Below are 288,358 nucleotides of genomic sequence, written 5' to 3' on the forward strand. Positions count from 1 at the left end.
GCACAGCGCAACCGTGCTCCATGACGAGACTATCTCGTCATGGGCACTGAAGAGGTTAATGTAAGCAGATTGGGGAGGGGCAGAGAGCCTGAGCAGAAATGGCCTCACTTATATTCCGGTGTGGTTCACCAGTGTGAACTAATCTGTGCGCTAAGAGTCCAGGCAGCATTTGAATTTGTTTTTATCTCAGTGAAGCAAATGTGGGCATCTTTTTTTTATGGTGCCAGGCCCTTTTTGCCTCCCAATCCAACCCTGCCACTGCCATTCACAAACGCTGCAGCAAGGAAGTAGGATACATAGGATTACATAGGGATTTTACTTTTCTTATACCTGATCTGTTGTGTGCCCCTGAATACAAAAGGTAAAGGAGGGAGAGCAAAATAAAAGGCAAAAGACAGAACAGAAACATCGCCTGATCTTAATACATACATATAGTTCATTAAATCTGGCGAAATGCTCGGAGCTGAATTACGAACTACGCCGAAAGAAATCTCTGCATAAATATTTTGTAAAACATATTTTATTATGTATTTTTAGACACAGTTTTCCTATGTATCTTCACACAAAGGTGTTAGCTTATTTCCCCATCATGTGCAGTGGAATGGGTGAAGGTATCCGGATTTAGCACCATCAGCTTTGAAGATAGTGAGGTTACACAAGGCTGCTCTTGTTTAACTCTCCCTTCAGCACCTCAAAGACTTCTGTGTGGCACCAGTGTGTGCCAGCCTTATCTGCTAGTGCTGGGGGCCGGAAGTGGGCTTGAGACCTCCAGCAGCCTCTGTGCTGAAGGGACAGGGGCATCACTGCTGATGTTACAAATCCAGGCCAGAGGAAATGAGTCTGATGAGCCAGGCTGGAGATTCTCCAACCCTGAGAAATGTAAAACTGACAAAAAACAATTCACACAGTCACAACAGTTTAAAAAACATACATTTAACCCAGTATCAAGTAACCCAGATCCAGGCAAAAACAAAGTCAGAATACTACTTATAATGCCTACAGATACCGGAATTGAAGGATTAAAAAGTTAAATGAAAAGGAAAACAAAACAAATGTGTCTGGTTACTATGTCTATCAGCAAACTAAACAAGAAGAAAGAACAGGGATGGGTGCAGAGGAGAACAACACCTGAACCTCCTCTCTTTTAGAGGGAGGGGGGGGGGGGGTTACACCAGTATTCCTGTCCCAAGAATGATCAGTGCCTGCAGGAGTTTGTATTTTCGATGTGCAGAGTTACAGCAAAATTAAAAATAATCCCCTAAGGAACGGGCATTAACATTAAGAATGCATGTTTTTTGCTTGTTTTGATTTCTTTCCAGGCATTTTTTGCCATGCACATTGCAGCAGGTTTTTCATGTTCAAAACTGCATGGGAAAAAAAAACCAGCAGTGTGATTTTAACTTGCAATTTAAGGCCTCATTTATGAAAAGTGTTGCATCGCTGCGATAAAACAGCAATGCAGCACTTTTCACTACGCCCTCCTTTGGACACCATGGATGTGCTGTATTTACTTTACAGCGCTGCATGTCGCAAGGATTGACAGATGCGTCAGGAATCTTGACGTATCTGTCACTGCAAACCTCACGCATTGTTGGAGTTGTGTGGTAAGCATGACGCAACTCCAGCAATGAAGGGGGGAGGCCAACACCTATTGCACTGTCACCCACACGCCTGCTAGGAGGCAGGCGTAAGGTTTTGACGCAGTGGTGTCGTAAAAGTGGCACAGTGCAATCTGATAGATTTCACTGCGTCACTTCTACGACCCTTTCTTGCGGGGGAACGTCCACCCAACATACATTATACCTGACGCAGGTATAATGTGGCAGAGGGGTTCACAAACTGACGCATCTGCCTAGATGTGCCACTTTGTAAATATGGCGCAACGTGGTGCATTATTTATGCCGCCACTGAGTCATAGAAAGTGATGCAATGGCGGCGCAAAAGTGTCACAAGTGGCTCATAAATAAGCCCCTAAGAATTTCGATACAGGCAGAAACACATAATTACAATGAAGCCCATAATGTGGGTATAAGAAGAACATAAGGTAAAGAAGATAAGGGGAATTTTGCAATGGGCCAAGAGCATGGCTTCCTCCAGAAAAAAGGGCAACGGGTACAGTCGAAGTTGGTGGTCAAGAAGAGAAACAGTGAGAAGAATTCATTTTTGTACTGAAAGTTATTTGTCAGCTTCTGTGCTTCAAATGGAAATATGGCAGAGCAACTTCTCACTATTTAGAGTCCCTGTTTGCTCCAGAGAAGTGCCGGTACTCTCCCATTAAGTGTAGTGCAGCAGTGCTGAAAGGTGCAGGTATTCTCCCTTAAAAATTAAAGAAGTGCAGGTACTCTCCCTTTCAAATTAAAGAAGTGCAGGTACTCTCCCTTTCAAATTAAAGAAGTGCAGGTACTCACTACCTGACCGTCCCTGCCATTTAAAGTCTCAGCTTGAACTCTTGAACCTGCCCCATTGCACTCAAGGGCAGGATTCATCAGGCGAGTTTTTCTCGGAAAGCACAGAGAACCGAGAAGAGCTATACTTGTGCGGCTACTCTGTGTATGGCATATGTTGAGGTCCTGGATGAGCAATCAGACACACCTGTAAAGCACCTAAGAGCCCGCCAGTGGTAGTAGCTGAGCTTTCCATGCAACCCTCACCTATTCGATTCTATTATTTGATATATACCCCTGATGAGGTAACACCTGAAATTGATTACATAAGATATATAGGCATTTCAGTCGGGGGCTGTCCCCCCAAAAATCGTCGGCTTGTGTCACTGCGTCCTCCTCATCCTGCAAAGCCGAGAGGACAGCTCACAGAACTCCATGCTCCCTGACGCCGTAGTGCAGCCACTTGAAGGGGCGGTGGGACCTGGCGGAACGTCGAGGTGGGAGTCCGATTTGCTGGCGGCAGCGCTCCTCTGGAAATGAGAGAAATGTATTTACTGGAGGCGGGAAGAGAATGGCTCGAGAGAAGAAAGGTAAGTTACCAAGAGAGGAGAAAGAGACGTATGTGAGAAAAAAGAAAAGCGTAAAACAGAGGAGTCAGGAAGGCGGGAAAAGAAATGTGGATGAGTGGGGAGAGATAAAGGAGGAATGATTGACAGAGAGAAGAATGACAATCAGTGGCGTAGCAAGGGGGAGGAGCGGTCCACCTCGGGCAGCACGCGTTTTGGGGGAAGCTTACCTCCCCGCTCTTACCTGTGCTGTCGCGGGGCAGCAAACGCTGGAATCACTAGCACCCCCCTTACATGGAGCTACCGCGGTGCGGCACACGCAGGGACCGCCACTGGTGAACAAAGGTTTAGCTACACCACTGATGACAATGGCTCATTGCACTTGTTTGTAACACAAACTCACTTTGCATTCCCTTATATAGACAGCCTAGAAACTAAAATGTCACCAGGGCGCTAGGTGGAAGCAGTGGCGTTCGGGAATTTAGGGCCGCACGTGCTAAGCATTCTGATTCGACTTTTGCAACTGTTAAAATGGCTTTTCCAATGTACTACTCCAATTTTTCCGACTCCTAAAATGGGATTCCAAATGGATACAGTTTCTGTTTCGGGAAAGGTTGTACTATAGACGTCCTTTCTAAAAACCGAATTGGTACCTTATGTATCAGTATATTGCAACTCTAATCCGTTTGCAAACCATGGAAAACTTTACTGACATATCAAAGGAGGTGGTAACCAATTTGCAAAGGGAAAGGGATTCTTTGGGTGCCCCTTTGTGAATGAAAAAAAAGGTTTGTTTGGGAGTAGGCAGTAGTCCACGTGGCCACTGCCAACTTTTAAACAAACTTTAGAAAAAGAAATAATTATTTCTTAACGTTAAATGCATCCCCGTGTATTTGCGGGAAAACGAACTTCATTAAAACAATTACTTTATTACAAATAAATCATACCTTGCAGGCCACTAGTCCTGTGATTGTGAATTGCAATTTTCCAATCTATCTAACGAATACTAATAAGGTAGGTCAGAATGGAACTCCATCCAATGCTGTTTTTTGCAAGCCCACCTAATAATACATAGGTTAGTTTGTAAAAATATTTACTGGTCTCAAAATTACTGGTCATAAACTGCAACCACTATTTTGCGACCAGTAAATAGAGCATCTGGCTCTTAACCTTGAAATGACTAGCCAGTTCTTTGAGACCCAAGGTAAGTCTGAGTGAAGTTCAGGGAATGTCCTCAATTCCTTTAATGCTCACATCTGTACTCGTACTGGGCAGGTGCTCGGCAGAAATCATTGTGTACAACTCTACAAACAGCCCGGGGTCGCTTTACATTTACAGGAATCCGGAATTGTGCACGCCTGGGATCACATGAATCTGTTCACACATCTCAGAGCACACAAATCTCTCCAGCCCACTTGAAACAACCACAAAGACTCTGTAGTTTGACAGCCCGCCCCCTTTTTCTCATTTTCCTCCACCACATACTCTCAGGGGTTACAAGCATCCAAACCTCTCCACCACACTCTTTATTTCCATCACCACGGCATGGGTGGGCAGCCGTGAGCTCAAGTTTCTGCTAGCTCAGACTGATCACAGCACTGTCATAATTTCTATAACTCTGATTTCCTCCTCCCAGACTCTGGTCTTTCTTTTGTGTCTGATGATAGTGCTTAGAAGCAGGCACTCTAGGTCATATGCATTGTCCATGCTGCTCAGTCTTTCCACCAGGGAGGTTGAATGTTTCTTTTCCACTCAGCATGCCCCATGCCACCCCTTTACTTTCTAAGTACCCTTCCATTTCTGGTGCTTTGAAGCAGTTTTAAGATCTTCTTAGAGTTTCTCATTGCTCAAATGGGTATAATTTCTGATATTTATAGGTTTTGCATGTCCTCATTGCTTGATTTCTCTCACAAGAAAGTGTCACTTATAGTCCTTGAAATGTCACTCATAATTACACTGAAATTAAGAAAATGTCACACATGGCAATCTGAAACCTTGGCAGTTTTGTATACCCAGCTCTCAAACAGCCATAGTCTGAAAAAGCAGCTTCTTAGATCTATCAGCGGCATTCGATACGGTCAGCCATAAAAAGCTGCTGTCACATCTTTTAGACCTGGACATCAGCAGGCTAGCACATCAATGGCTAGAATCGTTTCTATCAGACCGGACGCAGAGGGTTCAGTTGGGTGAGCATCCATCGGCTAAGGGCACTCTTACTTGCGGCGTACCCCAGGGCTCCACATTGTCCCCACTCCTCTTTAATATCTACTTGCAACCCCTGGTGGAGACCCTGGCTCACATGGATTGCCGGGTCTTCAATTGATGATACTCAACTCCACATCCAGATTAATAACTCTAGTCAGGCCCAGGAATCGACGCAAAAGCTACTCAGATTCACAGTGAATTGGATGACGGACAATTCTCTGAAAATAAATCCTGACAAGACTGAAGTGCTCGTCATCCCCACAAAAAACAGCCCTTGGTGTGACCTTTTCTGACCACCGGAACTGGGCACTGCACCCATACCAGTCCCGGTTGTAAAAAGCCTGGGTATAAAAATTGATTCAGAGTTGTCCATGTCCAGCCAGGTCGCCACGGTGGTGGGAACCTGTATAGGGTTGATGAGGCAGCTGCGGAAACTTGCCCCCCTTCTGTCAATGGTCTCACTACAGGCAATTGCATCCCACACTATCATCTCTAGGCTAGATTATGGGAATGCCCTTTATATTGGCCTTCCCCAGAAACTTATTAAGAGACTGCATGTATTTCAGAATGATACGGCCAGGCTCATTTTTAGACTTCCCAGAAGGATTCGCGCTACTCCTCTTCTACACAAATTGCATTGGCTTCCTGTCAGACAGAGAGCTCAATTTAAAGGCCTCTGTATTGCCCACAAAGAAATCTACGACCAAGCACCAGTGTAAATAAAAGAACGCCTGGAGAACTATGTTCCTGGCCGGACACTGCGATCATCTGAGGCCTACTGTCTAGTCCTTCCCCGATATATTACCAAATACAAAGGGGGCAGAGCGTTCTCTGTCATGTTTCCACAAATTTGGAACAATCTACCTGAGTACCTTCGTAGGGAACCGGTCCTCCTCACATTTAGGAAACAACTTAAAACGCTCCTATTTAAGGAGACATTAGTCACAGTGTAACTCTGCTGCCTTGTGTTACCAGTTGCCGTCAGTGATCCTGGTCACTCTCTATAAAAGCGCTTAGAGGCCTGAAGGGGATTTTTGCGCTATATAAAATACATTTAATATAACATAACATAACATAACTGAGGAATGGGGCACATGAGGTGAGGCAGTGCACATAAGATCAATAAATGCAATGGACCACAACATGGCCACAGATTCAATCCTGTCTCTGTTTCTGGGTGGCAGGTTGCCTATATCACTGTGCACCCGTTTCCCAAAACAGTCGGTCACTTGATGTAGACCTCCACGAGATTTGAGCGCAAAGGAAGTCGACTGCCGGAAAACCACAGGGAAAAAAGGTATGCTGTGGGACTTTCCAGCTGTGTAAAGTCCAACAACAAATTTATACAGCCCTCCATGTGTGATCTCCTTGACCAGCTCCTGTCTGTTCACCCTCAGTCACAGGATCACATAAGAGGAAGACATAAAATTGAATATTAAAGGCTTTCGAAGTCATTTAACTTCTTCCCTGTCTAGACTTTTGTCAGTAAATGAGTTCTGTGACAAAAAAAGGAAGTCAATAGTTGGGTGAGGTGGCAGGCAGGATCCTCCTTTTGACGTATGTGATGCAGTCCTGAAAGGAAGGCAGAAGACAGAAGACAGAGCAGCCACTAACAATTCTAAGAATCCTTATCTAGGTAGAGGGAGCAGAGAGGAGCCAGGGAGAAACTGAAAGGAATACAATTGGCTTCCAACAGTAGAAGAATACTTTACACTCTTCAAATAGGGACAATACACTTCAAGTGTCATGCCACCCATGGGAGTCGTTGAATTCCTGGCTCATTTTTTTTAGATTTGTTTGTATTTTTATACTTTAAAATATCCATAAAGCCTTGCTTTGGATCTTTGAATAATTTACCTTTGCGTTAAAAGTAGAATTGTTTGGACAAGGACAACCTGATCACTAGTTCCAAATCACTGAGGTTCAAGGAGAGTTTTAAGAAGTTTATGAAAGTCTCAGGTTCTTCTTCACTTCATTCCTGACACCGAAGATTTTCCTCAAGTGCAAGTAAAACCAGACTAGCATGGCATTATTAATGTATCAGTCTCGCATAAATCTATATTTCATTTTATGAGTTGTGCCTGTGCCTAGTTTATTTGCTTTTCTTTACCAGTGCATCTTTCTTCTTGTTTTTTTATTTGCGTAGTGTTTTTAAATTTCAAACCCTCAGTTGGCTGACATTCAGAAAGCTCTGGCTTTCTAAGGGGTAAATGTCAAGTTTCAATTCCTTCTTCCTCCCTGCTGTTCTTCCTTTCTGCCTCTTTCCTCCCACCTCCCCAGTATCCCATTCATCTTTCCTCCTCTCTGATCATTTCTTATCCCCTTTCTCCTGCTCCCCTGACCATCAGTTGACCCCTTCCTCTTTCCTCCAAGCCCCACACAGGATCCATACACAGATTAGTGGTGGTCTGAAGCCAGGAAGGGAGGCTCCTACCTTGCATGACTTCATCTTCTTTGCACATGGTCCGGGAGCAGATCTCATTGTTGAGCATATAAACGCGCCGGACACTGCTCCGCGTGTAACCAGGAGTGGTCGACAGTGTGCGATCCACGCGATACCATTAGCAGTCGAACAAGAGATGATGTATAGCGATCGGGGCGGAGTGCGAAAAATATACAGAAAGAGACAGAAAAAAGGGATGTTAGAAAGGTACAAGAGAAAAAAGTACATTTGCTAACAAAAAGTCCAAAATATTATCCCAATGCCCTTAAGTAGAGGTCTTAGAACACAGTAGAAGAGACATTAGAGTGATGTATGTGAGCCCCCTAGGATAAAGTCTAATATGTGGTCCATTGTCTACCCCTGGCGTTGCAGGGTGTCAAAAATGTAATTCGAACTGGAGGGTGGGAGCAGAATGGGATGGACTCAGGATTCATGAAGAGCAGGCTTAGCTAAAGTCAGCATATTGTCTAACAGTACATATTCATTCTTGTTAGAAAATCTGCCACAAAAAGAAATTGATAAGGACAATTGTGATTATAAAGCTGTTCAAGATTATTTTGTCATTCACTGACTGCAAATATAGTGTAGTGAGTTATGGCGCCTGCGGCTGTCGTTTTTGGATTCGATTATGTGTTGCACAGCGCAGGGCTGCCGAAATGTCCTGGTCAGGAATCACTGATTCCTGATGGTTTTTGCAACACTACAACATTCAGTTATGATAATTTGTCCCCGAAATGGACAACAACAATAAGACCCCGAATTATCAGGCTCTTCTCCGCATATGGATTCCCCATTCTGTGGAAAATTACTCTCCCATTTACCACCTGCTCTCAACAATGGGGCCTCTTGCTTCTGCATTCCAAAACTCCAGATGTGGAACATCAGGCCAGTTGTGATTGGATGGAGGGTTATCGTATGAAGGAATATAGCTTCAGCGACTTATAATCGCGCCCCATATGTAACAAGTATTTCTCAGAGTATAGTATTGCTAAGACAGGACAGGGCCACATTGCTTCAGAGGGTCCACTGTGTGTTCTCTGGTAGGAGATTTACCTATCCCAAAAAATGGTACAGGATGAATGTGACTGCTGCAGGCTATTGTATGTAACTATCAGGTCACAACCTTGCATTCCATCTAAGATAACTCAGTGTGTTCATGGGTTTCGTACAACACGTCTTACTTAACAAGTACATTATATGTTGCAGTCCTGGTAAAATGGCTCACAGGGGTTATGCGTCAACTACAAATTGCTGCATAAGACCAGCAAGGCACACATTGTGCCGACATCTGGGTGCAAGTTTGTGATTTATTGCAGTTTTCAAATAATTCCAGATATACTCCCTGGAAGCTGTCGCTCACACCCATTACCCATGTATAAATGTTTTTATAAACTACATATGCACATACGAACTGGGTGTGAATTGACCATTAAAATCCTGTAGTTTGTGGGGGTTCAACACATTTTCATTCCATTCCCATCCTGGAAGACTCCCTTCGTGCCCTGAGAAGCAGAGTTAATCTCAGCTGCTAGAGTGCAACTCTTCCCACTCTTGCCAGCGCTAACTGGAAGGACCAAACTGTTAACAGTGGCCCAACCTCATCCCTTTTCTGAATTTGCTCAAAGATACCATCATTCCTTCACACAAACACAATCAACAAAATTACTCTATACATTGCCAAAACTAAAACTATACATTTATTTTTGAAAGTGAAGTTGTAGATGCAATTATCGCCATCAGCCAAATGCATCACACAGACATGGCAAACTGGGCATTTAACACCGCAACACAAAAAGGTGAACGACAAAATGCTGATCATTGTCAAACATTCCCCCGAGTCACAGATCTGGGTCCAAGCCATCCTTATTTTGTACGCCATGCCATTCCAGTTTTAATCCACCCATATGCAAATCCGCCTTGACCCTGCTCCCCATGAGAAAAGTTCAGGCCGCACTGCCAGGCCAGGTCCTCCCTGGAGCAGAAACAAGCACTCTAGGATCAGTTTCGGGGTACCAACCCTCATCAGCCAGGCTAGCTTGAATCCAGTGACAAAGTGAGCAAGCGACCCGCGTCTGGGCATACCCTGCCAATTTAGGGCAATAATACAACACAAAAAGATGATGGACTAAATGCTGAACATTGTCAAACATTCACCCCCAGTCACAGATCCTGGTTTAATCCATTGTTATTTTGATCACTATGCAAATCCAGTTTGGACCCAGCCATATGTAAATCAGTCTTGACCCTGTTCCTCATGGGAACAGTCCAGCCCGAACTGCCAGGCCAGGTCCTTTCTGGAACGGAAAACAAGCATCCTAGAACAGTTTCAGAGTATCACCCCTCATCAGCCAAGCTAGCTTGAAACAGATGATGTAGCAAGCATGGGACCCACATCTGACCAGAATTGTTCCTATGAGGAGCAGGGTCAAGACTAATTTGCATATGGCTGTGTCCAAACTGGGGTGGCTCAGTGAGCAGTAGAACAATGGTGAAGTCTACCGAGATCTGTGACTGGGGGTGAATGTTTGAAAAGTTTCAGCACTCTGTCCATCATCTGATTGTGTTTGCCATGTCCGACCTGAGTGTCCAGGTTCTGCCCCGACATGGGTCCCTTGCACACATTGCCACTGGACTCATTCTAGCCTGGTTGATGAGGGGTTTTACCCCAAAACCGGTCCCAGGATGCTTGTTTACGATCCAGAGAGGACTTGGCCTGGCAGTTCGGGTTGGACTGTTCCCATAAGGAGCAGGGTCAAGACTGATTTCCATATGGTTGGGTCACAAAGGTAAGTTACTACTAGTAACTTTACTTCTAGTAAACTGACAACTAGTAATTGTACTACTAGTAAAGATAATATTAGAAAAATTACGAGTAGTAAAGTTACTAGTAGTAATTTGCCTTTTTGAAAACCGAAAAGTAGTAAAGTTAGTCATTTGGTCTGAGTTAGACTTTTAGTCTAACTTTATCTTTGTGACTCGGGGCCTTAACATACATTAATTATTAAATTATTTAATGAGCATTTATTTTTGTTAGTTCTTGGTTAATAAAAATAATTTTATTTGCATTTACATTTTCATTTTGCATCAAAATATTTTTAATAGTCTTCTTTAAGAAATAATAAAGTTCCCCCGGAGGTAGCAATCGTATGTAATACTCTATACGTTATATGTACTGAGATGATGCCAATGTCTTGTTCTTAACTCAGGACACGTCAATATGACTGTCTGTAATTTGCACTATTTCTTTTTCTCATTAACAAAAACTGTTTAAAAAAACAAGAAATAATAAAGTTTATTACTTTTCCAACTACTTTACTAAAGGAAAGTCTCTGTCCTGTTGGGAGAGTTTTCCACATACATGTGAAAAGTTACTAGTAGAAACTTTGCACTCATGAATTTACTCTTAGAAGTTTCCACCCCCTTGGTTGAGGGGTGGAGACATGCAAGTCTACAAATAGGTCTACATCTCCACTCAGAAATGGTGAACAGCAAAGAAGTTTAGATTTACACCTGGATGCAAGAGTAATTTCACACATGAGTAAATCTAGATGTGTAAATGCACCTTCATGAATAGGGTCAGTAGTTTGTGAATTGCAATGTGCTTACTCTTTTGTGAATGGGTGTTTGTGGTGCCCTGCCATAAACCCCTCCTTACTTTACCCTAAACCTCCCCTATTTTATAATAGACATTCCCCATTGCCGTCTAGCTCCTCCCTGGTAACTCCACCAATTAGTACTAAGTAGTATACTTTTATGTCTGGTGCTCTCCCCATAGAAAAGATAGAGATGGGGGGGGTGGAGATTCCCACTAGAAGATTTGTGAACTGCAATTTGTTGTTTGTAAGTAGTCCTACTGTAGTAATACTTTATTATTTTTTTTTTTTTGCAAAAACAATTTTTATTGCATCACACACACACAGTTACAATTACCATCGTGAAGTGTCGTCGAACTGTAGTAATACTTTATGTACTACAAAATGCAGATTTTGTATCAGACCCAAAATGTTTATCCTTCCTATTGAAATTTGAGTGGGAAAAATGTAAAACTTTTTTATAAGTTCCTGATTTTTACTTACAATATTTTTTACAAGAGTCTACTATTCTATAGACTATCATTAGAGAGTCATATTTATATTTCTTTTAACCAATCTGAATAATTTTCAAACCCCGAACAAATTTTTCAATATACAACAATTCCATCTTTTGCAACATTTTCACATTTTCATATAAGCCTTCCAACTTTTATCAAAATATAAATCTATTTCCACCCCAATGCTAAACTTTCACTAACAATACTTTCACTTAAAAGTCCAAATACCTTGGTGTAGTTTGCAACTAATAATCCCAACTTTGTTTTCAATAATTTTTAATCAAATGAAGTTACACAGCACAAACTAATTTTTATACATGTGCCTCAATGCATTTTTATTATCCTGATTTTTAAAATTTCCTTGTTTGAGAAATCTATGTGAAAAGTACATTGTGACTAGAAATGTCATTAGCATGTAATATGCTGCCTTGCTCTTCTAATGAAATTGATTAAAATGACATCTGCACTTGTGATGACTGATAAGGAGGCAGCTGATCTGTGAAAGACAGAAATGGGGAGTGAGAGTCCTGTCTCTCAAGTGATGGATGAATGTGAATCACCTCACCTGCTGACGCAGACCTGGCTCAGGCATTGCTTCACAGGGCGCAGCACGGAGTAAATGCGGGTGCAGGGATACTGGACCTCACGGCAGTCTAGGGAAAAACATGATGGGTAATGTGAAAGACAAGTGATGGTGTGGGTCACCAAAGAGACAGAAAGAAGGCTGGAAGAATGATAGTGAGACTAATTGAAAAAAAGAGGTAAATGAGACAGAAGATAGAGAAACAAGAAGTGGGACACAGATGCTGGAGATAGAAGACATATTGAGAAAGGAACAGCTAACATTGAGAAAATTACTGGATTGAGAGAGGTAGGAGGAAAAAGCAGTAAAGATTTATTATATTGGAAAGTGAAAGAGGAATTAAGTAGAAGAAGGAAGAGAAAAAGGAATGTGGTAAAAAGATAAAGTAATAAATCTCAGTTGGAAATAATGAAAGAGAGAAAAGAGAGATAAAGAAAGAAATGTCCCATTAGGATGAAGACTGACAGGAAAAACATGCAAAGAAGTGTTCACTAATAAAGAAAGGATACAAAATGTAAAATCAGTGTGGATTCTAATGCACATTATAATTTTTATGTTGATCAATGGGAACTATATTCATGAGACCCTGATGCTGTCTCCTGTGATTCAGGAACTGAACCAGATTCTTCTTTACACAGAAACAAAATGGATTGTCAAGCTATTAATATCACTGCATATCCTGTGTGTGATGGCACCATATCTGAAAGGGTTCCTTATCAAATTGTAGACTTTACAGAAATTATTCAGGATGTTTATGTTTTAGGAATTTCTGTGGGGGACATTATCACTCCACCTTCTTTTTTCAAGTTCATGGGACATAAATGCTGTTAAACAACTGATGGTTGACCTGGGTATCATTGCCTGCATTGGATAATGAAGATCTCTCTCTCAATGCAGAGAATCATCAGGACCTTTTTTGTTTTCATCATTGTGGGCACATTGCATTCATCAAACTGATAGCCTGTCAGAAATATATAATCATGAACAGTGAGGGCATTGTTGGGCACCCCCAATCAACAGTCCTAAATGTTTTCAGAAAAGCTATTCATATTCTATTGGTTATGACAGATTTGATTCATCTACAATTTTTTATTTTCAAGGACCTGAAATGCAGAAAAAGATTTTGATTACTGATCGCAGTTTTATCTGTTCAACACAGTTAATTTATTTGTTTTTTAAAACAAGGATATGGATATTGGAATGAAATTATACATGTGAAGGTGTGAAGAGTGTTTGGGGAAATACACTTTGGCACATTAGGGAATCTGATACCTTGTTCAGAGCATGCATGTTTCCTAGAGACATGATATTTTTAAATAAGACGGTAAAACATACCACAAGCAACAGCTTTGCATTGCTCAGAGACTTAAAAATGCCATCTATTGTAAAAATGTATTTCACAGGTTGCAAATTAAAAGAAAATATCACTGATAGTGATTTAAATAAAATGGTGCAAAATGGAACATACAATGTAATATTGTTCGGTTCAGATGGTATGGCCATATGATCGACAGACACTAATCTATGTAAATATATATCTGTGTAAAAGCTGTTGGTCCATTAGCAAAGGGAACAGACTCTAGGTTAACTCATATTCACCCATGACTGTAACCACTTATAGGATAGGGAATGTATGTCAATGGCAGCTATCACAGACAAAAACTCAGTGAGGGTATGAACTTGAGTGATTTTCGTCTGGGGCCACACCCTATGAGGAATAAAACATTTGTGTCCACGCAAATATATGCTATCCTAAACTGACAGCAGGCATACTCTGAAAGAGAAGCACAGAAAGAGTCATGGAAACGGATGGAGAAACAATGCATACTACCTTTAAAGTGATTTATATTGGTATTCAAACTCTTTCCAAAAGCATATACACAATGTCTATCATCACCTCTTCTATATTCATCCTTTTGAAAGAAGATTTGAAAACTTTGAAACAAGAGCAGGACCAAATACGTGCATTGACACAGTTAAATTGAATATTACCGACACTTAAAATGCAAAAAGTGTCATGGAAGCTCATAAACGAAGCCTCTCTTTTTCTCCTGTATAATCCTACATTTAGACAGAAGCATCATACAATCTCCTATCAGCTAAACAAATAGAAAACATTCCTTTGTCTGTTGGTGAAGACCCACAACTTATGTGGCTCTTACATGGAATAATCTCCTTACCAATCACTACCTTCAAAATCATATATCTCTTAAGTGATATGAACAGATGGTTCCTACAACACTACTAGAAATACCCTTTTGGATTTAGATGTTAGACAAAAGACAATCCTGCTTTCATTAGCACATCTGCATGTACTAATTCATTAAGATTCTAACTCCCTCATGACTTTTTGACTATTCGCGGGGCTTGTAACACTTTTAAGCAGGTCCTTGCTTGTAAGCTCCTCGCAGCACCTGCTTCTTTCATTCCCTCTTATCATACACTTCTAAGAATTGGTTCTTACATAATACAAACAAATGAATCATGTTGTGGGATGATACCAGGGTCTAACTATGTGTTAACATTTCAAAAAATATTGCAATATTGTGGCATTACCTTTTATGCTTCCCTGACAAAAATATTTGTTTCCTGGGGCAAAGTACAAATGATAAATACATGTGTTGCTAAAGTAAATGAGCGCATTGTGCCTTTAACACAAAAAGGGGTACCTTTAAACCCAGCTGCAGTACGTTTTGACTTGCTAACAACTCTATCTTAAACTCAGCTACTTTTGAAGCCTCAATTCCCTATGCATTTTGCTGAACTATTGCATAACATCTTTCTTGCTTCAAACAGCACTGGCATTCTTCATGTTTTAAAGATTATTAGATCTGGATTGTTGACTAGGTTTGAAAAAATGTTTGGGTTTTTATTCCATCCTTCTTCAGTTTATTGTTTTGAAATCTGTTTGGTGGAACATCAACTATACTTCTCATAATCAGATGTGCAATTCCTTTTATTTCCTAGTGAAGAAGTGAAAATGGCATGGATGGCAATATGAGAAACATGGATGTAAATGCAACCAATCTGACTGAATACAAATGCTAAGAAGGTATGACATTCTACTATGAAGCAGCGGCGTCACTAGGGTTGGTGTCACCCAGTGTGGTAACTCATGGTGTCACCCCCTCACAACTTACCCTATGATGGACCTCCTCCGAGTCCGCCAGTGCCAAATAACGGGACCATACGTGGGCAGTGGGCTGATGAAAACGGCGGGTCCGGGAGCCACATGAGTGACGTTTCGAACGTCGTCGATGTCGGGACGCCGACGTCGTATAGCTAATTGGACAATAATCTTGGCCGGCGGCCGGGTAACAGGTTCCTCATGATTTATGTAGTGATTTAAAGCAAAGGCTCATGAATGCATATTCATTTGCCCTGTTGCAAAAAAAAAAAAAAAACAGATCTGAAACGGTGTCAAGTTTACGGTTCTGTTTCTTATGAAGTGCACACTGGAGTCGGGGCTGCTGTTGAAGGCTTGAAGATAGTTTTTCTGCCCGCACCTGACTTCTCCCTTTTATTGTTTGGCGCAGCATCAAGTGCAGTATGCAGCATTGCAGAGCTTGGAAATCAATGGAATGTATTTGCATCCATCTTTAATTGCCATTTTAATCATTTCCTTATCTCCGTAACACTGCCGCTCCAACTTCAGCGGCTCTTCACTAATGGAGCGCAGGAGGCATCAATCTTGTGCATCGTGCTGGCTAATTAACCAGAAAAACAATCCCGGGTTTTGGCTGAATGGCAGCAAGGCCGAGCCTAATATCATCAATAAACAAAAAGAGTGCCAATGCTGCACTTGACTCTACTAGAAATTAAACAGTGAACTGAATGAAACAGTGCCACTAACAACCACTTTTTCTGTTGGATTTAATCCAAAATGTTTTTTCACATTACATTAAATTGGTTCTCTATTATCAAAACATAATTTTAGCAAATCAGAGGAAAAACCAACAGTACAACATTAACATAGACATTTTTATATACTAACGTTTTTCATACTTTAATCATTTACGCAACACCACCACTTCCATACCACAATCAACCACATATAATTCTCAGACACACTCATCAAGCATACTCAGTGGACATCATTTATAACAAAGCAATAATTAAATGCAGTAAATGGACATCAAAGCCATCAACAAACATAAATTGACATAATTGTGAAACACTGCACTCTGTTATGTAGAATAGATTGGCCGAAAGCGGAAAGGTGTATGCGTTTCGAATCCCTCCACATACGGGGATTCTCATCAAGACCAACACTTGCTGAAACAAAACAAAGACAAAGCTGTATTTTACTAAATGACCCAAAAACACTGAATTCAAGCCGCACTAATTGTGCTAAAGTCTTCCCTGCAGCTAAATGTTTAAAAAGAAACTCCAATGTTGTTTCTACGTAAGCCAATGACCTAAAAGCAAAAACGGACAAATTGTCACCTCGGTGTGTCAACCCATGTGTTGGATAAGGCAGCTACTTTATTACTGTCATAATACAGTCAAAACAGAAGATCTTACTTGTGGAGCTGTTATGGTGGCGAAGTACTGGTTTTTTCGTTTAGCAGAAAAAAATCTGGAAATTCTTTCAGTTACTGCACTTCTGTATAATAGTGCATTGGTGGCGTCGCCTATGAAATATCTTTAGTAGCGTTCTTTAGGCGTTCCCTGAGTGGAATTACGACCTCGGCAATAGCTTGTGTCGAATCTAGTGGAACGAAAAACGGGAAGCAGGCGGTGAAGCCGTTGGATAAAATCTTCAATGGCAGATAGAACATTTTTCTGCTTTCTAATGTAATCGTAACCAGAAAAGGCGGGTGATCTTACCTTTAGGGAATCATGGTTACTCATGTATCTTCACTCTGGCACTCGAACCCCGTGGTGGTTTGGGTGAAAACAATCATTTCTACTTAAACAACCCGAATCATGGGCGCCACTGTAATCGGAGGCTCATGGGAGTTGTAGTTTTCGCATTACGTTTTTTTTTAAAAAAAGGATTGACAAAACTTTATGAAGTCTATTCAGCAAGTTCAGAACTGGAGAAGATCACAGATTGTAAATCTCCGAAAGTTCATTTAGGCCATTAACAGACGTGTTGAATTTTATAATGAGCATTGCTTCTCTTTTTAATAATTTCACATCCAAGTCGCCACCTCGATAGTCCTGTTCGACTTTGGAAATGATAGTCCATCTTAATTCCTTTTCCGTGTGGTTCTTTAAGTGCCAATGGTTGACCAATGGGGCGTTTTGTACATTTTTACGGATTCTTGATTTGTGTTGCTGGATTCTGTGCCTTATTTCCTGATTAGTCTTTCCGATATATAGCTTGTTACATGGGCAGAGGATTCCACAGGCTACAAATTTGGATTTGCAGTTGGAAAAGGTTTCATGTTTCCAGTGGATTCCATTGTGTGTGAAGAAATTTCCTTCTATGGTTGACTCGCAACATACACACGTGCCGCATTTATGATGTCCTTGTATTGGTGGAAGGCTCAAAAAGCTTCTCATATTGAGACCTTTTGCTTTGGGCAGTGCTGCTCTCACTATCTGATTTGCAATGCTTTTATCCTTCTCAAAAGCGAATAGTGGAACTTCTTTTAATGTTGTGTCCAGATTTTTAACCAAATGCCAATTTTGGTTAATAATCTTTTTGAACCAATTAGATGTTGGGCCAAAGGTTGACACGCATACAATCCTGTCTGTCTTGGATTTGTCTTTTCTTTCTAGTAGAGCTTCTCGTGGGGTCCACCAGGCTCGCTTGATGGCTTTCTTCAAAAGCTTTTTCGGGTATCCTCTGGCTAGGAGATTGTTCTTTAAATTTTCTGCATGAAAAAAATATTCATCTTTGAATGAACAATTTCGTCTAATTCGCAGAAATTGCCCGTAGGGCAAGTTCTTTCTTAGACTTCGTTGGTGGTTACTTGAATAGTGTAAGGCCTTGTTTCTATCTATTTTTTTCTTGTATAGTGTAGTCGCTAGGCGTCCATCAGTGGGATAAACCTCAACGTCCAAAAATGGCATTTTAGATTTGGAATAGTTCAGACTGAATTTAATGTCTGGTGTTCTGTTGTTTAGCCAATCAATGAAAGCTTGTAATTTGTCTTCTTCTCCAGTCCAAATCATAAAAACATCGTCGATGTATCGGACCCAGCTTCCAATACAATCTGCAAAGGGATTATTATTGTGCACGAATCTGTCTTCATACTTAGACATATAGAGAACTGCTAATTCTGGGGCAAAGGGACAACCCATTGCGAAGCCTTTAATTTGATAGAAGAAATCGTCTTTGAAACAAAAGTAGTTATTTTTTAAGGCGAAAGTAGCTAATTCCATAATGAATTGTGTAGGGACTCTTTCTGGTTTAGGTCTGCTGTCAAGAAATGTTTCTAACACCGCCAATCCTTCATCCTGTGGTATCTCCGTGTACAATGATGTCACGTCTAGCCTGACTAGAAAATGCGTATTTTCTTCAAATTCCATTGTCTCTAACTTGTTTAGAAAGTCAGTAGTGTCTTGTAAATATGATTTGACCTCTTGCATGAATGGTTTTAAAAAGAAATCAACAAATCAACAGAACCAATCTCGAAACTCCGCTGCCCACAGGTAATCTGGCCAATCACCCTCTTGATCTAACAAACACAGTCTCAAATACTGTTCCAATTCTTGGTTGGCACGTTCTGTCTGCCCATCAGACTCAGGATGATAACTAGTGGAATATCTAGTTTCAATGTTCAATTTTTTGGTGAAGACCTTCCAAAAATGGGATAAGAATTGAGAACCCCTGTCTGAAATTAATACCTTTGGAATACCATGTGCTCGGACTATATTTTGGCTAAAAGTGTGTGCTAGGGTTTTAGCTGTGGGTAATCCTTTTAGAGGTACAAAATGGGCCATCTTGGTAAAAGCATCCACACAAACCAATATAGTATCAAACCCTTGACTCGATGGTAAATCTACTATTAAATCTAAGGTAACTGTATGCCATGGGTAAGGTGGTGTGGGTAAGGGTCGCAATAACCCTTGGGGTGCTTGCAGCTCCGATTTTCCCCTAGCGCAGATCTCACATGTGGCTACGTACTGGCGTACATCTTTTATCACGTCTGGCCACCAAAAACATTGTCTCACTAATTCTTCCGTCTTTGTAATGCCCTTATGTCCTGCCAAAATGATATCATGACATTCTCTTAAAGCTGTTTGTTGCATTTCTGGCGTGGGCAAGTATAGTGCACCATCGTGATATGGCAACCCTTCTCGAATTTCTCGTCTTGAATCACCTTCCACCCAATCTGTCATCTCTTCCAACGTCATTGCATTCTGATTCTTTTCCTCTACAGACTCTCGCAAGACCGCTCCAATCACCCTTTCCGCTGGGATGATAGCATGATCCTTGACTTCTTCCAAGACTCCTTCTGTACCCAATCTGGATAGGGCGTCTGCCTTGCCATTTTGCGAACCAGGTCGATAGGTTATGACGAAGTCAAAATCTGCAAAGTACAATGACCATCGCAATTGCCTTGGTGTTAACCCCTTCTGTGCCCATGATGAGCTGGACTCGTCATGGAGCACAGTCGCGCTGTGCCCATGACGAGTCCAGCTCGTCATGGCACCCACCCACGGGGGAAGCGCTGGCGCTCCCCCGTGGGGAGCGCCAGCCTTCCCCTGCCTCCCCCCGCCCCCCCGCGTCATCAATGATGTCAGCGCGCGAGCCGCGCTGACGTCATTGGAGATTTCCCGTTTGCTCTCCGTGGTGCAGGAAGCTATTTGCTTCCTGCGCGTCGGAGAGTAAAGGTGAGTTTTGGGGCTGGGGAGGGGGGATTTTTGCATCAGTGGGTTTGGGTTAGGGTGGGGGCACTATGGAAGGCCCAGGCATGCCAGAGGCTCGGCTTCGTTCGTGAGTGCCTGTTGTTGCTTCCCTGTGAAATGGATTCAAATTTGAAAAACGCTCGTCTTTCTAGTTGCTTCCCTGTGAAATGGATCCAAAAATGCAGAGAAATGCCCTTCTTTGTAATTTTTCAAATCCAAAGTGCAGCAGCATGATTTTTGCATCGGTGGGTTTGGGTTAGGGTGGGGGCACTTTGGTATGCCCAAGCATGCCACGAGGCTCGGCTTCGTTCGTGTGTGCCTGTTGTTGCTTCCCTGTGAAATGGATCCAAATTTGAAAAACGCTTGTCTTTCTAGTTGCTTCCCTGTGAAATGGATCCAAAAATGCCGAGAAATGCCCTTCTTTTTAATTTTTCAAATCCAAAGTGCAGCAGCATGTAGAGAAATAGGATTTCTTATATGAGAATAATAGCAAGACAGAGGGGTTGCAAAGTGGCCAGATTGATTTTTTTTACATCCAAATACACCAGCATCACTTTACAGAGTTTGCCAGTGAAGTGCTACTTTCATTTTCTCGTCTTTCTTTGAAGAGCATTGTTGTTTCCAGGTTGGGAGAGTGTACCATTCCTGGAGGTACTGCAATACCTGGTTGATGGGTGGATTGGAAAACACAATGTGTACCATGGCTCTGTGTTTATGTATGTGGTCTTTTTATACCATACTGCTTACGTTTTGTAAGGATGTAAGCAATGGACAGTAAAACGGTTCCCTTCAGGGCCCTCTAGTCATGTCCATAACTTTTCAGGTGAAACCACTCGCTGATTTCTGACTAGTTAGTGAGAGATCATTTAGGTAACCATGTTGTTTCTGCTTACATTTCACATGCTTTGCATTCCCTATGAGTGGTTGCTTTTTTTTTTTTTTTAGGCAGCATATTACTCTTATCAAGTGCATAATTTGAATTGAGCCACATCCAAGTGTTTATAGCGGGCACAATTAAGTTACAGCTGAAGGCAGTGCGAGTTTCAGTGGACAAGTATGGTGTTCAGTGGGGATGTGGCACTATGGCCAGAGCTGTGGAATTTGGAACTGGGGAACCGGGTTCCGCATTCATGACCAGTCCACCACACCACTGTACTGAGGGAGCACATTCCCATACTAGACCGTAGAAGGTCCCACTAGACCTTAGAAGGCTTGATGTCTTAGCACAAGCAGGTTTACCCTAGTGGTGTCAATTGTGGGTTAACCTTGAAGGCCTGTCCACCACAATCCATACTGAAGTCCATCTCAAATTTCCCACCTCCCAGCGTTCCCCTGGGTCTCCCGGTAAAAATGGTGCCTCATTTGTGTGGGAGGCCCAAGTACCCGCGACAGGCAAGGGCCCAAAACGTAGTGAGGTGACATCAAAATTGCCTATCTCAAAACCACCTGGTTTTGCAAGGGGGGTCACCTGGATTTTTGGCCCGGTGCTCGGCGGCCATCTAGGTAAACCTACCAAACCCATACATTTCTGAAAACTAGACACCCGGGGGCTTCCAGGGAGGTATGGCTTGCATGGATCCCCCAACGTTTCCTTACCCAGAATCCCCTGCAAACCTCAATTTTAGCTGAAAAAATCACTTTTTTCACACATTTTTGTGTGGGAAAGTTGTGGCATCACTGGGCTCACTCAAATTTCCCACCTCCCAGCGTTCCCCTGGGTCTCCCGGTAAAAATGGTGCCTCATTTGTGTGGGAGGCCCAAGTACCCGCGACAGGCAAGGGCCCAAAACGTAGTGATGCGACATCAAAATTGCCCATCTCAAAACCACCTGGTTTTGCAAGGGGGGGTCACCTGGGTTTTTGGCCCGGTGCTCGGCGGCCATCTAGGGAAACCTACAAAACCCATACATTTCTGAAAACTAGACACCCGGGGGCTTCCAGGGAGGTATGGCTTGCGTGGATCCCCCAACGTTTCCTTACCCAGAATCCCCTGCAAACCTCAATTTTAGCTGAAAAAATCACTTTTTTCACACATTTTTGTGTGGGAAAGTTGTGGCATCACCGGGCTCACTCAAATTTCCCACCTCCCAGCGTTCCCCTGGGTCTCCCGGTAAAAATGGTGCCTCACTTGTGTGGGAGGCCCAAGTACCCGCGACAGGCAAGGGCCCAAAACGTAGTGAGGTGACATCAAAATTGCCTATCTCAAAACCACCTGGTTTTGCAAGGGGGGTCACCTGGGTTTTTGGCCCGGTGCTCGGCGGCCATCTAGGGAAAACTACCAAACCCATACATTTCTGAAAACTAGACACCCGGGGGCTTCCAGGGAGGTATGGCTTGCGTGGATCCCCCAACGTTTCCTTACCCAGAATCCCCTGCAAACCTCAATTTTAGCTGAAAAAATCACTTTTTTCACACATTTTTGTGTGGGAAAATTGTGGCATCACCGGGCTCACTCAAATTTCCCACCTCCCAGCGTTCCCCTGGGTCTCGCGGTAAAAATGGTGCCTCACTTGTGTGGGAGGCCCAAGTACCCGCGACAGGCAAGGGCCCAAAACGCAGTGAGGTGACATCAAAATTGCCTATCTCAAAACCACCTGGTTTTGCAAGGGGGGTCACCTGGGTTTTTGGCCCGGTGCTCTGCGGCCATCTAGGGAAACCTACCAAACCCATACATTTCTGAAAACTAGACACCCGGGGGCTTCCAGGGAGGTATGGCTTGCGTGGATCCCCCAAAGTTTCCTTACCCAGAATCCCCTGCAAACCTCAATTTTAGCTGAAAAAATCACTTTTTTCACACATTTTTGTGTGGGAAAGTCGTGGAATCACCGGGCTCACTCAAATTTCCCACCTCCCAGCGTTCCCCTGGGTCTCCCGGTAAAAATGGTGCCTCACTTGTGTGGGAGGCCCAAGTACCCGCGACAGGCAAGGGCCCAAAACATTGTGAGGTGACATCAAAATTGCCTATCTCAAAACCACCTGGTTTTGCAAGGGGGGTCACCTGGGTTTTTGGCCCGGTGCTCGGCGGCCATCTAGGGAAACCTACCAAACCCATACATTTCTGAATACTAGACACCCGGGGGCTTCCAGGGAGGTATGGCTTGCGTGGATCCCCCAACGTTTCCTTACCCAGAATCCCCTGCAAACCTCAATTTTAGCTGAAAACATCACTTTTTTCACACATTTTTGTGTGGGAAAGTTGTGACATCACCGGGCTCACTCAAATTTCCCACCTCCCAGCGTTCCCCTGGGTCTCCCGGTAAAAATGGTGCCTCACTTGTGTGGGAGGCCCGAGTACCCGCGACAGGCAAGGGCCCAAAAGTTTTTTTGGATAGGCAATGTTGATGTTGCATCACTACGTTTTGGGCCCATGCCTGTCGCGGGTGCTTGGGCCTCCCACACAAGTGAGGCACCATTTTTACCGGGAGACCCAGGGGAACGCTGGGAGGTGGGAAATTTGAGTGAGCCCAGTGATGCCACAACTTTCCCACACAAAAATGTGTGAAAAAAGTGATTTTTTCAGCTAAAATTGAGGTTTGCAGGGGATTCTGGGTAAGGAAACGTTGGGGGATCCACGCAAGCCATACCTCCCTGGAAGCCCCCGGGTGTCTAGTTTTCAGAAATGTATGGGTCTGGTAGGTTTCCTGTGGTGTCTTGCTGAATCTAGAATCTGGAACACCGTGTGTGCTAGGTTCTAGAGGAGACGGTTAGAACCAGGTTTACCGATATGTCTGATTTCTATGAAGCTCGAATATAATAAAGCTTCGTACTTCAAATAAGGCGTGCTTAGAGACATCTTTATTACATTGGCGACGATTGGATTACGAGCGGAAATAAAAGAAAAGTAAACCTGGAGTCCTGCGAGGTGCAGATTAAGCGACCGTCATCCTTTGAAGTGAGTGAGCCGGTACGGTGTCAGATGCAATTGCGGGATAGCGGATGTCATTTGGCGAAAATCCGGTGTTCACAAGACCTTCGGTGAGACGTGTAGCTATTTTAAATTATTTTGCTCGATTTCATGGCTGGAGTGAATCACTGCGCAAGAGTGCGCTCTAGCGTGATGACGTCATAACGTGGGCGGCCATACTTTGGGATATCTTCACGCAACGTGCCGGCCATTTTAATTGAATCCAGCTGCAAACTACGAGTGTAATGTTACGTGTACATCGCTGATGTGCACAGCAACGGCATTTGGGCTATAATTTTGTGAAAAATACGAGCGTAATGTTACGTGTACATCGCTGATGTGCACAGCAACTGCATTTGGGTTAAAATTTGGTGCACAAAACAGTTAGTGCGCACAATTTCAACATTTGCTGTCATTATTAATATTGACTTATATATATAAAAAAAATAAAAAAAAGAAGTATAAAGTAGTCATTTGTTGAAATAGCATAAACGAAGCACTAGTGAATACTTTGCTAGATTATATTCATCGCTATTTAAATGGAGGGTTTTAATGCTCCTACTCCATTTTTACCATCTCCTGGTGAACCGGTGTTGGAATGGAAACGCTGGAAAGAAGGATTCGAGGCATATATTGAAGCCATAGGTGGTGAAGCCTATACTGATAAAAGGAAATTTGCCATATTAAAACATTGTTTGGGTGCAGAGGGAAGATATGTTTTAAGCCATCTTCCACCGTGTTCTAATCGCATTTCATCATCAGAAGAAGATGTTGATGTATATGAAGAAGCTATTACGAAATTGGATAAATGTTACATAAAGAAAGTCAACGAAGTGGTGTCACGTCACAAATTTCTCAGCAGAGGTCAACTAGTAAATGAATCCATAGACACATTTGTAAGTGATTTAAGAATTCTGGTATCCAAATGTAACTATTCTTCATTTCATGATCAAATGCTTCGTGATCAAATGGTGCATAAAGTTGCCCATGTGAAACTTCAAGAAAAATTACTTGCTGCTGAAGATTTGACTTTGGATAAGGCTATGGATATAGCTCATCGTTTCGAAGATATGGAGTTGGGTTTAAAAAAGCTTGCTGAGCAAAAAGCATCACAAATCAATGCGGTCAAGGTTTCGAAAGCTGCAGAATCTACGTCTAGCAAAGATAAATCTAAAACTCAAGTTATGCAAGAACAAAAAGAATATATATGTTTTAAATGTGGTATTCCAGGTCACTTGGCTAACGACAAAAAGTGTCCTGCTATTGGCCAAGTGTGCTGATATTGTAGATTAAAAGGTCATTACACTAGGATGTGCAGAAACAAAAATAAGATAAGAAATAAAAGTATTGAACAAAAGATGCAAAAGGATGAGCATATAAAAGAAGTTGATGATGTCATAAATGAGGATGAATTTATGTTAGTGGTTTATGAAATTAATAGCAATTTGAAAGATGCTCCATTATGCACTGTGACCATTGGTGACAAAAATGTGAGGGTAATGGCTGACTCTGGTGCCAGACACACACTCATAGGGGATGAATGGCTTAAAGAATTTCCTGATGTGCGTTTATCACCTCCGGATATTAAATTGGTTGGTTATGGTAGGAAACCCATTGATGTAATTGGTTATTTTACATCCACTCTTACGTTCAAAGGTAAAACCATTACTTCAAAAGTTTATGTTGCCAAAGAAGGTTCGTGTCTTTTGGGGTGGCCTCAACAAAGAGATCTGATGATCACTTTAGACCCTAATCATCCGGATCAGGTTCGAGGTTATTCGGATTTGATTGGTCAGATAGACATTGATCCTGCGTCTGAGTGGGAGAAAAGATTTCCTAGTGTATTTTCAACAACAAAGTTGGGTCTTTTAAAAAAATTTGTGCACAAAATAATGTTAAAACATGATGCTATACCAAAGGTTCATAAAGTTAGGAATGTTCCACTACATTTGAGAGAGGCGGTTAAGGTGGAGCTTAAAAGGCTCTGTGACTTGGATATCATAGAGGAAATAGAACCATCTTTGTGGTTAAGTCCGGTTGTAGTCGTGCACAAACCTAACGGGAAAGTCAGATTATGTGTGGACTTGAGGGATCTAAATGACAGTGTGTGGGTTGATAGACATCCGCTACCAAATATTGGTGAGATGTTCACCAAATTGAATGGTGCAGCGATATTCTCTACCGTTGATTTGTCTAATGCTTACCATCAGATTGCTCTGCACGAGGAAAGTAGACATCTTACTTCCTTCATTACATCCGAAGGTGCGTTTAGGTACAAGAGAATGCCTTTCGGACTAATTTCTGCATCCTCTGTATTTCAAAGATTGATGCACAAGTTATTCAAAGATATTGATAATGTGTTGTATTTCCAAGATGATATTTTAATTTTTGCTGCCAATCCCACTGAACATACGAATATCCTACATCAAGTTTTGTGCATTCTCCAAGATAATGGTTTAACTTTGACTAAAGATAAGTGTAAATTTGGTGTAAAGTCAGTTGATTATTTAGGGCATTCAATTGACAAAGATGGGGTGTCACCCAAGCAAAATTTAATCAGGGCCATTGAGCAAGCTCCTGATCCACAAAACAAAGATCAGTTAAGATCCTTTTTAGGGTTAGCTGAATATTATGCGAAATTCATACCTTTGTTTGCTGACAAAACTGTGCATATGAGAAACTTATTGAAAAAAAATGTTTTTTTTGTATGGGATGACAATTGTAAAAATGAATTTAAGCTGTTAAAAAGGGATATTTCGTCTGCGCCTGCTTTAGCCACGTTCAACACTGCTTATGATTCAATAATTGTTTCCGATGCTAGCAATGTTGGGTTGGGTGCAGTATTGATGCAAAATCAGGATGGTCATTTAGTCAACATTGGTTTTGCATCAAGACCATTGAAGGGTGCGGAATGCAAGTATTCAACTCTGGAAAAAGAAACTCTTGCCTGTTGGTGGGGGACAGAATATTTTCGGAAGTATGTCTATGGTACTGTATTTAATGTCAGATCTGATCATCGTCCGTTGGTAGATCTTTTTACAACAAAAGGTTGTGGTAGAGCCGCTTCAAGGATCGCCAGATGGCAATACAAATTACAAGATTTTCATTTCCATGTTGAATATATTCCAGGTGTGAGAAATATTTTGGCAGATTGTTTGTCAAGGTTGCCAGTTGTGGACGACAATGTTGTAGAAGAAGATAGTGATCTTGAGAAGGTGATTTCCATTTGTGAGGTGTCTAATGGTTGTATTCAAGAGAAGGAATGGAAATTTGCATGTGACAAGGATGTCATACTTGGGGAAGTTATTAAGTATGTCAAATCTGTGTGGCCAAAGAAGGCTGAGGTGTCGGAATTGGTACGTCCATTTTGGCAAGTTTCTCATGAGTTGTCTCTAAAGGAGGATATTTTAATGAGGGGTCTACAGCTAGTGGTCCCGGTTGCGTTACAACAAACAATTTTAGATATGGCTCATGAAGGTCATCCAGGCATGACAAGCATGAAACGCAGAATTAGGAGTGAATTCTGGTGGCCAGCCATGGACAAAGCTATTGACCGCAAGGTCAGGGATTGTATAGAATGTGGTGTAAGTGATAAATCACAAAAAGGTTTTATATATGATCCTCTACCGATGTCTAGGCCATCTAGAGTTTGGCAATGTGTTTCTTTGGATATTGCTGGTCCTATTTGTCTTGGTCAGAATCCGGTGTATGCAATTGTACTCATTGATCAATTATCTCAATGGCCAGAAATTAAAATTGTGCCTCATGTGACTTCTAGTGTGGTTATCAAATTTTTGAATGAGGTATTTGAGAGGGAGAGTTTTCCTGAATCCCTTGTGACGGATAATGGGGTACAGTTGATTTCTATTGAAATGAAAAGTTTCCTAGAAAGACATGGGATTAGTCACAAACGTGCTTCTGTATATTATCCTCAGAATAATGGGATTGTTGAGAGGTGGATTAAAGTTTTTAAGGAAGGGTTACAATTGGCAATTTCTAATGGGAAAAATTGTAGTCAAGCTATTAGCGAAGTCTTGTGGAGTTACAGGAATACTCCTAGGAGCATGGTGATCTTTCGTCTTTTGAGAAGATGAGGGGGAGGAAGTGTATATCTAACTTGAGCCAAGGGTGGATGAGAGATATAGGTACTTGCAAGGATGACAAGGATGGATTGGATAAAAGTGGTTTGGATAAAGATGTTATTTCTCCAGTTAGAGTCAATGACTGGGTTCGTGTGAAGAAAGGGAGATTGGTTAAAGCTGGGGAATCGCGTTATTCTCATCCATTAAGAGTAGTTCGGGTTGGTCATCAGGTGGTTGAATTATCTGATGGAAATGTTTGGAGTTTATCCAAGGTGGTTAAAGTACCACAATTTTTGTGGCCTGATAAAGAGGCATCTCGCTCAGCTGATATATTGTTACCCAAAATGTCTAACAACAAAACTAATTGGAGAAAGTTTGTTTCTCCAAAAGTCAGTAGTCTGGTTAAGGGCCATGTGCACAGATCACGACAAATGCCTGTTAGGTATAAAGATTATTATGTAAGTAAGTGATACGTATTTTGATTTGGATGTGATAATTGATTTATGTTATTTTTGGTGCAATGTAAATGATGATCAAATTGTTTGCATAAAGGTTATGTAGTAGTGTGCATGTATTTAAAAATGTTTTTGTTTTAATTTTGTTTTTGTATTTCTAAAGGAGGGAAATGTGTGGTGTCTTGCTGAATCTAGAATCTGGAACACCGTGTGTGTGCTAGGTTCTAGAGGAGACGGTTAGACCCAGGTTTACCGATATGTCTGATTTCTATGAAGCTCAAATATATTAAAGCTTCGTACTTCAAATAAGGCGTGCTTAGAGACATCTTTATTACATTTCCCTAGGTGGCCGCCGAGCACCGGGCCAAAAACCCAGGTGACCCCCCCTTGCAAAACCAGGTGGTTTTGAGATAGGCAATTTTGATGTCGCATCACTATGTTTTGGGCCCTTGCCTGTCGCGGGTACTTGGGCCTCCCACACAAGTGAAGCACCATTTTTACCGGGAGACCCAGGGGAACGCTGGGAGGTGGGAAATTTGAGGGAGCCCGGTGATGCCACAACTTTCCCACACAAAAATGTGTGAAAAAAGTGATTTTTTCAGCTAAAATTGAGGTTTGCAGGAGATTCTGGGTAAGGAAACGTTGGGGGATCCACGCAAGCCATACCTCCCTGGAAGCCCCCGGATGTCTAGTTTTCTGAAATGTATGGGTTTGGTAGGTTTCCCTAGATGTATGCCGAGCACCGGGCCAAAAACCCAGGTGACCCCCCTTGCAAAACCAGGTGGTTTTGAGATAGGCAATTTTGATGTCACCTCACTACGTTTTGGGCCCTTGCCTGTCGCGGGTGCTTGGGCCTCCCACACAAGTGAGGCACCATTTTTACCGGGAGACCCAGGGGAACGCTGAGAGGTGAGAAATTTGAGTGAGCCCGGTGATGCCACAACTTTCCCACACAAAAATGTGTGAAAAAAGTGATTTTTTCATTTAAAATTGAGGTTTTCAGGGGATTCTGGGTAAGGAAACGTTGGTGGATCCATGCAAGCCATACCACCCTGGAAGCCCCCGGGTGTCTAGTTTTCAGAAATGTATGGGTTTGGTAGGTTTCCCTAGATGGTCGCCGAGCACCGGGCCAAAAACCCAAGTGACCCCCCTTGCAAAACCAGGTGATGTTACCTCACTACGTTTAGCGCCGTTTCCTGTTGCGGGCACTAGGCCAACCCACACAAGTGAGGTACCGTTTTTCTCGTAAGACTTTGGGGAACGCGGGGTGGGTGGAAATGTGCGGATCCACGCAGATTCCGGAACTTTCCTCTACAGAAATGTGGGGAAAATGTGGTTTTTTGACAATTTTTTAGGTTTGCAAGGGATTCTGGGTAACAGACCCTGGTGGGAGGCAGTTAAGTCACCCCATCCTGGATTCCCCTGGGAGTCTAGTTTTCAAACATGTATAGGTTTGCTAGGTTTACCAAGGTGCCCGCAGAGCTAGGGTTCAAAAACTACAGCTAGTCATTTTGCCAAAAAAGGGTAATTTTTCACTGCGAAATTGAGATGTGATCACGTTGCGTTTTGCGACGTTTCTTGTCGCGGGCACTAGGCCGCCCTAAACAAGTGAGGTACCGTTTTTCTCGTAAGACTTTGGGAAATGCGGGGTGGGTGGAAATTTGTGGATCCACGCAGATTCCGGAACTTTCCACCACAGAAATGTGGGGAAAATGTGTTTTTTTTGACAATTTTTTAGGTTTGCAAGGGATTCTGGGTAACAGACCCTGGTGGGAGGCAGTCAAGTCACCCCATCCTGGATTCCCCTGGGTGTCTAGTTTTCAAAAATGTATAGGTTTGCTAGGTTTCCCAAGGTGCCCGCAGAGCTAGGGTTCAAAAACTACAGCTAGACATTTTGCCAAAAAAGGGTCATTTTTCACTGCGAAATTGAGGTGTGACCACATTGCGTTTTGCGCCGTTTCCTGTCACGGGCACTAGGCCGACCCACACAAGTGAGGTACCGTTTTTCTCGTAAGACTTTGGGGAACGTGGGGTGGGTGGAAATTTGTGGATCCACGCAGATTCCGGAACTTTCCACCACAGAAATGTGGGGAAAATGTGTTTTGTTTGACAATTTTTTAGGTTTGCAAGGGATTCTGGGTAACAGACCCTGGTGGGAGGCAGTTAAGTCACCCCATCCTGGATTCCCCTGGGTGTCTAGTTTTCAAAAATGTATAGGTTTGCTAGGTTTCCCAAGGTGCCCGCAGAGCTAGGGTTAAAAAACTAGAGCTAGGCACTTTGCCAAAAAAGGGTAAATTTTCACTGCGATATTGAGTTGTGACCACGTTGCGTTTTGCGTCGTTTCCTATCGCGGGCACTATGCCTACCCACACAAGTGAGGTACCATTTTAATCGGGAGACTTAGGGTAATTCAGATTTGTAAAGGAACTGTTATTATCTATTGACTTTCGATGCATTTCTGCCTTCCAAATGAAAGACATTGTGTAAAAAATAAGTCATTCTAAAAAATTACTGATAATTCTCATGCTAGTATGAGTGTTCCCAATTTCAGAAATGTGCAAATATCTACTGTTTCTAAACTCTATATTTTGTTCCCATTTCAGAAATACATAGGTGTCTTTCATACCGATTTTTCCATGTACACATTTTTACAGAATAATTACTATATACCCGGTACATAATAAAAAACCATTGCAAGTTGCTGCTCAGTTTTTGGCTCTGGGCTCGTCGGGTTCTTGGTGAACCTACAAGTCCTATATATCCCCACAACCAGTAATGTCCAGCAGATGCAATGGTATATTGCTTTCAAAGAGCAGTCATAATTAGAAGAAGTTACACGTGAAAACGTTGACACAAAAGGCTGTTTTTTTCAACTAATTTTCAATTTATCTTATATTTAACTGTTTGTTTCTATAAAAAAAACCTTGATGGATCTACACAAATGACCCCTTGCTGAATTCGGAATTTTGTCTTCTTCTCGAAAATGTATAGCTTATCCATTATTGCTTTTGTTCCCATTTCTGCCATTAACTGGAAGGAGGTCAAAAGCACAAAAATAGGCTATGTCCCAGAAAAATGCCAAAACTGTGTAAAAAATGTTGGGTTTCTGACAAAAGTCTGGTATCTCCGAAAAGCTGGGAAAATGGTGATTTCAACACCACAAACCCTTTTTTGATAACATTTGCAGGGAAAAACCCAGATGCTTTCATTTGCAGCCTGTTTTTCCGAAAAAAACCAAAATTTTGCTGTATTTTGGGTCATTTCTGTGACCCCTCCAGGGGAATCCACAAACCCTGAGTACCTTTAGAATCCCCATGATGTTGGAAGAAAAGGACGCAAATTTAGCGTGGATACCTAATGTGGTCAAAAAGTTACAGGGGCCTAAGCGCGCACTACCCCAAATAGCCAAAAAAGGCTTGGCACAGGAGGGGGAAAAGGCCTGGCAGCGAAGGGGTTAACGTTCTGGCAGACTTCAAAAATTTTAAATTCCTATGATCTGTATACACGGTGACCACATGTCTTGCACCCATCAAATAGTGTCTCCATTCTTTAAAGGCATCTTTGATGGCCAATAACTTCTTTTCCGTTATGGTATAATTTACCTCTGCTGCAGACAATTTCCTTGAGCGGAAAGCCACCGGATGCAACTGTCCTGTAGTATTGTGCCTTTGAGACAATACTCCTCCCAGTGCCAAATTGGAAGCATCAGTTTCCACAAAGAAAGGCTCTGTGGGATCTGGATGGAGTAAGATCGGCGCAGTCGTGAAGTCTTTTTTAAATTGAATGAACGCCTCCTCTGCTTCCTTCGTTAATTCAAATTGAACCGCCTTCTTTAATAGCCTGGTAATGGGTATCAACTTTTTGGAGAAGTCTTGAATAAACCTCCTATAGAAGTTCGCGAATCCAATGAAACTTTGAATTTCTTTCACGATTTTAGGGGTTTCCCAATCTATGACTGCCTTGATCTTATGTTCATCCATGGTTATCCCGCTTGGTGCTAGCACAAACCCCAGAAACTCCACTGTAGTTACATTGAAGGCACATTTCTCTAACTTGACAAACAAGCTGTTTTCTCGCAATCTTTGTAAGACCTTCTTAACATGTTCCTTATGTTCTTCTTCTGAGTCAGAATAAATTAGTATATCATCTATATATACTATAGCATTCCGATCAATGAACTCCTTCAGTACATCGTTAATGAAATGTTGAAAGGCGGCTGGAGCGTTGCACAATCCATAAGGCATTACTTGATATTCATAAAGCCCATGCTTGGTCCTGAATGCCGTCTTCCATTCGTCTCCTTCACGAATTCTGACAAGATGGTAAGCCCCCCTCAAATCTAATTTTGTGTAGACTCTTGCTCCTTTCACCTGATCCAACAGCACTGATATGAGGGGCAAAGGATATCGATTTTTGATGGTTATTCAATTGATTGCTCTATAATCAATGCAGGTTCTCAATTCTCCATTCTTTTTTGGAATAATAGTGGAGAAGAGACAGGAGATTGGGACGGTCTAATGAATCCATTCTCAAGGTATCTTTGTATATACGTCTTCAAATGCTCATCTTCTCGCTCAATCAAAGCATATATTCTACTGCAGGGAAGATTAGACCCAGGTTCCAGATCTATTTTACAATCATAGTCTCTATGTGGAGGGAGTCTTTCGGCCTCCACTTCATTAAAAACATCCTGAAATTCATCGTATTCTTCTGGTAGTTTTGCTGTACTTATCACACAAATTGTCGTCTCCTTCTCACTCAAATGAAATGCCGGTTTCTTTTACATCCCTTATGACAATTCTCCTTGCAATACTTAGAATCCAAGGCTATAGATCGAGCCTCCCAATCGATAGTTGGATTATGCTCTGTGAGCCAAGGGAGACCTAGAATCAATTGAAATTGTGGAGCATCAATTAAGTTGAATTGTAGAATTTCTAAATGTCCTTCTTCAGATTCCAACTCTACTGGCTCTGTATGGCTCACAATGGGTCCCGATGAAAGATTCGTTCCATCGACGGCTCGCATGGCTTCACTCCTTTCTTTCTTGATAGCCTTCAATCCGATCTTTTCGGCGAACTTAAGATCACAAAAGTTGCCCGTAGCTCCTGAATCAATCATGACGGTGACTTGTGTTAGCATCTTTTCCCGGAACCGTAAGTTCATCATTGGCACCAAATGTGGAGATGCTGATTGCAGGGTATTTGCCAAAGTATGAGCTTCTGGAGTTGTCTTTGCTTCTGCAACCACCAGTCCAACTCCATTTACTAGTGGTGCGAGGCGTTTTCCGTCGGTGATTGCTTGGGTTTCTTTGGACAATTACGAACGAAATGTCCCCCGTTTCCACAATAAAGGCATTGTTTATTTAATCTTCGCCTCTCCTTCTCTTCCTTAGAGAGAGGTCCTCGAATTGTTCCGATTTGCATAGGTTCTCCACCCTTGACTGAGTCCATTTCCTTGCTGCCTTCTATTCTGATTCTATCAAATCTAGGAACGCTAGGACGATATTCTCTTTTTCTCTCTCCTCTTCTTTCACTTTGACGGAAGTCAATTTCTAAAACCAGATCTATTAGTGCTGAAATCTCCGTGGGTCTGTTGGGCACCTGCGCCAAGGCATCTTTTAATTCATCTTTTAAACCACGATAGAACACTGCAGCTCATTTGTTCTCTGGCCATTCAGTTTCTACTATTAACTTTTTGAACTGGGCCAAATAGGCCACCAAATCTCGATTGCCTTGTTTTATTTCCAATCACTCGTTGTCTGTTGCTTGGGAGACCCATCGTCTGTCAAATATTCAAAGAAATTCTTTTTTAAATTCATCCAAATCGCATAATATTGGATCATTTCTGGTCACCAGAGGCATTGACCAAGATGCAGCGTCTCTGCTTAAGTACGACAAAATAAATGCCACTCGAGACTGCGCATCAGGGAAAACTGCCGGACGGCACATGAAGTGTAAGGTGCATTGTGTTAGAAACACCTGAGCCTTCTGGGGGTCTCCACCAAAACGCTCAGGAGGTGCCAACGGAATTACTGGGGACAGAGAATGAATAACTTGAGTAGTCATCTTGGGATGGGGAACTGTAGTGTCACTAAGATTCCCTTCAAGTGAAGCTGTATATTTAAAACTGGGACTGGATACTAAACTACTCACTTTTTGGTCCAAATCTGTAGTCTCTTTTTTAAGCTCCCTATTCTCTTCCCGAACTGTTATTAACTTCCTTTGTATTCCTTCTAAGATTTCTCCTAGTTTCTTCAAATCCAAACCTTCCGCCATTCTGCTCAGGTGCTATTCAACTCATGGGAACTTCACTCTGTCAGGCCACGCTCGATTCAATGCACAGGAGCAGAACGCCGCAAGTTCCCAATGCCCCACCCGGGTTCCTCAGCACACGCACATAATAGCGCGTATGCCAAACAGACCCCAAGGGGGGAAAGGGGATGGGACAGAGAAGAGACAGTCACACTGCTGCTAATCTTGTTCTTTGCTTCTGACTCTTCCTTCTTGTCTTCTTCTGGCTAGCACGTGTTCTTTGAGACTGTAATAAAATATGACACTATTAGTCCTATAATCTCTCTGCTATTCTTCCTATATTACTTAATCTACTTGTACACCTACCCTGTCTAGGTGTGACCTTTGCCTCTCTTCTATTAGTATCTTTTTCTTGCTTCAATGCACTGTAACTAAAGTTTTAAATAGTGTTAATTCTTCGTTGTGTTTCTCTCTTTCTTACACTATCTTTTTCTTTACAGGTTCCTCACCTATTTGGAAAACAGCTGAGCGTATAAATGGATTCTGTGTTGGTGAGTATCTTTAATCTGTCTTGCTTCACCTTACTTGAGGAATTATACTAGTCAATAATCTCTTTTTATTTTTTCCTAATTCTTCTTAGGTGTTATTATTACTAGTTCATGTATCTTCTCAACTCTTTTCTTTTTATCTTTACCAGCCGGTGTTTTTACTCATAATATGTCTCTCTGCAACAGTTCAATTGGCTATTGTAATCTACAGCGCTGTTTAATGATTAACTTGTAGCCTGTGCTGACTCCGCTTTTCTCTCTCTCAGGATAACTAGGCTCTTGCCTCACAGTGTTCTCTCCAACAATTGCGCATGACCGCATACACAACACTTCAAAATATCTCCTTGCGCATGCCCCTAAATGCTCCACACGGAACAGTCTTACCGCGCTCCTCAGACAACCTCCACAGGAATTCCGAAACTGCCAATATCAGGGTTCGTGGTGCGCGACGAAGTTTTCCCTTTCTATCTTCGCGACGCACCTCAGTAACAACCTCGCTCCTCCTCAGTACTCAGGTGAAGTGCGCCACAGCGCGGACGCTTCACCTGGATCTTCATGATTGCGAGTGAGCGCTAGAGCGCTAACCCGCTGACCAAACTGTAGTCTCCTGGCGGCCATCTTTGAATCCGTTTTTGTCAGTAGTTTACATAGACCCTTAGCCTGATTCTTCCTCTTGTTTTAACCAATACAGAGTTTACTGACAGTCTTTTCTTGACTAAAGGTTTGACAGTCCTGACAGTACCCTCCCTCAAAGTGCTTCCTTTCTGCTTGGGCTTTTTTGGAAATTTGCTGTGAAACTCTTTAATTAACTGAGGGGCATGAACATCTGAAGACAATACCCAAGATCATTCCTCGGGTCTTTTCTTGACTAAAGGTTTGACAGTCTTGACACCGTCCTCAAAGCTGCCTTCGAGGATACCACAGCTGTGCCATCACCTGTGTACCCAAATGCAACATTATGACCGTCTTATCATTCGGCAAGACCAGTTATAACTTCACCTCCAACTTCGACTCCATTTTCACCTCCAGTTTCAACATCTGAATTGTTTGATCCGGTTGTAGCTACATCAGAATCAGTGGTTGGTGAGAACCAGTATCCTCCCAATGACCCATAAGTCTTTTATCGCTTTTATTGCAAAGAACATTTGGAAACATCAGCATCCACACCTGTGAAATCCTTTTTTGATGTTGTAGGTTTAAAGCTTTTCATCCATTCCAATGTGAGTGTTATGAAGAGAAAGGCAACCTGAAGCTTCTTCTGTTTGTCTGTGTAGTCAACTGAAGCCAGCGTCTTACTTTTTCCTTTTGGATTGATTCAAATCACCTAGTCGGATTAGGCACAGGGCATTATTGCCATATCTTTTTATTTATCAGTACATATAAGATACTCACGTATAAAATGTATTCATAATCGCCTCACTATCACTCTAGGGATGATGCAATCTTCACCTTTTTTCTGCATTAAAGACCCCCATATATTCATTTTATTCAATTGTATATTTTACAATTATCAACACATGTTACATTTATCTTTTTTTGTTAGCACAAATATGTTGTTTTATGTTTATTTTAGTTTGATTAGATAGTTCTGCAACAACTTCATATGTGCAGCTTATGTGTTCACTACCGCTTCATGTTGATTTGTGCCACTGGTCAAATCTACTGGCCTAATTACGTCAGGCTACCGGTGGTGGTCCCAATGCCATCTGCCCCTGCAGTTCTGCCTGCTGCATTACGATGGTGGGCTGGTGGAGAGACTGTCCGCCACGCATCTGATGGGCTCAAGGAGCCTGTGGGACCGTCGGAGGGGCTGTAATTCCTACAATAGGGGCGGTGCCTGCTCAGGCACCACCGTAGAGATTACAAAGTCCCTTTCTGCTAACCGTTTCATGGCGGTTAGTCCGCCATTAACAGGCAGGCAGAAAGTGACTTTGGTGCAGCGGCGTAGCTAGGGGGGGGCGGTGGGGGCGGCCCACCCCAGGCGGCACTATTTTGGGGGCAGCCGCGCTGCACTGGTGGCCCGTTGCGGCGGCCTTTATAATTTATTTGGGGACACTCACTGACACTACTGTCAGTACCAGTAGTGTCAGTGTCCCCAAATAAATTATAAAGGCCGCCGCAACGGGCCACCAGTGCCGTGCGCGCGGCCCCTTTGAAGACGTGCAAGCACACGTCGCACCTGACCTGCTTGTTGTGACTGCTGCAGCAGTGGTGCTGCCAATTAATTGCAGCCGCGACAGTCGTACCGCGTTTGGCCCGTTGTGCGCATTTTTTTGAGCTGGGGCGGCGCCTCAGCAGTGCCCAACATTTTATCATCCTTGGCTGCCAGCCCTGAGCGAATGGGGACAGGAGGCGCACTCGCGCAGAATGACTGGGCTTGATGTTTGGGTTTCAGGGCCGTAAATCTGGTAGCACGCGAAAGCGCTACCAATGACGGCCCTGCAAATGTTATTGTCCAGAGCGCGCCCGTGGCAGTAATGCAGCAGCACGTATAAGTGTGTGTCTGCAAGCACACCTGCTGCAACGTGTTGCCAGCCACTATAGTGCTGTGGGTGTTCAGTCTGTGGGTCACAGGGCCGTCAAACTTGTAGCTGTGAAAGTGCTACCAATGACGGCCCTGGCAATAACTTTTGCCCAACGCCTGCGGCACCCTCAGAAGTAGCGGTCACGCGCTATTCACGTAGGTCTCTCGGCGCAGGCGGTGGTGAAGTGTGTCGGGATTTGCTATTTCACACTGTCACTGTCTCATCACTGTACTAGAAGTACAGTGAGTCACTGAGTGAAACCAACGCGGCAATGGACTTCAAGAGTCCCACTTCGGGAGACAGATGGAAATTCGAAATCAGCCCCGGTAAGCAGACAGGCAGAAAGGTAGAGGATGTTGACGAGGGTGGAGGAGGGCTGTGAATGAATAGGGAGGAGCACTAATTGAGGAATATTATGTGGGAGAAAGACGTAACTGCTCCTAAATATTGTCAACCCCCCAGTGCTATTATCCCACCAAAGACTATTTGAATATTGTGAATCCCTCTAAATGCAACGCAGGCCTCTCATGGATACTGTGAGAAGCCAGCCTGAATACTGCATGCCCCACCTAAATTACACGAAGCCCTGCATGCATGAGCCCCTTCCTAATACTGAGCAAAGTCACTGTGCATTCTCTGTCACCCAGTGTGATTCCCCCACCCCGCTCCTAAATTCAATGCCAACCGTCCCCAAAGTCTCTACGTTTATCACTTTAATCCCTACAGTGGATACAACTTTTCAGTTTCTGCACATTATTTACTAATCACTGTTTTCTGGGGTGTTAATCCAAATGATCAAACTGAACTACACCAAGACTACAAGTCCTAATATTAACAAACTAGGTAAATTAAGTACAAAGCCAGAAAATTTGTGCTTTTGATATGAACTCTTATGATAACCTTAATATGTCGCTATACTTAATTAAATATACCTTGTGTGTAGCCCTCTCCTACCAATGATTACCCTGTGGCGTTCCTCTGAATTTCTTAAAAAAGAATGTACTGGGCAGCCAGGGGGTTGCCTGCCCGAGGGCATCTTAGTGGTTTACTACACGCACAGTTCCACTCAAGGACCATATTCAATCCTGGTCTGCAGGCTTGTTATCTCTGTATATATGCAAACAGTACACTATGATCAAACAATAAGTTGATGTGTTATGAATAAACATCTTTGGAACAAATCCACGTGTTGGTCTCCAGTACACTTTGGCATGAAATGCATATGTCTCTCTTTGGTAGGAACTGTGCCAGCATTGCTCCAGAGTGTAAGCTGAAAGAAAGATTCTTCCATGAGCCAGGTGTTTAGGGATTTTGTTTTACAGATGCTTTTCATTAAATGAAAGTTGGGAAATATACAGTGGCCACTTTTGTTATCATGTGAAGATGCTGTGAGCCCTATTTATTAGGCTGTTTTTTATCATGCTGACTAGACCGCGAGGTAATGCCTTGCTTTATTTAGGTGTATATACAGATTAGTATTTCCTGTTACAGTATTCACGTCATTGTATAGAATAATGTAGGGCGCCATCTCACTGTGACAATGGGGTATGTTTGATTGGCCATTTAGCAACATCTTTATTTCTCCTTACCAGAGTGGCACCTTCTCTGGTCGAGGCGCAACCCTTCATTGCTGCTCTGTGGCAGAGCTTTTCACGCTTGGCTGGCTCTAGGCAAGGTATTTTTGCAAATTCCGGAACACCTTTGCCCCCTTCCATCCCTCTCCCCCCACCCATGCTCTGCCACTAAGCAGACATTACCACTGCCCTGGATGGAAAACATCTTCGCTGCCCTCCACATGTGTTGTGGGGGGCAGAGCGGACAACCTGGCTGTAGTAGCGTCTGAGCAGCATTTGGAATGTCCCAGTGCTGCTCAATGCATGGGTTGACTCTTAAAGCCTGTCTCTGGCCTGTTATTAAGCCGTTTCAGGTGAGCAATGGCCATACACAGGAGCAGGGAGGCACCGTCTACATACTGCTTACATGCTATCATTTGCGTTGCCAGCAGCAGAAGTGTGAACTGCGGCGCTGAGAACAGCTGACACACTGTGGCCGCAGTAACGAACAGGTCTTTAAAAAAGTAATCCAAGAGTAGCACTGTGCTTTTATTTTGATGTATATTCTTCCTTTGTCCAAATAATTATCTTGAATGGTGTTCTTAGCGCAAACAGGATATATTCTTTGTCTTAATAAATAGCAATTGCTTAAGCTTTGGCCATTTATGCATCGAAAAAGAGAATCAACTAAAGTCATTTTGAAAATGATTCTTCTATTACACCGCAGCCATTGGGTTGGGAGAAAGGCTGGTTAAAAGGGGTTAAGGAAAAAGAAACCTGCATGAAGAAAACACTTGAAATAAATCATCTTAAGAGGAAAGGGACACACACATGTTAAACAAGCTGTTGAAAAGACTTGGGGCAGGCTAGTCTCTTTCCAAAGGTGCCCAGTTAACCCCCTCCCTCTATCTGTATATCGAATTGAATTTACATTCATCCTTAAAATGGTTTCTGATGACTATTTCTGCATAATGAAAGTTGCGACTTTGGGCTGTTTTTGGGCTGATGCTGGTCTGCGTTGGGCTTATTTTGGGCTTATACTTGAGCGGCTTTGGGCTTGGGACAGGTCTCAAAATCTGGCAACACTGGCCCTGGGCATCATTTTGGCCAGCCCTCGCGATGAGAACGTAGGAGTGACGCGTCACGCGCTTCACCACTACGCGCTCTTGTGAGGAGTCGATACTGGGGCAGTGGCAGTGCTGGGCGATTTGCTGGCCACTGCAGCAGAAGTGAACCAACCCCTGCCATACAGACCCTGGCTCTGGCTGCTACCACTGTGGAGTGCTGCTGGAGGCTGAGTGAGGTAAGAGCTAAATGTTTTCAGAGGGGATATTTAGTGAGTGGCAGAGTGGCAGCATAGCTGCCAAGGTTTCAGATGTGTGACATTTTCTCATAACTTCAGTGTAATTATGATTGACATTTCAACGACTATGAGTGATACTTTCTCGCAAGCAAAATCAAGCACTGAAGATGAGGGAAACATACAAATATCAGAAATTACACCCATTTGAGAAACAAGAAACTCTTAGATGTTCTGAAAACTGCAGAGCATCACAGCGACTGTGTGGACTCCAGGGCCTCTCTGTCCCACGTGGGACCCAGCCCAAACAGTATTTGAGGCCCCAACAACATTCTTTTGTCAGCCTCCTAGTAGTGTTGCAGGGCAGACTGGCAGATTCCTACCTTTGCCTACTGGCCCCCTGGATCCTCCTAGTGGCAATTAATCAAATCAGATGCCGCAGAGCATCACTCAGTGGACTCCAGGCCACTCTGTCCCAAGTGTGACGCAGCCCAGGATGTGAGCCCTCAACAGCACGGATCTCTCTGTCTTCACAGCTGCAGTGCCTAATTAAAATTACAAGTTGGTCAACACAGTCAGCTGACTAGTCGGGGACAATGACCATTGGGCAAGCCTCGGGCTAAGCCATACAGTCATGTCACATAGCTCACAACCGGCAGCCAGCTCGATGTCGTGCTCTCAACCAAATTATTAACATGAAGTGGTTACGGTCGGTGTGCCACATTCCGGCTCCAGCCCTGCAGTCAGAGGCACAGATGAGCTCTCAACTCAGCTGCCTAAGTATAGTAAGTTTTAAGAGTCTAGCTGTCAGCACACAGAGTCAGTACTACCCGCTGACTGACTCGACAGCAGCACCACTGGGCTGCATTGATTGGGCAAGCCTCAGGCTAAGGCACTACAGCGCAGCAAGTGCTGTAATATTTCAGAAAGTAATTCTTCGCGTGGCTCGTCCCTGAACTACACAGTGTGTGACCTGAGTCCAGACAGAATGAGACTCTCGCTGTCTCACTGTGTGTGACTGCAGAGAACTTCAGTGTATCACAGAAGGGCAGGCAGCTGATGCAGACAGTGCGCTAAATTTGTAAAGCAGTTTTAATAACAATCAGTGACATGATTAGTGCGCTTTCATTCACAGTCTCACTTACTTTTATTTGCAGCAAGGCGGAGGGTGGGCCAGCCCGGACATTTCGGTTTTTGGGCCACCTGCAGCCCTGGCAGTGGAGTGGCCGCAACGAATAATCCCGCGGCAAACACGGTGCTCGGGCTTGATTCTATAGATTCAGGCTCACCAAACAGCAGCAGCTGCACACAGTCAGTGCTGTGACTGCTGCTCCGGGCTCCAGCAGCCACCGTGGTCCGTGGGTTGGCTCCCATTTGAGCGAGAAAAATCATGTGCATTTAAAAAAATGTAACCGCGGCGGTGCAAGCAGCACTGCCATTTGCCGCAGTTCCACTCAACTGCCTACGCAGCCACCCCCTCTTGCGCCACAGGTGGCAGCAGAACGTAGCGTTAATGAACTGCCTTAGTCGGCCGGGTCGTGAGGTCAGGCTGTGATAGTGGCGCCGCGCCGGGCGGGAATGCACTACGGCTTTTAAAAAAGAATACATTGTAGCAGCCTCACTGCTGTGCTGTGTGCTACTGGCAGCGTGTGCCCAGGCCGGCAAGTGACATCTGAGGGAGCAGCCCCGGTGCAGGCCAGCCACACAGGCACTCATGCAAGCTAGCAGCCTGGAGTGGCCAGTAGTGTACTGGAATAGTGCTTTGTGTGACAGCAGAGAGAGTGGAATCAAATGCGTGACTATGCATTTCAGTGAGGTGATGCGGAGCACCACACTGAAATGTGTTAGTCTAACGCCTGATGTCACCGGTGTATTTAACTGTGTAGCCTTGGACCGTGTCATGTATATGCACGTAACTTGCATGATCGAGGTAACTATTAGCGGCGATACTACGTGTCTCTCGGACCTCTTTCAAGTGCTCGCAGTCCTTTTTCCCCAGCACCCCCCCCAGGGGCGGCAATCTGAGGGATAGCCCCGGGCGCCACAAGCTCTAGCTACGCCCCAAGCGGACCCCTTTCCCCCCTGGCCATCTGCTGTGGTCCCTGGGGGGCACCTATAGTGCCCCCTAAACATCCCTGCACCATGTGGTAGGCTTCGAATGCAGGGATGTTTACAAACATTCCTCTTAGCAGTGAGCCTTGTGCTGCAGCCCTTTTTTGGGCCGCATCATAATTTGTATGCCGGGCCCACTGATTCCCTGTCGGCCGGTCCTGTTCCTGACAGGATGGCTGTTGGGATCTCATCCGACTGCCGTCATAAACAGGCCCTAAATTTCATCAGTCCATGTGTTGCACAGCCAATAATTAGGTGAGAGCTCATGTTGATTGATTCTCTCTGTGACATTCAGTGAAAAGTAATATGTTGATTATTATTCTTAATAAAATTCAATAGAAGAGCCCCGAAAGGTAAATAAACCTGATGCAAATGAGAGACCATCAGGGAGGAAATTCCAGGGGCTGAGAGATTGAGTTTTGGCGCAGAAGCTGACAAATATCTTCTTCAAAGACGAGTAGACTGGCCGTCACCTTTTGGTGTAAAGTAATTTAGATAGAGACAGGAAGGGAAAGGTTGAACGACAAATACAGTGACCTGCCAACTTATCATAATAATGTTGTAGTTCTTTCTTTTATTTAGCCCGGTTGTCAATAGCATGTTTAGCATGTTATTGCCATTATATCTTTTGCTCTTTTAGGTACTGCTATAAACATTTTATGCAATAAAAGGATTTTAATATTTTTCTTTCAAATACAAATTATCAAGATATATCCTTAGGGTGTAGTCTTGAGTGGGATTATTCATGGTGCAAAAGGATACTAACAACAATTAATCCAGTAAGTCTCACTTATCTGATTGTTGCATAGAACACAATCTCCATTTGGTGTTCATGAAGTTTGTGGTGTTATAGTCCACCGAGTTCTCTGTCTCAGGACTGGTACATTGTGATACTAAAGGGTTTAGGGGAACCCAAGTTTGAACTGTGTTCTGGTAAAATCCAGAAAACATATAAACAGTGTTTATGTTGCTAGGAAAACAGGATGGTGACTCCATTAAGCTAGTAAAGTACCTAATTTGAACTGAAACTATAGATTGTGAGTTTCAGGAAGAGAAAATGATGTCCTCATTCTCTCACGCGTTGATTATGGGAAGGCCCTCTATCTAGGTGCGCCACAAGCTACCACCGCAGAGCTACAGATTGTTCAGAACTGTGCCGCCCGTTTGCTCCTGCAGACCCCGCACTGGCAATCCGCCAAGCCAGCACATAGGGTGCTCCATTGGCTGCCTGTACTGGAGAGAATTACTTTTAAAGCTTTATGTTTCACTCACAAGTCCTTTTGGGGGAAAGGACCGACAATTATTCAAACTATTGTCCCACCTTACTGCCCTAACAGAAGTCTTTGCTCAACTAACCTCCTTCTTGCATCAGTTCCAAAAATTAAAAAAGCAAGAAGTGGCGGGCGCTCTTTTTCTTATAACACTGCCAAGCTTTGGAACACTCTCCCTTACCATCTACGTCGGGAGTCCAATCTCCTGACCTTCCGGAAACTCCTTAAAACTTCTGCATAAGCATTTCTGTCTGTTCCGTCGGCTGATGTGTGAGCGCTGGGATGCCTTAGGGTAGCTACGCGCTTTATAAGTGTATTTTTTCATTCATGTCCATGGAGCGTGATGCTGACATGGTCACAATGAATATGCCCCATTTCAGAAGGTTTGCTGGGAAGTTGTTTTTTACAGTAGCCCAATGAGCAATGGGTATTTTAGGGGAGGTAAAACATAAGTTCTGTGGTTTTCCTCCTGTTTGCCATACAGTTGCCAGCTTAAGGAGTCCAGAGACTCTGAAGTCAGTGCTTCCTTTGAACTGGATAATTCAGAGACACAGAGTTCTTATGTCCAATTATTATTTGAGATCCAATCCTTCACTATCTCAGAAACACAGAGACTCTGTGGCTTTAACACGTAAGTATAGCTTGCTGGATGTTGAGAGTTGTTATGAGGTCTCCAAAGTATTCTTGAACCCATGTATGGGATCCATGAGTCATGTTTTGTAGATTCAGGCACAGCCCACCTTTCAGAATGAGCAATTGTGGATTGACCTTGTGAGGTCACTAATTCAATAAGCACAGGTTGGGCTGGCACGTGCACCTCATACTGACCACAGCTGATGAATAAGTGTGATTTCCAGTGAGCTGCCTTCACTCACTTGACCCAGGTGCTGGAGACAAGCAGGGAATAAACAATCTCCTTATGCCAGGTCTTCTCTTCCTTCTCACAGTACACGTACAGGGTGTGTGTCTGACAAGTACAGACATCTTATTACCATAGTTACTTCTAAGAGGAAGATAACCCTCTGCATAATCACTAGTATAATCGAGAAATCAAGGTATTTTCCTCTGACGCAGCACGAATGCAAAACTGAAATTCCATTTTTATTTTATATTTTGCATCGATCATTTTGCGAAATTGGAGAGGGTCTTGTTCCTTTTCTCAGTTATTCCTTTGCATTTGTAATGTTTTTCCAATACTTAGACGTTGTTCTTCGTTAAAGTTTTAATTGTAATGTGAAGTTATTGCCAACTCTTCATGTTTGATCTCATTCAAATAACAAATGTAATTTTAAGAAATAGATATTTAATTTCCTATTTTTATTCAAGAATAATTTCCTCTTTTTTAAAATGTATTTCTTGAAGAGAAAGTCTCAGTGTGATGGGATGACCAGACGTGGGTCTTGTGTTTCTTGTGCCCATGGAGTCAAGCTTCATCTCGCTGATGAAGCGTAAGTATCCTGGAACCAGTCTGGGGTTGGTTGGGTTCCCATCCAGATGAACCTGGACTGGGCAGTACTGCCTGGCCTGTTTCTACTGGAGAAGGACCAAGGCTGCTTTGCCTATGGCTTATCCATGTGTTTTGTGTCACAGTGGCAAAAACAATCGGACTGGAATGTACCACGAATATTTTCCAGAGACTGAGATTAATATAAGCATCCCACTCATCACTTTTTAACTTTTTAAGAAATGGCAGCGTTGAATAGAATGTCTGAAATATTTTTAACCTTTTACAACCCTGAAGGAGATACCAAAAATACTTAAAACTGGGATGCAGTGTGAAATGTGGACTTAAAATTCAATTAAAAGAGATATCTATTGCAAGTAAAGGGCCAAGCGGGTACTGAGGTTGGATTTTAAATCCCACACGCAGTCTATATTTCTGTGTAGTGTAGGTACCGATCTCAGACAAAAATGCTGGATACTTGTGCATTATTTCAGAATATAAAAGGGCCAGGAGCTGATACAAGAATACAACTTTGACTAAAATCCACCATTTATTTAGCTATGCCTCAGTTTTCATACTCATTTAGAAATAGTTTAGAGAATGCTAACATAATTTTGAAGCTGTTTCTCTATATATTCTCTTTGTTTAGTTTACACTTCAAAGGGTAAAGAAATACGAGATTGTGCTGCTTTTCCAATACATTTTTTTTTACTATCCTTCACATAAAAATACCACTTATGGTGGTCTGTCAGTGGTTGGGTGGCAATCCTTTTGCTGTGGGAACTAGTGTACTAGTATAATTATTTTCTGGCATTTGCAGCAATGAATGACCCTACTGACTAAGTTTAGGATATACCTCTGTTTTTAAAAGATCAGTATCAAAAAGATCAGTGCCATCCAAATGTTAGATAAAAGAAAGAGTTTAAAACATTATTTAGCCAAGTCTCTACATAATGCAGCACGCTTCAACACCAAGGCCCCAACAAGGTGACCACAGATGTTTCATTTTCTTCTGCCAACTATAAGTGTTATAGTTTTCTATTGCAAATCTGTTCAACAACTAAGGCTAATGAAAGTGAAGAAAGACTGATAAAGAAAGAAAAGCAGACTGGATGGAACAACAAAAAGAGATTGACATCAATAAAATGAAAAAACGCTCTAATAAAGAAAGAGACAAGACTGGGATAAGGAAAGAAAACTAGAGATTTGCTTTTCAAGAAGATTACAAAAACAGCATGGTTTGTTGCAGATATGATACCTCCATTAGGCTTCCTCATATTCAAGTTGCTAGTTTTCCAGACCATGTAAAAGCCCATTTTTTAATAGCTGTCACACAACTGAAACAGATCCTTCCTTAACAAGCAGAAGTAATCTAATCATAGTTTACACCGTAACTGGTAAACACAAGACTGGTAAATATAGTGAAGGAAATACATGTTGCATCTATTTGAATGTAGTACGTGTTAATGGAAAATGGGGGCTTGGTAAGAAGAGGAAATAATGAAGAAAGACTCAGACAAAGAAATAGAAGATAGACTAGCGGAGAAAGAAAAACGAGAAAACGATGGGAAAGAGGAGGAGGGAAATTAGGCTAAAGACAGGAGAAACTCTAAGGTATGGGAAAGAGAAGGCAAGCTGGGATAATGAAGTTAGACTAGAAGAATGAAAACAGAAAGGTATTGAAGATGATACTGATCATGGAAAGAAGGATGACCAAACTACCAAACCATATATCTGCTAGAAATAAGCGATGTATGCAATGTACTTGTGGTGATATGAGATCACTGATGTGAGCGAGTACCTTCTGCAAGCGACTCATTGCTGGCTTTCACTGTAAAACAAAAACAAATGTCAGTTACTTAGGTTGGAGTCAGGGTTGCCACATCTCTGGAAGGGGTCAGAACAATGTTGTTTACTGCAAGTCTTTACAGTCAAAGTTACCGCCTCCTCCAGAGTAGGGTCTACACCTTCCTCAGATACAAATACTACCATATCTTTTTTTTTTTAGGCTCTGACAGGGCGGGATTAGGTTCTGGATGGCTGGGAGATGCAAGTATCTTCTGTATTCTTACCATGGCATTTAGCCTATATTAAATGTACAAATTATTTATGAATACTTTAGACAGCTTTAAATAGACTTAAAGGGGTCTATTAGGACGGCGGACGGAGTGCCGCTGCCAGTCCGGTGGTGGCAACCACCATACCGCTGGCGGCCATCCGCCCACGGTCGAAACCCTGAACACCGCCGGTCCGATTAGCATTGCGGTCGTGACTGCGGCGGTGTAATTTTCCGCCCGCCACTCTTCCGCCGGTTGCAGTCCGCCCACTTGCCTGGCGGGCGGAGCTGGACTGATACAATTGTGGAGGATCAGGGCCAAGCACCGCCGGCATGATTATGATGCCGGCGGTAGCCAGCTTTTCCGTGGCAGTCGGATTTCAACTGCGGAGCATCCTAATTGGACCGGCGGTTATGCCGCTGTCCTTGCGGGCGGTCTTTTACCGCTACCATGGAGGTCAGGGAGGTTTTCCGACCGCCATCCTAATAGACCCGTTAGTGTGTTTACACCTTGAAGAAGTTGCTTTCAGGTTTTATTTTCAAAGCGGGAAAATACTGAATTTAGATTTTAATGATTATCATAACTTTACTACCTATTTTAGCATGAAAAAATCAGCCTTGCTGGAAAACAACTGGTGAGGCGGCATCCAGACCAATCTACTGTGCTGTATTGCAGTATTTGTATAGCACTTCTCACACCTCATGTGGTAGCAACCAATCCAATTTGCTTCGGGGTCCTCAACGCCTTATCGGAATGAACAGTTGGGGAATGTTCGGAGTGTATAGATGGGATACTATTGGACAATATGTCCTACATGGGTGATGTCGATTAAGGTATGTGATGTTCAAAGACAGGATTCTACATTGTCCTGCATACACCATATTTGGGTCTGTGTGAATATTAGTTTGAGTCAGAGACAAATGGGGCCTGTAGAGTATTATAGCCTTGAAACCCTTAAGATAGCATTGTTCATTTCTGGTTTGAACAAATGGTGGAAATCCTACCGGAGCAAGCACAGTAGGAAGATAGACAAGAACAGCAACAGATGGACCCTCCGGTAGGCAAACCTGGGAGGTACAGTCTGAGACACCCAAACACACAACTGAAGATACCCCCAGTTAAAGCAAATAGGCAACTCAGACAGAGCTAAAATTTGACTCCCCGATACACAGTTTCGGGCACACCATAGAGACACATCATCTCCTAACGACCAGCACTAAATTAAGTCATCATTATGGACGTAGCACAAAAAACTGCAAACATACCCTACTCCCAACAGGTCTAACTCAAGGCACCTTGAGGGAGACTGCTTAAAGATCCACCAAAATGGAGAAATGATTAAAAGAAATGAAGCCCCATGCAGAGAAAGACTTGAAACAGTGCAGGCAGATACAGCCTGAAAAAACTGTCCCAACTCAACCTAGACAGACATGCTTAAGACAACAAAAATAGATACATGCTGCCCAGCACTGGACATCAATAAGGCTGTCCAGGGGAGAGACTGATACCCCTGGTTAATCCCTTTGGTCCTCTGGTACTACCATCGCTACCCCTAGTCTCCCTGGTGTAGAAATGGAAGCTCTGGGTCAGTATTAGCATGGCAGCCTCAGGTCAGTGTCAGGGTGAGAAAGCAAGTTTGACTCTTTAGAGTCCTGTTTTCCTTCTGTTATGCACACTCCTTGCTCATCATCTCACCCCTCAGTAGGAAACAGGAGGCTGTCAAGGAATAAGAGAGGGCCAAGGGGGTCACCGTGTGATGTTAGTACAGGTCCAGGAGGGTATGATGTCAATTCCCACAACCCATAAGCACCACCGAGAGGCAGCCAAAACAACAGAAAGCCCAATCTGACCACAGCTATAGCTATTCCTTACAAACAGGCACAGCTCCAGATATTCCAGGATAGGCAGACATGTGGGCATGGCTAAAACACCTTAAGAAGAGCAACATTGAACAAAGGTAACGTGGAAGGGAATCTAGCCAGACAGACAGATGCGCTGTCTAAAAATAGAGACAGCGCTTAGAGACAGACACTGAAATGTACACTCAAGTGTCATAACAAAGTATGATCTAGGAAATATCCCTTACCAGGTGCATCCGGTGGAGAGTCACCATCTGGCACTGAAATATAGAAAAACAATGATAAATTAATTGATACTGAAAAATACTGCTACGTCATCAAAGGTTGTGTCAAGAATGTCTATTGGCTTGAATGTTATGAGGGAGAGATACCAAATACTTACACCTGAGCTTAAATGTCTTCTCTTGAGTTGGAACCACTACCACAAGAGTGAGTGCAGATTCTCTCAGTGGTGTCCCACCTGTCAGGATATGCTAAGCTGGATATCATTGATATCTCTTCGCTAGGGATGTCTAGGGTCATGAAAAGATGAAAGGCCTGGTTCAGCACTTGGCAGGCAATAAGTCATCCACCAGCGTGGCGGAGGACATTGTGTGCCCCATTTTGAAGGAGTATGCCCACCATATAGGGAGATCACTGCTGACCCTGCCATAAACTCTGTGCCTCCACAGAAGCCATCACCACTGTGATTCCTGCACAGGCACAAAAAGTTTGGTTAGAGGTTGCCTTGTTTCAGTTGGCCGCCCACCACACACAAAGAGGGAGTTTCTTTTTGAAAAACAAAACACTAATGGTTCTCACACTCCGGATGTTTTCTTCCTGGATGTGGGGGCCATTAGTATTTTTTTCCATTTGGGAACGCCAGAGCTTCCCTGTCCTCTATAAATAGTGTGGGCAGAGTGACATTTGTACACCAACAACCCTTACTATATCCGGTCTTGGGTGTAAGGTTTCTGAGGGCGGAGACACTGTGGGCACTGCCTTGCAATCCTAATGGCTGGCCCAACTCAAAACACAGGAGGAGGACCAACAGTTGGACAGGTTAAGTTGCTCAACCAACGTTATGGCGAAGTACCTTCTCAGCCAAACTCATAATCAGATCAACTGCAAACAACAACTGCAATGTGAATTCTGTCTGATACAGAATGAGATCTTCTGTTATCTGCAGCTTAGACATGCCTTAGCCACACATCACTTTTAACACATTCATTGAAAATTACTCACCATTAGAAACCAGGGACAAAAGTGATCTCTTCCATTTGGAGGACTCTCCCCAACATCCTAGATATTGGCTTGATCCAGGCTGATCAAAATGAATAAGATCTTGTATCAGGTACATTATAAAAAACTTCATATGGTGAAATGTAGTAGGGCTGTCCCCAATCTAACGGCCTGATTTAAATGTTGGCAAATAGGATACTACGTCACAAACGTGACGGATATTCCATGATCCGTACTACAAGTTCCATAGGATATAATGCTCTTGTAATACAGCAGACGGGATAGCCATTAAGCTTGTGATTGAGTATCCCATCTGCAAAGATCTAAATCACACCCTATGTCTTTGTGGATGTGGGCAAGTGAGGGAGTTCTTCCATACCATCTGGGGAATTTAGACAAAATATCAAATTTTTTATATTGTGATACTAGAATATCATTGCAAGAATATTGCATTGCAGGAAATATCGTCAATAGTGATATTGCACATTAGAATGTTTCTTAGATATCTTTTTTAATATTGTTAATTATATTGTTGTAAAACATATTGTAGTTAGTAATATCATTTTGTGTTGATATTGTGGTTAAAGTATACTGTTCTGTTTTATATATCTGAAAGCAAAAATGATTTTTTGATTTTAAATTTGCCATTTAATTTGAGATTAATGTTTTGTTTATATTAATGTACAAATGTAGTTAAAAAATGTAAAATAACATTTCTAAGGCAAAATAACATTTTTTGTAGCAGGATGTTGTGTTTACAGAGGAAAAGGGTGGGAAGAATGTTAAAAATATATGATGTTTTTATTTAATTTATGTTTTTATTTGAAAATGTAATTTTAAGATTGTAGTGTTACACTTTATAGCTGTTATTATTTAGGCTTTAATGGCATATTGTATAGATGCATTTATTTTCTAATAGACATTTTATTATTTATTAATAATTTGACATTTTAAGGTAATTTAAAAAAAATGTTAATGCATTTTGTATAATTTGGAAAAATACATTTATATTTGAAACATATTTTGGATTATAAATATAAGAATTTAATTGGATATTTATTTATTTTTCTTTTTAATAAACAGAACTATTTTTATTGCTTGTTAATTTACACGTTTTAAATAAAAGAAGTGTGTTATAGTTACATTTTATTTTAGGAGTAATACATTAAATATAGTGTGTCATTCTTTAAAGTAAATAAACATTTAAGAAATACATGTTGTTTAAGTTAGATTTTAAATATTTACTTTTGTAGTTTTTTTTTATTTGAATGATATTTGAGATTGTATTTTAGTGTATAAAATATATTTTGTATGTAATTTAGTATAAGTTGCTCATAGATTTATATATATTATAATGATGTCATAGTGTTATGTATTTTGCATTTTTTGTTTTGCATTTGGAATAGTATAAGTGGGCCTTCAGTTTTCAACACCTTCTCCTAGATGGTTTAGTTTGGATAGAGAATAGTTACTCTGTCCCCTTTAGTGTCCAACACCTTCCTCAAGATCGTTTAGTTTGGAGTGGGAATAGTAAATCTGACCCCTTTTGTGACCAGTAACTTCCCCAAGATGGTTTACTTTGTAGTGGGAATAGTAAATGTGGTTACATTTGTGTCCAAACTCTTCACCAAGGTGCTTTTTAGTTTGAAGCAGGAATACTTAATTTGATCCCTTTAGATGTAACACTTTCCTCCAAGACAGCTTAGTCTGGAGTGGGAATAGTATATTAGACCGCTTTATTGTCCAACACCTTTTTCAAGATGGTTTAGTTTGGAGATGGAATCTTAAGTCTGACCCCTTTAGTGTTCAACACCTTGTCCAAGAAAGTTTCGTTTGGAAGAGGAATAGCACATATGATCCATTTAATGTCCTGCATCTTTATTGTTCCATCATTTTCTGAATATGGTTTAAATTGCAGTTGGAGTAGTGTAGTATATTTACTTATTGTGTAAGTATTTTAAGTAAGCATATTGTAGTGTAATGTTTTAAGCATATTAAACTTCCTTTGTGTTTTGTTTAGTTTTGTATTTGAGTTTTGTATGTATTTGTGCAAGATAAGTGAAGAATGTGACTAGAGTAGCAGTTGTAGTTGACTCTAGTGTGTTTTTCTGCAGATAATTAAATGACAATGAAAGTTTTTTAAATATTTTCAGAATCGTTTTTTAAGTATTTGTTGAATGCACATTCTTTTTTATATTATACCTGTAGATTTCTTACAACATAAAAGAATGACAAGGGTATAAATTGTTTTGTTTTCTATACAAATATTTTAATTTAATTCATAATGGTAATGTTTTGTGCTGTCATTTTTATTCATACAGTTTTGTTTCACATTTTTCTTTTATTTTGTAAATTTTACATATTTGATTCTTCATATATACATTTTGTTTCTGAAGCAAATTGCATTTAAATATTGGTTAACATTATTTACATGTATTTATATTTATATATTAATTAGTACTATTGTTTTACAATGTGTATTTTAGAATACTTTTTAATATAAATGTTACATATACATTGGTATTGGTTTGTAATTTTTTTTAAATATTTTAATATATTTTATACAATTCTTTCAAACATAAACATTCTTATTTTTTACACTTATTGTAACATTTGCACTAATTTTGATTGGAAAGTAATTTTCTTTATATTTTTATTTTTGTGGCCATTATTTTCTGCTACCTCTATTTTGTATTCAACTAGCTTTTGTTTTGCTTAGTGTTAGTTAGCATTTCGGTGTAACATAGGGCCCTATTACGATGTCAGTTGGACAAGCGTCCGATCGACACCGTAGTGGGATGGAATCCACCCAACTATTAGTCGACAGTTCCACCAGCAGTATGTTTTATTTTGATAAAAACTTTTATTGGGTTTTAACAGCCACCAGGTGGCTAACAAGAGTAGGCACAAGTATTCAGCATTTCACATACAAATTACAACCAACGAGTCAGAACATGTACAGAAACGGATCGCTGGACATTGAGCCTCCCCGGTGGCGGGGCGCGGAGATAACAAGTCAAAGGTGCAACCACTTCCCCCACACACGGTCATATATACGGGGGCAGCCTCTTCCCTCAAACATCACCCTCTCCTGCTGGGGCCACCAGTCAACTCCACGGCGCCACTTTGCGACAGTAGGGGGAGTAGAACTCGAGCACCACACCGCAATATCGCGTTTGGCAGCGAGGAAGGCCATACTAAGGAATGCCCTTAAAGCCCTGGTGCCCCTCACGCCCTCCACTATACCCAGAAGGATCAGGTTGGGGGAGAGGTGTATTATCCACTCCAGTACCTCTGACAGTTCGCTTGCTATTGCAGTCCAGTATGTTTGTATTTGAGCCCAGGACCAAACCATGTGGAAAAGAATCTGCGGGTGCAGCAGCGCATCTTGGACATGAGGCATCGAGTTGGAGACCGGCCATGTGTAGACGTGCGGGGGAAAGATATGCTACATGGAGATAATAGGTTTGCACTAGCTTCAGCTTGGAGAAGATAGTGAGCTCGAGGGGGCATCAGGGCATCGTGCCTATCTGCTTCATCTAGGGGGTCCTGAGGTGGTGGAGGGAACCAGGGGAATTAATTACGAGAGTGCAGTAGATTTGCAAGACACCTCTGCGCCCCAGGTGGCCCATTAGGATTTTGGCTTCAAGTGGGTTCAACTCCAGGAGGGGTTCTGCGTCATGCATGTGGGCATGGAGGGCATGTCTGATCTGGCGATATTTGTATAATTTAGAGCGGGTGAGAGTGAATGATTGCTGAAGATTGGCAAAGGAGCGCATGTGTGTTCCCGACTACTTGTCCCCAAGCTGAAAGATCTCAATGGTGTCCCATGCTCTAAAGCCTGTAAGTGTTGTCACCTCCTTCAGCCAGGTGCCATGCCATAGTGGAGTTTGTTGTGTGAGCTTACCATCCGACTGCACATGGTGCAGAGCAGCACGCCAGGCCAAGGGCACCACCCGAGTGACCGTGGGCAAGCGGGATGGGATCTGGGCACCGTATAGCATTCCCTGCAAGGCAGGGAAGCCGATTTGTGTGAGCTCTAGTTTATAGGCTGGGTCTGACCACCCCTCATAATACCAGTCATGTGCAACAAGGAGCTGGGAGGCAAGATAATAGAGATATAGGTTGGACATGCCTAGCCCGTCGTCGTATGGGCCTCGTTGGCAGTGGGTGACTGGGAGACACAGCCGGATGCCCCACCATAGGAAGGTACATGCATCACTCTCCAGCTTGTGGAACCAGGACTTTGGAATCTGAAGGGTGATGTTAAGGAGCATATAGAGGAAGCGGGCAGTATCATCATGTTATACAAGGCAATCCAGCCCATCACATTAAGGGGTAAGCTCTGCGACCTAGTCAGGTCCACCTTTGCCTTCTGGGTCAGCGGTCGCAGGTTTAGGGCCCAGGTGAGTTCAGGATGCAGCGCCACCCACACGCCTAAGTATTTGAAGCTTAGCCTATGGAGGGGATGCTCGACTGCCATTCAAAATAGTCCCTTGACTGGGCCAGGGGAACTAGCACTGATTTAGCAGGGTTTATCTTTAGTCCAGAGGCTTGTTCGAAGGCCTTGAGCAGAAGAAGGCAATGGGGGCCACTCTGTGCTCGGTATGCCAAGTATAAGAGGACGTCATCTGTGTAGAGAACAATGCGGTCCTCATGTTGGCACCCCACATTGTGGGTCGTTGCGAATGAGCCACGCTAGGTGCTTCATTGGCAGGGTGAAGAGAAGGAGGTACAAGGGCAGCCCTGCCTCATGCTACACCAAATAGGGAAGGGGTTTGAAAGGACCCCATCTACACGAATTCTGGCCAAGGGGTGGAGTAGAGAAGGTCGACCATTCCTCTGAAGCGTGGACCGAGACCGACACTAACCAGCACCTTGCACCTTGTGGAGTTAGTGCCGGTCCACCATATCAAATGCCTTCTCGAAGTCAATAAGGAGTAAGGCTAGATTTTGCGGCAGGGAATGCCAGTGGGCAAGGGCCACATGGTGCCATCGAATGCAGTGTTGTGTGCTTCTTTGCGCATGAAGCTGCACTGGTCCAGGTGGACGAGCATCGGCAGTGCACTTCTCAGTCTGTTCACCAGTATGGTGAGTAGGGAGATGGGGTGGTAGTGCGTGCATGAGGTTGAGGGGCGCTGCGTTTTGGGGATCACTACTATAGTAGCGGAATCCAGGTTGTCGGGGAAGGAGCCAAGACTACACGCCACTTTGAAGAGAGCGAGGAGGTGGGGAGATAAGTCTCGGTTTTCCCGACTTCCTCCATCGTGATGGGGTCATCTAAGAGTTGGTATTCTTCCTGGGGGAGGGGTGGCAAGCCGGCCGTGTTTAGGAGGCGGTCACTGGCTTCCCGTGCTCTGAAGCTCGGTACGGAGTATAGAACCTTGTAGTAATGAGCGAAGGTTCTCGCAATGTCCGGTAGAGCTTGGTGCACTTGGCCTGTGTTGTCTCTGATCTCTGGGACTATTCTAGTGGCTTGCTGATGAGAGGCCAGCCAGTACAGCATTTTCCCATTCTTGTCACCCCAGTCGTAGATATTGGCCGCCTTCATGCACCACAGTAGTTTGGCCGCTTATAGAGAGTGAAGGCGTAAATGCTCCCGGAAAAGAAGCAGGGGCCGGGTGCTATGGGCGGGTGCCGGGGTTCCGTGGCACTCACATCAGACAGCACGCTCCTCGTCCGAGGCCAGGCTAAGTCTAGGGCTACGGGAGGGGTCCAAGTCCAGACGAGGGGCCGAGGAGGTTTTCAAGGAGGAAGGCGGAGGCTGTATGTCATTCTCAGAGTCATTCCCATTGCCCGTCAACTGATCTACAGGCAGGCTTACATCAGCTCGGAGAGTCTGCGGGGGGGAGTTCAGCAGAGAAGCCGAGCCATTTCCGCCACGTCTCTTCCAGGAGTGGTGTCGTTGTCCCCAGGATCAGGCCCGGGAACGGGCGGCAAGTTCCAACGTCTGTCCCGGAGTGCCGGTGGGGAGGGAGGGCCACTCCCGCATTTGCCTTTTCTGTTAGCCATTGCCAAGCTGCATCGGGTGCGTCAAATAAGATGGACCTATTTTGCAAGATGACCCGGAGCTTGGCTGGGAAATGGAGGCAGAATTGCAGACCCATGTTTCGCAGTTTCAGTTTGACATCTTGGAAGGATCGCCTGCATTGCTGGACCTCTTTGGTGTAGTCTGAGAATATCAGGACTTTTGTGCCATCATAGTGGAGGTCCGGTTGGGAGGGCGCTGCACTAAAAACCGCGTCGCGGTCGCAGAAGTTCAGGATTCGGGCAATGATAGGCCGTGGGGCGGCGCTGAGAGGTGGCCTCGGCACCAGGGAGTGGTGCGCCCTCTTGACAGCAAAGCAGGGGGACAAGCGCCCTTCAGGCACCCATGTCTTGAACCACTTTTCGATGAGATTGGCGATTTGCTTCTGGGACGTGTCTCCAACGGATTCAGGTATCCCCACGATACGGACGTTATTACGCCGCGAGCGTTTTCTGCATCTTCCGCCTGTGCATGTAGCTTCTCCGTATTTTGTAAGGAGCAATAACATCTGGGATTTGAGTGTTGAGACTCCATCCTCGACCGTAGAGATTTGTGACTCCGTCTCCGTGATCCTGGCTATAGCGTTGCGAAGGTCCTGGCGGAGCAGGGCGACATCCATTTTCACCTCCCCGACTCTCACCTTCACCGCGGCCTGGGAGGTTTGGATTGCTTGCAGGATGACTGAGAGATTGTTGGCCAGGGCCTCAGCTATGTCAGAGCCCGCGGAGCCCGGGGGGCCGGAGGCGAAGCCACTGGAGCGAGTGGTGTAATGGTCTATGGGCATCTGGGTGGGAGCGGCACACACGGTTCTGTCTTTCCCCATGGCCCAATCGCCCCTGAGCCAGACCCTGTCCTGGCCTCGAGTCACCAAGTCTGATGGGATGTCACTCCACAGAGAAGGGGGGGCAGGTGGGCCCTCCGAGACAACAGGATCTGTGTCCACTGGTTGCACCTCCACATACTGCTGGTGCCGGAGAGGGGACGGGAAGAAGGATAGGCAATGAGTGTTCCCAAAGACGCGGATCTATTGACGAGCCAAGCAGTAAAACAAGCCTTAAGAGTATGGGGTGGGCCTGGAGGCAGGCAAAGTAGTCACCCGTCAGTCAGCGTGGGGCCTCGTCACTCCCAAGAGCCGGAGCCACAGCAGGTGGACTGAGTGTCAGATGTACCCAGTGTCTATATGGAGGGGGGGTCTCCTCAGCCTCAGAGCATCCGGTCAGTACTCGAGCAGGCGGGTCACAGTTGGCAGATCTGGACAGGGCCCCCAGGCAGTCACACCCCTGAGCACCTCAGGGTGTCCCCGGACCGAGACGGGTCCCACCTATCTGCGGTGCCGGATTATAATGCTGTCATAGGGATTACAGTGAGGCGTCTGACTGGCCGACGGGCTCCTTGAGCCCGTTGGAATCCAGCCAGAATGATCATCTGGTTTAACTTTCGACCAATTGCATTTTAATGCGTGGTTGAAAGTGAAACCCGCGATATGACTCGTAAATAAAAATATCTCTCCATATGAACACTTTGTTTTCAATTTTATACGTTTCTTATACAATACCTATTATTTTATTTGCCACTAAAGTTCACTACATAACACACTGATAATATAAATATAAATTTTCGCTTATTTTAAATTGAACATAAAAATCCAGAAGATTATACGAAACATTTATCATACTGCACATATCATTTATATCTTCACAATGTATTGCATAAATATCTTAATAAACAGGTCAAACCTGCCGAATTTGAACAGGAGAAATGTGTATGGTATTTACCGTACCATGCGGACTTTGGTGTGTTACACACCAAAGTCCTCATGTTATTCCCCAATAACTCGTAATAGGTGCTGTTTATCACGCCTGATAAGTAACAAACCCTAGGGTTTGTAATCAGGTCCTCTGTATTTCACTGACTGAGCTCCACTTGGGGCGGTGCCTGCTCGCGGCTACCCTGAGTGCAGCACATTAATTGCAATAGATTGCACCATCCCTGTGTGCGCCCGGCGCACCTGTTTAAAGATGCACCGTGGGGCAAACAATGATACAGGTCCAGTGGCGAATCTCTTCTTCAATTCCAGCTCATGGGGTGAGATTGAAAGACTTAGCCGCTATCTATTTGGTTATATTCAAGGGGTGTAAAAATTCCACCTTCATCTTTGCGTAATGCTCTAAGTAAAACATGTGTGGAGCTGTCACCAAGAGGATCCTTCTTGTTAGGACTGACATTCTAAGACACACCCAGTAGCAAGTAGTGCCCTCCAAGTGCTGTCCTCAAAAACTCACCTCTCTCTTTGCATTAGTATCTGTCTTGTGATTCTGAAATGAGACCCCTGGCTCACGATAGAGGCTGACTTCCATGACCACCGTACAAAGCTGGTAAATATGAGGCATCACCTCTTCTGCATTCATCAAGGACAAGCAAAAAATACTTTTATGCGTAACCCCAATTGTGTGCCAAGGAATGAATGGGAAAGCATCATTTGTGGTTAGGAACATGCATTTTTGGTTCAGAGGCACATATGTGGTCAAAGAGTCAGTAGTTTTTGGATGTTGGTCCTGTACATGTTTGAAGGCTTGGACCTGCCTTTGGACGTAAGGATCATGCAAGGGGAGGCACTGAGGTGTTACATGAAACATATGCTGCTATAGAGAGGAAAAGTTGTAATCCATGTTCTTGCAAATGTATCGAGATCCCAGTTTCTTGATTGGTAGACACTTCTAAGATGATCTGAAGTGTGATTAGTTGGAGTGCCAGTGGAGAATGGGCCATTGCATTGGGTAGTAAAAGGGACAGACTTACTAGAAAAAGGGAAGGGACTAGGGATGAGTAAGAGGGGTTTAGTGTGGGTCAGATAGGAGTTTAGGGAGGGACATCTCCCACCCACACAAGAGTAAGCGAATTGCACCACGCTGGGGGTAGAGCAATGTAGCTTGCAGTGTGGTAGTAAGTCCACACTGCAAGTTTGTGAATATCAACAAAAACAACTTATTCCAAACTGTAAATGTACTCAAAAGTGATGTTACCTTTGTGAACCAGGCCCAGCATGTTACAGTACAGCAAGGTAGCCAAAACATGAGACTGTTCAAAAAAGTCTTAACTCTAAAATCCCTGGACAGGAATGCCATCCCTCTCAGCTCACCATCTTGAACTTCAGAACAAGCAAGATATCTCCCATACTTCAGCAGGATCGCCGTTCCTGACAATCGTCCTCTCTCTTCCAAAAATGTTTCCATGTTTCCTCTCCACTAGTTTCAAAAGGGTCACCATCATCCAAAAAGAATCATCTCAACCTCCTTGGAGACTCAAAAAGTTGAAAGCCATCTGAGTATGGAAAAGCATGTCACCTCATTGATAAAATCCTTCTATTTCCCTTGATTTGAATTCTCTTTCCTCTGCAGTTGTTCCTCCAAGCGTGATGACAATCAATCACTTTAAAAAGGCTTTTTTGGATTTTGGTAAGTGTGTCTCATCAGGCCCTACGAAGACATGCTTTGCAAAACTACAACATATTAAAAATGCTACTACACCCACATTGTGTAAGCTAAAGAAATCTGATCATGTTTGTGATGCCTATAGTAGTTTCTAGTATTCAAAGTTGCATACCTTATGCAAGGATTTACTGTTTTCAAAAGTCATATGCACCAGTGGAAACCTTAAAATGTATACCCCCAATTAAAACCTTGCACTCAACGAACCAGCTTTCAGTGCCAGTTCCTAAGTATAAACTTAGGGAGTATGGTGGCAATGTCTTCTAGGAAAAACCTGGTAGTGAGGGACAGGGGAAAAAAAACAAGATGTGGGGTCATTAGTTTTTTGGTTTTTTTCAAAAACAAACTTTTTTTGAAAACAAAACTTTTTTTGAAAGTTTGATGGGCAGCCATCATGGCTGACGGTACAGCCTATCAAACTTTTCCAGCTCGGATAGGAACCGTCACAAAAGCGAATCCTGGCAATCTAAATAGATGCCCATGGGGCTGGAAGGCAGCCATAACTTTGGTGAGTAGAGGTACTTCAGGATAGCTAATGTGACGTCCTCGACCATCCTGATGGAGTAAACTCCCTCTGTCAAGCTCTAAATCTGCTGTAAGTCATTTGGAGTTACACTGGTTGATTCCGAGTAGTTATTATAAATTCAAGTGTCTGCATCCATCACTTTTGTAGTTGTTAAAATGTTTCTAAGTAACATACCTGATGCATCCAAAGACGAGCTACCATCTGGTGCTAGAAGACAGAAATAGGTGAACAACTGATCAATGCAGAAAAACCACACAACTTCTTCAAAATCAGTGGCAAAACTAACTAAATATAGCCACAAAGTGCCCGCAGGCAGAGTGAGCGACCCATAGTGCACAGACCTCTGCTCATAAACACAGGATACAAAGCTCAAAATATAGCAACCAACAATAACTTTGCACAGATTGGCAACCAGCTATTGTAAAAAGATGTAGTGTAGCATAGATCCTGAACAGAGAGGAGAGAAACTGTTGTGCTCTTTGGAGTTGATGCATGCTCTGCTATCAGTGCAAGAAAGCTAAGGAAGCTAACGAACGAGTGGCAACGACTAACAAACACAAGGATATTATGCCGCATTATCGTGCTGCATCCAGTGGGGCATTTTCCCACTTTGTTCTTGTGCAATCTGCTTAGTAAACGAGGAGGAGATGGTAGAGTTATCCCAAGGAGGTTCCCTCTGCCTAGGGCTGAGATGCTCAGTTGTGCTAGGTGGCCACCACAGCCCATCCGCCAAAAGTCACCTCTGTTAGTTTGAAGAAAAAACTCCTGGCACCTCATGAATGCTGCTTTGAGGGACCCAGTACACATCTGGAAAGCAGGATGTGATGCCTTTTCGTAGACAGATGGGGGGAGAAGAGATCCCATCTCTTCCACATTTACCTCAAATGAACCTTAAATAACAGTAATGCCAAAAGGCTCTTTGTGAAGGCTTGTGGTATGTTCAGAAATTGAGTGTTTGTGTGTCACGAAATTAATCTGATGCCATTGGGGGTACTTTGCTTTTAGTTTTGTGTCCAAGGGGAAGCTATTGGTGAGCAAGTGGTCCTTCATATGCTTTAAGGATGTTTGCCTGGTGTCTTGTGGACCTAAGACCCATGTAACATGTAAAGAGAAGCTTTTGAGGGTTACATAATATAGTATTTATTATATTATGATGTCCAAACAAAATATCACATAGAGGACCTCAGAGAAAAAGTAGAGGAGGGACAACAGCAGGGAGGTTGATATAGAAAAGAAACTGCAGTATTAGGTGATGCAAGAATCCACAGGCAATCCATCTTCAACTCCAAGGTCATAATGAAGGGCCTTCTGTTAAGATGGCAGATACTTCTGTTGGAAACAGAGACCCGCAGAGTAGCACCCACTGCACCAGCTGCTGTTCAGCAACTGTCCCCAGCAGAACCTCTAAAAGTTGCTTGTAAAGCTGTTCTCTGACACAGCTGTTTATGACTTGACAATTCCTTACCTGCTTCATCTGAAGGTAAGTTGCCATCAGGTGCTGGAAGACACAAATCAGACAACAAGCTAGTCAAGACTGGAAAATATAACATCACCAGAGGCACCACCAATATTGTATTTGGTCGTGTGTGTCCTGACCGATTGTGAGCAAAGCTTGATGAACAACTTGCATCCCAAACGTAGGCACTTGAGCTTTATTCTTTTCTCTTGAGTCAGAACCATAGACTCCTCTAAAGACTGTACAAATCACAAATGCTGTATGTAACAAAAATACATTTTCTCAAGTCTATATAAAAAGTACTTACCAGAAAGCTTAAAGTATAATAAATCGCACCAACAATTGCTTCATATTGTGTACCTCCAAATGTGAAGAGCTGAGATGGATTAAGATGACAGGGTTGATACTAAGAATTGGGACATATACTCTGTTGGCCATTGCTTGATGAAGTCTTCCCTTGCTCACTGAAGCTTCTCATCAAAGAGGTGGGATATTGTTAAGCTCCTGAGGATGTCTCATCATGCAAGCACAGTTCCCAGGACTAGGGAGCTCCCATAAATTGCTTTGCTGTGGCTCGTACTACAAGAAAGGCCCTACCCTCTCCTTATCTAGTTACATTAGAAGGCTATCCAGTTGCTCTTTGAATGTGTTCAGTCTTCTGGGAAAGAGCTGGTGAAGTTATCCTGGGATGGGCATGGGAGCGGGCATCCACAGATGCCCCTCGGTCAGTGTGGGAAAGGATCCATCTTGAAATTCTGGAAAGGAGTCTCTGACACAAGATGAAGGCTACATTTTTACGACTGAAACAAAGCTGTAAATCGTGGGGGTGTATGTTCACAATGGACTCGAAAAAATAAAGTCCAAGCCCCTAATTCAGTGGGATTACGGTAGATCAAGATGTCATTTATATATTTGGGTCAAAGATAAATGTGAAGCCACTGGAGTTATTGTGGCTGTGATTGCAAATTTTTGGTAGGCAAAAAGCCTGCAACCTGTTGGAGTACACTTGAGAGCACTTCATTTGGAACCTGAGGGGCTTGTGGGTAAGGGTTTTGTATTCAATTAATACCACATTTGCAGCATCAGAAAGGATAAGCTTTAGTCTGCTTCTAAGGACTTTCCATGACCATGTGTCTGCATGGAATTCATGACTGCAGTGCTGCTCCTTACTAATCCCTTCTTCCAGATCAGTGAGTATTTCTGAGGTGCCCGCATGGGTGATTGGGTGCTGTGTCAGCAGGGAACGTGTGCAGTCATTCTTGGTACTTGAATGGTTTTCAAATAGGGGCGAGGCAGTCACATGATAATAAGAAATAGAGTGTCCAATGAGAGGAGAGATTCTCTAAGACAAAATGGATTCTGGAGAGTCTCTTTATGTAGAGAACTCAAATTACTGACCTTGGAATGCCCCACTAAGAAGCTGAATACAGAGGAGGTGAGTTCTTCCATGAGCAGCTGGTGGGTGAGGTAGTCTCATCTCAAGGCTTTCAGCTGTTGCTGCAAACCGCAACTAAGAATTGGATATGAGTGAGATATTGTTTGCCTTTACAGCCAAAGTGTGGTTCCGTTTGGTCTGGAAAGGTGGACCGCAAATTCTGTGCTGTCCTCCAGCTAAATATCTGCTCTCAGGCTGTTGGTGCCATGAAGGTACTTTTGTTCCTGGAAATGTGAAGGGAACCAGTACATTGGCACATGCTGTGAGGGCAAATGTAATATTTAAGACTCCCACCATAGTGTTGAGTTTGTAAGTTGTTTAAGGTTAGATCAGTGATTAAAATTATAAAGAAAGGTTTCACAGTGCTTTCACTGAACCTAGCATGGTCATCCCATCAGGTACTGTGGTACTCTCCTGGAAGCTACTAGATAAGCTTCTGCCCCATCTTTCTCAGAGAAGTTTCCATGGTGCCATGGTAATGAGGTGGAAGCTTGCGGGTATCGCAGGAGCAGGAGTGCTAGAAAGAAATTGGAGACTGTGGGGGTTGGGTGCACGCAGGTGTTGAATGTGCCTAGCCTCACACCAACCCCCGCTGCGCACGGCGAAAGACAGTGTGCAGAGGGGGCCGGCTGACTGCTGAGGGTTGGCTGTTGGTCCAATTTAGAATATGATGAAAAAAGGACATATTAAAGTGGAATTATAGTTAGGGTAGGTTCTAGGACCTTAATACCCAGTAGTGCACTAAAAAACAAAAGTTAAGGTGAGGTTATAGATAGGTGTGAAAATGAGACTTCAGTTAACGATTAAAAAAAAAACACTGAAATACACCAGTTATAGTTTAGTCTTACACCTATATGCTGCACTCTTATCATGCATTTCTTATGACCTAACATATTAAATCTGTCATGACATGTTAAATCAAACAGTACTGACATACATGATGGTGTGGAAGTTATAGGTAGCTGATTAAACTAGAACTGTGTTTTTTTTTTTTTTTTATTTGAGCTCATTTCTCATTTCTTCACCTAATTGTAACATATAATGTTGCTTTACCCTTTGTTTTTTTCTGTGAATATATATATTTATATATTGTCCAATTGTAAGTTCAATAAATTCCCTACTTGAAAATGCTTCTAAATGTATTGATATTTTTCTGGCACCGTAAGCCACTGCTTTACCATCATATTTACATGATTCTATTAATTTTCTAAAGAAAATCCAAGGTATTCCTTGGTAAGACTTCTATTTGATGGCCATATTTCACGTAATGTCACTGTACACGCGAATCAGACATAAAGATGAATTAAAGCAGTGAAACACTTTTCATGTGACAAATCGATCAGCTATCTGAACACGCAAACATGCTTAGTGAAATGTTGAACTTCTGCCTCACCCATAATGTGTTTATGTTTAATGGAGGATATTATTTACAAATGCAGGGCACAGCTATGAGGACCTTATTAGCCCCAACGTACGTGAACCTTCTTATGGGATATTGGGAGTCAGATTTTGTATGGGCAGAAGATAACCACACGAACTTGGAAAATGTCAAACTATGGACTAGGCTCATTGATGACCTCTTTTTAATTTGGGAAGGGGACAGCAAAAGCCTGGAAGATTCCATCCTATCTCTAAAGAAAAATGATCTCAATTTAGCCTTCACCCGTACCATTAGTCCCACACATATTCCATTTTAGGTTTTTGAAGTCTACATAAAAAACAACTCTATCTGTACCAAGATACACAGAAAAGTAACCTCAGGCAACAGCATCCTTCATGTAAAGAGTGGACATCCGCAAAACCTCAGATGAATTATCCCGTTTGGGTAAATGTTAAGAGCCAGGAGAAATTGCTCTAATTTTGAACAAGAAATAAATTAAATGAAAATTAGGTTTTTATCTAGGAGTTATTCACTGGAAGTTGTCCAGACTGCAATGGAAAGAGCAAGGAAGAAGCCAAAAGATGAGCTATTGACACCCAGGTGTAACGCCCTGAACGTCTCAGGATCGTTTAACAGACACGACAATGAGGACGCAACCACTTGTGAAGGGTTAGTTCTTTTAATGAAGGCAAATAAAATACAAAGAACAAACAAAAGTTATAGTCACTGGAATCCTCCAGGCTAAGTACGTTACCAGCCCACAGCACGGATGGTCCTAACCGTCCTCTGCATATACGCCGATCCCGGCGTATGCCAACAGAGGGCAGAAATGAAATGGCCGACAATGCCAATCGGTAGGCTGTGAGGGGCACGAAGAGTGTTGGGGAGAATCGAGGAGTCAGGGAAACACCCAGCCGGGGTCTCTACCTGAAGGGAGCAGCCGCTCAACCTCTTCCTCAGACTGCACCGGGACGCGGAGTCACCTCCTGGTGATGCGTCACCGATACCCCAATCACAAGCAAGAAGACTGAACCGAGAGCAGCCGCTCGATCGATCCTGTGGACTTCCGAGTCTGTAACGCGGCAAACACCTCCTGGTGTGCGTTACAGCTGGCAGTCCCTGTGTCTCTGGTCGGGCTGGGAGTTACGACTCCAACCAGCAAAAGCGCCACTGCGCTTGGACTCAGCCGAGTCAAAAAGCGAAGCTCAATGGTTGACCGGTAGAGCTTCCGGGTCCTTCACAGGTGACGATGGGGCAAGACACGGCCCAGGGAGTAACGACTCGACCTACCTCCGTTCTTGCCTTACTGGAGCACCACTCCGGAACACTGCTCTTCACGAAGCAGGTACGTCGGTGTAAACACAATATCCGACAGCCTTGTACCTCCCGGTTCCTCCCTTTATAGGGCGTGTTTTCCTTGAGTTATGTAACAGCTCTCCTGTTTACATAAGGGCGTGTTTCCCTTGAGTTATGTAACAGCTCTCCTGTTTACATAAGGGCGTGTTTCCTTTGAGTTATGTAACAGCTCTCCTGTTTACATAAGGGCGTGTTTCCCTTGAGTTATGTAACAGCTCTCCTGTTTACATAAGGGCGTGTTTCCCTTGTATGACAGGAATTCTTGACACCAGGAAAAGAGACTTACACGAAGCAAAAACGCGTCTCATTATTGACTTCAATGTGCAGCATAAAGTGATCAGGAAAGTCATTTAGAGCAATTGGAAAATTTTGAAATTAGATGAAAACATGAATGGAGTTTTGATGGACTACCCAGAATGCACCAATATAAGGTAGCGTCATAGGGCGATCTCTTAACTAGTAGTCACTTTAACCATTAACCCCTTCTGTGCCCCGCCCTTTCCCCGCCCTGTGCCGGGCGTTACATTAGCGGGCGGGGTTCATGACGAGATAGTCTCGTCATGGGCACAGCGCAACCGCGCTCCATGACGAGACTATCTCGTCATGGGCACTGAAGGGGTTAAACTGTAATGAAAACAAACTGGCTAAATCAACCAGGTTTTAGAAGTGCACTAAATATAAGGCATGTGAGCATGGAACAAATAAAACTAGTTACAAATTGTTAATAAAAGACATGGAACGATTGAAGAACACATAACATGCAACTGCAATGTATGTTTTAAAATGTCCGTGTGGAAAATACTATATGGGAAGCACAGTGAATAGAATGTGTCTGAGAATTTTACAGCATCTTTGAGCCATAATAATATTGCGATTTCTCTTTTGGGATGACCATGAAGGAAACTCAATGGGATTACAATATTTTGGCATCAAACACATAAATAACACGCATTTGCAATGCAATCAGTCTCGCCTTTGGGACCTTATGTGTATTTAACTATGCAGCACATTAGCCTGGGTGCTGAAACATCTACTGTCCTTTAACATGGAGGGAAAGTAAGCACCAAAAGGCGTGACGCACCAGGTATAGGAACACGTGAAGAGAAATATTGCCTTTCAGCAGGCAATGGTATAGTGCAAAGCTCTGTTTTTGATATAAAATCAGGGCTTTCGGTGGTCATATCACTGAAAATACAAGATTTGAAAAAAATATTATTGTCTACAGGTGCTCGTGGAAGACAGTTTCTATGGACTGGAATCTAAAGAATGCTAAAGTAATTCTGGTATTTTACTGACCTCTGCTGGTTGTTTTCTATCAAGAAAGTTAAATAGAGGCAGTTGCCAGAAAAAAAAAGAAAGTCCCTCAGCAGAAAGCAATTCTGGTATTTTACTGACCTCTACTGGTCTCTTTCTATCAAGACAGTTAAATAGAGGCAGTTGAACAGAAAAAAGTCCCTAAGCACAAGCATACCAAGTCCTAGGGCTGATCTCCAGAGCCCACAAAGTACATACACATATAAGTATATACCAAAGTATATGCAAGAGGTCTCGAAAGCTCGACCTAAAAATGACAGAGGAGGAGATTGCCAATTAACTTTGAGAAGGATTGAGTCAAGACTGATAATCTTGATGGGTGCGGAGGCAACCATGGGACACAATTTAGATGCCAAACTGCATGTACATTTATAAGGTTAACTCTGACTTTCAAGAATATGTTATTGAGAAGATTATTTTAATATGCTGGAGCTAAGAGATGGCACTAAAATATTGCCACCTAAAATAATACTTTTTTTGCAATTGATGTATAGTAATCTAAGAGAAAAATGGTTTTAGACATATGTGAGATAGAGGATTAGTACTCCATAAAAAAAGTGAAAAATTAAATCTGGAAATTAAATATTATGCACTTCCACCTTGCATGCGCCTGTCGTAATTGCACTTCTAAGGATTAGCATTTAAACTTTAGCACTTGCACTTTGATGGATTCATACAGATATTTGTGAGAAATAAGAATATCTCTTTTCTCTATCTGTCCCTTTCCCATCCTTCTATATACAATGAATTTCTTTTTTTTTATTTGAACCTTAACTTACTACACTTTCAAATGGAGCACACACCTGCAGAGAGGTGCATATGCAGGTTTTCTACTAGTGAATGAAGCACACACCTAAGAGAGGTTCATATGCAGTTTCTGTACTGGTGAATGGAGCACACACCTGCAGAGAGGTTCATATGCAGATTCTGTACTATACACTGGAGCACACACCTGCAGAGAGGTGCATATGCAGATTCTGTACTATACACTGGAGCACACACCTGCAGAGAGGTGCATATGCAGTTTCTCTACTGGTGAATGAAGCTCACACCTGCTGAGAGGTTCATATGCAGATTCTGTACTATACACTGGAGCACACACCTGCAGAGAGGTGCATATGCAGATTCTGTACTATACACTGGAGCACACACCTGCAGAGAGGTGCATATGCAGGTTCTCTACTAGTGAATGAAGCACACACCTAAGAGAGGTTCATATGCAGTTTCTGTACTGGCGAATGAAGCACACACGTAAGAGAGGTTCATATGCAGTTTCTGTACTGGTGAATGAAGCACACACGTAAGAGAGGTTCATATGCAGTTTCTGTACTGGTGAATGGAGCACACACCTGCAGAGAGGTTCATATGCAGATTCTGTGATAGCCACTGCAGCACTCATCTGAAGAGAGGTTCATATGCCGATTCTGCATTTGTGAATGGAGCACACACCTGCAGAGAGGTTCATATGTAGATTCTGTACTATACACTGAAGCACACACCTGCAGAGAGGTTCATATGCAGATTCTGTACTATACACTGGAGCACACACCTGCAGAGACGTGCAGATGCAGGTTCTCTACTGGTGAATGAAGCACACACCTGCTGAGAGGCTCATATGCAGATTCTGTACTAGTTAATGGAGCACACACCTAAGAGAGTTTCATATGCAGATTGTCTACAGGCCACTGGAGCTCACACTTGCGCAGAGGTTCATCTGCACATTCTGTACTAGCGAATGGATCACACACCCAGAGAGGTTTATATGCAGATTCTCTACTAGCTACTGGAACAGACCCCTCCACAGAGGTTCCCTTAAATTTCCCAGTTCTTGAATTGCGTCTTTTGACCAGAAAGCGGCAACACTTTAGGTGCCCTAGAGTTTGACATTCATATAAGACCAAGTTCCTTGGCATGTCATAATATTGAGCAATATACTCCAGCTGCCAACGCTCTGAGAGTCACCCTGTCTGTTAGCAGTATTTTAAGTTATGTAAATTTCACCTGGAATGTCCCTCATAAAAAAAACTTTGCTTTCTGAAACTCCAAGATAAATGTAGAAAGTTGGCATCAGGTGGCTGAGGTTCATTTTGAAATGGTGTCCTATGTCATGAACCCTTCATGCACCCTCAGTGTAGTGGGCTTAGTGTGCAGGGCACATGCTGTATTGCCCATGTGGCATTTAATGGCATGCTATGATACTATGACAGATGTTCCCCAAAGCCAGTGATTCCATTGCACTAGAGTTCCTGCAAACGTCCTCCACAACTTATGAACCAACAGAGTACCTTGCTAGGGCCTTTGTGTGGTTTTCTACTGAGTCTCTGCGAACTTTTCCCAGAATTCCATCAACCAATAGAGTACCTTACACCCACTGTTACTAGGGCCTTGGTGTTTTTCCATTATGCACGTTCGAGCAAAGACGATACATTTGTTTCCGGGTAAATTGGTTCCAACCGTCAAATTGCACCTGCTCTTCCAGTAAGATCAAAGAGAGTGTACTAACACATGTTTCCATTAAGGGTTGTTGAGAACCTTCCAGTCAGCCATGTACTCCACATTCTAGCTACATCTGTTGATCCTTTGAGAGGGTATATAATTCACGCCCAGCCCCAAGTCGTGACGTGACCTCTCTCCCTGTGGAACAAGCTCCACCCTTCCCACTCACCGGAAGAATCCAGCCGGAACTGAGAAGCTCTCTATTTTCCTTCAAGTCCAAGTTGAACTGGTGGTTCCTGTGGCTTCAGCTCCCTTGACGCCTCCTTCATCTCTTCCTCTTGCACAGCTACTCCTGTTCCTCCCACAACTTCCTGAGTCAAAGCCTTGAGATCTTCTTCAAACTTCAGACAAGTGGAAGAACAAGGCTAAGTATTTGATTTCAGGTTAGCGCGCACTAATCCTCCTATAGTAGTAGGCAGGATCTTCAAAGACTGTAGAATGTTCCTCCATTCCCTCTCCATGATTTCCTCCAGCACTTCTTGTGTGTTTATGCTCCGGACCCTTCTTGAAACCATGGAGCTTGAACTATGATTGCATGAGAACTAAAGACTTTAGCTCCATGTTTCTCTGATGAACAGTGGTGCCAAGAGACAGCATTTCAGAGCATATGATATATGTATAAACCTTGTACTGAGGTCTGTGTTCCTGCTTAATCCTTGGGAGTGCCAGTATCTCCAATCTGTGTTCAGAGTTAAGCCTTGGGAGTGCCAGTAACTCCAATCTCTGTTCCGAGCTAAGCATTGGGGGTGCCAGTAACTTCAATCTGTGTTCCAAGTTTATCCTTGGGAGTGCCAGCAACTCTAAACTCTATTCTGAGTTTATCCTTGGGAGTGCCAGTATTTCAAGTCGATTCCTGGGCGTGCCAGAAACTCCAGTCTATGGGGGGGCGTGGCTTGAACGCCAAAGAAAATGGCCGCTGCCTGCCGGAGCTCCGTGACGGAGTAGCGTGTTCAACTTCCCCCAGGGCTTCCTCTCTTCATGGCGGACTCTTAAGGCTGTGGGAACATGTTCCGCATTCCTACCTGCATTGACTGGGATGTCAGCGAATTTTAATCGATAGCGGAATCGGCTGCTATTTCCTTCCTGTGTCTGCCGCGGCTCCGTGAACGCCGCGACCGCCATTTTGGATGTTCCGGTTTCCCGCGTTTCGTCACTAAAAGTTTTCCTCACATCCACTTACTCATGTGACTGACGGTGAGCGTTTTATGGCCTCAAATGTTCTGCAACTTGACTTCTATGTCTTCCTGACGTCGTGGTGTGATATTACTGACGTTGGCTATGGGTATATTAATGCAGTAGGTTACTCCCTCCAACCTCATTGACCAATTTTATAAACGCAAGTTATTTTATTCACATTTCTTGGTGTCCCGTTTCTGGAGTTGAATGGCAATGCCTCGCACTAGCCGTGGTGGCGCCCAGCAGCCCAAGTCTTCATCCCTGGCAGACCCTAATCCTTACAGTGTGCTGCAGGAGTCTGTGGAGGAGCCCGGTTCTGAACCTGTTAATTCTACGCCTCTGGCTTCCGTTCCTTCATGCTCCAGTAATAAATCGATTTCTAAGATTCCCTCTGCCTCTTCTTCATCTTCTGGTAAAAGAACAAAAATTAACCCTCCTTCTCCTCCTAATACTTCACCTATACTTTCAATGGAGCTTTTGTTGGATGAAATCCGCTCTCTTAAGCCATACATGACAGAGACTAACTTTCGCCTCCAACATCTTGAGGATAATTGGTCAAATACTGAGAAGAGAGTTGATGCTCTGGAGATTCATGTCGAATCTATTCAAGCTGTTACAGACCACATTCCTGATATGCGAAGGGAGATCATGTATCTGACACAGCAGGTGGAGAATTTGGAAAACAGAAATAGGCGTAATAACCTACGCATTTATGGTCTTGCGGAAGGAAGTGAAGGTCCTGACCCCTTGCTATTTTTCCGCTCTTTTTTACCAAAACTTCTCGGTTTTCCTGCCACACCTCCTCTCAACATCCAGCGAGCTCACCGCTTGGGTCACAATCCGAGTTCTTCTGCTTCGTCTTCTGCTTCGTCCGCTCATGTGAAACCTAGAGGTGTTATCTTATATTTTTTGGAGTATACCGACCTGCTTAGAGTCCTACAGGCTGCCAAGCAAAAAGGAAAGATTCTTTGGAACGGCTCTAATTTGTTTTTTGCCCAAGACTATTCTAAAGCCACGGCAGATCGCCGGAAGACATTTTTGGACATGAGGCCTGCTCTCCGTAATTTGAATGCTCGTTATGGTTTATTTCATCCATGTTTGTTCAAAGTCACATATCAAAACAAAACAACTAATTATGAGGACCCTGCTCTTCTTCAGCATTTTTTGAACACATGTAGAGATGAATCTATGGACATGTCTCGATCGTAATTTCGGTCAACGTATTGACATTTGTTGTGTTTCTCTGTTTTATACTCAATTTTTGCATTTTCTTTTCTGTGTTCCGTATATAACTTTGCTGGTTAACATTTTTTCTTCTTTGTTTCCTTTGTAGATACATTACTCAATCCCTTTCTCCTTCCTTATTCATTGTCCCTGGAGGTCGTCGTCCTTCGTACTCCCGTCAGTCTTGGAGTTGTCCGTCTTGGTATGCTGCCTTTTCCTATGTGGCTTCACCCTCCCCATCCTCAATGTTTACCTGTGGTATGTCTTTATGATATATTATATTGGGTTTTTCTATCATGTCTTTTTGTTCTTTGTTTTTCTCTTCAAATAGCGGCGTTATTTTGTATTGTTTATTCTATTATTGACTTTTTCTCATTTTTTCCGTTTTCTATTTCCCTCTCTTCTCTCTTCTTTTCTTACCATTACATTATGCGTATTGCTGTTGTTGTTTCTCTGTTTTTTGTTCTAATCCTCTCTGTTACTTCTTTCTCTCCTCCTGCTTTGCTAGTTTTCTTCTTATCTTGCTTTCAGTTTTGTTCCTGGTGTTTCTTTCTTCACTTATTTCTAACTCTCTCTCGTTTTTTCTTATCTCCATCTGCTTACATTTTCTTATTTTCCACTCATTTTCTTATCTCATACTTCTTTACTGCATCTTATCACTGTTCCTCTAGTGCTGATGTTACTTCTCTCCAATTTTTATACGGTGATTTTCTGGTTATTTATCTACTTGATTGTCTCTTACACAAGAGTTATTTTTGTTATGAATTATATACTTAGATGTCGCTAAATATATTTACTTGGAATGTTAAAGGTTTGGGCTCTCCCATTAAGCGGCAACGAGTTTTGTCTCATTTAGCAAACTTAAAGGGAGATATTGTGCTATTACAAGAAAATCATATACAAGAAGTTGAAGTTACCAAATTACGCCGTAATTGGGTAGGTCATGTATTTGCATCTCCCGGTTCAGGGAAACGCAATGGTGTTGCAATTCTCTGTCATAAGCGGTTAAATATCAAACTTATAAATCAAGCCAATGATTCTGAGGGTAGATGGGTCATTGTATCTTTGTCAATTGATAAAGTCCCTTTAACTATTTTTAATTTGTATGCTCCTTCTACACATGATAAATTATTTTGGCCCCAGATATTAGTCTCGTTGATGCAATCCTCTGATGACTATCTCATTTTAGGAGGAGATTGCAATATGGTTATGGACCCTATTTTAGATCGAAAGTCCCATTCACGTTTCTCTCCCTCTTCCATGCATACTCAATTCACATCTACTATATCCCAAAGCTCTCTTGTTGATTCCTGGAGACTCTGCCATCCTACACTTCGGGAGTATACATATTACTCACCAGCTCATTCTTCACAGTCCCGGATTGACTACATTTTTGTTTCTAAAGCCCTGATTCAACACATTACCCATTCTGAGATAGGCTCCATTTTAATTTCTGATCATGCTCCAGTCTCCTTGCGCCTCGATCTACTTCCCCCCATAAAAGGTACTAGGAGATGGAGATTTAATAATTCTCTCCTATTAGATCCCAATTTTACCCCAGCTTTCCTTGAATTTTCATCCCTATTTTTTACTGAAAATGAGTCTCCTCTGATATCCCCTCAGGTATTATGGGACACTTTTAAAGCTGCTTCTAGAGATTTCATTATCTCGTTTAATTCCCATAAAAGGCGTGTTGCATTCCATTCCTTACAGTCAATCAATACACAAATTAAGCAACTGGAACATTGTTATCATTTAACTTAATCTCAGCCTGACTTAGATAAACTTCTTACGGCCAAACTCTCCTTTAATAAACTCTCCACGGAATCTGCTAATCTAATCCTACTTAAATCCAGTGCCAAATATTATTGTGCGCAAAATAAGGCAGGCAATCTTCTTGCCAAGTATCTTAAAGTTAAACAAGAACGCACAAAAATTGAGTCTATTGTCTCCTCATCGAATCTCACTCTTCACAAGGATGAAGATATTCTGGCAGAGTTCACAAATTTTTATCAAAATCTCTATACTCCGGAATCTCCTCCTCTGTTAACGGATATTGATCATTATTTATCTTCCATTCCTTCTCCTTCCTTTCCAGACACTGACTTTGTCCCATTAGAAGCGGATATAGGCCCTAAAGATATCTTAGAGTCCATTCGGACAATCAAAAAAGGTAAGGCTCCTGGACCAGATGGCTTTACGATAGAATTCTATTTACATTTTGCTAATTTGCTTGTTCCCAAACTTCATCAACTATTTTCATTTTTTATATCGTCCAAAAAATCTGAAGGGTCTTTTCAAGAGGCCTTAATTTGTCTCCTACCTAAGGATAACAAAGACCATACTTTATGTAAAAATTATAGGCCCATCTCTTTAATCAATCTGGATTATAAGATCTTTGCAAAAATTCTTGCGCTCCGTCTTGACAAAATTTTACCTAGCATAATTGGTAAGGAACAATGCGGTTTCATTAAAGGTCGTCACCTTTCTGACAATACTCGTCTCTTTTTTAATGTACTGAGTAAGTCTCATTCCTATCAACATTCTTTAGCTGCTGTTGCGTTAGATGCTGAAAAAGCATTTGATAGGGTTAATTGGCAATTTATGCTCGCAGTCCTTGTTTGGTTTGGTTTTGGCCAGAAATTTCTTGCTTATGTCTCTTTATTATATTCCTTTCCTAGATCTTTTATCCTAGCTAATGGTCTTGTCTCCTCTTTGTTTCCTCTCTTCAGAGGTGTCCGACAAGGATGTCCTCTTTCTCCTCTTCTTTTTATTTTGTCTTTAGAACCTTTCTTGACAAGAATTCGTATGAATACAGATATTACTGGCTTCCCTTATGGGGATAAGTATTTGAAACTTTCTGCCTATGCATACGATATTCTCTTATTCATCTCCAATCCACAATCCTCTATTCCATCCTTTTTATCGGAAGTATCTGACTTTGCGGCAGTCTCAGGTTATAAACTTAATGTTGATAAGTGTGAAATTCTCCCCCTGAATAAATTTTGTTTTCATGCAGACTTTTTGACTTCTTCTTTTCATTGGAGTCCGGTTAAGATAAAGTACTTAGGCCTGTGGTTCAAGTCCTCTATTAAAGACACTGTAGCACTTAATATTAAAAACCTACAAAAATTGATACAAGACTCTACAACTCGTTGGCACCCCTTGTTTTTATCCTGGTGGGGAAGGCTGGATTCGATTAAAATGATGTTAGTTCCCATTATTTTGTTTTACCTTTCTAACCTTCCAGTTAATATCCCTAAGTCTTGTTATAAGAATATATATTCTACGCTGTCTAAATTCCTATGGCAACATAAAAAGGCTAGAATGTCTTTTGCAAAACTTAAATGCCCTAAGCAGTTGGGTGGAGTTAATTTTCCGGATTTTGCCTCTTATCATTCCTCATTTTTCCTTAAACATTCTGTCCCCTTATTATCTGGGCAGGTATCCGATGCCATTTCAAAGCCTTTATGGGTTGAGATTGAATCATCTTTTTTTCATCCTTTTACTTTTGAAGAATCTGTATCGCTGTCCCATATTCCTAATAAATTTTCTCTCCCTATTCTTAAAAATTCTCGGAAAACTTTTTCTCCTCTCTTCTTGGGAGGTTTAGATGACCGTTCGCGTTTTTTACAATCTCCCTTGTGGTATAACCCGCTTATTAAACTTCGTAATAGGATGCTTTTTTGGAAGGATTGGAATAACCTTGGTATTAATTGGACTCATCAATTGTTTGATGAAGGCACTTGTATTCCCTTCTCTACCTTCAATCTCGCTTTTCTTTACCTGTATCATCTGTATCCAAATATAATCTTTTGAGTGTAGTTTTGCAAAACAGTTATGATGCTCTTTCTAATTCCATCACACATACTAACTTTTCCCCTCTTTCTCTCCCTTGTTTACTTGCTTCTTCCTCTGCTTCCCAGATATATGCAAAACTAAGAGATACTGCTGGCACTCGAGATAAATCTAACATAGAAACAGATTGGGAATTTGATGTAGAGGACACTTTTTCTGTTTCATTGTGGCAAAAGGTCTGGACCAAGATAAGGAAATCCTCTAGAGCAGCGAATACAACCCAAACGTTGTTTTTTATATATAACAGACTTTTGATTACTCCTGTCAAATTGCATACAATTGATCCTTCCATCCCCTCCTCTTGCTGGTCTTGCTCAGCGTCGCGGGCAGATCTTAAGCATATGTTATTTAGTTGTCCGAAGATTCATAAATTTTGGTCTGATGTGTGGACTCAGATCAATAGAATTTTTTCCACATCTTTCCCTCTTACATTTTCACATATCTTTTTAGGTAGTCTTTCAGACATATGGTCCTCTTCCACCACCAATACGTCCATTATTGATTTACTTCTAGCTGTAGCGTTTCAGCAAATCACTAAATCTTGGAAGGATACCTCGAATGTTTCCCTTCAAGCTTGGTGGTATGGAGTTTGTTATCACCATAGACTTGACAGAGCCTATGTTTATCCCATTACACTTGCCATTAAACGAGATTTATTATGGCTTCCCATTACAGATTTCTTAGACGTGTCTGCTAGACCCTTTCCCCAACATAACCCGTGTACAGAAGAAGTTCCCAAACCTCCATGATAACATTCCTGATGGTTTCATGTACATATTTTTATTGCTTAATTTATGGCTATTTTGTATATCTTTATTGGAGGAGTTTTTGTATGTTTGATCCATTTCTTTACTCTTTTGTTTAATTTTGTATGACAATGATTACATTTTTACTGCAACTGTTTTTGCTTTATTTGATGGTGCTTTCTGCCTTTTTCCCTTCTATCTCTTTCCCCTGTTTCTTTTTTATTTTTTATTTCTCTCTCTTAGTTATGACGTTCTATTTCTCTACTTGAGATGAGTTTCATATTATGCTTTATTGTTATTATGTTGTAAATGAATTTCAATAAAATCTCCTTTAAAACTTAAAAAGAAACTCCAGTCTATGATCTTGGTTATTCTGCTCTCCTTCTGTGTTGCTGATGAAACTTGTAAGTGTATGTTACGGATGTCAAAGTAGAGCCATGGTATATGGAGGTATATTGAGGCCTGGTGGTTCACTGATAGTAACTTCCTCTTGTTATTTCCATTGTATTGCATCTTCCCTAAACTAAAGGTTCTGTTCCAGCATATCTACCTCGCAAAAACAGGTCTCAAAAGTGACAAATCCTGTTTGCGAGGTGTTGCATAGCTGCTGAGCAGATCCAGTGCTGCAAGTTTCTCTTTTCTTATTTTATCCCAACCCCTTTCCCCCCAGGGCCTTGCGTGATTCTAGCGAGCTTGGTCCCTTGAACTAGTGCGGCTCTGAGAGGGATAGGAAGTCCAGCATCGGCTCCAGTGTCGTCTCCAAGGTTGGGACCAGGTGAGTGCATGACATTGGACGAATTCCACTATCCTCCAATCAGCAATGACCAGCTGAACTGCCAGCCATGTGATTATTACATGTCAGACAAACAAGGACAAGCTGCACTATCAGTCTAAACACAACACATGAGAATGACTCTTTTACCCTGAACAGTTTGCCATTTGACTGGATGTCATACTGTCAACAAACCCTGAAGCATTGCATTTCTATGTCCTAAAGTCAGTCAATGCTACTCAGTTGGAGAAAGATGGGACGAATATAAAAGTAGCTAAGAGGTAGGCAGAAAATAGTGTAATAGGAGAGAACAGTGTTGTGAAATATTACAGCTAGTGTCGCAGAGTCCAAAGCAGATCTATCGCTGTTGACATCTCTAGACACTCTGGCTGCTTCAGAACTTCTGTCCCTCTGCTCTACAAGCTTCCTAGTAGCTTCCCATTGTTCAGTCTGATTAGTCAAAGCCTCCTGGCAGCAACAACCAGACTTTTGTTAATCTCTTGTTTGTTAAAGTTAAGTCATGCTTATTTTAAGCCAGTGGTTGCAAGTGAAACACACCAACACTCTTTTTTGGACACCCCCAATTATTTTCCTCAACCAATGTTGACTGGGAGCAAGAGAGCGAAAAACACTCAAAGGGAAAAGAAGAAGGTAGCCAATGACGGAAAAATGTGATAAAGGGAGAAAGCAGGGATTAAAATAACCTCTAAGAGTGAGAAAAAGGTGTAGGCAGTGTTGGGTGGTGGATTAAAGAGGCCTAAGGTGGAGTCAAAATCACACAGCCTCGGCATTCAGCAGTCCAACATTCAAGAGCGCCGGCTGTGGACTTCTTAGCAAAACGTTGGACCCTGGCACTTATTCTTTTACAAATTAAGCACTGAGTTAAGTGTGCTAGGATTTAACAAAGTTTAAAATCATACTGTACCCCGTGCTTCTTGGGTGGTGTCCACAAGCGTGATCTCTGGGGAAAAAAAGCAGAAGTTGCTTTAGTTTTCAAAAATACTAAATATACTCATAGAACTGCAAGCTATGTCTGGTACATAGTCTCAGGGTTTAATGTAGCCAAGGAGAGGCACCTATGCCATTCTTGGCTTCTTCCTTTCCCACTCTTGTCTGTCTTTATCACTCTGCATAGTTCTTTTTCACAAATACACATATAATGTGTGATTATTTACAGGAAATATACAAAGTAAAACATTACACATGAAGCAAAAACGAAGGCAATTTGAAACAAGCCAGAGAATCAAAACATATGCTAATTTCACCTGGGTTAATGGTTAACACTTGTGCCTCTAATAAAACTAAAGAAACTTTTAAAGCTGGTAATAGCTTGGGGATCTAACTTATCCTGACTATATAGTGATCATTGTTCAGGAGTGGATCTGGTAACCGATTAAAATGAGCAATCAATTCATTAATTCATCTGTTTTGTTGGTTACTAGTACAAGTGGTACATGTAATCATTTGGCCATTTTGGCACTTAGGGTGTTTTTTAAAGAATTGTACCGCGGTTAGTATAACTATAATGATGAGGTACAGAACGTGTCCAACATTCTTTAGGGGAGGGTACCTATTCTTTGAGGTGTTCAATTGAACATAGCTTTAAAATTTCAAATTTTGTGTGTTTGAAGTTTTCAGGCAGTTTGATTTGGCACCCAGGTGTGGGTTCAGGCATTCCAGGATCTATAGCTGTAACTCATGAACCCTCATGAACATTTAACCCAGTCACAATAAAAACCATTGGCAAAGATCTCTTTCATATGCCATATGGACTTGATGTTTAATCTCTTCTGTTGTACAGGATCGAGGAGTTTGAGGATACAGATATTATTAGAGCAATTTTTGAAAATACTTTGAGTTCAGAAATGTGGTGTAATTTTAATGCATTTACTTGTCTTGTTGAAGTGACATGAAAGGATTAATTCAAGATCAAAAGTAGATATTGATTCTTGTGGGAGAGAATAATACATTTTAATGAGATAAGCAAAGGGAAAGAAGTATTTAATGCTTTGAATATTTGATACATGAAATAGTTGCTCCCCAAAAATCATCTTTAGAGGTTTCATGTAGGAACCAGGGTGGGTTGCTGGTAGAGTGGATAGAAGCAGCTCTGGGCCCAAAGTATTTGTAAATCCATCTAATTCAGAATTATATGTAACTATGTTGTTCAATGTTAAATCAAATATATAATTATCAAACAATATTTTTATTTTTTTAAATGTTAATAATAAACTTTATTTAGAATTAAGTTAAACCTTTGAACGTTTGTTCAAAAAAATGAAACAAATGTAAATTAATTTAACAGTTATCTTTTAATAAAATATGATACGTATAAAAATGTGTTACACTGTGTGGAAATGTTATTATTATTTAAGAAACATTATAAACTAAAAACCTATATTTAAGATCATTAAATAATTATTAAACATTTCATTGGTTAGCTTGCTTTAGCTTTTTATTTTATTAGTTCGCAGTACATAAATAAAAAATATTAATTATTATATAGTTATAGTGTATATTAAAATATTTGTATTATTTTTCTAAAAAAATAATAATCTTTTAATAAACTTTCACATAGTGAGTTTTCCACCACAATAGTGGCGATCTTCACATAAATGTGAAATGTTACTAGTAGTGACTTTACACTCATAAATGTACTTTTAGGGCCTTATTATGAGTTTGGCGGTACAGGAGCGTGACAGTCACGCTCGCACACCGCCAAACCCATGTAGGAACCGCCCGTCAGATCAGGAGTTTTCTCCTGTCTGGTGGAGCTTTCTCTGGTGATTCCAGGGCGGAGCCTATGAAATTGGTACCGCAATGGGAACGCCAAAGGCAGTACCTGCACGGTATGGACTGCTGAAGTCCATGCCATGCAGGTACTGGTGTGCATGCACACAGGGGGGCAAATGTTGTGCACCCCCAGATAAATCCACATGGTGTGAGGCACCAGGGGGCCATGTAAGGCCCCCTTTGCTTCCTCACCACCACACTTTTCATGGTGGTCGCACTGCCATGAAAAGTGTGGCAGTGAGGAAACCCGCAATATGCTTGGTGGGGCCGCAGGTGCCCGCCAAGCATATTGTGGACTCTTGACCGCCATTCCACCACTCTGATCCCTGGTGGTTGTCCCAGGGAGGCCTGACCCCTGGTCCTAATAGAGTGGTTGGAAGACGGCCACCGCTACGCCCCCATGAGTCTGGTGGTCCATGGACTGCCAGACTCGTAATAAGCCCCTTAGATGTCTCCAACCCCTGGTTTCAGGAGTTGGAGATATGTAATTCTACACGTAGGTGTAAATCTACCCATGAAATTGGTGAATAGAACAAAAGTGTAGATTTACACCTAAATGTATGAGTAAATTTACACATGGGTAATGTAATTCGCCATGAGTAAAAAGTACCTTTTTTGAATAGGGCCCATTATATTTATGGGGTGAGGTACCTGTTTGCGGATGAGGCGTCTCCACATGACACTGACAATCACTCTGTTCCAGTCAAACCAGTTATCACCAGCTCCAGGGGCCATATTATGGTGTTGTGGTGGCTCTTTATTTCAACTTCCTAGAGTGGTGTCTTGCTTTCATATTGATGAAAGACGTTGGGCCGAAAAACAAGTTCTGGTTGGCTGCTGATACTGTCAGTAGGTTTATGGGACATACTCTTTTGGTGCTAGTTTTACAAATATTCCTTCTCAATCCATTTGCATATTTTTTAATTGCTATAATTACTACATTAGGGAGTAGTCCTATAATTAACCGATAAAGCGAAGTGGTTGGAAAACATCACAGTTAATTAAAGTTTTTAAAAGTAAGAAACCACTAGCTTTAAGGTTCTTCCGGTTTTGGAAGCACATGGTGAACTGAATTGCTTTATGGATATGTATAACTAAGAAAGGAAGAAACAGCATGGTCAATATATGATGATAGTTTTGTAATGTGTATTGGATGTCTAGAATGAGGGACATATTGGCTATGGAAAGATTGACCAGTAACGTGAAAGAAGATATGTCTTTTGAGGGCATTAAGAGACATTTTGAGGCAGAGTTGCTGTTGTGGCTTAGCTGTCAGTGGCTGGCCCAAATGGAATGTGACCTCTTCATCTGCATAAACTTCCCCGTCGTTGCCTTGTTCAGCCTCCCCTCCCTCCTGAAACTGAGAGCCTTTAATGTATAGTGAATCTTATCCTATGCACACGCGCAAATATACAAGTCAAATTTGACATTGAGTACAAGGAATATTCACAAAATTGAGTACAAGTTCATGTGTTTTCTTGTTTTTTAATATTTTCTTCACTCCAACGAATGCCCAGTCAACACGTGTTTCGTAGTTCGGGGAGGACCCCACGACTTCTTCAGGGCTGTATGGCTTCTCCGTGCTATGTTCTTAGCCCTCTCTGCCGGTTGTAATTCCAACCCGGCTGGTCAATAAATATTAAAACAGAATGTGTCTCAATAATCAGTAAGTCCGGAGTAATATGAACCTCATATATGTACAATGTATCCTCTCAAAAATGAAGAGACAGTCGAACACGTATTGCCCCAAATGTCAAGATTATGAATCGAAGCAAGTGCGCTCCTGCTGTATAAGACGTTCCGCGATTGCGTCTGAACCGGCCTTTAATGTATATGATTGATGCCCCGCATGCATGGGAGGTCCAATGGATTATGAAGAATGTAGCCTCGAAGAGGGACTATCTAAAGTAGTTTTTAAAAGAGGGTACGTTTGTCAAAACAAATGTGAGTTATTTTTCCACAAATCAATGAACACAGTGTTTGGATGCGGGAGAATAGTTTGTGGACTGTCACCCACTACCTAAAATTAATGAGTTGATGTACACTTTGCATGGGTGTTCAGTATGCTGAACCTTAAAAGTGCATATCACCAGATAGAGGCGGATACATCTTTCACAACATAAAAAGAAGCTTTCCATTTTATATTGGGCTTACCTCAGAGGCATGCCTCTTTCAATGGCTTACAAAAAGATTATTCAGCAACATAAGAGGATTTCCCACATTGCAATAGGATATCCTTGTGTATTGTTGTGATGGAAGGAAACACAATGAAGCACTAACAAAAGATCTCAAGAGTCTGAGGCCCATGAGTGTGACTTGAAGCAGGGGCATATGTGTGTTTAGGAAAAATCATGCTGAATATCTTGGACACATCATCTCTGTCAATGGGCTTTTCTCCAAAACCAGCCATGGTGGAAACAATTACACGTGCACCAGCACCCACCAACAAGGAACAGCATTTGTATTTTCTTAGCACTTGTGAATACTATGTCAAATGTATTTGCAATTTTTACTCAAAAAGTTACAGAAAAAGAATGGCACATTCTAGTAGAATGAAGAGTGCCATCACCAGTGGCGGCTCCTCCGCTAAGGCGGAGGAGCATCGCCCCACTGCTTCACAGCAGTGCCAACTTTAGAAACATAAAATGATAATAACTTAGTTATTATCATTTTATGGTTGGTGTCAGTCTGCGTTGTAGGCGGGCGGGTGGGTGGTGCTGCTCTGCTCTGGCAGCAGGGGAGGAGTGGTTTGCCCACTCCTAATTGTGCAGTATTGTTTGGTTGGCCCTCTTGGGCAGCCCAAAACTGTCATGCACACTTCCCTGTTCTCCATGCAGGCTGCATTACAGCCTGCATGGAGAACATGCCCACCCCTCCAGCCCCTGGCTGAGCGCCATGTCACAGCGCTCAGACCAATCACAACACTGCATTGCAGCGTTGTGATTGGCTTAGGAGAGGGAGCCTGGCTGCCTCCTTCCTGTGCCTGGAGTCAGAGACAGGAGAGCAGGAGCAGAGACGCGGGACCCAGCCTAAAGGTAGGTTTAAGATTTTGTTTTTTATTCCAACCGCAACACTCCCCCGCGACACTCCCTTGCGATCCCCCCTTGCGACACCCACGCCCGCTCACCCCCCACCTGCGAGCCATGCCGGCCGCTCCTGGTCATCACTGCCTCCAAAACACTAAAGTTAGGTCTCTGTAGTGTTTTAATCGCTTGTTACAGTGTGTTCTAATGGCTGATACCAATCAGTATGGTGTAGGGGGTGTTGCTTACCCAAATAGACAGGAGCATCAAAAGAACAATTGCATTCGTATCCCAGACTCTAAGACCTGCAGGATATAATTATTCAGTTATCCAAAAGGAGACTTTAGCCTGCTCCTGGGCCATTGGTTTTCAACGATTTATATGGGGTACTTGTTTCATTCTAATAACTGATTGCAAACCCTTGCAAACATTCTTGCTGTGGATAAGTAGACAAATAGGCATATTTATGAGAGGCTTGCATCACGTTTGCACTACGCAAAGTGGTACATGCGTGACGCAAACCTCAAAGTCAGATTTATATAGCCACTTTGCGTGTCTCTGAGTGGCTTTATACATCTGAAGTAACGCACCACAGCACAAATCGCTGTGTTCCAAGACTCTGCCCTGGAAAAGCATTTCATGGGTATGCGTGTGTGTTCCCATGCAACTTCCATTGATTTTGACGCATCCCCAGATTTTGAAGAACTTGTAAACCTGGAAATACGCCAAAATCTTATGCCTTCCCAATGGAGGCGTAATGAGCAAAAATATCTCTATTTCTCCTTCTCTATTCCTCTTTCTATTTGCGCTGCATTATGCAGCACACATAGAAAGAGAAATATGCCTCCCAGGATTGTAACACAGGCACCCTTGCATCATGGTGCAATGGTGCCGGTGTTGGCGCTAGATGCTGTGGATGGTGAAGAGAATGGGGCCTTTCCACACATTTAAAAATCAGTACCATTATCTGTCAGAGATTTCTACTCTAAATGGCTTGAGCGGTGCTTTGTTGAAAAACCTACTACTGAGAATATTGTGATCTTCCTGAAAAGACACATGCATGAGAGAAGATTTTCCAGCTGTGTTAATTACAGACAATGGTGTATCATTTATTTTTCCAGTATGATAGTCTAGTTGAGTACCACTAGGACTAAGCACAAAAGAACTTTCCTATACCATCCTCAGGCCAATGGTCAAACTGAGAGAACAAATTGCATATTTATGGATTACATCCAATGGGTGTTAGCCAATAATTCTGACGAACACTATGCCCTGCAAACCATGACTTGGGCTTACAGAGTGATACCACATTCTATGAAGCAGGAGCCACCATTTAATCTCTTAAAGGAAAGGCTACCCTGCTTGACATTATGTCCAGTTTGGATGCGAAAAAGGTGTGCGTATAGTCAAAGGATATTGCACAGTGGTGTGTGTAATTAAATAGTAAGCCATAATATTAGCCAAAGCAAGACAAGAACATGATTTATCATGATTCATGTAAGTCTTGAGTCAAGCCTAGTTTCAGCATTGTTGATTTAGTCAAAGGTAAGCCTCCTTGTCACACACTTAAGGGTGAAACTATGTTTTTGGGCCATTTCGGGTGGTTAAACTTAGTCTTAACTCTGTTTGCACCCGGATAGCAGTTGGTGGATCTGCAAAAGGTTATGCAAAGTCCCACATTTGGGTACAGATGAAAGAAGGTTTGCTGCTGAGGATAGCTCCTTGTTCACCTGCAGGGAGGTTGTTGATTCTTGGTGTGTTCCTAAAAGTAGAAATAGTTGTGTGTTTATAAACCAGATGACCAGGGTTCTAGAGTTGATGACACCATGCTGCTTCTAGTCTAGTGTCCGATGGTGAAACTAACAGAGCGTCTTCTGGCCATCTTCTGAGCTATGCAAGTCCTCCTACTTTGACATGGGGAGGACGGAAGTTGGCTGGCCTAGGAAGTTATGGATTAGCGCATTTCATGTTGCTCAATTCTTCCTTATACTTTTTGACCTGTATTCTTTTAGTTTGGTGTTTTTTTAATCTATTTTATCATTGCCAGAAGTATGTTGTGCTTATTTTGTGTTCTTATGGGAAAGATGTGTAGTGATGTCATGTTTCTTGCCATGTATACCTTCTGTGTGTTCTCGGGCACATGGCATTCTTTATTCATTGGGTGTTCCTTGGTGGTTTCGACAGTTGGAACTTGTCCTGGTTGCTGCAGCACTGTCTGTCAGATTATCGTTATCTGTTTTCTACTTATCTGGTCAACTATCGTCTTTTCACAAAGGCAGATAATTGATAACATCATTTGAATGCACTTTTTATAAATGTACATTACTAGAAAAGTGATTAAAGCCGACAGCACAAAATAAATCTGATGGACAAAAAAGACCATGCAGGTAGGAAACAGAGCTGAGTCCTCATTAGGGGTGATTGGATGTCTACCCTGACCTGCTTTCGTTTTAGCCTAGAATAAAACTCACTGTGTGATCTTTTTCAATGCAACTTTACTGGATACAACAGTTTGTGTAGTTTGAGCAGCACATGTTGGCTACCATTTCTCGCAGCAAAGGCTGGGAACTACGGTAATCAATATCCGAATTCTGAAAAGTGTTTCATCAGCACAAACTATTTAAGGTTTTGTCTCCCAAGGACTTTTCTCTGTTCAGGGCAGAGGTGCCCTGGAGGAGGAAGGGCTCCGATCTCTGTAGTAAATAAACAGCATTGACAAAGGTTTTGCCTTTTGGCTTAGCCTATGCAGACCTATTGCTTTTGACCATGTTTTTAGCCAATCCTATTCAGCATCAGCGCAACAAAAAAATATCAAGAAAAAAGTGCAATGATGTGTATGCACACATGCATCATCATGCATGCATATGTATCCGTCATGACATATAAGGTGTAATGCGGGTATGCGTCAACACACATACAGCATGGCATGACAATGCCTTCTATTTATCTGTGTTACAAACAACACATAAATAAAAGGCTTTGTCATTTACAATGCCAATAGCTCAAACTCTTGCAAATGCAAGCCCTATTGCGTGGAAATGCTTGTTTAGCTATCTGATTTGCTAATGGGAGCCACTGTTATTTGTGTGTGTCTTTATGGCTGTCTGTGCCTGTGTGTCTCTTCCGCCGCTGATCTTTCTGTGATCCTTGGTTGGGAGTCTCTGCCTCTCTGGCTGTATCCTGTGATGTCTATGCTGGTGTCTTCACCTCCCATGCTCTCTAATGATCCCTCTGTGTGTGTGTGTGTGTGTGTGTGTGTGTGTGTGTGTGTGTGTGTGTGTGTATGGGTGTGTGTGCGTGTGTGTGTGTGTGTGGGTGGGTGGGTGGGTGTGTGTGTGTGTGTGTGTGTGTGTGTGTGTGTGTGTAGGTGTAGGTCTCTTCCTTTCTTGCTCTATCCTGTGATCTATTTCTCTTGTTACCTCTGTGCAGCTGTCTTGTTCTCTAATGATCAATTTGTGTGTGCGTCCCTGCGCTCTCCTGTGACCTCTGTCTGGCGCTCTCCTGTGACATCTGTCCGGGTATCTACACCTTCTTTGCTCTCCCACTGATCCGCTTGTGTGTCTGTGTGTCCCATGCGCACTCCTGAGACCTCTGTCCGGGTGTCTACGCCTTCTTTGCACTCTAATGATCTGTTTGTGTGTCTGTGTTTCCCCTGCGCTCTCCTGTGACCTCTGTGCAGGTGTCGACGCCTTCTTTGCTCTCTCCTGTGACCCCTGTGTGGATGCCTGCACTGATTTGTTAACAAGCAAGCCAAGCCCAGGCTGAATGCATGTAGATCGCACGGAGGCGCACGCAAAAATACTACAAATAAGCATTTGCAATGCAATAAGACTTGCCTTTTATTTATCTGTTTGGATAATTAACACATAAAGGGCATTGTCATTTACAATACCAATAGCTCAAACTCTTGTAAATGCAAGACCAATTTTATTTCAAAGAAGCGGCGTCATTGTCCCGGGCTGCTTGGAAAGGGAAAGCGCTCATGGCGTGCTGAATGGTGCAGGAAAGTATGTCCTGCCTGCAGTAGGAGAAACTCATTAAAGAAAATAGTGCTTACAGACTATATAAGACATACCATGTAACAACAGTAGTAAAAGGGCCAGTCCTCATGGGAGGTTACAAATGAAGACAAGGCGGTACTAAGAAGGGACTAACAAGCCTATTAACAAATCAGAAGCCAGCATTTACGAAGCCACACAAGGCAATGACAAATATGGGCAGAGAGTGGGCGGAGCTTCAAGTCCATACTCAAATACAGCATGCCTCGCAGAGCAGCGCATGCACGACCTAGGCTTGACCTAAAAATGTGGCTTCCATAGAAAGCAAAAGTTTTGCAAACGTGGTGCCAGTGTAACCACTTGATCCCTAAAATCCAGATTAAGGAAACAAAACACCTGACACCAAATTCCAGCACATCACTTTATATCCCAGTGCATCAGGGTCCTGCTTCACTGGCCGTTGTGCATTGAGGTCATGTGACACATAAAAACACTGTCCAGATGTGTTTTTATTAATGGGCATCTAAGGCTCTCATTATGAATGGGCTGGAAAATGTCCCCGATTTTCCCAACCCGCTGAGTTTTCGGATTTCCCCCAGCTTCGCCATTACAGACAACAGGGGCATCTGTATCTCCGGGGGTGAGGAAAATATAGCCCATTACAAATTGGATCCAACTGGTCCCCTTTACGATTGAGTAATTACTGGGGATTGAGTAATTACTGGGGAAAACTGCAATTCTGGGTCCAATTCTCCAAGTAATTCCTCATTTTCCCCCAGATTTTCACACAAAGATTTCAGCTGCTTTCACCAGCCCAAATCTCTGTGTGACACTAAACAGATTCCGGAAGCACTGTGGATCTCATAATCTCATAATCCCAGTGGCGGGCCTGATTACAAATTGCACGGTACTGGCAGGGTGATCAATCCACATATGAAATGTACATTAACGTGCTGTAACACCACACCAGTTTCATACAATTACTAGTTAAGTCCACAGATTTTCCAGTTCTGTGGGTTTAAATACGTATATTTATCTCTTGCTGTCAGCACGTGGCTGCAGTTTATTTGTGTGGTGGCATTGGCACAACATTAGCCCCCTGCAGCCCCCGGTGCTCCAGGGAACCCCCTCCGGCACTGTGTATGGTTGGTGGGCCCCTGGCCTCAGAGCACATTTCTGGGTTCCAGGGGGAGGCCCTCCATGTACTTTGCAGTAGGGCCCCCTCAAGTTTTGTTATGCCACTGTGTGGTGGAATTGGATGGAGGAGAGTGTGACGAGTAGGGAGGGAACGTTCTGGCCCGCAGAAGCCTTGTGGGGCATATCAGCAAGGGCCTGCGATAATTATCGCTCAGCGCTCTTAGCGCAAGGATAATTATCGCAAGCTAATGCTGGATTTTATCACGGAGGTAGCGTGCTATCAGCAACGCTTATCTCCCAAGCGATACAAATCCATGCGTTAGCCACAAAACAGTGCGATTATCGCTGGCAATCCAGCGATAATCGCACTGCGACCGGCGATACCTTGCTGATAGGGCAGGGTGGATTTAGCCATGAAATCCACCTCCCATTGGATTACATGGCTAAATCAGAATAAAAGCAGGCGTAAGGAAAGTGGCAATAACCGCGGGTAGCGCTACTTTTCTCATCGCTCTGCAGGTTAGCGTACACCTTGATAATTGGAGAAATGTCGGTTAGCGACATTTCTCCAGTTATTTTGGGGAGGAACACCCACTTTGCATCTCATTAGAGATGCAAAGCTGGGTGGTCAGGAAATGGGCGCTAAGGCATGGATTTACGCGTTAGCGTGTCCATGCTGATAGGGCGATAAAATTATCGCCGCTTTTCATCCGAAAACGGACGCTAAAGCGGTGATAATTTGCTGATATGCCCCTGTGTGCTTCCCCCACCAGAAAAAAGAGCGAAAAAGTCCACCTGCAATTTATTCGGGCAGAATTACCACTCGGTAAAACCAGTTCCGGTGTTCCAACACCCAGGAAAAAAAGAGGTGTGGCAATATTGCCTTCATACAGGGTTTTAAGTGGAATGAAAAGAACTGGGGGGAGGGGTCTCTCAAAGGGGCGTGGTCGACATAATTAAGGGCGTGGCTTAAAAACACCTACCCTAAAAATCTGTGTTAGCATAGTGTGCCACCACATTGGTTTTTTGCTGCCTCCGTCATTGCATCCAGACATATAATTCAATAAGTAACATTACAGCTACAACAAGCCAGGACTATTGGCTTTGTACGTGGTTATTAGTTGCATAAGATATATAGGCAACAACTATGGCTCTGTTGTATATAATAAATAAAAACCTGTGAAGGTTGGCACTGCTGCAGAGTTAAGATTTGGTTTACACCTAATGGTGAGGGCAAAGACGGAGAGCCTGATAGGGACCCGTCTCAGCACCTGCTTTTTAAAACTGCCGGTGATGAGCACCGGCAGGACCCGGCCCACTTAAAGCTCTGCCTCAATAAGAATCAGGTGGAGCAGAGTTCCATGCAGTAATTCCTCATTCATTATCAGGACCGATGCCAGTGAGTACTGTTACCAGCGCCATCGGAATTAAGAACCCACCCGTAATTAGGGCCTAAGTGTCCGGAAGCCAGACAAAATAATATTGCAGACATTTGTAGAACCACGTTAAATGGGAACTGGAAAGATTTTCTTCTAACTCTTCCCCCTGAAATAATACAAAAGAAACACTACTGGAGTAAACAGGTATATGTGGAAAAGAGGTGCCCTTGGTGAAAGCAATGAATACAAACCAGGGCATCCACGTTGTGGCTCTGGTCATGAGCAGGTGTGCAGGAGGGACAGAAAGGCAATGTCTTTTCTTTGAAAAAGATGGTGGAGTGATTTTAAAACCGGGCCCAGCAAGGACACATTTTATTTCAGAGTCAAGAGTATTTTCATTACACAGAACTTTAAGGACTGAGGTACCTTCAAAAGAAGGTAAGAGCAATCCTTTTTTTTCCAAACCAAGGTAAGCGCACGCACAAATTTGTGCAATACCGCCATTTCGCTTCCACCTGCCCCGGACAGAAAAAATAGCAGAATGCAGGCAAATGTGTAGCACCTGCCTGCTGGAGCGCAAGGAGGACCTTGAAGGCAGTTAAGGCACATAGGGGCATATGTATAAGGAGTTAATGCCACGTAGCGTCAATTTTTTGCCGTTACGGTGGCTGTTTTTAACCTCTTCAATGCCCGTGACGAGCTGGTCTCGTCATGGGCCGCGGTTGCGCTGTGCCCATGACGAGACCAGCTCGTCACAAACCCCGCCCGCTAATGAAACGGCCAGCACAGAGCGGGGAAAGGGGCGGGCACTGAAGGGGTTAATAGTCGTATTTACAAGTTGCCCCTAACCGCAGTTAGCAGCAGTTTTCCGGCAGTTTTTCGGATCACTGGTTCTGTTAGTGGGACTTAACAAAAATGAGATGCAAGGTAAGTGTTCCCATGCAGAAACTGCTGCTAACCCCACTTTGTGATATTTACAAGGAATTCTTTGTATGGTGAAAAACCAAAAAACTGCCGCTAACTCCAGTTAGAGGCAGTTTTTTAAGACCAGAAAATTGCCGGTCTTAAAAATGGTACAAACACTTGGGGCCTCCTTTCTGAAGATTTTGGTGCTGGACATAGCTGCAAGGCATCTTGCTGCGCTGCCCTCCGACAAAACTACAGGGCAGGAATGCAGACCATCAATAAGATAGGGCGCCTTCCTGGACCTCATTCATGAAAAGTGTTGCATCAATGCGACAAAACAGCATTGCAACACTTTTCACTACACCCTTCTTGCGACACGATGGATGTGCTGTATTTACTGAACAGCGCTCTATGTCGCAGTTATTGACTGGAATCCTGACATATCTGTCAGCGCAAAAGTCACACATTGCTGCAGTTGAGTCACAAGCATGATGCAACCCCAGCAATGCATGGGGCCAGCCTATCCCTGTGGCACTGCATCACCCTTACGCCTGCCATGAGGTACTGCCGCAATGGTGTCCTACAATTGTTGCAGTGAAATCTGATGGATTTCACTGTGCCACTCCTATGAGGCTGTGTTGCATGGGAACGCCCACACTGCATACATCATACATGATGCAGGTATAATGTGGCACATGGCTTCACAAGATCACACTCATGCCTAGATGGGTCACTGTGCAAATACGGCGCAAGGTGGTGCAAGAATCACGCTGCAATTACGTCAAGAAAATGGTGCACCGACAGGGTGAAACTGTCAGAAGGGGCTCATGAATAAGCCCCCCTGTCTTTTTCCCCTAAGTTGTCCCATAATGGCTGCCATGCGCCAACACAGACAACCTTGCGCCATGGTGCAAGGGTGACTGTGTTGCGGAGTTGATTGATGCTGTGGTTCCATCTCTTCCCAAGACGTCTGCAGTTGGGGCTGGACTAGTGGAGGGTGGGAGTGAACCAGTTGGCCTACTTCTTTTCTTGAGGGGTGCCAGGGTGTTGGCGCAGTTAAATATCCATCGGTGGAGGTCACGCGCTGAGGTGTTGGAGTCTGTTAACATTGGTGGAGTGGTGGTGCTGAGGGAGCTAATGGGAAGTTCTTCGGTGGCCTTGATTGACTCACTATAGGAGGGCAATGATGCCGATGGTGTACGGTGGGCGTGGTGAAGGGGTGATGTAAACAATGATGGCCGGCACAGGAGAGTCGTGTGGTGTGGCTGTAGTTGAAGATCCCGCTGGTGGAGAAGACGGGCTCGAGCATGTGTCAGGCTATGTGGGTTGGTGTGGTAACTAGTTGCTTGAGACCGATGTTGGCGAGGTTCGCCAGGAGGGGGGTGGTGTTCTGGTCAGTGGGGTTGTCCAGGTGGAACTTGAGGTCTCTGAGTAGGATGTAGGCGGTGGATGGGAGAGCCTTGGGTGCAATGAGGTTTACAATGGCATCGGTGAATGGGGGTTCATGGCCCAGGGAGCCTGTAGATGAGGGTTCCGCGGTTGGTGGTGTTGGGGTTGGCCCAGATCTGGAAGTGGAGGTGTTCCATGGTCAGGTCGTTAGAGTGCGTGGTCAGTCCAAGTGTGCCTTTTTCAGACCATGGCAAAGCCTCTTCCTGGCCGCTCGGGGTGGTCTGTGCAGGTGAATTTGTAGCCGTCGTGGATGGTGATGGCGATGACCGGAGCAGAGGTTGGTACAGGTTTCTGTGAAGAAGGTGATGTCTGAAGAGGTGGAGTCGAGGAGGTCCAAGATTTCTGTTGCGTGTTTGTCAAGGGACCGCACGTTGAGGAGGATGCAGTTGAGCCGGTCGGCTGCGCTGTTGGTCGGCTGGGAGGCAGGAGGCACTGGTGTACTGATGTGGCAGAAGGTGGGCATGTAGGGTGCAAGAGAATTCTACAGTGTTGCTAGATTGCATGCGATGTGACGTCCAGGGTTGATGGCGAGGAGGGTGCTGGCATCGTAGCGGTGGAGTGTCCGAGAGGAAGGGTCCTTGGTGCTAGGGGCGGTCCAGGGGCGGACGGCTGCGAAGGGCTTGCCTTTGGCACACCAATGGCATGCCCGCTGCGCATGGCCTCACAGTGGCTGCCATTATGTAGTGCTGCATGGGGGACTGGGTAGCAGGGAGTAGGGAAACGCGGGAAAGGACTGCAGGCAGGCTGTAAGTCTTCATTGCGAACAGGGATGTGCGCATAGCTGCTTTGGGTGGCCTGAGAGGGTCGACAAGTCATTGCACACTTGAGTGGGCATACCACTCTGCTCCTGCCCTGCTCCGTGGGAGAGCAGCCCCAACCACCCTCCCGCCCACAAAGGAAACATAGCATGAGTACATCAGAAAGTTATCATCATGTTATGTTTCCTCTTCTTGCACTGCTTGAAAGCAGTGGCACGACGCTCGTCTGCCATAGCGGATGAGCAGCCACTGGGGGTGCCTCACCCACAGGTGTTAGGCCTGGGCCCGACTCAACCCCCAGGCCTCCTCTGCTACGCGTCCCACCTTCTCCTCAACTGGACATTGACACCGTGGCGCAATCCGCTGCACTCCCCTCATATCTGTGACTCAGCCAACAGGAGCCTCAGCCACGCGGGATTTCACAAGCCAGGATACAGCAGTCGCCGCCAAGTCCGCTGGGGAACCTCTGGATGCAGGTGATGCAACAGGGCCCCCTTAGGCGTGAAGTTGCAACACTCCCGCCACACAAGTTCGGTGCAGCTCAGGGGCCTCACCCTCCACAGCGTCCGGCCAGCGCAATGTCCTACGGCCTATGATGCAGAGAGGCGCGGCCAATCATTGGTAATCTACTCCATGCACCACGGTGTAGCGGTGGCGTGTAGTATGCGATGCAGACCTCCCTACATTGGTGCACAGTGCTCCAAGGGGCTACAGGTGGTCTTCTCACACAGGTCAGCAACGTGTCTCCATGTGACCTGGCAGACTTCACCACCAGGTAAGGGTGATCGCCAACGCCTCAATGTCTACCACCACATGAATAATGTAGATCCAGTGAAAATTGCAGTGAAAGAGGGAATTACATATCCTAACATTCCTCAGTACAAAATGACACCAGAAATAATTGAAGGGATAACTCCTATAATTGAGAAAATGATTCAGCAGGGAGTTCTGAGAGAACTACTGAGTAGTCCGTGTAATTCACCGATAATGGGACTGAAAAAGCCCAATGGCAAGTTCAGGATTGTGCAAGACCTGAGAAAAATTAATCAAATTGTAGTGGCATGTTGTCCCATTGTGCCAAATCCATCAGTGATTCTGTATCAAATTCCACATGATGCTGAGTGGTATACAGTGATTGATTTGTGTCATGCGTTCTTTTCAATTCCATTGCATCATGACAGCCAGCCGATTTTTGCATTTAGGTTTGGCCAGCGTATCTTAGCATGGTGTCGAATCCCACAGGGGTATACGGAAAGTCCTTCGATATTCAATCAGTTATTGAAAAAATCGTTGGAAAGTTTGATTATGCCTGAGAGCTCAGTGCTAGTACAATATATTGATGACCTACTTGTGGCATCAAAGACACGTGAAGCTTGTGAAGTGGATACCATAGCTTTACTGAATCATCTGGCAGATGGAGGGTTAAAGGTATCTCCAGCCAAATTGCAATTTTGCAAGAAAGAGGTTCATTATCTTGGACATAATATTGAAAAAGGTCTGAGAAAAGTGACTACTGACAGGATCAGAATAATCAGAGAAATGAAAGCTCCGAAAACCCAGAGAGAAGTGAGAATGTTCCTGGGTATGGTGGGATATTGTCATCAGTGGATAATTAATTTTTCCCTGATAGCAAGGCCATTGATTAAATTGACAAAAAGCGAAATGACAGATCCGTTAGATCTGGATGCAGAACAATTGGCAGCATTTGAAGAGCTCAAAACTAAAATGTGTGAGGCCCCAGCTTTGGGTATGCCTGACTATGAAAAAGAATTTGAATTGTACTGCAGTGAGAGAAATGGATGTGCACTTTCAGTGTTAATCCAGAAACATGGGCAATTGAGAAGGCCTATTGCATACTTCTCATCGACACTTGACACTGTAGCCGTGGGGTTACCAGGTTGTCTGAAAGCTGTGGCTGCGACATGCAGAAGCCTGGAACAGAGTGAGGGGATCATAATGGGGTATCCTGTAAGGGTATTCGTACCTCACAATGTGGCAATTCTTTTGACAAGAAGCAGAACTCAGCATATGTCACATAGTCGGCTGACTAAGTACGAAAAAGTGATTCTGGGAGCACCAAATGTGACTCTTGAGAGATGTGTGAATGTGAATCCAGCGACACTCTTGCCGGATATTGAAAATGTGGGTATAAAGATGGAAGATGATCATGATTGTTTGGATGTGCTTGAGTACTGTACAAAACCGAGACCAGACATAAGGGATCTTCCCTTACCTGAGAATGACCATGTGTTGTTTGTGGATGGATCATGCCTGAGAAATGATAATGGAGTGCTATGTGCAGCATATGCAGTGTGCAAAGTTTCAGAGGTTATGGAAGCATCACCATTGAAAGGAGTGAAATCTGCGCAAGTTGCTGAACTAGTGGCATTGACAAAAGCTTGTGAGATTGGGAAAGACTTGAGAACAACCGTGTTGACTGATAGTCAGTATGGATTTGGAGTGGTGCATGACTTTGGCCAACTGTGGCTACAAAGAGGTTTCTTGACATCGGGTGGAACTCCGATAAAGAATGCTGAGTTGATTGGAAAATTGCTTGAGGCGATACAGCTGCCTAAGGAGTTAGCGGTTGTAAAATGTGCCGCACATGGTTCAGGGGACGATTTTATCACTGTTGGTAACAGGTATGCCAACGATGTGGCGCAGTATTGCGCCAAAACAAACCAATCAATTAACAGGGATAGGATGGAAGAAATGTCTTTCCTTTCTGTGATGTTTACTAATGTCCTAGAAACGTGGGATGAAGTAAAGCAGTTACAAGATGAGGCAGGAGAGGAAGAGAAACAAGATTGGGTTAAAGCAGGTTGTGCTCCAAGGGAAACAGACCATGTTTGGGTCTACAGAGATGGCAGACCAGTAATGCCAAACTCAATTTTATCGTCAATGGCAAGGATGTATCATGGCCAGGGACATCTGGGGAGGGACGCGATGGTAAGGTCCTTTAAACAAACCTGGTACAATGCAAAGTTTAGGACAATTGCGGAGAGCATCTGTCAAAGGTGTTTAATTTGTCAGCAATTTAACACTGGGAAAAAGACAGTGGTGAGTTTGGGAACAATAGGCAGAGAAGGAGGTCCTTTTACAAGAATGCAAATTGATTTCATTGAGATGCCCCAAGTGAACAGACTGAGGTATGTTCTAGTGGTAGTCTGTTTGTTTTCAAGGTGGGTGGAAGCTTACCCGACTAGAAGAAATGATGGATTAACGGTGGCAACATTACTGTTGAGAGAATTGATTCCTAGGTACGGGTTTCCAGTTACAGTTGAGTCTGACAGAGGTAGACACTTTCAAAATGAACTCATTGGTTTGATTTGTGAAGCATTGAAAATACAGCAGAAGTTACATTGTGCATACCGACCAGAGGCTTCTGGTGTGGTTGAGCAGATCAATGGCACAATCAAGAATAGAATTGGAAAGATGTGTTTAGCCACTGGCATGAAATGGCCAGATGTGTTACCTCTAGTCCTGATGACAATGAGATCTACTCCAGATAGAACTACAGGTTTGAGCCCGCATGAAATAATCATGGGACGTGCTATGCGCCATGCATTCGTGCCTGTGAATAAGTTGGTGTCAATAACTGATGACATGATTTTGGATTACTGTAAAGGCCTGGCTGACGCAGTTCATTCTGTGTTTCACCAGATTGGAGAAGAAACTACCACACTTGAGAAGAAGCAAGCCCATGATCTGAGTCCAGGTGACTGGGTGAGGATTAAGGTGCACAGAAGAAGAAATTGCTTGATTCCAAGGTGGGGAAGGCCGAGACAAGTCATTCTGACTACAACGACTGCAGTAAAGTGTGCTGGAGTGAAGCACTGGGTACATGCAAGTCATACTCTGAGAGTTCCAAGCCCGAGAGAGGGAACTGGTGAAGAGTATTATGAAGAGTCAGATTCCAGTGATGGTGAAGATCCTGAAGATACGGAATCAGTGAGAAAAGAAGCAGAGAGAGCTTCAAGAGATTCACTGCGAGTATCAGAGGGAAAATCAAATTCTGTTACAGAGCCTGAAGTTTCGAGTAGCAGTGGAGAAAAAAGAAAAGAAAAGAGAAATCACACAGAGACTACTCCTGAATCAGAAGAGGAGGAGATTGAAGAACCACTTGAGATTATTCTTGAAGAAACAGGGTCAGAAGAAGATAGAGAGGGACAAATTGCGGAAGACCCCCGAGGAGGTCTAGGGAACATTGATGAGGAGCTAGGTGAAGGGACAAGTAGACAGCAAGAATATTGCGTGTCGGAGACCCGAGGAGGGACAGAAGTAGGGAAGTCTCAAACAGTGGTGAAAAAATCTGTGGAGAAAAGAAAAGCTACTGGGAAACGGAAACAAGAGGCACTTGAAACAGATGATGAAGATGAACAAACAGAAGGTCGAGTTCTGAGAAAGAGAACTTCGATTGGAGAGAAGAGTGTTAAAGAATTGAGGCCGAAAAAGGTTGTGAAAGGAGATCGTTGGCCTAACAACCGAGTGAAAAGGGTGAGATACAGAGTAATAAGAGCAAATTCATCAAAAGCTGAACAAGTGAATGAAGTATCAAGCCAAACTTCGAGAGCTGAAGAAAGAGAATCAAAGAAATCAAAAGAACCAGTAGAAATAAGAAGAGTTAAAAGACCCAACCAAAAGTACAGATCACCGGAATGGTCTTATGTGACACTGTCTGAAGAAGGAAAAGAAGAAACAGTGACTCGAGATAATCCGGAAGTGGTCTTGAGAAAAGTGGTTGAGGAAAATACTGGTGAAATTCTGAAAGTATTCTTGACTGACATTGGAGAAGAGTCGAGTACTGAGGATTCCGACGTTGGAGATCTGATACAATTTGATGTTGAAGAAATTGAAGTGAAGAATGACAAGTATCCAAACTGAGTGAAAGAAGGATTCACTTGGATCAAGTGAACGAGGAGATCATTTGGATAAACTGAAAGCTGAAGAATTGTTGAAGAATTGAAGAAGTTCAAACAGTAGTGGAGTAGTAGAGACCAAAACTAAAATGGCTAACATAGAGGAAAATAGAAATAGATGTGCCTTTTTTAAGAGGTGGTGCAGAATGTGCTGCTGTTGTACTGGATTATTAATGCTTTTATGGGGTGTTTTAATTTTATTAGTAACTTTTAAGGTTGAATTTGGAATAGACACAGAAAATATGACTAATATAGAAAAGAATTCACAAAAAGCAGTTCCAATTAGAAGTAGTAGTTACATACACAAAGATAGGTCAATTAATAATTTTTCTAGTAATGTTTTTTCTAAACTGTTATATGAATATGTGAAGACAATGGAAGTAAGGGATTGCTATGTCTGCATGCAATTACCTGCATCCGTCTCAGTGGGTGTTACTTATCACCATTTGCCAGCTACATATGGTATTTCTTGTAGTATTTTAAGTAGTGTTTTTTATTTGTTAGGGAAAATAGATTATAAGATGTCTAACAGAGATAGTATTTTTGGGCACTTGCCAATGAACAAGGAGCTGAATCCAGCTAAAGAAGCTAACACTTTTGGTGAGATTTTTATTGAAGGAAAAGGACTAACATTAGATTACATTTTTAAGAATAATTTAACTTGCAGTTTGAAAGGAGAGGAGAAAGCTTTCCTGGATATGGTTGAGGAAAGGAGAGTGAACATGCATGAAAAAGAGGGAAAATATGAAGTGAGTGAGACAATTTGGGACATTGAGATGGGAAAAGAGTTGAGGAATGGGGCTAGTCCAACTTTGGCTCTAGATGCACCGCAGAAGGGTAAACTATGCATTACCAGAAGGAAATCCCAATATGATACATATTTTGTGGGAACTAGTGAGTGCCATATACATACTTCATTGCGACAGGTTGGGGTTTCAGAGGTGGAGAAGATACGATTTTTCCAGGAGTGTACTATGTTTGTGGGAACAAGGCTTATTACAAGTTGCCGGACCATTGGTATGGCACATGTTATGTGGGCCTGGTTTTTCCTAAATTTTTTCATACAGATAAAATAAGAGATGTAGAAGATATTAACTTATTAACACGTTTTAAGAGGGAAACTTGGTCTGAAATTGTGGGTGATATTTTTGGGGTTTTGATTCCAGCAGTGGGAATTTCTTTGAATGCTTATGGAATTCGGAAATTGTCCACAGTGGTTGATCGCTTATCGACAAATACCGCAGGAGGGTTTCTTTTGGTGAATACGGAATTAAGTGCCGTACGTGCCATGTCAATGCAAAATCGACTTGCCCTTGATATTCTTTTGGCCAAGGAGGGTGGAGTCTGTGGAATTTTGAAAGTTCAACATTGTTGCACTTACATTCCTGACGAAAGTAAAGACCTGAAGGTCTATATCAAAAATATTACTGATTTGCATGAAGAATTAGTACCACTTGAGACTGGGAGTTTATGGACTAAACTAGCTAATAAGATGATAGCTGTTAAGGATTTTATTGCAAAAATAGGTAGTACTATTATAGGTAGAATATTGTTTCCTTTCTCTTGTATAATTGTTGCTTTACTGATACTAAGATTGGTGTGTTTGTGTTGTAAAAACAGGAGAGGGAAAGAGAAATTGAAAAATGAAAAGAAAAACAAGAATTCGAAAATTTCAAAAAGAGAACCAGAAGAGATTGAACTAGAAGAATTGAGGGAGAGTGTTTATTTAGAAACAAAGAGAGATGATGAAAGAGTGACTGGTGTTTAATGTTGTCTAAAGGGAAGAGACATTTCTGATTTCCTAAAATGGGACTAAATTTTCACTAATTTTTTTTTTTGGGGTTTATTTGGTGATAAAATCACCAAAGGGGGGATTGCTGGAGCAGAGTTTTCTTTTAGAAAATTCTGGGGCTTTTGAAGCTCTGGCATGTCTATGCGTTTTATTAATTTATTAATAATTAACAATTAATTATTTGTCTTGTGCAAGTGTGATTTACTAATCAACCCGTTTGTCCTAACACAAGAGAAAGTTACATGAGGGTTAGCTTATTTGTGCTGTTCATGTATTTACAATAACGTGCAAGTTTTCATGTTTAAACGTTGCTGTGTGCTATTTATTTTGAGCACAAAACGCTGTCTGAATTAATGCTTTTTATGTCGCAAAGCTAGATAAATGCATACACATAAGGGTATTAGTGGGGTTAACACTGTTTAATCATTATGTTGTAGTAACGTTGTTTTTATTTCTTTTAAATTGAGATGGTCTATTGTGGCCTATGGAGGCCTAATCCATGATGGCTGATTTTGAGAGCCTGGCCTCGAGTGAATATTTCTGTGATGTGGCAAGAGAGACCCCTGCTGGAAAAAGGTCGAAGACAACTGACCATGGTCCTTCTATGAAATTTTCCATGAGGACGGCAGCAGCTTTGGGTGTACTCCAAGAAAAGTGAAAGTGTCCTTGGCCATCTCGAAAGACAAAGGAGCCTTAGAGGGAAACTCTGAACTGTGGCTCGATGGCTGAGGAGAAACCGGATTAAATGTGTTACATATTTTATTTTCTTGGTTCCTGTTCCGTAGTTCACGTCTTGTGACTTTTCCTGAGCGGAGATTTACAGATGTAGCAATGTTACATTTCTTCCTTCTCGTTCTGCTCAGTGATACAGTTTATTCAGCCAACTTTATGTGTGTTTCTATTGTATTTTTCACTATAAAAACTGTTAGTTTAGGGAGGGCTCTCCCCACTCTTTTGGCCACCTTCACGCGTTGCTGAGGATTGATGCTGAGGACTCTGTCTTGACAGACTTTACCGAGAGACTGGTCCTGACCCGTTCTGACACTTAGTTAGAATAGGTAACTATGAGAAATGATTTATTCTGATTTACTTTGACTAATTTTAGATAAAGCAATATAACTTTTAAACATGGTGTTGAATATTCTTTCTTGTCAATTATTGAGTACATTTTGATCATTGTTGTATAGATTGTATAGAGTATGATTAATGATTAAGGATAACCACTATAATTAGGTCCTATCGTCCTAGATATAGATGCAGGGTTTTCTTCCCACAGGTCTTATGCTGGTAGAGTATTGGAGCGTATGTTAGTGAAATGGGCCCTAGCGTATGATGAATGTATGTGCGTGTAACTGTGAAATTACTCTATCTGTGGTAGTGGGTTTATTTTAGGTACCCTGATCTCTATCACCAGCAACTCCACAGCACCTCCACATCCCACTCTGGGACCTAGACGCAGGCCCAGCGAGGCCTTTGGGCCCCGGGGACGGTCCACGCTTTCAAGATTTAGCATGCCATGGTATTGCAAGGAGTGCACAATGATAAGTGATGCATCATTGGTTTTGCCCAGCGATGCGCCTCTTTTTATGATTGTAGCCCTGGATTTCCTCTTCCCCTGGGGCTCTGGCTGGTCATCCTGGCTGTTGGAGGGCATGAGGGGGTTGTTGATCCGTGCTGCACTTGGACCTGGATGCTCCAATCTGCATTCCAAGGGTTTTGTTTCCTATTTTTCATTGGAGATGGACTTATAGGCTATTTTTGACTCTAGAGGCAAAAGAAATCACGTTGGACTGACCAATGTGAGTTTTTTACCCGCAAATTGGCCTTTCATCAGTTTTCGCCCACTAATGCCAAAATTTGTATCACCTTCACGAAAGTGTTAACGGCAGTTTTCACCGTGGATACCTGAAACTAGGCACAGGGTCAAGACTGATTTGCATATGGCCATGTCTGAACTGGGGTGGCGTGGTGAGCAAAATAATGATGGATTAAACCCAGATCTGTGACTGGGGGGGAATGTTTTGCCAATGTGCAACATTCCGTCCATCATCTTGTGTGGTTTACCTGAAACTATCGCCATGTAGCGACATATTGTAAATACATCGCTACCAGGGCGATAGTTTTTGTTATAGGTCGCGTTATGAAAACTGACGCTAACTAGCGTTAGCGTTAGTTAGCGGCATTTCTTGTACATATCCCCCATAGACTTCCCTGCAGTTGGAGGTGGTTTGAAGTGTGCTGTGAGGTGTCCAGGCAATGTATATACCGTAATGCAGTTCGCATTCAACAAAAATACATTGCCTGAACCTGGATTTTTTTCAGTTAAAGTTTTTGCCTACCTCTACCTGCAAAAACTGTTTTCCAGCTCAACAGGCCCACTGTCTGGTGCATCTTTTGGAGGTTGCAGTCAGATTATTATCAAGAGTTGGTAAGAGCTTGGTGAGCATCGGGTGAGCGGTGATGTGCTCTAACCATTCAATAGCCGCTGGTGGATAATGCCCTGTGGATACGCCATTGTGTGGGTGCTCCGGGAAAGCCACTTGTTGCTGTCTTGAGAAGACAATATGGCTGAAAGAAACTTTTTTGGGTGCTCCAAAAAAACAGCAAAAATGTGAACATCTACACATTGCTGTTGGCTTTGATGGGCAATCCATCCAGCGAATACTTTGAAAGATCTGATCAAATAAGCCAATAGTTGAAGAGAGTCACTAGAAGCTCAACGTTTATTGTTCATAGCAAGAGGTCTTAGTTGACCCACACCTAATTGCAATTGCAAAGCCAAAAGGTCTGGCGTTGGCCTGCAACTTTTTTTGGCTTTTCAATGCTTGTTTTGTTTTCTTCATGGTGTATGCAAAACTTTATTGTTGGGGAAGCTGCAGGGCCCTTGTCAATATAAAAAAGAATGTTTAAAAATATTTTGAGTCTCAAAAAGCATCCATTGCCTGGCACTCAAGGGAACTACTTTGTGTTTGGATGCGCTCCTTGTGGAAGGGTACAATGCGCCACTCACAGTGGACTTTGCCCTAAGCAGTGTGCTGCAGTGAGTTGAAGTAGAGTGTGAATGATACAATAACAGATCCATCGATGACCAGTGCTGGCGGAAAGCCTACATCAGTAAGTATATTATACATAACATTTTAGTAAAATCACAAGGTCTTTGTTAATGCCAGACCTAAAGCGGAAAATGACAACATGGTACAGATGTTCCACATGACCCATGGCTGGCTCCTGTGGAACATCTGTACGTCGTTGTCATTTTCTGCTTTTATGTCTGGCTTTAGCGAAGGCCTTTTGAGTTGATCAAGCATTAATGGCAGTGCGGCCCGCCCCATTAAACCTGCCTCCGTCAGTTACCACTTGTTTCTAAAAAACAAAGCCCGAGGAGGGAGATTTAAAAATGATAGTGATGGAGATTGCTCCACGAGTCTCTCAGCGGTGTATTGTATGCATTGGTGAGACCTCAGTGGCGTAATGCAACATGATGGCCACCTCCTCCATATTAGGGGCCACTGGGACGCCCATATCTCACAAATATTCACTGGCCTTGGGCTGAATGGTGCCCTTCGGAAAAGCTGGGGTCCCTATATTAATGGGGTCCCTATGCACCACAGAGTTTTGCATGGGCCCTGTGATACTCCTCTGTAAGATCCCCATGGCGATAAGTCTTAGAACCATTAAATACTGCAACTTTTTGAAGAATCAAGCGTATTCTGGTTATATCACCAGTTACTAATAACACCGATCATTAGAGGCCAGGAATGCTGCTTCTAGGCTGGTCCACTCTGGTTTCTTATGGAATTGGATTTTGTTGATGCAACTGCTTCTGCCAGGCTTCCTCTAGAAGCCTGTGCCTGACTCTTCATCCCTGGGGCTCCTGCACTCAGAGCTGTTATCAGTTCCTATCCTGAGCACACTGAGGCATGTCTCTCACACCCTGCCTCCAGGTGGTGTATGTGGCTCCCTCAAAGAATGCTGTCTGCCTTGGTGGTGGGGTGGGGAGGGCGATGAGGCTCTCGGGTGCGGCGGCGATGAGTCCCTCCTCGCATTAGCCTTGGTTTGGCAGTGCCGGTATAAATGACTATTAAGTCACAGATGCTCATGTTAAATATCAGGGGAGGGGTCCTTGTCCCTGGCAGATGTAGCTCATTCCAGCTGCATCTGGGTGGAACAGATTCTCCTCACTGTAAACAAGAAGGAAGGCCTTGGGCTGTTCTAAGGAGCTTTAGTTCACCAATTTGTCTACGTTATCAACTTCCCTGGTGTTCTTTCCCTGGCATCAAGCCGGTCACCCTTTCAAGATCTTTGAGCTCAAGCAGGAAGTTGTTTCTTTGTGGTTAGGTGATTTTTTTAACTTCAGTGAGCTATGAAATTGTATTTGAAGCACTGAGACACTGGCCTCTTGCCTTTTCTGATTATTACACGTTTAGAGGGTCATTTAGACCTTAGCTGGTGGGCTGCCAGCATGCCAAGTCAGGGAAGGGCATGGCCTCCAGTGCCCAGGCAGAAGACTACCCACCCAACTTAGAGATGGCTGCCTGGTGTACGCCGACCCTAGAGCCTCCACACCCATTGCTCCACTATAATCGCTTCAACTTTTCTTAAAATGTAATCTTGAGTGAATTTGCAACTTGTATATATGTAACTCTAACCGCTAGTATCTGTAGTAGACACATGTACTTACTACCATTCTTATGTGAGTTTAGAGTGTATCTGTTTCGTATCTTTTATGTAATCGATGTACTCTGAAGTCCTTATGTAATATAACTAGTTCTATTGTAAAGCGTTCTGACACTTTCGGGTAAAGTTCGCGTTATATAAATATGCATAAATAAATAAATAGGCGCAGAGAAATGCCGAACGGCTGGCGCGTTCTTTTCGCCCCGCTTGACATTTCTGATTTCTTTACTCAAATTAATGTTTATTTGTGTAGAACAATCAAGGTGTAGAGAGCTTTTCCCTGCTCCTACGGGCCTTTGATTGGGTTCATTGCCAGGGATCGGCAAACCTGGCATGTCAGTCCCTGGCAGTAAAATCTGGTGATGTCACCCCGTCCTAAACAGGCCGTAGGGCCATCACTACGATCTGGTGGCTTAACAGCAGCCCGGGCCCCCAGGGCAAGCATCCTGTGATTCTGGATGGATTACTTAATCTCCCGTGCCTAAAAAGAAAAGAAAAGGAAATAATCTGGCCTTGCGTAATGTAATCTGGCGCTCCTGTAACGCGCTGCAGTGGCCTTGGACTGAATTCGCGCTGCATAAAACTGCAAACATTTAAGAACTGTGTGCCCCGCTCGAGCAGACACATCTTCTAAGGTTGTTTAAAGTGGTTCTCTTTCCAGGATCTGTTGCTAACGTGCTGTTCTGGATCGATGTGGCCAAGTTATTTATGTTCCTTAATTATTTAAGGTCAGACATGTTTACCTGTGCCAGGATGGCACTCCTGCCTCCGGCCTCTTTCTGTTGAAATAGCAAACTGTTTCCTCAGCACCTCATGGACGCACCGGAGGGTGCTCTGCAGCGGGGCGGGGGGAGGGGGGGGGGCTGAAAACTCAAACCGGCCCTGGCAATTAAGTCAGACCGGCACCAGAGGTGGGGGGGGGGGGATGCTGGTGGGAAACACTGCAGCTGCTTTAGTTACAGGGGGCTGATATTGCAGCACTGTTGCAAAACCAGCCCCCAGTAACAAAACCAGCCCCCCCCCCTCTCCCGGACCACCGGGGAAATGCCTGGTGCCCGCTGCGGCTAGTCGGGCCCTGCGCTGCAGTCCTGTAGGGAGGGGTGTAAGCCAGCCGGCTCACGGCTCTTCTGTACTAAGATGGCTGTTGTAGAAGTAGACATTTTAGCCCTCTCCATGGTTTAGTGTCAGCTTGACGCTGGAACACTTGCACACACAGGGACACATTTATCAAGGTTTTGTCTCGCTCTTGCACCACACAAGGGTGCACAAGGGTGAGGCAGAACCTAAGTGGGTTTTACTTATCAAGCCACAGAAGGTAAACTTGCGTGGCCCTGCGTGGCTTGATAAATCTAGAGCATTGATACTCAAAGTACGGCCCGGGGGCCACATGCGGCCCTCCTGACCTTTACATGTGACCCCCTGGTCCACTGCTGCACTGGGATGCTCTTTGTTCCACTCAGCACTAGACATTAAAAAATGTTAAATAAACAGGCAGGTATTATGTAAAGCTTAATTGATGTTAAAGAAATGAAGTGACAAGGGAGTCCTTAACTTTAGGGACACCTTTAAGGGCTCGTGTAGCAAAAAATGTAAAAATATCATAGTCTCTTCAAAATTGTATTTCATTAACATGCAGAACCATTTCTCTTTAGTACATCAGATTATATCAGTACATTGCAACTTATTTTTAAAGTGATAGGTTTCAAACATGAATTTAAGAAACATTAATCCCCTCCACCCTGACAATGCCAATAGTGAAATATTAGGCAAGTCAGTTGTTATGTGCACTCTTTGGGTGGCCTGAGTTATTATTTTACATGAGCAACATTATTACTAAATCAAACACAGGAAAAGGCTTTTGACAGCACACATCCTTAAGTCATGTATTTCAAAGTCCTCTTATATATACGATAATGAAGAAAATGGAGGGAAAGTTAAATAAAATAGTTGCCCAGGATCACACAATTTGGCAAAGTGGGTAGCCAGGATTAATCCCAGATTCTTTGGTTTATTTATTGTGCAATTCAGCCACTAGATGTATATGCTTCACTTACCCTACACCCACCTTACCGCCAAACCCCTCCTCCTCACCCACCACTGCTGTCATAAGTACGGCCCTCAGTCACATCACAGACCAAACTTTTTGACCCCTGGTAAAATGTTTGCAAGTACCCACGATCTAGAGTAACGCAAGGCAGCACAAATGGATGCCTTGTGTTACTGTGTGGCAGGGAGGGGTTCCATGGGTGCAGCATGGGTGTTCCCATCCATCCACCCATTCATTTTGGCGCTTTCCCAGATTTACCATTACTGGTAGACCTCGGAATGTGTCAGAATTGTATGCCTCCCCAGGTGAGACATAAGGAGAAGTATCTTTATTTCACCTCATTTTTCCCCTTTCTATGTGTACTGCATACTGCCCCACACAATGCTGCACTTTGCAGTCTCAGTGGGGGAGAAGGCAGAATTTGCAGAGTTAACACCCGCTACAAAGACATACTACCAAGTCTTTTTGAGACTATGTTGTCATTTTGCTAAACTTAATTTCCAGAAGTCTAGAATAAACCTAAATACGTGTTCAATGTGGGACAAGAGCTCATCTTCCTACACTGCTGTGTGCTGTACTCACAACCCATGTAATGACCTGAACCTGGAAGGTTTTATGGGTCTGCTGGCAACCTTGCCCACAGGAAACTGGCCAAACAGTGCACATACTTTGGAGAATATAGCCCCAGCTTTCCAATTTAAACAAGTTTTAAAATGTGATGAAGTGGTTTAATGTACAGTCAAATATGAGGTTAAACTGATGCCAGCTGTGGTTGACCAGGTATAAACCATATATATCCATGGACTGTTTCCAAACATAAAAGCAAGGTACTCGCCCTTTCGGCTGTCGCAGTGGCCCTGCAGAACTATTTTGGTTAGTCCGCATGGAAACTCAGGTAATCTAGCGTTGGAACCGGGCGTGGGGATGGATTTGATGTAATGTTTAATGGTCACCACATTACTCGAGGAGATCGCCCTTGAACCCGTGACCTATATAGCACTCAAACCAACGCTAGGGTTTTCCTGAGTTTCAAGACTTGGAATATATATTGTGAAGTGCTGGGCATTAAAGTCATCTCTTTGCCTCCATCTTGAAGCCCTTAGGTGAGGGTGGCCCCCTTGAGGGAGTTACACAGACTGCCCTTTAAGCATCTTGGGTTTAAAAGAGTCCACTGGGTAAATCTGCACTGGAAGATAAAAGCCCAAAGGTATAAAAACCTCTGGATCCTGGTTTCAAGGCAGATGACACAGCAATATTATCTAGGGCCTGGGGCTTTTGGATACCTTTGTGCTGAACTCATCCTTGGCCCACTGGGGAGCAAAGGGCCATCGGCGCTTCCTGAACAGAGGCCTCACTGGAGGTATCAGATCTAAATCTTACAGAACTGGAGTTTCTAGGAAGGAGGACTACAGGAAAGAGGATACTAGATATAGAACTGGCAAGAGTTAATTTGAGCTGGTGCTTGCCGGTGGGCACCACCTGCACTTATTATTAGGGACCGGGGCAGTTTATATTGTCTCACAAGACCTTTCTGTCACAGATTACAAGTAAACAGAAGAGGGTTCTGTTCTTCCACTGCACTACTCTGTGGAGGAATAACAAACTGCAGCCAGTAGTGCCTGAGACGAAGCATTAAACATTCACCGTTCATAGGAAGCTACATATCATGGGACCAATGGTTTTGTGGCTGATTGCATTAAGTGCCCTGAAGTCATACAGTGAAGTGAGCCACAACCAACCAAATGACCTCTTTAGTCATAATATATGGAGGTTTGATTATCGACTGGCCGTGTCTGGCAGCTGAGGAACGGGGAGGAGCAGAGCAGAGCAGAGCGGCAGCGGCAGCGGAGGCAGCAGAGGCAGCGGCAGGAGCAAGCGGTCTTTCACCGTGTAATTCATCCCGCGGTGCCTCGGAAACTACCTCAGTTCCCGCCTTGGAACCACCGCAGACCACAGTAATTCTCATTCGGCAGCGGAGGAGGGAGAAGGCAGAATCAGACTGACGGTGAGCGCGAGGCATTGGCATTGGCAGCCTTGGAGCCTTGGAGCGCTTTGGTGCCCTTGGGTGTTCCCCGAGCCCCGAGAATCCGAGGTTAGCGTTGCCACCGGAGTGTCAGGCCGCAAGAGAGTCCTCCCAGTCAGGCGAGGGGGAGGTCCGAGAAGCTCCGGCAAAGTGGTGAGCCGCACTTCGACAATTCGACTATTCTGTGTCCGGCTTGTCCTTCACCTATCGGCCCACCTGTGCCCACTCCCAGACATCCCAAAGCATCCCCAGTCACCCCCCCCCTCATCCCAGTTATCACCAGTCTCCTCCAGATAGAGCGTCTGCGGGTGTAGAGTGAGAGCTGAGGTGGGGGGCTGGGACAGGGTCGGACACTTGAAGTAAAAATGAGCAACACAGGGCAGCTATAGGAGATAGAAGGCGGGAAACAGGCAGCTTCGGGGCTACTAGCCCAGTGGTGCAGAAGAAGGAGCCAAATAAAGAGCCTAAAGGGGGCAAACACAACAGAAAGCTGCTGTGTACTCTGGGGTCAAAAATAATAATAAGAGCCCAGACAGGAAAAAATAGTCAAACCAGCCAAACAGCCAACAGCATAAAAAAAAAAAAAATACCTTAAATAAAGCAAACAGGCAGCACCAAGCGATACCTACGCAAGCAATACTAAATCAGTCGAACCAGTCAACCAGTCAACCAGTCAACCAGTCAAACAGCAGTATCCTTATTCCATTCATCAATCTGATCGATTGAAAACCAAAACAAGGCAAATAAGCAATAAGCAATACTAATTGTTAACACACACCAAGCCAGTAGCTTTAGGCAATTGACCACTCAAGCAGGCCAATAAGCAAACAGACAATCGCAGCGTTGGAGTGCGGATTACTTTGACCGGAGCTGTCACTGAACTACTTGGACCAGAGGTCTGTGGGGGCAGTGTGACCACCTACAGCCCCTCCCTCCTCCCAGCAGCAGCCTTAAGAGACCTCGCGCCTCCCGCTTCGCGGGACGCGCAGCACTGGAGTGCGGATTACTTTGACCGGAGCTGTCACTGAACTACTTGGACCAGAGGTCTGTGGGGGCAGCATGACCACCTACAGCCCCTCCCTTCTCCCAGCAGCAGCCTTAAGAGACCTCGCGCCTCCCGCTTCGCGGGACGCGCAGCGCTGGAGTGCGGATTACTTTGACCGGAGCTGTCACTGAACTACTTGGACCAGAGGTCTGTGGGGGCAGCGTGACCACCTACAGCCCCTCCATCCTCCCAGCAGCAGCCTTAAGAGACCTCGCGCCTCCCGCTTCGCGGGACGCGCAGCGCTGGAGTGCGGATTATTTTGACCGGAGCTGTCACTGAACTACTTGGACCAGAGGTCTGTGGGGGCAGCGTGACCACCTACAGCCCCTCCCTCCTCCCAGCAGCAGCCTTAAGAGACCTCGCGCCTCCCGCTTCGCAGAGGGCGGGCCGTTTACGGCCGTCCAAGGCTGACCGAGGCTGGGCTGGGCCACCCCCCTTGCCGTTGGCTATATATATCCTACAAGCGGCTCCTGAATCAGGTGATTGACAATCTCACTGACTCCCATTGGGCATAAGGGGGGCTGTTTCTTATAATTGTCCATTGTTCCTTAGTTATATCTGTTACATCATCCTCATTGTACGTTAGTACTGGTCTTCATCTCATTTGTGTCCCAATTTTATTCAACAAACTAACATGGCTACACACCCTACAAAACCAAGGCTTTACTTGGTGGGGGGCTCAGTTAGGGGGACCTTAGATCACTTTATTACCAGGGCCTCTTCCGTTTTAGAACAAGAGATTGCTATCACGGAACGCCGCTTATCATTGGACCCTATGTTTCAGAAGCGTTCATCTCTGGGCCACTTACAACAGGTTCCCTCACCTCCAACTAGGACCAGTGACCCTGATTTAATCAACGACGCTGGCCTCCTTGTGCAACCTTGCGACCCAATAGTCATAGTGCACTCCCCAAAGGAAACCGACATATGTCCTCCTAATTTGCAATCATTAATGGGTACTTCCCTCGAGGACTCAACCCCAACTCATACTGTTAAGACACCTAAGAGAAAAGCCGCAAAAAATAAATTTTCTTCCTCCAAGATTACAGCAAAAAAAAATCCCACTGCTCCAACTAAAAAAGGGAGAAAAGATTGTCATCCTGTTGGGCCCAAAAGTACGTCTCAATTTAAACCGACTCTCATACGAACTAGGTCACCAACACTTTCGATACAGCCTCCCATCTCTCCTTACTCCAGTTTATTGACTGACATAGAGCATTTGGTAAGATCCTTACTGTCACCTTTAATAGAGAGAGTTAAGAACATTGCAACACAGCTAACATGTTTGGAAGCATCTCATGCCTCACTTATAGCATTAAATAACGATCTGAATTCCCATTTCTGTAAAAATCCTACTGTGGCTATTACGCCCCTTCCTTCTATTCAAATAACTACTCAGCCTAACACATCAAACCACACAGAGAATATACCTGTTTCTCTGCCTATACCAGAGAAACAACTCATTGCTAAGGGGGCTTTAAGAGAAGATCAAACCTCCAACCCTGTAGCGTCCCTGGGTAATAACATCAATCGGCAGCCTTCTTCGGATTACAAACTGGATAAAAGTTCATACATCGACTTGCCCCCCGAAGCGGCGCCCTATGTAGTGACACTTACTGGTGTTCCAGCGCTTGACCAGGGTAAAACGGAGAGATACCAGGAACTCAAAAATAAAGTAGTATACTGGCTGACTCAAAATAGACCTCTTCCCCCTGAAATTAATGGTGAAATATTACACGTGAGGAGATTGAAATGGCTGGGTCCTAGACCCAAGGACATTCAGGGCAATGTCATCATAATTAACTTTAGAGATCGTAGGGTGCTACCCTACATAGTGGATTGGTATACCCCGTGCAGGGGTACGGGTATCTCAACGGTTGACTTAAGTTATTTCTATCCCCGCTCCCTCTTGTCAAACCCTACTTTTTTACATCCACCATCGAGGGCCATTAGTGAGGCACACCATTTCGCTATTCCAACTTCAAACATATACGTTACTCTTTCAGGTCTGGACGAACAGGATTGACTCCTTAATCTTAGACTCATGGCTGATAATCTTCCTATCATGAGCATTTTGCCAACTATCCTAGAAACTGACAACCTTAATCTGAAGAATAATACACTGCTCATTGACAATTTGGGGTGGAAGTCAACTTCTGACATTGCCCCTCACTTTCCATCTTTAGAGCCAATGTCTTCGTCTGATTGTTTGACAACTAATTTTCCTCCCAATCTTTCAACCCACAGAGATATTTCCCTTTCTAAAATTCTCTTGCAACCTCTAGAGATTACTGAGGTTGCAATAGACTCTATGGCAGGTAACACTGGCACGGATGAGCTCCTGCAGGGTGATAGCCTTTTGTCTTGGAACGTGGCAGGTCTCCTCGACAAACTGACTAACCCTGTATGGATTCAAACTGTTTCCCGATATAGTATCATCTGCCTACAGGAAACTTGGACCATTACAGAGCTCCATTTTTTAGGGTATCAGACTTTTCATACCCCAGCCTCTCCCAGTTCTCATGGCAGAAGCAAGGGAGGACTCTCGACCTACATCTCCGTAGAATGTCGATTAAAACCAGCTTATGTTACAGGGTCCCCAAATTATCAGCTTATTAGCTTGACCGGTGGCTCCTTAAAAACATTGTCCTGGTCAATTTCTACAATAATATTCCAAGCTCTCACTTGGATCAGGTGCTTAATTGATTAAAATTCGACCTAATTAAAATAGAGTCCCAAAATAACTCTGACACTCTAATTATCTTGGTGGGCGATTTTAACTGCCCTCTGTGTCCCCAGAGTATCAATGGTACCTGTGGACTGACAATTGATATGGATGACCCTCCAAGTCACTTTTGCCATACTAAATTGGGAGACCTTTTAAATGGCTTAACATCCCATTTTAATTTATCCTTTGTCAATGACCTATGCTTTCCACCTAAGCACTTCAAACCCACTTATAATGGGAGAGGTTGTCACACTACGATCGATTACACACTTATATCTTCTAGATATTCAGGGTCGATACTCACTTGGGAGACCCTTGACTCTGTTATTAGCGATCACTATCCAATCGAGGTAACTCTAAAGTTAACCCCGTACGCTAATGACAAGGTCAGGCAGAATCCCCCTTATTCTCCTCCCCTGCAGCTGGGAACCACCATGGGCCTTTTTCTCAAATGGGACAAAGTGGTCCCCCTTATTTTTCTTAACACTCTGGTCAATAACGTCTACGATCATATCCAAACTTGCTTGTCACCCACAGAAAACCCGCAGACAATAACCAATTCCTTCTCTGTAATCTTGTCAGAAATTAAAACTCTCCTTGCACGTGCGCCAAGGAAATCCGCCCCACTTACTCATGGCTGGTTTGATAGGAACTGTTCCAAAGCTTTGCGCCTTTTAAAACTAGCTTTGAAATCTAACCCTAAAAACCGCTTAGAAGTCCAGCAAGCCAGACATAACTATCGCACTAAGCACCAGGAAAGGAAAAACCAGCTGAAGTCGCAGGCTTGGCTAGCCCTTGTGGAAGCCTCTGGGAAGAGGGATAATACTGCCTTTTGGAGGGCAGTCAATGCCCCCTTTTTTCGACCTTCCCAGCCTCCGATTTTGGACTCAGCCATTACTCCTGAAACTTGGGTGAAACATTTTAGTTCCTTATATAACCCTACTGATTTGGATAATCGATCATACGAGAGGGAAAATGATTCCAACTCCCCCTCTGATTTAACGATTACTACCTCTTTCCCCCTAAACATGTCTTTCGACCATGCCGAAGTATTGATGGCCCTAAAAGAAAGTCCCTCTGGGAAAGCCCAAGGCCCAGATTGCGTCCCAATAGACGTTTTTAAATCACACCTAGATCTATGGGCCCCATTGCTTACCAATGTATTGAATTCTTTGAACACCACTGGTTTTATTTCCACTTGGCCAGAGGCAATTGTTGTCCCGATCTTTAAAAAAGGCGCGAGGGATAATCCTGCCAACTATCGCCCAATTTCACTTTTAGACTCCCTCATGAAGGTAGCTGGGCGAATCATTTTAAACAGAATACACGATTGGTTAAGCACTCAAGATATTATCTCTGACTTGCAATATGGCTTCAGACAAGGCAAGGGTACTATTGAACAGGGTCTAAACCTGACCCTTATAATAGCCAAATATACTCAGGCTAAAAAAGGAAACCTTTTCATAACTTTTGTAGACCTCAGCTCTGCATTTGATTGTGTTGATCATATGCAGTTATGGGAATCCCTTGCAGAGATTGGCTTAGATCCCCTCATTACATCATTCATTAAAGAGCTGTATAGGGATGCATCAGCCCGCGTGAGATATGGTAACAATGGAGAATGTTCAGACAGGTTTTTCATCAAGCGAGGTGTTAGACAGGGTTGTATATTAGCCCCCTTACTTTTCACCCTTTATATTAACTCTGTTAGCCATCACCTGAACAGAACTTTCCACGATTACCCTACAATAAATGGTAAACCCATTCCCAGACTGCTCTACGCAGACAATGCTGCAATTATGTCCCAGACCCGCATGGGGCTACAAAGGGCAGTCACTGAATTTACTGATTTTATGTCAAGGAGAGGCCTAAATGTTAATACCTCTAAAACATACACTATGTCCTGTGGCCTAGGGGTCGGAAAAAAGCCATGTACTATCTTTTTGAATGGCAACAAACTGGACAATATTGACAGCTTCCCCTATTTGGGCATCACTTTTAACAAGAGGGGCACCTGGCGAGCCGCGGCTCAAGCCAGAGGTTTAGCATTATCTAAAGCCATAGGAGCACTGACCAACTTTTCTAGAAAACTAGGGGGTCATCCAGTAAGCCCCTTACTTCAGATCTATCGGGCGAAGTGCATCTCAACTGGCACCTATGGATCCGGGATCTGGGGGATTGAACCTGTTGATCAAATTCAACGCCTCGAGAATGCTTTTTTACGTTACCTTCTGGCTGTCCCTCCTGGCACTTCTACTTATATGGTGCATACTGAATTGGGCCTCACATACATCGCGGACACGATTAATTCTTCCCCCCTTATTTTATGGCATAAGGTCTGGACTAACGAAGAGACACCCTTTAACAGGGAAATTATAACAGATTGTCTAAAATTGAAAGAGGTCAAGAACATCAAATGCTTGAATTATGTCAAGAGGTTGTCCACTGATATAGGGCATCCTGAATTTTTTACCGACCCCTCAACCCTAGTTAACATAGCAAAAGTTGAGTTAAAGCGACTTGTTCTTAATTACTGGAGCTGTCGACGATGGTCCTTAGAAAAACAAAAGAGTACAATTGCTGATTACCAAAATTTGATCACCGTGAGTGGTATACAGCAATATTTACTCTTAGAACCATCACCGTTTACCCGCATGCTCCTGACCCGCTTTCGTACCAATACCTTTTTTAGACTTCTAACTTTTCCCAATCCAAACTGTTGGTCCAGTGACTTACCGAAATGTCCATGTGACGGCCTTTCGACTCAATCTAACATTCATTGCATCCTATTTTGTAGATTTTATCAACTGCCAAGGTCTATTTTTTTGAAACCGTTGCTTAAATCATGGGGATTACGTTCATGTAAAACGGCCTATCAAAAATTAAAAACCCTGGAAATGCCTTTAGCCTTGGCAGCCATTTCATCCTATCTGAAAATGGCCATGAGGCTGAGGACATCAATGCAGACCTAAGCCGACCAATATCGTGATGCTTTGAACGTGTATCTGTACTTTTTATTTGATCTTAACTATGTTTACAAATAACTGAAATTTTAATTGTTTTTAATGATTTTTTATATGTATGCACTTTTATGATATTGTTTTTATACATATCGAATAAAGTTCATTATCTATCTATCTATATGGAGGTTCATATGCCCAGTGGTGGAACTGGGCCAAGCCAATGATTGCTGTGTGTGGCAGGCATCCTTATGAAACGTTTGGACACCTACATATATTTATTTATTTATTTACAAATTAAGCACTGAGAACTGGAGCTTGAAAACTTAAGCTCAAAGGCCTTGATATCACAGAACTGGGGACCACAAGACTGGTCCTTTCAGAACTGAAGTGTGCCGGACTGTAGTGTGCAGAACCCAAGCTTACAGAACTAGAGCTTGCAGAATTTAGGCTTATTGTCCTAGTGGTAGCAGAACTGAAGCAAGCAGGCCTGGAAACTGCAGGACTAGAGTGTGCGGAACTGACGCTTACAGAACTAGAGCTTGCAGAATTTAGGCTTATTGTCCTAGTGGTAGCAGAACTGAAGCAAGCAGGCCTGGAAACTGCAGCACTAGAGTGTGCGGAACTGACGCTTACAGAACAAGAGCTTGCAGAATTTAGGCTTATTGTCCTAGTGGTAGCAGAACTGAAGCTAGCAGGCCTGGAACCTACAGAACTAGAGTGTGCGGAACCGACGCTTACAGAACAAGAGCTTGCAGAATTTAGGCTTATTGTCCTAGTGGTAGCAGAACTGAAGCAAGCAGGCCTGGAAACTGCAGGACTAGAGTGTGCGGAACTGACGCTTTCAGGACTAGAGTTTGCAAAATTTGGGCTTATTGTCCTAGTGGTAGCAGAACTGAAGCTAGCAGGCCTGGAACCTACAGGACTAGAGTGTGCAGAACTGACACTTACAGAACAAGAGCTTGCAGAATTTAGGCTTATTGTCCTAGTGGTAGCAGAACTGAAGCTAGCAGGCCTGGAACCTACAGGACTAGAGTGTGCAGAACTGACACTTACAGAACAAGAGCTTGCAGAATTTAGGCTTATTGTCCTAGTGGTAGCAGAACTGAAGCTAGCAGGCCTGGAACCTACAGGACTAGAGTGTGCGGCACTGACGCTTACAGAACAAGAGCTTGCAGAGTTTAGGCTTATTGTCCTAGTGGTAGCAGAACTGAAGCAAGCAGGCCTGGAAACTGCAGGACTAGAGTATGCGGAACTGACGTTTTCAGGGCTAGAGCTTGCTGAATTTAGGCTTATTGTCCTAGTGGTAGCAGAACTGAAGCTAGCAGGCCTGGAACCTACAGGACTAGAGTGTGCAGAACTGACACTTACAGAACAAGAGCTTGCAGAATTTAGGCTTATTGTCCTAGTGGTAGCAGAACTGAAGCTAGCAGGCCTGGAACCTACAGGACTAGAGTGTGCGGCACTGACGCTTACAGAACAAGAGCTTGCAGAGTTTAGGCTTATTGTCCTAGTGGTAGCAGAACTGAAGCAAGCAGGCCTGGAAACTGCAGGACTAGAGTATGCGGAACTGACGCTTTCAGGACTAGAGTTTGCAAAATTTAGGCTTATTGTCCTAGTGGTAGCAGAACTGAAGCTAGCAGGCCTGGAACATACAGGACTAGAGTGTGCGGCACTGACGCTTACAGAACAAGAGCTTGCAGAGTTTAGGCTTATTGTCCTAGTGGTAGCAGAACTGAAGCAAGCAGGCCTGGAAACTGCAGGACTACAGTGTGCGGAACTGATGCTTCCCGAACTAGAGCTTGCAGAATTTAAGCTTGTTGCCCTAGTGGTAGAACTGAAGCAAGCTGGCCTGGAAACTGCAGGACTACAGTGTGCGGAACTGATCATTCCAGAACTAGAGCTTGCAGAATTTAGGCTTATTGTCCTAGTGGTAGCAGAACTGAAGCTAGCAGGCCTGGAAAGTGTAGGACTACAGTGTGCGGAACTGATGCTTTCCGAACTAGAGATTGCAGAATTTAGGCTTATTGTCCTACTGGTAGAAGAACTGAAGATAGCAGGCCTGGAAAGTGTAGGACTAGAGTGTGCAGTACTGACGCTTTCAGGACTAGAGCTTGCAGAATTTAGGGTTATTGTCCTAGTGGTAGAAGAACTGAAGCTAGCAGGCCTGGAAAATGCAGGACTAGAGTGTGCGGAACTGATGCTTCCCGAACTAGAGCTTGCAAAATCTAGGCTTATTGTCCTAGTGGTAGAACTGAAGCTAGCAGGCCTGGAAACTGCAGGACGACCTTGAAAGTCAGTGAAACAGGAGTAAGCAGGAGGGTTAGGTTCTACCTATGTACTGCTGGAATACAACATTCCTGACAGGAGATGTTGTGCAATACCTTGTAAAAAAAAACTATTTTACAGCTGAAATAACAAAATGAATGAGTTTCATTTAATATGAAACACATTTTTGGAACACTGTGTTGTAGAGTGATAGCAGGATACAAATTGGCAGCGTAGGTTCCCCTTCCCTCTTTCCTCCCCCGCCATTAGCATTCGTTTCAACCCTAAGTATAGAGGATGAGCAGTTTATTAACATGTTTTGACCTCCTTCAACGGTGGTAATAAAAATGGGAATTATTGAGAAGTATCCATGGAACCTGGCTTTGTATCTGTCCGGGCCATGCATCCAGAATGAAGGGGAGATGTGAGCACGTGAGAGTGTCTCTGGAGTGCAACTCTCTCAACTCACTCATGCTCCGAGAGACTGTCTGAGTGGTGTTTCGCTCTTCGGCACTCGCCGACATCTCAGAGATGAGCGCCCGTATTTGTTCCCAGGAGGCAACCAAATTTCTGTGGCAGTGGGCAACCTGGCAACTAAGATACCAGTGAATCTGTGGTGCAGCACCACACATAAAGCACTTGAGGAAACAAATTTTGTGTTTTTCTTTTCCTAACATATATACTGTTCTCTCACTGAAGTTTCGCCTTGCCACGTCTAACTCATTTCAGGTTAGCCTCATTTCCACAGTAAGTAATATTACTAGCCAATCAATCATGGCCGCCACCGTAGTGCATGTCCCTTCATGGTCCCCTTCCCTTGAGTTCCTGTATGTCCTTCATAAAAGGAGCATGGACCTTCCAATCCTTGTGTTGCAAATGCACCAGTATCCATTTGTTTGTTTCCTCTTCGTCACTCTGTTCCGAATTACCAAATGGTCAAAGTAGGCACCGCCCACTCATTCTAGACGCCCCAGCGACAACGGATCAAAATAATATTGATTTGATCTTGGAAGAAAATTACAATCAAGCTTTCTTAAATATTGTTTCCAAAGGATAGAAAACAAGCATTGGCATAGCCAATAGGTCTCGCCTTTGGGACCTTATAAGTGTTAAGTCAGAGCTATTGGCTTTGCTAATGTCTTTAAGCTATGCTGTAGAGAATTGTGGCTGCTGTGCAGCACATTGAAAATTATAAAAATAAAGTGTTATGAGCATTTTTGTTACCTTATATATAACCAAGAAGACATTATGTGCAACTGAACGAACCGATTGAAAAATGAATTAACATAAAAGAATGTCTTCTTGTTTTTTTGTCCTTGCAATGCTGGTAACTTCTTCCTGCCTGTTCTAATGCTTGTATGTGATTGTTTGTTTTTTTTGTTATGGGGGGCATAAACAATGGGAGGGTGTAGGTTGGGAAATGGTACCTGAATGACAATACAAGCAGTAGACGGACACTAGAGGAGAATCAACAGATGCCCGAATTGGAAACCAGACTGACGTTGCACTGAGTGATGCTGAGGTGGTGCTGAGGTGGTCCTGAGGTGATGCTGATACTCAAGTGGTACTAGGTGGTGGTGTGCTGGTGTGGCGGTGATGCTCAAGTTATGCTGAGTGATACTGAGGTGGTGCTGAGTAATTCTGTGGTGCTGAGGCATGGTGAGGTGGTGGTGTTGCTTGATGCTCAGGTGGTGCTGAGTTGAGGCTGTGCTGAGGCCATGCTGCACTGATGTGGAGTTGATGCTGCACTGATGCAGAGGTGGTCTAGCATCACTTGATGCTGAAGTGCTAGGTTGGTGCAGAATTGCTGCTTAGGTAGGGCTGCACTGGTGCTGAAGTGGGGCTGCTCTGATGCTGATTTGGTGCTGCGCTGATGGTGGTGCACTGATGAGGAGGCGGTGATATGCTGATGCTGGGATGGTGAAGTGCTGATGTTGAGGTGGTGCTGTGGTGGTGCTCAGGTTATCCTAAGTGATACTGAGGTGGTAAAAGCACTCCTGAGCGTGGTTTTCTGAGACTAAGTTTGGATCCGAGTCTCTTCATTTCCTTTTTTGTTTAATTTCTAGAAAACATATATATCTTGTAATGTTGCTTCTTAATAATGATTTGCATCTTATATTTTAATCTTTTCAAATACAAAATATATATTGAAACATTTTTAAATAAAGTTCGTATCCAGGTTAGCATGCGGCAAAATCATCTTTAATGTTGCAATGCTTAAAGGTATGGCCGAAGTGCTTCCTGCCATGCCTTTTACCATGCTGTTTTGCTTGTAAATTGGTTTTCCACCCTTCCGTAATATCCATGCATTGACTGATAAACAGGCAGCACACTGTTATACTTTGCTAACAACACATATACAACTCACATACTTTACATAAACCATCAGTGTAATTTGTACGGTTATGAGCATTACAGCTTCTTCATCTCTTCCCCCGGCAACGAAAAATGAAGTCTGAAAAAATGCTCATTAACTGTGTGGCATGTGTTGGCTGGGCTGATTCGTTATCTGCCAAAGTGTGTACCCTGGCTTCTATCTCATCCTGAGACCAGTGGTGTAACGAAAATTGAGGAGCCCCCCCTGCAAGGTACGTGGAGGTGCCCCCTCCGGACTCTATCAGGAGTTCCCCAGCCGAAGTGCAGTGCTGAGGGGGCCCCCTGGAGTTTGGGGCCCCCCGCACTGCGGGGGATGCGGGGACCTGTGTTACGCCCCTGCCTGAGACCTCTAGCACCCCAAACCATTGATCAAACGGCGCTCTTCTAATCCCATGGGGGTCCACCAATTACTAAAGCTAGTTCGCCCCTCACAACAGCTGTTTATTTAAACCGTGGTATCTGGATGACATCACAAGATCGGGCTTGCTCAGTCCAGCATGCATGAAAGGAAAGCCACTTTCAGCGTGCTCAAGCCATTATCAAAAGATACAGGGTGAGCCACCGGGGAGGGATGGTGCGTTGGTGGAGCGCAGCGTGTGTCCCGGGTGAGAGCGGCGGCGTTGGTCTCTCTCCCGGAACTCTGTGCCCAAACAGGCATGCAGGGACTCCAAACATGAGTGCTCGTGTTTCATCCCAAAATGCATGTTAAAAAGGAGTGCACTGCATGTATGAAATTTCTGAAGCGAAATGACCATTGTAACAGGGCCATGGGCGTGAGAAACACACCCAAAAGGAGAGATAAATGGCAAAATTCACCCACAAAAGAGAAGCAGTTAGAACGGCACAGGCAAGATCAATAAAAAATGGTGGACATGGCCAAACTGCTTATACCAAATATAGCATGCCTCCCAGAGCAGCGCATGCACGCTGACTCTAGGCTCGACCTAAAACTGAATCAACTCAAAGAAACGAAAATTTTACATTAAAGACTCTTTAGAGAAAATACTGTATTAATGTATTAATGAAATGTGCCCATTAACTACTTCAAGTACCTAAACCAGAGACATCAGATTCACATAACAGTGTGGCTCTTCTGGTAGCTGTCAGTTTGAAAAAAAATCAGAATCTGGTGCATTGAGTATTAGGAGATAATTTGTGATGGGGGTGCGAAATTTCGAATGCTTAGGGGCCTCCACAGGGTTTAATCCGGTGCTGTTATCACTTGAAGATACTGTTTCGTCATTGAAATTTCTTCTCTTGCCACTCTAGGTGGACTTTGGGGGATATTCTCAAGAACGTGTGATAATCATCGCAAAAGTAACTTAACGCAACTCTCAACATCGCAGTCTATCGCGGGACATTTACGCCGTGTTAACCAAGTATTCACAACACGGCGGTACCATGCGATAGTCACCAGATAACGTGTCAAATGGCCGCGATAAATTCAACGTCACGCCTCAAAAATGCGAAACAACAACACTAAAAAAGCTGCGATGAGGCCAATCGCGATACAAAATTCGGCAAAAACCAGCGACAGGCCTGCAATTCACATGCGTCAGGCGGGAAAATCTCCATAAAAGCTGAAAAAAAACAGACAAACAAATGCCAAACAACTGCGAAGCACAATGGATGTCACCGGAGCAAGTACGGAGGAGAACCAGAACCCTACAAGACCCCCGGAGGACCTGCCTGGGACCTCGGGGTCAGGGAAGGCCAAAGAGAAGAAGAGTAGGAAGAAAAGATTCAGTCTGTAGGAAAACTGATAACAGAGGTGGTAGAACACCATCAACTACTGTTCTTCACCTCCACTGTGTCATTGGCAACCAAAAATGGACTATGGCAGTCCATCATGGACAAGGTGAATGCAGTCGGAGTGCTGGGGAGGGCAATGGAAGAGGTCAAGAGGCGCTGGAATGATGTCAAGCGCAAAACCAAGCAGAAACTCGCAAACAACCGGAAGGCAGCAATGCAGACTGGAGGTGGGATTCCTGCACCACAGGAGGAGCTGGAAGAGATGGAGGAAATGGTGTCCGCAGTCATCAGTGGGGAGACGGTGGCAGGAGTAGGGGGCCCGAAACTGCTCAATAGGACCGGACACAACAGCAACAGGGTGAGTAACGACCAGGGATGGGGGGAGATGGGCACAGTGGCACACATGCACAAGTAAGCATAGCACAGCTGAGGACAAACCATGCCCCAGCCCCCAACTCCCACCAAGAGACCAATGTACACAGGTATGCAACTTCTCAGCACTGTATAAGCACAGAAGTCAAAGGCACACCTCATGAAAGGGATAAGGGGCAGCAAAATCAGAGCTGCAGGGGCGACTCTCCCAAAATGCAGCACACACACATCAAATGCAGAGCACATCAACATTGACAACGATGTGGCACAAACCGCAACACGTCCACAACAGAGAACAGGACACAACTGGTGCTGACTGGGTGTAGACACTGGCCAATCACAATTGGCATTGCAGGGAAATGTGAGTTGATAACGTGCAAGTACAAACACACACACGTCTGCTGTCGAAATGTCCACTGTCCCACATCAAATAGGCAGCTCCTCCCAAACAGCCACGATGTACACAGTCATGCTGTCTGTATGTTAACATGTACAATGTGAAAACATACATGTGAACACATTGTTAAACTGCATCTCCCCTTCACATTGTAGAGGGAGAATCAACACCTCCTGCAGAGCAGCCCGAACCTCTCTTCTCTGATGACGATGAGAACCACCACAGCTTCAACTCGACACCCTCCGACTGCTCGTAGACAGCCTCCGCAGCCCACTTCCAGGAGCTAGGCAGCCCAGCTGCTACGGGGAGAGCCCACTCCCTGCACAGATAACACAGCAGGCAGCACCCACCACCACGGCTGCCTCCCCGGACCCCCACGACGAACACATGGACTTCCAACACCATGTGTTGGGGTGCCAGGAGCAGCTGGCTGAACAGGTGCGGGTGGGCTTTGACCGCATGGCAGACAAACTAGACACCCTACGTGGGTGTCTAAGTCCCATCAGGGGCCACTCACGGTCCCTGGCACACGCAGTCCACTCCATGCTCTCCAAAGAACCATGGCTGACATCGCTGGAGCCCTGACTCAGAGAACAGAACAACTGTCCAGTCAGAGTGGCACTACCAATGTCACACGGGAGTTGGGAAACATGCGGAGGTTAATGGAGAGCATGGAGAAGGGGAATGGGGAAAGTGCGGCTGCCATGGCTGCACACCAGCGAGTGGTAGCTGGGTTCCTCAATGACCTCAAGACCATCCTCATGGCATTGCTGCCACAAGGCCTGGCGCTGATGCATGCTGCTGCTACCACTACATCCACATCTCCGCCCCCTGAAGTGTCAGTGCCACACAGTGCGGCAGACATTCTGGCCCCTGAGGTGTTACTGACACACAGTGCTGGAGAAAGGGCACCACCACCCACACGTGAGGCACAAAAAACAGCAGAGGACGAAGATGCAGATTAATCTGGCTTTGTGGTAAGAAGGACGCAGTAGCATTCATCTCCGCCATATGGCCTGTTTCTGCTTGGTTCTGCCCTCTGCATCATCACCTTCCACTGTCCCCCAATACACTCTGCGACACTCACCTTGGACCTCGACATGGACTGCCATATACTGTTTGAACGCCGATGACACAGCAATCAGACTGCGGACTGAACACTTCCTCTTCCTTTGGACTTGTCATTCCCTGTAGGACTCTGGCTGGCCCTCCACGGGCCAATATCGTCATGTGGGGTTTGCATGGCCCTGTACTGCTCCAGATGCAACACTCCACTGAATGTGCATTAAACATTCATGATCACACAGATGTGTCGTGTCTATGGTCTTTCAAGTGTGGGTGCATGGATGAATGTAGGGTCAGTGAATTCCGCTTACGTCCATGTGGCTCATGTCGTTGGACTTGGGTCACAGGGTGACACATTGCCGAATGTTGTCTGGGTGGCGCTGATGAAACAACAGGGACACACACAGTTTTACTTCCTAGTACAGCCGTGTACTGAACCACGCACAGAGCCCCAGGGTGATTGTTCAAACCCTTACGCTGGACTGGCATACGCCAGGCCAGCCCACTCTGCTTATGCTCACAGGGGGGACTGCAACGCTACATGTCGCAGGTCTTCCCTGTAGTAATCTGCTGATCACAGGTCTAGCTGTCAGCATGCCAGAGCCACTCCCTCACGGCTTGTAGACACCCACACCACACCCATCTATCACACGAGTCACAGGACATGTGACCCTGCCAATTAAAAAGGGCCGGGCGCACGTGCTCAACGCCATTTCCAGCCTCTCTCTGGGTGTATCCATGTGGTGTACATGTAGGTATGGGGGCCCAGGGGCCTGCAACATGACATTCCGCCGGCTCAGGGGTGACATGATGGCGTACACACCACGATACCCAATCACAGAAGGTCCATGACTTGCGGGGCACATACTTGGTGGCACCGGATACACTGCGGCCGGCACACCACCACGGGACAGTGACTTTGGGTGCACTGAGGTAGGGGCACCTTAAGTGCTGAGTGGGTGTGCAGCCTGCGATGATGCTCCATCCTGGCGATCCGGACTGCTCAGGTTTTGTGTGCCCTGCTGGACCGCAGTGTAGGCCTGAGCCAGTGGAAAGCGGGGGCCTACTGCGACGTGGCGTCGCCTCCTGGATCACAGAGTTAGTGGAACCTATGAGGCTGAGCGGGTGTGCAACCTGGGATGATTACTGGTGCAATGGTATGTCCTGTGCCATGGCGAAATCAAGACCCAGAATCAAATGTGAGACCTGGTGGCCTGCGGAGCGGGGCTGCATGATGTGGAGTTTGCCATGTCCGCAGGCCCCGGACATGTGGCTAGCAGCGGCACGTGGTGGGCCCTCATCGCTACACGCCAAGGGTGGAAGGTGAGCAGTGAGGCCTGGGTGCGCAGGGGCGGGCATGCACTGCTGGGCGGCAGGAGGGGCTGGGGTGCATCTGCCTGGGTGCGCAGGGGCGGGCATGCACCGCTGGGTGGCGGGAGGGGCTGGGGTGCATCAGCCTGGGTGCGCAGGGGTGGACAGGCGATTATGTCTTGTGCAATTGTATGTACTTTGCTATTCATGTATCTGGACTCTGTCTCAGATGACGGATCTGTTTCAGATGTGTGATCTGGTGAACTGCACTACATACCGTCACGTGGTTGGGGACACACCCGTGGCAGCAGGTGTGCAGTGTGGCCTGGGAGCGCATTGTCGGCACTCTGTCTCCCTGTCCATCTCTTCTGTTATCTGTATCTCTCCCCCCTCTCTGTCCGTCTATCTCTCTCCCACCCTCTCTGTCTGTATTTCTCTCTCTCCTTCGCTCTCTCTCTCTCTGTCCCTTGATGTGCGCAGGGCACACCTTCTCATCATGATTTTTGTCTTGCAGGCTGTGACCTATAGATTGTCCCGAGGGGACCTTCCATGTGTCTTCATTTCTGTTCTGTGTTTCGTTGAATACATTTTAATTTGTTACATCGAAGGTAAATGTGTGATGCTCATTTTTGTGACGACAAATGCATGTCACCAAATGTGATTGTGCAACATCAGGCGGATCATTTGGTACATGATTCCGTGTAGTTGATGTGGCATGTCTTTGGCCGGGGGGGGGGGTGCCCGGGGAGGGGGGGTCCTGGGGGTGGTGGTGGTGGGTGTTGCGACCCTGTTGGGGCTCCGAGCTGCATGATCGTTGGCTCCATGGCATCTGTTGCCCTTCAGGTGTGGCCCTGGGCTGGGCTCCATTTTGTGGTGCAGGCTGTGGTCCGACTTTGCACCAGGTCAGAGCAGGTGTTAGTTTCCTGCTGCTGACGCGCCTTATGGCCTGACTTGTGGTCTTATTGCCGATTTTTCTGGTAGTTTAGAATGTTGCGGAGTGGTGTTGTCACGGCTTTTTGCACGGTAAGGCCTACTCTGCATCTCATTAGCGATAGTTGCCGCAGTCATCAGTGGCGATGTTTTTTGCGGCTGCTATCGCAGGTAAACTGGTGCTATGGGCTATTAGCACCAGCTTGTGAATGGGGTGATACATTTATTGCAACTTTGGCTGCGATAAAGTGCCGTTAACTCGGCGATAGCTCCTTGAGAATATGCCCCTTTGTTTCACTTCCTACCTCCTAGTCCTCTTTTTATCTCGTTGAGTAGTTTGAGTGCCAGGGTTTATTATGCTGCCTCTTCATCCATTCCAGGGTCATCATCATTGCCTAAGGGTAGTTTTATGCTTTTGGTTTCTTCATCCAGCCAGTGACCATTCTTGAAGGCATCGGTCACTCTGCAAGGAATTTCACCATAAAACGGTATGGTGGCTACAGGAAGGAGTCAACTGTGACTCTAGAAGTTAGATTTGAGCCAGAAGAGAAAAGATTTACAAACATTGTGTCCAGCTATTGACAGTATTATACTTGCAACAACCTTTATTAAATAACAAAATAAAATATATATATATACTTTTGTAAGGAAGAGGTAGGTCCTAGAGTGGCAAGAATGCTTTGGGAAATGTACTGCAGAATCGTGCAGAGTGGCGGCGGCCATCTTGTGCAGTGTCCCCACGGTATGGCTTGAGTTCCATATATTCCAGGACACAATGCCCAAGAAGTCGGCCCTTCAAGTAGATGCTCATGTACAGCACAGCAAGCTTCATTGCGTTCATTCCCAGAGCACATGAGAGCATGTGAAACAGCAAGTCCCCACCTATGTGACAGAGGCCAGCTCAGTATTACTGGCAGGGCAGTGGTGTCTAAAACAGAGCTGGACTAGGCACTAGATTTCCGAGCGACACTAGTCTGTTGCGATGAGAATCCAAAGCGATGCCCAAATTCCAGGTCAAGCTTGCACAAGAAGCACCTCGCCGGTGAGTGCCAGTGCAGCTCCATGCCCATGCCCTGGCAGGTTTCCATCTCAACTGCGGGGCGCAACCTGCCAGCGAGGATGCTCGGGCTGTGGCAGGTTTTCTCTGCTTATGCTGGTTTTGTGTGTGCTGTCAGCAGCCTTCCACCCAGTTCACCTCGAGTGCCTGATAAATTGATTAGAGATGGTCATTGATGTGACTGGACAGGTCGAGTGTTGCTACTGAACCCCAACATGCCTGTTAGCATGAGTATGAAGTCTTTAGTTGTTACTAAAGACTTAATCTGTTACAGGACAATTCCAGCTTTCAGAATCAAATATTTTCTTGCCAATTTGCATTTTTCTCCACCTGTTTAAACATGACTCAGTTCTGCAAGGTAACATTTCACCCAGTGCGTATCCACCAGGTTGTTGTCAGAACACCTTTTTTTTCTTTCAGCCAGGCTACGCTGCAGTACAACAGGGCTAAAACAATTTTTACAAAATCAGTAGATCTCGTATAGGTGAGGCCTATTGGCTTTGCCATGCTTGTTCTTCAATACAGCCCCTAATATGTACTTACTACTCACTGTAGCTCAACACAGATGTGTAGCAATAAGTGGTGGCTGGTGTATTTCAAAAGTGGTGGGGCTATATGGTTCGACATGAATATAATGCGTTAATGCAGCAGCAAGACTGAGTTGAAAGAGGAGGTGTGAGGGGTGCTCTCTCACCTGGATGCAAATTGTTTATTATGCCTAATATATATATTTTTTTAAAGGGTGCAAATGTTAGCCTTTCGCGTGCACCACCCTACACACAAAGACCTAAGTCTCACCCTGCACTCAGACAGACACACACAACTCTCTTTTAAAGGGTGCAAATGTTAGCCTTTTGCGTGAACCACCCTACACACAAAGACCTAAGTCTCACCCTGCACTCAGACAGACACACACAACTCTCTTTTAAAGGGTGCAAATGTTACCCTTTTGCGTGCACCACCCTACACACAAAGACCCAAGTCTCGCCCTGCACTCAGACAGACACACACAGCTCTCTCTGCCCTCCCTCAGGTGCAAAGCTCACCCCGCTCTCACATCGCAACACTGCTCTCCTCACACTTGCACAGCTTACCCTGTATTCCCACAGACACACAGCTCACCCGCACTCACACCGGCACACAGCTCACCTTGCATTTACAAAGACATCATTCGCATAGACACCATTAACCCTGCACTGAAGAAAAAGGCACAATGCTCACTCGGCTCTCTCACAGACACAAACCTTACCTGGGACCCACAGGTACACTGCACAACCTGACCTCATACAGGTGCCCTTCAGGCTGGGTAAAGTGAAAGAAATGTCTGCTGCACAGAGGATCCTATGCTGAAGGGCTCCCTTAGAAAATGTTTTTCTGATCACAGACAGCTTTTGAAAGTTAGCATGCCTCTCTGCTGTCAGCAGTACAGCAAATTAAAATATATTTAGAGCTCTGTGGCTATTAACAAATTATTTTGGCAAAGTGAATTAAGTGTGGATGCAATGGGAAAAAACCTCATAAGAAATACGCCTGTGATCATTTTCCTTAAACATCTGCTCATTCTCAATTACTACTTTTCCGAACCTAGCGCTACAAAGCAGTGTTTGCTGGCGCTAGATCAGAAAGGTCTTGTTGCTTTATTACTGCGTGTCAACGTGGCTCACAATCTCGTCGCTCTTGGCAGGGTATTGGTGAGCACAACCCCCTTCTCCAGGCATGCCAGAGTGTGTGCGACGTGGCCTCGCTATAACAGCTTGAAGTCCCCGGCACACAGAGACACACACACTATGGGGCTCATTTACAAGCCCCTTGCGCCACTTTTGTGTCATTTTTAACATGGGAAAAGAAACGTACAGGTGGCGCAAGGGGCTTGTAAATAAGCCCCTACTTGCTGAAAATTAAACTTATCTCGCGCAGCCCATTTCAAAAAGAGCTTGCGTGATTTTAAATTGCGTGGTGAATCCTCTATCTCCCGTCTTCTGTCTCCAGCAGCACACCAGAGCCAGTTGTATGGGCTACTACCCTACCGCCCTACCAGAAGCCAGGATAAAGCTGAAGGTAGACCTTTTTTCTCTATTCCGACTTCTGACAGGTTGAAAGTGCGTAGGATTGACAAGCCCTGGGGCTTCATTATCTGGTATGCTGTACTTTGTGACGCAAGTGCAGCAGGTCAGATATGCATTGTAGCGTTGTGAAGCCGGGAGGTAACCGCCCCCTTCTGACACATGCACAATACAGCCCAGGAGAGCCCTCTTCTGCTGCCTACAGGACTTTACAGCTTTTACGTGCAAACAAATGATCCGCGAGACCGTTTGTTCTCATGTAAAAGTGTGAGAGGTAAAGTAAAGCAAGCAATTCCTGCAGTGAGAGTTGGCAGATCCACGCCCTGATGCCCCCTATCGAGGAGCCGCTGCTGGTAGCAATGCCAGTGTGTGAGCAGTTCATTAGTCAAACAGCATAAAGCAAACATGGATTACAAAATGTCTATTGTTGCCACACTCCAGCAAACCAGCAGCAACCCTCTTGTCCTGCTGTTTCATTGCATTCTGGACCTCGAGGGTGTACATGTTGCTCCGTTACAGAACTTTTATGTCTCAGCAGGAAAGAGAGAGTGGGTAAGAGGCTGACGCCGCCTCTCCTGGTTCTGCACGGCATGATGCTACGTCTACCTTTACGCAGACTGGTGTTTAACATTAAAAGAGGACTCTCCTAGGGATGCTCCAGGGTTATGACATCAACTTCCACTGCTATGCTGGTGATACCCAGCCCTACCCACGTGACTCATGCCCTAGCACTTAGAACTCGATATTAGTTCTGTCGGTGGTAAGTATGGTGAACCCAGGGATAGGAGAAAGATGCCGGGTTCACAGGCCTGTCCTCAGTACATCAAGGGGGTCCTTTAGTCCGCGGTGGGCAGCCTGCCTCCCAACAGAGGTCATGGTCCCACCACCCTATTGGCGGACCATCTGTACAATTTAGAGATCCCGGCTTGTCTATTGGGGATCTCTTTGTATCAGTGCTTAATTTGTAAAAACAATATGTACCGGGGCTCTCGTGAGGGGGCCTCTGCAGCTTCCACCACACATTGCCCCCGCCTGCGCTGCCAATGATAGTAACAACACAACTACTAACCATCAGACTCCTACAAGTGTGACCATTCAGACTATTTAAGGACTTCAAACCTATAAGAATGGCTTGAGCGGCAGGTAATAGCCATTTTTAAAGTACATTAAATTAATAGTTAACTGTTGTTGTGGCCATCTCTAAATTAGCCAGACAGCGCTACCTTGTGGCAGACTGTCAGAAGCAGCGGTGTTGACAATTAAGTGCCGGTGCCGAGCACCGGAAGCCACCGGCTCAAATTAAGCACTGCCTTGTATTGAAGTGAACTGCTGCTGCATCAGGCCCTTTCACAGCACCGGAGGCTTGCTGAGCAGGTACCATCTTTAAAGCATCTACTTGGCAAACTTACAAGATACCCCGTTAGGGGTGAACGTACACTTTACAAATACACATGTTATGTTATTTCTGTCGAGAAAACAAATTCCCAAAGCAGGAGTTTATTTTCTGTAAAAAAAAGTTTTCTCCCTCCGTAAGGAACTCATTCTACATGTTCAGTGCTGTGTCACCCACGCCTGGCAGAACAGACACAAGAAGGGAAGACTAGTGTCAGCCACTGTGATCCCGTGGCGGACGGGCCACTAGCCCTGGGGCTACTACTGCGGAAGCCAGCTTAGGCTCAGCCTAAGGTAACCCAGAGAATCTCCCAGCTCTACATTTGCTTTTTGCCCTTTTACTGAAAAGCTCTTTTGAACAATTTGTTGCTCCTGTTGAGAATTGAATTGAGAAATGTAGCTTTAGCTTTCTAAGGATGAGATTTGTCGGGTTTTCTTCCAGATGTCAGCTGTGCAACAGAGTTTCCAGAGGTGTCTTGCATACAATGTTGCTCAGTGGTCTGTAAAATGGCCCTATTATTGTTTACCTGAAAGTTCTATCAATATTTACTGCGGGGGAGACACAGATGAAAATGACTCTAGTTCACTACTGGATCATACTGTTTGACCTTGGGCAAATTACTTCACCTTCCTTCCCCCATAGTTGCCCGGTCTGTAAAACAAGGGCTCACTTTCAAACACGTCACTTGAGTCTTGGATACGTTATAAAAACTCTACACTTACTTTAGCAAGACCGTCTACTTAACTGCCACATTTTAGGGTACCCATACACATTCCCAAACACACACCTCCCCCCCTCCCGCAAAGACTTATAGAAGGAGGTAAGGGGACGCCGCATGTACACTGGAGTGCTACAATAGAATTATGCGCTCTGGCATTTTCCCACAATTAAGGATCCCGGGGCAGATTTACAAGGACTGGCACATCCCTGCATATCAGCAGGGATGCGCCAGGTAAGATGCATCATGCAAGTTTACCCTTGCGCCACCACAGATGCGCCGCATTTACAATGCGGCACATCGTGGCGCAAGGATAAACAGATGCGTGACGCATCTGATTGGCGTAAGGGCGGCACATTGCTGGAGTCGTGTCGCAAGCGCGACGCAACTCCAGCAATACTCAGGGGCTGCCCATACCTAACATGCAGCATCACGCCTTACGCCTACTTCAGGCAGGCGCAGGGTTTTGACGCAGCAGCGTCGGAAAAGTGACTCAGTGAAATCTTGTAGATTTCACTGCATCACTTTTCCGAGGCTTTTGCCGATGGAACGCCCACCCTGCATACATTAAACCCGACGCAGGTTTAATGTGGCACAGGGCTTTACAACGTGACGCATCTCCCTAGATGCGCCACGTTGTAAATAAGGCGCAACATGGCGCATGGTTTACGCAGCCGCTCGTCTCAGAAGTGACGCAACGGCGGCGTAAATGTGTTGCAAGTGACTTGTAAATCTGCCCCCCCGAATTTAGGATTTACCGTAGATGTCACATGCTACACCGTCAGCTACATCATTTCAACCAAAGCATGTTGCTGTAACAATGTCATAAACAGGCACTGATGTGGTGAAACCGCTGCCCAGAGATAGCAATGTTTTTAAATAACAAAACAATGAACTAATATTGCTACAAAATGTGTATTGTTTTACACTAAATTTAGTCACACCTGCCGCACAATGTGTTTCTCTAGTAGTCTAGTTTAAAGCAACTTACGAAACTGCAAGTTTGTTTTACTGGTATTATAGTAGTCCCATGTCGTGAAATCTTCCATAAACTTAACAGGAAGTGTAATAAGGGCCGGGGGCTGGGGGCTGGGGGGTGGGAGTGGGGGGTTTAAGATCAAATAAATGGTGCATCGATTCAGGGAGATATCGTGCATCTGAAATGGTAATCAATAAAAAGCACCAAAATATAGTTATATGTAACGGTAATAATATCATTATAAATTAATCAAGAACATTCATTCTACTTCCCAGGGGTGACCGACACGGCTAGCAGGTGGGAAGGAGGGCGTTGGGGGAATTCGGGGTCTGCTTTAAAAGAAAAACGTACCTTGCCGTCGCCGGGTTCCATGTCTTCTCTCCTGCTCACCTGTGTCCGACTCCAAGCGGGAAAAGGAAGCAGGCAGCCAGGCTCTCACCCCTAAGCCAATCACAACACTCCAATAGAGTGTAGCGATTGGTCTGAGCGCCGTGACACGGCTCTCAGCCAGGGGCTGTAGGGGCGGGCATGTTCTCCATGCAGGCTGTAATGCAGCCTGCATGGAGAACAGGGGAGTGTGCATGACTGTTTTGGGAGGCCCGAGATGGCCGACCAAACAGTCATTGCACACAGGAGTGTCTACCACTCCTCCCCTGCAGCCCCGCCCACCCCCTCAACCAATGCCGCAGCAGGAGGAAAAATTAAAATGATAATAATATTCCGTTATTATCATTTTATTTTTTGCTTTCCTTGCTGCTCCTGGCAGTGGGGCGACGCTCCTCCGCCTTAGCGTGGAGCTGCCACTGCTACTTCCCCTAGAAAACCAATACAGTGCAACACATTATGCCGAGACGATTTACCAGCTGCAGAGAGAAGTGCTGGACCGTCCCAGCTTCAATAGCTGTACGTGGCTGCCAAGGTTTCTTATTGCTTATGCGTGACATTATCATGATTTCAGAGTATTTATGAGTGACATTCAACGACTATGAGTGACATCTTCTCACAAGCAAAAATCAAGCAATGAAGATGAAGGAAACATATAAATATCAGAATTGACACCCATTGGAGCAACGAGCAAAAAAAAAGAAAAGATTTTAAAACTGCTACATAGCACCAGAAATGGAAGGGCACGAATGGACGTATGTCCAGACTCTCCACGTGGCACCTCTGTTAGTTAATTCACTGAACCCGAGAGACACAGAACTGGCTCCTGGTTGGTGCAGGGGAGAATAGTGAATTGTGTATTATTATTGCTACAAGGTCCCAGTCTCTGACAGAAAGCACTGTGAACATCCAAGGAGGGTCCTTTAAAAGCACACATGTCCCAGCTTAGCTGGTAGCTACCATACATAACCTCTCAACAAGAATAAATGTGTGTCATCCGGAAGCAATATTTTTAGAACTATCCTTTAAAAAGCACACACTTCACAGCTGAGCTGGCAGCTCCCTTACAACAACACCACCAAAATATGTGCTGTCAGGAACCTTCAAGTGGTTCCATCAGTTAAAGCCAATACCGGCTTCCAAGTACCACTTACATATTCAAACTAATTCTTGTGCACATTTACATTTCTTTCAGGTAAGCAGGCACCCTGGCAAGAAGGTTTGTTTAGCTGTCTGCCCCTCCCTCAGTTTCACAGCACAGGAGACTCCCTGCCTCACACTTCAGCTGAGGCATTTCAACTCTCTGAATAAACCGTCCGGCTACAGTTGCCTTTTCACAAAAAGTAGGGGAACTGTTCTTCTAAAAATAAAATAGTATGAGTGTTTCGTGCCCCTCAAACCTCCCTCTGCGCCACTTGCACCACTGAACATGGCTGCCTGCATCTGCTTTCACACGTTGCCCTTAGTAAGACATTCATCATCACCTTCAGACCACTACACTTTTACTACGCACCATTCATGGAATAAGGTGATTGTAATTTGAGAAGTAAATAGCTAAATGTGCAAGTCGCCCGGCCGGTGCCTAACAGGAAGGGAATGAGCAATGATACAATTTAAAAGAACATTGAAACAGTACAACAGTTTTTGAGTAATATTTTCTGAGGAGCAAACAATGGTCTTACAATAATTTTCAGGACTGTTTGAGAAATAAAATGCTGTATTTTAAACACTCACTCAACACTGAGCCTGGACGTCTGAGTCCTCTATCCTGGGTCACGGGTGCAAGCAGCTGATGCCCTGCCTTAGACAGCGAGAGTGCTCTCGGATCGGGCTGCCCGCGCCATCCAGCAGAAACACAGGCAGGAATGGCTCAGGGCTGGCGAAACCATGGCGTGCCGGGGCCGGTGCAGCATATGGTGGGTCCACCAGAGTGAGCAGCCATGTAAATGGAGGCAGGGCCGGACTGGCCATAGCGGGCACCGGGCGCTTCCCCGGCGGGCCACCAGGGTGGGGCCAGTTTTGGGCCCCTAGGTGGCTGTTTTTGTTACCAGGGGCCAGCAATATCAGCCCCCTGTACCAAAATCGGCAGAAACCGGCCCTAGCAAACAGCTCAACCACAACCTACCACCCAGGGGGAGCAGTTTGCCAGGGCGGGTTTCAGTAACCAGTCCAGCCCTGAATGGAGGTGGGAGCACATTGGGCGAGCATATCCTGCCACGCTGCACCCCATGAACACTGCCCCACTTTAATGACCAATTACAGGTCACGTGCAGGTTGAGAAAATCTACAGTTCAGGCTCGAGTGGCCGCCTGAACCATCTATTGTAGCAGGCAACGCTAATTGTCTAAAAAAACAGATATGTAAAGTGCACGCCAGGCCATGTGGATCTGGCAGCGCCTACTTTTGATGATACTTTCTTGATACATCACATACTGTGCTAAAGTGACGACAGATGCTCGGCGCTGCAAGAAAGTAAAGCTGGACTGGCAATAGGCACCACAGTGGCGGCGGCTCTTCCGACCCAAAATGAGTTAGTGCTGACATGCTGTTGAGACAGATGTCACAGTAGATGACGATTGACTGCGTGCTGAAAAGCAAATTCTATTACATTTAATTAGCAGCGTAAGCAACTAAGATAGTATCCTCACTACAGGCACTTATTTGTTTGCAGCAAATCAGGCGAGTGGCAATTCAGTAACAGGCCTGGTAGCCAATAGCTGCAACAACTTGGGCTACTCTCCCAGCCCTGCTGCTGCAACACCGGGCTGATTCTGAGGGTGGCTGGTGTGCTCTGGGCTCCGGCTGCACTGTGTGAGCTGCGCTGTCATGATTGCCGCCGGCAGTCACAACTTAATATTTTCATGAAATGCTGCCCGTGGCGTGACCCGCCTATTAAAGTGCGTGGCTGACAACTCATGTCCTGATTACACTGTGTCTGTAGTAGCTATTGGCCACAGTGGCTCCTGACATCAGTTGTATCAGTAATGCCGCGGTACACAGTGTCAGTTGAATGCAATTATCAGTGTTACATTGTAGCAGCAGCAACAGCTCTGTGAGCAGCTGAGCTAGGCCCAAAGCCTGCCGGGAGCAGCGCACACTGTGACCGCGCACTGCCACTCCAGCTTAAATTCATTCAGTAATGGTGCATTAGCAGCGCTCCTGCTTGGACAGCTGAGGAGTCGCTATAATGCATGACTTTGCATTTCAGTGTGGGGATGCCGGCAATGAGGAAGAGGGAGCCCTGGGACACCGCGCTGCAGGTAAGTCTTTATATTTAATTTTTTGATCATATGAAAGAGTGTCGATTTTTAAAGCCAAAAATTGCTTTTTAGCTGTCTCCTGCCTAAAATTGCTTTTGCTTCAATGGATGTAAATTGAAAAAATACTTTCTCCTGATTTTATGCCCCAAATTCTCTCACTTTCCTTTTCTAAAACGTTGCCATGTATGTGTCTGGGAAGCAGGCTTGTTACAAGTTTGTGCAAGGCCTAGAACAATCTGAATGCAGGGCCCCCTGAAAGCGATTCTGTATTGACCAGGTGCTACAAGCAGTACCTTTTTCTAATTTAAAAGAATAATGTACTTCAGGAAAGGAGAAAACAAGGCATTTGGCGCCATCTTGTGGTGGTGCCACACAAGCCTGCCTCTTTATTAGCAGACATGGCTGATTTGCTTGGAATTAAAAGTATCTAAATAAATGTTGCTGAAGGAAACCTTGGTTTGGAAAGGTTGTGTCATAGAGGGTATAGGTCCCTGTATGTCCTCACCTCATGCCAACCGTGCTGACAAGTGTTGTCCGGCAGCAAGTTTCTATTTCTCACAGTACCATCATTATGATTTAAGGTACTGGGGTATGCCCATCGCCCCCTTTGTGAACATTAGGCCTTAGGCTGGTGATTGTCTCCATGGTCAGGGCTTGCTCTGAATGCACCTGGCATGAGCTTTCTATTTGGATATTAGTTTGTGAGAATGACTGACGCTTATTGAATTTATACATTATTTGCCCTAATGAAGGATTAAGTCACAAACAAGTGTTGGCAGCCTGGTATCTTTGAAACTCTTTAAAATAATGGACTCTCAAGTAATGAAAAGGCAATATGGTGCATTACCTATAATATAGAGGATGCTTGGCCTTTGAAAGGTCTAGAAATTAGCGTTCAGGAAAGACAGACCGTGCCTAAGAAGTTTATGATATATTAAGGAATAAATGTCCAAACAATTCTTCATATCTTTTTCATTGGTTTTTATTGAGAACATCAGGGTTCAAGCCTGATGTAACAAGAAACAGCCGACACGTGTTTTACCCCAAGTGGCTGGCACGCCTAGGGATTTCTCAAGGCAAGATGCCAAAAAAGGTCATGACTGCAGAGACTTCCATCTGATTCATAATGAGGGCCTCTGGGCTGCCATCATCTCTTTGTTCTCTCAATCATGCGGTGCCACCTGACCCATTCTGTGCTCTCTAACTCACTGTGTGCCCGCTCACCCAGTCTGTGCCCTCTCATCCACGTCTGTGCCTACTACCCACTCTGCTCTTGTGTCACCTCACCCTCTCCCACTACATCACCCTATTCATTCTGCATGCTCCGTGAATTACTTGCATGCCTTTCAAGTCACCTACACATGAGTGGAGTCTCCCTTCTTGATTTTGATTTTTACCATTGAGACAAGGACCTAGTCACATATTTCGTGTGATTAAGATCCCCATTAGCATCCCTCACCCTCTCAAAATGTGGTCATTTTCAATAGCCCTACCCTTCAAAGGCATTTTAGTTCTAACATGTTAAGAGGAACATTATGTCACCTCCATAGCTCTGTGACTCCTCACCACCCAGTGCCCTGACCCACTCTGTGTCCTTACCTCCCCTGCATCCGTGATGTCCATCTGTGAGTCTGCGCCTTCACAAACACAACAGCTGATGGTAGGAATGTGCTTATAACCACTGGCAAGCGCTTGGGGTAGCATTTCAACCCAGAGCGAAACAAGGCTTGCGTTGCTTGTGTTCCAGTTCAGGGAGGACCTGGAGTGCCAGTTTGAGCTCAGCTGTTCCTATTTGAGCAGGGCCAAGAGTGATGTCATGTGGCTGGATCCAAAATCAGGTGGTATGGCAGCCAAAAGAGCGATGGGTTGGAATTCTACCCTGAGCACTTGCCAGTGATTAGACAATGTGCAATCATTCTTTCCATCACCTTTTGTGTGTTTGATGTGTTGCCCTAGGTGGCATGGGTATGGCCAGATGTGGGTCCTATGCTCACACTGTCACTGGAACTAAGCTGTACCGGCTGATGAGCCCTAATCAGTGTGAAACTGGTCCTGGGTTACTTGTTTTGAGGTTCAGAGAGGACCTGGCGTGGCAATTCGGGCTAAATTGTTCTACTGGAGCAGGATCAAGACTGATTTGCATATTACTGGGTCCAAACTGAGGTGGTATGGTGGGCAAAGGAACAATTAGGTGGAATACTTCCCTGAGCGAATTCCAGTGGTTAGACAAATTGCATGCATTCCTCTTATCACATCTGGGTGTGTTTGATGTACCACTTTGTGCGTTCCCTTATCCTGTATGCGTGCCCCCCTTTGTACTTACACCCACTCTGTATCTGTGGCCCACTCCGTGCATTGCCTATTCTCCACCTTTGGCCTTGACACACTCCATGCCTGCATCTACTATGTATCCATGACCCACTCTTTGCTTCCTCTCCTCCCTGTGCCCTGACTCACTCTGCGCCTTCCCTGCACCTGTCAACCACTCTGTGCCACTTAACGTCTCTATTCTGCATACACATCACCCTCCTTGTGCAGTGCCCCCTCATCCTCTGTGCTTTCTACCAACTCTACAATTATTCACCACAGAGACCCTCGCCAATTCTCAGCCCTTATCCAATGCTCCACTCAGTGCCTACTCAATCAATCTGTCCTCTCATGTGTTATGTTATGTTATGTTATGTTATTTATTCTTTTGTATAGCGCAACGGTTACTCAAAAAGAGTGTCCCGGCGCTTTTAGGTAAGGGAAACAGATTTCAGAATAACACAACACAACTAAAAACAGGTTAAAAGATAAACAAAAAGAAAACAAAAGACTGGGAAACCTATTGAGTAAACAGCCAGGTTTTGAGACCTCTTCTAAAATCAAGGAGAGTGAACGCCCCCCTCAAAGGGAGCGGTAGTGCGTTCCACATCTGTGGGGCCAACAGACTGAAATACTCCCTTATGCACACTTTGCCCTCAAACATTCTATGACCTCACATTCTGTGTGACCTCACCCTCTCTGTAACCCCACCCACTCTATGACCTCACCCTCTCTGTGACCGCAACTACCCTGTGACTCCACCTACTCTGTGATATCACCCTCTCTGTGACCTCACCCGCTCTGTGACCTCACTCTCTGTGTGACCCCCATCCATTCTGTGACTTCACCCACCTCACCCACTCTGTGACCTCATCCACTCTGAGACCTGCCCCACTCTGAGGCCTCACCCTCTCTATGACCTTAACTACTCTTTGACTCCACCCACTCTGCGACCTCATCCTCTCTGTGACCTCACTCTCTGTGTGACCCCATCCATTCTGTGACCTCACCCACTTCATCCACTCTGTTACCTCATCTACTCTGAGACCTGCCTTCTCTGTGACCTCGCCCTCTCTGTTTACACATCTTCTTTGTACTTCCTTAATAACTCTGGCCCCCTCCTCCAACTTGGACCCCTTTACTGCCTGCGTGCCCCTTCCACAGCTTTTAACCTGAAGGAGCTTCACTGAGTCCCCTAGGAAATTCAAACTTTCCACTGGAATGTTCTGGAAGCGATTAATATTATGTCCGGTAGTAGCAAGTTACTGGACATTACTTGTTTTAAAAAAGAGGATGAAATGAGGGTCACTCGAGGGCTGTGCACGTCGTATTATCTTTTCCTCTACAACTCTCATGGCTTTATAGTGAAAATGGGCAGTTGTTGACAGTTCTGCATCCTCTGTCCCTATAGTGATGAACCTCACTTCCTTTACTATAGAGAAACTTTTTCAAGTGCAGATTCCTTGCTAGCTGGGTGTTAGGCCATGTTATGGCTAAATATAGCGTTCTCTGCTTCTATTAAGTCACCATGGCACTGTGGGCTGGCTGGGATATATATCTGATGAACACCACTAATGCACTAGGAGGCACATTACACCTGTGTTTTAGAAAGAGGGTCCCCCTGCCTGGAGCTTCACTGCAGATGAAGCAGAGAGAGGCTTGATTACTTACAGTAGAGTAACACAAGCCCCGCAGCCCCACAGTGCAGAGGAGGCTCCCGAGCTCCGGGGGCCCCCTCCGGCACTGGCAGGTCCCTGGCAGGAGAGCTCCGACCTGAGTCCAGAGCATGGGGGAACCCTGCATGTACTTTGCAAGGGGGCCCCTCAAGTTTCATTACGCCACTGATTACTTACAGGTAATCTTCATTACACCGAGTCCTCGTTATCTTATGGGGTGACCCATCAGGAGTGACAGGCGCCTCGTAGACACAATAATAAGGAAAACAAGCATCCATGCCACCAACTTCCACAAAAAGAGAGTGAAAAGCTGGACTAGGCTGAGAAAAAGCAGGGTTCAGTTTTATAAGGAACTGGGGCATTACCGAATTGTATGTCTTCTTCGGCGCAGCCTTATCTATCAGGATAAATTAAATATGTCACTTTCAGTGAGTGGTAAAGCTTTTGAGGCCAGAAGTAACTGGCCCCCTGACTAAAAGGGCCTTCTCTTCTTTCAAGCCTTTGCGGCCCAGTGTAGTCCTCAGCTGAAGAAGCCTATGTGTAGAGCCAAGGACATTTCAAGCATCGCTTTGCTGTTAATGGAGTTATATGTGCAGACCACTGGAATTATGCGGAGGGGGGGCAAAATGATGCTGCAGGGTTGACAAAATATGTGGCAAGAAAAGGCAAATTATACAGCATAATGCAGTACATTTTGGGATAGTATTACTTCATTATCTTTTCATTTTTACACATGGTAACCATGTCTGGGCAAAGCTTTGGCCTCCATAATATCAGTTTAACACCCAAATACACCAATAAGCAGCAGAAAGGTGACCAGCCAACCTTTGCAAAGGGCCCTCCACTTCGCAGCAACCTGTTGCCACGTTTTTAGTAACCTTTCATCCGTTTGAGTTACAAACAAAATGTTTTTTTGTTTAAATATGCAGATTACTCAGACGATTATGAATTATGTGGAAAATCCGTAATTTTGCAAAAAAACGCTGTAGCCGCAAAATTACACAACTCCACTGCCGGTGGATTTTGGCGTAGATGCACGATAATCCTTTGTAAATAAAGCAGTTTTACCAAGTGCTAAATTAACCGCAGCGGCCCACTAAGGGTGAGCAGCAGGGAACACTGGAACAGCAAGGCTCTCCCCAGCACTGGAGTGGAAACTGAAAGCAGGAGGAGGCGGAGATAGGTTAGCAAGGATTGTCATTGATGGAGACAAGAGCAGGCCAGGCCTAGCAGGGAACCATTGACATCCCTGTCAACTCTTGTTTGTCCACACGGTGGCAGCATTGAGTTGACTGAAACCTGATTCAGCTTACATCCTAGAAAAGATCAGGCCAAGTGAAGGCAGCTTCTCTAAACTGTCAAATTAAGAAATATTTTTGTAGAAAGGGGTAGGTCGTTTGCCCCGTTGGTATTTTCCAACAAACATATTTCATGCCCCGTGTGCCAGAAACTACAAACTGAAGTCTTTTACAAACTGGGCGACGAAATCCCGGAAAAGAAGATTAATTACTTTATTGAAGATATTTGTGTGTAACCACTTGGTCTCAAGTTCTAATCGTTGTGAGATGGATCAGTGGGTTAATGCACCTGCTGGAAAGATCGGTGTGCAACTTGTATTTTACAGACTCGAATAGCTGTATTCCAGTAGTGCGGATCATTATATATTCAGTGAAAGTAAAAATGCAAGATGCTAATATTTTCCGTTTGTGTTTAGGATAACAACAATTTATGCTTTATAAATCAAATGAACATATGGTGATCAGTTAAGTGCGTAGCTGGAACAAATATTTTACATGCAGTTGCCAGTAGGTGAAAGGGGACTAACTAACTCCCTCAATAATTATTCTTACTATACGGACACTGCTTTACTAAACAACAGGTGTGTGAAAAGAAACCAGAGATCTACAGAGTCACCAACCAGAGCTCTGCAGGAGAAAAGGCTGCGCAGGTGCTGACACTATGAGGCTGATAACTATTAATGGCCCATGCGTCTGCCAGGCAAGGGCCAAACCCATGTGTCAGCCAGGCAAGGAACAAACCCATGTGTCAGCCAGGCAAGGGCCAAACCCATGTGTCAGCCAGGCAAGGGCCAAACCCATGTGTCAGCCAGGCAAGGAACAAACCCATGTGTCAGCCAGGCAAGGGCCAAACCCATGTGTCAGCCAGGCAAGGGCCAAACCCATGTGTCTGTCAGGCAAGGGCCAAACCCATGTGGCTGCCAGGCAAGGAACAAACCCATGTGTCAGCCAGGGAAGGAACAAACCCATGTGTCTGCCAGGCAAGGGCCAAACCCATGTGTCTGCCAGGCAAAGGCCAAACCCATGTGTCTGCCAGGAAAGGACCAAACCCGTGTGTCTGCCAGGCAAGGACACACAGGCAAGGGCCAAACCCATGTGGCTGCCAGGCAAGGAACAAACCCATGTGTCAGCCAGGGAAGGAACAAACCCATGTGTCTGCCAGGCAAGGGCCAAACCCATGTGTCTGCCAGGCAAAGGCCAAACCCATGTGTCTGCCAGGAAAGGACCAAACCCGTGTGTCTGCCAGGCAAGGACACACAGGCAAGGGCCAAACCCATGTGTCAGCCAGGGAAGGAACAAACCCATGTGTCTGCCAGGCAAGGGCCAAACCCATGTGTATGCCAGGCAAAGGCCAAACCCATGTGTCTGCCAGGCAAGGGCCAAACCCGTGTGTCTGCCAGGCAAAGGCCAAACCCGTGTGTCTGCCAGGCAAGGACACACAGGCAAGGGCCAAACCCATGTGTCTGCCAGGCAAGGGACAAACCCATGTGTCTGCCAGGGAAGGACCAAACCCATGTGTCTGTCAGGCAAGGGACTAACCCGTCAGCCAGTCAATGGACAAATCCATGTCTCTGTCAGGCAAGGGACTAACCCATGTGTCTGTCAGCCAAGGGACTAACCCATGTGTCTGACAGGCAAGGGCCAAACCCATGTGTCTGCCAGGCAAGGGCCAAACCCATGTGTCTGCCAGGCAAGGGACAAACTAATGTGTCAGACAGGCAAGGGACAAAAGGGAAACAACCTTTTTCAACGCGGACATTACACCGTGATACCTTCACAACGCGGTTGTTACAACGACCGCGTTGTTACAACACAGTGCCATTACAACGCAAGTCATTACAACGACTTGCTCTAAATGGTGCATTAGACTAAGGAATAGTATGATTTACTATTCCAACACCTTCCCTACTGTTGCACACAATGGAGTTGGAATAGTAAAATATACTATTCCTAAATCCAGCGCACCATCTAGAGCAAGTCGTTGTAACGGCTTGCGTTGTAATGGTGCTGCATTGTAACAACGCGGTCATTGTAACAACTGCGTTTTAAAGGCAAGCGATGTAATGACTCACGTTGTAAAGAGTCATATTCGGGACAAACCCATGTGTCTGCCAGGCAAGGGTCAAACCCATGTGGATGATGCCATGATACTGGCTCGTAACCCACGCGAATTGCAGAAGGCTTTGGATAGGTATGCAGACTTTATGGGGAGCCTTGATTTACATATAAACATAAAAAAGACATATGTACTGGCAGCAGGTACAGGGAAAAAACGGGTCAAAGATATATTTCTTAGTAAACAAAAACTTGAAGTTACGGCCCACTATCCCTATTTAGGCATCATGATAGACAACAAGTTGAATTGGAAAGCCGCAGTTGAGGCACGAAAACATTCTTTCATGAGAGCCATTGCTGCACTCATAAGTTTCTCCCAAAGGCTGGGTAAAAGGTCCCCGGTAGAACTGTTAAAAATCTATAGTGCTAAATGCCAGGCAATAGCCCTGTATGGGGTGGGAGTATGGGGGCACGTTGACACAAGTGCCCTGCAGGTGGCAGAAAACACGTTTTTAAGGTTCCTTTTAGCGGCACCCAACCGTATTTCCACATTAGCATGCCACACGGAACTGGGGATCCCGTATTTAGGGGATTTGGCAAAAATTAAACCACTCCTTCTTTGGCAACGAATATGGATTTCTGAAAAGAACATATTAACTAAACAAATCATGACAGATTGTATGTTACTAGATCACTCAGTGCAAATTAGTTGGCTCCTCTATGTGCGAAACTTCTTAACTGACTTAGGGTTAGAGTCTTACTATACATTACCTGAGACAATCTGTGAGATTTCAAGGAAAGATCTGAAAGCAAGGGCACTGAGCCATTTAGAAAATTTAAAGCTCACGAATGAAGCAACGAAAGCTTCTGCCCAACATGCAATTGCGGTCCAGACCACTCTGCTAATTCAGCCTTACCTGACACTTGACCTTAAAATTTTTGAGAGACTTCTTCTGACGAGATTCAGGTTAAATCTCTTCCACCGATTAGTCTCTTTTCCTGTAAGAAACAGTTGGGACCCAATTCTTTCGCCATGCCCCTGCGATGAAGTATCAGAACAGACAACTATACACACTGTCCTGTTCTGTAAGTTCTATCATGGCCATCACAAACTCTGGTTATTACCTCTGTTGAAATTCTGGGGCCTTAGGCGTTGTCGCCCGGCTATGTTACGACTCCAGTCTCTAGATTCTGAATGTATCTGCTATCATGTCGTTAATTTTTTTTAATGTATTTTTAAAAATAGAACAAATTTGTGAAAAGTTTTTTATTTGTGAATTGGATGACATTCTTTTTTTCTATGTACAGATAGTGACGACAAATTACAGTAACTCTGTAATATTCCGAGAATATGTTTATAACTGATATGTTGCTTTTATGGTTTTTTCTATTTTGTAAAACCGAATAAAGAAATAATATATATATTCCAACACCTTCCCTACTGTTGCACACACTGGAGTTGGAATAATAAATCATACTATTCCTAAGTCCAGCGCACCATCTAGAGCAAGTCGTTGTAACGACTTGTGTTGTAATGGTACTGCGTTGTAACAACACGGTCGTTGTAACAACCGCGTTGTAAAGGCATGCAATGTAATGACGCGCGTTGTTAGGAGTCATATTCGATACAAACCCATTTGTCTACCTGGCAAGGGCCAAACCCATGTGTCTGCCAGGCAACGGCCAAACCCGTGTATCTGCCAGGCAAGGGCCAAACCCATGTGTCAGCCAGCAAGGGACAAACCCTTATGTCAGCCAGGCAAGGGCCAAACCCATGTGCCTGTCAGGCAAGGGCCAAACCCATGTGTCTGCCAGGCAAGGGACAACCCCATCTATCTGCCAGGCAAGGGCCAAATCCATGTGTCAGCCAGCAAGGGCCAAACCCATGTGTCTGCCAGGCATGGGCGAAACCCATGTGTCTGCCAGGCAAGGGAAAAACCCATGTGTCTGCCAGGCAAGGGACAACCCCATGTGCCTGTCAGGCAAGGGCCAAACCCATGTGTCTGCCAGGCAAGGGACAACCCCATCTATCTGCCAGGCAAGGGCCAAATTCATGTGTCAGCCAGCAAGGGCCAAACCCATGTGTCTGCCAGGCATGGGCGAAACCCATGTGTCTGCCAGGCAAGGGAAAAACCCATGTGTCTGCCAGGGAAGGGCCAAACCCATGTGTCTGCCAGGCAAGGGTCAAACCCATGTGTCTGCCAGGCAAGGGACAAACCCATGTGTCAGCCAGGCACGCGTCCTATACAGAGAACACATGGTCTCAGCACAGGAGCATACATGCCAACTTTCCGCCATCAAATGATCTTGCATTGGAGAGGTGGGAGGTTTAAAGGGACCATCCAGGGCAAAGAAAAAGAATCAGTTTGTTTCGCTGTTAACAAACAGCTAGAATAGGCATTCCAGAATGTTTCTTTATTCAATGATGTCTGCTTGTGTTTTGAGACATTTTGTGACATTATTCACCAGATGGCCCTTTTAAGCAGGATAAAGCTAAAATAACATTTTTTGCTTAAAATCTGGAATCCACCACATCAAAACTGGGGCTGTTGACATGCCTACAAGAGATCTTCCTTCCTCTGATGGAGAAGAAGGCTGAAAGAGGGGTGGGGACAGGCCATTGTGGCTGATTGTACCAAAAAAGATGCTACTTCGAATACACCAGAGGTAGCTGGAGACATTTTCAAACCCAGAGGAGCAGAAAGTAGAGGTGGGCGAGCTACAGATGCCCCACTCTGGCTCAGCTCAAGGGCCTTGTTAGAAAGGATAGACGGACCGGGAGGGTCGGCCGGGGTCAGGAGGAGAGGTCTCCGGGGAGAGCCGTCTCCAGCGATCGTACAGATAAGTAACTTCCCCCCCACAGACAGATACCACACACGGATAAGGTTCAGTGTTCTTTATAAGCACTTCTTAAGGTACGGTTGAATGGTACAAGGAGGTCTGGACTCAGGGGTCCCCTCGATTCAAGTCTCTCAAAGCAGGGTAAGGGGTAGCGGGACAGTCTGTCTACCAGTCAGGTAGTTTGGATGAGATGATGATTAGCTCACAATCCTCGAGCTTAGTTGGTGCGGGCCGCGGCAGCGCCAGCAGGTCCCGGTGAGGATGGTCGTTACAACGGGCCGCGGCAGCGCCAACTGGTCCCGACGAGGATGGATGTTGTAGAAGGCCGCGGCAGCGCCAGCAGGTCCGACGAGGATGGATGTTGTAGAGGGCCGCGGCAGCGCCAGCAGGTCCGACGAGGATGGATGTTGTAGAGGGCCGCGGCAGCGCCAGCAGGTCCCGACGAGGATGGATGTTGTAGAGGGCCGCGGCAGCGCCAGCAGGCAGGACGATGGTTCACAAGAGCGGGCTACGGCAGCGCCAGTAGTCCGTCAAGGCTGAGTTCTCTCGGTGTCTCTCGACTCCAGGATACAACTGCCTTCCGGCTCCGGAGTTGCCCCAGTTATAGGGCAGGCGCTCTTTGATGTCCGGACCCTCGCACTTGGAGGTCGGAGGGCCCGGGATGAAGGTGTCCAGACACCCAGCAGGGGGTGGAGCCAGCGCCTGGGGGAGCTGGGGGCGATCGGCACCTGGCGGGGGGAAGAGCTCTTGACACTTCGTCCTCCCATTGACCTGCCAAGTGGTCCGCTCACCTCCTGGGTGGATGGTGGTGCCGGGATGTCGGGGCCGGTCAGGCCCGGGGTTAGGGTCGGGGCGAGGCCACGCGGCCTCGTGGTGCAGGGCCCAAGATGGCGGCTTGAACCGGCCGGGGAAGCCGGTGGGCTGGGCCCCGTGAGGAGTAGAGGTCCGAGGGCAGAAGATCCGTCGGGAGACGGGGTACGGGTGCTTTTCGTGGGTTATGCCTGGTGGGCCGGAGCTCGGGCCCTGTCGTGCGGGGAGGGAGCAAGCCCTTCGTGTGGCCTGTCCAACATGCGTCCCCCCCAGCTGAAGGCGGGGAGAGTCACCCATCTCCTTGGGGACTCTCCTCGTCGAGGCGGAAAAAGCGGGACAGGCCATCCGCGTTGGCGTGGTCTTGGCCTGGTCGGTGCTCCACAGTGAAGTCCATTCCCTGCAGGGAAATGGACCAGCGCAAGAGTTTTGGGTTCTCCCCCCGCATCTGCATCAGCCACTGCAGGGGTCGATGGTCGGTTTGTACCCGGAAGTGGGTACCGAAGAGATAGGGCCGGAGCTTTTTGAGGGCCCACACCACTGCGAAGGCCTCCCTCTCGATGGTGCTCCAGCGCTGTTCTCGGGCCAGGAGACGTCGACTGATGAAGGCCACCGGCTGGTCATGACCTTCGGGGTTTAACTGAGAAAGGACGGCTCCGATGCCGTGGTCGGAGGCGTCGGTCTGTACCAGGAATTCCCGACTGTAATCGGGGGCCTGGAGCACAGGGGCGGTGCATAGAGCGGCCTTCAGCTTCTCGAAGGCCGCTTGACAATCGGGGGTCCAGTTAATCCGCTTCGGCTGGTTCTTGGACGTGAGACCCGTGAGGGGCCCCACGATGCTGCCGTAGTCTTTCACGAACCTCCGGTAGTAGCCGGTGATCCCCAAGAAGGCTCGGACCTCGGTCTGGGTGACGGGGGGCTGCCAGGACTGGATGGCAGCAATCTTAAGTTGTAGCGGGGCCACCAGCCCGCTTCCCACTTGGTGCCCAAGGTAGGTCACAGACCCTTTGCCAATTTGGCACTTGCCGGCCTTAATTGTGAGGCCGGCCCGCTGGAGGGCCTGTAGGACCTCTTGGAGGTGACGGAGGTGGTCGGGCCAGTGGTGGCTGTACACAGCGATATCGTCCAGGTAGGCAGCGCTGAACTCTTCGAGCCCCGCCAAGACCTGGTTCACGAGGCGTTGAAACGTGGCGGGGGCATTCTTCATGCCGAAGGGCATGACCTTGAATTGGTAGTGGCCATCGGGGGTAGAGAAGGCTGACCGTTCCTGAGCCCTGGGTGTGAGGCCGATCTGCCAGTAGCCCGCTGTTAGGTCGAAGATACTGAGGTAGCGGGCGGCCCCCAGCCGGTCGATCAGCTCGTCTGCTCGGGGGATCGGATGAGCGTCGGTCCGGGTGACAGCGTTCAAGCCCCGGTAGTCGACGCAGAATCTCAGTTCAGGTGCGGTGCCGGGGGCAGCGGCTTTGGGGACCAATACAACCGGACTGGCCCAGGGGCTGTCCGAGGGCTCGATGACTCCGATTGTGAGCATCTTGGCCACCTCCTCCTGTATGCAGGCCCGTACCCGATCTGGTACGCGGTAGGCCCGGTGTCGGACAGGGGGACTGTCCCCGGTGTCCACGTCGTGCACACACCAAGGGGTGACCCCGGGGGTGAGGGAGAACAGGGTAGCGAACTGCAGCAGGAGGTTCCGGCAGCCCTGGCGTTGCTCCGAAGTGAGGGTGTCAGAGAGCCGGACCCCGTCCACGGAGCCGTCCTTCTCCTGAGTCTTCAGAAGATCCGGGAGGGGCTCGGAGTCTTCCTCGGCCCCACTGTCCGTAGCCATCAGGAGGCTGAGTTCTGAGCGCACAAAGTGGGGTTTGAGTCGGTTGGTGTGGAGGACCCGAAGGGGGTTCCGGGAGGTCCCCAGGTCGATGAGGTAAGTGACGGGGCTTTTGCGCTCGACCACTTTGAAGGGCCCCGTCCACTTATCTTGCAAGGCACATGGTTCGGTGGGGGACATCACCCATACTTGTTGTCCAGGCTCGAACTCAACGGAGGAGGCATTGTGATCATACCACCTCTTCATGTCCTCCTGGCTGGCCTCGAGGTTCGCCTTGGCCATCTCTCTGAAGCGCCGGGTCTGATTGCGTAGGGCCAGGAGGTATTTGAAGACGTCTGGAGGGGTCTTTAGGGGGGCCATCTCCCAACCTTCTTTTACTAGGCTGAGGGGCCCTCGCACAGGGTGTCCGTACAGGAGTTCGAAAGGGCTAAAACCGAGGGACTTCTGGGGAACTTCGCGGTAGGCGAAGAGGAGGCACGGGAGTAGTACATCCCACTGGCGACGGAGGGGCTCTTCCAATCCCCCAATCATCCCCTTGAGGGTGCGGTTAAAACGCTCCACTAGTCCGTTCCCTTGGGGGTGATAGGGGGTCGTGAATCTGTAGGTGACCCCGCATTGTTGCCAGAGGGACTTCATGTATTTGGATATAAAGTTCGTGCCTCGGTCGCTGACGACTTCTCGGGGGAAGCCTACCCGGGAGAAGATCCCCATCAGGGCCCGGCCAACCACCGGAGCTGTCACGGTCCGTAGGGGCACCGCCTCGGGGTAGCGGGTGGCATGGTCCACCAGTACTAAGATGAACCTGTGTCCTTGTGCCGTGCGGGGGTCCAGAGGCCCCACGATGTCTATCCCCACCCTCTCGAACGGGGTGGTGACCACAGGGAAGGGTTGCAGAGGGGCTTTCAGCTTCCGACCACTCTTCCCGCTGGCTTGGCATGTGGGGCAAGATCGGCAGTGGTTCAGGACGTCATTCCTCATCTTCGGCCAGAAAAAGTGGGTCACTAGGCGGCTGTACGTTTTATCTTGGCCCAGGTGTCCAGCCAGGGGGGCATCGTGGGCCAGGTTGAGCAGAAAGTCTCTGAAGCGGAGAGGTACCACCAGTACTCGACCGGCCCCCAGCTCGGCGATTCTTTGCTCGCTGTATAGCAGGTCGTTATCCCAGTAGACCCAGTGAGTTCCGGTGGAGTCCCCTGCGTTCTGGGCGCTGGCTTGTTGGCGGAGTCCCTCGAGGGAGGGACAGGTCTTTTGTTCCTGGCGGAACTGTGCTTGGGTGGGCCCCCCCTCTCGACGCCACTGAGCCAGGTCAGGAAGGTCCTGGGGTTGCGCGTCCCCTTCGGCCGTCGGGTCTGGGAGGCTGGCCTCGTCGGTGTCTTCTACTGGGGCGACTGGGGGCGGAGGTGCTGGCCATTCTGGTTCTTCTGATCGAGGGACGGCACGGGCGGCCATGGACCGGGTGGTTATGCAGGCCCAGTCCGGGAGGCCCAGCATCCCCAGGTGTTCTCTTCTCTCAACGGTGGCCCACGGGGAACTCTCGAGGTCATTTCCCAGGAGGCAGTCCACGGGGGCATCGTCCCGGACCGTCACCTTCAACAGGCCGGAGACCCCTCCCCATTCGAATGGAACGCAGGCCATTTGACACATACTTTCAGAGTTGTCTGCCGAGCGGACGGGGCAGAGAATGTTCGGCAGGATCTGCTCGGGCTTCACCAGGTGACAGCGGACGGCCGTCACACTGGCGCCTGTGTCACGCAAGGCCTCGGCTCGCTGTCCATTAATGGTCACCCACTGACCGTATTTCCTGGTGTTAGCGGGTAGGGGAGCCCGCGGGACCATGTCTCTTCCCCCTAAGCACGCCAGGACCATGGCGGCCGGTTCCCATTCTTGCTGGGCCGGCTCATACTCCTCTGGTTCCTCCAATGATCGCTCTTCCCCCAGGGCGGCGGCAGCTACCTGGCGGGGCTTGGGTGTTTGGTTCTGCGGGCAGCTCGGGTCATTGGCGTAGTGGCCGACTCGCTGGCATCGGTGGCACGTGACGTTGGCTCGGACCCCAGGACGCCACGGGGGGTTGCCCCGACCGGCCGGAGCCGGGGTGCTGGCCACGGGTGTTGCGGGCAAGGCGTCTCTCCCTCGCCCCTGGCCCCCTCCTCCTCCCCGAGGACGGTGCTGGCCTTGGTTGTTTCTGTTCTGTTCGTGTGGCCCCCTCCGGCCCACTCGGGTGCTTTCCCATCGGTCAGCTTCGGCGGCGAGCTGCCGGGGGTCAGTCAGCTTACTGTCGAGGAGGTGCTGCCTGAGCTCGACGAAGCAGTTGTTCGACAGGTGCTCCCATACCATCAGGTTAAAGAGTTGTTCGTAGGTGGTGACCTGGCTCCCCTTTATCCAACCCTCGAAGGCACGGCTGAAATAGTTCACGTATTCTACCCAAGTTGTACCTGGGATCCGGGTGCAATCTCTGAACCTCTGGCGGTACATCTCGGGTGTGAGGCCGTAGCGGGTGAGGAGGGCAGCCTTCATGTGGTCGTAGGACGACATTTGGTGATCTGGGAGCTGCAGTAGGGCATCGCGCCCCTCGTTGATAAACCTCCCCCAGAGTCCGGCTCCCCAATCACTCCGGTCGATCCGGTGGGAGGTCATGGCGATCTCGTAGGCTTTAAACCACTGTTGTATGTCGTCTTCTCGGACATACTCGCGGACAACATCCTTGGGGATGTGGACTTTTTTCTCGATTGGCCCCGGGGTGTGTGGTCGCTCAGGCACCCCCAGTTCTTTATTCTGTTTCCGAAGTTCTATTTCCGCCAGTTTGCGCTCGTGCTCGAGCGTTATTTTTTTCTCCTCCAGCTCTCTCTGTCTCTGCTTCTCTTCTCGTTCATCTCGGAGCCGCATGTGCTCGAGGTTGAGTTTCTGTTCAGCTAACTTGAGTTCCCCATCCATCTTGAGCCGTGCCATTTCCAACTCGTGCAATCTGGTTCTTTCTCTTTCCCGGATCTCCTCCTGCGAGAGGCCCGTTCCCCGCTCCTCGGGAGCCGTGGCGTTCCCCTCTGGTGTGATGCTGCTTTGGTCGGAGGGTCCGGCGACCCCAGTTTCTGCCCACGACTCTAGGGCGTGCTTTAGATCCTCTTTGGTACTCAGGCCGGTGGTAGTAATGCCAAGTTCTATGCAGAATTGTCTCAGTTCGCGGTGGTTGTATTCTTCTAATTTCTCCATTTGGAATTTCTCGGTGGAGTTGCTATCTTTGGCTGACATCGTGTTGTTGTCGTGGGGTGAGCTACTCTCTGTACGATTACGCGTTGATTCGGATCGCGCCGCTGGCCACCAATGTTAGAAAGGATAGACGGACCGGGAGGGTCGGCCGGGGTCAGGAGGAGAGGTCTCCGGGGAGAGCCGTCTCCAGCGATCGTACAGATAAGTAACTTCCCCCCCACAGACAGATACCACACACGGATAAGGTTCAGTGTTCTTTATAAGCACTTCTTAAGGTACGGTTGAATGGTACAAGGAGACCTGGACTCAGGGGTCCCCTCGATTCAAGTCTCTCAAAGCAGGGTAAGGGGTAGCGGGACAGTCTGTCTACCAGTCAGGTAGTTTGGATGAGATGATGATTAGCTCACAATCCTCGAGCTTAGTTGGTGCGGGCCGCGGCAGCGCCAGCAGGTCCCGGTGAGGATGGTCGTTACAACGGGCCGCGGCAGCGCCAACTGGTCCCGACGAGGATGGATGTTGTAGAAGGCCGCGGCAGCGCCAGCAGGTCCGACGAGGATGGATGTTGTAGAGGGCCGCGGCAGCGCCAGCAGGTCCGACGAGGATGGATGTTGTAGAGGGCCGCGGCAGCGCCAGCAGGTCCCGACGAGGATGGATGTTGTAGAGGGCCGCGGCAGCGCCAGCAGGCAGGACGATGGTTCACAAGAGCGGGCTACGGCAGCGCCAGTAGTCCGTCAAGGCTGAGTTCTCTCGGTGTCTCTCGACTCCAGGATACAACTGCCTTCCGGCTCCGGAGTTGCCCCAGTTATAGGGCAGGCGCTCTTTGATGTCCGGACCCTCGCACTTGGAGGTCGGAGGGCCCGGGATGAAGGTGTCCAGACACCCAGCAGGGGGTGGAGCCAGCGCCTGGGGGAGCTGGGGGCGATCGGCACCTGGCGGGGGGAAGAGCTCTTGACACTTCGTCCTCCCATTGACCTGCCAAGTGGTCCGCTCACCTCCTGGGTGGATGGTGGTGCCGGGATGTCGGGGCCGGTCAGGCCCGGGGTTAGGGTCGGGGCGAGGCCACGCGGCCTCGTGGTGCAGGGCCCAAGATGGCGGCTTGAACCGGCCGGGGAAGCCGGTGGGCTGGGCCCCGTGAGGAGTAGAGGTCCGAGGGCAGAAGATCCGTCGGGAGACGGGGTACGGGTGCTTTTCGTGGGTTATGCCTGGTGGGCCGGAGCTCGGGCCCTGTCGTGCGGGGAGGGAGCAAGCCCTTCGTGTGGCCTGTCCAACAGGCCTTTTGGAACATGGAGCCCAAAACGAGTCAAGCTTTCTCATCGCTTTTGCCTGCCCCACAAGCACTCCCATCATGAACCAAGAATTAAAGACAAAGCACTGACCTTTGATGACAGGAGAGTGAAAGAGCCATCCCAGTTTCTCTCATTTCGTGTTGTGCAGTTCAGCCACTAGATGGCTGAAGTGCACAATGTGAATCTAGAAAAAACTGGGATCACTTGACCAAACTGTGTGATCCTAGGAAAATATTTTTCTTCTCTGACCACACTGACCCCAGAAGTTAGCTGGGGGAGGGAACTAGAGGCACAGGGCGCCAGGGACCGGCCAGTCTCCAACACAAAATGTTAAGCACAAATGGGGCCGTTCCAGGTATTGTGACCGAAGGTGCTCAAGGTTCAGTTGTGAGTGTGGACATCTCACAAAAAGTGACGGACTGGCCTCACACACCACCTGGTGTCATGCTTCATCATCGGCCGTCCTCGCCCTTTAAAAACATGGGGGTATATTTACAAGAACGTGTGATAACTACCGCAAGAGTACCGTAACGCAACTTTCAACATTGCAGCCTATCATGGGAAAATAACCCCGTGTCAACGTGGAATTCACAACACAGTGGTACCATGTGATCGTCTGACGAAAACGCGGACAAAGTCCACGATACAACCACCCCAAAGGAGATAAAAACACAAACCACAACACCAGAAAACCTGCGATGAGCCCTTCCGCGATGAGGAAAGCGGGGATAAGCAGCGCGAGGGCAGCAATACTCACGCGCAATGCGGGAACAAGCACAAGAACAGCATACGGAAAATGCCACTGAATAATATACAGCAACAGCGGATGCACCCTGGCCAACTGCAGAGGACAACATGCACACCACAACATCCAAGCACCGTGGAAGAACAGAACCGACAGGCAGACCGCATGAAAGAGACCAGTGGCAGACCAATCAGAGCCGCAGGAGCGACACACCCACTGTGCAGCATACGCACATAAGCAGAAGTGCACCTCGACATTGGCAACATCCCGGTACAAACAGCAACCCCTCCACCACAGAACACAGGACACAACTGGACCAGCAAATGTGCACACCCAGGCAAATCACATCTGTAACCCCAGGGATATGGAACATGACAATGCACAATTCCAACCTGTAACCTGCAAATATGTTTTATTCACACATGCAGTGCAATTGGACATCTACTACTGTCCCATGATTGCCACGGATGGACACAATGAGACGTGCTCATGAGAAATAGGTATCAATGATGTAGTTCCTACGGGCCATTCCTGCCACAGTTGCAGTGGGATGTGGGCCACCAGCCTCATCACCATCATCATTGTCCGGTACCTCTGGAATTGGGATCCATGGGGCCCTGGTGCGAACACAGATGTTGTGCAACACACAACATGTAAAGATCATCTTGCACACGACATCCGGGCTGTACAGGAGCTTCCCACCTGTGCAATCCATGCACCTGAGACGTGACTTTAGCACGCCAAATGTGCGTTCAACGATGCCCCTGGTGCGTATGTGGGCTGCATGGTACTGCCTCTGGGTGTGTTCGGGTCCCGGAGGGGTGTCATCATCCAAAGGCAGAGTGAATATCCTTGATCACCTGTGACAGTGCAGGGAGAAAAGAGTCAATACTTGGTTCGGCAGGATGTGATGGCAGGCCCACCAATTCAGTGACGCCTGTGCTGGCTGTGTGTGGGATGAGTGTAAGCCATCCCCCAGGGAGTAGCTGGTGCTGGCAACTACACCAACAGTCATCAGGCAGTCAGACATGCAATGTCAGAACCACAAGGGGGGATGACTCAAGTCGAACAGGGCCAGTGGGCCCGGATGCACAGTGGCCGACACGGGCCCACCGCCATGGGACGCTGACCTGCGGGAGAATGGGACAGGGTCATGAGGGCAGAGCATTGCCTCACATGTGTTATCGCTGCATTCTGCATCTCCACACATCCAGTCGTTGTGTGGCTGTGGTGCCATAAAATGTCTGTATTGGGTGCAGGGGTAGCCCCGGATGACCATGGAGTGGTGTAGTCGTGTCTGGTAGGTGGTCGTGTGGTCTGACTTGTCGAATGTGGCTTGGTCACATGTGCATCCCCACAGATGTGCTTTGTGCGTTGGTGGCTGTGGGATGAGTGGAGTGTTGATTTGGTACTTACCAACGAGCAGTCTCGTTCCATATGTGCCATCCTGGAAGCGCTGGTTGATGATGGACTGTTGGAAGATGAAGGAATCGTGCACACTGCCTGGGTAGTTGGCGACGACATTGGTGAAGAGTCCCCAGTGGTCCACTATTGCCTGCACATTGATGGAATGCATGTGCTTTCTGTTGCGGTAGTGGTGTGCAGTATCCGCAGGGGGCACAAGTGGAACATGTGTGCAGTCAATTGCCCCCAACATGGAGTAGAAGCCTTGCTTTGTCTTCAGCTGTTCCTGCGCAGTGTTGGGGAAGTGAAGGTAGTGAGGTATGAAGCTGAGGATGGCATCCAGGACAGGTGTGATGAACTTTGATAGGGCTGTGAGACTCCTCCGACTCTGGCAGTTGTTGGTTGGAATGTCCCAGAGGCCAACCGGTGCAGCACAGCCAGCAGCTTTGTCTGAGGTGGGATGTTGGTTCTCCGCTGTGTTGGGACCGTCAGCCTGTGGGCGATGTGGATCATGGTTGTCCATTTCAGCCTGTAGTGGGCAATGACTTCCGCGGGCGTTGGGTCTGTGAGAGTGGTGCGTTTTTGGTAGGTCCGCTGTCTTACTCTATGCTGCCTCTGTGGTGATCCGGGGGGGGGGCAGGTCCGGGTCCTGGGGGTGGTGGCGGTCCTGGGGGTGGTGGCGGTAGGTGTTGTGGCCCTGTTCGGGCTCCGAACTGCATAAGTAGCTCCATGGCGTTGTTTGTTCTTCGGGTATGGCTGTGTGCGGGGCTCCGTTGCCTACTGCAGGTAGGCGTCCGTCTTTACACCTGCTTGAGGCAGGTGTTAAATACCTGCGGCCACTGCGGCTTATCACCTGTTTTTGGTTCGCTTCGCAGTTCTGTCAGTTCGTTGCGAAAGTGGTGTTGGTTTTTTTTCGTGTGTTTTTGCACGGGAACGCCTACTCTGCATCTCATTAGAGTTATTTGGTGGTGTCCACCGTGGTGTTAGATTTTGGGGCAGTTATCGCGGGAATACTGGTGTTGTCTGCAGTTTGCACCTGCTTGTGAATGGGGTGTTAAATCTATCTCCACTTTTGTTGCGTTAAGGTGGAGCTAAATCGGAGATAAGTCCTTGTGAATATGCCCCTTGGTTTGATAGAGGGCGGGCCTTCACCTGATGGCAGTGATGCACTTCTAAACTAAGTGGGGGCCCAAAGTAAGTGAGTGAAATTTAAACACCATTACAGTTGCCAAATTAAATTTTTAATGGAGTGGGTAACTGTATGGTATTAACAAATGGTGAACGGTGATATGGGGAAACCTATTATCCCCTCACCGTGTTCAGTCGGGTCAACATGTTTCTGCCTAGTGTCCAACAACGGTACATGGCATTCATCAGGACATGTATTAGATAGGGCTCTGTTCTTACCAAATTTGTGGCAAGAAAACCACTAGGTGGGGTGGCCTTTGCCACTCTCCACATCCGGGGACTCTCTGTAACCCTGTAAAAAGAAGAAATAGTATACAAGAGAACCATCAGTATGCTCAGGTCACTAAAAGAAACCCAACTGGAACTACACCACACAAATTAGCGTGCGTGGCTATATGTGTAACACGTGACTGTCATACGTGCACACACAAAAGAATTAAAAAGTGGGAGATACATCTCTCACATCTTACCCAAGAACTTCAAACTACGTGCTCCATGGGAGGGGGAATAGAGGGAAAGCCCCTGTAGTCAAACCCTAGAGAATTAGAAAGCACGAGTAGTTAAAGAAATTGTACACCAAATGCATACAATGTAATGGAAGGTCTCCATTCCAAAAACACGCTTTCCACACACATTCATCTTGCATTCCCTTACTGTATCAAGGTACGCCCTCCGTGATATCACCTAGTTGTATTCAGCTCTCCTTCCCGATGATAACTAAAATATTTTACTTCACCAGGCCTCATTTTGCTTCATTATTGCATATCATAGCACCTTGAAATACATGAGGTCTGGGTGTTGGCTGCTCAAAGAACTCTTGTGCTTGATTTAGTAGGCTAAAATGCTGCTCAGTGAATATTAAGGAGCCTTTTTAAAAGAATTACACACAATGCACTGCATGACAGAGAAAGGGCAGGAATACACCATATTTAAGGCAATACGGTGAATGTCTGCCTTTTCCCCTGCGTTGGCATCCCTTTGGCAGCCTAGCCGTAACGCAGACACCCTTGCCCCATTGTGCAAGGATGCCTGCATTGCCTACAGGATTGTTTCTGTGCAGAAAAGAACACCTTCCTGCACAACAATAATACTGGGAGGCATATTCCTCTATCTATGTGTCCTGCAGAATGCAGTGCACATAGAAAGATGAAGTAACAAGGATAAATAAAGTTATTTCTCCTCATTAAGCGTCTCCTGGGAAGGCGTATCTTTGCAGCGCATTCCCAGGTTTACCAGCTCTGGTAAATCTCGGAATGTGTCAAAACCCATGGGTCGTGTGGGAACATCCACGCAACGCCCATAGATGAACTCCCTTGCGCAGATTAAGGCAACGCAGCGATTTGTATTGCGTTGCTTTATTCCAGATTTTTAGGGCCAAACCAAGTGGCATTGCGTGGCTTAATAAATCGCTTTTAAGGTTTGTGTCCTGCATGTACCACATTGCGTGGTGGGAAACGCGATGCAAATATGCTCGTAAATAGGATCCATAGAATCTAGGACACTTACAGGGCACACATGAAAACTGACTTGCCTCTTATTCGATAAATGGCATTGCCGCCTGAGCGGGTAGAGGCATACATGTTTTTACGTTCATGTTTAAAAACTATCCCTTTTAATAAATGCCTTTCAATGCAGTGATATAATCTGATTTTTGAAGGTGAAATTGCATAATCTCATGTAGTATGGTGAAATGCTAATATATGTTAAAGAAAAACACTTTTAAATTTTGAAAAGACTTTATTATATTTTTATATGATGTTTGTTGTACAATTTCCATGCCAAACGTTTTCATGACTCAGTTCATGCACGGCCTCCTATTGCTAAGCCAGATAACTGGACTAGTCCAACTTCCCTTGCTTTACAAGGACCACAGCACAGTATCTAGCCAGTAGTATATACAGACAGCATCACCAGCATCCCAGAAGTGGAGCTCAGTCGACACAGCCAAAGAAAGAAACAAGCATGGAAAGTCGATGTCCTGATAAAGACAAAAGCCAGACAGACCTCAGGAATCAAATCAGAGAAAGTTAGCATTGTGTTAGAACAAAACCCTCCAGAAGGAACCTCATAAATGATTAGAATAAATTCACTTTCCACCAACTTATAACCAAATTAATGGCCACAAGAACAAGCATTGGCGATGCAAATCGGTCTTACTTTGTACACCTTTTCACTATGCCAGTGTATTTTGCCAATGCTGTGCTGTATCATCAAAAAGCATTGTGGAAGCACTGGTAAAAAGAAAAAGGAAAAAAATATGATGATACAGCCGCTATTGCCGGGTGAGTCATTCTGTAGGCGAGCGCATCTGAAAAAACACACATGTGAGTATCTGCAGAACAACGTTAGCATTATTTAATTTTTTTATTGAGCAATCTAAGATGGTAGATGCTACTTAGATCAGTAAATAAAAAAAACGAAACTGCATCAGAAAGTGCTTTGATTGTAGAGTGCTAAACACCAAATGTCAGCTTCCAAAAGTATTCAACTTAAAACAAAATGTAAATGCCGCAAATGGGTTGGGAAGCAACAGAGGAGCAGGTAGGGAAGCAATGGGGGCTGGCAGTGAAAAACTCACAGCTTTGTTTTTCACTACTGTGACGCCTACTTCTCCCATAGGAGGACATTGTGTTACCTTATTATATTTAATAAGTGCTATATTTTGATTGGGAGCAGTAGGAAAGCCATGCTTGGTGTCTGGGGATTTGTAATTTAAAGTCATCTTTCATGCTAAAGTTAAATTTTAACTCACAGTATGTAAAATGCCACAAAATGCCACTTCTATTGTCACCCTGTATAGGGTTTTTATCAACAAATTTGTTTCTCAAGGAGCTAAGTGCAAGAGTTCAACCTCCAGGGTTGTACCTTCTTTTCCTTTATTTCGTTTTGGTTTTTATTGTTTTAATATGCAGAACACGATCCTAGTTTATTTGTAATGTTGAATTTGTTGTCCATGTTCTGTCATTGTTATGTTCAACACTAATGTTTGTAGTGTTTGCTGTAATTGTGAAAAAACGTCATCCGTGGTCTTTTGAAAATAAATTCTGTTACATGTTTTTGGTTTTTTTAAACCGATAGGTATTTTCAAAAAGAAAGATTGTTTGAAAAATAGAATTTCAAAAAAACAATAAAACTATGTTTTACAGTCACATCAAGTGTGAAGTTTGATCATGTGAAGTGAGAAATAATTGATATCTGTATTGGCATGTGTGTTGGTACAGATGTGCTTATAATATTGGCCTAGCCTTACTGATTATGGGCCAAACCCTCCTTTGTTGAATTGAATAACTTCTAGAAAGTTGGCATTTTCTTGTCCTAACCATTTGGTGCCTGTTTCTCGGTCACATGAGTGGTTGTGGTAAGCAGTTGCGTTTTCCTCCTAGACAGCCACACAATAGAGGGACTAGGTATGCCTGGATGGGCCATCTCAGACGGTATGGGGTGGAGCTCACACATCCCTCCTTGCACTTGAATAGACAAAGAACTTCATGCTAGCTTATTGTGCCTGTAGGCAGACTGGGACCAGGGCAGGGAAGCAGAAATTCCAGACACTTCTGTGAGAAGACTCCAAAGTTTCTCCCACTTTAAAAGAGGCACCAGGAGTCAGGCTTAACTTCGAGGCAATGTGTAAAGTATTAATGCAGCACACATCGCGGAGATAGCGTGGTATCAGCAACGCTTATCTCCAAAGCGAAAAAATTCAGAGCGCAAGCTGCCAACTGTGCGATTATCGCTGGAAATGCAGCAATAATCGCACAACTTTTGGCGATAGCTTGCTGATAGGGCTACACATACTTAACTATGATATCCACCTTCCATAGGCTATCATGGCTAAGTCAGTTTCAAAGCAGGCGTAAGGAAAGTAGCCATAACAGAGGTTATCGCTACTTTTCTTATCGCTATGCTTCTTAGCGTGAGGCATGATAATAGGAGAAATGTTGCTTAGCGACATTTCTCCCGTTATTCTTGTGAGGAACGCCCACTTTGCATCTCATTAGAGATGTAAAGCTGGGCGTCAAGGGAAAGGGTGAAGAAGCATGGATTCACGTGTTAGCGTGTCCTTGCTAATAGGGCGTTAAAATTATCGCCGCTTTTCGTCCGAAAACGGACGCAAAAGTGGCGATAATTTTTTATCGCCTCGTTGATAATATGCCCCTTAATGTTTACTGTTTTCAGGACTGCAGTTCATGTTCTTTCCAGACAGTCATTGGAGCTCCTACCCTGCCTTCCCTTCTGACATGGATATTACTGTTTGCCCGTCCCTGTGTACATGTGTATGACATGCAGAGACACGTTTGGCCTCTAGAAAACTGGAAAGCTCTCTGCGGCATCGCTTCAGGGATTTGTTTGCTCTCAAGCCGGAGGGAGAAGGCCCTTTTGGTTCGGTTAAGCCGGGGATACCCAAAGTACGGCGAGGGGCACCTTTCAGCCCTCCTGACCTTTGCATGCGACCCCCTGGTGAACAGCAGGTCAGGACTCCTGTTCACTTGACAGACCACTGGCATTCAAAAGGGCATTTATTTACATGTTAACTAAAGTAAAGGGAAAGAAGCAAAGAAGGTGCCCTTCACCACTTATGTTTAGAAACACATTCATTTTTAAAGGTATTGTGAAACTAACATGTAAAAATATGATAAACTATCTTCAAAATTCAAAATAAGTGTATTTCATTAACATGCATAAGCAGTTCATCTTAATTTATCAGATTACATCACTGCATTGAGAGGCATTTATTAAAAGTGATAGTTTTCAAACATGAACTTAGATACATTTATGCCTCTAACCGCCCTGCCAGCAATGCCATTAGTGAACCAAGAAGTAAGTCGTTTGTCATATCCACCCTCTGGATGACATAGGTTGTTATTGTACTTGGAACAAAATTATAGTTTACTAACCTCTTCTGTGCCCATGACGAGACTATCTCGTCATGACACCCACCCACTAGGGAATCGCCAGGCACAGGAGGGGTTAAAGGCCTGGCACCCAAAGGGCTAAATCAAAAAGAGAATGTTTTGTACAGTGATGAAGAAAATAGGAGGCAAAGTAAAACAAAACAATTACCTAGTATCACACAAGTTGGTCAAGTGAGGAAGCGGCGATTAAATTCAGGCTTTCCGCTTTCAGACCCACATTTTTTTTTCAGTTTTATACAGTGCTAACTCGACCCGAAGGTATTGGAGTGCTTTACATAAGCACCCGTCACGTTACACAAGGCCACATTCATTTTTGTTAGGCACAGGGAGATTAAGTGATTTACCCAGAATCACAGGATGTTGAGATAACGCTGAGGCTCGAACTTGAGGGCATATCAGCAACAACCGGCGATAATTATCGCTAAGCGCACTTAGCGCTAGGATAATTATCGCCGGCTAGCGTGGATTTTTATCGCTGAGATAGCGCGCTATTAGCACCGCTTATCTCAAAAGCGATAAAAATCCTAGCGCTAACTGCCAAACGTGAGATTATCGCTGGAAACCCAGTGATAATCCCACGAAGTTTGGCGATAGCTTTCTGATAGGGCCTCACATACTTAGCCATGATATCCACCTTCCATAGGATAGCATGGCTAAGTCAGTTCCAAAGCAGGCGTAAGGAAAGTAGCGATAACAGAGGTTATCGCTACTTTTCTTGTCGCTATGCTGCTTTACGTGAGGCTTGATAATAGGAGAAATGTCGCTTAGCGACATTTCTCCTGTTATCCTGGGGAGGAACGCCCACTTTGCATCTCATTTTTTTTTTTTGCAAAAACAATTTTTATTGCATCACTCAATCACAATTGCCATCTGCAATAACCATCAAATCCGTGGTCGTCTCCCAGTATCGGACACCATTGCATAGTACAGTGTAGACCACTTCCCACTACCAATGCACTGTCCTCCAACACTCCCCAACGCAAATGTTCCCTCCCCCCACCCACATGTCAGTGTGCCAGAGCCCCAGGTACCGGGATAATGCTATCTCACAATTAGCCGTGTTAGCGGCCGCAGACTAGCCCCCAACCCCATGGTCAGGCGCCGAGCGGAATGGAGAAGGGAAGCCCTCCCGTCCTCATGCAAGATCCATCAGCAGCCTCTCCCCAGCTACGCTGCTACCTGCTGCTCCAGTGCGTCGGTGTCCTCCTCCGCTTCTGTGCCCCACCCTCGGAGGTCAACCACCAGCGCTTCCCATGCCCACTTTGCATCTCATTAGAGATGCAAAGATGGGCGTTAGGGATTTAGGTGCTAAGGCAAGGTTTCACACGATAGCGTGACCTTGCTGATATAGCAATAAAATTATCGCCACTTTTCGGCAGAAAACGGCCGCAAAAGCGGCGACAATTTTATATCGCTGCCTTGTAGATATGCCCCCAAGTTCTGCAGCTCCAAAGCTGGTAGCTCTGGCTATTTTATACCTCATGTTTTACACCTAAAGTGAATGCTTTGCCTTTAATTCTTAGCACATGAGGTTACAGCGTGGGTGGCAGGCAGAAGCCACGTGAAGGCTCAGCTTGTTTTGGGCTCGAGGATCAAAGAGGACCTCGAGATGCGCCAGGGCATCTGGCACGGCCTTGCCTCGAGCTTTCTGTGGCTCAACCGCCTCTACCACATAATGGCAAATAATGGGACAAAGGCATTGGAAGGATATGATTTGACCCTCAGAACAACTCCACAACTCACTGTCCACATCATGTACGTGTTACCCTTCCCCTACGCCCAACTTACACCAACGCCGAACCGCACCCTGCTGGCATCAATGTATCGCTGAGCCATGCCTCAGACCGTACTTTGTCAGCCCTGCCAAATGCCACACATCAGTGGTTAAACTAACGGCAGTCATTTTCCTGCGTTCCCGCACTTTACCATATTGTTAAGCAAAGTAAATTGCTCAGCACAAACTCTAGAATAATATTCAAGCTCCATAGTCTACATTCTGCTGCAGGACCTTCATGGGTTAAGTCTATCATGAGCTGACTCTGCTAGTAATTAGCTGATGGCTGTTGGTCGAAGAGAGCTGGTTTCGATGGTTATGACCAGGGAAGGTGACTGGCATGTAGAGCAAACAGCAGCAACAGCTTTCAAAGGTGAAAGCAAGAGGAAAGAGGAGGAGGGACTGGGTACCAATGTCATGAGTGGGAAAAGAACATTGGGAGTTTATGTGTTCTGCCCACTGCTAATGTGAGACATGATGTCGATCAGGTCGCCTTGTAGCCAGCAATGCCTGTGCCAATGCAAACTGTGGACGCAACTTACCCAGCAGTCAGCAGTGTGTTAAGCAGAAGTATCGATAGAGAATCGAGCTCCCGGTGCAAGGTTTGGGGACTAGGAACTTTGGCAATTTCTTGACATTCCGCTCCTGCAAAGTCAAACTTTGTTCAGTTTATTTATAGGGTTTACAATGACGTTTAGCTTTTACATTAAGGTTTCCTTAGAATACTTTCCCTAAGGCAAGGATGTAAACCAAACATATGCTTGACAATTTTGTGTTTTTTCCCCTTATCCAGCAGACATCAGAATGCTTTCGGTAATTTGTTCTCTGTTGGTTTATTTTATTTTGACTAGACTGTAGAAATTGTCTCCCTGCCGGGTTAATGGTCACTGTGGCTTATCATTTAAATATGGCCTGGCGCCACTGGGTGGCATGCCAACTCTGTGGAGACCTTAGCAGTGGCTGGCAGTTTATGCATGTCTCTTTGTGTGGGTGCTCCAGACATATGTAAATCGCAAATTGGCGACTGTAGTAGTCCAGAAACTGTATGCACGCCCTGCAGATTTTGTGTGCCTGCATATATGGTGTTATTAAGAAGTACAAGTGGGCCAACCGGCTTGTGGATCAACAACTACCAACAGACGGGCATGCATTTCTAGCCTGCTTGTATTTTTGGACAGAAAAACTGCTGTCATTTGGCTTTTGTACTACAGGTTCGTAAAGACATTCCATGTTAATATGTATTGTGCACAATGGCAGTAACATTTATGTAGCATAGGCTAAGATGCCATGTGTGGCGTTTTTAAAAACGTATGTTTTTCTTCAGTTAATAGCACATAACAACTACAAGTTGAGAACTTAACATAATTTCATAACTAGCGGAACATTTTACAGATGATGAGGCTTCTTCTGACAGACAGCAGCTCACCTGGCATGCCATTACAAGTTAATGCCGCTGCAAAACCACCAGGCATAATTCAGCCCCTCACAATGAAAGTGAGCTGTTAAGTCATACCCGAGGTAGGATCACAATAAGAATAGAAAGACAATTTGACAAGAGGAGTGTGATATATCGTTGTTTGCAGGAATAATTGTTAGTTAAAAAGTTGAAGGAAATAGAAGAAAATGCACATTTGTAATTCCTTTGGTCTAAAGATTGGAGACTTTATTCAGTGTGACTTCTTGTTAACGATGCGCCATGTATGATGGTGTAGTCAGCCCATGAAATGGCGGCCAACTGGCTGTGTCTCTTGTGGTTGAAACCTTTGGCCTGTCCTGGTATTTTATCCCAAAACCATTAGCTTTTTTGGACTTGCATGCTTCCAAGTAATGGACTGGCCCTTATACGTTAGCTGGCTGCATTAAAGGCATCACTAAACATAAACATTTATTTATTTACTTAACACTTATCATGGCGCAACGAATCATCCCCAGGGGGATCTCTCGGCGCCTTGGCAAGACACTAGCAGGAACCACGACCCACACAAACCCCTAAAACAACCAGGTTTTGAGGCATTTCTTGAAGTGTCCCAGGGAGGTACAGCGGCGTATCTCTTCCGGTAACCTGTTCCAGTGAAAGGGGACAAGATAGGAAAAGCACGTCCTCCCCTTCTAGATTTATTGATCTTACACAGAACTAGAAGGTTTTGATTGCTTGACCTCCGATGGCGACCAAGGACGTAAGGCCTTATCTTCTTCCTTACGTATGCTGGCCCCAGGCCTTGTCTTGCCTTAAACACCAGCGTGAGGAGTTTGAAGACTGCTCTTTTTCTGATGGGCAGCCAGTGTAAGGCTTGCAGCAAGGGTCGAGAAGGGGAATGTCTAGGCTTATTCAAGGCCATTCTTGCTGCAGTGTTTTGCAGTACTTGGAGCCCAGAGAATAGCTCTTCTCGGGCTCCTAGCAGTAGTGCGTTGCCATAGTCTAACCTGCTCACAATCAGCGCCTGAATCAGGGTCTTTCTTGCATCCAAGGGGATCCAAGGAAATACCTTGCTTAGCATTTTCAGGATTCCAAAACAGGTGCCCGAGGGTGTTTTCACATGGTCTTCAGACGATAGTTTGCTGTCTCACAGAACTCCCAGATTCCTGACCTACTTTGTGGGGGAAGGAGACTCCCCCAGTTCAGTGGGCCACCAATCTGGCATGCACAGTTCCTCCGCCTTTTCGAACAGGAGAATCTCCGTTTTATTGGAGCTAAGCTGGTGGAAATTGTCCCCCATCTTTCTTTCTGAAGTTACAATATGCATTATAGCTTATTACCAGCAGGCTTTGTTGACAGTGCCCAATGTAACAAAATGTGCATGTCCACTCACATGCACTTGTACACTTGTTTGTACTAACCCAGTGCATGCCTGACCATTCCCATTATATCACGAAGAATGGGCTCAAAACTCAGATGATCTTCTTTAATGGATGTTATAGGGTGAGTGACACTCAGTAAGTACTTAAAGTGTGTTGACGTTCTTTTAATGTCATTTCTTGACCAAAATAATGCAATAGCAGCCCAGCCAAGTACCACGCATCAGGCGTTACTTTAACGCATTTCAGTATGGTGGTCGGCATCACCGCAACAAAAAACAAAATCACGCATTATAGCGCGTCTCAGCTACTCAAGCCGAGCGCTGCTATAATGAACCAATACTGAAAGCTGCAGTGGCAGCGCTCCCCACAGGCTTTGGGCTGCCTCATCTGCTCACTAGCTGATACTACTGTGCTACAATTAAACACACAACACACCACGTGGCATAGTGACGTCAGAAGGACTCACTGACAGCGTCAAATGGCTGGCTACTATGGAGAAAGTGTGAGTCTGAGTGTATCAGTCTAACTTTATTAGGCGGGTGTCTGTCTGGCCCCTCTGCAAACCGGTGGCAAGCGCGAGCCGCTGCGGCATTTCAAGTTATTGCTAGCGGCTGCCTGAAATGTGTGTGGACAATCAGTGCAGGCAGCTGAGAGCAGGCTGCGTTTACAGCGGCAGTATGATCACGACCGACTCTCACCCAACCCCACCGGTGGCCGGGCTGGTGGAGTATGAACCACGATGACCCAGGCCGCCGGAGTGGTGGTTCTGCAGCCCAGCATGAGAGCAGTGTCTCGAGTCACAGTGAGGCAGTTGTCGTGTGCCAGCACTGCAGAATGTGTGGCGGTGGCGTTGGTTGTGCCGCAGGACAGTCTTAGTCTCTTCCAGGCGTAGTGGGCCGGCAACGATGGACCCGCCTGAGTGTTGCTGCAGCACCGGCTCTCAGAGAAGCAAGTGCCTGAACTCGGTATCATCTGTTGCACTGACTTCATAATGCTATGTAATGTGCTTTTTTTTTGCTGGTGCACGGTGTCACTCATAGTTGTTGAAATGTCACTCATATTTACACTGAAATTATGAAAATGTCACACATACCAATCTGAAATTTTGGCAGCTATGCTTTTTTGCCCCTCGGAAAATGTTTGCGAGCACCCTGTTTGTTAACAGAACGGTGAAATGGGCTGCGGTCTTAGGGCTGACCAGATGAGGGAGCTATTGCTCTAATTAGAGCTGTTTCCTAATTCAGCAGCGACTCATGCTCCTGTTCCGCGTTTTCCGTTTGCGAATCAGTGTTCTAATATGGTGCAAGGAAGTGAGCCCTGAACGTGTGGGTTGTCTAAAGCCCAGAATGTTCCTGTCCACCGGAAGCGATCTGCGCGCGCTCTGGGAGGTTCTCCCGCTCAGTGCCTTCCTTAAGGATTATTGCAGGCATAGCCGCTACCCAGAAATATTTTAATTCGTGATGAGAGCAATAGATATTTAAAGGGAATAAATAAAGCACAGATCTACTCCAAGACGATTAAAGGAACAACATTAACTACAATAAGAATGTACTTCAAATGGATTTTACAGCCGCCTAAACTATTCCTAAACGATTATTAAAGCAAAATTGCAAATTTAAACAGGATTCAGAGAATTTTGCACAAATTCGTATATTAGTACCAGCTTCTCACTTTACAGAATCTCCAACATGAAGAAATGGTGGACACTTTTATCTGAGAAAGGCGGCAACTGCTCTCCTAGCAGGGTTCTCTCGACCATGAGAATTGTCCCACACTTCTCATGTTTCCCATTGCCTGCCTCCTATTAATTGGCCCTCCAGCGCACGGTCTTTCTATACATTTTGCTAAATTAAATCCTGTTTAACCCACTAAAAATGTACAACTGCGCTCCCTAGAAATTTAAGAAAAAGCAGAATCATTTATTCATAACTGGTTTCGAAGTTAAGAGGGAAAGCGGGAGAGAGTGCGTGTATATGTGCGTGAGTGCATGCATGCATGTGGGGGGACGATACACAATTTTCTGGGAGAGGAGCCATTTAATTGAGACAGTACACAATTGCACACTTCAGTCTGAGTCACAGGAAAATAAGCTGTTTTCCCTGAATCATGTTATTTTGGACCAGTAAAGGAGCCGGGATTAAAAAGTGGGGATCCGGGATTTAGGTTCACCTACTGAGGCGTTAGAGCTTACCCCATACAGGAACCCCCATTCCAAGATTAATTTTTTTCAAGCAGTGGAGTGCAGGTCTAAAAACCCAGTATTATTTGTTAAGCGCAAACTAATCACCCATAAGGGTCTCAAGGCGCTGGGGGCTGTTTGGGAGATTAAGTGAGCTATTGCCCAGAGTCACATGATGTCTGGCGCTGGTGATTGAACCGTGAACCCTGCAGCCCAGAGTCAGCCGCCCTGGCCGCTGCACCACACCTTTCCCCCAATGCAATGCACCATCAGCTGGATCCATGTGAGGCCATTTCGCTGAGGCGTGTTCAGGGGTGATTGGGCATTAACTCTGTTCAATGTTGTTTTCCACTGGTATGCTGGAGCCCTAATACCGTTATAATTCAAGTGCTCACCCTTCCAGCACCATAGGAAGGGCAGGCAATTAAGGGTTATGACAGGAGGTGGTGTAGGGTTAGATCAGTTGGTTTATGCAGACAGTTTTTAAGTTAGGGAAAACAACTTTTGTATAAGTGTTAAAATTAGTCTACATACTGGAGATACGCATTGAAAACCAGGGGCCGCATTACAAAATGTTAAAAGGTGAGCTCGGTGCAATGAAGGGCAGTGCACCGCATTATGAGAATGCGCTGCCCCCAGGGTAGCCACGAACTCTTGCTGTCCTGGCGGCAACGCATTCACATAAAATACAGAGCGGCTGCTTTACAACTGCTCCGTGTTTTCACAATGCAGACGGCAGCCCGCCTGCACTTTTAAAGGGGAATAGAGATCCCCTTGCTGGTGGGTGTAGTTAGTGACTGCACTCGCCTGCAAGGGGATGTCTGGGGGGGTCTATAGGACCCCCTTTTCCCCCTCCAGAGGGCTGTTCTCAGGGGGTGCACTCACAGTGCGCCACCTAGAAGGTGGAGCACTGCGAGTGTGCCCCCTGAGGGATTCTTTGCCTCTGGGGCCCGCGTCTGCAATATGCTGCAGAGGCAAAGGAATTGCCCCAATGCAAATGAAGGAATGCCCCCTGAAAGCAGCGCTGGCACTTTAAGTGCGCCAGCGCTATTGGTATTACTGAAGGGGACACACAAGTGTCTGCGCTCCCTTCTGTAATACCAAAGTGCCGCGGGCCGCGCACAGCGGGTGCAAATCCCTGTTGTGCCCCCGAGGCCCTTTATGTAATACGGCCCCAGATGTTCCGTGTAGCATCTGGGCCACTCTGAAGCTCCTTAGAACTATGGGCTAGATATTAGTTTAGCATTGAGCCATATGGTCCATGTTGCACTATAGTGGAAGAATGAAGTTCTTCTTTGGGTTTTTCCAGTGGTCTGCAGAGAGGGTGGTGCAGTACACGGTCATGAATGCCCAGTGGAGGTGGGCACAATTACCGGAGTCTCAGTCTAGTAGCGGCAAGGCTGCTCATGTGGCTTTGGCTGGCTAGGGTGTCAGCCGCTTATGTGAATTTAGGGTTGGGAGTGAATTTATTGATCCACCAGTCACAGTGCTAGGAATTTTCAAATGGCAGGGGCATCCATGGGTCCAGAGATGCGGACAAGCACTAGTGGGTTGTCAGGTGAAAAGAGAAAGTTGCTGAGGTTCGAAAATGGATGAACTAGGCTACAAAAGCGATTAAAATGATTTATGAATTACAGCGGCCGCTTCCAGCCAGTGGCAAGGTCTCCTAAACTGGATATTGACTCTCCAGGAACAAGCATGGTCGAATATAGAGCAAGCTCACACTTCTTGACACTTAAAGGCGAGGGAGCATCTCCGTGATCTAGATGTTGTTGTGCTTCTCCTCCTGGGCAGCTGGCTTGGGCAACCTCATGGGCAATCACGGCCCAGAAGGCTATCTCACATTGATGATTATCAGTGGAATACCGCATTTCTCCTGTCAACGGTACTACGATTCTTCATTCAGGCAAGTAAGTTCTTCCTTCTCTCAATAGCTGCCAGAGAGACGTAATCTACAGCTCTTCTCAGGCGTATCCATAGTACATAACGAGAGTGGCAATGCCACAGTGATACCGCCCCTGGATTATGTCAGCACGCCTCCTGGGCTGATGCACACAAACGCCTCAGTTGTCACGTCTTGGAGGTGGACGTACTGGCTTAACGTGCCCTGCTGCTAGCCTTGGACAATTAAGTGATCTGCTCCTTTTGAATTTCCAGGCATCACGCCAATCCTGAGATGTCTGATCCTGGCTTGATCACCACTGTCCAAGTCATTCACCTCTGCTGCCCTTCCTGAAACTGGGTTACATCAGTTCAGGCAAAATGGGGATTGGCTGCAGACAGGAGGTTATCTACCTTCTCCCATACAGAAACAACAGATTTTGCGGCGGGAGATGAGAGATAATAATGTGCAAGCTCCAGTGCTCAAGAAGAACAACTGTCATTGGCTGTGGTGATGGTAGTGCCTTTGTCAGATGGCCACTAGCTGAAGCTAATGTGTGGGGGTTCACCCACCGCCAGCCCGTGGAAAGAGTAAGGAAAGTCCCTGCAGCAAAGTGGAGCAACATGGCAGTTATGCCAGCCCTGAGTGCCCGTGTCTCTTGAGTAAGCTGCAATGAGCAAGTGAGGAGCAATATAGCTGCAAGCCATCTTTGTTGGACTAACGGCCAAAGGAGGGGTGGCAATGTGGAGTCCACAGCTATGATTTCCCGACAAGAGATCTCAGTGCAAGCAGAGTTGAAGAGGCGAGATGTCAGAATGCGGTACAACGCAGTTTCGCTTGATAGATTGAGGTGGTGGAGCAGGGAGGAGCAGCTGAACGAACTGAACGATCTGAGCGACTCAGGAGGAGACTCTGAGAGCAATATATAAGGATTTCTTTCTCTCAGCATGGTATGGTATTGGTGCTAGAGTACTTTAGACTAAGGGGCGTAGGAAGGGGGTGCGGTGGGTGCGGGCCGCCACGAGTGTCATCACTGAGGGGGATGACAAAATGGCAAAAATGTGTTTTTAAAATAAAAATAAAATTTTGAGTCTCACAACACTTAAAAATATATATATATATTATTTAAAACGAGTTTAATAACTTCGTCTGACAATAAATTAACCTCAACAAGTCAACATAATACGCCACTGTTTAGACTCGTATCTAGCCCTACAATAGGATATGCTAATTTCACGCTTGCTACACAAAGAGACATTAAAGGACATTAAAGGAAACGCTATTGTTACCACAACTGCACTGTAAGGATGAAAGGAGTTTGATAAGACCATAATTTTAGATTATAATTTTACACCCCTTGGGCATAATACTGCAAACAAAGAAACCACATACCTGGTGCAATTCTCCTTGAAAAAGTAAGCAGCCTGTGACTAATACTGACAGGAGAAGATTATCTGGCCTGCCTGGACATTTGGAAACCTGTTCTAACTCTATAACTAAGTCTATGAGTTCCAAGAAACTCTCCAAAGATTTTCTGGCAAAATTCACAGAGTCAGCACTTCAGGAAATCTCTCCAAGTGCCAGCTCGTCCATGGTACCACTTTAGATTCTAATGACCATTGGGTATCCTTAGACCAGGATAACACTCAGTTGAATACAAAAACAAATCAGAAGAGAGTGGTGTAGGGCTAGGTCAAGGGTCTCAGGATGCTCAAGTGGAAAGGCCAGAGAAAAATAGAGCATATTCTCGTTTTGAAAAGCTTCAGCTCACTGAGCTCCTGAACAAGGATACGGAGAAGGGTTTGAGGACAAAACCCAACTCGTTTTCTACGGTTCTTGCCCTCTCTGCAGGGATTATTATTCAGAGCAATGAATCGTCCTCTCTCTAAATATAGTTCGGAGTCCTCTCCGACTGTTTCAACAAGCTCTTTGCTTGCTACACTGATCTATTCTATTGGTCTCCAGCAGTCCTCAGTTCCTTCTGAACTTTTGAGAAAAGAAAACAGCCATCCCACGCCCCTTCCTCAGATATTTGAGACAATGTTGCAGGAAATTAAAGAATTAAAGACTCCACAAGATAGATCAAAATCTGACCCTTATGCAAACTCAGCTATCCAACATGGTTGCATGACAGAACAACACTGGTAAATACATCGCAAGCCTTAACCACACATTTTTTATCATGCATTGTTTTACAATGTGTATGTTTTTAAAACAGATGCCATTACCACTCATTGTTTATTTATTTAAAAACAATGTATTTATGGAGGGAGACCCCCCAACCTACTTTAAATGTGTAGTAAAGGCATCTGTTGTAAAAACACACACATTATAAAAATTTGCGTGCTTAAAATTGCATTGGTAAGTCAAAAACGTGGTAAAAACCTCGTTGTAAAAGTTTGTTTCCCTCCAGCATTGAGAATAAAGTTTCACTCATGACAGAAAGAGTCTACCAGGCAGAATAGAGAACCTCGGATCCGGAAAATCAACAAGGGATGTTTCACAAAAAGATATGAACATTTTTAAAAAGAAATTAACACCCTAAATGAAAAACATGAGGAATTGGAAAACCATTCACACTGCTCCAATTAGAGATGTATAAGGATCCCAGAGATTGCAGAAAGCCTGGGTGGGATGATACCGTTAATTGAGAGATTCATGAAAAAGCATTTTATGCCTAATTGTATTGTGGATCTCACACTCACAAGAGCACGCCGAGTCCCTGTGCAAATGAATAAATCACATTGAAATTACCCATGAAGAATGCAGGTGAATTTCTCAGATTATTGGATAAAAGAACAGATACTGATGAAGGCAATGCAATAGAAGTCTTTTGGTTCTCCGGAATAATTTTCTTTCAAGGTTTTCTCAGATATGACCGTCACTGCGACTAAGAGACGGAAATACTTTTAGAATTTATTGGACGCCTTTAGAACTGTAGTTGTGCAGGCATCACTAGTTCAGCAGTCTAATCTAATAGTTTTGTATAAAGCTTTTTACCTCTGTCAAGAGGAGCAAATCTTTTTGAAATCATCACAGAACTCTTCAGTTGGTTATGAGTAGTAGAGATTTTGATATGCTACATTTTCTGTGGATTAACTGAGAGCTTATTTTCACTCATAAGGTTAATGGACCTTACCACACTGTATTCGTATTCATATATGTTTGATTCTCTCTTTCTGCGATAGGGGTACTCCTACCCTGGTGAATACCACGGGTGCAGCTCCATGGCATCCGTTGTAGGATGATGGGTTCCTTACTCCCTGGGGAGCAGGCAGGCATCACCCCTCATGAGAGCTGGATAGAGCAGTGGAGGGGTATGGGGTTACAGGCTGAATTGGGTATGTATGACGCTGGAAGGATTGCAGTTGAAAACAATGGTGAAATCTTAATTTATAGTGAAATTTGCTGTTTATGGGACAACTGTTGGGAGATGATTTATTTTCGTATTCTTCCTTTCTACTGAAAAGGCATATAAATATTATTCAAGTACACACTTTTACACGCTGCACTTTGTCACTTTTGTACTGTATGCCCTATTTTCACTTCTGCTTTTTATCACTGGTATTTATAATGCCCTGTTGCTCTTTTCCATTAAGGTAACTGGTCTTGCTAAGATGAGGGAAATGAACAAGAGGGTCTCGGAACAGAAAGTCTGATAAAGTTAGGTCCCAAATGGTTTCTGTATGCTCTGCTGAGAAATGAATGTGAAATTAACATCCTAACTCCAGTAGCATACTTAGATTTTATAGCACAGGAACTTTTCAGCTCCTAGTTTTAGACCGGTCTTAGGCTGGTTCTTCATTGGATTCATAGGATTGGCTATTACTAGAAATGCTGGCAAAACGGTGCTTGGACACATGCATCATATTAAGCACTTTATAGCACAGCCAATTTCTCCGTTTGGTTTTGTCTTTGAAGGATCAGGATATAGGGCTGGATGGGTTACCAATATGGTTAGATATGTTCTAAGTAAGACATACATTTTTGATTGATAGGAGGTAAGGATGATTTGAAGGTTTCTTCGTTCAAAGCTAATGGTTTAAATAATAAACGTAAAAGGCAACCAATAGAGAAATGGATACTAGGACATATCCCTGATATAATCTTTCTACAAGAAACCCAAATAAAGATCTCGAATGCCGTAAAGTTTTGTATGTTTCAGACTTGGTCAGGATTTGAAGTTGTTTTTTTCTCCATCAGGTGCCCATAGAGTCATTGCTATTTATTTTGATAATTATCTGCAGATGAAGACTGTAGCCTCCCAGGTCAATAAAGATGGTAGATGGGCTTGCGTTAATGGTTTAATAGCTGGCTCATGTTTTACGCCTGCTACAATCTATGCTCCAATAGAAGATCACCCTGAACCGTTGGTCAAGTTACTTCAGTCATTCATGGTTTTTCCTAGAGCAGTGCTTTTAGGGGGATATTTTTATTTTTTTTCAGAATCCTAGTCTAGATTCTCCTGTGGTAAAGTAGAGACAAACTAAGGGTAGAACTGCTAAGATATTGGCACGGTATCTGAAAATTTTGAAACTGGATGAACCCTAAAGATGAAATTTCCCAATCAACATGAATATACATGCTTCTCGGCTAGATGCAACACTGCACTGAGGCTAGATTTCGATTTAGCTCCTGTGAATATTGTCCTTAAACAATATATACAGCACCAAATGGTTTCTCAGAGCATTCTATGCTGGAAATGCATATTGCATACATCACATAACCCTCAGACCTTTACTGATGGATCTTGTATAGGTCATATCTAGACGAAGAGCTCCGGGCTGCAGACATTGAAAAGGAAATTTCCCAGTATTTGTTTATTAAATATGTATTCAGAAAGCTTAGATCTAATGTGGTATGCAGTTAAGGCAACTATAAGGGGTGTCATAACATCTAAAGATGGAAAGGAGAAACTCCATGCGAGAGAGGGAACATTTCGACAACCAATTAAAACAAGCCCAGGAGAAATATTTGTATTTCAATAATGGTTGAAAATCATCAGCATCTTAAGCAAGCAAATAGGGAAATGCATGACTATTACTATAAAGTAGTTAAGAACCTATATGCAGCAGGTCAATAAAGAGAGTGAATATTCGGGTCAAGTTTTAGCATGGCAAACAAATGAAAAAGCATCTAAAAATTTAAATAAATCACTTGTGGATACAGAGACAAATGTTTGGGTCACTGACATCAAAAGTATCTAGGGTAAAGTGCTCCAACATTACAGCAGTATATATGCAAACATGTTAAATCCATATATTGCACAGATTGCAAGTCAGATATTTTAGGGAGGAAGCATCCCTTCGTCCTTTAATACTGCAGTAGTTGTAAGCTTTCTTAAAAAGAAAAAAGACCAGGAACATTTTAAATCTAATAGACCAATTAGTCTGCTTAACTTCGATTTTAAAATTAAAATGAAATTGTTAGATAATAGATTGAATCAGGTGGCGAGTCTGCAGATTGATAAAGATGAAAACAGCTCATAGCCAGAGGGCAGCTGTCTATTAATGCATACTATTATACTGCCAGCCAATTTCCGCCCCATATCCCTGTTGCCTTTTCCTATTAAGATCTTGGAGAAGTTGGTCAGTAAGTCCCTGTCGTGTCACCTGGAAGAGAACCATCTTCTGGACAGGGATCAATTTGGATTTCGGCCAGGGCACGGGACGGAAACCGCTCTGACTACAGTACTGGATAAGCTGCGAATGCGTGCAGACAGTGGGACCTCTTCAGTGTTGGTCTTACTGGATATGTCGGCCGCATTCGACACGGTTAGTCATGCGGTACCGGTGGCAAGATTAGAGAGCATGGGAGTGAGGGGCTATGCCCTGAAGTGGCTTCAATCCTATCTGTCAGGTCGACAGCAAGCGGTCAGCATGACACCATTTGTTTCTCCGTGGTCCCCAGTATGCTATGGAGTACCCCAGGGTTCGGCTATCAGTCCGATCCTTTTTAATGTCTACTTCAGCCCCCTGTTTCCCATCATAAGATCCTTTGGGATTGATGTTGTCAACTACGCCGATGACATTCAGCTGCTCTTCTCTATCCCCTTCACTGCCAGGCCTTTTCCCCTCCTGTGCCACGCCCTTTTTTGGCTATTTGGGGTAGTGCGCGCTGGGGCCCCTGTAACTTTTTGACCACATAAGGTATCCACGCCAAATTTGCGTCCTTTTCTTCCAACATCATGGGGATTCTGAAGGTACTCAGGGTTTGTGGATTCCTCTGGAGGGGTCACAGAAATGAGCCAAAATACAGCAAAATTTAGGTTTTTGGGGGGAAAAACGTGCTGCAAATGAAAGCATCTGGGTTTTTCCCTGCAAATGTTATCAAAAAAGGGTTTGTGGGGCTGAAATCACAATTTTCCCAGCATTTAGGGGATACCAGACTTTTGTCAGAAACCCAAAAATGTTTACACAATTTTGGCATTTTTCTGGGACATAGCCTATTTTTGCTATTTTTGTACTTTCAACCTCCTTCCAGTAGATCCATCAAGGTTTCTTTATAGAAACTAACAGTTAAATATACGATAAATTGAAAATTTGTTGAAAAAAAGCGCCTTTTGTGTCAACGTTTTCACCTGTAACTTTCTTCTCATTTTGACAGCTCTTTGAAAGCAATATACCGTTACATCCGCTGGACATTACTGGTTGTGGGGATATATATGACTTGTAGGTTCACCAAGAACCCGACGAACCCAGAGCCAAAAACTGAGCAGCAACTTGCAATGGTTTTTTATTATGTACCGGGTATATAGTAATTATTCTGTAAAAATGTGTACATGGAAAAATCGGTATGAAAGACACCTATTTATTTCTGAAATGGGAACAAAATATAGAGTTTAGAAACAGTAGATATTTGCACATTTCCGAAATTGGGATACTCATACTAGCATGAGAATTATCAGTCATTTTTTAGAATGACTTCTTTTTTACACAATGTCTTTCATTTGGAAGGCAGAAATGCATCGAAAGTCAATAGGTAATAACAGTTCCTTTACAAATTTGAATTACCCTAAGTCTCCCGATAAAAATGGTACCTCACTTGTAGGGGTAGGCATAGTGCCTACGACAGGAAATGGCACAAAACCCAACGTGAACACACCACATTTTCACATTGCAAAATTACCCTTTTTTAGCAAAGTGCCTAGCTGTAGTTTTGTAACCCTGTCTCTGCCGGCACCTAGGGAAACCTAGGAAACCTATACATTTTTGAAAACTAGACACCCAGGGGAATCCAGGATGGGGTGACTTGACTGCCTCCCACCAGGTTCTTTTACCCAGAATCCCTTGCAAACCTAAACAATTGCCAAAAAAACACCTTTTCCCCACATTTCTCTGGTGGAAAGTTCTGGAATCTGCGTGGATCCACAAATTTCCACCCACCCCGCGTTCCCCAAAGTCTTCCGAGAAAAATGGTACCTCACTTGTGTGGGTCAGCCTAGTGCCCGCGACAGGAAACGGCGCAAAACGTAAGGTGGACACACCTCAATTTCATAGCGAAAAATGACCCTTTTTTGGCAAAGTGCATAGCTGTAGTTTTTGAATCATAGCTCTGCCGGCACCTAGGGAAACCTAGCAAACCTATACATTTTTTAAAACTAGACACCCAGGGGAATCCAGGATGGGGTGACTTGACTGCCTCCCACCAGGTTCTGTAACCCAGAATCCCTTGCAAACCTAAACAATTGCCAAAAAAACGCATTTTCCCCACATTTCTCTGGTGGAAAGTTCTGGAATCTGCGTGGATCCACTAATTTCCACCCACCCCGCGTTCCCCAAAGTCTTCCGAGAAAAATGGTACCTCACTTGTGTGGGTCAGCCTAGTGCCCGCGACAGGAAATGGTGCAAAACGTAACGTGAACACACCTCAATTTTGTAGCGAAAAATTACCCTTTTTAGGCAAAGTGCCTAGCTGTAGTTTTTGAACCATAGCTCTGCCGGCACCTAGAGAAACCTAGCAAACCTATACATGGGGGGACTTGACTGCCTCCCACCAGGTTCTGTTACCCAGAATCCCTTGCAAACCTAAAACATTGCCAAAATAAACACATTTTCCCCACATTTCTCTGGTGGAAAGTTCTGGAGTCTGCGTGGATCCACAAATTTCCACCCAACCCGCGTTCCCCAAAGTCTTCCGAGAAAAATGGTACCTCACTTGTGTGGGTTGGCCTAGTGCCCGCGACAGGATACTGCGCAAAACGTAACGTGGACACACCTCAATTTCACAGCGAAAAATTACCCTTTTTTGGCAAAGTGCCTCCCTGTAGTTTTTGAACCATAGCTCTGCCGTCACCTAGGGAAACCTAGCAAACCTATACATTTTTGAAAACTAGACACCCAGGGGAATCCAGGATGGGGTGACTTGACTGCCTTTTTCACACATTTTTGTGTGGGAAAGTTGTGGCATCACCGGCTGACACAAATTTCCTACCACCCAGCGTTCCCCCGGGTCTACTGATAAAAACGGTGCCTCACTCGTGTGGGAAGCCTAAGGACCCACCACGGGCAAGGGCCCAAAACGTAGTGAGGCGCACTACGTTTAGGACCCTTGCCTATTGAGGCGCACTACGTTTTGGACCCTTGCCTGTCGCGGGTACTTGGGCCTCCCACACGACTGAGGCACCGTTTTTATCAGGAGACCTGGGGGAACGCTGGGTGGTAGGAAATTTGTGTCAGCCCGGTGATGCCACAACTTTCCCACACAAAAATGTGTGAAAAAGGTGATTTTTTTCAGCTAAATTTGAGGTTTGCAAGGCATTCTGGGTAAGGAAACATTGGGGGATCCACGCAAGCCATACCTCCCTGGAATCCCCCGGGTGTCTAGTTTTCAGAAATGTGTGCGTTTGGTAGGTTCCCCTAGGTGGCCGCCGTGCACCGGGCTAAAAACCCAGGTGACCCCCCTTGCAAAACCAGGTCGTTTTGAGGTAGGCAATTTTCATGTCGCCTCAATACGTTTTGGGCCCTTGCCTGTCGTGGGTACTTGGGCCTCCCACACGAGTGAGGCACCGTTTTTATCAGGAGACCCGGGGGAACGCTGGGTGGTAGGAAATTTGTGTCAGCCCGGTGATGCCACAACTTTCCCACACAAAAATGTGTGAAAAAGGTGATTTTTTTCAGTTAAATTTGAGGTTTGCAAGGCATTCTGGGTAAGGAAACATTGGGGGATCCACGCAAGCCATACCTCCCTGGAATCCCCCGGGTGTCTAGTTTTCAGAAATGTGTGGGTTTGGTAGGTTCCCCTAGGTGGCCGCCGAGCACCGGGCCAAAAACCCAGGTGACCCCCCTTGCAGAACCAGGTGCAATTTTCATGTCGCCTCAATACGTTTTGGGCCCTTGCCTGTCGCGGGTACTTGGGCCTCCCACACGAGTGAGGCACAATTTTTATCGGGAGACATGGGGGAACGCTGGGTGGTAGGAAATTTGTGTCAGCCCGGTGATGCCACAACTTTCCTACACAAAAATGTGTGAAAAAGGTGATTTTTTCAGCTAAATTTGAGGTTTGCAGGGCATTCTGGGTAAGGAAACGTTGGGGGATCCACGCAAGCCATAACTCCCTGGAATCCCCCGGGTGTCTAGTTTTCAGAAATGTGTGGGTTTGGTAGGTTCCCCTAGGTGGCCGCCGAGCACCGGGCCAAAAACCCAGGTGACCCCCCTTGCAAAACCAAGTCGTTTTGAGGTAGGCAATTTTCATGTCGCCTCAATACGTTTTGGGCCCTTGCCTGTCGCGGGTACTTGGGCCTCCCACACGAGTGAGGCACCGTTTTTATCGGGAGACCCGGGGGGATGCTGGGTGGTAGGAAATTTGTGTCAGCCCGGTGATGCCACAACTTTCCCACACAAAAATGTGTGAAAAAGGTGATTCTTTCAGCTAAATTTGAGGTTTGCAAGGCATTCTGGGTAAGGAAACGTTGGGGGATCCACGCAAGCCATACCTCCCTGGAATCCCCCGGGTGTCTAGTTTTCAGAAATGTGTGGGTTTGGTAGGTTCCCCTAGGTGGCCGCCGAGCACCGGGCCAAAAACCCAGGTGACCCCCCTTGCAAAACCAGGTCGTTTTGAGGTAGGCAATTTTCATGTCGCCTCAATACGTTTTGGGCCCTTGCCTGTCGCGGGTACATGGGCCTCCCACACGAGTGAGGTACCGTTTTTATCGGGAGACCCGGGGGAACGCTGGGTGGTATGAAATTTGTGTCAGTCCGGTGATGCCACAACTTTCCCACACAAAAATGTGTGAAAAAGGTGGATTTTTTCAGCTAAATTTGAGGTTTGCAGGGCATTCTGGGTAAGGAAACGTTGGGGGATCCACGCAAGCCATACCTCCCTGGAATCCCCCGGGTGTCTAGTTTTCAGAAATGTGTGGCTTTGGTAGGTTCCCCTAGGTGGCCGCTGAGCACCGGGCCAAAAACCCAGGTGACCCCCCTTGCAAAACCAGGTCGTTTTGAGGTAGGCAATTTTCATGTCTCCTCAATACGTTTTGGGCCCTTGCCTGTCGCGGGTACTTGGGCCTCCCACACGAGTGAGGCACCGTTTTTATCGGGAGACCCGGGGGAACGCTGGGTGGTAGGAAATTTGTGTCAGCCCGGTGATGCCACAACTTTCCCACACAAAAATGTGTGAAAAAGGTGAATTTTTCAGCTACATTTGAGGTTTGCAGGGCATTCTGGGTAAGGAAACGTTGGGGGATCCACGCAAGCCATATCTCCCTGGAATCCCCCGGGTGTCTAGTTTTCAGAAATGTGTGGGTTTGGTAGGCTTCCTGTAAGACCTGGGGTCTGCAGGCCCTAAGGGGGTAACGTGACACGAGCGGCTGGGCACCCAAAGGCCTATGTGTTAAGCGACCATACAACACACACATCCTCTGAAGCAGTAAACGCACACAATAATGGACGCCACACAGTAAGGTGAATGCAAATTAATCAGATTTATCTAATCAAAGGAGCACACACGGGAATCTTGTAGGGCAATGTATTTTAACTTGTACACTTTAACATTTGCATTACAGCATCTCATTACCTGTAAACTTTAACATTTGCATTACAGCACCTCATTACGGTTACCTCAGCAATCCCTGCAGTATGAACTTCCTTAGTGCTGCGGGCCGGGGCCTGCACACGTGGCGCTACTGGTGTCTACGAAGAAACAAAGGCACATGAGCATAACTTGAGGTTGAATAATGTTTGCCTCATACCATGAGCACTTCCAAGCCTACCCTGAGGATAAAGCGTTAGTGGCACTTGGAGCGTACTGCCCTGTTGGACACCCTTTAGAGATGAGGCGCAGCTCATACACGGAGCGCCTCGTACTTGGGACCTCAACTGGAGAATGGAGCGCTTGAGACCACAAACGGAGGTTACACGCTATTTGGACCTAGCACGCCCTGAGCACCTGTGAATGCAACATGTAGGGTCAGCGCTCCTCAGACATAGAACGCATTGAGTACGGATGCATACAAATGACAGATCAGCGTTACTTAGACGTAGAACGCATTGAGCACTGGTAAATACAATGGAATGATCAGCGCTACTTAGACATAGAACGCATTGAGCACTGGTAAATACAATTGAATGATCAGCGCTACTCCAACATAGAACGCATTGAGCACTGTGGAATACAAAGGAATGATCAGCGCTACTCCGACATAGAACGCATTGAGCACTGGTGAATACGAAGGAATGATCAGCGCTACTTAGGCATAGAACGCATGGAGCACTGGTGAGTCCTGCGAACGGCAGTCCCAGGAGAGGGTAATCCCACGGAGGGGAGACTCACAACTACGGAGGGAAATCCCACGGAGGGGGGAAAGTCACAGTCTCTGCATGCGGTGTCGCTCCCACTCGGCAGGGGGCGCACCGGGCCTTCCCACGACTCCCGGGGAGCAGCGGGGGGCGAGTCTCAAGCCGCCACACGGCCGTGCTACCTCCCAGCCCCCGGGGGTTACATTGGTCTCGTCGCTCGGTTCCGCTCCGGGCCCTTCGTCGGATGCGCGCAACGGCGCGGGACGCTCTCGGACACTCGCTCTTCCTTCTCACGCTGCGACGGCAGCGGCGGGGCCCCGGGCTTCTCCGCAGGCCCCGACTTGGCACTGACATGTCCCTGAGGCCTACGGGCCGCGGCGGTGATCGCGTTGCGGGTCCTTGCACCAGGGGGGGTCACAAATTAAGCGGGAGCTCGGCCAGCTCCGCGCTCGACAGCAGATCCACGCAGGGGGTCCCAGGTCAGGTCTGGCAGCGCAGGAGACACAGCGCCAGTACCTGGTTGATCCCCAGCAGTCAGGCAATCAGTCGTTTCATGAAGTTGCAATATTCAGTTTTGGCATGAAGTTTCAGGATTTCGCTTCTGCAGTTTCAATAGTCAGTCTTTGCGGCGCAGATGATACTGGCGCCCTTGGGGTTCTGTTCCTTGGGGGGTAGGGGATGAGTTGGCGACTAGGTCCTTCCTAGTCAGGCTGGGCAGAGGTTCCCTGGGTCCTCCTACTGCTGGGCAAGATCAGTGGGTTTCACAGGATCCCTCACTCACTTAAGAGGCAGCACCTAAGCCCTGTCACTCTCAGAGGCATAAGTCCCTGGCTAGGCCCTACTGCCTAAAACTCCGGCATGGATTCTCCAGCTCTGCTTCACCCCAACTGGCCAACTGACTGGAAAAAGTTCCCTCCCTCACTTATGTATCCCTAGGTCAGGTGACCTCTAGCCAAGGCGGCAAAAGTAAAAACCACACCTCCCTTCTAGAAGGTTCCAGCACATTCCAGGAGCTTCCCCATTCTACCTATGGGACAAAAAAGGCGGGCTGGTGTCCCAACATTGTTGTGGGGTCCCAGCCAGCTCCTGGCAGCTAGGGTGCTACTAATAAAGACCACTCTGCAGTAGCAGGGGCCTGTGGCAGCCATCTTGGAAGAAGGGAGCACCTGCACCTTAACACTGATTGGCAATGAAAAGGCGCCCGGAGACCTAGTCCAACATAAAAATGAGGGTGGAAAAAATGAGGCACGATCAAAAATAGATGGGGAGACCACCCTAGGGCTGACAGGTCTAACACTTCCCTAGATGGCCGCCAAGCCCGGGGCCAAAAACTCATGGGACCCCCTTTGCAAAACCAGGTTGTTTTGTGATAGGTAATTTTGATGTCTCCTCAATAGGTTTTGGGCCCTTGCCTGACGCGGGCACTAGGCCTACCCACGCAAGTGAGGTACCATTTTTCTCTGAAGACTTTGGGGAACGCAGGGTGGGTCGAATTTTGTGGATCCACGCAGATTCCAGAACTTTTCACCACAGAAATGTGAGGAAAATGTGTTATTTTGGACACATTTTTAGGTTTGCAATGGATTCTGGGTAACAGAACCTGGTGAGACCCAGTGAAGTCACCCCATCCAGGATTCCCCTCGGTGTCTAGTTTAAAAAAATGTACAGGTTTGCTAGGTTTGCCTACGTGCCAACTGCGCTAGGGCCCAAAATCCACAGGTATGCACATTGCTAAAAACAATTTGGAGCCCAGTGGGCTTTCTGCCGCCCTGGGGGGGGAATCGGGGAAGGGGGGTTTCATCCTGGTATGCCCCTACAGCGGCAGAAAGACTGTGGCTATTTTTTGTGGGGGTGGGGGCATTGGTATGACCATTTTGGGCAGCCCCCACCCCCACGCATAAGAAAAGCCTGCGTACTCGCTGGCGCCTAGTGAGCTTTCTGCCCCCCCAGGGGGCAGATCAGGGTCCACTGCCACCATCTGCCCTCCCGGGGGGGCAGAAAGACTGGAATTTCTCTGGGGGTGGGGTATTGTCATGCCCATTTTGGGGAGCCCCTACCCCTACACTAATAAAACAAAAAAATCCATGGTTTCTAGTGGGCATTCTGCGCCCCCAGGGGGGGCCAGATTGGGGGCTACAGCTCCCATCTGCCTCCTGGGGGGCAGAAAGACTGTCATTTTTTGTGGGGGGGAGGGTGGGGGCATTGGCGTGCCCGTTTCGGGCAGCCCACACCCTAAAAACAATTGCGCAAAAAAAATCCCTGGTGTTTAGTGGGCTTTCTGCCCCCCCCCGAAGGGACAGATTAGGGGCCAATGCCCCATCTGCCCCCCGGGGGCAGAAAGACTGTGATAATTGGGTGGGTGGGGTTGGGGCATGGGCCTGCCCGTTTTGTGCAGCCCCCACCCCTATTTTTTTTTTTTTAATTCCCTGGTGTCTAGTGGGCTTTTTGCCCCCCCCAGGGGGGAAGATTGGGGGCTATTGCCCCCATCTGCCCCCCAGGGGGGGCAAAAAGACTAACTGAAGCCAAAATTATTTGGGGGGAGCAAAGGCCCTTGCCCAAGGGGCCGCTCCCCCCTCCCTGGTGTCTAGTGGGTGGATCCCTGCTTGGGGATCGCCCTCCTGTGGCGATCTCCAAGCAGGGATCCACTGGGGAGGGGAGATTCTCCCCTTGCCAACGATACCTCTCCCGTCTTTCTACGTGCTCAGGGGGCTGAGATAGCCCCCTGAGCACGTACAAGGTGAAACTGAAATGAGCCTCTTGGCTCATTTCAGTTTCATTTTCAGTGTAATGACGTCGGCACGACGTGCGCGCCGATCGTCATTACACGCAGGGGGGGGGCCTCGGGAGCTGGGGAAGCTCTTCCCCAGCTCCCGAGTCTATTTTGGTTAAAAGGGAATCCCTCTGGTGCCCGCGCCAGAGGGATTCCCCGGGGAATGCCTCATGACGAGCTGGACTCGTCATGGGCACAGCGCGACTGTGCTCCATGACGAGTCCAGCTCGTCATGGGCACAGAAGGGGCTATCGAAGGAAAGCATGCAGTGTCCATGAACTCCTTTCAGGCGTGCATGGGGCAGATCTCGGACTGGCTGGGGGCTAACTCCCTCCAGCTTAATGCCGGGAAAACAGAGCTGCTGTACTGTGGTATAGCAAAACTGTCTAAACATCGCATGGACTAATTTAGGTTTACACCAGAGGACGCTCCCATAATGGCAGCTAAAACGGTCCGCAATCTGGGGGTTATGGTGGATGAAGACCTTCAGATGCGAACCCAGGCCAATAAAACAATTGGCATCTGTTTAGCCCTTCGTCAAATCCTTCCTTTACTTTCAAGTGAGGTGAGACCATTAGTGGTCCGCAGCATCATTCTGAGCAGATTGGACTACTGCAACTCCCTGTATTTGGGTGCACCCCAATATATTCTGCAGGGGTTGCAAAGAGTCCAGTCTATGGCAGCAAAATTGGCCCTTAAGAGACAGCGCAGCTCTTCTGCGACGCTGGCATTGAGAGACCTACACTGGCTGCCTATCAAGGATAGTGTCAGCTTCAAATCCCTATGCCTTGTTGTTAGACGGTGACCTCAGAGGAGCCCGGAAAGGGGGTCCTGACTACCCTGAGTCCCACCCTCAAAGTATCGTAGCCGGGCACTGGCGGGAGACTCCTCAGGAGGAGAAATCTCGTATCGAGGATCGTACTTCTGGCACCACACGACACAGAAACACCACACCGTGTGTCCTTAGGAATCAATCTTTATCAAACAGATTAGCACTGCAAATATGTACAAGGAGAGCACGGGCTCAATGAGTCTCGGAAGGGATAGGGGGTAGCGGGACAGTCTTGGGTAAAAGGTTCAAGGCACGGACGTACCCGGCGCACAGCTCACAATCCTCGAGCTGGGGGGTAGGCTGGTTGTCGTGGGGTCCGGCGGGACCGGTGGAGTCTGTGGAAGCCGCGAGTCACTCAGCGGGCTCAGGTACTAGTTCGGAGGTCTTACGATCTTCAGGGAGCCGCGAGTCACTCAGCAGGGCTCAAGCACAAGTTCGGAGGTGTTACGATCTTCGGGGAGCCGCGAGTCACTCAGCAGGGCTCAGGTACAAGTTCGGAGGTCTTACGATCTTCAGGGAGCCACGAGTCACTCAGCAGGGCTCAGGTACAGTTCGGAGGTCTTACGATCTTCAGGGAGCCGCGAGTCACTCAGCAGGGCTCAGGTACAGTTCGGAGGTCTTACGATCTTCAGGGAGCCGCGAGTCACTCAGCAGGGCTCAGGTGGTTCTAAGTTCCAGGAGCCGCGACCGCGTCAGCAGGCTCTCGTTGTTCCAGCGTCCAATCTGCCGGACAGTCCCAGAGCACCCCTTGTTATAGGTCGACCCCTCTTTGATGTCCGGAGTCTGTGCAGGCAGGGGTCTTGTCACCTGGGGGTCGCTTGTCGGGGTTTCCTGCCATTGCCTTGTGATCTTTTCAGGGCCGGGTCGGGAGGAGTCCCAGACACCCAGCAGGTGTGGAGCCAGCTCTCAGGGAGGCCGGAGGGCCGATCGAAACCCATCGTCCCAGGGGAGTTCAGAGGTGCGACAGAAACTGCTCCTCCCTCTCTCATCCCCTGGAAGCGTGATGTCCTCCAGCCGGAGTGGCGCCTCTAGGCCCGGGTCGCGCTGGGGCCGGGCGGCCATCTTGGTGCATGAAGTGGGCACGCGGGCCCGGGGTGGCCGAAGGGGGAGAGGCCATGGACGAGGATGTCCGGGTCGGGTGCGTGTGTTCTGGTGGAAAGGATCGGTTAGGCCGTGAGCTCGGGGCTGCAGGTACCAGGTGAGGTGGTGCGGGGACCAGTAGAGCCATGCTACGAGGCCGGGTCCAACACGCGTCCCCCCCAGCTGAAAGGCGGAGAGAACTGCCCATCATCTTGGGGGGTTCTCTTCGCTGAGGCGGAAGAACCGGGAGAGGCCGTCAGCGTTGGCGTGGTCCGTACCAGGGCGATGTTCTACGGTGAAATCCATCCCCTGGAGGGAGATTGACCACCGCAGTAGCTTGGGGTTTTCTCCCCGCATCTGCATGAGCCATCGCAAGGGCCGATGGTCGGTTTGGACTTTGAAATGGGTGCCGAACAGGTAGGGGCGTAGTTTCTTGAGTGCCCAGACCACGGCAAAGGCTTCGCGCTCAATGGTGCTCCATCGCTGTTCTCTGGGCAACAGCCGCCGGCTGAGGAAGGCGACGGGCTGGTCTAGGCCTTGGTCATTCACCTGGGACAGGACGGCCCCAATGCCATGCTCGGAGGCATCGGTTTGGACTACAAACTCCCTGGAGTAGTCGGGGGCCTGGAGGACGGGGGCCGTGCACATGGCCTTCTTTAGGGCATCGAACGCCTCCTGGCAGGCGGTCGTCCACTGCACCTTCTTTGGCTGTTTTTTGGATGTGAGTTCTGTGAGGGGGCCGACAAGGCTGCCATACCCCTTGATGAATCTTCGGTAGTAGCCAGTGAGGCCCAGAAAGGCTCGGACCTCCGTTTGGGTGGTGGGGGGTTCCCAGGCCACGATGGCGTCGATCTTCGGCTGTAGAGGGGCGACCTGGCCACTCCCGACCTGGTGCCCCAGGTAGACTACTGATCCTTGCCCAATTTGGCACTTGCTGGCTTTTACAGTGAGGCCTGCCTGGCGCAGGGCGGTTAGCACCCTCCGGAGGTGCTGGAGGTGCTCACTCCATTCGGAACTGAAAACGGCAATGTCGTCTAGATAGGCTGCGCTGAACTGTTCCAGCCCGGCCAGGACTCTATTCACCAGTCGCTGGAAGGTGGCCGGGGCATTTTTCATTCCGAAGGGCATTACGCGGAAGCGGTAATGCCCATCTGGGGTGGAGAAGGCGGACCGCTCCTTGGCTCCCTCGGTGAGCGCAATCTGCCAGTATCCGCAGGTGAGGTCGAAGGTGCTGAGGAACCGGGCTGCCCCGAGTCGGTCAATGAGCTCGTCGGCTCGTGGAATGGGGTGGGCATCGGCTCGGGTGACGTCATTGAGCCCCCGGTAGTCCACACAGAACCGGAGCTCGGGGGCGACACCGGGGGCCGCTGCCTTCGGGACCAGGACCACGGGGCTGGCCCAGGGACTGTCAGATGGCTCGATCACCCCCATGGTCAACATCTTTGAGACTTCAGCTTGGATGCAGGACCGGACCCGGTCTGGGACCCGGTATGCTCGGTGTCTCACCGGCGGGCTGTCCCCGGTGTCCACGTCATGGACACACCAGTCGGTGACTCGGGGGATCAGGGAGAAGAGGTCGGCAAATTGTCCTAGTAGCTGGCGGCAGTCCTCTTGTTGCTGGGCAGTGAGAGCTGGGGAGAGGTTCACTCCCTCCACGGAGCCATCCTGCTCCTTGACACACAGGAGGTCCGGGAGGGGATCGGACTCATCTTCGGCCCCGTCATCGGTGGCCAGCAGGAGGCTTAGTTCTGTCCGCACGAAGTGAGGCTTGAGGCGGTTCACGTGAAGGACCCGAAGGGGATCCCGAGGCGACTGGACGTCCACCAAGTATGTGACTTGACTCTTCCGCTCAATCACTTTGTAGGGCCCGGTCCACCTGTCTTGGAGGGCGCCTGGCTTCACCGGGGCCATGACCCATACTTGTTGGCCCGGCTGGAACTCGACCAGAGTGGCATTCTGGTCGTACCAGCGCTTCATCTCTTCTTGGCTTGTCTCTAGGTTGGCCTCGGCCAGTGCTCGGAACTTCCTGGTCTGGTTCCGGAGGGTCAGAACATAGTGGAACACATCTCGTGGGGTGGTCTGGGGTGTCGCCTCCCACCCTTCCTTAACCAAGCTGAGGGGACCTCGGACGGGGTGTCCATAGAGCAACTCAAACGGGCTGAACCCTAGGGACTTCTGGGGGACCTCTCGGTAAGCGAACAAGAGGCAGGGGAGCAGGACGTCCCACTTACGCCGGAGGGGCTCTTCTAGGCCGGTGATCATCCCTTTCAGAGTCCTGTTAAACCTCTCTACTAGGCCGTTCCCTTGGGGATGGTACGGGGTGGTGAACTTGTAGGACACTCCACATTGTTGCCACAGGGACGTCATGTACTTCGAGATAAAATTAGTGCCGCGATCGCTCACGACCTCGCGGGGAAAACCTACCCGGGAAAAGATCTCCATCAGGGCCCGGCCCACTACGGGGGCCGTGACGGTGCGTAGGGGGATCGCCTCAGGGTATCGGGTGGCGTGATCCATCAGGACCAGGATGAAACGGTGACCTTGGGAGGTGGGGGGGTCCAGTGGCCCCACGATGTCGATCCCGACTCATTCGAAGGGGGTACTGACGACCGGGAAGGGTTGGAGGGGAGCCTTGCGCTTCCCCCCACTCTTCCCACTAGCTTGGCACGTGGGACAGGACTTGCAGTGGGCCTCTACAGCTGCTCTCATTCTAGGCCAGTAAAAATGGGTCACGAGACGGCTGTAGGTCTTGTCTTGACCCAGGTGGCCGGCGAGGGCGACGTCGTGGGCTAAGCCCAGGAGGAAGTCTCGGAAGCGGAGGGGTACCACCAGCACCCGTCCGGATCCCAGCTCCACCGACTTCTGCTCACTGTATAAAATGTTATTCTCCCAATAAATTCTGTGCGCTCCAGTTTGGTCGCCTGCGGCTTGGCCCTCGGCCTGGCGCCGTAGTCCGACCAGGGAAGGACAAGTGGCTTGCTCCCGGCAAAACTCCTCCCGGGTGCCGGGTGGGCCCGCCCTCGTGGCGCCATTGGGCTAACTCGGGTAGATCGCCCAACTCGGGGACCGGGGCGGTGTCGGACAGTGAGGGTTCGTCGCTGGCGACGGGCCCTTCCGATGGGGGGACGGGAGGACCCTCGGTGGTTACTGCTCTGACTTCTTCGGTCGGGGCGTCTTCGACTTCTCCCAGGGGGGGAAGTCGAGCTGACATAGATCGGGTGGTGGCGCACACCCACTCGGGGAGCCCCATCATCTCTAGGTGGGCCTTGCGCTCGACGTGCTTCCAGGGAGAACTCTCCAGGTCGTTCCCTAGGAGGCAGTCGACCGGCTGGGAGGTTCTTACGGCCACCCTCAGTTTACCTATCACTCCACCCCACTCAAACGGCACCAGAGCTACCTGACACATACTCTCTCTATTATCTGCGGAAATTACCGGGCAAAAGACGTTGGGGAGGATCTGCTCCTCGGGGACTAAGTGCCTGAGGACACCGGTGATGCTGGCCCCGGTGTCCCGCAGGGCCTCTATTTGGTGGCCATTGATCTTGACGAGCTGCCCGTATTTCTTCGTGTTGGAGGGCAGGAGGCTACCAGGGACCATCTCCCTATCTCCCAGGGATACTAGGGCCATGGCTGCGGGTTCCCACTCCCCGGTTTCCTCAACCTCCTCCCCCAGAGCTATGTTGGCTATCTGTCTTGCAGGGGTGCTTTGGGTGGCCATGGGGCATTCTGGGTCATTGGCGTAGTGCCCGGGCTTCTGGCAACGGAAACAAGTGACGGTTACCCTGTGTCCCCGTCTCCCGGGGGGTCCGGTTACTGGTGGGGGGGGCGCTGGGAAAGGTGGAGGTTGGGTCTTTGGGGGGCTAGGCTGGGACTCTCTCTGGCCTCCCTAGTTCCCCCCTCCTCTCTGGCGGGGTGGTCCCTGACTGGCTCGGGGGTATTCTCCTACCATGCCCCGGGTGACCCGGGTGTTGGTCCAGCGGTCTGCTTCCACCGCCAGCTTCCTGGGATCGGTGAGTTTGCTGTCAAGCAGATGCTGGCGTAGTTCCACAAAGCAGTTCGCAGCCAGGTGTTCCCACAACAGGAGGTCGGTGAGTTCCTCAAGGGTGGTGACTTTGCTGCCCTTGACCCACCCATCGAAGGCCCGACTAAAAAAGTTTACATATTCCACCCAGGTGGTGCCCGGGATTTTCCTGCAGTCCCGGAATCGCTGACGGTACATCTCGGGGGTGAGACCGTACCTTGTGAGTAGAGCCTCTTTCATGTGGCTGTAGGAGGTCTGCAGAGAGAGGGGTAGGTCGAGCAGGGTGTCTCTTCCTTCGCTCAGAAACCGTCCCCACAACCCTGCCCTCCAGTCCTTCTGCGGGACCCGATGGGAGGTCATGGCGACCTCGTAGGCCCTGAACCATTGTTGAATGTCATCGTTTTTATAATATTCCTTGACCACGTCCTTGGGGATGTGGACCTTCTGCTCCGCTGGGGAGGTCGCCTCTCGGTTTCCCGGGGGCCTCCCTTCCTCGCTTCGGGCCTTGAGCTCGATTTCTTTCAAGCTGCGTTCGTGCTCTAGTTGGAGCTTCCTTCCTTCGTGTTCCCGTTGGAGCTTCTTCTCTTCTAGCTCGCCTTGCACGCGCATTTGCTCTACTGCTAGCTTTTTCTCCGCTAACTTTAATTCGCCTTCGATTTTGAGTTTAGCTAACTCGAGTTCGTGATTGCGGCTTCTCTCTCTGTCCGCGAGTTCTTCCGGGGATAGGCCCCCGTCTGGTACGATGCCTCGCACCTGATTGCTGCTGCTTTCGCCTTGGGGGGGTTCGGCCTCGTCGGGGCGCTCCCCCGTGTCTTCCGGGCGGGAGGCCCCGGCATCCACCCAGGCTTTCAGTGCTTTCTGCAAATCTTCCTTGGTGTTGAGACCGGTGGTAGCGATTCTAAGTTCTTTGCAGAATTGCTTTAGTTCTTTGTGTGTGTATTCTTCTAGTTGTTCCACCTGGAACACTCTGTTGGCGTTGGTTTCTGCGGGGATCATGGCGTTTCCTTCTGCCATCTTTGTCGGTAGTGCGTCCGTCGTTCACGGTACGATCTCTCGGTGATGGGCCCGAATCCCGTCGCTTGCCACCAATGTTAGACGGTGACCTCAGAGGAGCCCGGAAAGGGGGTCCTGACTACCCTGAGTCCCACCCTCAAAGTATCGTAGCTGGGCACTGGCGGGAGACTCCTCAGGAGGAGAAATCTCGTATCGAGGATCGTACTTCTGGCACCACACGACACAGAAACACCACACCGTGTGTCCTTAGGAATCAATCTTTATCAAACAGATTAGCACTGCAAATATGTACAAGGAGAGCACGGGCTCAATGAGTCTCAGAAGGGATAGGGGGTAGCGGGACAGTCTTGGGTAAAAGGTTCAAGGCACGGACGTACCCGGCGCACAGCTCACAATCCTCGAGCTGGGGGGTAGGCTGGTTGTCGTGGGGTCCGGCGGGACCGGTGGAGTCTGTGGAAGCCGCGAGTCACTCAGCGGGCTCCGGTACTAGTTCGGAGGTCTTACGATCTTCAGGGAGCCGCGAGTCACTCAGCAGGGCTCAAGCACAAGTTCGGAGGTGTTACGATCTTCGGGGAGCCGCGAGTCACTCAGCAGGGCTCAGGTACAAGTTCGGAGGTCTTACGATCTTCAGGGAGCCGCGAGTCACTCAGCAGGGCTCAGGTACAGTTCGGAGGTCTTACGATCTTCAGGGAGCCGCGAGTCACTCAGCAGGGCTCAGGTACAGTTCGGAGGTCTTACGATCTTCAGGGAGCCGCGAGTCACTCAGCAGGGCTCAGGTGGTTCTAAGTTCCAGGAGCCGCGACCGCGTCAGCAGGCTCTCGTTGTTCCAGCGTCCAATCTGCCGGACAGTCCCAGAGCACCCCTTGTTATAGGTCGACCCCTCGTTGATGTCCGGAGTCTGTGCAGGCAGGGGTCTTGTCACCTGGGGGTCGCTTGTCGGGGTTTCCTGCCATTGCCTTGTGATCTTTTCAGGGCCGGGTCGGGAGGAGTCCCAGACACCCAGCAGGCGTGGAGCCAGCTCTCAGGGAGGCCGGAGGGCCGATCGAAACCCATCGTCCCAGGGGAGTTCAGAGGTGCGACAGAAACTGCTCCTCCCTCTCTCATCCCCTGGAAGCGTGATGTCCTCCAGCCGGAGTGGCGCCTCTAGGCCCGGGTCGCGCTGGGGCCGGGCGGCCATCTTGGTGCATGAAGTGGGCACACGGGCCCGGGGTGGCCGAAGGGGGAGAGGCCATGGACGAGGATGTCCGGGTCGGGTGCGTGTGTTCTGGTGGAAAGGATCGGTTAGGCCGTGAGCTCGGGGCTGCAGGTACCAGGTGAGGTGGTGCGGGGACCAGTAGAGCCATGCTACGAGGCCGGGTCCAACACTTGTCTACAGAGCACTACACTATACAGGCCCGGTTCCCCTACAAGAGCCTGGTACATGCCCAAAAGACTCCTCCGGTCCACCAGCCAAGGTTTGGCGGCTGTTGCCAGAGTGAAACTGGCTAAGCTAGGAGGCAGAGCTTTTGGCACTGCAGCAGCTCGTCTCTGGAATGAGATTCCTCAAAACCTCAGACAAGCTGACTCTATGCTCGTTTTTAGGAGGAACCTTAAGACCTGGCTATTTGCTAGAAATGGCTAGTAATATGCTTGACTATTGATCTTGTCGCTCCGGTTGCTCTATGTCATCTGGGTCTCTAAGTGCCAAGATACCCGAGGGGTGAAAGCTGCGCTATATAAATGTTTATACAATACAATACAATACTATTAATTCAAAGCCTTAGACTTCTTTAAAATCAAGCAGATTTCGGCTCATAATTTTTAGATGCTAAAAAGGCTTTTGATTTGGTTAAATGGACAGCCACTTTTCAATCTTAAAAAGTTTCGATTTCTTCACACATTATCTCAGTAATATGGCATCTCTATGAAGGATCATGTGCCCGATTGATTGTAAATTCTACTGAAGCTGAGCAGTGTAAAGTGCATCGAGGAACTAGACAGGGGTGTTCAATGTCACCTATTTTATTCGCTTCTTTTATTGAACCATTACTGATTGCTATTCAAAAGGATAGCCAAATCAGGCCCTAAATAACGAAATTTCCAAAATCAAACCCTACGCTGATGACAAGATGCTTTTTTTAAGACCGGAGTTAGATGTGTCGCATAGACTTTTTGAAGTTTTTTTGGCAATTCAAGAGCTACGTGGTTATAAAATTAACAAAGCGAAAACTGAGATTGTATTAACCAATTACACTTCAGACACTTTAGTTGAAGATTTAGGCCCATTGTTGAATCCAAGCTCGAAACTTTAACTATGGATATTTAGAACATCTACTGTTGAAGATTTATATGATTTGAATTACAAACCTTTAATAGACAGGATTAAATCTTTGGTTTCCAAAGGAAACACTCTTCCACTTTCAGTTTTGGTTAGAGTAGCATTTAATCCTGATGTCAGTATTCCTGGTTTTTAATTTTCTATTCCCCACACTTCTGTGTTTTTTACACATTAGATTTTTTTAACAAATTGAGAGATTGATCTCAGCTTTCATATGGGCTCCACATATTATATAAGCCAACAGAAGATGGTGGTCTAAGTTTGTCACACTTAAAACAGTATTATTCCATTACTTTTGCACATTTCTCCTCCAGTTGTTATGACAGATATTCTTCAAGTAATATATTGGAAGATATTGTTATAAGCCAAATGAGAAAACATCTGAAGCAACCTAAAGATAATTCTCTATTGTCTCTATATACTGAACTCTTGCGGATTGTCCGGCCGCAACAGCTGCAACAACATTGGGATATTCCCACGCTACCGCCTGCACTTTGCATTTTCCTTTTCGTTGTTAAAAATGAATGTAATTATATCCTAAGAAGATTTCTGCTTGACACATCTCTGTGCCGTCGTCATTTAACCCTGGGACAATTGCCCTGTTTGCACTAGCACTTTCCACGCTTGTTTGCATCTTTTAAAATGTACTACTGCGGAGTGCTCTGCTATAACACCTGAAGCAATCACAGGTCAATTCTGTACTGTCTCTGCATACTGCACTTTGTGAAACGCCCGGATATAACGTATGAAACAACCTTGTGACATTCCTTTATTACCATTTGCACACTGCACTTTTCTTTTTGGCGGCAAAAATTAAAGTTATATTTTTGTCATTCTTGCCATATGCCGCTTGCACTACCACTTTCCAATCTTGATTTGTTTGTATTGCTTGAATTTAGCTTGTAAGTATAGCAGTCCTTGTATACAGGCTCTGTAAACAATGCAAAGTGCCTTGAACATTGCTCTCCTGGCAATAGGTAACCTGTGGAGTGACTGCAAGGCTGGAGTCATGTGTTCGCCTGAGAGAAGGCACCAGCATTTTGGATGAGTTGTATTTTGCGTATGATGAATGTGGGTGCGCCAAGGTATAGATAGGCTGTTGGCATAGTCAAGCTTGGAGAATATCCAAGATATGGGAGGATGCAACATAGTGTTTTCATTGTGTAGATGGCACTCTGTTTTACTTTGTTAAAATGTGGTACCAAATATGGGTCTGAATCCATGGTTACTCATCGTTTTCTGACATCTCTTGATATTGTTGAAGGGGCCTCATGTTAGCGGTAGGCTGGTATTTTTCTCATTTTCCGCAGGTCATTAGGTCTGTCTTTGCAATATTTAGCTTTAGATGGTTATTCATCATCCATGTGTTTATGACCTGAAGGCAGTCAAGTTTTAAATTGTAGCGGTCTTCCAGACTATCTTTATTTTAAAAAGATTTGGGTGTCACCTGCATAGTTGTAACAGGTGTGGTTGAATAATGTAATCAGGTTTGGAAAGGGGGTTAGGTAGATGTTGAATAATGATAGAGGGTTATGATGGACCCCTTTTGGATGCCACAGTGTTGAGTATGAGACGCTGACATGAAAAGTGGTACCAACACTAGTTCACTGTCACAGCTGAAAAGCTAAGAATTCAGTGGGCATTAGCTGAACTCCCTTCACGCCTTTTGTTGAAAATTGGATTACAGGTATAGGGGGGCAAGACCCTACTCAACAGGAAACAACAAATATACCTGGGCTTAATCCTCTGGTCGCTTGGCACAAAACAGTCAGGCTTAACTTAGAGGCAATTTGGAGGCAATTTGTAAAGTCTTTATGCAGTATCAGAAAGTAATAAAGTGAAACTGCAAAACATGGACAATCCCACACCAATTTAGGAAAGTAGAGTAAAATGTAATACGTTATTTAACAACAAAAATACAACCAGTAGTACCAGAGATAGGCATTTTTTTATATTTATATAAAAACTGTAACTAAATTATAAAGAGCAACTATGGTTATCTGGTCACGCTGAAATGGGACCGTCACAACTTCAGGCTGACCACGATGAAGCGCGGGCAGATACAGGGACCCAGTTAGGCCCACTGAACAAAGTACCTTAGATCCCGGTTTGCAGAGCATTGCGAGATCATGCATTGAGGGTGCGTCACGCAGCGGGGCTTCTGGAGTAGCTGCTGAGTGGCGATGTGGAGTACTGCATTGTTGTCGAGGACGCTGTTGTAGAGGTGGTAGCAATTCGAAGGCTTGCATTGAGTCTGTGACACGCAGCGGCTGTTCCAAGGAGACTTGTGCTGTGGAGTCTGGCTTTGGGGAAATGTTTGGGTGCGGTGGTGCCAATGTGACTGTGAGGAGATGTGTTGTGCTGCATCAGCTATGCTTACAGGACCACAGATGGGCTGGCACAGCACCTTCAGGCCCACTTCCATTGGCCCAGGACTGGGGTGGCAACTCTTGGGGGAGCAAGATTCACAACAAGTAGAGTCTAGGTGTTGGGTTCAAGATGGTTGGAGCCTTTTCTCTCCCTAAGGCTCTGATCAGGAGGCCAGCCAACTAGCCCTTAGAGTCACTTTGGTGGTCCTGGGATCAAGATGCAGGTCCAGTCATTTTCCCGGACAGCAGAGTAGCAGTCCTTCTTGCAGAGCATCACAGAAGTCCTTGTGAGTCTTTCACAGGTCCAGAGGTCTACTTAAGAGTTGAGTCTAAGGGTCCATTACTTATACCTGGTAACAGCTTTGAAGTAGGAGAAGGCTATGGAGGTTTCCATTCATCAAAGGTGTTAGGAGTTTTCTGTCTTCCTGCCCTGGTTCCAGGTTTCTGGGGTCAAATAAGAATAGTGTCAAACCCTTTGTGAGTGTGCCCCGTCAGAGCCTTTGTGATATGCAAGCGTGGTAGGTGTCAGCTCCTTTCCCTCATCAGGTCAGAGGTGGCCTTTCCTGCCAGATGATCAACATTGGCTGTTTTAAACTGCACACACAGGCTGCAATATCAGGCCTGAGACATGTTTAGAAGGATACTTAAGTGGGTGGCACAATCAGTGCTGCAGGCCCACTAGTACCATTTAACTTACAGCCCTTGATACATGTAGTACCACTTTCTATGGGATTTTCAAATAAATGAAAAGTGCCAACTGGGTGGAAGCCAATTTCACCATGTTTAAAGGAGAGAACAAAAGCACGTTAGCATTTGTTAGCAGTGGTGAAGTGCACAAAGTCCTACAAGCCAACATAAATGGGCTCAGAAGACAGAAGGGTGAGGGCAACACGTTTGAGGATGGCCCTGCTGAAATGGCCAACTCCAATACCTTTTGTATAAAGTATGTCAACAGGAAGCTACTGTGTGAAAAAATTGCACAACTGTGCAGGACATTGAGTCATGTTCTTCGGCCAACAACTTTCATGACCTTTCCTATTCAGAATACATACCTGGTTTTCACTACCTAAGCTAACCAGTCATTCAAACGCAAAGTCTAATCGTGAAACCCCAGATCCTAATATGACATATTGCTTTGATTAGCTTATTATGCTGGGGCAGAGTCACCACAAGTCAGGTACAACTTACATTTGATTGACATTGCTTCAGCCTACACTGACCTGCTGTAAAATATAGCCTGGTGAGATAACTGCTGCTCTAGAGATCTATATTTTTTTTCCAGGAGCCAAATATGTTGTTATGTTCATCTGCTTGCTACAGAGGGCTGCAAATACCCCAACCCGCAGTACTGTGAAACTGAAATGATCCAATATAGCCTGCCATGTCAGAGAGGGCTGCTATAACAGAATATGTATCTTTCAAAAATGGTTTAATATCTAGATACCCGGCCAGGGTCAGCACGCGGAGAATCCATCCCCTGGGACAAAATATTGTGAAACCCATAGTCAGGGTATCTCGTTTTCACACTTGCTGGAGTTGTAAAATGTTTACAACACAGAGTTTGCCACTAATTTCTCAAAATGTCTTGATGAATATGCTCCAAATTCTCTATAAAGTTATTCTAAATTAGTGGTAAGTTAAATTAAAACTTCATAAACGAAGTTGCTTGGAATTAGGAAATTCCACACTTTACGAAGCAGATGACGTTTCCTAAATTGATGTGAGGTGAGGTTTATCCTTTCTGGCCTTCCAGATGTGATGAATTCTTGATGCAGAATGTCCCAGGTAGGACATCCTCAAAAGTTTTGAGGCTGGACATCCACCAAATGAGATAAGAGGTGTGGGAGGGATGGCTCTGAGGTGAGGCCTACTTATTTTTTTTTTTAAATAACTTGATTAGTTTTGCATTGGAGAAAGCTTGAACAATTTTGAAAATGCACAAAATTGCAAGTCACATTGTAAACCCTTCTATTTGTAATTCCATCAAATTGATAGGATTTGAAGTTGGACTGTGGAAAGTTGATTTAGCTTGCTTTAATATCTACCTTTAAAAAATTCACGTATTCCTTCACACAGAATCACATGGTGTGCACCAGAATACCAATCGCAGAATATCAAAGTCACAGAATACTGAGGACAGAATATCGTATCCAAAATATTAACAGGTAAGTATAGATTTTCGGTGCCTTACTCGACATACATGCACCTACACGGTATATATATGTTCAAGGTATGGAGATTTGGAGATAGGAATAGTAAATCTATATGTCCTATATATGCACTTACCTTTAAATATTTTGTCACCGAGATTCCTGTACCGTAATATTCTGGGTTCAATATTTCGTAGAACACCCTGTGTTTGGGAAATGATGCACCTATAGAGCACAGCTTTAAAGTGTGATTATAGATGAGGGCCATGATCCCCCTAAAAAGATATTTTTGGCTACGGACCTGAACTTAACATGTCATGAGTGATGTAATATGTGAGGACATACGTGGTGCTTGGCAGGTTACAAGTTACTGTTAGCTCAGTAAACTACGGTGAATTTCTATGGTGCTGTTTTTAAACTGTAGTTTACACCTTATTTCATCACCTAACTATAACTTCACTTTACCCTTTGTTTTTTTTTAAGTGATTAATTTCTAAGATTTTTTTTTAACCTAAGCTGAAATCTTCTTGCCATACCTAGCTATAAAGTCACTTTAACCTATGCTTGTTCAGTGAATTTTTTTAATGCATAGTAAGATCTTAATATCATATCTAACTAGAAGGTCACTTTAAACTTTGTTTTTGTCATTGAATTTATTGGGTTTTTGATCATATTCACCCAACTTTCTCACGGGGCTCAGCTTTTGGCCATGGACAGCATGGAGTTGGCCACATGACCTGGCTACACCCAACCTCCCCACCCCATGCAGGTGCTCAACCCTATTCGAAAAAAAGAGAGAATACTATTTTTTCTGCTGCTTTACAAATATTCTTTGGTTTTGACATTTTTACAGCTGTCAATTACTGCTTTATGTAAAAAAAATTATATTGTTTTAAAGTGTGTTTTGTTTTTACTATTTATTCCCGATTTATATAGGTTTGTAAATTATTTTATTATTATTTTACACTTTTTAAACATATTTTCTTACTTCTTTTAATGTTTACACAGGTCTTTGTGTTCTGATTGCAGATGCTGATCCATGGCTGATCTATATAATCTATATATTCTTTTATTCACTTCACCACATGCCCTAACTTTATGGCAGTGCCTGCAGTACATGCTGCTGAAATGCTACATATTGTCATTCTTTTCTTCCTCTTCTTGTAACAGAACTTCTCACAGAGCAGTTGGTTCTCTTTTAACCGAGCACTTGTTCTGCATCTCTACATGCACTATGCTGTTTGGGTGCATAGTCTTCAGGCTCTTTCACATTCCATTGGCTCCCATTGAATACTGTCCACTCTTCCTTCTATGCAGCACCTTCTGGCACAATGTGCACGTAGGTTTCTGCTCACTTATTTCTTACCAGCTGAAAGTTTAAAGAACTGCCACTCCATTGATTCCTTCACTGGCCTTGCTTCATGTGATGCTGCAGAAATGATTGGGAGAACACTCATGTCATCGTCTTCAGAAGGTATACCTTGCATAGGCCTGGTGGATGATGTACTTGGTGTTTGCAGTTCTCTAGTTTTGTCTGAGGCCAATGTTGCCACAAAATCTCAGTACTCATAGAACCAATGAGCGAGTCCTGTAGGAATCCTGTGTGGTTTTACTTCCAGGTCTGGTGCCAACTGGAGTACCTCAGGGCCCTAAACTTCCACACACAAAAAAGTTGTGTTCATTTGGGGTGTTTGGGGGTAGTTTTATTTTAAGTTTGAGTGTAGACTTTTCCTTACAGGCCCCAATAGGAAAGGTGTCTTGAAGGTTGTAATGAAATGTCGACGTTCTTAGGTGCTGCAGTAGTGTGGTATTATGTGAGGTCATAAGCAGTGCACTCGGGGGCTTGATGTTTTACTTCGCTCAGGTAACTATAACTGCCAAATTTCACTGGTTTTTGCATGAATGAAATCTGAGCCTAACTATAACGTCCCGGTAACCTTTGTTTTTTTCTGTGAATTTCTAAGGTTTTTTTTAATGTTATTTGCCAACTATAACGTCCATTTACCCGTTAGTTTTCTTTAGTGAATTTCTATTTTTTTATGTTATTTAATAACTATAGCGTTCTTGTAACCTTTGGGGTTTTTTTGTGGATTTTCAAGGTTTTTTTAAATGTTATTTCCTAACTGTAACCTGTAACATTTGAGAGTGAATGAGTGCATGAGTGTCTTCGTGGGTGTGTGAGTGAGTGTACAAGTGTCTCAATGGGTGTGTGTGTGGGTGCATGAGTGTCTGAGTGGGTCTGGGAGTGGCTACATGCGTGTCTCACTGGGTATGTGTGTGGGTGTGAGCATCTGAGTGAGTCTGTGTGTGGGTGCATGAATGTCATGAATGTCTGAATGGGTCTGTGAGAGGGTGCAGGAGTCTCTGAGTGGGTCTGTAAGTGGGTGCATTAGTCTCTGAGTGGATTTGTGAGTGGATGCATAAGTCTATGAGTCTGAGTGGATGTGTGAGTATGTGAGTGGGTGTGTGTCAGAGTGGGTGAGTGATTGTCTGATTGGGTCTGTGAGTGGTTGCATAAATCTCTGAGTGGGTCTGTGAGTGGGTGTGTCAGTGTCTGACTGGGCCTGTGAGTGGGTGCATGAGTATCTGAGTGGATCAGCGAGTGTGTGTGTGAGTGTCAGTGGGTCTGTGAGTGGGGGTGTGAGTTCCTGCTTGGGTCTTTGAGTGGTTGCATGAGTATCTGAGTGGGTCTGTGAGTGGGTGCATAAGTTTCTGCATGGATATATGAGTGGATGCATGAGTGTCTGAGTGGGTCTATGAGTGAGTGTGATGTATTGTTTGCAGTGGCATTCGCAAATTTATTGCAACATCTCACAGAGCCATGCTGAGCACCACAACCCATTCGCGAGCATTGCACAAGGGAAAAAATGTTTCTCGGCATTTTAAAAGCATAAGGTGTCACATAAACACCCCTATATTCCAGGCATGGGGTCAGAGTACCTCTACCCTGACCCCTCATACCACTTTTGTTCTTCAATTTCAGCCCAGGGACAGTGTGCCATTACTTGAAAGGGCAGCTGCAACTTTCTGCTCAGGTTGCAGCCAGCAAATTTCGGCATTCCTGTTGGCGCGTGCATTCACAATTCATCACAAAGTAGTTGCAAATAAGTCATGAGCCTAGATATACAAATTTGGATTTCCTTTAATATCTCAAAAACTACTGAACAGATTTATACCAAATAACAACAAGCATTTGCAATGCAATAGGTCTCGCATTTGCGAGAGTTAGAGATATTGACGTTGTAAATGAAAATGTCTTTTTCACATGTGTTTTGGTTTGGAGTGGAGTGGATGTATGTGGTGTGGAGTGGAATTATGTGGGTTTTATTGGAATTGTTAGTAGTGGAATTGTGTGGGGTGGAATAGATATGGTGTGTAGTGTACTTGTTTAGTGGAATTATGTATCATGGTGAACAGTTGGGGTGAGAGATGGACAGAATGCATAGAAAGGAAGATAGAGGGGGATAGGTAGTTTGTGCATGAAGTAGTGTATGAAGTCCAGACAGAAGAGCAGAGTGTGTGAGAAGGTGAGAAAGAAGGGGAGAACAGGTCACAGGCACATACAGCGTGGGTTTGAGGGATGTAAATGTTGAAAACGCACAGGATAGAAACTGTGCTTGAAGAGCTGAAGTGAACCAATATGAGAGAAGCGGGAAGAGTGTGTGAGAGAGCGAGAGAAATGTGTGATAGAGTACAAGAGAGAGTGGGAGAGGGACGAGTCGGAGGGAAAATGAGAAGGGGGAGGCGAGAGGTACGCAAAGAGGTACAGGAAGGTAGTATGTGTGAGCTGGGGGGTACAAAGAGGAGAGAGGGAGTGTGAGGGTGAGATGAGAGGAGGCAGTGTAATTGTGAGAAGAGATGGGGTAGTGGGACAGTGAGGGAGAGGTCAGAGTGGCAGTGGGAGTGTGGGGGAGATATAGGTTTGGTGGAAGTGTGAGGTAGAGATGGGTTATATTGGAATTGTTTGTTGTGGAATTTTGTATTGTAGAATTGTGTGGTGTGGAGTTGTGTAGTGGAAATATGTGGTATGACGTGTTTTTTAAATTATGTGATTAGTAATTAAATGGCATTAACTGTTGTTGGAAATATGTGGAGTGTGATTGTGTGGTATGGAGTTATGTGTAATGGTGTTGTGGAGTGGCATGTTGTGGATTTGAATTATGTGGTGTGCTGTTTAATTTCCACAATATGCCACAAAATTTGTGTTGTGTTTTGGAGGATTATTACGTATTCTGAATGATGCAGAAGGCATGAGTCAACCTGCATTCCGAGTACCTTATTGAATTTAGGGGGCAACAAAAAAGGCAAATAAGCAACTCAGAAACTGACAGATGTTGCAATGATAAAACTCAATCAACCAGACTTTCAGGTGGGCCACTGTTAATGCATTAGGACAGGCGTAACGGATTTGCCTGCAGCCCCAGTGGTGAGAGAGGGCCATGCGCTTCCTATTCCCAAGGGGGCCCTTTTGCTCTCAACTTGTGTTCGCTGTATGCAGTGTGACGAACAGACACTGTACCTTAAACACTCTGATGTGTAGTGTGCAGAGCGCTGACTTGCAGAACTTCTCAATGCTTGAACGCTTAATAAACAAGAGTTAGAGCTATTGGTCTTGTAAATTACAATGTTTTTTACCCATGTGTTTTGCTTTGGAGTGATGAGGATGTATTTGGTTTGGAGGGAAATTATGTAGGTTGGATTGGAACTGTTAGTTTTGGAATTGTGTGGCGTGGAATAGTGATGTGTGGAGTGGATTTGTGGAGTGGAATTATGTGGCTTGGTGTGCAGTGTAATTATGTGCATAGTAATGATGTGGTATTGAGTGCGGAGTGTAATTATTTGGATTGGTATTGTGTTTTGGTATGTAGTCGAGTTTAAATATGTGATGTGCTGCTGAATTTTGTAACATGATGTGGAATTCTGTGGTGTGGTTTGGATATATGAGGTGTGCTGTGTTGTTGAGTTGAATTATGAGGTTTGTTGTTGAATTATGTGGTATGGAATGGAAATGTGTGGAGTTGTATTGTGTGGTATGGAACTGTGTGGCTTTGAGCACAATTATGCTGATTGGAATTATGTGACATGGTGTGGAGTGTATTTATATGGACTGTTGCTATGTGACAGAGTGGTTTTACGTGGGGTGCATTTATGTGGTACTGATTAGAATGAAATTATTTTACACTGAGTAGTAGAATGTGTAGTGTAATTATGTTGGTTGGTGTTGAATTGTGCGGCAGTGAATTGTGTGGTGAGGAATTATGTGGTGTCGTATGTCACACTAAACATCCAGGTATGCCACAAGGTACCCAGGCGAGTGGAGCAAGTCTGTTTATTTTGCATCTTCTTCAGACTGCTCAGACAGGATTCACATTATTGAAGATTACTGATTTGCCCAAGATTAAACAATGTAGTCAAGTTAGAGGTTCAGGATTAAAACCCAAGTCTACTGGCTCCACAGTCAAACAATTTAGGCTCCAGATCTTTAACCTTTTCGGTGCGTCGGACGGCCCCCGGGCCGTCCGAACTGGGCACACGTCATTTTTTTTTCCGCACCACCGCAGAATGTCCGCAGCGGCGAAGCGGTTAAGAAAATCGATGGTATACATGGCTTATGTGTGAACCTATATTGTTATGTAGTGGCTGCTATTTTAGCATATTATTTGAAAACTTTTATTTATATTTCCAAGATGGCCGATTGGTACTTAACATCAACAAAAAATTTTAAGTTTGCAAATTGCCACATAAATGTGCTTTTGTAAGAAGCCTCCGAAAAGCTTGTAGAGGATTCCAGAGCCAAGGAAAAAACAAGCGTTAGAACTATTGGCGCTGTAAATGACAATGTCTTTACCAATGAGTTATGGAGTGGAGTAGGAGTATGTAGTGTGGAGTGGAATTATGTGGGTTGTATTGGAATTGTTAGTTGTGGAATTGTGTGGGTGCACCCTAGTTCAACAGTCTTTACTCTAGCACAGTGGGCATACAATGTCTGCACCCTTTGCGCTGCCGCGAGCTTTGACAGACAACAGTGGTTAGAATAATAAAGTTAAAAAAAGATAGACACTACGGGTTCTTTTGGCAATCCTTCTTGAACATATTCTAATCATGAGGACAGTGCTTTGCCTGCGCTCTTAACCTACCGTGGAAAGAAAAACATGTGAACGTGTGTTACTTAAGGCCTGTGCCACAACCGAACCGGTGGGCATTGAATCTTGACTGCAGAACGGAGCAGGGGGATGAATGTAGAACACTGCAACTACTCTATCTCCTTTGTAACGTTTGCTGCGAAACGAGCCATGGCAAATGATAACCAGTGCATTAAACTTATGAGTTCTGCCTGGCTTGTTGAGACACAGCTGGTGGTTAATGCACCTACTGCCGAAACAAATGTGTCATATGTGTGACTCTCAGCAGCATTGGATGGCTGGGCCTCTCATTCTTCTGATCAACATATTAACTACCCTTGGCTTGGTTAACCTGCAACTGGCCAGCCTTGAGACTACAGCATGAAATGCAAACCAAGTTAAATTATTATGTAATGTATACTCTGCAAATATTTAGGTTTCCCCAACGTAAGTCACAACCGAACTACAGTGAAAAGGTCAATAAATTAGATTTGAGCCAAAAAACGTAGGAGAAAGTTTACACGAAGAACAAGAAGCACAAAATTAACAAAATAAAACACAAACAAGTGAAGAAAATGTACATGGCTTCACATCTGCCAGAGTTTCACAACCATTTCATAATCAACGGATAAGCCTCCACAAACAGAAATTGCTAACACGTGGGTAGAATAGATAATGATCAGCTCAGTCCCCAGGTAGGAGAGAGGATATGGTGTTAAGGCCAAAGCTGAATTGAGTTCCAGTCTTGGCGTCAGCTCAACATCCCTCAAGTCTCGTCAAATCACTTAGGGGCATATTATCAAGCACGGCGTTAAAATTATCGCCGCTTTAGCGGCAGAAAACTACAGCTAAAGCGGCGATAATGGGCTTGATAATATGCCGCAGAGAATTCCCATAGAAGCCCATGTTAAGGTGTCAACATGGACTTCTATGGGAATTCTTTGCGGCAAATTATCAAGCCCATTATCGCCGCTTTAGCGGCAGTTAAAGCGGCGAAAATTTTAACGCAGTTTCTTGATAATATGCCCCTTATTTCGCCAATACCTCCAACTAGAACGAGTCGTTTACTCATGGTGAGCCAGGTAAGTAGGAGAAAGTAAGACAACTACTTTAAGGTGGTCTAAAGAGTAAGGGGTTGCCTGTAAAAACATGACACTTGAAGAGACTTGCCCCTGTTTGTCTGACCGCATGGACATGATGCTCAGTCGACTCTCCACTGGCTTCACTAATGCAGGCCTCTGGTGCATTCAATGACATTCTGCCATATCGGGCTGTCAGGCACAATGAGCACCTAACTACTATTAGAACATTGGAATGTTGGAAGCTCCATTGAAAACAATGGAGTGCTCCGGGCTTATAACGGCTGGTATAAGCCCGGAGCTCCAACATTCCAATGTTGGCTGTGAACAAAGGCTTCAGGGAGCCTGAGGTGATTTGAATCCCCCGCACTCCCTGAAAGCTTTGTTTTATTTGTTAGAACATTCTGCCCTCTAGTGGCAGAATGTTCTAATAACCTTATAGCCCTTCTTAGCAGGGCTATACCGGCTATTAAAGCCCTGCTGCTTAGTTAAAGTTCCTCGCCTTCGGCTTGGGCCTTTAACGATGCAGCGGGCCTTTAATAGCTGGTATAGCCCGCTACGGCGGGCTATAAGGCTATATTGTAATCACCGGGGCACTCAAGCACTCAAAGGAGGCGACAATCTTTAGATTGCAGAAGAGAGGGCAAAGGCATTTCATTGTCAGCATCACAATGAATCTTCTTTATCCAAACAATTGCGAATTTACACGGCCACTGACATTGGAAAATGAAGGAAAGTCCGTAAAATGGGTAGTTGAAAAGCAAATTACCTGGGACTCCGCCTTCCATAAACAAATACATTGGTGCTCAGTAGTTTTGTGTGTAAGTTTGTTTTTTCTGAGTTAAATGAATACGAATACTAAACAAAGGCCTTTCCGGGTGGTTTTATATCCAGTGGACAGTATTCCCTGTAAGCTGCTCATAAATGAATAGTTTTTTGGTAGACATGCGCTCTCGTGCAAGAGCAGAATTGTGAAATATGGTACTTGACATGATCCGCAAAGAAGCAGGTTCTGCTCTTCCCACTTTTCAATACAGAAAACAAACTAGAATTCCCTGATCGTAAAAGTTACAACAAATATTTTTTTCTTGAAAGCCGGCAAAATGTAAAGTCATTCATGTTTTTACAATGCACGGTGTCGCTTCTTTTCGGTATAATGGGAAATGGCGTTTATAGTATGTACATTATAATCGCAGTTGACGAGAGTTTATAGTACCCTGCCATTTAGTGGTCGCATAGACAGCGAATCGCCAAATCATGGAGTTTGCGATTGCTAAATGGACTTTATGGCCAATAAATAGGGTGCATTAAAAACAAGAGTGGAAGCACGAACACTGCTGGAGGACAACGGATCACTCGCCTTGTCCCGGGCACCCAAACACCCATAGCCCTGCAACGCCAACTCCCAGTGCACAAAGCATATCAAGGCGTCCTGTGGCAGCTTCATCTCATGGGCCACAGGGGCGAAGAGCAGCTGCAGCCAGGCAGCCATGTTGAGAGCAAAGATAAGACACGAGTCAGCCGCGAATTCACCGTTTCGTAGTTCTAAAGACCGCACTGTAATACATTACAACTGGCGCTGCTCAGCTGGCTCGGTGAACCTTGACCCGGGCAGCTATGGTAGTAAAAGACTGACATCCTGCTACCGCAGCATGCGCAGACTCCGGACCCTACAGCGTAGTGAAACAGAGTCTTCCCACATGCACACTCAGACCTGATGGCGCTGATTCGAGAGAACAGTCAGCATCCACTGTGATCCTCTGCAGATAATACCGCCCGTGACTGCCAAAAGGTGTCAGTGGCACTAACGGGAGTGGGTGGTGTGACGCCACTTGCTGAAATACAGCAACACAGGGTAGGCACCACCCCTGGATTCATTTGGCTGGCTCTACACTCAGTGGTACGAGCAGGATGGCCATATGAAATGGTTATTAGTACCACCTCTCGGGAAGCCGCAGCGGGTCTCAGTTGTAAAGAAATCAATGCAGTCAGCTGAGCCCGAACCGCTGCAGAAGACGGTGCCCATGGGGAGACGAGGCTGCTAATGTTTAAAGACACCTTTTTAACACGGGCTGACTGAATGAGGCAGTACGATTCCTTTCCAGCTTCCACACACACACACAGAAGGATTAAGGGACGCACATCCTTCCCAGCCTTCTAGCCATGTAAAGATGCGGCCGCCATGGTTAAAACCGGCATCATGCGAGCGCTGTGTGGTGCTGGAAAATGTGCCTGCTCACCCGCAAGTTTTTGAAGCGGCTTAGAGCCCGAGGCGGTTCCTTTATAGCTCGCCCCTGGTGCCCGGTGCTTAATAGAAGAGTCTGAGCCTTCTTTCCTCAGCATGGCACCCGTTGAGCTTTTTGAAACTGGAAGCATGGCGGCCGTGACACGGGCGTTGTGCTAATACGTGCTTTACGTTCTGCTGCTCTGCTTGTGAAATACGGTGCTTGACTTACAGAAATCGTTAACTGCTATACGCCGAACAAAGGAGCAATCTGTCACATGAGAAGGACATCAGAGGATATGCGCACGGAAAGAGTTCAATTGGATATACAGCCTGCATATCATTATCATCCCCGCGGACGAAAACAGTAGTAAGGCGCTGCTGCTTCCGGACTAAACGGAAGTCACCATCGCATCAACAGCCAATAAAAAAAATCTAACAAATACAATGACAAACTTTAACTAATGGCAAGCAGCAACAGAAATAACACGGAGTTTCACCTAACATACTAATTACTTGATGCCTCGTAGAGGAAGCGCATGCGCTGCCTTATGCGAGACCTAAAAAAGGTGTGCTTTCTGGATCAAGAGCTACCTTTCTGCCAAATTTGGTGTAATCTCGTCCAGCGGTTCAGGCTGTAGTCATATTAAAATCCCCAATGGGAATTACTATGGGAAAAGCCCTCGCATCAACAGCCCAGCATACAACAAGGGATAATTGACCTGAGGAACGCCCACTGGGGGCGCTTTGCGTGCCAATAAAAGATCGTAATATTGAAGTGAAGGTGAGGTGTCAGTGTGGTGTTTTAAGCGAGTCCATGAAGAAGAGGTGGACATGCCTTGAAACGCGTCGGCAACATGGCAGAATTTTTGTCATGCGGCTTTAACAAAGACCAGAAGGTCAGAACGCTTCAGCCGTTCTAATAAACTTCTGTTGGATTACCTTTTTGGAGTCTGGTCCCCGACTTATGCTGCTGCGCAATTGCGTTTAGAATTTATTGTGGGTCTTGCACCCATTGCACCAGCACTGACCCTGCCAGGTGGACGAAGTTGGAAGAACTGCAGGACTGCAGTTGTATGGATACATACATATATATATAGAGATATAGATATACACACTCACATATACAAAATTAGATCTACACATTACAATCATACAACACGGCTTTTGCAATGAAAGACAGTTGGACAAATTAATTTATATGGCATGGTGCAGTGTCTGTTTTTTTCAGTGTCGCCTCCTCGCTCATTCAGCGGCTGTACTGGTGGGGTACAAGGGGGGAAGTACAAATAAAGTTCAGGCATGCCCCCATCAGGCCGCCCACTAGAAAGGCAGCTGACCTACAGTTGTTCTAGCACTGTTACAGCACACCCTCTTCTTTACATTTGCCGTCACACAACAAAACCTGTGCTTAATTTGTAAAAAAAAAAAAAAAGAAAATAGGAGGCCTACCCAGCACTGCTAAATTCCAGGGTTGCTGATATGTGGGTTGATTTGATTTCACACTGGGCCTATTTCTTCCAGGACCATACACTTCCTGTCTCTTTATCTCACTCTTGCAGTTTCTTTCTCATCCCTGTTTCTTCCTTTTTCATAGTTGTCCTATCTTTCTACATCTTCTTTTCTGCTTCTTTCTGCCATGCACTTGCTTGCTCAGGGTCAAACTCTGATGATGAAAAATAAGTTGCAATTCCCAAAAGTGAGTTCCAGGGGCCACGAGCTGCAACCACCGGCACAAATTGAGCAATGCACAAAATACGTCATCACACAAAGTGCACACAAGTGTCAAGTCAGGCACTTCCTTTAATGGGGGGTTGGGTCACTAACCAAGAGTGCCATGAGCACGTACACTTGGAGAATCATTGGTACAAGGGCTATTTTAAAAGTAGCCAGGTGAAAAGTAGAACATTTCTCCGTCTCCATCTTGACTAGGGAAAGGTGGCTTGTTTGTGCTCTTTGCATAAATCAGAAGGAAAGTTACTCCCTGGAGGGTAAGCAGATGATAAGAAAATGAAAGAGCTGGGAGAAAGGCGTTGGCTGAAATGCAGCCTCGAAGGCCATTTCATAAACACACCAACACTTACCAAGCTGTCCTTGCTGCTGGGCACTGACCCCCACATTGCGCCAGGCTGGAGAAGGAAAGGAGAGAGGAAGGTTATGATTGCAGGGGCTGAAGCATGGTGGACAAAGTGACCTCATCTTCAGCCATGCAGCAGAGTCGGCAGCAGCCGCAGGTGGGAGCAGGAGTAGGGATGAAGAGGGCGGCTGCAGGAGATGGGAAGAGAGAAGCGTGCAGAGGGAGTAAGCAAGGTGAGCATGGAGAAGGTGGGTGGTGCTAGAGGGGACCTGTACAGGAGGAAATGGTGTTGAGTTTAGGCAGGAAGGGATATGTGGGAAGGAGAAAAGTGGTTATGAAGGAGCAAGGAAGGCGGTATTGGGAAGGCGAGGAGGGAGCAAGAGGGCATCCCAAGGAGGCAAAGATCTAGAGAGTGTGGAGGACAGAGTGCAGCGTAGAGGACTGGGGGAAGCTAGATGGAGGACTAAATGTAGAGATTAGGGGAAGTGTGGTTACCTGAGACTGCGAGACGTGGTTAGAGAGGTGCAAGGAAGGTGATTGTGAGAAGGCGGAGGGGATAGATGGGAGCAGGATGAGAAAAATATATAGAGTTAGTGGGTAAGGAGGTGTGGGGGCAAAGGGAAGCTAAAGGGGGAAAGGGTAACTTAGGGATTGGAAGAAAAGAGGTTATCTGAGAAGATGAGAAGTAGCTAGGGGGAAGCTATGATGGTGGGCATGAGAAGGTGGAGGGGATAGACGCGAGCTAGAGTACGGACACATGGAGAGATTGTCGATGAAAGGCTCTCTGAGGAAAGAGTAAAGTGTAGGGGCCTAGGGATCCTATGGAGAGGAAAACATGTAGAGATTGGGGAAAGAGGGTTTACCTGAGAAACAGAGAAGTGGCTTGGGAGAAGCAAGGAAGGTGTGGTTGGGAAGGCAGAGAGAGATAAAGGGGAGCTGGCAGGGAGAAGGAGGTGCTGAGTTTGTGGAGGAGGGGATATCTGAGAAGGTTTGGGAGGAGATAAAAGGAGCTGAAGAGGAACTAGAGCTGTGGAGATTGGGGATGAGGGTCTATCTGAGGGGCCAGGAAGGTGTAGGGGATTAGGAGATGCTTGGGAGAGAAAGAAATGTAAAGGTTATGAGGAAGGGTTATCTCAGAAGGAGAGAGTAAGATACAGGTTCAGGAAGGGAGTGGGGAAGATCAAGGGCCGTGTGGACACTGGAGAGGGTTCTGAGCTAGAGAGAAGGAAGATGGTTGGGTGGGTGGATCTGATGCAAAAGGTACAACGTAAACGTTGGAGTGGAGACATAAGGGAATGTTGGCAAGTGGAAGGGATTCTGAGATGGTGGAGAATGTGGGGTAATGGTGGGGAACACGGTACATTTGTGGAAGAGCTAGATAACTTCTCAGCTGCAGAGGAAGGGGTAGCATCTGTGTTCACGATCACTCAAGAACAAAGGAATGAGAGGGAAGCCACAGAACAGGGAGGGAGGAATGGAAACAAGTTGGGGGTTTGAGGATGAGGGCCTTGGAAGATGGATTTATGTGAGCAATGATGAAGAGCAGCTGAGGAGATGAAAGGAGTAATGCGTTGGAGGGTGGTTGAGTCAATGGGTGGAGCAGAGACAGGGAGGTGGCTAGTAAGCATAAGATGTGCACTGGGAAGGAGAGAAGGAGCTGGGGTAAAATGTTAGGTTGTTGAGGGTGGAGGGAGTTGTAGGGGAGGAGGCGTATATTTGGGAGGAAGGAGGAAACTGGGGATTCATGAGAGAGCTGGCAACTAGGAAGCAGGGAGCAGAATGTGAGGGAAGTGGTGCAGCAGAGACAGGTAAGGAAGGAAATAAACAAGTGTGGAAAAAATTAGATTTGGCAAGTTTAGGGTTGGTAAAGTGTAAGATAACGAGTAAATGAGGATAAAGAACAGCTGGATGTGAGGATGGGCTGAGGATTAAGCTGGGAAGCTGGGAAAATATGACATTTTTCAATCCACCACAATTCGCCTCATCAAAAAGCAACAATTCCCCCACCTCATCTCTCAAGCACACCTCCCGCCGCCACATGCAAATATAAAGACAACCACGCAATTTCCTCACAGACCTAAAACCCCCTGAAAGCCATCAGCAATGGCAAAAGCTAATAAATCTCCAACAACCCTCAAACCAAAATATACTAAAAGTCAAAAGCAGCCATAGGAATATTCCAGTAAAACAAAAAAAGAACTCCCCAGTCCCAAAAAACCTTTAATGAACACCACCGAAATAAGATACCCAATAAAAGGCCAATAAACTTGCACTGTACTTAAAAAAAATACCAACTACCATTCAAACCCCAGCAGCCTTTGAGATAGCTTGGCAGTTCGGGTTGGACTGTTCCCATGAGGCACTGGGTCAAGGCTGATTTGCATATAGCTGGGTCTGAACTGAGGTGGCGAAGTGAGCTAAAGAACGATGATGGATTCAACCCAGATCTGTGACTGGGGGTGAGTGTCTGAAAAGTTTCAGCGCTCCCTCCATCATCTCCTTGCGTTTGCTTTAAACTAGCTCCAGCAAATTCACGAGCCACAGGAAAATGCACTGATTCCCAAACCTACCGAGAGCAATAAAAAGTCCAAAAGATAACAATCGAGGTGTGGGAGTTTAGTAAAAAAAATAAAAATCCAAAATCAAACAACTTTCAGCCACCCCTCGTCCAAAATAAATGTCCTATAAAACATTAACCACAAAGTAAATGTACAACTTCACTAAACTATCGTAAAATATGTTCCAATGTCTACACTGTTTGGGGAAAAATGTAAGTAATGCTTCTATGCACCTATTAAATGTCTAAACCTCAGAACAAACCTGCAGCAGAGTACTCTTACCGAAAAAAGTATGAAGCCCAAAGCCCACTCGCAACTGGAAAACACCCAACACGTCTCAATCAATGCAGCGGCACTAGGACTCCGAACAAACATACCCTTTCAAAGAGGAGTGTGGAGAATCTCTCAATACACCCACACCCCAAAGAACCCCTCGATGAAGCTTTACAAGCCCCAACAGACCTGCAGCAAACCTTAAATAGAAACCCGAACAAACACAGGAAAGCTCCTGAGGTCCATCGAAATCCACCCAATCATAAAAAACACTTATTCCTTCACGAGCAAAATGTAGAAACCCACCAGTTTACCTACACCCTAGCATATTCCCAACACCTCTCACCACCATACACAAAAACATCCAACAATTCAGAGCTAACGCCCAACCATGGCAATTCCGGCACGCACACACGCGCGCGCACACACACACACACTGCTCCCCGTTTCCCGTCCTCTCAAATACAAAATATCAGTTGCAAGGACTATATGGTGGTGGATTTTTCAGACACCGCCTCGATCCCTCCTCCCATCCTCGTCTCCATAGTAACCGTTTCTGCTGCAGCATCCAAGGGGCTATCCCTACAAATACAGGGTGGGGGCTGGGCGCCGGACTGATGACATTGTAATATCGTATGACCAGCCATCAGCAGAATGCAACATCCGCTGTCGCAGCACTCTCCCCTCCCTCTCCCGTCTCCTCCACCACACCTCTCCCGTAAGTAATCAGGGCCTGGTCCAAGCTGCACATCTGCAGGATCCATCCCCTCGTATCCATGGCAACAGATAAAGGATGACTCACCAGGGAGGGAGGCGGTGAGGATGCAGAGCAGCAGGGCTGGGCGGAGAGCCATCATCATCTCTAGAAGGAGAGGAGGACACATCAGATCAGAGAGTCGAGAGGGCTGGGGCCGGTGTAATAGGGGTCACCCAGAGGTCAAGGATAGTGAGCACAAACCTGGGGGGGGGGGATAACGACAGCGAGGACAAATAAGGCACTGGGGTCCACCCCCTGGCCAGGGTTCAAGTAGCTGAGAAAGTTCGGGGGACATATGCCTGGGATTTGGGAAGCAGAGGGTGAAAGAAACACGGGTGGAGCCAAGGTGGCCGGTGAGACTGGGGCGAGGGAGGGGGGGGGGCAAAGGAGACAGCTATCAATTTAAGGGCAAGGGCGGGGAGGAATCGGAACTAATCGGGGTTTAACCCCTGGGGCCAGGGTTTTAGGAGGCGGAGGAAGCATGCAGCATGTCATGGGGCTGGGGCAGCAGAGGGGCAAGAAACCAGTGGGTGTAAAACCTTGAGGCCGGGGAAGCATGGGTCAGAGAAAGCGAATGTCCTCATCTAGTGCTGGAGAAGCCAGGGCAGGGCTAGTGTAGTAAACACGGGGGCTGAGGAAACACGGGTCCAAGAAAAAAGGGCTGTAACACGTGGAGGCAGGAATGGGAAAGGACAGTGGGGGGTTATAACGGCAGAAATGCAGGCTGAGACCCACCTTCCACATCGCACTCCTTTCATTTCTTCTGGTATTTCTTCATCCTTTCTTTACTCCTGTCTTTCTTTTTCTGGTTCCATCCTTCCCCACATCCACCCGTTGGCTGCTTCTTCTTCATATCTTTTTATTCCTTCCGTCCTTCTTCAATCTTCAGCTTCCCCCATCCCTGCTTTTTACCATCCCCCCCCCTTCCCACCTTGTTCACTGCCATCCACCCTTCCCTACTATTTTCCCCTTCCTTTCACTTCTCTCATTCCTCTTTCTTTAATGCCTTATTTCATTCTTCTTTTTTTCCACTCTCGCTTTGTTTCTAGCTTCCTTCATTCCCCCTTTCTTTTCTCCCCATCCCTCCTTGCACTTCTTCTTGTATTCCTTCAGTCCTTACATCCTCCTTTCTACCTCTTCTACAGCTCCTAACTTCCAGCCCTTTTCTTTAACTTCTTACTTCCCTTCCTCCCTCTGTCCCTGCCTCTCATCCTTCCTAGTTCCCTTCCGATCGCCCTTACCTTCCTTCCTTTATTCATTCATTCATCCTCTCACTCCTATCGCCCTTCTTCCACCTCTTTCTAAGTTCCATCCTTCCTCCTTCCCTCCTACTATTTCATTACACTCCCCCGTTGTTCTCCCTCTCACTTCCTTCCTGCTTTCATACATTCCTTCCTGCCTCCCTCCTATACATTAATTCATTCATTCTGTGCTTCCTTTTTCTCCTTCTTTCTTTCCATTCCTCCTTCTCTCCTTTTTTCACTCCCTCCCCAGTAACCGCACTCCTTTCCCTTCTCCTTCCTTACCCTTCTTCCTTGCTTCCTTACCTCCTCCCTTCCCGTTTCCCTGCCCCGCCTCCCGTGCCTTCCTCCTCTCATCCATTCAGTCATCCTCTCCATCCTTCTTCCCTTTCTCTATCACATGCTTTCATTCTTCTTCCATCCTATCTTTCTTTCACTTCTTCCTTCCTCTAATGTACTTCCTTCCTTCCTTGATTTCCTCCGTCCTTCCTCACTTTCTTCTTTACTCCCTTTCCCTGCCTTACCTCCCTCCCTTTCCTTTGCTCCATCCCCTTCCTTCCTTCCTCTGATGTACTTCCTTCCTTCCTTGATTTCATCCTTCCTTCCTCCGTCCCTTTCTTCTTTACTCCCGCTCCCTTCCCGCCTTCCCTCTCCTTTACTCCCTCTCCCTTCCCTCCCTCCCTTTCCTTTGCTCCATCCCCTTCCTTCCTCTAATGTACTTCCTTCCTTCCTTGATTTCCTCCTTCCTTCCTCCCTTTCTTCTTTACTCCCTTTCCCTGCCTTACCTCCCTCCCTTTCCTTTGCTCCATCCCCTTCCTTCCTTCCTCTGATGTACTTCCTTCCTTCCTTGATTTCCTCCTTCCTTCCTCCCTTTCTTCTTTACTCCCTTTCCCTGCCTTCCCTCCCTCCCTCCCTTTCCTTTGCTCCATCCCCTTCCTTCCTTCCTCTGATGTACTTCCTTCCTTCCTTGATTTCATGCTTCCTTCCTCCGTCCTTTTCTTCTTTACTCCCTCTCCCTTCCCGCCTTCCCTCTCCTTTGCTCCATCTCCTTCCTTCCTCCCTCCTTTCCTTCCTTCATTTGCTTCCCTTTTTTGCTCCCCTTGCACAGCCCAGTATTCGAATCCATCTAAGCAAACATCTCTACTTGCCCGCAGCCGTCTTCGGGCCGCGCCCCTGCACCACCAATGCAGCATGATGCACCCATGCCTTTAAGAAAACGCAAACTCACGTTTATTTCCAGAACCTTCTCTGTCCGTTCAGCGTGACTCTCCTCCTCGTCTGTCTCTCTGCCTCTCTCCAGGATTGCTCTCTATCTGATCATTCGAAGCAGTCTCAGCCGCTCCCAGGTCTTGGAAACAATGTATAATTTGAAAAAAATGTATAACTATATATGGGTGGGACGGCGTCTGATTGGAACTCTCGAGCCCGGGGAACACATTAAAAGTCGAGTTTTTGGCTAAAAACTCCAGACATTGCTTCATTCCCCTGCCGAAGGGCTGTGCCGCCGCACAAGGCCCGAAAACATTCTGGGGAACGCCCGCTGCAGCGCTGCGCTTTGTACTGACGACGCCAAGATGGCCCCAAAACTACAAAATACAAGGGCAGCCTGGCGCCCCGCCCCAGGGTCAGAAGGCTTTAGGAAAATTCATGTGTTGTATTAAACATGCGCAGCTTTTACTTTAATGCCTTACCAGTCTTGCAGAAAGTATCGCCTCCAAGGACATTTTCTGTGACACTCTGGAAAATCTGGAATCTGAACGCCAGACAATGTCCGGAAGATCTCGAATCTCTGCTGGATACACCCTGTCCACAGGGATAGTGACTTAAAAGCTGCACTAACGTTTGGGCAGGGTTTAAGCAAGATTTTACGATGTTTCATATGTGGGAAGGGTTCTTGTCAACGCTGCAGACTACAGGAAAAGAGGTAAGGAGTTATTCCAAAAGTGTAAGTTCTGCGAATAAAAAGAATAAAAGGTGCACACCTTTTATTCACCATGAACAAAGTGGAGTTCTATTCCCTCGTTCCGCACTGCAACGCAGTACGTCTTAACATCATACACAGCCACCTGCGCAGCGTGGTGGGATCCTTTCTGTGGCTCCTCTCTCATATGCGCTACGTTTGGTGGAAAAATAGGCTGCAAATCACCCCACTGCTAGTTACCTCTCTTACACTCAATCCAGAGCTTTTCCACACTCAAGACAAGCTCAATCCCTTCTCCTCAAACATCCACCTTGAATTGGCAGAATTGAATGAGCCAATGCTTTTCTGGAAGAAGCGCCACAAGAATTAGGAACTCCCTCCCTCCGACTCTCCACCTGACCACAGGTCATGATACCTTTAAAAAAGATCTCAAAACTCTTCTCTTTGAAAGACACTTGGGTTAACGCCTCCTTCCACTCACTGAAGGTTCTTCCTGCATGAACTTTTGTCAAACTTCACGTTGTACAGCGTCCCTCTGATTGCTCGTTTTGGCGACATTTCATTCCCCCTTCGCTTCATCTTCGTGCTATCCATGTTGTGATTGACATGTGATGATTCTATTGTAAAGCGCTTTGTACAGCGTCCTTCCTTTTTACTCACCCACATTCGTTGCATCTTTGTGTTGTCCACGTTGTGATTGATATGTGTCGGTTCTTCTGTAAAGCTCTCTGACGCCTCCGGGTCAAATCCGAAATTATGTTACATGACCTGGGAGCTAGATCCCTCTCTCACAGCAGCAAGCCCACTTTGAGGCCCCTCGTTGAAATATAGGACCATCGTGTGGTAGTCTATGTTTGTGCCCCAAGCCTGCTACCTACAGTTGCTTTGAGTACACATTTGCCCCTCCGTCCATCCGAGACGAGGCTTGATTGAAAACTTCTCTTAGCTCAGATAACAGTCTTGCTTTTTTGTCTCACTCAGGGGTGTCCATTGTAGTCCAAGAAGGGCAGGGTCCAAGCAAGATATCAAGAACATTCTCACATGATAAAGTAACCTATAATGAATTGAAATGGGAATAATGTACACAGTCACTGAACTTAAACATGTAAATGATTTATTGGTAGCCACAACTGCCAATTCCTCTTAAGGTCCTATGCACTGCTGGATCTATGCTTCCAAGTCTTTCATGTTGTATCCCAGCCTTAGGAACTCATTCTGTTCTGTTGATGTTTCCAATAGATACATTTGTCAGCCCATGGAACACTCCCTTGGATCACAGCGCCTGTGGGGACATTTGGTGAGTCTAGCCGACCGGGAAACATCTCCAAGAACTAGATGTGCCTGGAGTCTATCTCTTCATAAAACACTCCATGTATTCCACTTTCTGATGAGTCTGTAGAGCCCTGAAATATCTCATGAGCCCAGGGTAAGTGTGAGGTGACGTCAACCCAAACTCATCCAAGCTAACAGAAAGAGCTTTGGGAGCTCTGAGCACATGGGCCTGCACACGTGCTCTCCCTCTGTAGACGCCAAGTTCTTCAGAGGTGATAGGGCTTCCTCTCTTGTCCGCCCATGGACCTGCACAGAACATAAAAAGTAACGTCCCCATGGAATAATTCAATATCTAATTGCATGATGAGTCCTTGAGACGATGAACTGCTTCCCTTGTCCTGTTGCCTGGTGGCATGGTGACGTATCTCCGTGTCAGATGAGCTCCTAGGTCCATGAAATATTCTGGGATCTCAATGCCTGGTGAAACCCAAGATAACGGAAATATCCCTTTCTTGCTGCGGCACGAATCCCTGGGACTGTGGAATATTCCCTGGCTCGCATTGCTTTTGAAGTCTATCTATTCCCTGAATCCCAATATCAGACAAGTCCATCCATCGATCCATTGGTCTTCTTCGCTTGATGAATTAATCTGATCAGTCAGCATTCTCCTAACATCACCATCGGATCTTATTCCCAAATCCTCGCGTTGCTTACAGTCAAACTCCAAATCTTTATTCCTCATCCTTACTCTATGAGGTTGCAGCGCCTTACAATAGAGGAACCCTGCTGCCCAAAATAAACTACCTGCCCCAATAGATTTGCCATTGTAGAGGGTGCTACATTTTAGCCAGGGCCTCTGGAGCTGAGACACAGCATATCAAAGCAGGCGGGAGGGCCATGAAGACTGAAGGAATAAAGGGAGAACCAGAGGAATGAAGAAGGCCTCCTCGCCTTCCTCCACACCTCAGTTGATTACTGTACAGGGATATACCAGTCATCTTGAGCCTTGTCTAACAGAAAACAGCAATCGGGAGCGGGTACGGTGCCATGCATCTATTTTAATGCAAACTCAGATAGCATTTTTTAAGTTTGCTCAAGCAATGAGAGTCCTAGGGTGCTCCTCGCTCTCTCACTTCTAGCCTGAAAAGAGTGGAACATGATTGTGGTGCTTCCCATGTTGGGGCTCCACAAAGAGCCTAAGGGGGCATCTCCTTTGCCTCAGTGGAGGAGGTGGCCATACTTCGGGTTGGCCTTTCCTAAATACCACTGTGGATAGCTCTGTCTGCTGTAGTGCATCTTAATGAAAGACCCCTACCTGCCCAGGTACCTAAAGTGAACAAAGAAAGGTTCTGCCCCTTGTTTTTGAGAAATAATTAATTACAATGCCTAAAGTTCTTTGAGTGTCACAGACATATAGGACATTTCCCAAAAATGCAAGAGATATCCAAGAGACGCAAGTGGGACTCCTCACCAATACATTGATCTGCATAAAGGGCAGGAAATGGAATTTCTCCATCTGGATGAAAGCATGGTACCAATTTAGGAAGAGATCATGGACACAGCCTCCGAATCAAATGATGTGGAAAGACTCATAGGCACGCAAGCTTGTGAAAAATGTAGGCCAGGTCCCGTGGCTGCTGGACATTGTTATTGTCAGTGGAAAAACAGGTGAAGGGAATTGCCAATAAAAGTTCAGCATGCAAACTTTGGCATGCTCAAATGCTTTTGACGCGATAATGGTATTGGTGGTAACAGAGATAGTAACAGTTCGTGTAGTAAAGTTTTTTTTTAATGATGGTGTTAGTAAAGACGATGGTGGTAACAGCAGACACTTGAGTCCTGGTAAAAAGTTTCCTAACAGATCACTACAGTAAACATACAAAAAATAGGAATGCTTTCTCTACTTCCGCATTCTAATGTCAGGTTTTTGTTTCCCGCTCCTTTTGTACTTGGCGACTTATCCGACTGAATTCCATCCCTGTGGATTAGGGTCTACCTGTGCAGTACATGGACACAGTGTCCTGAGGATGGTCTCAGGGATTGTAACCACTAAAGACCAAAACTGCAACGACTATTCCACATCAGCCCATTGTGGGAAACTGGCTCTATAGATACTATGCCAAAATGAGGTATAGTGTGTATAGAGTCCAGGTGACCCCAGAGGTGAAAGTTAGATAGAACCTTTCTCTCTATTTGTGGTAGAGTGGTCGAGCAGTAAGGCAGTATCAGAGGACAGTGGTAAGCATGTGATGTACACACTGAGTCAGCAAATGAATTCACACACTCAAGAACTGAACTCTAGGCCAATTGTGTTTGTATAAACATTTTACTGTTGTTTTATTTTTAGAACTAAGCAAGCCTGGCACAGGTAAGCATTTAATACTTTACAGTAATAAGTTGCTGATTGTAGAACAGTTTGAAAATGCAATAGGAATTGTACTTTGTTTGATTTAGGGGATGCAGTAGGTTGCAATACTTAGCAAATACAGTACATTGAAATGAATAGGCTTTTTCAGTAAATTACAGGTAAGTTACTTTTTACGTTACTTTTCTAACTCAGTGCTGGATACCTAGATTCAGCACTGGGACATTTCCTGCAAACAGGTAAGTAAATACGTTTTGGTTATTCGTGCGATTTTTAAAGGATATTTTTAGATTTAAAAACTCCACACTTACAAACTTTTTGAAAAGAAAATTGTCAATGTTATCCTATGGAGGAAAAACAGGTTATCGGTTCACAGGTAAGTTATCGACTGTGGGAGTTAAGGTTTTGGGGTTAGACTCAGGGGTTCCCAGGGTCAGTGATGCACTCTTGTTACACCCTCAGCGGCACTAGGGCGGCCGGGTGCAGAGTGTTGAGCAGCCGCGGCCCGTGGAGGGTGTTCCGTGGGGCGGAAAGGCGGGGCGGTGGAGGGGCAGGGTGGGGGCACTAAAAACCGGAATATGGATAATTGGAGGTAAGTAAACAATTAAATAAATAAAACGAATTTCGTAGCGCGCGCTGCATCGCAATCTGCGATGCAGGGCGCGCTACGAAATTCGTTTTATTTATTTAATTGTTTACTTACCTCCAATTATCCATATAGCGCGCGCTGCATCGCAATCTGCGATGCAGGGCGCGCTACGAAATTCGTTTTATTTATTTAATTGTTTACTTACCTCCAATTATCCATATTTCGGTTTTTAGTACCCCCCCACGCTGCCCCTCCCCCGCCCCACCTTTCCGCCCCACGGAACACCCTCCACGGGCCGCGGCTGGTGTTGAGATCCAATGTTATCCAATGGGGGACAGAGGGCCTCCGGTTGGTGGCTGCTGGCAAGCAGGCCACTGAGTTGTGGGAGCAAAGCTCCTAGGGTTTAGGTCAGGGCAAATGGGGAAACTAAGCAGCATAATAGGTGCACCCTCAGCGGCACTGAGGTGGCCGGGTGCAGGGTGCTCTTTCGAGGTCAGGTGCCCTGTTGTTTTCAATGGAGAACCTCCGGTTTGCAAAAGCACTGCAGGCAGGGAGACAAAGGACTTCTGGGTGCGACCACCACTTCGAGAGGTAAGTTGGGAAGTTAGGGGTTGGTTAGGCACTGTCATTTTGGGCACACAAGGCCGTGCGGCGTTCGGTGCAGGGGTGCCTTTTGGGGTCAGATCTTATTACCAGCTTCGGGTTGAGGTTAGGGGGGGCCTTCTGGATTTAGGCTGCAGGCGTCGGCTGGAGGCTTGAGGCAGGTCAAGGGTCGCCGGACCTCGGGTCAGGATCGCCGGGATGACCTCTTCATGGTGTTTTTCCACTCGAGCTGGGTCCGGGTTCAGGTGGTGCAGAGTGGGCTGGATTTGCGGTCTCCGGCTGCTGCCAGAGGCTGCAGTTGAACAAATCCAGTGTTCACGGGAGAAGCAGTCTTTGGAAGTGAAGGCAGGCAGGTCCTCCAGGGTTTTTGAGGTTGCTGGCTGCAGGACACACCGGGAGTTTGCAGGAGCAGGTTCGAGGGGAGACAGATCTGTAGGGCTGGGGCCAAGTCAGTGGGCGTCTCCCTCTTGTTAGCTGGCTGCATGGCTGTTTGGTCCTTCTTCTTCTTGTCGTTTCTGGATCTGAGGAAGCAAGGTTCAGGGTGCCCCCTAAATCCTAGATTTAGGGGCGTTACAGGTGGGTAAAGGGCAGGGACCAATGAGTCCCTACCCTGGGGTGGATACACCCCCTATTGTGCCACCCTCCCGTGGGAGGGGGGCAGGAGCCTGTCCCTGGTTGGTTGGGTCCCCCCATCCTCATGATGGCGGGACTAGGAGTTGTGCTTTACCTTGCCTCCCCCACTAGTTTTTCCAACCGGTTCCCCGCCCAAAGTGGGGGGTAGAACCAGTGGGGATCAGTTGCTGAAAGCAGCAAATGGTCTGGGGAGGCTTACAGAGGCGGCATGCCTTTGAAGCTTCCCCATCCTGAACCCTGCCCATCCTGGGGGAGGAAGCTTGGCACCTCGTCCCAGAATGTGCATTGTTAGGCCCCAGAGAGCAGCAGGCTCTCGACCTAGGGGTTCAGAAACATGTCTGGTGGTGGCAGCTGAAAGCAGCCACTCAGCCTGGACACTAGTGGTGGGTTAGTTTTCAGGGGGCATCTCTGAGATGCCCTTCTGTGTACATTTTTCATTAAATTCCACACTGGCATCAGTGTGGGTTTAATGTGCTGAGATGTTTGATACCAAACCTCTCAGTTTTCAGTGTAGCCATTATGGTGCTGTGGTGTTCGTAATGACAAGCTCCAAGCACCATATACTCTTAATGGCAGCACTGCACTTACAATGTTTAAGAATTGACTTAGACACTGTAGGGGTACAGGGCTCATGCACCTGTACTCTCACCACTGGCATGGGGCACCCAGCTAGAGGGGTGACTGATCTATGCCAGAGCAGTGGGTTGTAGGCATGGCACACAGGGATGTGTGCCATGTCGACTCTTCACTTTGTTCTGTGCCAAAACATGCAGCCTTCAAAGGCAGTGTATGTTTGTAAAGGTACAGGGCCTCTAAGGGTGGCACAATGAGTGCAGCAGCCCTTAGATGCCTTCCCTGGTCACAGTGCCCTGGGTTCCTGTGGTACAATTTACCAGGGGCTGACCTGTGGCCAGAGTTGACAATTGGGTTAGTTTTGGGGAAAGAACACAGGCCCTGGGAACCTGATTGGCAGGGACCCAGGGCACACCAAGAAAAAGTGCATCAGTAGTCTGGCAAAAAGTCGGGGGCTACTGCAACAAAAACCTACTTTCCCTACACCCATCAAACTCACATGTGATGCTGAGTGGTTGTTACACCATCTAATTTCCCTAAAGTGACTGATGGAGTTACCAATTGATGTGGGCTTTTGTGGCATGTGCTATTTATTCAATACTCCATGTACTGAATTAATCTTTATCACTGTGTGATTTAGTAGGGGAAAAACGAATTGAAATAAAATTAATTTCTGTGGGCCTGATTATGGGTGGGTCGGTTAATTCCGACCCCTTTTAGGTCGAGCCTAGAATCAGCGTGCATGTGCTGCTCTGCGAGGCATGCTGTATGGCAGTATGTACTTTTAGCCCCGCCCACTCTCTGCCCATATTTGTCATCGGCTTGTGTCATTGTCCTTCGTAAATGCTGGTTTCTGATTGGTTAATAGACTTGTTAGTCCCTACTTAGTACCGCCTTCTTTTCATTTGTAACCTCCATGAGGACTGGCCCTTTTACTTCGGTTGTTACACGTATGCTTTAATTAGAGCCTGGGAGCATTATTTTCTTAATTGGCTTTCTTCTGCCTGCTGTTGCTGGCAGGAAATGCTCTCTCTCTCTCACAGCGCTTTTTAAAAATTTAGCAGCATGGCCAACTCAGATGGGATAATGGTGGATGTGCTTTTCTGTTACCTGAACATCGGCGCGCTTGTTTTGTTATAGTGGATCGTCAGCTGTCCATTGATGTCACCAATGCCATACGACTTTAAACACATAATTGCTCATATTTCAAGCAGCTGTGTACTGTTTCGCTTAGGTAGTTTATGATGCTCATTAGGGACCTCTAGGAACAGCTTGCAGTACTGCACCTAGACACGCAGTGCTGGTGCCTTGCTCACTATGGACCTCTAAGAGCAGCTTGTGGTACTGCACTGAGACATACAATGCTGGTTCCTGGCTCACTATGCGAGCATTTGCAATGCACTAGGTCTCGCATTACTAAAAGTATGAGCTATTGTAGGAACTGGGGTCACCAGTCCCTAAGGGGGTAGCTTGGCGCGAGCAGGTAGGCACCCAAAGGCTTACGTGTAAAGTGATCATACAGCACACACATCCACTGAGACAGGAAATGCACGCAATAACTGACACCACACCAGTGAGGTTGAGTAAAAATCTGCTTTATCTAGATCAAAGTCAGGTTCTCATCAAAACATTTCATTAGAGGACTAAATACGACATGAGCATTAGGGCTAAACATAGCAGTCAATCAGAGCGCGAACCATGGCATTGACATTGGAGCGCTACACACAGCAATTAATCAAAGCGCTAGGCATGGCAAGTAATCAAAGCGCTAAAGATGGCAAGTAATCAAAGCGCTAGACATGGCAAGTAATCAAAGCGCTAAACATAGCAAGGAATCAAAGCGCTAGACATGGCAATTAATCAAAGCGCTAAGCATAGCAAGGAATCAAAGCGCTAGGCATAGCAAATTATCAAAGCGCTAGGCATGGCACACAATCAAAGCGCTAAACATGGCAATGGAACAGGGAATTACACTGGGCATTTTCCTTCAGAGCATTCCACAAGGCTCCTGAGGCGGCTATTCATCAATTAGGTTGGACTAAGACCTCCTGGCAATTATGAGTGAACAGTTTCTCCAACCGGAGCAGTTTGGGGCGATTTCCCTATGCCTCCAAAGTACCTTGTGAGTAAAACAATCTCTAAGCCCTTCAGAGGGCGAGAATTGCTGCGGCCATCGGCCGGTTTCCGGCCCCGTTCCGGCAGCAGGGGGCCAACCAGCCCTAACGATAGATTACCCCCGGGGGGAGGGGCGAGCTCCGGGCCTCTCTCGGGCCTCCCGCCCTCCTTCCCGGGGGGGGGGGGGGGGGGTTACCTGTGTCCTCGGCCTCCGGTGGGCTCCTGCAGCGTATGTCGGCCTGGGAGGGGGCTCACTCTCCTGTGGGCCCCTCCCTCCGGATGGAAAACTCTCCGACGGTGTCCGGGGAATGAGGGGGCCATGCGGGGCTCCCGGCGGGTCCAGGAGTAGGCCAGGGAGCCCAGTGGTGATGGGGAGACGGTTCCGGGCCCTCCTCTGCTTCCTGGGGCCCGGGAACTCCTCCTCGGAGGTTTCGGGGGAGGCGCGCCCGCAGCCGCCAATGGTACTGCGGCCTGCGGGGGCGCGGCCTCCTACCACACTCGGCCAACGGCGGGGGCGGCGTTCGGCAGCCCGCCCCCGTCCTGTGATGGGAGATACTGGCTCCAGGCCTGACGAGGCCTACGCTGGATTCCGGTGGCCCTCTCCTTGCTGAGGGCCGCCGCGGGATACACGGACGCTGGGTCCACACCAGGGGAGCACGCCCAGGACGCGCTGGCGACGGCGGGGCCCCGGATTCTGCAGCAGGCCCCGGAGGTGAGCTTCTTGCGCAGCGCCCCGGCAGGGGTGGGGGCTTCAAGGCCCAGGGCTCAGTTTGGGGGTAGTTGGTTAGCGCCCAGCGCTCCTCTATGCCTAGCGGAGGGCAAACGCGACAGCTCAAGGCAGGACAGGCTGGCGGGGCAGGCCACACGACTGTGGTAGTTTGGGGAAGGGGGGATCCCAGGTGGAGTCAGGGAGCGCAGGGGTGTCACAGCGCTGGTACCTGGTTGATCCCCCAGCAGTTCTGTGATGAATTTACAAGGTCTTCTTCGGCGCTTGCTGCGCCCTTTAGAGTTAGTTTCTTGGGGGGGGGGGGGTAGGTTGAGTTGGTGACTAAAGAGAGTTTTTAGTCAGTCTCTGCAGGTCGTCCCTGGGTTCCCCTCCCGCTGGGCCAGATCAGTGGGCTAGTTCAGTGTTCCTCACGCAACTTAGAAGGCAGCACTTAAGCCCTATCACTCCCAGTGGTATAGGTCCCTGACTAGGCCCAACCGCCTAAATCTCCTGCGTAGGTTCCCCCAGGTCAGCGTCGCCCCAACTGACTGAAAAGTTTCCCTCCTTTCCTTAAGTATGCCCAGGTCAGGTGACCACTCTCTAAGCCGGCAAAAGCAGACCCCGCCCTATTCTAGAAGGTTCCAGCAGGTTCCAGGAGCTTCCCTACTCTAGCTAGGGGAGAAAAGGGCGGGCTGGTGTGGCAACAATGTTGTAGGGTCCCAGCCAGCTCCTGGCAACTAGGGTGCTACTAAAAAGACCACTCCGCAGTAGCAGTGCCTGTGGCAGCCATGTTAGGAGAAGAGAGCACCTGCACCTTAGCATTGATTAGCAATGGGAAGGCGCTCGGAGACCTAAGGCCAACGAAAAAGAGGGTGGAAAAAATGAGGCAAGGGCAAAAACACAGGGAAAGACCACCCTAGGGCTGACAGATCTAACAGCTATTGACGTGGCATTATTATTTGGAATGCCAATACCTCACACCATCAAAAACAAGACACCAATTGTATTGCAAATGCTTGTTACACATGGGTCAGAAATACAAGTTTGAAGGTAGTTAATGCATCTGATAATTATCAAGTATCTCAGCCTTCATTTAATTTCAGCAGGCCAAACCTGTCAAAATTTTGCTAGGGCAAGGCATACAGGGCCCGATTCACAAAAGTAATCTGAGAAAAAATGCTAACTTTACAAATTTTGGTATTCACAGAAGGCATTTAGGAGTACTAAAGTTAGGATTTTGTCTCAGTTAAACTTAAGTTTTGGTCTTAAGTTCAACTTAAGTAAAACGTAAGTTAAACTGAGGCAAAATCCTAACTTTACTACTCCTAAATACCCTTTTTGAATACCGAAAATCATAAAGTTCGGATTTTGTCTCAGATTACTTTTGTGAATCGGGCCGACAGAAGTTACCATATCATGCGGATTTTGGTGCGTTAAACACCAAATTCTGCATGTTGTTCCCCAATAACTCATAATAGGTGTTATTTATCGCACTTGATAAATAACGTACCCTATGGTATCGTTATTTATCAAGTGCGATAAATGATACCTAAACTTGTAATGAGGCTCTCAATGTATTGTATATACCTGACACAGAATATGCCTCCATAGAAGTCAAAAATCGTTTTCTATTTATAAATAGTTTGCGTGGATTCGATTCAGCACAGACCAATCCCTGTAATTATGCATATATTTCCTGTAAAATGATCCCTTCAGTGGCCTCTTTGAATATGTTTTGCATACAGATACCCAATCTTTTGGGGGACGCCCTTTTGTGTGGCTACTCCTTAATGGACCATCAGTAATGTTTTTTTCCACTTGTTCTGAAGGTGTCAAATTTGTTGGGGAGAGATCCAAATAACCTTCAAAATCCCTCACAGTGTGAACATTTTCATACTTTTAGGGAGATCGGCTGCGAATAGCATGTTAATCGTTTATTTGGTTGCAGTTTTATAGGGGTAATTAAACATGACTGCAGTTTTTGAATTGTTTAATACGTTCAGAGCTGCTGATTTTATACTATTGTGAGAAAATATGTATGCTATTCTAGTAACCTGATCATTTCTTTTTTTAATTTTTTTACATGAGATGAGGTAGGCATTATTAACAAGTTTGAAGACCATTGCTGTAGAAGGTCTTGGGAGACCCACATGGCCAGGCAGCTGTTGGGTCTTAGAAGAGCAATATGGCCAGACTGCTTTCAGGTCTTGGAAGACCTACATGGGTGAACTGCTTTCAGGGCTTGCAAAGCAGCATGAGTGTAGACCCCTCACCATTTCCTAGAGGACTTAGTCGGGATCCTGACCTTTGTTCGAAGCTGGAGCATAGTTCCTAGACAGGTCTTTGTAAAGCAGATATGAACCTCCACACCCAGATGGATCAGCAGCCCCGCCCCCGCAGTGCCTTGATGCCCTCACGGGTGAGTAGCCGTGCTTTACAAACCCCTGATTGATTGATTGATTGACTATAGCCTTTACTGCTGTAAATGATTCTGATGTTTTTAATATTTACCGTGCATTTCCTCTTATTGTGCCCCAAAATTATTTAGTCTTTGGTGGGCAATGAAATGAACACCCTATCAAAAACATGAAGTATCACAGGTTTCCGTATCATCCATCTGTGGTCCTACAAATTCATGAAAATATGAATCCGGTCATGCCCCACTCCTTGCCCACCACCATGAGGCATACCATTTTGTGCATTTGTCAATCACAGCAGTCCCCTTTCTGCTACGTCTTGTGCCATTGGGTACTCTAACAAACAAGCAATTTGACTAAAGCACAGGTTGGCTGACGTATCACATAGGATGCAATGATGATCGAGCATTGCCTTGACCAAGAACCGGGCTGCGTACAACCCTTGATAACTGCTGAACCTGCTTCGTAAGAAGTGCATCAGGTGACCCACAATGGGCCTTGGCACCTTCCATCTTCAGTAAGGAAATCCTGAAACTAGTTCCACAAAAAGCCCATCCCAGCTATGTCCAGCATCAGCTAGCAGTAGTTACTGACCTCACACAAATTTGACTTGAGAAGATCACGACCCTTCCAGGATTCTAGTACCTGTGTCTCTTGAGCCATACTTAAAACAAGAATTTTGGAAAATATTCCAATCTATTCATGATACCCAGATGTGGGGCTATTGCCACAGGTATTGTGGCACTAAAGGTGTTTTATTTTGGTAACGGGATGCTTGTCAAGACATAAGGATCCACGGCGTAAGCTAAGGACTGGGAAGAGTAGGAGGATTTTGACTTGTGGGAACCCCCACATAATAATTACTGAAACCCAGAGACCCCCATTGAATCATTATTGGAGTCCAAGGACTCATACTTAATAGTTACTGTAACCCGGAGACCCCCCACTGAATCATTATTGTATTGGAATCCAAGGAACACCAACCGGCATCTCTATCCTTCAGGACAATAGCTGCTCTATGTCACCTTGTAATCCCCTACTAACGGCGGCGGTTACCACTGCCGCAAAGCTTCTCTTAGATCCAATCCTCAACTCCTCAGTCAAACTTCTCTACTCTGCCTGAACATGTCTAGCCCCGAAACGGAACTTTTATTACATAGTATTGAATTGATAACTATCAAAAATCTATGTTTATTAGTGTACTGTGACTGTTTATGATTCTGACGTGTATGTTGTTGTAAAGCGCTCTGATACCAGTCGGGTTGTGTCAGCGCTATATAAAACTCCTAAAATAAAATAAAAAATAAAAAATCACATAGCATGCCCTGTCCCTCATTTCACATTAACCGGAAAGGGTCATGAAACATTCTTTGGCCTCAATGTCTTCTGCATTCATGCAATAATACAGCATTCTTGGAGCTCACTGATGAAGTAAGAAGTTGCCAGCAGCAATATGTGCTTTTTGTAACAATTGAAGCTAGAAGCAGCCAATTTTCCATCATCTGCTGGCCTGGCATTCGGCCCAGGGTAAGTGTGAGGTGACGTCAACCCAAACTCATCCAAGCTAACAGAAAGAGCTTTGGTAACTCTGAGCACATGGGCCAGCACACGTGCTCTCCCTCTGTAGACGCCAAGTTCGTCAGGGGTGATAGGGCTTCCTCTCTTGTCCGCCCATGGACCTGCACAGATCCGGCTTTGGCACTTTCCCACTGAAGACAAGAGCCAGGACCTCTAATCTGTACTTGATGCATCAAATGAGTATGAAATGTGATGAGAGGGAACGTAGATTAACACAGCAGGTTATAGTGCATGCGCAGGTTACCTCGCCAAAGTTGTATATCTAAATATCAAGATCAACAATAGCAGCCTACAAAAATGTTGAATCCACATATTTCCTATCACTTTATTATCAAGGGAAGTATAACGTACAGGTAAAGATTTACTATTCTTATCTCTACATCTACTTAGATTGGTGATTTGGTGGTAGTCGATACAGTGAATGTGATAGGGTGACATCCACCTCTTTCTTGTAGAGCACACTCATTCAAAGGGGGATGGTTTCTCATTTGCCTGGTAATGCCCACTTAAAAAGGAATCTCTTTTCCCATGTCTATACCCCTACGGAAGCATGTGCTTGGGCAGTAGAGCCCTGTGTGCTGAATCGAACATATGCCATCATGGTGATAGATCACCCCGGAGATGAGGCACCCTCGAGATGGGCCACAATGGCAACCAAGCACCCCGGAGATGGGCCACTATGGGGATGGAGCTCCCTGCAGCTGGGGGATCATGATAATTGAGAATGCTAGAAATGGGACAGAATGGTGATGGAGTGCCCTGGAGATGGGCAACCATGGGGATGGAGTACCCTGGAGAAAGAGCACCATAGCAATGGAGTACCATGGCGGTGAATCACCCTGGAGATGGGATACCATGGGAATGGAGCACCCTGGAGATAAGACACCCTTGAGATATGCCACATTGGCGATGAAGCAACCGGGAGATGGGCCGCCATGGGGATGGCACACTCTGTAGATGGGCTATCATAATAATGGAGGAGGCTGGAGAATGGGCACCATGGCGATAGAGCACCCTTGAGATGGGTACCATGGGGATGGATCACCCTGGAGATGGGCCACCATGACGGTGCAGAACCGTAGAGATGGAGCACCACAGCAGTGGATCAGCCTGGAGATGGGATACCATGGGAATGGAGCACCCTGGAGATGAGGCACCCTTGAGATATGCCACATTGGCGATGAAGCAGCCGAGAGATGGGCCACCATGGGGATGGCGCACTCTGCAGATGGGGTATCATGATAATGAAGCAGGCTGGAGAATGGGCACCATGGCGATAGAGCACCCTTGAGATGGGCACCATGGGGATGGATCACCCTGGAGATAGGCCACTATAGGGATGGATAGAGCACTTTGGAGATGGGTCACCATGGGGATGGAGCATCCTGGAGATGGGTCACCATGGGGATGGAGCACCCTGGAGATGGACACCATGGGGTTGGAGCACCCTGGAGATGGGCCACCATCGGGACGGATGGAGCACCCTGGATACGGGCCACCATGATGGTGCAGAACCGTAGAGATGGGGAATGCGCACTCTGCAGATGGGGTATCATGATAATGGAGCACCCTGGAGACGGGCACCATGGGGATGGAACACCCTGGAGAACTCCCCGGAGAGGGGTCATCATGGGGGTGGAGCACCCTGAAGACGAGTATTTTAAAGACCACAGGATACATCCAGATTAGATGAAAGGTGGATTTAATGTGAAATAGAGAACAACCCCCAGAAGTATCTTCTCAGCTCCACAGCCAAGCCTCACTTAGGAATCCACAATCTAGAATCCCCAGTGAAACCCCGTTGCTAGGAAACCAAGTGTTTACATGCAAGATTGAATAAAGCAGTAGTTCCCAGACAAGAAATATAACACATCTTCCCCTTTTAAACAAACAAAATTTCAGTCTTTAACAACCTTTTCTCTTTTACCAAAATGTATTAGACATCTATTATAAACAAACAGAAAAGAAATAACAATTGCACAAGATGAAATTTTTTTAATCACACAAATAGTCTTCCAATTTTTTGGGTTTATATTTGACACGTTCAAAGTCCTTTCGGGAACTTCGCGTGTTTTAATACAATGTGAATTCTTTTCTAACCATATTTTTACTTCTACATCATTGCACTTTGTAATTCTGCGTGTATTCCACCATTTACCATCAGATAATTTAACTAAGTTTCCTCTAACACCCATGACTTCCTTTGGTTCAGAAAATTTTGACCCTCCCTTTTTTGACATTTTCCCTGAACAAGATCTTACAAAATCGCGCTTTTCAATAATCATTGAAGCTCTGGTTATCTTGTCATTATGTCTTTTCTGGTAAGCATCTTGATGCCTCTCAACTTTGGTACGCACCTCAGTGATCTCAACATTTTTCTTACCACTCCTCCCCATCCACGCCGGTACAGACATGGTGCAAGGCACTCTCCCCTTGAGTAAACTAAACGGAGTCTCTCCAGTCACCGAATGAGGAGTGGTTCTGTAAATCCAAAGCAATTTTTTTACTTCAGTTTTCCAACTCTTATTTGTGGACAAACATAATTGAATGCAATCCCCCAACACTCGGTTAAAGCGTTCCACTAAACCAATACCCCTGGGATGATATACTGGAGTCCTCAAGTGCTTAATACCCAATCTACTGAGAAAACCACTAAACTCCTCTGAAGTAAATTGTGGTCCATTGTCCGACAATATCTCCGCAGGGCATCCCTCTCTCCTAAATATCTCATCACAAAATGCAATTACGCTGCTAGATTTAACCTCTCTAACAAATGCCACTTCCGGCCATTTTGAATGATAATCCATCATGACTATAGCATATCTTTCAGATGCTGACAAACAATCAAATGGACCACATATATCAATTCCTAACCTCTCCCATGGTTTTCTGGTAACCTGATAGGAGTGATTGGAGTCTCTTTCAACACGTGAGATTTATCACTGCATGTACAGGAAATACATTCTCTTACAAACCTCTCAATATCCCTATCCATCCCTGGCCACCAAAAATCCATCCGGGCCTTCTTTTTGACAGCCGACATCCCACCGTGACCTTCATGCAATAACTCCATCAACCTTGTCCTTAACGAAGATGGAACAACTAATTTATCACATCTTCTTACAATGCCATTAACAACAGATAATTCCTCCCACACATCTTTATAACATTTTACCGACTCATCCAACTTCCAACCGAAAGAAGTAGGTAACTGTTTAACCACCTTCACCATGACATTATCCGAAGAAATTGCATCATGCCATTCCTTCTCCGTAATGGCTTGACACACATCCTCAATGCTAGCCACCATCCATTCCTCATCAATGTTACAGTCACCCTCATCACTGGCCACCGGTAAACGGGATAAGCAATCTGCATTGACATTCCTTACAACCGGCACGTACTTCACTTCAAATGAAAACTCTTGCAAACGATATAACCATTTAGCTATGCGTGGTGTAGCTCTTCCTGCACCAGACGTAGTAAAAATATCTATTAAGGGCTTATGATCCGTATACAGTTCGAACTTAGTTCCCCATACGTAGACCCTAAAATGTTGTACACCCCACCAGCAAGCAAGAGCCTCCTTCTTGATGGTGGAATAAGAAGGCTCAGCCCCTTTGAGAGTGCATGACGCAAAAGCTACTACTCTTTCCTTACCATTATTTCTCTGCATTTATACAGCACCCAAACCATATCCACTAGCATCTGTTACAATTATTGTTTCATGTTGTGGGTTGAATGAACACAACGCAGTAGCATTAGCCACAGCTCTCTTAATGCTCATGAATGCAGATTGACATTCTAAAGACCATACAAAGGGTACACCTTTTTTCATCAAACAACGCAAAGGATGTACCAGTTCGGAAAAATGATAAACAAATTTGGAATAATACTCGGCTAAACCGAGAAATGATCTAAATTATTCCTTATCACGAGGAGAAGGAGCTTTCTGCAAATCGGCTACTAAATTTAGTTATGGTTTAATGCCTTCAAATGATAACGTGTGTCCTAAATATTCAACAGTAGGTTGAGCAAATTTACACTTTTGCAGACTGATGGTTAAACCAGCGGATTCCAACCTTGTCAGAACTTCTAACAAAGTTGCATCATGCTGATTGTTGTCTTCTCCCCATATTAATACATCATCTTGAAACACTAATACTTTTTCTATGCCTTTTAGTATTGTTTGCATTACTCTCTGAAACACTGCAGATGCTGATGCCAATCCAAATGGCATTCTTACAAATTGATATGCGCCTTTGGGTGTTATGAATGATGTAAGATGTTTTGACTCTTTCTTCAAACGCACTTGGTGGTAAGCGCTGGATAAATCCAATGTGGTAAAACACTTTTCACCAGCAACAGTAGACAACATCTCATTAATGTGGGGTAAGGGATGTCTGTCTACCCATATACACTCATTCAGGTCTCTCAAGTCCACACACATTCAAATATTTCCATTGGGCTTGTGTGCTATTACAATTGGACTTAACCATTCTGAAGCTTCTATCGCCTCAATTACACCCTCTTTACATAATCTTTCCAGCTCATCTTTCAACTTACCCATCAAAGCAAGAGGTACATTACGAACCTTGTGCACCTTGGGTATGGCATTATTCTTTAAAATTATCTGATGTTCAAACTTCTTGAGACATCCTAAACTATCTTTGAATAAATTTGGAAATTTTCTTACCAACTTGTTGTCCTCAAGTCCCGTTAGCAATACCTGTAAAGGATGATTGGTATCAAGGATGATTCCCAAATTTTTCTGCTCCACCCATCCTAATAGACACTTTCCAGTTTCCACAACGTAAACTTTTGCTTCCGTTTCTCTTCCCTTGAAAGACATAGAAGCGTTGAAATAACCTATGACTGGTAACTTTGTCCCACAATAGCCTTGAGGTTCTACATTAGTTGCCATCAATTCTTTACCATTCATCTCCTTCCACTTTTGTTTGTCCACTAGTGAAAAAGGGGAACAGGAATCAGCCCACATGGGAACATCAACATTGTTTATACTGATTATGCACTTGGGAGGCACGTACTTATCAGATTTGTCAAGATCATGTGTCTTATTGTCACCTACCACCATCACTTCAAAGTCTGAATCTATGTCACTTGATTTTTCAACAACGGGACGAACTGAGACATTATCATTTACCACGTTCACTGATTTCCTTATGTTATGGAAATCCTCCCCTTTACAAACCCTTGAGAAATGGCCAATCCTCCTACACTTGTAACAACGGGTCTTTAAAGCTGGACAATGACTTGCCTCACCTGTATGTTTGTTACTACCACACCTATAACACACCTTCCTTTTGACATTATTCTCTTGTTTCAGATATGGTGCTCTCTTGTCATCATTGTCTGTCTTGGGATTCTTTTTAGACAAGTGTACAGCACATACTTTACTTATCTCAGGATCAGTTTTTAATTTACTATCTGCTAAATCCTTGACATATTGAGATGTGTTCTCAATGCGTTTTGCAATTTCTAAGGATTTGTCTAAAGAGGGATCTTTTAGATCTAATAGTTTTTTTGGGATCTTAGAATTGTTAGTTCTATTAATTAATTGATCCCTAAAAATTTCGTCCCTTAAATCTTTGAATTTACAGGTGATTGCTAATCTCCGCAAAGCAGCAACATACTGTTCAATTTTCTCGCCTTGTTTTTGAACTCGCGAGAAAAACTTGTGTCTCTCAACAACGAGACTTAATCTTTTGCCAAAATTCTCAGACAACGCAGACATTGTGCTTTCATATACATCATGCTGATCATCATCAGAATCAGAGTTAGTATTCTCGACATGCTCAGTGAAACTTGGTAATGTGCTCAGGACTTTCCTGCCCTCAACGCCCAAACTCAATTTTAAAATAGCAAACTTTCTCCTGGGCAAAAACACATCTCCACCTATGGCCTCTAAATAAGTAATAAAAGCCTCCTTCCAGTCCTCCCACTCCATACAGGTGGGACCTGGTTCTTGTAAAAAGTAGGAGGTGGAGGAATGTTTTGTGTGGCCATTACGGAATTATACTCCAAATTTAACCGTTTTTAATTTATGAAACACTAAATCAAGTCTAACAAAATAAGCAAAACAAACCACTGTGAGTTAATCTGTATAGCAATACAACAAAAATGAGTTCACTCTCTTTGGAGAATCATCATACCAAAAAATAGCATTTTTTTTTTTTTTTTAAGTCAACTATTCAAGTGAATTACTAGAATCGAAGTTCCAGGTTCACTCAGGACGTCTCCATGCTCAGCGCTCGTGCTTGGCTATTAGTGTAAGTGATTTGCGATCCTCCGTTGCTTTCCTGTGAAGATGGCATGAAATGTATTCAGTAACTAAGCAACACGGTTATGCGAGACATCGATGACATTATCGTCACCTGCACCAATCCCTGAGTCCGTTTCTAACGTGACGGTGCGCGTCAATCTGCACCAATCACAATGTTCATTCCTTCCATGACGTCAGACGTCATTCCGTGTTGCAGGGAAACAAAAATGGAGGCAGAAAACGCTGGAGTTGCTCGCGATCCGGATGTACACGCTTGTGAGGAATTTTTAAAGAATGACAGCCGATGCACGCACGCTTCACAAGTGCTTCGCGGCAGTTCTTTGCGTACTTCGAGCATCAGCTGGTAAGCTGTTCAGTCTCGAGCAACAACAACAGTTTGATTAGCTTAATGGCATACTTTGTATTCCTTGAAGAATCGTTTTCATAAGAAAGCACACATTAGTTCAAACGTCAGGGTCAAAAGTTCCCAAATTGTCCTCAGAAAAAGGTTTCTCCACGAAGAATAATAACAAGCTCAAATTCAAATTACTGTCTCCATTGCCATTCCTTAAGATGTACAGTCACCACAACGAATCCACTTGTGATTTATGATTTTTTCCGTTGAATTGGTTTACAACAATAATAGTGTCTACTTACTTCTTTCAAAGTTATGCGCGCTTCTGTCTCTCTTTCACACCAAATCCAACGAAAGATCTACTCACGAATGAAGCGGTCCTTATTTCATGAAAGTAGGATAGCAACCCAGACAAGAAATATAACAGAGTACCATGGGGTCGGAGTGCCCTGGAGATGGGCTACTATGGGGACAGATGGAGTACCCTGGAGACGGGACACCATGGTGCTGTATCAGCCTGAAGATGGGCCACAATGGTGCTCCCAGAAGATGGACCGCCATTAAGATGAAGCGCCTTTATAGTGTTTCTTCTAGTGACTTTTTCTGGTGGAGAAATGGTGGATCCAAAGAGTAATAGTCACAGTTTGTGCCTGTATGTTCACTGGACACTTTTTAAATGGGGTCTAGAGTATAGATACGCCAACACTGTCTGTGCAGCCAAGGTACCCTGGAGCCCATCCTAAAGGGGAGCCGTAAGAACCAAGGCTTAGGTATGATACCTGCAAATAGTCATGAAATGCAGGGACCACCTCCTTCACTGTTTGCTGTGCACAAGCTGTTAGTATTTACCAAGAAACGTTCTTTTTTGTTAAAACAATGTGATAAGAGCATCAGTGCTCATATGGCGCACCTCTTTTGATGATGCAGGCCATGGCCACCCTTCGGTCATCTTTTTTATGCATGTGCTCTGGCAACAGGACCATGTGCAGGGCCAAAGAGATTACCTCATTTGCAATTTAAGAAACAAAAACATTTTTGCAAGTCAAGGTGTTAAATACAGTTATGAGGCACAAGTGTTATGAGTGAATTCTCTGTGGTTCAGTCCTCTACATGGCACAAGAGAAAACCCGGCCCATATACTGAATGCCCCAATGGTATATCCCTGGGCATTTTACTCCAAACAGCTTTCGTTAACTTATAACTGTGCCATATTTTCAATGATGAGAGAGACAGATTACCTGTTACCTGTTACATTCAGAAAAGTATTACTTTACATATATTTATTACAATCCTTCATTATGAGCTGTGTGGGAATTGTGATATTCATTGCATCTGTCAAAATCTGACTCCACCGAGCAGCGCTGTTGGCTCCCAGTGCCGCAATCTTTTTTGGGCGCGGTGGCCTACTCCATGGATTTCCTCAATAGCACCTCATTCCCCTCATCTCCCCATAGCCCCTCTCTCACATGAATTTCAGTTGTTTTATAGCGCTATTCATACCAGTGTATGGTGTCGGAGCTCTTTACATCACACACATTATAGAGGGACAATGAATCTTACACGTGTATTTCAGTCTATAGGAAATGTTACATAAGACAAAGAGGATTACAAGGCATAAGAATCACATCTCATCCATACTAGTAGGCACCATATTTTAAGAGTTTTAAGAGGCACAAACTCAGAATTTAAAAAGTAATACATTGGTTGGGTTGGCTTTAGCAATAAAAATGCATTTCTACCCAAACAAACCCTTTTTGCAACATTAGGAAAATGACAGACTGGTAAGAAACAGCGTTCTAGCCTATACCATGCAGTTGGCATACAGCTCTTTAATGAGAGTTCATAGGTCACTGTGCTATATTAGGTTTGTAACTTATGAACTGCAAGTAGCAAAAGGATTTCTGTGAGAAAAGCAGTATCCCACTGAGCTATCCACATAAAATAAAGGTCTGGGAGCCTCATGCTACTCATTCTTTGCAGCAGGCATAGTAACCCTCTGCATATATATATATATATGTGTGTGTGTATATAATGTTGCAGTGCTTTATGCCTCACTATATAGCAATACGACATGTAAGGAGTAGTAATATAAACATAATATCAGGCTAGCTTCCTAATAGCGCACTTGTTGACTTCGGAGAAGAGCTAAACATGTGAAAAGCTGATCAGTGATTACTTCGATTTTAAAAACAACCCTGTCCTGCATGAGCCTATTGTGACAGAATCATACCTGTGCATATCTGAAGAACAGCAAATCATTTATTTGTAAATTACAAATTTGGTTGATTCTGCATCATAAAACAAATGTTATAGAATAAAAAATAATTTGGAAATTGTTCTCTAATTTAAGAAAGGACTGTGAGTTGAAACGGACCTAACATACCATTAGCAGGGCTGAGCAAATCTTACTGTTTGCTTGTAATTTTACATAATGGATTTAGAAAACCTTTCCTAGTGTGAAGCTGACGAATCTGAAAAAAGTGCAATAAAGCTGCTGCTTCTGTAGCCCTGAGTAGCAGCAGTAAAACGCCCACACTGTCGCTGAGGGTTACAAGTGGCATTGGGTAAACTGGCACCGCTGAGTAGCTGTGCTCTCCAATGCCCACCACCCAACGTGCTGCACTTGAAGGGACATACATTTTAGGAGCATTGAACCTCCAGTGCTCGGCTGATGACCAGTGACTGTTAACCTGTCCATGCACATGTTAAGGGCATTGCTTAATTTGAACTGGTGTTTGGCTGTGCTCAGCACTGGCACTTTATTATCAACACCAGTACTTATGACAGTCCACCACGTGGTGGCGCTGTTTATCCATTATAGAAGTGAGCATATCAACAGAGTATTTAATAATTCAATATACAATAAAAAGTAATAATACCCGCTGTCACTTACTTTTTCACAAATTAAGCACTGTCTAAGGGCAAGCAAGAGAAATTGCGGTGACATGTCCACTAAGTAAACGTCTACAGTTGCGCACCTTCATGAGCAGGACTTCTGACTTCAGGAAATCACTCAGGCCGTCTAACTTGCAACATGCTGAGCAGCTTAAACTTCGCCTTAGGCACAGTGGAGACATTTTGCCTACCTTCATGAACCTTCATGAACGCCAAAGTTTCCTGACTTCACCCAACTTTGAGGCCAAACTTTGCATTTCAGTCACTCCTGACCACTATCCTTGACAACAAGAAGCAGTGTTATTTATCTCTCAGGCTTCCAAGCTCTTTCTTACCTTTACTATTGTAGCAGGACATGCCCAGATTACCCAGGTTAAAGGCCACAGCCAGGCCACTTGTCCTGGCCCTGGGAGACTGAGAGGTACTGGGCAGACCTTGTGGCAAGTAGTGTCTGCCATGCTTGAACCCTGGGTTTTACTCTGATTCAAGAACCTCCTTTTTGGGCTTTGACTCTCAGTGGGTGTGAGGTTGAAGAGTCAAAGTTTAATTCTGTAGGATGATGAGGTTTAGAAAACTCAAGTCCAGTTAGCACTTAGAATACATTCACATATCTCGGTGGGTGCACACTCTAGCGCAATGTGAACACAGCCATGGACACCTACACAAGCCAGATGTCTTGGAGGTGCATCAGAGTCATGTTCTGGCACAGTCTCTTTAGGAGTGCAAGAATAGCTTCTATGGGTTACCCGCAGGTCACACAGGAGGATGTCAGCCGCACACAAAGTAGCATCAGTCAAGATTGGAGGTGCCCAGTCATAATCACATTCATTTGAAACTCTGTTGCTGGCAGAAGGAATCCCAGGTTTGGGGTATACCAATGACATAGAGAGTAGGGAAAGCACCACCAGATTCCAAAGCAACCCACCACCGAGGGGAGGGGATGTGGTCCGTCGGCAAGACTGCCGACTTTGGTGCTGGAAACCAGGGTTCGAGCCTCGGGGTTGCGTCCACATCCTGTGATTCTGGGCAAATCACTTAATCTCCCTGTGCCTGAATGTGTAATGTAAATACGGTGCTCTTGTAAAGCGCTCCAATACCTTCGGGTCGAGTTTGCGCTATATAAATATGCACACAAAAAAAAAACATGAAACAGCTAACCTCACCAGTCAGTGATTGACATCAGGCAACTGTGGCCTGGGGAGTATCGAGGAAGCCGAACAACATCATGGAGGACCAGGGAGAGGCCGAAAGTGATAAAGTACTGAGGGGCCTCCACAGAGATATGGGCATAGGGGCCTTTGAGATCACTGCAGAGCACCAGTCTCCTGAAAAGGAAAACATACTGAGCCTGTAAGAAGGTATGAAACCAAGAGCAGGACAGCCAAGAGGTGCTGTGCCAGGGTCACCCAGCCCTACAGACACCCAAACATGTCAATTCTCTCTTATCCCTCCAACCACTAAGCATGACAAATTGGTGGTGGCTAGGTCCCACGGACCAAAATTGTGCATAGGGCCCATGGTCCAATATGGTCCCTAAGTCCAGAATTGAATGCGTACCTGTTGCTAGAGTGAGTACGCATTCTGTATTAGAGGAGGACTTCTGTAACACCAATCGGCACCCTGCAGGGGCATACAGCCAAGTGCACAACCAGCCCAGTTTGGATTATGTGACCAGGGCCTGTCCCAGGGAAGGCATTGATGTGCCAACATCCTTCTGCTTCAGACTCTTGTGCAGTCTTATAGACCATCTCCTAAGCTTCCCAGGATTTCTGAAAAACCCTTCTCATAATCTATTTCAGAGACCACGGTGCAGAGTACCCTACCTGGAAATACTGTGCTTGGCGCGGTTGAAAAAGTGTCCGGATAGAGAGGATTTTCAGTAGATTTGTGGGGGTACACTTGCTGCTCTGTAAGTCTTATCACATCATATGCTTTGCTGTTGGGCACTTCATTTGTTATTCAATTTAGGATCCAGTTGTCGGTTCTAGCCAAGGCTGCTGTCTTTCTACCTGCTTACTACCTGGCGGTTGGTGTGTGCGCTCAGTTAAGAATAAACATATCCCCTACTTGGTCCTCCTGTTGTGCCTACTCCGGGTTTAGGTTGCCATTGAACCTAACCTATTCACAAAAATAAAATTTGCACAGGAGCCAATTCACCTTGAAGAACATATTTATGCAACGCTGTGTGTTTTCTAGGCCACCACTGAGGCTCCTACATACGTAGAAGTCATGCTGTGTTTCTCATTGTTATGTGCTACGTAGATGAAGATGTCACCCAGGCTAACAATGGAATCAGATATTACTCATAGGCATGTATTGCCCCCTCACATGCTGCAAGGCAGAGCACGCTCTGTGAGCCGTGAGAGAGCAAAGTAACCCACTGCCCCCACACACCATTTACTCTCTATCCGCATTTGGTAAGATCAATCAATTAAAAGGAGATGGTCAAACGAGAACAAAGACACACTTTTAAATTGCTTCTCAATGCCCCGCCCCGCGAGGTGAGGAAAATTAACAACAACAACAACAAGAGCAGAGCCAGCAGGAAAGGCCTCCACCCTCCAAAACCAGTGCAGTATGGAGATTACTAGGATGAAAGTGGCAGGTAATAATTTGAGCAACCCATGACATGCTGAAATCCTTATTTATGACTAATAGTAACAATTATAGGTTTTGAAATGGCATTAAAAAAAACAGATGATTGATGGTATGCATCCACTCAACAGACAGCATTCCATGCGCATTACCTCATTAACATGTGACACTCACAAATCCTGAGAAGCTCATTGTAGTGAACCAGTGGCCACATTCATCCTGAGGAACTCATAGTGTCCAGATCCTGGGGGAGTGTTAGCCTGCTAAAATCCAGTGAAATTCTGGCACCTAGAAATTGTGGCTGCTCCACAGCAACTTTCATGGACCTGCGGTTTTGCACAACAAATAGCTACTCTTTGTAATGAAAAACCTTGCTGAAATGCATGGCCTGCAAAGACACTTGTCTGATTACTAGTAGCCTACATATAAGTCATTTATTTCATTACTTTAGTTGCCAGTACTTAACACATCAGTTCTTAGTTTAGGTAGAGAATGTTCAACATTGCAAATTACATTTTTGGATTTTAATTCACATTTAACGATTTTTTGTCAATTTACTTATTTTTTTAAGCAGAACATTGCCAGCGTTGAGCACTGCATTGTTTTACTGTATTCACATGACCTTAATGGTGGGCTCAGCACTATAATTTTCTCTGACCTTGTTGACTACATTTTTTAACAACTCTCTTTCCACTTTATATTTCAGAATTGATGTACAGTTGCTAAACCTTTTTTTATCCTGATGATGACCTGAAGATTCTTCTTTGTGACAAAACAATTACGAGTGAACTAAGGACAGTCTGTATCTGTAAGCCACTGTGTTTCATTGTCCTTCATCACATTGCTTTCTCAAAAATCCATAGTACTTGTAGTAACAAACTTGCGGGTAATATTTTCTTAATCCCCCACCTGAGAAACCTGCACTGGCTCCCCGTCACCAAGAGGATATCCTTCAAGCTCCTCATCCACGCACACAAGGCACTCCACAAGACCGGCCCAGCCTACCTCAACAGACGACTTTCCTTCTACATCCCCAACCGCCAGCTCTGCTCCGCTGACCTCGCACTCGCCACCGTGCCTCGCATCCGAAGAACAACCACCGGCGGGAGATCCTTGTCCCACCTCGCCGCCAAGACCTGTAACACCCTCCCACTGAGCCTATGACAGACCCAATACCTGCTGACCTTCAGGAGACTACTCAAGACCTGGCTCTTTGACCAGTAGCGGCACCCCCCCTCCCAGCAGCTTGAGACCCTCATGGGTATGTAGTGCGCTCTACAAATGATTGATTGATTGATTGATTGACAACACATTTATATTTATGGAATTGTAAATATAAACTAAATTGCATTTGATGTGTTCACGATTGTGGTCTGCGTATCTGAATAAATGTTCATGAAGTAGAGTACATATACTAAGATGCACAGACCACAACATATAGAAATGTTGGAACTATCACACTCCAGTCCCAGGGAATTCATGGTATGCTCAGTGCCTGGGAATGCACGATATGTAGAAATGCAGGTGAAATTGTGGTACACCCAAATCCTGAATAAATCATGAGTGGATAAATCCTAATTCATTTTGCACAGATATTGTGTATTTTCTGAAATGCATAGGCCCAAATTTACAAAAGCTTTGTACTCGAACGTGTTACCTTTTTAATCACGGATCAGACGCAAAGCATTAGGTCGGTATTTAGAATCCAACGCAAATCGACAATTGTTTTGGATTGTAACCAAAGTAGCTCGCTGCCTTGCTTTACTTTCCAACAAGCAAGCCTTCCATGGGTGGAGCATGGGCGTTCCCATGTAACCTCCTATGGGTTTTGATGCAAACCCTTACCTACAAAGAATTTCAGACAGGGATGTGTGCCAACATCCTGTGCCTCCCTAAAATGGTGTAACTCAGAGAAATATTTTAATTTCTTCCCGTTTTTCCTCTTTCCATGTGTACTGCATTCTAAAGTAAACGTACAAAGAGGAAGATGCTTCAAAGTATAGATTTTGTACAGTAAAGGACCCCTCATCTTAGCAGATAGGGTGATGTTCTGCTCGCTCCCTTTCACACAATGCAGTACAGAGCACGCAACTTTACTTGCTGCACTGCTTTGCGGACTTCTTTGTAAATCCGGCCCACAATTCCGTGGAAATTACTGCCTCGCATAATAATTCCATTCTAATATATGGTGGGGATTTATCATGAAGAATTTGTGGTATGCAGCGAGATTAGCTAAGTATAGCTAAGCAATGTTATGTTGGTTTGTTATAAGTGTTTTTATAGCACTCTTGAGAGTATTTGGGTGTTGTAGCAGGTGGGTGAGGCCAGCACTGGGGGCTTATTCGAAAAGCCAGGTCTTCAGCTTCTTGTAAAAGTCAAGAAGAAAGTAGGAGGATCTGATGTGTTTTGAGAGGCTGTTCCAGGCTTTAAGGGCCAGGTACGAGAAGGTGCGGCTCCCTGCTCTTCTTTGTGTATGCCTGGGGTCTGTGCTAGCGATAGTCCGGCAGAGTGGAGGTATCTGGAAGGTTGGTGGAAGTGAATACAGTTGTTCTGGTAGGAGATGCCAGTGTTGAGGAAGGCTATTTAGGTGTGGTGGAGGAGTTTAAAGTGTGCACGATTGTGTATCGAATGTCAGTGGAGTTACCTAATGTGTGTTGTGATGTGAGCTCGGCGTGGGAGGTTGAGGAATCGTCTGGCTGCCATGTTTTGGACGGTATGCAGTCTTCTTGAGAGCTGGTTGGTAACCCCTGCATTGAGGTTGTTTCCACATTCTAGTCAGCTTGTGATGATGGCTTGGGGGATCGTTCTCCTGGTATTGTCTGGTTAACACTTTCTTCATCATTTTTAGTGTGTTGAAGCAGGCCGAGACCACTGCGTTGACCTGGCCGGTCGCCGGTCATGTTCAGCAGGGATAAATCTGGGGAAACTTGGGGTGTGAATCACAATATTCACAATCCAAAGGAATTCATGATGTGTATAAATCCGGAAGATTATGTAGAATGGTTAGCTTCTGGTTTACTCACATGTACACTACAGCAGCTAAGGCGGAGGAACATAGCGAAGGAGCATTGTCCCACTGCACTGATAATTGATAAAAGCACAATGTTATTATCATTTTTTTTTTAGTATGGGTTACTGGGCTAGGTTAGGGTCACAGGGAGGAGGAGTGGTTGGTGTACCATAAGTACGCATGACAGTTTGGTCGGCTGGCTTGGGCCGGCCAAACAGTCATGCACACTTAGCCTTTCTCCACCTGGCTGTGTTGCACAGCCAGATGGAGAACTGTCCCACACTCCCTGGCACTGCCTGAGAGGCCAAAGAGGCTGCTCAGACCAATCACAACGCTGCTGTCATGCTGGCGACAGCAGCATGGTGATTGGCTTAGGGAAGTCTGGGAGCCTGTGTGCTTTCGTGCTGTCGGGAGTCAGGAAGAGAAGAGTATGGAGGACAGGCAGCAGCCTTTCACAGACTAGTGATCCTTTATCATTTTTTCAACACCCCCGCCCCGCCTCACCTGCCCTGTTCCATAGCAGCCGCCACTCCATGTACACATTCTGGCGGTTCATTGAATGCATATGACTTTGACATGTTACAGCATGTCCAATCTATGGCTTATTAATTGTATGTGCAGATCCTGGAGAAGAGACCGTCTGTACTGATTCCAGGGACATTATGCTAGTCATATATCCTAGTAAAGGAAAATATGAAAACAACACTCTGACCTCAGAATGTAAACATCTTGTTAATTCATGTCTTGCAGAATTTAACAGGGAGTTTGTGTTTTTTTTCAAATCCTCAACTACATTTACTCAAAAGATTCAGCTTTTGCAAATAATCTATCCCATATGTATTATGTAAAACAGTCTGTCGTACTCGTGTATTGCCAAAATCCTTCTTGGTCCATTATATCTGTAAATCCTTGGAGGTTCCTGGTAATTCTTTAATACCGGATAATTCGTGGTGTGCTCACATATTTTTTTATTTGTGGTATGCAGAAACCCGGGCTAATTAATGACCTAAGGAAATCTTGAGAGTGTATAGTGCACACAGGGACCCTTTTTTTGTTTCAAATTCTGTGAATTGAGTAGTTTGATAAAATCTTGGAGAATGTGCGGAGAACAGAAATTCTCTCTAATTCCCAGTCTGCAGAAATCCTTCTGGATTTTACAGCCCCCAGTTAATTAGTGGAACTGGGAAACCCCAAGAAATGCACTGTATGATAATGCACCCATCGAGTGTAATTCAGGGTCTTTCATAACCATCTGGAGTTCAAGGTATCAACAAACCCTACAGTTTCTGGTTTTCCACATATCCTTGGAATTTCATGGTATTCTCAATTTCTATTGCATGGGATGTCTGGCATGCATACACTGTCCCAGATCCCAGGTATACACAAATCCTTGTGACTATCATGGAATGCATAGTACCATTCTAATGTAAGGCGTGGACCATTCCAGGGAAAATCGTGATATGTATTGCAGACATCCTGGCTGATTAATGATAAACACAAATCCTGGAGAATTCATAGTATGTACACCTTAGAAAAACATTGTAGTCACAGATTCTTGGGGATGTATGGGTTGCATAAATCAAGAGAAATGTTTCATGTGAAATGTGTACCGTGTCCAAATCTTAGCTAATTTACTGTAAGCACATATCTTGCCTATTTTTGAATGCTTGGATTATGACTACTTCATTGCATTGCAAACACAAGGAGATGATGGCCGGAGCGCTGAAACTTTTCAGACACTCACCCCCAGTCACAGATATGGGTTGCATTCACCATCGTTCTTTAGCTCACTTCGCCACCCCAGTTCAGACACAGCTATCTGCAAATCAGTCTTGACCCTGTGCCTCATGGAAACAGTCCAGCCCGAACTGCCAAGCTATGTCTTCCCTGGACCTGAAACAAGCATCCATGATGAAGGGTGTTACCCAGAAACCGGTCCCAGGATGCTTGTTTCTGGTTCAGGGAAGACCTGGTAGTGGTATGCGTCTTCATTTATGTAGAGGGTGTGACAGTACTTCCAGGAGTGTGTGTCTGGCACTCTGGGGGAGAGTGAGGATGCTTCCAAAAGTGTGTATCTGGCAGTCTGTGGGAGAGTGAGGGTGATTCCAGGAGTGTGTGTCTGGCAGTCTGGGGGAGGGAGATTGCTTCCAGGAGTGTGTGTATTTTAGTCTGTGGGAGAGTGTCAATGCTTCCAGGAGTATGTGTCTGGCAGTCTGTGTGAGAGTAGGGTGCTTCCAAGAGTGTGTGTCTGGCAGTCTGTGGCAGAGTGAGGGTGCTTCCAGGAGTGTGTGTATTTTAGTCTGTGTGAGAGAGTGTAAATGCTTCCAGGAGTTTGTGTCTGGCAGTTTGTGGAAGAGTGAGACTGCTTCCAGGAGTTTGTGTCTGATAGTCTGTGGGAGAGTGAGAGTGCTTCCAGGAGTGTGTGTATTTTAGTCTGTAGGAGAGTGTTAATGCTTCCAGGAGTATGTGTCTGGTAGTCTGTGGGAGAGTAGGGTGCTTCCAAAAGTGTGTGTCTGGCAGTCTGTGGCAGAGTGAGGGTACTTCCCGGAGTGTGTGTATTTTAGTCTGTGGGAGAGTGTAAATGCTTCCAGGAGTGTGTGTCTGGCAGTTTGTTGGAAATTGAGGGTGCTTCCAGGAGCGTGTGTCTGGCTCACTGTGGGAGAGTGAGGGTGATTCCAGGAGTATGTGTCTGGCAGTCTGTGGGAGAGTGAGAGTGCTTCCAGGAGTGTGTGTGTTGTAGCCTGTCGGAGGGGAGAGTGAGGGTGCTTCCAGGAGTGTGTGTATGGTATTCTGGGAGAGTGAGAGTGCTTCCAGGAGTGTGTGTATGGCAGTCTGTGGCAGAGTGAGGGTGAGAGTGCTTCTAGGAGTGTGTGCCTGGTAGTCCGTGGGAGAGTGAGAGTGCTTCCAGGAGTGTGCATCTGGCTCGCATTGTCGGAGTGAGGGTGATTCCAAGAGTGTGTCGCTGGCAGTCAGTGGGAGAGTGAGGGTGCTTCCACAAGGGTGTGTCTGGCAGTCTGTGGTAGAGTGAGAGTGCTTCCAGAAGTGTGTGTGTTGTAGTCTGTGGGAGGGGAGAGTGAGGGTGCTGCCAGGAGTGTGTGTCTGGCAATCTGTGGGAGAGTGAGAGTGCTTCCAGAAGTGTGTGTATTGTAGTCTGTGGGAGAGTGAAAGTGCTTCCAGGAGTGTGTGTATGGCAGTCACTGGGAGAGTAAGGGTGCTTCCAGAAGCGCGTGGGTTGTAGCCTGTGGGAGGGAACAGTGAGGGTGCTTCCAGGTGTGTGTCTGGCAATCTGTGGGAAAGTGAGGGTGCTTCCACAAGTGTGTGTCTGGCTCACTGTGGGAGAGTGATGGTGATTCCAAGAGTGTTATCTGGCAGTCTGTGGAAGAGTGAGAGTGATTCCAGGAGTGTGTGTGTTGTAGTCTGTGGGAGAGTGAGGATGCTTCCAGGAGTGTGTGTCTGGCAGTCTGTGGGAGAGGGAGGGTACTTCCACAAGTGTGTGTCTGGCAGTTTGTGGGAGAGCGAGGGTGCTTCCAGGAGTTTGTGCCTGGCAGTCTGTGGGAAAATAAGGGTGCTTTCGGGAGGGTGTGTCTGACAGTCTGTGAGAGAGCAAAGGTGCTTTCATGAGTGTGTGTGTCTGGCAGTCTGTGGGAGAGCAAGGGTGCCTCCAAGAGTGTGTGTCTGGCAGTCCGTGGGAGAGTGAGGTTGATTCCAAGAGTGTGTGTCTGGCAGTTTGCGGGAGAGCGAGAGTGCTTCCAGGAGTGAGTGTACGGAAGTCTGTGGGAGGGTGCCTCCAGGACTGTGTGTCTGGCAGTCTGTTGGAGAGCAAGGGTGCCTCCAAGAGTGTGTGCCTGGCAGTCCGTGGGAGAGTGAGGTTGATTCCAGGAGTGTGTGTCTGGCAGTCTACTGGAGAGTGAGGTTGATTCCAGGAGTGTGGGTCTGGTAGTCTGTGGGAGAGTGAAAGTACTTCTAGGAGTGTGTGTCCGGCAGTCTGGGGGAGAGTGAGGGTGCTTCCTAAAGTGTGTGTGGCAGTCTGTGGGAGAGTGAGGATGCTTTTCATGAGTGTGTTTGGCAGTCTGTGGAAGAGTGAGGGTGCTTCCACAAGTGTGTTTTGTAGTCTGTGGGAGAGTGAGGGTGCTTCCAGGAGTGTGTGTCTGGCAGTCTGTGGGAGAGGGAGGGTGCTTCCAGGAGTTTGTGTTTGGTAGTCTGTGGGAGAGTGAGAGTGCTTCCAGGAGTGTGTGTGTGGCAGTCTGTGGGAGAGTGAGAGTGCTTCCAGGAGTGTGTGTGGCAGTCTGTGGGAGAGTGAGGATGCTTCCGGGAGTGTGTGCCTGCCAGTCTGTGGGAGAGTGAGAGTGCTTCCAGGAGTGTGTGTCTGGCAGTCTGTGGGAGAGTAGGGGTGCTTCCAGGAGCGTGCGTGTTGTAGTCTGTGTTGGAGGGAAGAGTGAGGGTACTTCCAGGAGTGTGTCTGGAAGTCTGTGGAAGAGTGAGAGTGATTCCAGGAGTGTGTGTGTTGTAGTCTATGGAAGAGTGAGGATGCTACCAGGAGTGTGTGTTTGGCAGTCTGTGGGAGAGTGAGGGTAAGGGTGCTTTCAGGAGTGTGTGTCAAGCAGTTTGTGGGAGAGTAAGGGTGCTTCCACAAGTGTGTGTCTGACAGTCTGTGAGAGAGCGGAGGTGCTTCCAGGAGTGTGTGTGTTTGGCACTTTGTGGGAGAGTGAGGGTGCTTCCAGGAGTTTGTGTCTGGTAGTTTGTGGGAGAGCGAGAGTGCTTCCAGGAGTGTGTGTCTGGAAGTCTGTGGGAGAGTAAGGGTGAGACTGCTTCCAGGAGTGTGTTTCTGGCAGTCTGTGGGAGAACAAGGGTGCTTCCAAGAGTGTGTGTCTGGCAATATATGGGAGAGTAAGATTGCTTCCAGGAGTGTGTGTCTGGCAGTCTATGGGAGAGGGAGAGTTCTTCTAGAAGTGTGTGTCTGACAGTATGTGGGAGAGTGAGAGTGCTTCCTTCCAGGAGTGTGTGTCTGAAAGTCAGTGTGATATTGAGGGTGCTTCTAGATGTATGTGTCTGGCAGTCTGTCGGAGAGTGAGAGTGGTTCCAGAAGTGTGTGTGCTGTAGTCTGTGGAAGGGGAGAGTGAGGGTGCTTCCAGGAGTGTGTGTCTAGCAGTCTGTAAGAGAGCGAGAGTGCTTCCAGGAGTGTGTGTCTGGCAGTCTATGGGAGAGGGAGAGTTCTTCTAGAAGTGTGTGTCTGGCAGTGTGTGGGAGAGTGAGAGTGCTTCCTTCCAGGAGTGTGTGTTTGGAAGTCTGTGGGACAATGAGGGTGCTTCCAAGAGTGTGTGTTTGGCAGTCTGCAGTAGAGTGAGGTGGATTCCAGGAGTGTCTTTCTGTCTATGGGAGAGGGAGAGTTCACCCAGGAGTGTGTGTATTTTAGCCTGTGGGAAGGTGAAAGTGCTTAAAGGAGTGTGTGTCTGGCAGTCTGTGGGACAGTGAGAGTGCTTCTAGGAGTGTGTGTTGTAGTCTGTGAAAAAGTGAGGATGCTTCCATGAGTGTGTGTGTTGTAGTCTGTGGGAGAGTGAGGGTGCTTCTAGGAGTGTGTGTCTGGCAGTCTTTGGGAGAGTGAGAGTGCAACTGGGAGTGTGTGTCCAGCAGTCTGTGGGACAGTGAGAGTGCTTCCAGGAGTGTGTGTTGTAGTCTGTGAGAGAGTGAGGATGCTTCCACGAGTGTGTGTGTTATAGTCTGTGGGAGAGTGACGGTTCTTCTAGGAGTGTGTGTTTGGCAGTCTTTGGGAGAGTGAGAATGCATCTGGGAGTGTCTGTCCGGCAGTCTGTGTGATAGTGAGGGTGCTTCCAGATGTATGTGTCTTGCAGTCTGGGAGAGAGTGAGAGTGCTTCCTTCCAGGAGTGTGTATCTGGAAGTTTGTGTGATATTGAGGGTGCTTCTAGACGCATGTGTCTGGCAGTCTGTCGGAGAGTGAGAGTGCTTCCATTAGTGTGTGTGTGTTGTAGTCTGTGGAAGGGGAGAGTGAGGGTGCTTCCAGAAGTGTGTGTCTGGCAGTCTGTGAGAGAGTGAGGGTGCTTCCATGAGTGAGTTTGGCAGTCTGTTGGAGAGTGAGGGTGCTTCCACAAAGGTGTGTGTGGCAATAACTAGGAGAAAGTGAGGATGCTTCCACAAGTGTGTGTTTTGTAGTCTGTGGGAGAGTGAGAGTGCTTCCAGGAGTGTGTGTCTGGCAGTCTGTAGGAGAGTGAGGATGTTTCCAAGATTGTGTGTCTGACAGTTTGTGGGAGAGTGAAAGCGCTTCCTGGAGTGTGCGTCTGGCATTCTGTGGGACACTGAGGGTGCTTCCAGGAGTGTGTGTCTGGCAGTCTCTGGGAGAGTGAGGGTGCTTCCAGGAGTTTGTGTCTGGTAGTCTGTGGGAGAGTGAGAGTGCTTCCAGGAGTGTGTGTGGCAGTCTGTGGGAGAGTGAGGATGCTTCCAGGTGTGTGTGTCTGCTAGTCTGTGGGAGAGTGAGAGTGATTCCAGGAGTGTGTGTCTGGCAGTCTGTGGGAGAGTAGCGGTGCTTCCAGGAGCGTGCGTGTTGTAGTCTGTGTTGGAGGGAAGAGTGAGGGTACTTCCAGGAGTGTGTCTGGAAGTCTGTGGAAGAGTGAGAGTGATTCCAGGAGTGTGTGTGTTGTAGTCTATGGAAGAGTGAGGATGCTACCAGGAGTGTGTGTTTGGCAGTCTGTGGGAGAGTGAGGGTAAGGGTGCTTTCAGGAGTGTGTGTCAAGCAGTTTGTGGGAGAGTAAGGGTGCTTCCACAAGTGTGTGTCTGACAGTCTGTGAGAGAGCGGAGGTGCTTCCAGGAGTGTGTGTGTTTGGCACTTTGTGGGAGAGTGAGGGTGCTTCCAGGAGTTTGTGTCTGCTAGTTTGTGGGAGAGCGAGAGTGCTTCCAGGAGTGTGTGTCTGGAAGTCTGTGGGAGAGTAAAGGGTGAGACTGCTTCCAGGAGTGTGTTTCTGGCAGTCTGTGGGAGAACAAGGGTGCTTCCAAGAGTGTGTGTCTGGCAATATATGGGAGAGTAAGATTGCTTCCAGGAGTGTGTGTCTGGCAGTCTATGGGAGAGGGAGAGTTCTTCTAGAAGTGTGTGTCTGACAGTATGTAGGAGAGTGAGAGTGCTTCCTTCCAGGAGTGTGTGTCTGGAAGTCAGTGTGATATTGAGGGTGCTTCTAGATGTATGTGTCTAGCAGTGTGTCGGAGAGTGAGAGTGGTTCCAGAAGTGTGTGTGCTGTAGTCTGTGGAAGGGGAGAGTGAGGGTGCTTCCAGGAGTGTGTGTCTAGCAGTCTGTAAGAGAGCGAGAGTGCTTCCAGGAGTGTGTGTCTGGCAGTCTATGGGAGAGGGAGAGTTCTTCTAGAAGTGTGTGTCTGGCAGTATGTGGGAGAGTGAGAGTGCTTCCTTCCAGGAGTGTGTGTTTGGAAGTCTGTGAGACAATGGGGGTGCTTCGAAGAGTGTGTGTCTGGCAGTCTGCAGTAGAGTGAGGTGGATTCCAGGAGTGTCTTTCTGTCTATGGGAGAGGGAGGGTTCACCCAGGAGTGTGTGTATTTTAGCCTGTGGGAAGGTGAAAGTACTTAAAGGAGTGTATGTCTGGCAGTCTGTGGGACAGTGAGAGTGCTTCCAGGAGTGTGTGTTGTAGTCTGTGAAAAAGTGAGGATGCTTCCATGAGTGTGTGTGTTGTAGTCTGTGGGAGAGTGAGGGTGCTTCTAGGAGTGTGTGTCTTGCAGTCTGTCGGAGAGTGAGAGTACTTCCATTAGTGTGTGTGTGTTGTAGTCTGTGGAAGGGGAGAGTGAGGGTGCTTCCAGAAGTGTGTGTCTGGCAGTCTGTGAGAGAGTGAGGGTGCTTCCATGAGTGAGTTTGGCAGTCTGTTGGAGAGTGAGGGTGCTTCCACAAATGTGTGTGTGGCAATAACTAGGAGAGAGTGAGGATGCTTCCACAAGTATGTGTTTTGTAGTCTGTGGGAGAGTGAGAGTGCTTCCAGCAGTGTGTGTCTGGCAGTCTGTAGGAGAGTGAGGATGTTTCCAAGATTGTGTGTCTGACAGTTTGTGGGAGAGTGAAATCGCTTCCTGGAGTGTGCGTCTGGCATTCTGTGGGACAGTGAGGGTGCTTCCAGGAGTTTGTGTCTGGTAGTTTGTGGGAGAGCGAGAGTGCTTCCAGGAGTGTGTGTCTGGAAGTCTGTGGGAGAGTAAGGGTGAGACTGCTTCCAGGAGTGTGTTTCTGGCAGTCTGTGGGAGAACAAGGGTGCTTCCAAGAGTGTGTGTCTGGCAATATATGGGAGAGTAAGATTGCTTCCAGGAGTGTGTGTCAGGCAGTCTATGGGAGAGGGAGAGTTCTTCTAGAAGTGTGTGTCTGACAGTATGTGGGAGAGTGAGAGTGCTTCCTTCCAGGAGTGTGTGTCTGGAAGTCAGTGTGATATTGAGGGTGCTTCTAGATGTATGTGTCTGGCAGTCTGTCGGAGAGTGAGAGTGGTTCCAGAAGTGTGTGTGCTGTAGTCTGTGGAAGGGGAGAGTGAGGGTGCTTCCAGGAGTGTGTGTCTAGCAGTCTGTAAGAGAGCGAGAGTGCTTCCAGGAGTGTGTGTCTGGCAGTCTATGGGAGAGGGAGAGTTCTTCTGGAAGTGTGTGTCTGGCAGTATGTGGGAGAGTGAGAGTGCTTCCTTCCAGGAGTGTGTGTTTGGAAGTCTGTGGGACAATGAGGGTGCTTCCAAGAGTGTGTGTTTGGCAGTCTGCAGTAGAGTGAGGTGGATTCCAGGAGTGTCTTTCTGTCTATGGGAGAGGGAGAGTTCACCCAGGAGTGTGTGTATTTTAGCCTGTGGGAAGGTGAAAGTACTTAAAGGAGTGTGTGTCTGGCAGTCTGTGGGACAGTGAGAGTGCTTCTAGGAGTGTGTGTTGTAGTCTGTGAAAAAGTGAGGATGCTTCCATGAGTGTGTGTGTTGTAGTCTGTGGGAGAGTGAGGGTGCTTCTAGGAGTGTGTGTCTGGCAGTCTTTGGGAGAGTGAGAGTGCAACTGGGAGTGTGTGTCCAGCAGTCTGTGGGACAGTGAGAGTGCTTCCAGGAGTGTGTGTTGTAGTCTGTGAGAGAGTGAGGATGCTTCCACGAGTGTGTGTGTTATAGTCTGTGGGAGAGTGACGGTTCTTCTAGGAGTGTGTGTTTGGCAGTCTTTGGGAGAGTGAGAATGCATCTGGGAGTGTCTGTCCGGCAGTCTGTGTGATAGTGAGGGTGCTTCCAGATGTATGTGTCTTGCAGTCTGGGAGAGAGTGAGAGTGCTTCCTTCCAGGAGTGTGTGTCTGGAAGTCTGTGTGATATTGAGGGTGCTTCTAGACGCATGTGTCTGGCAGTCTGTCGGAGAGTGAGAGTGCTTCCATTAGTGTGTGTGTGTTGTAGTCTGTGGAAGGGGAGAGTGAGGGTGCTTCCAGAAGTGTGTGTCTGTGTTAGACCTGTCCGCCCTAGGGGGATCTTCCCTGTTTTTTTCGCCCTTGCCTCATTTTTTTTTCCACCCTCTTTTTGGTTGGCTCTAGGTCTTCGGGCACCTTACCATTGCTGGTCAATGCTAAGGTGCAGGTGCTCTCTACCACTAAGATGGCTGCCACAGACCCCTGCTACTGCGGAGCGGTCTTTCAAGTAGCGCCCTAGTTGTCAGGAGCTGTCTAGAACCCTTAGGTATTGTGACATCACTAGCCTGGGTCCCCTGACCATCCCTAGAATGTAGAAGGCCCTGGAACCTTCCGGAATAGAGAGAGGTCACCTGACCTGGGGGTATAAATAGAAAGGGCGGGAAGCTTTCTAGTCAGTTGTTGAGGTACCACTGACCTGGGGGGGACCCTGTGCTGGAGTTTAGGCGGAAGGGGGAGGGGGCACCTATACCACTAGGGGTGACTAGGTCTAGGCCTTGCCCGCTAAGCTGCGTGAGGATACCTGACCAAACCCACTGACCTGGCCCAGTGTGAGGGAATCCCCTAGGGACCATCAGGAGAGGCCTAACTGGCAGTAGCCTCCAACTCAAACCCCCATCCCCCGAACTGTCTAACTAACCCCTTGTCAGGAGAAAGGGCCGTGTACCATCAGCGCCATAAGGAATCACCAGCTATGAAGAACTGCTGAAGACTCAGCCAAGAATCCTCCTCAGAGCCCCCACTGGTTCTGTCAGCACTAAACTGGTAGTGCGCTATCCTGCCCCTGAAGCGCTGTGGTGGCGAAGCGCTATTTGTTCCCAACCTCACCGCCACTGCCCGAGTCCTGAAGCGCTGTGGTGGCGAAGCGCTATTTGTTCCCAAATTCACCGCCGCTGCCCGAGTCCTGAAGCGCTGTGGTGGCAAAGCGCTATTTGTTCTCACACTCACCGCCGCTGCCCGAGTCCTGAAGCGCTGTGGTGGCGAAGCGCTATTTGTTCTCACACTCACCGCCGCTGCCCGAGTCCTGAAGCGCTGTGGTGGCGAAGCGCTATTTGTTCTCACACTCACCGCCGCTGCCCGGGGTAGCTGCCATTGCACTTGTCAGGGGGCTGGACGACCTTTTCGCGACCTCCATCACGTGACGGAGCGTCGGCCGTGTCAGAGGCCTCGCCCCCGCCCACGACCAGCCTTCCCCGAGCTCTGTCATCGCCTCACGTCAGCGGCGCTGCTCCCAGCGGGAGTAGTTGGACTCGCGCCTTCCCCGGAAGCCTCCCTCAGTGACGGCGCCTTGAAGAGACCAGCGCAAGGGCCCCGGAGGGCCGAAGATCTCAGGTAACTTTCCCGGGGGGAGGGGCGCGGAGACCCGAGTAGCGCAGGGGGGTTGCCGAGTTGTGTTCAGCCCTCGAGAGGCAGCCCCGCATCCGCCCCTCCCCGGGAGAGACTGGGACGGGACCTCTTGAGCCTGGTAGGTCCTTGGGAGGCTCGGGACATTAAAGACGATATAAAAGCAAGAGCGTGTGAGGCGGAAGAAAGCCACGTGGCCAGCGCCACAGCCCCCATTAATGTACCCCTTTTGATGGTGATGACTGGAAGTCCTACTTAGAGCGGGTGGGACTACTGGTAGTTTTTGGGGATATGCCTTTACAATGCTTTTGCCATACAGTAATTGATGAGTATATGCTATTATACTACTATGTCATACAGTAATTGATGAGTATATGCTATTATACTACTATGTCATACAGTAATTGATGAGTATATGCTATTATACTACTATGTCATACAGTCGTTGATGAGTATATGCTATTATACTACTATGTCATACAGTCATTGATGAGTATATGCTATTATACTACTATGTCATACAGTCATTGATGAGAATAAGTTATTATACTGTATAAGTCATACAGTCGTTGATGAATTTACGCTAAATACTGCCAAGACTATTCAGTTGTTAATGAATACATACTAATGCACTGCATATGTTATTCCCAGTTATTAATGAACACGACATAAAAAGTCCTGTTTTTAAACACAAGTGGTGTGTAGTCGTATTATTGTGTGCGTTACTCTGCTAAGTTGGATGCGTGTGCTGCACGGCTACTGTATACAGAATGCCTTTGGGAGCCTTCCTGCCACGAGCCAGGCTACCCTTGTGAATTGGCAACCCCAGTTCCAACATAATTTGGTGCTCAGCGGTGGGTTCCGGTCCTGTAGTTGTGCAGCACCCTTCAGTGAAGCAGAGTACGCCGCAATTGGACACCTAGTGTTTAAGCAAGCATAGCCAGGTGGCCTCTACTGTCTAACGGTGTGCCCAGAGGATTGCCCTAGTTGTTACCTACGTCCTGATATTCACTCATATTGTCTGGGTCCCCACCTGTCAGAATGGAGTTCCAGCTAGCCAACATAGAGGAATACTCGGTGGTTCAGCTGAGGAGTTTCTGTCAGGGGATGGGGGTGGCAGTTGGGAAGAGAGCCAAAGGAGAAGAGCTCCGTAAAGCCTTACAAGCATGGGTATTAGCCCACCCAGAGAGGAAAGGGGACGAGGAGCCAGAGGAGCAAGGGGCATTAGGGGAGGCGGGCACGTCAGGAGAACTAGATCTGCTGCACGTTGATGTCAGTGAAACCTTGTCGCCAGGGAGACGTTCTGGGGCAGGCAGTAGTGTGTCTAGAAGGAGTGCCTCGCCGGAGGAGTATGAGGACAGGAGGGAGGAGAGGTTACTGAGATGGGAGCTTGCAAAATTGGAAAAAGAAAAGGAAGATAAGAGGCTAGCAATGGAAGAAAGGAAGCTTGCGCATGAGCTCCAGCTCAAAGAATTGGAGTTGAGAGCATTACAGATCAGTGCGCAAGGGAATGTAAATGGTGGCAGCGTACCAGAGGTTCCACGGGAGCCTAAATTCTACCTCCCAAAAGATGTGATTGCTAGTTACGGGGTAGGGGATGACATCAACCGGTGGTTGGAGGCGTACGAAGTATCCCTGAAGGTCCATGGGGTGCCCACAAGCTACTGGGGGGGTGGCCTGTACCGATATATACCTCCCGTAGTGAGGGACACCCTCTTGTATCTAGAGAAGGTAGACCAAACCAACTATCCAGTGATGAAGGAGGCCCTGCTTAAAAAGTTTGGCCTCACCCCTGAGAGATACCGTCAGAGATTCTGTAGCAGTCACAAGTTGACCACGCAGAACTGGGTGGATTTCTATGATTATGCCAGGAAGGCTTTAGATGGATGGGTGCGTGGCAGCGAGGTGCAGGATTTTGAGGGTCTGTACAATTTATTTCTGAGAGAGCACCTCTTGGATAAGTGTTTTCCGGAGCTGCGCCAACACTTGGTGGACCGCAAGTTGACCGACCCCCGGACACTTGCGGAAGAGGCGGACACTTGGGTTAGTACCCGAGTGACCTTTAAGGGTTCCGGGGCAGATGGCCCGAAGGGTGGACAGAGCACCCCCCAGAGGAAAGAGGGGGGAGATAAAAAGAAGGAGCTCTCCCGAGGCCCACCAAACAGGCAGTTTGGGAAAGGTGTAGGGACCCCCTCTCAGTCCAGTTTCCCAAAGTCCACTCACCCTGACAAGGGTCAACCACCCAGAATAGTCAAGTGCTATGAATGTGGGGAGGTGGGACACTATAAGGGGGATGTCCAGTGTCGCAAAAGAACTCCCGCCCCCACAGGAGGTAAGCCCCCTGGGGTGGCTAGTATAGCGCTTGGGGTGGAGTTGCCCCTAGATAGGGAGGGGGAGTGGACAGGCCTGACCCTTGTCTCACTGGGGGATAGGGAAGAGGTTCCAGTGATTTCCTTACCATCGAATACTGCCAAATACCGGCAGAGGGTGCAGGTGAACGGACAGGAGGTGGAGGCTTTGAGGGACACAGGTGCCAGCATGACCACCGTAGTAAGGCGGCTGGTGTCCCCGGAGCAGTTGATCCCTGACATGTTCCATCCGGCCGTATTGGCCGATGGCAGCCTGAGTCATTACCTGGTGGCTCAGGTTTCATTTGAGTGGGAGGGAGTCAAAGGCCCCTTAAAAGTTGCCGTGAGCCCTGCCCTGCCAGTGGACTGTCTGCTCGGGAACGACTTGGAGACCAATATCTGGAAGGAAGTGGAGCTACGAGCCCACACAGAAATGCTGGGGTTACCAGGATGGGCCTGTGTGGTCACAAGGTCCATAGCTGCCCGGCAGAGAGCTCACACCGAGTTGGAGCCGGAAAGAACAGCCCAACCCGAAGTTGGACCAGTAGAGGAGATGGCTACCCCCCGTGAGATGGAAGGGGAGCCGGTGGTTGTGGCTCCAGAGTCTGCGGAGGTGGATGTTATTCCTGTGGGGGACCTGCCTATCCCGGCCGGTTGGTGCGTGGAAGGAGGGCCTACCCGGGAGGAATTTCGCCGGGGCCAGAGAGAATGCCCCACGCTTGAAGGCATGCGGCGACAGGCCACAGCTCAAGCGACTAATAAAGAATCCGGTAATTACCACGTTTACTGGGAGGATGGCCTCCTGTATAGCGAGCCGAAGGTTCCGGTGCATGGATCTTCAAGGGCCTTAGTCGTGCCCCAATGCTACCGGACCTTTTTGCTGGAGTTAGCCCATGAGATACCTCTAGCTGGACACCTGGGCCAGGACAAGACTTTCGCGCGGTTAGTCCCGCATTTCTATTGGCCCAGGATGAGAGTTGCCTCTGACACCTATTGCAAGACCTGCAAGACATGCCAGGCAAGTGGCAAGACAGGAACCAAGGTGAAGGTCCCCTTGGAACCGCTTCCGGTGGTCGGGACCCCTTTTGAGCGGGTCGGGATCGACATTGTGGGACCATTGGACCCTCCGACCTCTTCGGGACACCGGTTCATCCTGGTGTTAGTGGACCACGCCACCCGGTACCCGGAGGCCATTCCTCTGAGGACCATCACTGCACCCGTGGTGGCGCGGGCCCTAATGGGGATTTTTACCCGAGTGGGATTCCCCAAGGTCGTGGTGTCGGATAGGGGCACAAATTTCATGTCAGCCTATATGAAGGCCATGTGGAAGGAGTGCGGGGTGACCTATCGGTTCTCCACTCCTTATCACCCCCAAACTAACGGACTCGTAGAGCGTTTTAACAAGACCTTAAAGGGGATGATCCGGAGCCTGCCAGAGGACTTGAGGCGGAAATGGGACATCCTCCTCCCTTGCTTGCTATTTTCGTACCGCGAGGTGCCGCAGAAGGGAGTCGGGTTCAGCCCCTTTGAACTGCACTACGGCCATCCCGTTAGGGGGCCCCTCAGCCTTGTCAAAGAGGGATGGGAGAAGACTTCGATGAAGCTTCCCCGGGATGTTGTCAGCTATATGCTGGCATTCCGCAGCCAGATGGCCAAGCTGTGGAAGGAGGCCTCAACCAATCTAGAGGCCAGTCAAGCCGTCATGAAGGAGTGGTATGACCGCAACGCTCGGACGGTGGAGTTGGATGCTGGACAGAAGGTGTGGGTCATGGAGCCTGGGGAGCTTAGCGCCCTCCAGGACCGATGGACTGGTCCGTTCGAGATTGTGGAGCGACGAGGCCAGACCACCTATGTAGTAGACTTGAAGACCCCCCGGCAACCCCATCGGGTGTTCCACGCCAACCGCCTGAAGCCGCACCATGAGAGATCGGAGATGACCCTCCTCATGGTGACGGATGGAAGCGAGGAGGAAGAGAGCGAACCTCTTCCTGACCTTCTGGCGGCCCACGAAAAGGATGGCACGGTAGAGGGAGTGGTCCTCTCCCCATCCTTGACCCCGGAGCAACGGAGGGACTGCCGCCAGGTACTGGAGCAGTACGCCTCGTTGTTCTCCCTCACGCCTGGAATCACACATCTGTGTACCCATGATGTGGACACAGGGGACAGCCCACCGGTTAAAGCCAAGTCTTATCGGCTGTCCGACAAAGTGAAGAATAGTATCCAGGGTGAGGTGACCAAGATGCTGGAGCTAGGAGTTATTGAGCCCTCCAGCAGCCCTTGGGCAAGTCCGGTAGTGTTGGTGCCGAAAGCGGCCCCACCGGGCACCACACCAGAACTTCGGTTCTGTGTGGATTATCGGGGTTTGAATTCCGTCACCAAGACGGATGCTCATCCGATCCCTCGGGCGGATGAGCTGATTGACCGGCTGGGAGCAGCCCGGTACCTTAGTACCATTGACTTGACGTCAGGGTACTGGCAGATTGCCATGGCAGACGGAGCACGGGAGAAAACGGCGTTCTCCACCCCCGAGGGCCACTTTCAATTTAAAGTGATGCCCTTTGGGCTCAAGAATGCTCCGGCCACGTTCCAGCGGTTGGTGAACCAGGTACTATCTGGCATGGAGTCTTTCTCAGCGTCCTACCTGGATGACATAGCTGTCTTCAGTAGCGGCTGGGAGGACCATCTGCAGCATCTCCAGGAGGTGCTGCGGGCTCTGCAACGGGCTGGTCTAACCATCAAGGCCAGCAAGTGCCAGATTGGACAGGGATCTGTCGTTTACCTGGGACACCTGGTGGGCGGGGGTAAGGTGCAGCCCCTCCAGGCCAAGATTGAGGCCATATTGGCCTGGGAGCCCCCCAAGACCCAGACTGAGGTCCGAGCCTTTCTCGGACTCACTGGATATTACCGCCGGTTTGTCAGGGGGTATGGAACCATCGTTGCCCCCCTGACTGAATTAACATCTAAAAAGCAACCACGGAAAGTCAACTGGACAGCTGCTTGCCAGGAGGCATTTGACACCTTGAAGCAGGCGATGTGCACCGCTCCGGTGCTTAGGACTCCTGACTATACCAAGGAATTCATCGTGCAGACAGACGCCTCTGAGCATGGTATAGGCGCTGTGCTCTCGCAACTGAACCAGGATGGCCAAGACCAACCGGTGGCTTTTATATCCAGAAGGCTCCTTCCCAGGGAACAACGGTGGAGCACCATTGAACGTGAAGCCTTTGCGGTGGTCTGGGCGTTGAAGAAGTTGAGACCATACCTTTTTGGTTCTCACTTCCTCATACAGACCGACCACCGCCCCCTTCGCTGGCTCATGCAAATGAGAGGCGAGAACCCAAAGTTGCTAAGGTGGTCCATTTCCCTACAGGGGATGGATTTTCGGGTGGAACATCGGCCCGGAGTTGACCACGCCAATGCGGACGGTCTCTCCCGGTTTTTCCGCCTTAGCGAGGAGAGCTCCCTAGAGGTTGGGTAGGTCTCCCCACTTTCGGCTGGGGGGGACGCCTGTTAGACCTGTCCGCCCTAGGGGGATCTTCCCTGTTTTTTTCGCCCTTGCCTCATTTTTTTTTCCACCCTCTTTTTGGTTGGCTCTAGGTCTTCGGGCACCTTACCATTGCTGGTCAATGCTAAGGTGCAGGTGCTCTCTACCACTAAGATGGCTGCCACAGACCCCTGCTACTGCGGAGCGGTCTTTCAAGTAGCGCCCTAGTTGTCAGGAGCTGTCTAGAACCCTTAGGTATTGTGACATCACTAGCCTGGGTCCCCTGACCATCCCTAGAATGTAGAAGGCCCTGGAACCTTCCGGAATAGAGAGAGGTCACCTGACCTGGGGGTATAAATAGAAAGGGCGGGAAGCTTTCTAGTCAGTTGTTGAGGTACCACTGACCTGGGGGGGACCCTGTGCTGGAGTTTAGGCGGAAGGGGGAGGGGGCACCTATACCACTAGGGGTGACTAGGTCTAGGCCTTGCCCGCTAAGCTGCGTGAGGATACCTGACCAAACCCACTGACCTGGCCCAGTGTGAGGGAATCCCCTAGGGACCATCAGGAGAGGCCTAACTGGCAGTAGCCTCCAACTCAAACCCCCATCCCCCGAACTGTCTAACTAACCCCTTGTCAGGAGAAAGGGCCGTGTACCATCAGCGCCATAAGGAATCACCAGCTATGAAGAACTGCTGAAGACTCAGCCAAGAATCCTCCTCAGAGCCCCCACTGGTTCTGTCAGCACTAAACTGGTAGTGCGCTATCCTGCCCCTGAAGCGCTGTGGTGGCGAAGCGCTATTTGTTCCCAACCTCACCGCCACTGCCCGAGTCCTGAAGCGCTGTGGTGGCGAAGCGCTATTTGTTCCCAAATTCACCGCCGCTGCCCGAGTCCTGAAGCGCTGTGGTGGCGAAGCGCTATTTGTTCTCACACTCACCGCCGCTGCCCGAGTCCTGAAGCGCTGTGGTGGCGAAGCGCTATTTGTTCTCACACTCACCGCCGCTGCCCGAGTCCTGAAGCGCTGTGGTGGCGAAGTGCTATTTGTTCTCACACTCACCGCCGCTGCCCGGGGTAGCTGCCATTGCACTTGTTAGGGGGCTGGACGACCTTTTCGCGACCTCCATCACGTGACGGAGCGTCGGCCGTGTCAGAGGCCTCGCCCCCGCCCACGACCAGCCTTCCCCGAGCTCTGTCATCGCCTCACGTCAGCGGCGCTGCTCCCAGCGGGAGTAGTTGGACTCGCGCCTTCCCCGGAAGCCTCCCTCAGTGACGGCGCCTTGAAGAGACCAGCGCAAGGGCCCCGGAGGGCCGAAGATCTCAGGTAACTTTCCCGGGGGGAGGGGCGCGGAGACCCGAGTAGCGCAGGGGGGTTGCCGAGTTGTGTTCACCCCTCGAGAGGCAGCCCCGCATCCGCCCCTCCCCGGGAGAGACTGGGACGGGACCTCTTGAGCCTGGTAGGTCCTTGGGAGGCTCGGGACATTAAAGACGATATAAAAGCAAGAGCGTGTGAGGCGGAAGAAAGCCACGTGGCCAGCGCCACAGCCCCCATTAATGTACCCCTTTTGATGGTGATGACTGGAAGTCCTACTTAGAGCGGGTGGGACTACTGGTAGTTTGTTGGGGATATGCCTTTACAATGCTTTTGCCATACAGTAATTGATGAGTATATGCTATTATACTACTATGTCATACAGTAATTGATGAGTATATGCTATTATACTACTATGTCATACAGTAATTGATGAGTATATGCTATTATACTACTATGTCATACAGTCGTTGATGAGTATATGCTATTATACTACTATGTCATACAGTCATTGATGAGTATATGCTATTATACTACTATGTCATACAGTCATTGATGAGAATAAGTTATTATACTGTATAAGTCATACAGTCGTTGATGAATTTACGCTAAATACTGCCAAGACTATTCAGTTGTTAATGAATACATACTAATGCATTGCATATGTTATTCCCAGTTATTAATGAACACGACATAAAAAGTCCTGTTTTTAAACACAAGTGGTGTGTAGTCGTATTATTGTGTGCGTTACTCTGCTAAGTTGGATGCGTGTGCTGCACGGCTACTGTATACAGAATGCCTTTGGGAGCCTTCCTGCCACGAGCCAGGCTACCCTTGTGAATTGGCAACCCCAGTTCCAACAGTCTGGCAGTCTGTTAGAGAGTGAGGGTGCTTCCATGAGTGAGTTTGGCAGTCTGTTGGAGAGTGAGGGTGCTTCCACAAATGTGTGTGTGGCAATAACTAGGAGAAAGTGAGGATGCTTCCACAAGTGTGTGTTTTGTAGTCTGTGGGAGAGTGAGAGTGCTTCCAGGAGTGTGTGTCTGGCAGTCTGTAGGAGAGTGAGGATGTTTCCAAGATTGTGTGTCTGACAGTTTGTGGGAGAGTGAAAGCGCTTCCTGGAGTGTGTGTCTGGCATTCTGTGGGACACTGAGGGTGCTTCCAGGAGTGTGTGTCTGGCAGTCTCTGGGAGAGTGAGGGTGCTTCCAGGAGTTTGTGTCTGGTAGTCTGTGGGAGAGTGAGAGTGCTTCCAGGAGTGTGTGTGGCAGTCTGTGGGAGAGTGAGGATGCTTCCAGGTGTGTGTGTCTGCTAGTCTGTGGGAGAGTGAGAGTGATTCCAGGAGTGTGTGTCTGGCAGTCTGTGGGAGAGTAGGGGTGCTTCCAGGAGCGTGCGTGTTGTAGTCTATCTTGGAGGGAAGAGTGAGGGTACTTCCAGGAGTGTGTCTGGAAGTCTGTGGAAGAGTGAGAGTGATTCCAGGAGTGTATGTGTTGTAGTCTATGGAAGAGTGAGGATGCTACCAGGAGTGTGCGTTTGGCAGTCTGTGGGAGAGTGAGGGTAAGGGTGCTTTCAGGAGTGTGTGTCAAGCAGTTTGTGGGAGAGTAAGGGTGCTTCCACAAGTGTGTGTCTGACAGTCTGTGAGAGAGCGGAGGTGCTTCCAGGAGTGTGTGTGTTTGGCACTTTGTGGGAGAGTGAGGGTGCTTCCAGGAGTTTGTGTCTGGTAGTTTGTGGGAGAGCGAGAGTGCTTCCAGGAGTGTGTGTCTGGAAGTCTGTGGGAGAGTAAAGGGTGAGACTGCTTCCAGGAGTGTGTTTCTGGCAGTCTGTGGGAGAGTGAGGGTGCTTCCAGGAGTTTGTGTCTGGTAGTCTGTGGGAGAGTGAGGGTGCTTCTAGGAGTGTGTGTCTGGCAGTCTTTGGGAGAGTGAGAGTGCAACTGGGAGTGTGTGTCCAGCAGTCTGTGGGACAGTGAGAGTGCTTCCAGGAGTGTGTGTTGTAGTCTGTGAGAGAGTGAGGATGCTTCCATGAGTGTGTGTGTTGTAGTCTGTGGGAGAGTGAGGGTGCTTCTAGGAGTGTGTGTCTGGCAGTCTTTGGGAGAGTGAGAGTGCAACTGGGAGTGTGTGTCCAGCAGTCTGTGGGACAGTGAGAGTGCTTCCAGGAGTTTGTGTCTGGTAGTTTGTGGGAGAGCGAGAGTGCTTCCAGGAGTGTGTGTCTGGAAGTCTGTGGGAGAGTAAGGGTGAGACTGCTTCCAGGAGTGTGTTTCTGGCAGTCTGTGGGAGAACAAGGGTGCTTCCAAGAGTGTGTGTCTGGCAATATATGGGAGAGTAAGATTGCTTCCAGGAGTGTGTGTCTGGCAGTCTATGGGAGAGGGAGAGTTCTTCTAGAAGTGTGTGTCTGACAGTATGTGGGAGAGTGAGAGTGCTTCCTTCCAGGAGTGTGTGTCTGGAAGTCAGTGTGATATTGAGGGTGCTTCTAGATGTATGTGTCTGGCAGTCTGTCGGAGAGTGAGAGTGGTTCCAGAAGTGTGTGTGCTGTAGTCTGTGGAAGGGGAGAGTGAGGGTGCTTCCAGGAGTGTGTGTCTAGCAGTCTGTAAGAGAGCAAGAGTGCTTCCAGGAGTGTGTGTCTGGCAGTCTATGGGAGAGGGAGAGTTCTTCTAGAAGTGAGTGTCTGGCAGTATGTGGGAGAGTGAGAGTGCTTCCTTCCAGGAGTGTGTGTTTGGAAGTCTGTGGGACAATGAGGGTGCTTCCAAGAGTGTGTGTTTGGCAGTCTGCAGTAGAGTGAGGTGGATTCCAGGAGTGTCTTTCTGTCTATGGGAGAGGGAGAGTTCACCCAGGAGTGTGTGTATTTTAGCCTGTGGGAAGGTGAAAGTACTTAAAGGAGTGTGTGTCTGGCAGTCTGTGGGACAGTGAGAGTGCTTCTAGGAGTGTGTGTTGTAGTCTGTGAAAAAGTGAGGATGCTTCCATGAGTGTGTGTGTTGTAGTCTGTGGGAGAGTGAGGGTGCTTCTAGGAGTGTGTGTCTGGCAGTCTTTGGGAGAGTGAGAGTGCAACTGGGAGTGTGTGTCCAGCAGTCTGTGGGACAGTGAGAGTGCTTCCAGGAGTGTGTGTTGTAGTCTGTGAGAGAGTGAGGATGCTTCCACGAGTGTGTGTGTTATAGTCTGTGGGAGAGTGATGGTTCTTCTAGGAGTGTGTGTTTGGCAGTCTTTGGGAGAGTGAGAATGCATCTGGGAGTGTCTGTCCGGCAGTCTGTGTGATAGTGAGGGTGCTTCCAGATGTATGTGTCTTGCAGTCTGGGAGAGAGTGAGAGTGCTTCCTTCCAGGAGTGTGTGTCTGGAAGTCTGTGTGATATTGAGGGTGCTTCTAGACGCATGTGTCTGGCAGTCTGTCGGAGAGTGAGTGTGCTTCCATTAGTGTGTGTGTGTTGTAGTCTGTGGAAGGGGAGAGTGAGGGTGCTTCCAGAAGTGTGTGTCTGGCAGTCTGTGAGAGAGTGAGGGTGCTTCCATGAGTGAGTTTGGCAGTCTGTTGGAGAGTGAGGGTGCTTCCACAAAGGTGTGTGTGGCAATAACTAGGAGAAAGTGAGGATGCTTCCACAAGTGTGTGTTTTGTAGTCTGTGGGAGAGTGAGAGTGCTTCCAGGAGTGTGTGTCTGGCAGTCTGTAGGAGAGTGAGGATGTTTCCAAGATTGTGTGTCTGACAGTTTGTGGGAGAGTGAAAGCGCTTCCTGGAGTGTGCGTCTGGCATTCTGTGGGACACTGAGGGTGCTTCCAGGAGTGTGTGTCTGGCAGTCTCTGGGAGAGTGAGGGTGCTTCCAGGAGTTTGTGTCTGGTAGTCTGTGGGAGAGTGAGAGTGCTTCCAGGAGTGTGTGTGGCAGTCTGTGGGAGAGTGAGGATGCTTCCAGGTGTGTGTGTCTGCTAGTCTGTGGGAGAGTGAGAGTGATTCCAGGAGTGTGTGTCTGGCAGTCTGTGGGAGAGTAGCGGTGCTTCCAGGAGCGTGCGTGTTGTAGTCTGTGTTGGAGGGAAGAGTGAGGGTACTTCCAGGAGTGTGTCTGGAAGTCTGTGGAAGAGTGAGAGTGATTCCAGGAGTGTGTGTGTTGTAGTCTATGGAAGAGTGAGGATGCTACCAGGAGTGTGTGTTTGGCAGTCTGTGGGAGAGTGAGGGTAAGGGTGCTTTCAGGAGTGTGTGTCAAGCAGTTTGTGGGAGAGTAAGGGTGCTTCCACAAGTGTGTGTCTGACAGTCTGTGAGAGAGCGGAGGTGCTTCCAGGAGTGTGTGTGTTTGGCACTTTGTGGGAGAGTGAGGGTGCTTCCAGGAGTTTGTGTCTGCTAGTTTGTGGGAGAGCGAGAGTGCTTCCAGGAGTGTGTGTCTGGAAGTCTGTGGGAGAGTAAAGGGTGAGACTGCTTCCAGGAGTGTGTTTCTGGCAGTCTGTGGGAGAACAAGGGTGCTTCCAAGAGTGTGTGTCTGGCAATATATGGGAGAGTAAGATTGCTTCCAGGAGTGTGTGTCTGGCAGTCTATGGGAGAGGGAGAGTTCTTCTAGAAGTGTGTGTCTGACAGTATGTAGGAGAGTGAGAGTGCTTCCTTCCAGGAGTGTGTGTCTGGAAGTCAGTGTGATATTGAGGGTGCTTCTAGATGTATGTGTCTAGCAGTCTGTCGGAGAGTGAGAGTGGTTCCAGAAGTGTGTGTGCTGTAGTCTGTGGAAGGGGAGAGTGAGGGTGCTTCCAGGAGTGTGTGTCTAGCAGTCTGTAAGAGAGCGAGAGTGCTTCCAGGAGTGTGTGTCTGGCAGTCTATGGGAGAGGGAGAGTTCTTCTAGAAGTGTGTGTCTGGCAGTATGTGGGAGAGTGAGAGTGCTTCCTTCCAGCAGTGTGTGTTTGGAAGTCTATGAAACAAGGGTGCTTCGAAGAGTGTGTGTCTGGCAGTCTGCAGTAGAGTGAGGTGGATTCCAGGAGTGTCTTTCTGTCTATGGGAGAGGGAGAGTTCACCCAGGAGTGTGTGTATTTTAGCCTGTGGGAAGGTGAAAGTACTTAAAGGAGTGTGTGTCTGGCAGTCTGTGGGACAGTGAGAGTGCTTCCAGGAGTGTGTGTTGTAGTCTGTGAAAAAGTGAGGATGCTTCCATGAGTGTGTGTGTTGTAGTCTGTGGGAGAGTGAGGGTGCTTCTAGGAGTGTGTGTCTGGCAGTCTGTCGGAGAGTGAGAGTACTTCCATTAGTGTGTGTGTGTTGTAGTCTGTGGAAGGGGAGAGTGAGGGTGCTTCCAGAAGTGTGTGTCTGGCAGTCTGTGAGAGAGTGAGGGTGCTTCCATGAGTGAGTTTGGCAGTCTGTTGGAGAGTGAGGGTGCTTCCACAAATGTGTGTGTGGCAATAACTAGGAGAGAGTGAGGATGCTTCCACAAGTATGTGTTTTGTAGTCTGTGGGAGAGTGAGAGTGCTTCCAGGAGTGTGTGTCTGGCAGTCTGTAGGAGAGTGAGGATGTTTCCAAGATTGTGTGTCTGACAGTTTGTGGGAGAGTGAAAGCGCTTCCTGGAGTGTGCGTCTGGCATTCTGTGGGACAGTGAGGGTGCTTCCAGGAGTTTGTGTCTGGTAGTTTGTGGGAGAGCGAGAGTGCTTCCAGGAGTGTGTGTCTGGAAGTCTGTGGGAGAGTAAGGGTGAGACTGCTTCCAGGAGTGTGTTTCTGGCAGTCTGTGGGAGAACAAGGGTGCTTCCAAGAGTGTGTGTCTGGCAATATATGGGAGAGTAAGATTGCTTCCAGGAGTGTGTGTCAGGCAGTCTATGGGAGAGGGAGAGTTCTTCTAGAAGTGTGTGTCTGACAGTATGTGGGAGAGTGAGAGTGCTTCCTTCCAGGAGTGTGTGTCTGGAAGTCAGTGTGATATTGAGGGTGCTTCTAGATGTATGTGTCTGGCAGTCTGTCGGAGAGTGAGAGTGGTTCCAGAAGTGTGTGTGCTGTAGTCTGTGGAAGGGGAGAGTGAGGGTGCTTCCAGGAGTGTGTGTCTAGCAGTCTGTAAGAGAGCGAGAGTGCTTCCAGGAGTGTGTGTCTGGCAGTCTATGGGAGAGGGAGAGTTCTTCTAGAAGTGTGTGTCTGGCAGTATGTGGGAGAGTGAGAGTGCTTCCTTCCAGGAGTGTGTGTTTGGAAGTCTGTGGGACAATGAGGGTGCTTCCAAGAGTGTGTGTTTGGCAGTCTGCAGTAGAGTGAGGTGGATTCCAGGAGTGTCTTTCTGTCTATGGGAGAGGGAGAGTTCACCCAGGAGTGTGTGTATTTTAGCCTGTGGGAAGGTGAAAGTACTTAAAGGAGTGTGTGTCTGGCAGTCTGTGGGACAGTGAGAGTGCTTCTAGGAGTGTGTGTTGTAGTCTGTGAAAAAGTGAGGATGCTTCCATGAGTGTGTGTGTTGTAGTCTGTGGGAGAGTGAGGGTGCTTCTAGGAGTGTGTGTCTGGCAGTCTTTGGGAGAGTGAGAGTGCAACTGGGAGTGTGTGTCCAGCAGTCTGTGGGACAGTGAGAGTGCTTCCAGGAGTGTGTGTTGTAGTCTGTGAGAGAGTGAGGATGCTTCCACGAGTGTGTGTGTTATAGTCTGTGGGAGAGTGACGGTTCTTCTAGGAGTGTGTGTTTGGCAGTCTTTGGGAGAGTGAGAATGCATCTGGGAGTGTCTGTCCGGCAGTCTGTGTGATAGTGAGGGTGCTTCCAGATGTATGTGTCTTGCAGTCTGGGAGAGAGTGAGAGTGCTTCCTTCCAGGAGTGTGTGTCTGGAAGTCTGTGTGATATTGAGGGTGCTTCTAGATGCATGTGTCTGGCAGTCTGTCGGAGAGTGAGAGTGCTTCCATTAGTGTGTGTGTGTTGTAGTCTGTGGAAGGGGAGAGTGAGGGTGCTTCCAGAAGTGTGTGTCTGGCAGTCTGTTAGAGAGTGAGGGTGCTTCCATGAGTGAGTTTGGCAGTCTGTTGGAGAGTGAGGGTGCTTCCACAAATGTGTGTGTGGCAATAACTAGGAGAAAGTGAGGATGCTTCCACAAGTGTGTGTTTTGTAGTCTGTGGGAGAGTGAGAGTGCTTCCAGGAGTGTGTGTCTGGCAGTCTGTAGGAGAGTGAGGATGTTTCCAAGATTGTGTGTCTGACAGTTTGTGGGAGAGTGAAAGCGCTTCCTGGAGTGTGTGTCTGGCATTCTGTGGGACACTGAGGGTGCTTCCAGGAGTGTGTGTCTGGCAGTCTCTGGGAGAGTGAGGGTGCTTCCAGGAGTTTGTGTCTGGTAGTCTGTGGGAGAGTGAGAGTGCTTCCAGGAGTGTGTGTGGCAGTCTGTGGGAGAGTGAGGATGCTTCCAGGTGTGTGTGTCTGCTAGTCTGTGGGAGAGTGAGAGTGATTCCAGGAGTGTGTGTCTGGCAGTCTGTGGGAGAGTAGGGGTGCTTCCAGGAGCGTGCGTGTTGTAGTCTGTGTTGGAGGGAAGAGTGAGGGTACTTCCAGGAGTGTGTCTGGAAGTCTGTGGAAGAGTGAGAGTGATTCCAGGAGTGTATGTGTTGTAGTCTATGGAAGAGTGAGGATGCTACCAGGAGTGTGCGTTTGGCAGTCTGTGGGAGAGTGAGGGTAAGGGTGCTTTCAGGAGTGTGTGTCAAGCAGTTTGTGGGAGAGTAAGGGTGCTTCCACAAGTGTGTGTCTGACAGTCTGTGAGAGAGCGGAGGTGCTTCCAGGAGTGTGTGTGTTTGGCACTTTGTGGGAGAGTGAGGGTGCTTCCAGGAGTTTGTGTCTGGTAGTTTGTGGGAGAGCGAGAGTGCTTCCAGGAGTGTGTGTCTGGAAGTCTGTGGGAGAGTAAAGGGTGAGACTGCTTCCAGGAGTGTGTTTCTGGCAGTCTGTGGGAGAGTGAGGGTGCTTCCAGGAGTTTGTGTCTGGTAGTCTGTGGGAGAGTGAGGGTGCTTCTAGGAGTGTGTGTCTGGCAGTCTTTGGGAGAGTGAGAGTGCAACTGGGAGTGTGTGTCCAGCAGTCTGTGGGACAGTGAGAGTGCTTCCAGGAGTGTGTGTGTTGTAGTCTGTGGGAGAGTGAGGGTGCTTCTAGGAGTGTGTGTCTGGCAGTCTTTGGGAGAGTGAGAGTGCAACTGGGAGTGTGTGTCCAGCAGTCTGTGGGACAGTGAGAGTGCTTCCAGGAGTTTGTGTCTGGTAGTTTGTGGGAGAGCGAGAGTGCTTCCAGGAGTGTGTGTCTGGAAGTCTGTGGGAGAGTAAGGGTGAGACTGCTTCCAGGAGTGTGTTTCTGGCAGTCTGTGGGAGAACAAGGGTGCTTCCAAGAGTGTGTGTCTGGCAATATATGGGAGAGTAAGATTGCTTCCAGGAGTGTGTGTCTGGCAGTCTATGGGAGAGGGAGAGTTCTTCTAGAAGTGTGTGTCTGACAGTATGTGGGAGAGTGAGAGTGCTTCCTTCCAGGAGTGTGTGTCTGGAAGTCAGTGTGATATTGAGGGTGCTTCTAGATGTATGTGTCTGGCAGTCTGTCGAAGAGTGAGAGTGGTTCCAGAAGTGTGTGTGCTGTAGTCTGTGGAAGGGGAGAGTGAGGGTGCTTCCAGGAGTGTGTGTCTAGCAGTCTGTAAGAGAGCAAGAGTGCTTCCAGGAGTGTGTGTCTGGCAGTCTATGGGAGAGGGAGAGTTCTTCTAGAAGTGTGTGTCTGGCAGTATGTGGGAGAGTGAGAGTGCTTCCTTCCAGGAGTGTGTGTTTGGAAGTCTGTGGGACAATGAGGGTGCTTCCAAGAGTGTGTGTTTGGCAGTCTGCAGTAGAGTGAGGTGGATTCCAGGAGTGTCTTTCTGTCTATGGGAGAGGGAGAGTTCACCCAGGAGTGTGTGTATTTTAGCCTGTGGGAAGGTGAAAGTACTTAAAGGAGTGTGTGTCTGGCAGTCTGTGGGACAGTGAGAGTGCTTCTAGGAGTGTGTGTTGTAGTCTGTGAAAAAGTGAGGATGCTTCCATGAGTGTGTGTGTTGTAGTCTGTGGGAGAGTGAGGGTGCTTCTAGGAGTGTGTGTCTGGCAGTCTTTGGGAGAGTGAGAGTGCAACTGGGAGTGTGTGTCCAGCAGTCTGTGGGACAGTGAGAGTGCTTCCAGGAGTGTGTGTTGTAGTCTGTGAGAGAGTGAGGATGCTTCCACGAGTATGTGTGTTATAGTCTGTGGGAGAGTGATGGTTCTTCTAGGAGTGTGTGTTTGTCAGTCTTTGGGAGAGTGAGAATGCATCTGGGAGTGTCTGTCCGGCAGTCTGTGTGATAGTGAGGGTGCTTCCAGATGTATGTGTCTTGCAGTCTGGGAGAGAGTGAGAGTGCTTCCTTCCAGGAGTGTGTGTCTGGAAGTCTGTGTGATATTGAGGGTGCTTCTAGACGCATGTGTCTGGCAGTCTGTCGGAGAGTGAGTGTGCTTCCATTAGTGTGTGTGTGTTGTAGTCTGTGGAAGGGGAGAGTGAGGGTGCTTCCAGAAGTGTGTGTCTGGCAGTCTGTTAGAGAGTGAGGGTGCTTCCATGAGTGAGTTTGGCAGTCTGTTGGAGAGTGAGGGTGCTTCCACAAATGTGTGTGTGGCAATAACTAGGAGAAAGTGAGGATGCTTCCACACGTGTGTGTTTTGTAGTCTGTGGGAGAGTGAGAGTGCTTCCAGGAGTGTGTGTCTGGCAGTCTGTAGGAGAGTGAGGATGTTTCCAAGATTGTGTGTCTGACAGTTTGTGGGAGAGTGAAAGCGCTTCCTGGAGTGTGCGTCTGGCATTCTGTGGGACACTGAGGGTGCTTCCAGGAGTGTGTGTCTGGCAGTCTCTGGGAGAGTGAGGGTGCTTCCAGGAGTTTGTGTCTGGTAGTCTGTGGGAGAGTGAGAGTGCTTCCAGGAGTGTGTGTGGCAGTCTGTGGGAGAGTGAGGATGCTTCCAGGTGTGTGTGTCTGCTAGTCTGTGGGAGAGTGAGAGTGATTCCAGGAGTGTGTGTCTGGCAGTCTGTGGGAGAGTAGGGGTGCTTCCAGGAGCGTGCGTGTTGTAGTCTGTGTTGGAGGGAAGAGTGAGGGTACTTCCAGGAGTGTGTCTGGAAGTCTGTGGAAGAGTGAGAGTGATTCCAGGAGTGTGTGTGTTGTAGTCTATGGAAGAGTGAGGATGCTACCAGGAGTGTGTGTTTGGCAGTCTGTGGGAGAGTGAGGGTAAGGGTGCTTTCAGGAGTGTGTGTCAAGCAGTTTGTGGGAGAGTAAGGGTGCTTCCACAAGTGTGTGTCTGACAGTCTGTGAGAGAGCGGAGGTGCTTCCAGGAGTGTGTGTGTTTGGCACTTTGTGGGAGAGTGAGGGTGCTTCCAGGAGTTTGTGTCTGCTAGTTTGTGGGAGAGCGAGAGTGCTTCCAGGAGTGTGTGTCTGGAAGTCTGTGGGAGAGTAAAGGGTGAGACTGCTTCCAGGAGTGTGTTTCTGGCAGTCTGTGGGAGAACAAGGGTGCTTCCAAGAGTGTGTGTCTGGCAATATATGGGAGAGTAAGATTGCTTCCAGGAGTGTGTGTCTGGCAGTCTATGGGAGAGGGAGAGTTCTTCTGGAAGTGTGTGTCTGACAGTATGTAGGAGAGTGAGAGTGCTTCCTTCCAGGAGTGTGTGTCTGGAAGTCAGTGTGATATTGAGGGTGCTTCTAGATGTATGTGTCTAGCAGTCTGTCGGAGAGTGAGAGTGGTTCCAGAAGTGTGTGTGCTGTAGTCTGTGGAAGGGGAGAGTGAGGGTGCTTCCAGGAGTGTGTGTCTAGCAGTCTGTAAGAGAGCGAGAGTGCTTCCAGGAGTGTGTGTCTGGCAGTCTATGGGAGAGGGAGAGTTCTTCTAGAAGTGTGTGTCTGGCAGTATGTGGGAGAGTGAGAGTGCTTCCTTCCAGGAGTGTGTGTTTGGAAGTCTGTGAGACAATGGGGGTGCTTCGAAGAGTGTGTGTCTGGCAGTCTGCAGTAGAGTGAGGTGGATTCCAGGAGTGTCTTTCTGTCTATGGGAGAGGGAGAGTTCACCCAGGAGTGTGTGTATTTTAGCCTGTGGGAAGGTGAAAGTACTTAAAGGAGTGTGTGTCTGGCAGTCTGTGGGACAGTGAGAGTGCTTCTAGGAGTGTGTGTTGTAGTCTGTGAAAAAGTGAGGATGCTTCCATGAGTGTGTGTGTTGTAGTCTGTGGGAGAGTGAGGGTGCTTCTAGGAGTGTGTGTCTGGCAGTCTGTCGGAGAGTGAGAGTGCTTCCATTAGTGTGTGTGTGTTGTAGTCTGTGGAAGGGGAGAGTGAGGGTGCTTCCAGAAGTGTGTGTCTGGCAGTCTGTGAGAGAGGGAGGGTGCTTCCATGAGTGAGTTTGGCAGTCTGTTGGAGAGTGAGGGTGCTTCCACAAATGTGTGTGTGGCAATAACTAGGAGAGAGTGAGGATGCTTCCACAAGTATGTGTTTTGTAGTCTGTGGGAGAGTGAGAGTGCTTCCAGGAGTGTGTGTCTGGCAGTCTGTAGGAGAGTGAGGATGTTTCCAAGATTGTGTGTCTGACAGTTTGTGGGAGAGTGAAAGCGCTTCCTGGAGTGTGTGTCTGGCATTCTGTGGGACAGTGAGGGTGCTTCCAGGAGTGTGTGTCTGGCAGTCTGTGGGAGAGTGAGGGTGCTTCCAGGAGTTTGTGTCTGGTAGTCTGTGGGAGAGTGAGGGTGCTTCTAGGAGTGTGTGTCTGGCAGTCTTTGGGAGAGTGAGAGTGCAACTGGGAGTGTGTGTCCAGCAGTCTGTGGGACAGTGAGAGTGCTTCCAGGAGTGTGTGTTGTAGTCTGTGAGAGAGTGAGGATGCTTCCATGAGTGTGTGTGTTGTAGTCTGTGGGAGAGTGAGGGTGCTTCTAGGAGTGTGTGTCTGGCAGTCTTTGGGAGAGTGAGAGTGCAACTGGGAGTGTGTGTCCAGCAGTCTGTGGGACAGTGAGAGTGCTTCCAGGAGTGTGTGTTGTAGTCTGTGAGAGAGTGAGGATGCTTCCATGAGTGTGTGTGTTATAGTCTGTGGGAGAGTGACGGTGCTTCTAGGAGTGTGTGTTTGGCAGTCTTTGGGAGAGTGAGAATGCATCTGGGAGTGTCTGTCCAGCAGTCTGTGTGATAGTGAGGGTGCTTCCAGATGTATGTGTCTTGCAGGCTGGGAGAGAGTGAGAGTGCTTCCTTCCAGGAGTGTGTGTCTGGAAGTCTGTGTGATATTGAGGGTGCTTCTAGACGCATGTGTCTGGCAGTCTGTCGGAGAGTGAGAGTGCTTCCATTAGTGTGTGTGTGTTGTAGTCTGTGGAAGGGGAGAGTGAGGGTGCTTCCAGAAGTGTGTGTCTGGCAGTCTGTGAGAGAGTGAGGGTGCTTCCATGAGTGAGTTTGGCAGTCTGTTGGAGAGTGAGGGTGCTTCCACAAATGTGTGTGTGGCAATAACTAGGAGAGAGTGAGGATGCTTCCACAAGTATGTGTTTTGTAGTCTGTGGGAGAGTGAGAGTGCTTCCAGGAGTGTGTGTCTGGCAGTCTGTAGGAGAGTGAGGATGTTTCCAAGATTGTGTGTCTGACAGTTTGTGGGAGAGTGAGGGTGCTTCCAGGAGTGTTTGTCTGGCAGTCTCTGGGAGAGTGAGGGTGCTTCCAGGAGTTTGTGTCTGGTAGTCTGTGGGAGAGTGAGAGTGCTTCCAGGAGTGTGTGTCTGACAGTCTGTGGGAGAGTGAGAGTGCTTCCAGGAGCGTGTGTGGCAGTCTGTGGGAGAGTGAAGATGCTTCCAGGAGTGTGTGTCTGACAGTCTGTGGGAGAGTAGGGGTGCTTCCAGGAGCGTGTGTGGTGTAGTCTGTGTTAGAGGGAAGAGTGAGGGTACTTCAAGGAGTGTGTCTGGAAGTCTGTGGAAGAGTGAGGGTGCTTCCAAAAGTGTGTGTCTCTCTCACTGTGGGAGAGTGATGGTGATTCCAGGAGTGTGTATCTGCCAGTCTGTGGAAGAGTGAGAGTGATTCCAGGAGTGTGTGTTGTAGTCTATGGGAGAGTGAGGATGCTACCAGGAGTGTGTGTCTGGCAGTCTGTGGGAGAGTGAGGGTAAGGGTGCTTTCAGGAGTGTGTGTCTGGTAGCATGTGGGAGAGCGAAAGTGCTTCCAGGAGAGTGTGTGTTTGGCACTCTGTGGGACAATGAGGGTGCTTCCAGTGTGGAAATGTGGATTTTCCTGGTCAGTTATGTCCCCTATCTTGGACCCCAACGGTTCTATATGCATGTTACAAGTACATGTATGTTCCCTCCAGTTCCAGTTTCTAAGACGCAAACATATGTGTGTCTACCGTCAACATGTTCTCTGTCAGATCCGCCATCTATGGGCTGGATATTCGATTCCTAGGTATGAAAGGCCACCGACTTTACATGGCTAAGTTACTCCATTTTTACAGTTCAGGCGAGTAGGCCCGATTCTGTCCTCAAAGCCTTTCCCTGCTCCCAGCCTCTGACAGCTTCAGCTTGAGCTCGCATCTGTATCCATGAACTTTGTCCTACTCCCTGTGCAGCTAACGGTGCCTGCCTCGGCCAGTTTTCGCCTGTCTGCCAAGAAGCTGTATTTCACCTTCGAATTATCTATTTTCCCCCTCAGCCGATGCATTCCTGCCTAGTGATTTAGGTAAACATTTCCTTTAGCTCACAAGCAAAGGACTCAGCCTTTCCGTCCTCCTGCAAGTGATTCATAGCCCTGTTGCTATGGAAAGTTTTCTGCCCCTCGCATCTCATATAGACACTTAGACGCTTGTACACGCACATAGTCAGTGTAGAATAGATTCTGTCCGAGAGTCTCTTCCTTGTGGATAACATAGTTCTTTAAACATAGGATGTTAGATATGATTTGGGATTAGGTTGACATAACCCCAGACTTCTCGTCTCCACATGTAGAGCTAAATGTCAAGTCCCCTTCACCCCCTAGTTACACGTCAATTACACGTCATGCTGCTGCGCGCGCATCTATGCCAAGTATTATCTTATAGATCCACCTATGTCTGATAATCCTAACCAATCATGTTTCTTTTATTCCTTATTACGCCTAGTTTCGATTATGTCACTGTCACGTCATTTTTCTTATCAAATGTTACGCCTTCTACATTCGTTTCATTGTAATGTACTTATTATAAAAATACATGTCTATCAATAAATTATTGTACTTCACTTCCTGAACCCTCGTGGTGACGGAACCTGAAGGCCGCCACTCGAGTCGGCCATTTTGAATGGAATAAAGCCCATTAGAGAACCTCTTATACCACGGATTCTGCCTCTTGTTATTTTGAGCTATTTTACTTTATTTTAAGACTCCGTACGAAATTCAGTCAGGTAATATTTATTTTATTTACCACATAATGGCGCCCGAACAGGGACACTTTCTCATCTCACGCGCCGGCGGTGCGTTGCAGGCCCGGTCTCCTGCCACAGCTGGACGGACCATAAACGCGTACCAGCAGGATTTCCTGTAAGCTCCCTCCGGTCAAGCGGGGGCGACTGAGGCTGCGATCAACCCAGACGAGGCGGTGAGAAGTGCGAAGTATCCCGACCAGAGCCTAGCTGAGAGAGCAAGATCCGAGGTATACAGAGGCCCACCAGGTTTTCCGAAATCCCGATGTGCAGAGGGTCCGATGTCCACAGTCGTCGAGTCCTGTCCATTCTCTGAGGCCTTCCGTTTCAAGGAGCTACTCGGTGAGTACCATCGCCGGGGAGGCGTGTTGACGTGCACATAGGTTGTGCCGGTCAAGACGGATTTGGGTACACAAATCCGGTCTGCACTGTTTAGCAGTGTATATGTACTGTTTAGCAGTATATCAAGTATTCCGAAGTATTCAGTTATTGTCAAGAATTCAGCGTGGTGATTAGTTAAGCAGACTGTCATCATTGTCGACCATTATTAAATGTTTAATGTTTAATGTTTAAAGTATTCAGAAAATGTCTTGCATATTGTGGTATGAATGACTGTTCATTGTTCACTGTTCATTATTGTGTTTCTCGTATTAAGTAAGTTCAAGAGTAAGTATCAGATCAGTTGTTAATATGCCGCTCTTCTCGAAGTTAAGACAGATTACCACCAGAAAAGGGGTGCTTGAAGAAGCAGTTCCTATTCCTCCTAGAGACACTCCAGGACATTTCATGTACCATAAACATGGCTTAGATGCCATATTGTTTCTTGATCTATGGGTAGATTATACCAAGGGATTACCGGAAAGTCAAAGGTGGCCCGCAACGGGAACCTGGGATGCAGAGTGCATCATGAAAGTGGAGGAAGAGTTATGGAAAAGAAAGGTCAGACAGTCACAGAAAGACGCTATCGAGTTATGGCGTAAAGAATCTCATAGACGAACAGAAAAAGCACGTAGACAAGAAGAGAGGAGTAAAGAAAGTTCAAATAAAGTTCAAGAAAATCTATTAATTGAGGAAGGGATCCGAGTGAAATCAGAACAAGTAAATAGACAAAGTAATGCTCTTATGAATGGTATGTATCCCCTTCTAGCCGAAGGACTACCTAAGGCTGCTCCAGAGATGCCAAAAGACTTGCCACCCCCATTATTTCCAATTAAGGTACATCCAAAAGGGCATCCCAGAACCGCAGAAGACGTTTTCCTTTCCTCATATCTAGATGATGCAGCCCCCGAGTATGCTAACGCCACACCACATAGACCGTCTGGCGGAGGGGTTCAACGTCAGGATCAGGTATCTGTCCCCGTGCAACAGCAAGTCCCGACGCAAGCTTCGGCAAGCACATCTGTTTCCGCATCTGTCTCCGCAGTCGACTCTACAGGGGTAACAACACCCATAGTTGCTGTGTCACGTTCAACGAACCCATTCACACCCGACGCCCCAGATGGGGCCACGGGAGGTGCTAGCAGTACTTTTACACCACCTAGAATAAATAAACTTGTCTTTCAAGAGTCAGCACATTCACGTACACCTAAGTTCGTAAATGAACGTGCGCTTAAGGAACTCCTTGTAAATTGTAGATATGACCCGGTGGTTGGTAAAGAGGATGAAATGGTTCTGGCATCATTACGTATCAGGCGAGCCGCAGAGTATTTAGCAAGGTTACCAGGGATGATTACGCATCTGGATAACATATATCATTTTGTTCAAACAGGACGAGATCCAGGATGTATTAACAGAGCTATGGAATTCCAGAAAGTAGAGATACAGGGGGAACTGTTGCGTTTTCTCATAAACTGTGTGATCAGAAATCAAGATCGTCCGGGGGTAGACCCGAATGCAATGCTTACTCTTACAAGATGGAGTCAGAATATATCAGAAGGGAGACACGATAAGCAAAATTGTATAATAGCCATGTGCCGAAAAATCCGTAGAGAAATAGAACGTATTCATGAAGAGAGATTGGGAACAGACGAGTTTGAGCAAGATGAAGTGTCCGAATCAGAGAATTCCGCAAGACAGTCAGAAACCATAGCCTATGTAGGCAGAGGAAGATCCTGTGAAAATACTAGATGTTTTTCTGATCCCATACATTCTGTATGTCCAAATAATAGCAGAACGTATCCAACGCCTGTAATAAATCTGAAGTCTCCTGAACATTCGTTTCAAGCCGCAGATAAAATACTACGAGAACGAAGGGGTTACCACCTCCTCGATTCCATGGATGAGCAAGAATTAGCCAGATCAGCCGTTCACTGGATCGTTAGTCCTGAAAAATATGGTGATGAGACCGTAGCACACACGTTTCTCAATCTCAGTACAGATGAACAACGTTTAGCTGGAATCTATATGATTCAGCAACTCCTCATATTATATAAGAGCCAACATGCTGATCCTGGTCCTTTACCTGATATATTAACGGAACTACTCACGAACAGATGGAGAGGTTCTAGTAACAAGTTAATTAAAGAGATATTAGTGTCACGTAAACAGTATGTCCTTTTTGTAAGTCCGGATTCTCTCTCGCTGCCCCATAGAGAAAGAACGCCGTACTATATGGATAGACAAAATCCTTTACGAGAAGTGCACCCAATAAAAGGCGAAGACAATGAGTTTCACCGTGTATTTGTTTACACACCTATATCAAAAATGGAATTATTAGAAATGAAGAAAGTAGTACCTAGCCATGATAAAGACCCAGCGGGTTTCCACCGAGAAATTAAAGACATGTTACTGATGGGAGAGTACACCTTTCCTGATATTATGACGATATTAAAGGTGCTTTTGCCTGCTGGCATTTATGAAAAACTGAAAGAAAAAGAGTGGGAAGTGGGAGACCAAAAGATAGACTGGACAGCATTAGCAGAGGAAGAAAGGGGCCGAACTGCAGGTTCGGGGCTCGGGGATAAAGTTAAACTGTTACCAGGTTTACTAGTACAGGTACTGCCACGTTTATTAACTACAAAAAAGGAAGATTGGGGTGCAATCACAGCCTGCAAACAAAAGCAAGATGAAGACACAAGCGATTATTATGCTCGATTTGAAAAATGTTTTGGTATAAATAGTGGTATAAAAGCAAGTAGTGACTCATATCCACATTTATTTGTGACAAAATTAGTGGAAAATGCATTACCTCCAGTAAAGAATAGAATATTGAAATTCGAGAGTACCTGGCAAAGTAACACTCCGTCGCAAATGCTACAAATGTTACAGTATCATCACAATAGAATTAGGGATGAACAAGAACACGAGCATAGACGCATGAAGGATACAAAAATGAAAATGCTAGTTTCTCAGACAGTACCAGCAGATGGTCACAAAAAGGGTGTGACACATTCTGGTGATTCTGCAGTTCCTGTAAAGGGAACCTGCAATTACTGTAAACAACTGGGCCATCATGTACACGATTGTCCAGTCCTGAAACGTAATATAGCTACAGGCATTACAAAGGAGAGACCACGATTAGTTAGACAAGATCAGAATGAACAAGGAGCTATGCAGCATGGACAGTCCATGCCAGCCTCACAGCAACCCATACAGTTTGTGCCAGCTGCACCACCGTTGCCTGCTACTGCCACACAAACCGCAACACGACAACTGTATCAGACTGCACAGTATGAATACCCTGAATACCAGCGTTACGCATGAACCAGCCTAGAGAGGGAAGTTGACTTACCACTTATCGAGATTCCTGTAGATCAAGAAGGACCTTATGTACATAGTGAATTATTAGGTCAAGATAGAAAATTCTTACTCGATACAGGGGCAAGTCGAACAACTATAAAACGTAGCGAAGTTCCAGGGGCACCCCTCTCAGGCTCTCAAAATGTTTCCCTTGGTTTTTCAGGAAAACCTATTGTTAATGAAGTATCAAAGCCTCTACCACTTACAATAGGACCTTTGACACGAACTACAGATTTGTTGCTTACTAAATCATGCCCAGAAAATTTGCTAGGAATTAAAACTCTGAAAGCACTAGGAGCCATAATATGTTGTTCTCCGGAAGGAGTAAGGTTGTTTTTACGTGATTTTAAAGGTCACTATGTGTCTAGAGACATGGATCCCCGACTACAGACTTTACCAGTACATCTATGGGCACAAGGCCCTACGGATGTTGGCTGCATGAACATTACACCCTATCGAGTCACACTGAAAGCAGGAGTGGTACTACCACGAATGCGACAATACAAGTTACCGCATGATGCTGTAGTGGCTTTGCTGAAAATCATTGATGAGCTAATTGCCCAGGGAGTAGTTGTAGAAACAGACTCCAATGTATGTAATTCACCGATAATTCCGATTCTTAAACGAACTGATCCTACTGCCCCACCAGTGTACCGATTGGTTATTGATTTGCGTGAACTAAACAAGTGTATTGTACCACAATTCCCTGTGGTCCCTGATATATCATCATTATTGACAGCAATTGATTCCGAAGCAACATTCTTTACTGTAATTGATCTCAAGAATGCCTTTTTCAGCGTCCCAATAGATCCGGAAAGCCAATACTTGTTCGGATTCAGTTTAAATGGGCGCAGCTTTAAATTCTCACGCGCTCCTCAAGGATTTACAGAAAGCCCCAGCATCTACAGCCAAGCACTGAAACGAGAACTTGACAGTATCCACATGCCAGTCAATACTGCACTGCTTCAATATGTCGATGATCTGCTGATCACCGCGAGAAGCGAGCCAGAATGTGAAAAAGCTTCTCTGACAGTTTTACATTTCCTAGCCGACAAGGGGCACAAGGTGTCCCCTTCTAAGCTGCAATTCTGTGTTCAGCGAGTTATTTATCTTGGTCACTCGCTGTCCAAGGAGGGAAGGCAGCTTACACCAGATCGCATCCAGTTAATTGCTAACATGTCAATACCCCAGACACAAAAGGAGGTGCGGGCTTTCATAGGCCTCACTTCATATTGTAGACAGTGGATCCCTCAGTACGCATTTCTAGCAAAACCACTCATTCAGTTAACCACACAGGAGGCAGCCACATCGACTGTTCTCCCTTGGACTCAGGAACATACACAAGCTTTTGAAAGCCTAAAGGAAGCTTTATGTCAAGCACCTGTTTTAGCAACACCATGTTATAGCAAACATTTTACACTCTTTGTTACAGAACGCGAAGGTACTGCCTTATCAGTACTCACTCAGGATCAAGCAGGATCACGCAAGCCATGTGCTTATTTTTCCAGTACATTAGATCCCGTAGCTCAGGCTTTGCCTGCATGCCTGAAATCAGTGGCAGCGACAGCTTTAGCAATCAGACAAAGCGATGCCATAGTTTTAGGACACCCATTGACAGTACAAGTACCACATGCAGTAGAGGTTCTTGTGAACCGAACACAAACACAACACTTGACCATAGCAAGACTTACTGGTTATGAACTGACATTGTTTCAACCACACATAGAGATCCGACGGTGTAATACATTGAATCCTGCTACACTATTACCTGTAATTGGAACAGACCCACTAGCTCATGATTGTGTTGAAATCATTGAAATAAAGACGAAACCTAGACAAGACTTGACAGACGTTCCATTGTTAGATCCAGACCTGACGTTGTATGTAGACGGATCGTGCATGAGAACAAATACAGGAGATTTAGTGGCCGCGTATGCAGTCACAACAGACACTGAAGTTATTGAGACAAATTGTATAGATACTTTGTCAGCCCAAGCAGCAGAACTTATTGCTCTAACACAAGCCTGTATTCAAGCCACAAATAAGAAAGTTAATGTATACACTGACTCACGTTATGCATTCGGAGTTGTACACGACTTCGGCGTACTATGGCGAGAGAGAGGTTATTTAACTTCCCATGGTGCCCACATTCAGCACGGACCCCTCATTCATGCCTTGTTAGACGCAATACATCTACCCACTGCTATATCAATTATGAAATGTAAAGCACACACGAAGGTTACTGATACCATTTCTCAAGGCAATGACTTAGCTGACAGAACAGCTAAACAGACTGCTCAGAATCGCACATTAGACATGACAAAGCCAATAGTTCAGACACCAACACAGTGTATGACAATTAAGGATCCCGCACTTGACGTAATTGACATACAGACACATGCCACAGCAGAAGAAATAAAGAAGTGGACTGAACTAGGAGGGATCCAGACAGATCAAGGATGGATGACGAAGGAGAAATCTGTATGGTTTCTCCCTGATTCCATGGTTCAAGCCATTATAGCTACAGTTCACAGTCCAGCACATTTAGGAGAGAAGGCTATGCTAGACAGCATTCAGCACATTTGGTTCAACAAACATTTACGAGCAGCAGCTAAACAAAAAGTTCGTACCTGTATGATATGTTGTCAGTTTAATCCAGGAAAGAGTGTTTCCGTAGAGCAGGGTGGATTTCAGCCTCCTGACCATCCTTTTGAAGTCCTCCAGATGGATTATATTCAGATGGAACGTTGTCGAGGATTCAAATATGTCCTCGTAGTTGTCTGCGCTCTCTCCCGTTGGACAGAGGCGTATCCCGTATCAGATTACACTGCCCCGACTACTGCCAAGCAGCTAGTTCGAGAATTCTTCCCACGGTACGGTTTACCACGTGTTGTATATTCAGACAACGGCCAGCCTTTCTCATCCGAATTAATGAAACATGTCTCACTTTTGTTGGGATATCAGTGGAAATTCCACTGTGTCCGACACCCCGAGGCAGCAGGTCTCGTGGAACGACATAATCAACTTTTAAAAATCAGATTGTCTAAAATATGTCAGGAAAAAGGTGTGGACTGGATAGTAGCCTTACCAGTTGCGCTATTCTACATGAGAATGGTAGCACACTCTCGAACAGGGCTATCCCCGTATGAGGTGATCTTTGGTAGACCACCGAATATGTGGGGGACGCCTATACCCCGTAAAATAACTGATGTTGACTGTAATATGCTGACAGATTACCTGGCTTCCTTGATGTCTGCACTACAATCTTCTCGTTCACAGGTGGTCGCAGCTTTTCCTGACAACACTGAGGTGAAACCCCATGACGTGGTCCCCGGGGACTTTGTCCTGGTTCGGAATTTTGATAGGAAAAGCCAATTGGATCCTAGGTGGAAGTTGCCTAAGCAGGTCCTGCTGACGACCAGAACAGCTGTGAAGATCGAAGGACGGAAAGGATGGGTGCATTCCACCCATATAAAAAAATTTCATGGACTTCCTCCTGACACAAACAGTACTTCCCGTGTGTCTTCCCCCATTGACTCAAAGCTACCTTTGGCTGAGGCCAGTAGCACCGAACTCTATAAACAGAAACTCAGGTCCAGATCTAAACTGTCGGACGATTTGATTGTTTAAGTCCTCTCCAAGGTGAAGCGGTTGAATCTGTCCCGACATGTATCCCTTAGGTCTGAATGATGTAGAGTCCAGAATCATAATGAAACGACATGCTTATTGTAAATTACTGCGTAACCACTGTATTGTGACTTTATTAATTTTGTTTTCCTTGAGTTTTTTAATAGTTATTGCAAGTATATTGTTGCATATGTATTATCCTGTTTCTAAACGTGTTCTCAATATAACTGATGAACATTCTTTTAGTGACCTACCGCCACATGAGTTGTCCTATAGACTTGCGCTGCGCAATAACACATTCATTAGTATGTTACATCATTCCCATCAGACTAGTAATGCCACCAATTGTTGGGTGTGTGGCCGACTCCCTCCCTATCAGAATAACAAAGGAGTTCTGCCTTTCTTTCCACATCCATTTACACGCAATGGCTCCTGTGGAGCATGGTTTAGTTTATTAAATTCCATAGACCCAGACACAGCAGTTTATCAACAACATTGGATATGGGGAAATCTGAATCTAGTTTTATTCAAAGTCTGTCACCCTAATAAGGAGGGTCACCCCAGTAGAACAGGAACTGATTTAGAAAATGAAGTGTATAAATTAGGTAATTTTACGCCTAATCTTATGATTTTGAATGTCAAATCCGAAGTTGAACTAATTCTGCCCACTATGTCAGTATTTCCAGTTAAGGGTGAATTATGTGTGAGAAAAGTTGGTTCCATACATATGGGCCATAGCCAATGCGTTACTACAGTAGAATATAGTGATCAAGGCAAATCTTCATTTAGAGCTTCTCGCCATTCTTACTTTATATGTGGTCAGACGGCATATATGCGTCTGCCTCTAGATTGGGATGGTACCTGTTATATAGCATTCCTTCTGCCACCTGTTTTCCTAGCTCCCCCTGATTATTATCGAAATGTTCATTTAGTACACAATAGAGAGCGAAGAGATCTCCCAGTTGTCGATTATACTGAGACGGCATGGGACAAGTATGTAGATTTCAATAAAGGTATCTTTCCCTATATAGGTACAATATCAAATAGTAAGCTGATACGCAGACTCACCAAGACTCTTGAAGCTGTAGTAAACGAGACTATAGCCGCCCTAGGCAATCTGACAGAGGAACAATCAGTGATGAGAATTGTTGTTCTCCAGAATCGTCTTGTCCTTGACGTCATCCTGGCCGATAGGGGCGGAGCTTGCAGGGTCATCGGATCCAGCTGCTGCATATTCATACCAGAAAATTCGCCATCTGTATATAAAGCTATAACACGCCTTCATAAGATTGTAAGCCAGATACACGAAAATCCAGGTACTTGGACGTGGTCCGGGTGGTTTTGGAATGTGATATCAGCCTGGGGATGGAGAGTTCTATCTTTCCTAGGTATTGGCCTTCTTATGCTCTTCAGTTGTTGTCTATGCCTGCAATGTGGACCAGCGATTTGTGGTCTGTGTGCCACATCGTGTATTCCACATCAAGGTTTTGGCTCAAGATCCCGGAAGAAGAAAGAAGAAGAAATGATGCTCCATGAGCAAATCGATGGAATGATGAAGATTAATATCTCTTGAAGGGCAAGAAGGGGACAAGGAGGGAATGTGGAAATGTGGATTTTCCTGGTCAGTTATGTCCCCTATCTTGGACCCCAACGGTTCTATATGCATGTTACAAGTACATGTATGTTCCCTCCAGTTCCAGTTTCTAAGACGCAAACATATGTGTGTCTACCGTCAACATGTTCTCTGTCAGATCCGCCATCTATGGGCTGGATATTCGATTCCTAGGTATGAAAGGCCACCGACTTTACATGGCTAAGTTACTCCATTTTTACAGTTCAGGCGAGTAGGCCCGATTCTGTCCTCAAAGCCTTTCCCTGCTCCCAGCCTCTGACAGCTTCAGCTTGAGCTCGCATCTGTATCCATGAACTTTGTCCTACTCCCTGTGCAGCTAACGGTGCCTGCCTCGGCCAGTTTTCGCCTGTCTGCCAAGAAGCTGTATTTCACCTTCGAATTATCTATTTTCCCCCTCAGCCGATGCATTCCTGCCTAGTGATTTAGGTAAACATTTCCTTTAGCTCACAAGCAAAGGACTCAGCCTTTCCGTCCTCCTGCAAGTGATTCATAGCCCTGTTGCTATGGAAAGTTTTCTGCCCCTCGCATCTCATATAGACACTTAGACGCTTGTACACGCACATAGTCAGTGTAGAATAGATTCTGTCCGAGAGTCTCTTCCTTGTGGATAACATAGTTCTTTAAACATAGGATGTTAGATATGATTTGGGATTAGGTTGACATAACCCCAGACTTCTCGTCTCCACATGTAGAGCTAAATGTCAAGTCCCCTTCACCCCCTAGTTACACGTCAATTACACGTCATGCTGCTGCGCGCGCATCTATGCCAAGTATTATCTTATAGATCCACCTATGTCTGATAATCCTAACCAATCATGTTTCTTTTATTCCTTATTACGCCTAGTTTCGATTATGTCACTGTCACGTCATTTTTCTTATCAAATGTTACGCCTTCTACATTCGTTTCATTGTAATGTACTTATTATAAAAATACATGTCTATCAATAAATTATTGTACTTCACTTCCTGAACCCTCGTGGTGACGGAACCTGAAGGCCGCCACTCGAGTCGGCCATTTTGAATGGAATAAAGCCCATTAGAGAACCTCTTATACCACGGATTCTGCCTCTTGTTATTTTGAGCTATTTTACTTTATTTTAAGACTCCGTACGAAATTCAGTCAGGTAATATTTATTTTATTTACCACACCAGGAGTGTGTGTCTAGCAGTCTGTGAGAGAGCGAGAGTGCTTCCAGGAGTGTGTGTCTGGCATTCTATGGGAGAGGGGGAGTTCTTCTAGAAGTGTTTGTCTGGCAGTATGTGGGAGAGTGAGAGTGCTTCCTTCCAGGAGTGTGTGTTTTGTAGTCTGTGGGACAATGAGGGTGCTTCCAAGAGTGTGTGTCTGGCAGTCTGCAGGAGAGTGAGGTGGATTCCAGGAGTGTCTGTCTGTCTATGGGAGAGGGAGAGTTCACCCAGGAGTGTGTGTATTTTAGCCTGTGGGAAGGTGAAAGTACTTAAAGGAGTGTGTGTCTGGCAGTCTGTGTGACAGTGAGAGTGCGTCCAGGAGTGTGTGTTGTAGTTTGTGAAAGAGTGAGGATGCTTCCATGAGTGTGTGTGTTGTAGTCTGTGGGAGAGTGAGGGTGCTTCTAGGAGTGTGTCTGGCAGTCCTTGGGAGAGTGAGAGTGCATCTGGGAGTGTGTGTCTGGCAGTCTGTGTGATAGTGAGAGTGCTTCCAGATGTATGTGTCTTGCAGTCTGGGAGTGAGAGTGCTTCCATTAGTGTGTGTGTTGTAGTCTGTGGAAGGGGAGAGTGAGGGTGCTTCCAGAAGTGTGTGTCTGTCAGTCTGTGAGAGAGTGAGGGTGCTTTCATGATTGTGTTTGGCAGTCTGTGGGACAGTGAGGGTGCTTCCACGAATGTGTGTCTGGCAATCACTAGGAGAGAGTGTAGATGCTTCCACCAGTGTGTGTTTTGTAGTCTGTGGGAGAGTGAGAGCGCTTCCAGGCGTGTGTGTCTGGCAGTCTGTGGTAGAGTGAGGATGTTTCCAAGAGTGTGTGTCTGGCAGTTTGTGGGGGGGTGAGAGTGCTTCCAGATGTATGTGTCTTGCAGTCTGGGAGTGAGAGTGCTTCCATTAGTGTGTGTGTTGTAGTCTGTGGAAGGGGAGAGTGAGGGTGCTTCCAGAAGTGTGTGTCTGTCAGTCTGTGAGAGAGTGAGGGTGCTTTCATGATTGTGTTTGGCAGTCTGTGGGACAGTGAGGGTGCTTCCACGAATGTGTGTCTGGCAATCACTAGGAGAGAGTGTAGATGCTTCCACCAGTGTGTGTTTTGTAGTCTGTGGGAGAGTGAGAGCGCTTCCAGGCGTGTGTGTCTGGCAGTCTGTGGTAGAGTGAGGATGTTTCCAAGAGTGTGTGTCTGGCAGTTTGTGGGGGGGTGAGAGTGCTTCCAGGAGTGAGTGTCATGCAGTCTGTGGGAGAGTGAAAGTGCTGCTGTCATTTAGGGCCTACTGCTTTTCCACCTAAAGGGCTTTAACAGATCTCATAATGTGTTAATTGAAACTATGGTGGAAGACTCGCTGTGTGCCTGTTTCACAATGGCTGGGTTTTCTGCACTAACCATTCCTAATGCCTCTCCTTCCACTGGTAGCCTTGACAATCTGCTTTCCCTGATGAGAATGTCCAAAGATTGGGTGGGGTAATAAGGTCCCAGGCTGTGTGTTTATTAACTTGCGAGAACCCAGTGACTGCTCTGCCTCC

At 46.4% G+C, this 288,358-nt stretch overlaps 1 protein-coding gene across 1 annotated transcript; it reads right to left on the bottom strand.

The window, feature by feature from the left end:
* Window positions 1–502: 502 nt before the first annotated feature.
* Window positions 503–216,026, bottom strand: MFAP5 (microfibril associated protein 5). The gene is made up of 11 exons (XM_085619919.1): window positions 215,895–216,026; window positions 213,471–213,530; window positions 209,845–209,889; window positions 78,840–78,875; window positions 62,166–62,198; window positions 60,875–60,907; window positions 49,665–49,697; window positions 47,323–47,352; window positions 12,254–12,341; window positions 7,590–7,663; window positions 503–2,914 (listed from the first exon to the last, which is right to left on the bottom strand). Exons 2-11 carry the CDS (start codon window positions 213,526–213,528, stop codon window positions 2,808–2,810), a joined length of 537 nt encoding a protein of 178 aa, XP_085476045.1. The 5' UTR covers window positions 213,529–213,530; window positions 215,895–216,026; the 3' UTR covers window positions 503–2,807.
* Between the last annotated feature and the right edge of the window lie 72,332 nt (window positions 216,027–288,358).

This window comes from Triturus cristatus, chromosome 7 (genome assembly GCF_964204655.1).
Source record: "Triturus cristatus chromosome 7, aTriCri1.1, whole genome shotgun sequence".
Taxonomy (NCBI): Eukaryota; Metazoa; Chordata; class Amphibia; order Caudata; family Salamandridae; genus Triturus; species Triturus cristatus.

Excerpts from the sequence above, each read along its gene's own strand:
- MFAP5 (XM_085619919.1), bottom strand. The coding sequence starts at position 213,528 with ATGATGATGGCTCTCCGCCCAGCCCTGCTGCTCTGCATCCTCACCGCC. Across the intron at positions 209,890-213,470 it reads CCTCACCGCCTCCCTCCCTG|CCTGGCGCAATGTGGGGGTC; the intron begins GTGAGTCATCCT and ends TTCCTTCTCCAG. Across the intron at positions 60,908-62,165 it reads CTTACCTTCAGATGAAGCAG|CACCAGATGGTAGCTCGTCT; the intron begins GTAAGGAATTGT and ends TCTGTCTTCTAG.